General features: G+C 39.2%; 17 protein-coding genes, 1 long non-coding RNA gene and 1 other non-coding gene across 32 annotated transcripts; 8 read left to right on the top strand and 11 right to left on the bottom strand.

The window, feature by feature from the left end:
- Positions 1 to 13,212: 13,212 nt before the first annotated feature.
- On the top strand, positions 13,213 to 15,868 carry LOC104587429 (leucine-rich repeat receptor-like protein kinase PXC1). 2 transcript variants are annotated; one of them, XM_088889503.1, is made up of 3 exons: positions 13,213 to 14,696; positions 14,779 to 15,449; positions 15,651 to 15,868. In XM_088889503.1, exons 1-2 carry the CDS (start codon positions 13,322 to 13,324, stop codon positions 15,444 to 15,446), a joined length of 2,043 nt encoding a protein of 680 aa, XP_088745629.1. In that variant the 5' UTR covers positions 13,213 to 13,321; the 3' UTR covers positions 15,447 to 15,449; positions 15,651 to 15,868. The 2 variants fall into 2 exon arrangements, with proteins under 2 accessions (XP_088745629.1, XP_010243347.1); XM_010245045.3 differs by having other exon boundaries at positions 13,215 to 14,696; positions 14,779 to 15,868.
- Positions 15,869 to 18,941: 3,073 nt separating this feature from the next.
- LOC104587412 (uncharacterized) lies at positions 18,942 to 31,782 on the bottom strand. 3 transcript variants are annotated; one of them, XM_010245027.3, is made up of 7 exons: positions 30,213 to 31,782; positions 21,779 to 21,920; positions 21,624 to 21,677; positions 21,425 to 21,516; positions 19,973 to 20,217; positions 19,686 to 19,859; positions 18,942 to 19,570 (listed from the first exon to the last, which is right to left on the bottom strand). In XM_010245027.3, the coding sequence occupies exons 1-7, from the start codon at positions 31,109 to 31,111 to the stop codon at positions 19,473 to 19,475; spliced, it is 1,704 nt and encodes a 567-aa protein (XP_010243329.1). In that variant the 5' UTR covers positions 31,112 to 31,782; the 3' UTR covers positions 18,942 to 19,472. The 3 variants fall into 3 exon arrangements, with proteins under 3 accessions (XP_010243329.1, XP_010243337.1, XP_088745630.1); XM_010245035.3 differs by having other exon boundaries at positions 19,982 to 20,217; XM_088889504.1 differs by lacking the exons at positions 21,425 to 21,516; positions 21,624 to 21,677; positions 21,779 to 21,920.
- LOC104587407 (zinc-finger homeodomain protein 1-like) lies at positions 27,465 to 28,417 on the bottom strand. The gene has a single exon (XM_088889505.1). The coding sequence runs from the start codon at positions 28,278 to 28,280 to the stop codon at positions 27,606 to 27,608; it is 675 nt and encodes a 224-aa protein (XP_088745631.1). The 5' UTR covers positions 28,281 to 28,417; the 3' UTR covers positions 27,465 to 27,605.
- A 4,724-nt stretch (positions 31,783 to 36,506) lies between the features above and the next one.
- On the bottom strand, positions 36,507 to 46,772 carry LOC104587394 (BTB/POZ domain-containing protein At3g44820-like). 4 transcript variants are annotated; one of them, XM_010244996.3, is made up of 4 exons: positions 45,698 to 46,772; positions 45,168 to 45,237; positions 39,179 to 40,387; positions 36,507 to 37,747 (listed from the first exon to the last, which is right to left on the bottom strand). In XM_010244996.3, exons 1-4 carry the CDS (start codon positions 45,745 to 45,747, stop codon positions 37,172 to 37,174), a joined length of 1,905 nt encoding a protein of 634 aa, XP_010243298.2. In that variant the 5' UTR covers positions 45,748 to 46,772; the 3' UTR covers positions 36,507 to 37,171. The 4 variants fall into 4 exon arrangements, with proteins under 4 accessions (XP_010243298.2, XP_088745937.1, XP_088745938.1 ...); XM_088889811.1 differs by having other exon boundaries at positions 46,165 to 46,766; XM_088889812.1 differs by having other exon boundaries at positions 46,435 to 46,766.
- Positions 46,773 to 49,685: 2,913 nt separating this feature from the next.
- Positions 49,686 to 62,465, bottom strand: LOC104587387 (uncharacterized). Of its 3 annotated transcripts, none has more exons than XM_088889814.1 (3): positions 61,069 to 62,465; positions 51,941 to 52,031; positions 49,686 to 50,319 (listed from the first exon to the last, which is right to left on the bottom strand). In XM_088889814.1, the coding sequence occupies exons 1-3, from the start codon at positions 61,345 to 61,347 to the stop codon at positions 50,204 to 50,206; spliced, it is 486 nt and encodes a 161-aa protein (XP_088745940.1). In that variant the 5' UTR covers positions 61,348 to 62,465; the 3' UTR covers positions 49,686 to 50,203. The 3 variants fall into 3 exon arrangements, with proteins under 3 accessions (XP_088745940.1, XP_088745941.1, XP_010243285.1); XM_088889815.1 differs by having other exon boundaries at positions 49,688 to 50,304; positions 61,069 to 62,464; XM_010244983.3 differs by lacking the exon at positions 49,686 to 50,319 and having other exon boundaries at positions 51,417 to 52,031; positions 61,069 to 61,947.
- A 3,222-nt stretch (positions 62,466 to 65,687) lies between these two features.
- LOC148790599 (uncharacterized) lies at positions 65,688 to 69,714 on the top strand. 2 transcript variants are annotated; one of them, XR_016077448.1, is made up of 3 exons: positions 65,688 to 65,826; positions 67,896 to 68,002; positions 69,581 to 69,714. It is a non-coding gene; the product is annotated as an uncharacterized LOC148790599 (long non-coding RNA). The 2 variants fall into 2 exon arrangements; XR_016077449.1 differs by lacking the exon at positions 69,581 to 69,714 and adding an exon at positions 68,214 to 68,352.
- Positions 69,715 to 71,832: 2,118 nt separating this feature from the next.
- Positions 71,833 to 87,563, top strand: LOC104587381 (pyruvate kinase 1, cytosolic-like). Its single transcript, XM_010244969.3, has 16 exons — positions 71,833 to 72,206; positions 72,480 to 72,576; positions 72,727 to 72,824; positions 73,690 to 73,845; positions 74,760 to 74,837; positions 81,190 to 81,321; positions 81,653 to 81,733; positions 81,954 to 82,025; positions 82,143 to 82,232; positions 82,411 to 82,555; positions 82,686 to 82,774; positions 84,197 to 84,292; positions 84,406 to 84,473; positions 84,711 to 84,810; positions 86,811 to 86,870; positions 87,135 to 87,563. The coding sequence occupies exons 1-16, from the start codon at positions 72,138 to 72,140 to the stop codon at positions 87,285 to 87,287; spliced, it is 1,584 nt and encodes a 527-aa protein (XP_010243271.1). The 5' UTR covers positions 71,833 to 72,137; the 3' UTR covers positions 87,288 to 87,563.
- A 1,545-nt stretch (positions 87,564 to 89,108) lies between these two features.
- TRNAR-UCU (transfer RNA arginine (anticodon UCU)) lies at positions 89,109 to 89,181 on the top strand. Its single transcript has one exon. It is a non-coding gene; the product is annotated as a tRNA-Arg (tRNA).
- Positions 89,182 to 89,446: 265 nt separating this feature from the next.
- LOC104587373 (S-adenosyl-L-methionine-dependent methyltransferases superfamily protein) lies at positions 89,447 to 95,163 on the bottom strand. The gene is made up of 11 exons (XM_010244962.3): positions 94,817 to 95,163; positions 94,638 to 94,716; positions 94,411 to 94,505; positions 92,685 to 92,756; positions 92,488 to 92,597; positions 91,392 to 91,514; positions 91,190 to 91,282; positions 91,006 to 91,074; positions 90,259 to 90,347; positions 90,056 to 90,147; positions 89,447 to 89,958 (listed from the first exon to the last, which is right to left on the bottom strand). The coding sequence occupies exons 1-11, from the start codon at positions 94,916 to 94,918 to the stop codon at positions 89,791 to 89,793; spliced, it is 1,092 nt and encodes a 363-aa protein (XP_010243264.1). The 5' UTR covers positions 94,919 to 95,163; the 3' UTR covers positions 89,447 to 89,790.
- Positions 95,164 to 98,561: 3,398 nt separating this feature from the next.
- LOC104587365 (uncharacterized) lies at positions 98,562 to 100,592 on the bottom strand. Its single transcript, XM_010244950.3, has 2 exons — positions 100,279 to 100,592; positions 98,562 to 100,154 (listed from the first exon to the last, which is right to left on the bottom strand). Exon 2 carries the CDS (start codon positions 100,133 to 100,135, stop codon positions 98,645 to 98,647), a length of 1,491 nt encoding a protein of 496 aa, XP_010243252.1. The 5' UTR covers positions 100,136 to 100,154; positions 100,279 to 100,592; the 3' UTR covers positions 98,562 to 98,644.
- A 2,490-nt stretch (positions 100,593 to 103,082) lies between these two features.
- LOC104587358 (3-oxoacyl-acyl-carrier synthase-like protein (Protein of unknown function DUF455)) lies at positions 103,083 to 104,699 on the top strand. Its single transcript, XM_010244937.3, has 4 exons — positions 103,083 to 103,469; positions 103,548 to 103,667; positions 103,754 to 103,984; positions 104,069 to 104,699. The coding sequence occupies exons 1-4, from the start codon at positions 103,242 to 103,244 to the stop codon at positions 104,522 to 104,524; spliced, it is 1,035 nt and encodes a 344-aa protein (XP_010243239.1). The 5' UTR covers positions 103,083 to 103,241; the 3' UTR covers positions 104,525 to 104,699.
- A 3,076-nt stretch (positions 104,700 to 107,775) lies between these two features.
- Positions 107,776 to 140,292, bottom strand: LTA3 (Dihydrolipoamide acetyltransferase, long form protein). Of its 2 annotated transcripts, XR_016077868.1 has the most exons (24): positions 139,927 to 140,291; positions 137,767 to 137,817; positions 136,666 to 136,720; positions 136,537 to 136,570; positions 134,258 to 134,304; positions 134,106 to 134,150; positions 133,926 to 133,999; positions 131,783 to 131,852; positions 131,368 to 131,547; positions 131,215 to 131,259; positions 131,020 to 131,093; positions 123,065 to 123,134; positions 122,492 to 122,890; positions 118,914 to 118,974; positions 118,791 to 118,835; positions 118,614 to 118,697; positions 117,683 to 117,759; positions 117,521 to 117,583; positions 114,399 to 114,469; positions 114,234 to 114,294; positions 109,530 to 109,614; positions 108,929 to 108,989; positions 108,752 to 108,832; positions 107,776 to 108,237 (listed from the first exon to the last, which is right to left on the bottom strand). XR_016077868.1 is itself a non-coding variant. In XM_010244919.3 (23 exons), exons 1-23 carry the CDS (start codon positions 140,019 to 140,021, stop codon positions 108,179 to 108,181), a joined length of 1,902 nt encoding a protein of 633 aa, XP_010243221.1. In that variant the 5' UTR covers positions 140,022 to 140,292; the 3' UTR covers positions 107,776 to 108,178. The 2 variants fall into 2 exon arrangements, 1 of the variants encoding a protein (XP_010243221.1); XM_010244919.3 differs by lacking the exon at positions 109,530 to 109,614 and having other exon boundaries at positions 139,927 to 140,292.
- Positions 140,293 to 142,258: 1,966 nt separating this feature from the next.
- Positions 142,259 to 147,750, bottom strand: LOC104587342 (UDP-D-apiose/UDP-D-xylose synthase 2). The gene is made up of 9 exons (XM_010244908.3): positions 147,214 to 147,750; positions 146,994 to 147,086; positions 146,788 to 146,895; positions 143,888 to 144,002; positions 143,660 to 143,793; positions 143,470 to 143,571; positions 143,286 to 143,378; positions 143,035 to 143,170; positions 142,259 to 142,936 (listed from the first exon to the last, which is right to left on the bottom strand). Exons 1-9 carry the CDS (start codon positions 147,484 to 147,486, stop codon positions 142,821 to 142,823), a joined length of 1,170 nt encoding a protein of 389 aa, XP_010243210.1. The 5' UTR covers positions 147,487 to 147,750; the 3' UTR covers positions 142,259 to 142,820.
- Positions 147,751 to 155,654: 7,904 nt separating this feature from the next.
- LOC104587333 (F-box protein PP2-A15-like) lies at positions 155,655 to 195,898 on the top strand. The gene is made up of 3 exons (XM_010244896.3): positions 155,655 to 161,479; positions 161,633 to 161,751; positions 195,096 to 195,898. The coding sequence occupies exons 1-3, from the start codon at positions 161,165 to 161,167 to the stop codon at positions 195,553 to 195,555; spliced, it is 894 nt and encodes a 297-aa protein (XP_010243198.1). The 5' UTR covers positions 155,655 to 161,164; the 3' UTR covers positions 195,556 to 195,898.
- Positions 195,899 to 197,209: 1,311 nt separating this feature from the next.
- LOC104587325 (homeobox-leucine zipper protein ATHB-22-like) lies at positions 197,210 to 198,741 on the top strand. The gene is made up of 3 exons (XM_010244884.3): positions 197,210 to 197,813; positions 197,907 to 198,277; positions 198,498 to 198,741. The coding sequence occupies exons 1-3, from the start codon at positions 197,702 to 197,704 to the stop codon at positions 198,738 to 198,740; spliced, it is 726 nt and encodes a 241-aa protein (XP_010243186.1). The 5' UTR covers positions 197,210 to 197,701; the 3' UTR covers position 198,741.
- A 778-nt stretch (positions 198,742 to 199,519) lies between these two features.
- LOC104591301 (uncharacterized) lies at positions 199,520 to 201,393 on the bottom strand. 3 transcript variants are annotated; one of them, XM_088889576.1, is made up of 3 exons: positions 201,125 to 201,393; positions 200,703 to 200,732; positions 199,520 to 199,689 (listed from the first exon to the last, which is right to left on the bottom strand). In XM_088889576.1, exons 1-3 carry the CDS (start codon positions 201,372 to 201,374, stop codon positions 199,520 to 199,522), a joined length of 450 nt encoding a protein of 149 aa, XP_088745702.1. In that variant the 5' UTR covers positions 201,375 to 201,393. The 3 variants fall into 3 exon arrangements, 2 of the variants coding, with proteins under 2 accessions (XP_088745702.1, XP_010248411.2); XM_010250109.2 differs by having other exon boundaries at positions 199,522 to 199,689; positions 200,665 to 200,732; XR_016077300.1 differs by lacking the exon at positions 200,703 to 200,732 and having other exon boundaries at positions 199,553 to 199,689.
- A 2,364-nt stretch (positions 201,394 to 203,757) lies between these two features.
- Positions 203,758 to 211,692, bottom strand: LOC104587314 (3-phosphoinositide-dependent protein kinase 2-like). The gene is made up of 11 exons (XM_010244868.3): positions 211,414 to 211,692; positions 208,203 to 208,383; positions 208,000 to 208,052; positions 207,797 to 207,898; positions 207,618 to 207,726; positions 207,456 to 207,534; positions 207,115 to 207,280; positions 205,654 to 205,788; positions 205,367 to 205,527; positions 204,383 to 204,605; positions 203,758 to 204,306 (listed from the first exon to the last, which is right to left on the bottom strand). The coding sequence occupies exons 1-11, from the start codon at positions 211,606 to 211,608 to the stop codon at positions 204,223 to 204,225; spliced, it is 1,488 nt and encodes a 495-aa protein (XP_010243170.1). The 5' UTR covers positions 211,609 to 211,692; the 3' UTR covers positions 203,758 to 204,222.
- A 15,096-nt stretch (positions 211,693 to 226,788) lies between these two features.
- On the bottom strand, positions 226,789 to 241,024 carry LOC104587301 (glycosyltransferase family protein 47). 2 transcript variants are annotated; one of them, XM_010244852.3, is made up of 4 exons: positions 240,041 to 241,024; positions 239,764 to 239,886; positions 228,892 to 229,059; positions 226,789 to 228,779 (listed from the first exon to the last, which is right to left on the bottom strand). In XM_010244852.3, the coding sequence occupies exons 1-4, from the start codon at positions 240,347 to 240,349 to the stop codon at positions 227,097 to 227,099; spliced, it is 2,283 nt and encodes a 760-aa protein (XP_010243154.1). In that variant the 5' UTR covers positions 240,350 to 241,024; the 3' UTR covers positions 226,789 to 227,096. The 2 variants fall into 2 exon arrangements, with proteins under 2 accessions (XP_010243154.1, XP_010243162.1); XM_010244860.3 differs by having other exon boundaries at positions 239,764 to 239,883; positions 240,041 to 241,018.
- An 11,910-nt stretch (positions 241,025 to 252,934) lies between these two features.
- LOC104587292 (GC-rich sequence DNA-binding factor-like protein) lies at positions 252,935 to 278,823 on the top strand. The gene is made up of 6 exons (XM_010244843.3): positions 252,935 to 254,235; positions 272,015 to 272,182; positions 273,280 to 273,959; positions 274,890 to 275,172; positions 275,296 to 275,585; positions 278,386 to 278,823. The coding sequence occupies exons 1-6, from the start codon at positions 252,985 to 252,987 to the stop codon at positions 278,576 to 278,578; spliced, it is 2,865 nt and encodes a 954-aa protein (XP_010243145.2). The 5' UTR covers positions 252,935 to 252,984; the 3' UTR covers positions 278,579 to 278,823.
- The last annotated feature ends 7,522 nt before the right edge of the window (positions 278,824 to 286,345 follow it).

Raw genomic sequence — 286,345 nt, 5'->3', positions numbered from 1 at the left:
GCTGTTGGTAGTTTGCCGCTATGATGCTGAATCGATTCTCTGTCAGCGGGAGCTCAAACTTAGAGTGTCGAGATACTGACTTGGCGGGCGAGGTTCCCGACCCACCGGCGAGCTGCGAAGCGGGGGTGATTTTTCTTTCCCCTCGATCCCGGGGATGAGGCCTGGCTCTTGTGGGGGTTCTGAGGTTGGGAGGCCTCTCCTCGGTGATGGCGTCCACCCTGAGGGGAGGGCTTAACCGGCTTTGGAGCAGGGTGCCAAGGTGGAAGCAGTGGTTGGTTCAAAGGCAGTTGGGGGAACTGCTGCTAATAGTGATACTGAGAGATGTGGTGCAGTACTTAGTGCTGCTGGAGCTGATGTTGCTGAAATTGTTGCATTTGGACTTGCATTGCCTGCATGCATTGCATCAGGTCTTCCAACTAGTTCTGGTTGGTCGCCAGGGGACAGCAATTGGTTCAGTAAAGGTTGTTTCGACAGGGAGAGGAAAGGGGACGTTCATGACAGGAAGGTTTACGGGCGCCACTGTTTGTGGCGCATTCAGGCTAGGGATCCCATCCACCGGAAGGGGGATGGTGAACTGTCCGATGCACACCACGGGGACTTGAAGTTGTTCCCCAGTGGTGTTCATCTCTGTGCCACGTCCGGCATTGCTGGAAGAAGCCATGAGTGTTGGGGTTTTTGGAAAAAAGAGGTTATGAGAGTTTTAGAGGGAGGCTTTGAGAAGCGTCCCCACGGACGGCGCCAATTGATGGTGCGCAATCCGGCGGGTCCTAGCTGTCAAAGATCTTGCCTCGGGCTGGAGCAGAAGGTGCCTGAAACGAAGGGGAAAGAGAGTAATCTCCGGGGAAGAACCCGGTGAGTATGCTCCGAAGCTCAAGTTAGTATTTCCTCAAATGCAAGATAAAACCAGATGGCACAAAGTTCACATACCTTGTTCTTGGAGGGTAGAGAGCCTTTTATAACCACTTCACGCACTCACTCCTAAGCTTCTGTTAGGTCGGGTATGATTACCTCTGCGCTTCTGTCAGTTCGGGTGTCATCACCTCTGCTGGGGCAGAACCGCCACTGCTCTCTTTGTCGGAGCCGTCTCTGTAACTGGAGATGGCGGTGGCAGGTAGCCGTGGCAGGTGGCCGTTTGAAGTGCGGCTGTCAAGCGTCAGGTGCCAAGTCAGTCAGGTGCGCCGCCCTTGGATACTGACTCCTTCGGTGTCAGGTACGGTGCGGTTGTTCAGTTCGGCGTCCTAGAGGCGAAGTGCTGGAGTGGTGTGTGAGGGGAAGTCTTGAGTTTGGATGAAGGTGTGGTCCGAACTGCCATGGGCCGGGCCTGTTCGGGTTGTTTCGTAAGGCTCGGGGCCTAAGGGAGAGCCCGGACTCCTTGCGGGGAGTTCGGGCTCTTTGTAGGGAGTTCGGGCTCCTTGTAGGGAGTTCGGACCGCTGGTTCCTCCCTTTGGAGCTCGCGCCTTGGACGTGCTGTTGTGCCGACCTGTTGCCTTTGCCACGTGTTAAGCGGTTACGAGGTCGGGCTAAATCTTCCTTCATCAGTGAATAATCTTGAACGGTCTAGAATCTAGACCGAGTAGGAGGTGAGACTACTTCATCATATAGCCTATGATCAATCATCAGTAATTTCCTCAAAAACATCATGATCTATTTGAAGGAGAAAGACATAATAAGGTGTGAGGCCTGAAAAGCAAGAAGAGGGACAAAGATAAGATAGCTCTTTGTCTCACTTGTTGTTCCTAGCTACCGACTGTTTAGTACTCTGTGGGCCTAACCATTGATCGTAGCGGGTCGTATTTTCTTCTTTTCTAACTTGGGAGTCATAATAAAGCATGGTTGTCTGCATGTACAATTGGGGTTGGACATTGATTGGACGACCCACCAAACAAAATGGAGCCCACCTCTCTCTGGACATGGATTGGACGACTCACCAAACAAAATGGAGACCATCTCTCTCATAAAGAGAAGAAAACAAGATAAAAAAGAGAACACACAAACTTACATGGGTCAGAATTGAGCCTATCTAAGGATTAGACGACCCACCAAACAAAATAGAGACCCCCCCCCCTTGTGTGTTTGTGATGTTAGGAGAAGAAAACAAGATCAAAAAGAGAAGAACACATGAACCTATGTCCACAAAGAATCCCAACAAAATCCCACTATTTTCAAATCAATCATTAACGCCTTAGCAGAAAGCATGCACTTATACTGTTTGAATTAGGGTTTTCTATTGGTAATGCTAATACATATGCAATTAACCCAAATACCCTTGCATATAGGGGGGTGCAACTCGGGTTGGCCCGAGCTAACATTTTACACCATTTCGAATTTGAACTTTAGATTGGGCCCATTCAAATTTTGATAAAATCCCAAACCCGAAGTGTTGTATCTTCATCCTTATATTTATAAGACATTCTCTCTCTCAAATTCCACTATTTTCAAAACAATCATTACAGCCCAAGCACAGTTGTTGAATCAGGGTGTAGAATTGGTGTTGCCCTAATCCATCCCTATGCAATTTTAACCAAATTGCCCTTGTAATGACAAATCTGCCATACCATGTAGTGTTGTGCCCTCATCCTTAGACATTTTTTTCCATCTCTCTCTATTAAAAAGTCAAGTCCATGGAGTGCTCTGATCCATGTAGTGTTGCCCTCATCCTGGCATTACCATGTAGTGTTGGGCATGTCAAGGGTTCTGAATCGCCAACCTGTTACCAACGGAGTGCTCTGAGGAGTGTGGAAAGGCGAAGACGAAAACTGCAATCAGATCAAATCATCAAAAGACAAGCAGAAAACTGTTAGTCAAAGCAGCAACTTCCAAGGAATAACAAGGGAAACTTAGGCAAGCCAACATAATGGAAGAAGAAAGCGATGATTTCTGGGAGGAAGATATGGCCAAAACAAAATGTAAGGAGAGCATGTTTGGCCAAATCACAAACCTATTGGAGTGACAGAAATTTGGAATTGTGTTAGAGGGTAAAGGTTTTGGGCCCTGGTTACGAGCAGAGAATGGAGAGGCAAATGCTAAATTCCTCAATATGGAAGGGATAGTTGAAAGTTTCCGAAATGCATGGAGGAAGAGACTTGAAGAAAACACGGAACAAGATTGCGAGCAAGGAGATCTACAACCAGTGTTACCACAGATCGATGTAGGGGGTACACAAGCGCTAACAGGCACCGAGATATGTTCAAGAAACGAAGAGCTTAGTCTGGACAAGTGCTGGTTTCGTTTATGTTTATTGGATGGGCGTTTATCATAAAAATGTTTATCTGACAAATGCCCACTTTAAAAGTTTTCTTTTTTCTTTTTTAGGTTTATTTTGAAACGCCCCTTTACAACTTAGCACAATAAATGTTTTTTCACTTCATGGTGTTTGGTGGCACATTTCAAGAAACAACCATATGGATGTTTCAGTGTAACACTTTCATTTTAGTGTATAGGATTCATTAGTCAATCCAATGATCCAAATTACATGTGCTTGTATTTAACAACTAATTTTCAGATCCAACGGTAAAAATATGATGTAACCCACATCCAATGGTGAATATATGACATTTTCAGAAAAATTTTGCAGCCACCCAATAAAACATGGACACACTATCAGTCCAACAAAAAGAAAGCAGATCCAGTAGTGAAATAAATGGGGATCGGGTTGGAATTCTGTTGGGTACAATAGTTTCCTACAACAATGGTGGCAGCTGATGCAAAGATAGCTTCTTATATATGCATTTTTTAAATCCAAATCCCACTTCCTAACTTTGTAGCACATAGAAACATGAATTATAAAAAAATTCATTTTTTGATTTTTTTTTTCCTTTGGTCAATCTAATGAAATTTTAGTAGCATATTAACAGCTTGGGAGGTCATACAAGAATATGGTATGATGAATTATTTATGAACCTTCAGTTTTCAGTAGTATACTTGCTTAACAAGAAAGAGGAATTAATCAAAGCCAACAACTGCTCAATCACTTAATACACTATTACCTAAATGCCAATTTTCAGTTTAATAATACCAGAGGATGATATTAAATATCAACTAGTCTACCTTGCAAAAGTTTGGACCTTGAAGGACATTTTAGGAAATAAAAAGATAGAGAGGAAGAAGAAGCAATCAAATATAATGGGTATTTGGCTCTATTTGGCAGGGCTTAATTAATTAGCTTTATCTTTTTTAAGTAGTTGCTCTGGTGAAAGCTGTGAAGAGCATGATGATCAAACATTGCTCACAAGCTTTCCGGATGGGCCTCACCTCTACAAAGTCAAAAGCCACATGATGAAAACCCTTCTAAAATGCAGCTTTCACTTTGAAATTACGAGAATGGAAGGAATGTTGGTCATAAATTGGATGATTTTAATACCATTTTGGTACTATTTTTTATGAACATGGACTTTGTTAACAAAAGGGCAGATATGGTCAATGCATGTTTTGTTCAATGTGTATGCCTTATAGGGCTTGGGAAGGGTAGAGGAGAAGATGGATCAAGAAAAAGTCACTGGCCGGAATTGAGCCGGTCTGTATTGTTTATATATAATAAGAGTTCACACAGAGGCGACTGCTTGCCATGGAAGGAGCCTACTTGGCTGCTCATTGTTGACTTGTAGGACTAAACCTGCAGCTAGCCATCTCTAGCAGGGAGATGCGACCAACTCAACTAAGAGGCTGCTTGTAACTGAAGAGTCTATTATGGGAAGCCAGTTTGATTATGTTGAAAACCTAAAAGGCTAAAACGATTTTGGCATGTTTCAGATGGATAGAATAGAAGGCAGCAAACAATATAGTAGTAACTCAAGAAAAGTGTTATCAGAACCAAATGATCTGGATCATTTTGTTGAACAAGAGAACAAAAAAAACTTCAACCGCAAACTGGTTCAGATCTAAGTTTGTAGCATACAAACGGCTGTTTATCGATTGCAAGGGGTTAACGGCGGACATACCAATCAATGGGCAAAAGAAGCAACGATTGCTATGGATTAACGGCGTATGAAGGACCTTGCTGACGGGTTACAAGACTGCAAAAACAAGAAGAAAATGTCCCGATTCGTCAGAAAAAAAAAACCCTTGCCGGCGGCAAGGCGGGGGATTAATGGGGTGTCAATGGTGAATTGATGAAATAAGAAATTCTTTGGGCTCGAAAATCTAGGCAAATTGGATAAATTAAGAGATAGAAATACAAGATTCTTTCATCAAGCCACACTAAGGAGGGCGAGAAATAAAATAGTATCTCTAAGGGATTAAAATGGGGTTTGGATTATTGGTCAAGATCAGATTTGTCATGTGCTAGTAAATCATTATGAAGATTTAAGTCCTCAAACCCAGAAGAAGGACAACAGATTCTTGATTACATCAACAGTGTAGTTAGTAGAGAAGACCATGAGTGACTGCAAAAGGAAATTATTGAAGAAGAAATAAAGGCAACTGATTTCAAAGTCTCCTCACAAGGCTCCAATGGATTTCCAAACTCATTCTTCCAAAAACACTAGGATTTGGTGAGTCCTAATTGCATAAGGGCAATCCAAGATTTTTTTTCAACAAGGGGTTCTTCATGAAGAAATCAATAAAACATGCATTGCTCTGATCCCAAAATGTAGAAACCCAAAGGATGCAACACATTTTAGACCAATCATTTTGTGCAACACAATTTATAAAACCATAGCTAAGGTTTTAGTGAATAGATTGAAAACAATTCTACCAAAAGTAGTTCGTCAAGATCAGACTGCTTTTATGCTAGGAAGAATGATCTTTGATAATGTTTTGGTCTCACATGAATTAATTCACTTCATGAAAACATCAAAGTCAAAACAAACGTTTATGGCAGTAAAACTAGATATGAACAAGGCATATGATAGAGTGGAATGGATTTTCATTAAAAAGGTTATGCAAAAATTGGGATTCGGGGAAAATTTCATAAACTGGATAATGGCTTGCATATCATCTACCTCTTTCCAACTGCTGGTAAATGGGAGCCCAAGTAGTAAATTCAAGCCTACTAGAGGGCTCAGGCAAGGAGATCCTCTATCTCCATATCTGTTCTTAATAGTATATGAAGTCCTCTCCCTGGACATTAAGAAAGCCCATTTGGAAGGAACTATCTTAGGAATAAGAGTTTATCAGAATAGCCCTATTGTCATCCATTTGATTTCTTCAGATGACTCTTACATTTTCACCAAAGCCAATATTGCAGAAGGAGTAATTCTAGAGATCCTTAAGCAGTATGGGAGAGCTTCGGCGCAAATGGTGAATTTCTCAAAATCTGAAATTTATTTCTCCCCAATTCTTTATGAAAAGTTTCAAAAAATTTTGACAAGACTAATGGGTATCAAGAAAGTCAGTCACCCATCCAAGTATTTAGGGCTCCCCCCAGTGCATGGTAGATAAAAAAAAAAGTATTTTCAAGTTTCTAGGATAAAAAAAAAAATGGAAAACAAAGTAAATGGGTGAAAGGCTTCTTTTCTCTCCCCCAGCAAGAAATGAAGTCTTGATTAAAGCAGTTTTGACTGCTATCCCCTCCTATGCTATGTCCTATTTCCTGCTTCCAAAAGATATTAGCACTCAGTTAGGAAACTTGCAAAGACAATTCGTGTGGGGAGAATAAAAAAAAATCAGAAGAAAGTAAATTGGATCTGATGGGAAAATATTTGTAAGGGCAAGTCCTTGGGAGGTTTAGGATTCAGAGATCCCTACAAAGTATTTCTAGCAAAAAGAAACATAAAAAGGGATTCTTTATGCCAGATTTGTGGGGGAGGAAGAAAGTATTTTGCATGCTCTCTTTGTTTGTGACAGTGCAAGAGCAACATGGTTTGGTAGCAGCCTAGGTCTCACCTGTCTAAATCTAAGCTGGTTTAGTAGCTTTGGAGAATGGTGGAAGTGGTGAATAAATCAAAAAAGTCAAGATGCTTTAAATCAAAACCATAATATAGATGTTTCTGCTATCATTATATGGAATATTTGGATTGCAAGAAACAAGCCGGTTTATGAATCTACTCAGCCTAATCCCTATTTAACTCTTTTCCTTGCAAATAGGATGATGAAGGAAGCGTGGAGAGCTTCCCATCAAGAATCAACAGATTCTTTACAAGCTAAAGTTGTTAGCTCAGCAGATATTGAAAAGGAAAATATTGGGTCAGATTGGTGCTCAGCAAGAACTGATGGAAGTTTTTGCAGAAATGGTTCAGGGGGTTATGGTTTTTGGATTTTAAGTGAGTATGGGTTCTCTTTGTTAGCTGGTTGTAGTGTTTGTAAATCAGTGTCAGCTGAATTTTCAGAAATTTCTACTATTGTAGAATGCTGTTTGGTGCTATTTGTATGCTTTAGCAGATGTTCAATTGGCTTTCAGGTTTATTAACAGATCAGGGAATACTGCTGCTGATGAGTTGGCAAAGAAAGGGAGACAAGGCTGAAAGCACAGGTGGAGGTGGACAAGCCCTCCGGGGTGGTTAGTCACTCCGATGAAAGAAGATTCTGAATTTTCAAACGTGGCTGCTTTGTGAAAGCCACCCTAGTGTCTGTTTCTCCTTAGGTTGATTTGTCTTTTTTTGTTTTTGTTGTGTTTTTTTAGTTTGATTGTTCTGTTTTTGTCTTCTAATCTTCCTGATGGAATTACCAAAAAAAAGTCTATTTTTTCACTCATTGGTGAACAGCTACTCAGACTATGTACTTGGTAATATATCTGATTTTGTAATTCGGTTGGCCACAAGCCCACAACAACCACAACTAATCTATTATAGATAATGAGTTAGAATTGATTACGACCTAACACAAGTCTTAACGACAATGACCAACAACACTTGGTCTAGCTCTGCTTTTCGCCTTTTACAGGCTGGCTTACAACATTGAGAGAGAGAGAGAGAGGTTTAAATGTTTAATAAGTCAATGTTTTGGCGAGAGCATTTAGCTGCGCAAATTACGATAAAAAGAGCAAAGGTTGTCTTTTGAAAGCCACGCCCTTTTGAATTAGGCACTTATTAGTGCTTGGTCAACACCGGCCCCATTAACCTGTTTTGCAGGATTTCCCATGCATGACTGCTCATGTTTGAACATTTTAATAATATCTCATAAGAAAGGATGAGGTTGTTGCTGTTGGGTAATTGAGTTGAGAGACTTCTTACAATTTACATACATTATTAAACTTGCCAGCTGGCAAATGGCAATGTATCAGACATAAAAGAGGGAAGACCAAGGGTTAAATTCAGATTGCAATTAGACGTTGAATAGGAATAATAAATTAAATTAAAAATAATTAAAACATTGTTATTAAAGAATAAAACCTATTTAGGAACCCCACCTTATATGGTTTCTTGAAATCATACAAGAGTCTGTTTGACCAAATGATCTAGTGTTTAATCTTTTTCTTTCATTATAATTAATTAAATTTCAGTACAAGATATGGATGGACATGTATTTATCCACACTTTAAAAACCTATTTAAATACCTCACCTAACATAACTTAAGATTTTAGGTTGAAACTATGATTATAAAATTACAAACATTCAAATCGATTTTGCTAATAAATGGATACAATATATTTGAGTTTAATCCACTTAGATAAGGGTGGAATCATATTGATCCAATTAATTAAGATCATCCTTTGTCCATTATCTATCCAATAATTTTTGACAAGTCTTTTTTGAAAGATCTTTTGAATCTTTTTTCAATCAAACAGGAATTTCTAAAAAACTGACAACCCGTAGAAAACAACACACCAAACGGGCCTTCCTCGACAGCTCCATCTTGCACTGCAGCATGGCAGGGCGAAGATTTCGCTGTTAATGTCGTACCCTCCCCCATTTATGAGCTGCTCCTCAGCAGGCTGTGGCTGTCTCTCCATGTGTGTTGTGTACCTGGGAGTTGGGATGCTTCAACACCTCCAACAAAGCCGGCCAGCCTAAGTCTCAGACTCAGACTCATCAGACCCAATATTAATTAATTAAATCTAATTAGCAATTAATATTAGCTACTATTACTTGGGGTTATTTTTCTCCCTTTGAAACCTTTCATGGCAACTTTTGGGTTCACCAATTAAGTTACATTGTCATTTTGCCATGTGGCAATGAGGTGCCATCATATGCTGGCAAGGGGAGCTGATGAGGTGGCAAAACTCTTAGCTTGCTACATCTCACATCCACACACAAGACTTTTGAGTTCAATTTTAATGTACAACAAATGGGAGTGGAAAAATGACTTTAACCTTTTCTTATGGAATTTGTGGTCTAACTAGCTTAGCTACAGCTGGTATGCTGTATGCAAGAGAGAGAGAGAGAGAGAGGTTCTGAATGTCAAAGGTTTGATTTTTCTTTCTTCTTTAAAATTTAGGGAGATTGTCTAAAACTCACCATGAGTTTTCAACATTTCCCTTAAATTCACTACAACTTTTCGAAATGTCTAAAACTCACCATATCATTAAGTTTTTATTTTCCAAAATTCACCTTCCGTTAGTGCACCACTAATGCTTCTTAACAGAGGTATTTATGTCAGCATAAATAACAATTTTCATGACCAAATTACCCTTGAATGGTGAGTTAGAGGAAAAGTGGTCTTTTTCAGTTTCCAATGTTTTTTTTACATTTTCTATTTTCTACAATCTATAAATTTTTTTCTGTTTTTTGTTATTTATATGTAATTTCTATGTTTTTCTATAATTTTTGGTGTTTTTTCTACAATTTTTATTTTCTGATTTTGTTTTTCAATTTCTGTAGTTTCTATAATTTGAAAATAGCTTTTTTATTTTGTTTGAAATTTTTATATTTTTTGTAATTTCTATGTTTTTATGTATTTTATGTTTGAAAATATTTTTTTAATTTTTTCCTTTTTTTTCATGTCTAAATATTAAAATGGTAATATATTAGCACCCATTAATTTGTTTTGTATATATTATATATTTTTCTATGAAGGTTAAAATAGTAATATATTAACACCAGTTAGTCTGTTTAGCGTCATGTTAGTGACAAGACCGAATCAGCCCCACACAATGTCCCACAGTACATCCCCGTCGTGTATTGGGAACATCTCCCGATGATGACATCATCATTCCGAATATATCATCAGGAGATATTCCCAATACAAAGTGGGGATGTGGTGTGAAACTTGTGGGGGGTTGATTTGAACTAGTTAGTGACAAGTTATGATAAGTTTAAAAGAAATGCTAAAAACTCATGATGAGTTTTAACAAATTCCCTAAAATTTAAACAAAACAAAGCTTTTTTTTTTCTTAGTGATGATAGGCCAGCTATTCATTTTTATTCTCTATGCTGTTGTGTTTTTAATAATCCTCTCCTCATTCACTTGTTGGGAAGTGGGAATATAGCCACAGCCCACAGGAGGGTCCAGCAGCAGCAGTCAGTCCAGCTATAATAACAACATATCCCCTTCTCTCTCCTTCCCTCAAAAGCATTTCAGCTGCTGCAGCACTGCAGTAACAGAAGCAGCAGGACTGCAGGAGCTTCTCTTTCGTCTTTTTCTCCTTTTGGATTTTCAGGCATAAATAACTTTATATTTATATATAGAGAGAGAGAATTAGAGACTTTAGTGGGGTGGACTTCAACGTTTAACCTCAAATCTCTGGCTCTGGCTGTTGTTGGGTAATTGGGTTTGTCCTTCTCTCCTCTCTGCGATTCCCAGTACCCAAATCATATATATAAATATCCATTAAAAAGTTGCTTTGTGGTTTTTTTTTTTTCTTTAGTTCTTTTATCTAAACAAAGCAAAAAAGTTGTACATTGACCACACTCATCCATGCAGTACTGCAGCGTAGCTCTCACGTTTTCTAATCCCCAAAAAATTCTGTTTTTAACTATCCCATTAATTCAATTCAAACTCTCTCCCTCTCTCTCTTGGGTCCTGTGCCACATCACATATTGGACCCACGTAGCAGTGTACACGTGGCTTCAGTTCATGTGGGCCCCAGGTCCTTGCTGAGACATATATGGCCCTGCCCAAGTGATGGCCCCACTTCACCTAGTGTTGACTGTTCCACCTATTTTGATACACCATCTTTTACTGTGTGTCTGTCCTTGGCCTACTTTAACATTTCCCTTTTTTAGAAAAGATAAATAATAATAAAGAAAAGACTAAAATAAAAGAAAAAGAAAAAGTGGAAAGCGGCTCCCTGGAAGAGAAAAAGAAAAAGGGGGAGGAATTTCGAATTCTACTCATTCTGTTTGGAAGGGTGGACGCAGCAATCATTCTACCAACGAATGCCCTCGCCACTCCTCTTTGGCTTTAACCATAGGTTAAATTACAGAATGCCACCAGTAATTTGGACTAATGATACTTAAACCCACTTTGAACTTTTAATTCTAACTCTTTGTTCATCTTATGGATGGATTTGATCAAGGTTTCAACTATCGGAAATGTAATTTTAAGAGATGTATATTAAAAAATCAAATGAATCTACAGGTTTCAATAATATATATATAGAAAAAGTAATATAATTTATCTTAATATTTATTAATATATATTAATTTTAATGTTTGTTGACAAATATTCACTGAAAAAAGAGAATTTACTTCAAAATAAAAATGCATATCACTATAACAAGGAAATGTGGTGTGGCATGGAGTTATGGTTATTAAAACACAATGACCAAGGTTCAAATCTTACCATTATTAAAGCTTGTATTTTTTAACCTTGGAATTGACGGAAAAGATAAATTACTGAAATGCCCATTTAAAGATGAATAGATTGAGAGAAGAAAATACCAAAACAGAAATTTGTTAAGGGAGTGCTTATTGGATGAATAAGTGCTTAGTGATTATCCTAATAAGCGCTTACAAGTGTTTGGTGAAAAAGTATTTCTTTCAAATGAGGGTAGTATAGGTACTTTGAAAACTACATGCAAGCCAAGAGCTCCAAATGAGGGTAGTATAGGTACTTTGAAAATTACATGGCAAGCCTAGAGCTCCGGTGGATCAAAAATGCAATAAGCATTTTTTTTTTCAAAAAGCAACTTAAAATAAGCCCCAATGAATTTATTTCTTGAAAAAAAAAATCTACTTATTCAAGCTTATATCCCAAACACATATAAGTCTTGATGGTGCACGATCTGACAACTTGCTGGAAGACAGTTTGAACGTCGAATTGGTAAAGTCGACAAGCCAAGTTGTAAGAGAATAGTGTCAAAGTACCTGGGGTGGGCACCTCCTATGCTTAAGTAAACAACGAGAGTAAAAGGAGAGCAAGAGAGCTTAGAATGCAATAATGAATTCAGTGCACAATTGTGTGTACCTTCTGTAGATGAAGGAGGTGTCTTTATATAGGCATCAGTCACACGTAGCACATTTGAGATCTTCGAGGGAACGTGGCTTATTGGCTCGACATCCTCGGAGGTGGTTTTAGTGGATAATGATATGGCTTATTTGATTAGCTCTGAAACAGGCGACATGCAACTCAATTCTATCAGTCAGGTTTGCATGGTCTCGGAGGAATCAAAGATGATAAGTCACACATAGCAGAAGTCGGTCGCCACTCCATGTAGGTCACTACCTCAAACCTTAGTTAGGTTGGTGAGTTCTTGGCGAGAGGTCAGCCCTCCTGCCGAGGTGCGTACGTCACACAAGGCCATGTCCTCCTCGGCCCTAGCCAAGGTAATACTGGACGCTCGCACCAGTCTATCAAAGCGTCCGATGTAAACCTAAATTGGTTCTAAAGTGAAACCAAGATGATTCCCACAGACTTGACAACGATACACCATTGCCTACATAGAAATAACATGTGGCATAAAGTCATTAAAAGGCCAAATTATCCTTCATCATTACTTATTGATGCCGTTGCCCGTCGTAACTTAAATTAAGCATTTTTCCAATAAATACATAAAAATAAGTAAGGCCAAGTTACCTTTCATAATTACTTATTGATGTCGTCGTACTTAAAATAAACATTTTTCCAATAAATACATAAAAATAAGCATTATAGAGGCAGTATCTCTTTATATATATATATACAAAATGTTTTGATGGAATGATACAAGGGCAGCTTGGGGATACAAAAATGTTTTTACACACACATGATATGAGAATCTTTTCTGAGGTTAACGGAATGCTAACAGAATGGGCAAAGTACCGAAATCTGAAAATATAGAATGGGTCTTTGTTACAAATATAACTTTGGGGGATAAGTGTCATTAAACTCAAAAGTACAGGTGGCAGTCTGTAATTTAGCCTCAATCATATTCTCAAATTTCCTTCTTCTTTTTTTCTCTCACTTTCCATTTTAACGAAAAAACAAAAAAAAATAATTTATGGTGTTATTATTATTCTCCTTCCCGCTTCTCCTGATTGAAACAAACTTCGTAGCGAGTAGCGACGCTCGCCGCGAGTGTCCAAAATGCAGCCTCCTTCCTTCTTCACTCTCGTCGTCTTCTTCTTCCTCTTCTCCGCTCTCGATCTCGTACACTCTCTGCCTGCTTCCGCTTCTCTTCTCCCCAACGACACGGCAGCGCTCGTCCAGTTCCGCTCCCAGACCGACGCGCACGGAAACCTCCGAGCCAACTGGACCACCGGCAACGCCTGCTCCGCCTCATGGCTCGGCGTCCGTTGCACCGACGGCAGGGTAACTGCTCTCTCTCTCCCTTCTCTAGACCTACGTGGGCCAATCGATTCACTTGCTCGCCTCGACCAGCTCCGCCTCCTCGACCTCCATGGGAACAGGCTCAACGGTAGCATTCTCCCCGTCACCAATTTTTCTAATCTCAAGCTGCTGTACCTCGCCAGAAATGACTTCTCCGGCGTGGTCCCGGCTGAGATCGGTTCCCTCAAGCGTCTCCTCCGGCTTGACCTCTCCGACAACAATCTGCGAGGCCCCATCCCTACGGAGATTCGCAACTTAACTCATCTCCTTACTATTAGACTCGAGAACAATGTGCTTGCCGGGGAGGTTCCCGATCTCTCCACGGCGCTGCCGGAGCTCAGGGAGCTAAATTTATCTAATAACGAGTTGTACGGGAAGGTGCCATCCGGACTGGTGAAAAAATTCGGATTGCGAAGTATTGCGGGAAACGCAGGGCTCTGCGGTATGAGCCCGTTACCGGTCTGTTCGTTCACAGGTTCCCCTCCCACGGCTGCGTCGGCTCAGACCGTGGTACCGTCCAACCCCAGCTCCTTTCCTGCTATGACTGCTGCAGGTCCGACGGGGAAGGGAGAATCCCGAAAGGGACTCAGCACCGGCGCCATTGTCGCCATTGTGGTTGGGAATTCTGTGGCTTTACTGGTAATCACGTCGTTTGTTGTTGCTTATTACTGCGGCAGAAATTCAGGAGAGAGTGGTTCGACTATCAGTTCTAGAGACAGGCGGAGAAACGGCAGCTATACGGGTGAGAAGAAGATTTATGCCAACAATGGAGGTGGCGGTGGGGGAGACAGCGATGGAACGACGGCCACTGACCGGAGCAAGCTTGTTTTCTTTGATAGAAGGAAGCAATTTGAGCTGGAGGACCTGCTCCGGGCATCGGCGGAGATGCTGGGAAAAGGAAGCTTTGGGACAGTCTACAAAGCGATATTGGAAGATGGGTGCACGGTGGCGGTGAAGAGGCTCAAAGACGCGAACCCATGTGTGAGGAAAGAGTTCGAACAGTACATGGATTTGATTGGGAATCTCCGGCATCCCAACCTGGTTCATCTCAGGGCTTATTATTATGCCAAGGAGGAGAAGCTACTTGTCTACGATTACCTCTCCAATGGAAGCCTGCATTCTCTTCTCCATGGTAATGGTTAAGTAATCACGACTCGTAGAGATTTGATACAGTCGAATTGAGTACTGATTAATTTTATGTTAATTTGAATCAGCGAATCGAGGACCGGGGAGGATTCCTTTAGACTGGACAACGAGGATCAGTTTGGTGCTGGGAGCTGCTCGTGGGCTTGCACGGATTCACGAGGAGTACAGTGGATCAAAGATTCCACACGGGAATGTGAAGTCGTCGAACGTGCTTCTTGACAAGAATGGTGTGGCATGCATCTCCGATTTTGGGTTGGCCCTGCTTCTGAGCCCAGTTCATGCCACGGCGAGATTGGGAGGGTACAGAGCGCCGGAGCAAGTCGAAACCAAGAAGCTGTCACAGAAGGCAGACGTCTATAGCTTTGGGGTTCTGCTGCTGGAGGTGTTGACAGGGAGGCTTCCGTTGCAGTATCCTGCCTCAAGTCCGCATGGCGAACAGGGTGTTGATCTTCCTAAGTGGGTAAGATCGGTGGTGAGGGAGGAATGGACGGCGGAAGTGTTCGACCCGGAACTGCTGAGGTACAAGAACATAGAAGAGGAGATGGTGGCGATGCTGAATGTGGGGTTGGCTTGTGTGGTGGAGCAGGCGGAGAAGAGGCCTACGATGTCAGAGGTGGCGAAGATGATCGAGGAGATAAGGGTGGAGCAATCCCCACTGGGCGAGGACTTGGATGAATCACGCAATTCACTCTCGCCCTCCGTCGCCACCACCGAAGACAACCTCGCCAATTATTGATGGGTGCGGCGCTGAATCTCTCTCTCTCTCTCTCTCTCTCTCTCTCTCCTTTGTTTCTTATTCTGGGTTTGCATTATCTCATTGCAAATGGTAGGTGATAGGCTCTGCACTCTCCACTCTCCAGGACCAGATAGCTTTCTTGTTGTTCCATTTTGTTTTAACTAGTGTTTTTGTTTTATATGGAATGTCTATTTTGGTGAACAGACAAAACTGTTTTAAGCTCTTTCGACTGTCTGAGATATCTGGCACCATTGATCGATTCGACCACCACCAAACAAAACAAGGCTTCTCTTGTCTTCATCTTTGGACTGTAGTCTCTGAGAGTCAGAATCCTCTGCTTCATTCAGCTTGCTCGACAGCGGCTATTTGTAAATGGGCTTTCTTTTGATAATAACAGTACCAGTACTGCACGTTGACAAGTATTTTGTTCGCTCAACTATATATCTGAGAGTATTCCAGAAATCACAATACATCAAGGCCCTCAAATGGGTCCGCTTGGTTCGCAGTTGGAATCAGAATCCATTGGAATCGGAATCATAACGGTACATCCCTGAGAATCAGAATCAGAATTGTTATCGATTGGAATGGAATTCTCATTCTCAGAGGGGGAGGGGAAGAAATAGCCATTCCCTCAAATGGGATAATGCCATTTCACCGATAACAGGAATCAGATTCCGAATCCACCCAACCAACGATTGACAATTTGACATTAGAATTCATCATTTTCCAGACCCCTATTCCACCAGAGTTTGGATTTTCTGCACCTGGTTTTGTGTGTGCAAGAGTGCACTCCCAATCAAATTGGGACACGTTAGAATTTGGATAGAACTCCAACTCAAATATGCGGCCAGTTTGCCTCTATTAGTTTTTTTAATAATACTTAGAAATTAAAAGAAATGGTGAAAACTTTTCGCAACCTCAACACTATTCCATGACAAACTTTAATATTGTCTGTAAAACCCTAATAGAGATATATACACTCTACTCTATATATCTCATGAAACATGGGATGAAGAAAATAGAAAAGTTTATTGTCAATAGGCACAAATCTATCACTCCATGAATGCCGATCTCCACAGATGAAGATATTGCTATGGAAAACTATCAAGGGATTAGTGAAGCATATGAAATCTTAGACTGATGAGTATTGAAAAACGAAAACAAAGAAAACTATTGCAAACCAAACCAGCTCTAACCTGGTGCCGATGCATTAATAAACGATTGTAGACCAAATAAGGGTGGAAGTCATTTGCAAGAAATTGTTTCAGCTGCCCATCGTTTCTTATTCACTTGAGTACTCTGTTTTTTTCGAAACACTTGCAACCCATTATGAACTGGATTCGGTAATGGCTCCCTTATGGAGACTTCACAAATTAGGAAAAATGTTACAGAGTAATTAACGTCTACTAATTTTGCTTTTGAACTTACCTCAACTTGAAGATTTCTGAATCTTTACCTCAATCAATTGGATAGAGCATACACTATAAAGTTATCAAAACAATAAGATTTGCCGGTTTGTTGCTTCAGTTCTCATTTGCAGAATAAGAAACAACGAACATTGGCTTAGAGAAAGCAAGTTTATCATGGAGGAGCTATGCTAGCACTTCAGTATAAACAATTCAACACCAGAATTTTTTTCCCCTACAATCGTTCGTTAATGGCATCTGCTCCATGGAAGGGCTAGGTCTGTCAAACTGCGCGGACAAAGTATCTATTTTTATTATTTCTTTTAAATTTTTAGTTTGAAAAAATTGAGATATTAAAAAAATGCAAAAGGAAATCCAAGTCACATGTGCGACTTCGCATGGTATCTCAAGTCACATGTGCGAGTTTGACAGCTATGCTAGTCTGTCAAACTCGCACATGTGACTTGAGATACCATGCGAAGTCTCACATGTTTCAATGTAATTGGAAGTGCACCACACCACACAACCAAGTGCAGGAAATCCAGACTCATTCCACCAACCCAAATGGAAAGAGTTCTAATAAGGCTCAATTTAGAAAAAATACAAATGCAAATACGTACGATACATACAAAATACAAGGTTTTGCATTCTACATAATTATATTTTTACCGTTAGGCTCAGTTTGGAAGGAATACAAATACAAATATGTACAGCGCAAGTATATACAAAACAATACAAAATACAATGTTTTGCACTCTACGAATTTGTATTTATAGTATTTCCAAACTAAGCCTAAGAAAAGTATTAATAGTAGTCTTAGAATTTGCTGCATGTTTTCTCTTTTGGGAGAAAGCATTACCTGCAACTAGTCGTAGAACAATTCAACGACCTCCCAGGTGATTTTTGAACAAGACAACGTTTGGTGAAAAGGACAAAATATCACATCAAACCGGTGCCTCATTAAAACACTGGTGTGTTCAAAAATCATTTGGTGGTCGTTAAGTTATTCTGTTACCCTAGTTGCAGGTAGACCTGTTCATGGGCCGGGTAATCCGATGGGTTGGACCGGCCCAGCCCATCTTAAATCCGGTTTGGACAAAATTTTAAGCTCACGGGCTTGGGTTTGGGCTCTAAAAATCGAGCCTGATTATTTTTGGACCAGGCTCGGGCTTTTCCAAATAAACCCAGCATGATAATCTTAAATATATCAGAAATATAATATATATGTTAATAACACAAAATATATAATTATATGTTATATAATAATAAAATTAATATCAAAAAAATATTACATATATTAAATGTATAAAATACCTATCAAAATTGGGCTTTGGGCTGTATATAGGGCTGGGCTCAGGCTTAAGATCTATGCCTGATAGTCAGGCCAGACTCGGACTTAGGCCTAATAATTTTCTGTTTATAAATAGATCAAGACCAACCCTAACCCAGCCCAGCCCATGAACAAGTATAGTCGCAGCCCGCAGGTAATGTTTTCTCCTATTCTGGTTATACCCAAGCAAGACCAGGAGATTTGCCATTTAATCCTCTGCTGCAGATACTTGGGATAATCAGGCTCAAAAATGAGCTATTCTACTTGGGAGTAGCCTAGGGCTAAAACCGTGAAGCACAGCCTGACATTAAGTGGTACCACAACAATGCATCAAATCAAAGGCCGTTATTTCACGTTAAACCACTCCGAGTAAGCGATTTCTTCTCAATAATCAGTCTTTTATGTCAATCTAATGCTCTAATGTCCTAGAATCCACTGAGCTTATAATAATTCTCAAGCCTCTTTCATTGTCTGCGTACTCCAATTGCCCAACCAAATCGATCTCACAATATCCCAAACCAAAGGGGCATCCTCATCTTGGGGGATACATACATTGAAGTTAAAATCTTCATTGACCAACAGAATATGATTCCAAATCAAATGACACAAAGCTTGATATTGGTTCACAATGGATATGAATTCAGATTGGACTTTGATCGAATCGAATGCTAATATACTATTAATAAATAAATTAGAGGTCTAATTTGAGACTATCCAATATTACTTGATTACTTCAGAGACCTTAGTAAACATACAACATTAAAATAAACATTAGCTTGGATTATATTCTGTTGAAAGATTTCAGCTGAAAAACAAATAAAAATAAACCACTTGAATCAAATACAACCAAGACTGTGCTTGGTCATGAAGCTAAAAGAATTCCGTTCTTACCCGGTTGCCCAACAACCAATTTATCTTTATGACAACAGCCTTGAAAAAAAAAAAAAGATATACAGGCAAAGTAAAATACAAAGGGGAAAAATGATACAGGCCAGTAGAAGTTAACTCTGTAACGAATAAATTGCCTTCTTTGCTTGCTTCTTTAACCAAGTACGGAATAAAGCACTTATCTAACTCTGCAATTATCAGTCAATGGCACCAGATGAAATCCCAAACCTACTCCTACCTTCCCATATACACATCGCAAGCAGGAATTTCAGGGCTTTGATGAAATCCGCCAAACTAAAGGGACCACAATTTTCACTTTTCAGGAATTCGAGATCTTGTTTTGAGGAATTCATGTGCTGCTAAGGTCTTGACACAGATCAGAGAAGACATGCCACATATGCATCAGCTAATCCTCCCCGTTTGATCAATCAAGGTACCAACTTGGTCTCCACATAATGCTCTAGAAATGTTGCTAGGCTCATGTAGATTAAATACCACAACTGCAACATAGGAGGAATATACTTCAGAAAAGCAACTGAATTCCCCGTTCAATAACAAAACCATGAAACATACAAACTAATAACAAGATGAAGGGTGAGAACAAAGTATCTGTACCAGGAATTCCATTCTCTTCGCAAAATGTTATTGCCATCAAGTCCATGGCAGTAATACCTCTGGAGGTCAACTCCCTGAAAGAAATGTGCTCAAATGCTACATTGTTGTTGTTGCTTCTGTGGCAATCATACACACCATCAACATGTGTACCCTTCAGGACTGCTTCGGCATTTACTGACAATGGGTATAAAGGCAAAAAAATCAAATTTTCCTTCCAGAACAAAGGGAAGAAACAGAAGCAATGAAAAGAAAACAAACAAGATTAGAGGAGTTGGGATTTGCTGCACTTGTTATACTTTCTGAAGCTCTCAAAGCTGCAGCTGTATCAGTTGTGAAAAGTGGATTTCCAGTACCAGCCCCAATGCCACCAAATATGACAACCCTTCCTTTTTCAAGATGCCGGACAGCCCGTTTCCTATTGTATGGCTCAATAACCTCTTGCACTGGAAATGTAGATTGAATGCGTGTCTGAATACCCAACTTCTCTAGAGCTGACTGAAGCAATATCGAGTTCATCACAGTTGCCATCATCCTGATACCAGTTGAAAGGCATGCGGTTAGGCCATAAATCACACTAACCACAAAAACTTGTAAAATAAACTATATGGTTTACTTTGACAGTTCAGCATTCATAATAAAGAAACTAGAAGAGCAAGACCTGAAAGAGGGTCAGCATTCATAATAAAGAAACTAGGGGCATCCAGCCAGCTGCAAGATCCTACTGCCTAAGTGGTGTGTGTAATTCCATAACATTTTTTAGTCAAAAAATGCCCTTGGTTAAGTTTGAAGAAAAATAATTACCTAATTATTTTTGAAGTATTTAAGTAATTTATTCATTAAATAATTATTGATTTATTAATTCATTAATTATTATTAATGTTATTAATTAATTGATTAATACTAATTATGATAATCAATTAATTAACTACTTTTTAATTGTAAATTATTAAATAATTAATACTTTTTATTATTAAATCATTTTGGTTACTTAGTTAATTAATTATTATTTATTTATTAATTTTAAATTGATAAATAACATACGCAGACATTTATCAAAAAATGTCTTCGGAACAACAGACATTTATTCATCCATAGAGGTAAATTGTAGTATTGTACATTTATCAAAAAAAAATAGAGATAAAATTGTAAAACAGACATTTCTACTTAGGATTTAGACTTTAGACTTCAGGACAACATTCTCTGCATTCCGATTTCAGAGAAAACAGGAAATCACAAATTTTCAAAGTTTTTCAAACTTTTTTGCTTTTCAGATGTTAAATGCTGATGTTACAGAACAAGCCATGAGGGGAAAGCCCATGATAAATCATGAAATACACACAAAAGTTGAAACAAGAGTTGGAAGATGATTCATGCAGCTGTAGTATGGTTACATTGGTCTCACACTGAATTATATTTCCTATCTTTAGGACTTTTATTCTAGGGATAGGAAAATAAAATTTTAAAGTACAAACCCAAATGGTGAAACAAGATTCATGCAGCTGACTGTATATAATTGGGACAAGGCATAGATGATGATTATAAATCAATAAAGCTGACAACATTAACAATCAAAAAAAAGTATAACAAATTAAAAGTTCGAATTTTCTACAGCTTATAAAAACATGGAAGAAGGCACCAAAGGCATAACATTGTGATCTATTTTATAAATGATGTTCTGACACCAAGTGAAGAAAGAGATAATATTAGTATCAATAGACAATAATTTAAGAACCATTTACCCAATCTGGTATGCTGTGGAGCGATCAAGACCAGTTGCAGTTACCCATGTGTCCCCACAAAAGAAATTGCGACCACCAATAACTATTGCCACCTAATAAACACAAAGAAATGCAAAAAGAGAAACTCCCGGGTCATAAAGGATGGAGATAAGATAACAAGGAAAACTCAAATGAAACCTGGAGGAGAATACTGGATTACCTCCACACCTAAGTGACAAGCAGTGGCAACTTCCCTTGCAATCATCATGATAACCTGGCATAACCCAACTTATAGATTTCAAACCAAATAACATGTTATCTTGTATCATTCACCAACCCATCCAGATATTAGTTAATAGTGGAAGAAGAATGAACCTTTGGGTCAATATTTTGAGGACCATTCCCAGCCAATGCAGCACCACTAATTTTGAAAACCACTCTTCGCCATCTGGGGTTTGACAATGATTTGGACTTCAAATTATTTCCCAAGCCAACAGGGCTAGGTGTTGAAACATATCTGTCCAATAATATAACAACTTTCTCTGAGAATAAGAAAAAATTGCATCCTCTCTTTTACCAGCGAAAAGTAGCATCCCCTTTACATGAACAAGTCCAGGGTGAATTTCACTCAGCATAATTAATATCAACTAACAGGATGTCCAGAATGGCATCTTCTTGCTTAGATTTACACAAAGATCAAACTAAAAATGTTCAACTGAAATTTCAAAGGCTGTAACTCACTGCAAGGTAAAAGAATCCCACAGAAGACCCCTATAAAATATTTTGTGATGGCTTTTTTCAACAGGGACATGAAAATTTTTTAACCTTATCAAAAAAGAATTTTTAAGTAAACAAATAATGTGAAGGAGAATTTTATTTTACTTTTTTAACTTATCAAAAAAATAGTTTACATTATTTTTAAACGTTTTCAGTATTATTAGAGGCCAGGAGCATTTTTTCCATCTTATATTTTATTCTGTAGGGTATAGCCATTGGTAAAATCCATTTAATGCTCTTTAATACACTAAAAAAATATAGTGGCAGAAGGTGACTCGCTCTAAGTAGTGGTGGGACAGTGCAACCAAAAAGGTGCAGGCCCTCGGGTATATAAGAACATGATAAGGGAGATTAAAAAAAATGTTAGAGGAGGAAAAGATGTTACATTCACATGGACACATAGGTCAATAAATGGGTTGGCAGACAGGTCATCAAGACGAGAAAAGGACAAAAACTATATTGGGGGAAAGAATGATTTCCCAAAGTAGGAACTTATAACACTATAATAGAGGGTATTAACCACAAGTGGAGTTAACATTGCTAGCATTTATAGGGTGCATGACACACTTATCTAATATCTATAATATAACGGGTTCAACTATGGTGCCGGAAAGACATGATACAGGAAAAACTTATAACCAATTAATCGGCATCATAAAAGCGGTAATCAATCAGGTGGCTTTTCATCAATATTCACAGTGGGGTTTGATTGGTCAAAGCCTTTTCGGTATCATGTCTTTCCAGCACCACAGATTTTCCTAAAACAATATTTTTCTCTAACTAATAAAAGTGACCAGTTCCCGATAAAAAAATCCATTTAGTGCTCTTTTAATCATGTTCAAGTAATTCTTGATAACAAGAAGAACTGGGCTAATAAAAAAGTCCAAGCCTAAGATCATTGGCCTCAAAAGAAAATAGTTGCAGGCCTGCACTCAAGACACCCACAACAGACCAGTCACTTGGCCTATTCTATCAAATTTGACTAGCTCAGGTACAGTTCATAGGAGATTCTCTCAATCAAATTAATCAAAGTTTAAGAAAGATTGAGAAAATCATTTAAATTATTTACATTTGAAATTTTTCCTTTCTTAGCAAGTATTTCCTTGTTTAGTTGCATTTATTAGGAAGTAGTTACCCTGTACATCTCTCAAAGATATCTGATTTTCAACTATAAATATCATTGTAAACACTCTTTCACAACTCATGAAAGTTGAATTCTTATTACAATTTTTATCATTTGGTTCTAACTCCAGGATTGAATGTACAGACTCCATCACAAGGTGCTGACTCATAGAGAAACATAATGGTACTGACTCTGTTAGGCTCAATCTTTACTCTATAACAGGTACTTTATCTATTTGATGAATCTTACTTGTGAATTTTGTTATTAATTTCAAATCAGTCTTTTTTTATCAGTAAAGAGAATTTCATTAATATAATAAAATGTGAATTACATATTATGACAAGCCTCAGCTACCCCACTAAAATTAAACTGCCACCTGTCACTTATGATTTCTCATTCTTACATCTGAGCCCAAAAACACTGATCACTTAATTTCAAATCAGTCTTCTTTATCGAGTTTTAACCTTTCTCCCTTGCAAACTAATCCCGTAGTTCCCTTTTTTATTGGTAACTGACAACTTATTGATTTATGGAAAAGAATGTGCATACTGTGCAAAATAAAGTGCCAAGCTTTCATAAGATCTAGCATCATCATCTATGCCCTTGTCCAAACCATATGGTGTTGGCTACAAGAATCCTGTTTTGCCATTCCATTCTGTTCAGTACCATATCCATTGTTAAATTATGGGCACTTAAACCATTTCTTACTTCTTGCACCAAAGTTCTAACAGGTGCTATAGATGGTCTTCTATGGATGTATGTGACCAAATTATCTGAATCTACCTTCTCTCATTTTATCACCTACTGGATCTACTCCTAAGTTCCTTCATGACTTCATTTCTGACCCTGTACTATCTAGTTTTTCCACTCATCCATCTAAGTATTCACATTTCGCCATACTCATTTTTTGAACAGGCTGTTTCTTAACTGCCCAACACTCTATCCCAAACAACACAGCTCGCCTTGCAACTTTTTATAGAACTTTCCTTTTAGCTGAAGTGGTAGTTGCCTATAACATAAGACTCCAGACACACCCCTCCATCTGGCAGCTCCTGCTACCAACAGAACACATATACAACCCTTTTATCTATACAGACTACTATTAAGCTTGGCCTCTACTAGTTACTCCCCAATACAAGTTCCTATTCACCCCTTGTTTGGCAAAAGCATCAGACAAACTGTCCCTGCCCACCCCCCTTGCATCCACTGAACCCAATCTCTTAATTTCCCTACAATGTTAATAGGGTGGTGGAATTTTGTTGCTTTTAAAGGTTTTCAGATTTCACAACCTCTTGCTGTAATTCCTCTCTTTCTTAAATATTTAATAAATTTTTCTGTGTTGCTAATTAAAAAAATCCCCTACCATTCATCTTCCGTCTCTTAACAGATTTATATATTTCCATGGGCCAGGATTATTATTTGATGAACAAACCACAGTTATGTGTGATCTCATCTTAACGTGATACCTGTGGGGTTTAATGAACAAACAAGCTTCAAACCAAAAAGTAAAGCCATCAATTCAGTTCCTAGAATTTCTCTCCTGCCATACACACCAAAAAACAGGTGCAGGCCCTCTTGGTTAGACCATCAACTCTCCATCTTTATATGAAGTCCACCACCGATTCTGAGCTGCAGGTTTGCACCTCGAACAATTTCCAGATCCTTGACCAAATCTCATGTGCAAAATCACAGTGTAACATCAAGTGGTTAACTGATTCGACATCCAATATTTGATTTTTTTTTAAAAGACAAGTTTCATTGCTGAAAAGAATTATCAAAAAAAAATTATTGCTGAAAAGAGATACTGATATCACAAGCCACTTACCCGAGTTCCAACTTAGCAGTTTGTTCTTATTTGTTTTATTAATTGTTTAATGATACCACAAGCCACAAGCCACCTGCCCAAGTTCCGTCCAGCCTATTGTGCTTGATGGACTTAAGCTGAATTACAAACTGACAAGCTGAGGGCTTTGTGGCCTAATTATAGCTTGCTCAGGCCCATTACAGCCACATCAATTAGTTTCTGTTGGATGGGCCCAGCATGATTTTTACTTGGGTTTGTTGCAATGGAAGTTTGACCTTTCTAATTAATTAGGTTGACTATCACTATGGCAGTCTATAAATACTTATTATGTCTTTGATTTTTATAAATATTTGCTAGTGAATGAACTTTGAGTTGCTAATACTAAGGTTCAAAATATTGATACTCTCAAAACGTAAAATTTTGTGCACCAAGAGTTTTGATTGATCAAAGTTTTATGTTTTTCATTTTTTTCTGACCAATTGGGGTTCCAGTCATATCATCTATTAGCCATTAAAAACATCAAAACCCAAATACGCCCTTTATTTAATATATCGGCCATCAAATATACAATATGATACACCTTGGGTGTATCATATCAAAATTTTGAACCTTTGCCAATACTGATAAAAGAATGCATTGAGCTGCTACCAAAACCCCCATGGTTCAATGATTCACTTAACCCTAGGAATAATTCCTAGACAAACCCAGAATGATGGTTTTTTGAAAAATAAAAAGAGTTTTTTATAAATAAAAAATAAAATGATTTTAACACTGTTTTCTTCTTGTCATTGCTCTTTCTAAGGTGATTGTTATTTGGGCTGATCAAAGATTGCTATCAAAGTGAAGAGTTGTGACTAGAGAACTAAGTTAGAGCTACCTATAGGTTTTTTTTATCAGCATACCTATAGGGTCCTTCTGGTTCATGGGAATGGGGGTCTGGAATCCGAATCAGTATGGCCCATCCCTTTGGTTGGGTGGAACCAGAATCCGATTCCCATTCCCGGTGGAATGGCATTCCCCATCTGAGGAAATGGTCATTCCTCCCCCTCCCTGGGAATGAGAATTCCATTCCAGTTTATTCCAATTTCCGTCTGCACCAGTGATTTAAAAGACACACCTAGGTGCACAGGCAAGGCGCATTTTAAGGTATGTGCCTTGCATAAGCCCTAGACACAGCACTTTCAAAAGGTATGCGCCCAGTGTGCCTTGCACTTCAGTCCAGACGTGCCTTTTGAAAATTTGCATATTTTTCTCTTTTTTTATGCCTAGCAGCTGGGTTGAGGGTTCCACCCCCAAACCCCTAACCAAGCCCCTCAAGGCGAGCCCAAACAAGTCCATATCGAGGTCATAGATTCTTAATCCCTAAAAAAAGGTTTTATAAATTTAATTATCTTTTAAAAATATCCTTTATTAGGATGAATGAATGAATGAGCAACATTAGCAAGGGGGTTTTCAGAGCTCCGGTGAGCGAGCAAAGCAAGCAAGTTAGGAATGCATAATGTTTGACATCACATTAGCTATTTGAAGTAATGTAAATGGAAAAAGAACAAAGAGATTGATAGTTTTACATGCTTGAATATGTTTTATATGTTATGCTTGATTTTATTTTTAAAATTTTTAAATATGTTTTACATGTTATGTTTATGAATTTTAATTTGAGATAATAGGTTTCTTAAAACATTTATTTTAAAATTTAAGTTTATATTCTTAATTAATATTGTGTTTACCATTTTAATTTTTTACACTTTCTTGAAGTTTTTGGCTTTCTTTGAATTTTTTTTAGCATTTTTTGCATTTTTACACCTTGCTTCAAAAAGACACACACCTCACCTTGCGCCTCGGGTCCAAAATGCCCCTTGCGCTTTTAGAACACTGGTCTAAACCAAACAGGCAGAGGGAATAGACTATTCCAATTCTAATTCCGATGGATTTTGATTCCGATTCTAAATCCAATTACCATTCCAACTGTGAACTTGCTTCACTTTTCTACACTTTATGCCTAATAGTTCCAAGAGAAACCATTCTTGTGAAAAATGTTCCCACCTGGAAACCCCTAAAATATACTCATCCCCTTTTTTTTGAGCAATGGCCCATCAACAATAATGCACTAAGAAACAAGAAGTGATCCAATCTAAACACCAATAGGAGAGAAGCGATTATCTGAAAACAAGAAAATGAAAGAAAAAAAAAGACAAGATACAAAAAGAAAAGAAGAAACCTAACTAACATCATCTCAAGGGAGAAAGGGAGAGAATTCTCAACAAAATTCCCCCATTTGATCCCCGTTGTTCTTGTTCGCCATGGTGGAGTTGTTGTTGCTGTTGTTGTTTCGTTCCGCGTGGAAAGAGGTTGCCCTTGTCCTTGTACTAGTTGGGAGTTGGGAGTGGTGAGTGACGAGAAACTAGAAGAAGCTAAGTAGCAGCGGTAGATGGTGATGATGATCAAATTGAGAGAGAGTGGAAGTAAGGAATAGCAGTAGATTGGATTCTCACTTCTTCTCATCTTTTGGGTTTCTTACCAAGAGTATGCTTGTTGTTGTGCATCCAAACCTTAAGCACGTGCCTCTTCACACAAGTCTCCGTACAAAACTGTTGCATGGCGGCCTCGTCGTGCTTCTGAATCCTCCACCCAAGCCTCTCCGCAAATGCCAACATATTGTCTTTCTGCTCCAGTGTGAACTTTGTCCTAAAACGCTTCTTCGAAACTTCTCCACCACCGCTAGGGTTCAACACGTCCTCCTGGTCCTCCCAACTGTGCACCCCACCTCCCGAGGTCGACGGCAGAGCCAACGGGCGATGGTGCGGCGCCACGTGGAGGTACCCCACCAGAGTACGACAGTAGGGAGAGAATTGGTGGTGGTAGGCATCCCCCTCCGTCTCCTTGCGGTGGAAGTTCCGATGGCAGTTGTAGGCGGCGCATTTTAGGGCGTCAAGCGTGCCTTCCTCTCCGACGGCCATGAACTCTCCACATTCATCAACAACGTGGCCTCCAATTCCCACGGCATGGTTCTTTAGGCACTCCCTGTACTTGCTCACAGTCCTCCTTCCAGAGGAAGCCGCATCGCTAGCAGCACTCACCATTTTGGCTTTGGACGAGTTACCAAGCGAATCGTAAGTCGCAGACACTGGTATCCCCATCTCTTCATCTTGCTCTTCGTGATCGTCGAATTCCATGTTCCTTTTCTCTTCTTTTTTGTCAAACTTGTTCTGTTTCTAGCTTCTCCTTATATAAGATAGGACCAAAACAAAATAAAAGGAGAAAAAGCTTTTTATTAAGTAGTAGCCAAGCTGATCCACCTCCACCATCGGCGGTGAAAGATTGTATTTTCCCTATGATATTTTTTTAAGAGGCTTTTTCTTCTTCAGAGCCAAAGAGGGGAAAAAGATAAGAGGGGGAAAGTGTGGTCATCAATTCCCCACCTGCTTGCATACTCATCCCCTTACGCATAGTTCATTATGCAATTCCATTTTCCCCAATTTTGACCCAATTTCCCTTGAAATTTTGCAGACTGCACTCTCTAGGATCAATTTGATTTCAGATTTGTAAACCCAATTCTAGCCTTCTAGCCTTCCTGACTATTCCATCCCACTGTTTCTCATTCCAAATCCCCCTGATTTAGCAGATTCCTCAATTTTCTTAACTTGGCCTAGATCCACTCGTTCATAAGGCTGTCCTACATCAGCAAGACAGCAAGCTGGGATACTTGATATTTCTATTGCATTGGACCCTCTTTCAGGTTTTTGATGAACAAGTTCTATGGTAGATGAAACTTTTCTTTTTTGGATTCTTCCCCTCCCAACCCCACCCTTTTTCTGCAAACAAATTATCTGTGAACCTTTTCTTTTTGGGGGGTTTCGACAAACTTACACCACATGAAGGTGCTGCTATATCAAAAACCCTTTACCTTTTGCACAGTAAAGAAGTTTACCAAAGTGCAACAGAGAAAACCAGTACCTACGTTTTCACTATGGTCTTAGGTTCATCATCTGCACTCTGCAGCAGCAGCAGCAGTGCCACCTTCATAGCAATGGGAAGGTTTAACCTATGGCTTCCCTCCAATTCTAGGGAAATAAGTCTTCAACCACTCAAACTGGAAACTAGCCTCATGGCATAGAAAACAACCATGGAAAAGGTTAAGATAATAGATTACTGATAGTAGCTTTTTTTAATTATAAGATCCCAACACAAATCAAATTTAGAGAAAATGCATGACAAGAGGCTTTCTTCTGTTCTTCATAATCTTACCTAAATGCAAAAGGCTTCAAAGGGTAGGGAGTAGGCAACCTGGGGAATTCAGTTTTCTTGGGCCCAATTGGTGTAGGTGACTAATTACAGGCCGAAATCATGACTTTGATGGAAGAAGGGCAAAGGGCAAGGTTTATGAATATAAAAGGCTAATAATTGAAGGGCATTCTAAATGGTGATGGCATGGTTACAAAATGGGGAGGCTGGCATAAGTTATAGGAGTACAGAGATGAAATAAAGAAATTCAGGTGGTTGACCAAAGACATGGAAGTATGACTTCAATGGGTAAAAAAGAAAAGCTAATAATGTAGTGGACTATTTGGCAAACCAAGGAGCGGGAAGAGATTAAATGTTTCAGGCACGATTGTAGGAAATGAAAGGATGGAGATAAGAGGTTGGATCTCTATTAGCTTGTTTGTACTGATACACAATTTTCTTTAATTAATCAATTTCATGGTTATCAATCAAAAAAATGCAAAAGACTTCAATGTGTTGGGTTGCAATAAGCATCGCCTTTTTGCTAACCTCACTAAGATAATCTCAGGTTGATAATGTGCGTCTCTGGAAGCAATTCAAATATTTCGATTTGCAAAATAACACATAATATAAGGAGATAAATATAATGTACAACAAATTGCCTAATCTATACTTAACATCAGAGAAAGGACAAACACTAATCTTTATGATGACCAACAAGAGAAAGAAAAGACATATACGTTACCAACGAAGCATTCACCTTCCAACAAGCAATTATCAGCAATAGCTAACTTTTAAACTTTTAGATAAATATCAGCATAATTCGAAGAAAGAAAAAACAAAACTACTAGGTAGGATAACTTCAAACAGCGAAGAAATATTACCTCTTGGACTGCCTGAGCATATTAGCAGGGGCACCAACAGGCCTATCTTCATCTGATACAGCCTTTGATGAATTACCCACAATTTGCTCCATCTTCTTAAACCAAGGCCAGTGGCTAACCGACGTACCACTACTACTCATCCGATGCCTCTCCACCTTGTACCTCTTCTTCAAATTATCCACCTTATTCTTGCACTGTTCCACACTCTTAAACGACTTCGTCTTATCACACCGGTCACTAACAATCGACGACACTTCCTCCCAATCCCTACCTCGAAGATTCCCCCGATTAAGCTGAACAAACTTCTCCGTGTACGCGTCGAGAAGGCAACCAATCGCCGAATCGCTCCACTCCTCCCGGTCCTTCCGGTAGTCCCCCCCACAAGACGTTCCGGCGCCGGAACCGGCACCTCCACCCGGCTTCGATTTCTTGAAACCGTAAGGCGTTCCACTATCGCTGAGCTCATCACGGTCCTTACGTTTTTCATTCCGAACGGTATTAGCTCTAGCTTTATTAGGGTCGGGCTCTTCTTCGGCAGCAAAGGGGTTGGTATCATCTTCGGCCGGGAAGCAATTAGGATTCACGTCGTGGAAGGACGGAGCACACTTGGAGTCAGTCTGAGAGCAAAAAGCGGCGTCGCTATAGTCGTCGGCTTCATCTTCGTCGTCTCCAGCTGCTGCGCCACCAACCTTCTTAGGGCTTCCACCTCCGGCACCGCCGGCGGCGCCGAGGGTGTTGAGGGGATGAGTTTGCGGTGGCGGAGCCTGTGCGTGAGAGTGGATTGGCGTGGACTTGCCCGCGAAGCGATGAGAAGCGAAGGACTGGGGGTGGTGAGAAGGGTGGGGGGGTGCTTGATTTTCGTCCCCGAGAATGGAGAAGTCGTCTTCGCAGGAGGCCATAGAGAGAAGACGGACGGGGACGGCGGAGGAGAATTAGGGTTAGGGTTTTCGAATCGGGGAGACGGAACGGGAGGAAGACGACGTTAGTGTGGAGGGATCGATCGTGGCACAAAGCCGAAATAAAAGATTAACGGTACGTGTGAACCGTGAGTAGTTGCCGACGGTACCGTCACGGTTTGTCACGGCTCCGTTAATTAAAAAGGAAAATCTTCTACCTTGACAGGGCTGGGACCCGTTAAGGAGGTTATCGCCACCAAACATCTTTTTACTTCCTGGGATTTGATTGGTCTTCTCTGGAAGACATTTGCTCCTTCCACCTTCTTTAAAAGCCTAATTCTTTTAATTTCCTGGACGATCGTCCGTCACAACTAAAAAATGTAGGGCGCAGAACGAGATGAAACTTGAAAGCCAGTTACACAGTAGACACGTGGAAGGCTGTTTGTACCAGATCGGATGGTAGTTGTAAGATTCCATCATTCCACGTTTCTAATTTGTGGCTAATAACTTAATACTTGTTTCTATCATATTTATTGCTACGCGGGCCGTGTAGAGATTCTGCTTTAACTTGGGTGGTGTGGCATTTTTTTCTACACTGTCTTCTTTGGGTCTGCAGGAAGCTCAAAATACTAAAAAATAGTCTTTTTCATGTTTGGTATCATAAGTCTTCCGTACCCAAGAAAAAAAATAAAATAATACTAAGGGTCTTGGTCTTTAAACACAAAACCCCAAAGCTCACTATTGAAAAATCTGCTTAGAAAGATTTGTCAAACAGCCCCTTGTATTATTATTATACCTTATTGTATCATATGTATGTTTATCAATTATCATATCTACTTAGAAGGTAGATTTGTCAATCTACTTTACTTCATTTTGTCGTGTATTATTATTAACCCTATCATTTCTAGTTTTACAATTTTACCATTTGTCCATTGGAGTATTCACAATTATGCCACATTTATTTTTTTTGGGATAAAAGACTTAAAATGTTGGCTTTTTTCAAAGGACTTAGGGGGGTCTTTTTTCGGATTTTGAGAGGGGGAAAGTTGGTCAATAGGAACCAAGAATCACATGTTCTTTTTCTAGATTTATGTGGGGATTAGGAAAAGTTTATTTTCTTGGGTATCACTTATCCGGGTAAGTGATACACATCTCCTAGGTGGGTAAATAATTTTCCCACCTAGGGGAAAGTTGCTAACACTTGAACGGGACAAAAATATCATTTTCAATAATGGATTTTTATGGATAAAATGGTTATTGCCTTGTTTACATGAGAAATAAAAGAACATGGATAAATGCACTTACCCAGGTAAGTATTTCCCAGAAAAAACTTACCCAGGTAACTACATTTTCCCGAATAAGTAACTTATCGAAAAGTGAACGGGCCTTAAAGATTCTTTGTACATTGACAATTCTGAATTTAAATATACCCTATATCAACGAAACATTATATGTCGATTCATTTAAAATCCTATTTTGCCCTTTTAACATATGAGACTTTCTTGTTTGTTCATCTACTCATTACCCCATGTTTGCTGGAAAAGCCTGCCTTTTTATTAGACCAAGCAAAATCGACTTGAACTACAAAATCCTAGACACCCAAAATCATTATTCAACAAATTTTGAAATTTGGAATTAGATGTTTTAACAGCCATAGATATTGTGATTTATAATTGTAAAAGAGATCAAGTTTAAAACACTGAGAAGTATGAGCTTTTTTTTATGTTAGAGAGCACATTGTAATTGATATTGGACCCATCAATCAACAACGTTGGAACCTGTTTAGGGTTTTAAATTGGTGTCGGAATTTGACTTGAACTGGGTGGGACTCATCAAACAATCTCAAGATGAGCTTTTTGATTTGACTTGAATTGCATGAGATTCATCAATCAATCTCTTCATATTCGGATTTATAATATCTGTGTTTTTTTTTGATAAATTGAAAGAAAAATAAAGGGTAAAAGAATCACAAGGTACTTTAAGTCCTTTTGAAAAACTCAGGGTATATTCAAATAAATTAATGAAAACTGAAGGTATGTTTAAGTCTCTTATCTTTTTTTTATATATTTTCTAATTGTCCAACACTCTACTTCATACACAAAGATCAACATTATTAGATAAACATATGAGTTTGGAATAAACTCTTACTGTATATGGTAGAAAATTTTGACAGAAAAAATGATGGCTTTTGAAAAAATTCAAATATACATGGCTTGATACCATTTGTTTAGTCGACCCAAAAAGGTTGGGATTTAGGCCCTGTTCACTTTTTGGTAAGTTACTTACCTGGGTAAATGCACTTACCCGAGTAAATCTTTCCTGGGAAACACTTATCCGGGTAAATACATTTACCCATGTTCTTTTATTTTCTATGCAACTAAGACAATGGTCATTTTAGCCATAAAAATCCATTATTACAAGGGACATTTTTGTCTCATTCAAGTATTGGCATCTTTCCCCCAAGGTGGGAAAGTTATTTACCCACCTAGGAGATGGGATACCTAAGAAAATAAACTTTCCCTGGTCCTCACATAAATCTGAAAAAAGAACATAGGTTTTTTTATCAATGAAAATCCAAATCCCATTGACCAACTTTCCCCCCTCTCAAAATCCATAAAAAAAGCACCCCCTTAAAGCTTGGTCCAGTCGACTTGTATGAATGTGTTTATAGAAGAACAATTTTGGGACTTTGTTTCTTATTAATGTATGAGGATAAAATGTGTCATTATAGATTGTTGTAATCACTTACCAAAAAAGATTGTTGTAATCAATAGTAACAATTGTTACTAGTTCTAAGTAGAAGAATAGTTACTATTTTTAGTACAATATGGTTTCTATGGTTGAGGGAGACTTTCTCATTGCAATTTATCTCTATTGGAGGGAGATGCCCCTCCTTTTTTTTCGGTGTTCTACAGTTTTTGATGCCATGTCTAGAGGGATCACAAGTGTACTCTTCTAGTGCTCGCTGGTTTGATTTTATTTTCCCCACTTACCAGCAACTTTGCATTGACTTTCTTGCTGTCTATAGTTTCATAGTATTTTTTAGGGATAAGTACATTGCAGCCCAATTAATGCAGAATTCTGAATTACAGACCCCCATAGTCTACTAGTATCCCCCTATAAACCGCATCCTGCCCATGGATTTGGCATCAACCCATGGTCAGGATTCATCATGCCCCCCTGTACGGTGGGGCTAAAGAATTCTGAGCCGGGCCGATCAGTCATTCTCCTATTTTTTAATGGAATTTTGTCTTTCTCGGTTTAAAAAACTACAATCTCTCTAAGGTCAATGAATCTAACTAACCCCTCAAACTAGGTGCAGATGGGATTCGATCCCAAGTCTTCGCTACGACCAACAGGAACCTTACCAATCAGCTGTTTTGCAAATACACAAATGCATTCTTATCAAACATGCAAAATTTGAACCAAAGTGCATACATGCACTCAACCAGCATTTGAATAGTGTAAATATAATGCTTAGAAATATAAATATAGATTACAAGGTTTTGCACTGAACATATTTGTATTTACACTCTTCCCAAATTGAGCCTAATGGAATGAGTCATCATCATCATCGTCCATGCCTTATCCCAACTATATGGGGATCAGCTACATGAAACCCGTTTTGCCAACCCATCCTATTTAAAACTATATCCACTATTAAATTAGTAGTGCTTAAATTGTTTCTTAATACTTCTACCCATGTCCTTTTTACTCTACCCCAAGCTCTTCTAGCCCCTTCAATGTCTTATGTGTAACAAATCATTTCTTCTAATTGGTATAGTTGGTGGTCTTTTATGCATATGCCCAAACCACCTTAATCTATTCTCCCTCATTTTATCACCTATTAGAGCTACTCCTAGGTTCTTGCAGATAAATTCATTCCTAGTCCTATCCATTATAGTTTTATCATTCATCCATCTTAGGATTTACATTTTTACGATATTTAGGCTTAGTTTGGAAGGAGTACAAATGCAAATATGTACAATGCAAAACCTTGTATTTTGTATGTATTTGCACTATACATATTTGCATTTGTATTCCTTCCAAACTAAGCCTTAGGCTGCATTTGGAATCAGTGTAAAAAATATACTAATAATGTTTTACACTAAACCATGAGTGACCGTTGATTTTTGAAAAATGCATTGGATGGAAGAGTGTGAAGTTTTACATCGATAAAATTGATGTAGTATTTACATTGATTATCGATGTAAAACTTTATGCTTGATGAGGTTTTAAATTTTACGCACACAAAACTGAACCTGAGTGGAGTTTTACATCGATCATAATTACACGCTCCTTCCAAACGCCTATGAAACCGAACTGTTGTAAATTTTACATCAGTTCTTGACTTACATCGCTTCCAAATGCAGCCTTAGTTTTTGGACATGTTTCTTGGCTACCCAACACTATGCTCAATACAACATAGCTGGCATCACAACTGTTTTATCCTCCTATGATTCTTTGGATGATGTCTTTCTCAATCCCTCCCCTCTTATGAGTTATTGAACCAAAGTACTAGAAGTGATTGCACTAAGTTACCTCTTGGTCTCCACTCCCAAGTGTATCTTGATTTACACTGTTATTACTAAATTTACATGTCATATACTATATTTTAGCCACACTTATTTTAATCTCTTCATTTTTTTTTTTGATAAGTACATTTAATCTCACCATGGAACTTCCTCCTTAATATGTTTTGTTAATTCATCTAGGATCAATGCAACATTAATTGTTGCTCCCTCATAAATACCCATAATTAGGCCAATATACATATTTTGAACCTTTCTTTTTCAAAACCCATCATATTATCTCTCTAAGAATTCTATCATATGTATTTTTTAAATCAATGTTATACATCTTCTAGTAGAATATAAGGGAAAAGTCCAGGCTGTCCGTTTTTCTAGAAGAATCCAAGGATAGCCATGTCTATAATGTTCCTCAAAGTGGTAGATCATTAGCATTTGTATATCAGGGTTAGAATCATATTTCTGATGAGAATTTGTTCTTTTTGTGGATGCAAGTTACTGAGTGGAAGTGGAGTTGGTAGGACAAATGGAAGTGTAGGCTGGGTGGGTTCCATGAACCTTCATGAAATGGAATTTCTTATTTCTTTGTCCACTATCAAGTTCTTCCCATGGAGGAAGAATCTATGGGGAAGCTAACCGATAAGAGGAACGGTTATACGTCATATTAGTAGTTAGGATAAATGCAATGAATTAGGACAACTTTCAGAGCTTAAGAGATGGAATAAATACCAGATCTATTACGAATAGACAGCTCCAATGGATGGTGTTTCTACTCACAACCTTGGGTCTGTGGGTTCCCACCTTAACCAAAGAAAAGTACATAAAAAACAAATAAAGAAAAGAAATGCGTTTCAAGAATGGTAGCCCGATTGGTTCAAAGCAAGGGAGCCTAACATCTTTCATGGCCCCTATTTCTGAAACTTTATCTTGTTTCACAGAGCTGTACAACAATGTATTACAAATAAATCATGCATATATACACCGCAGGAAATTACATGCTTTTCTGTTATTTTTAAACAGCTTAGCTCCATCATATCGCAAGCCCTCTGTAATTCGTTGATCTGATCTTGGATAGTTGGACACTCACCAGTGGACAGCAAAACCTTAAACTAAGTGTCATGCTGTGCAGTAATGAGCATCTTCTCTCGTATGATAAAATAGCATATTCTGAAGCTTTTTTCCATCAAAATGGGAAGAAGCTAACTTTTATGCATGTAACACATGCATGCAATTTAAGTATTTATGTACTGGTTTTGGGGTAATCTGATGAACATATCACCTGATTCATATCTTTTCTCTGAGCTACTTCCGTATTTTCTCCCCTTATCACCAAAAGAATGCAGGAACTTTTACTGGCTTCGCTTAACCAACTTTTTAGCATAGAGCATCACCCAAGGACCAATAAACAACAGTGTCCAACTCTGCCAGTTCTGGCTTATCTTATCTGCGGTGGAAGACTACCTTCACATCCACCCACCTTTAGCCACTACAAAATTTTTCTACAGAATTGACATAACTTAACCTTTCTTCGTTTCTATGATGAGAACAAAGAGAAACTTTTGCGTTGTCTTAAATGGTGTGAAGGCTGTGCCTGTTCAGTGGATGCCCTTGGACTAGGAACCACACTTTCAATAATTTCTGCTTGTACATCAGAGGATCGTGGCAGAAGCTTGCACCCAATTCTCTTTGCCATCAAACGTGTGGAACTGAAGAAGCTACGCAATTTAGCCACCCTATGCATCTCTTGTTTTATTTTTCCAAATTCTTGCTCAAGTTCAGCAACTCTAGCCCTCGTTCTCTCCATATCTACTTTAAGGACTCGGTTTTCACGGACAACTGTAACCCATCCATTTTTTTGCACAATGTGGCCTGCCATCTCATCAGTGGCAGTAGTAGGTCCTGCAGGAGCACTCTCATTATCCAAGACATGAAGACAGCCAGAAAGAGCTGTTCGCAACTGTAGCTGCTCGAAGAAGAGGACTTGAAGAATGATTCTGAGTGGCAAGCGCTCATTTTGAGATGCATGTGCACAGGCATCAATTGAGAGCTTCCGGTAGTTTATCAAGCTGCAGAGTTGCTCCTTCTGATTATCTGAAAGCCAAGGGTGTGCCTGCAAAACAGCTATAAGACAATGACTGCAGTGTCCATGACTTTGTAGTTCCAACAAAGAAACTACTCTGAATCCGGCCAGATTCCACACGTAAGCTTGCCAAAGTATATGCCAGAATGGGAAGAAATTGTACCCCCTGCCTCCATGTGGTCAAACTCCATATACATATGCTAGCTAATATACATGCAAGGATAGGAAGAAGTTGCACTCCCTGTCTCCATGCATGTAGAAGACAGCAAAGGAGTTTTTTAGACCCATCAATTGGATGGACCATCCAAGGAAACCTTCCAGGTAGAAAAATGGCCTAACTAGATAAATCCAGTTGTCCAAAAATTTGTGATTCCTTTAGTAGACCAGTGGCCATGTTGTCTCATAAAGTTCAAAATAATGTTAGAGATCAGATGATTATGATCATCTCTTTGGTGAATTCTTTGAACAACATAATTCCTTGATAAGAGCCACCAAGTGATGGATAGCAACCTCCCTGAGTGTAGACCAAATTTTGCAGAAGCAGGAGGAATCATTTCTTCCCACCCTGTGATCTGATTTGCAAACTTACTGTAGTCCAAATTCATTTGTGGCAATAACGTGGCAACACAGCTTGGGTTCTCCTCGTGTTTCCTTGTAAAGACCATGGCAACTAACTAATCAGACAAAACTAATTAAAATAAATAAAACAAAAATGATACCAGTTTCAATTGGATTAATGAAGATTTAGATACTGACAAGGAGAAATAATCAAATGCAGCTGTTTATGATGATATTATGAACAAATGCAACTGCAGATGATGTTCTGTTATGAAGATGAAGTCAGATATACTTGTTTCTAGAAGAACTTCAAATTACTTTGGGAAAGGTTCATGGTAGAAGTTAAATTCCTTGGCTTTAATGATTCCATTTATTACAGCAATTTAGTGCTATTTGCTAGAATAAAAGTGTAGATGATAACAAAGATATTACTCTTAATTTCCTTTTATCACTTAAAAGGTAGTTTCTACTTTCTAGAGGTAAAATCTCTGAAATTCCGCTCATTCTGTTTAATAGCCTGAACCATATAGAGCTCCAAAAAAAAAAAACAATGAACTTCATACATGAAGTTAATAAGATTATGTCAATCAGAACAAAACTTGTTCCACTAGAATAAGTGATTCAGAATTGAGAAGATCAGTAACAGAATCAACATTAAAATGGTTGAGGCAGAAGGCATGAAGCAATACACCTCTTACCATTTGAGGTGCATGCCTCATAAAAGATATGTGATACTATTGAGGCAAAGCAGTTTGGTCCTGCCTCACCTAGTCACCTTGAAGTATATGCCTCACCATCAAACCTTTCCATTTTCTAGAAACAGTGAACAGAATAAGAACCTTCACTAACTAGAAAAACGTTTGATGAATTTGCTTCTGTTAAGAGTGATGAATAGATCTAAACCTTAAAATAGATATCCAGCGCTCGGTATAGTCCATCATGAAAGGACCTTGAAGATTCTGGAAGAGATTCCACAAGAGATCGTATCTTATCAGGTTTCAGGTTTACATCAGCAGCAACCTCTGCAATGTAGCTGTCAATCAACTTTGAAACTTTCTGTAGGGAACCAGATGGTGATGATGTTTCTAGGTCAAATGATGAAGGAGAAAACCATGTCACACTTGATTCTAAAGATAAAAAATGCTGGATAATCCGTTCTACGCAATCAGTATTGTATAAAGTATCAGAATCTGAATAAGTAGGAATTAAAAGACCATCAAGAGTTGCTAGATCCAGTTGCATTCCAACCCTTCTCTCCAAGGAGTCCTTGCACAGTTGACTAACATCCAGTATCATTGCAACACGTAGAAGCCCCAACAAAAAACGGCAAAAAGATTTCCCTTTCTTCTCAGGGAGCAGCTTTTCAATGCTTTCCAGCAGAACCCTCTGATCAATAGTGGCAGGTGTCATGCTAAAACTTGTAACAGATCTACTTTTCCCACTTTGTCCACTCTGCCATCGGCTGAGACCTGGTAGATACTTTCTTGTATAGTACATGATTGCACCTGCTACATTTTCAGGTCTCATACCTCTTGCTTTCATTGTTTGAATGAGCCTCTCAAACAAAGACACACTGAAGTATGAAACATCTTCAAACCACCAGTCAGACTCCAAGCTTCTGATTCTTGCCCCAGTGTTTATACCATTCCATAGGATGCTTCCACCAGGGCTCTGTAAGGTACCATACATCATCATGGGCCATCCAAATAGACTAGGATCTGTACAAGCCATCATAGATAGAGAATTCAGAGATTTGCTCAAAATCTGTAGCTTTTCAGCTCTCAAAATGGCAGGATCAGAACTTTGAAGAGCCAAAATACAATCTTTCCAGTTACAAAGCACATTCTTGTGAAAGAAATTCTCACACTTCGCTAATAAGTTTTCTTCTCCATATTCCTCTGTCATTTCAAGATAATCTGCTGCACAATACAACATCACTACGTTCCTTGGTGCCAATTCCACTCTGGCCCCATAGCAGAATTTGGCTGCAGCCAAAAACATATCAGGTCCACCAGGAAATTCACTTAATGTGGTGTAGAAAGTCTCTCCATGCTTACTCTGAGAATCTTCCAATAAATTTTCTATCTTCCCACATTTCGATACAAGAGGAAACTGAACAGGCACATGCAATGTATTTTTAGGTCATGAAAAAGGTCTTCTTTCCTATTAAAAAAATAAACTAAACTACGAAGAGGAGCACACTAATATTTATCTTGCTCAGAATTTCTCTTGAAAGCACTTAATTAGGATAATGTCAGCTATACCAAGACAGGGAAAGAAAAGAATAAGAAAACCCATAACCATGAGCAATAGTGGATCTACAAGGTGTCCTCTAAGAGAGCAATAGCTTAATTACAAAGCAAATAACAAAGGCCTGGAAAATATATGAAGCCATTTCACAGGAAAATGAAATACAACACAGCCACAGAACTAAAAGAAACACTGATTGGAGCATGTTCCTAGTGGTTATTGTATAAATATGTGCTATTCTACTAACTCCCTCACCCCCCAAATGAGTATAAGAAAAGGTTAGGTTCTAGTCGAGAACTCTTTATAATTTGTTCAGATTACATAATTTTCAAGTATGATGGAGAATTTTTCTGGGTATGAAAGCAATTTCCATTGATTCTCACGCATATATAGTTGATAATTCAGAACCAAATTGCTTGAATATGAATATTGACACATTGTTGAGACTGACCAAATGGTCCATCTCTCTTCAGCATTGTCTAGCTGGTTAACTCTGTTTCCACTATTATCTAGCTGACTAACTTGTCAGATCAGTTTCTACAGCATCTATGATAACCAGACAAGGATGCTGACATAGACAATACAAGAAATGGGGACATAATTCTTCATTTCCTCAAATCCATGATAGAGTTACAGATACAGGTATCTCTCATATACACTTGTATCATGATTTTGTATCTAATTTTTGAAGCTCAGTCCTGTTTGATCCAAATGCTGCATAACTTTTCTTTTTTTTTTTTTTTATAAGTAGGGTTTTTTTGGGGGGGTGAGAGTGGGGGGAGGATTATAAAAGATTGCATGGTCTTCCTCTATAACCCATGTCATTTAATACATCGAATAAGGATAAAAATTTAATTCATTTCCAATCATATTACTTATCAAAAAAAATCATTTCCAATCATTACCGAAGTGAGAAAACCTTAGCCTTCAAAATTTGTCAGATTAGACTACCAAATGAGGAGAAGCCTCTCAACATTCCCAGGCAGTTTTCCCTTTAAGGCCCCGTTCACTTTTCAGTAAGTTACTTACCCGGGTAAATGCAATTACCTGGGTAAGTTTTTCTTGGGAAACACTTACCCGGGTAAGTGCATTTACCCATGTTCTTTTACTTCTCAAGTAAATAAGGCAATGACCATTTTAGCCAAAAAAAATCCATTATTAAAAGGGGCATTTTTGTCCATTCAAGTGTTGGCAACTTCCCCCCCAGGTGGGGAAATTATTTACCCACCTAGGAGATGGGTATCACTTACCCGGGTAAGTGGTACCCGGGAAAATAAACTTTCCCTGGTCCCCACATAAATCTGAAAAAAGAACATGGGATTCTTGGTCAATGGGAACCAAAATCCCACTGACCAACTTTCTCCCCTCTCAAAATCCAAAGAAACAACGCCCCCTGAAGTCCATATATTTCAAACTTTCCAATATGAACCAACAAATTGCAAAGGGGACAAGGTTCCACAAATTTTGATCGCTTCTACTATAGCCCCTCAGAAGCCATGCCAAAGCAAGAGATAACATATAACTAACAAACACCCATGATGTCCAAAATACTTAACAAGAATACAAGATGCTGTCACACCCTTAAAAGAAGCCCATAGTATCATATCTGGAACCACCTCTGTTAAGAGATACATCTTCACATCACTGCCTAAATGAAGAATTACACCTTACAAGAAGCGTTGCAAGGACTCTCCTAAATGAAGTGTTTGTGCCAGACATGTATCGGGCAACACTGGCACTTCATGGATTCTTAGGGGACACTTCTCCATTGAGATTACCCAGGAATTGAACCTGAGTACTCACCCGATAGAAGGTTCCAATCCTTCTGATCTTTCTTCCTTTCACCACCAAAAAAAAACAAAAAAAAAACTTGATCTATCTATGCAATTCTTTGATCCATTAATGCGTGAAATATAGTCTTTGCATGATCGGTTGGGATTGTATTGGAACCATCAATTCTACTTAGGCTGCATTTGGCATTCCTGATTTTATGGACTTATCTCCTTTTTGCAGTTAAAATGCCCCTATGAACATTGAATTTTTAACAGCAAAAAGGAGATAAGTCCTTAAAATAAAGAATGCCAAATGCAGCCTTAACCTTTTTATTATGCATATCAATCACAAAATGTGCAGTTGATCAATGCAAGATCTCTCTTCTCATCAGGACAAAGAAGAAGAAAGACTGGACAACTGAAAGGGAAAGGGATTATGTCTTCCTTCATGACACAAGCAGCAAGAAAGTAAGTTGGATCACAAAAAGGATCTGAGAGAATTTATTCATTCAACAAATGAGAATGAGTCCTATCCTTGTCCGCCAACCTCATTTTTCTTTCTCTCATTGCTTATTTGATGCAAATGAGCAATTAATGGACACATCAAGTGTCACCTTTCCTACAAAATGTTAACAAAGCTAAGCTTTTAAAAACTTTTTTATAGGATTGTAATGCCAAAATTAAACAAAATATGAAGTAGTTTAATAGCTTATACTTGTCCATAGAGTCATAGGCATGTCTGTGAGTCTTTTTTTTTTTTTTTTTTTTTTTGTCTTGCCAAGTCAGACTCCTGGACACATGCCAGATTCTGATTCTCGTGTCCATGTCCATGCAACACTGGAGGCAACAACTAGATGAAAGGAAAGAGGCACACCCTCCGCCAATAAGAGTTACATAGATTTGATTTTGACATAAAAAGGACAAAAACCATGGAAGAAGAAAGTTTCTCTAGATTCCTTTAGTGCTAGCAATTTTGTAAAACTTGAGATTTTTAATCATGTTTCCAAGGAATTTAGAGAAATTGAACTATTGAAGTTTCATGTTCATCACTATTTTTGCATCCTGAATTTAAGGAACCAAAAAACTCAAAAATTGCATATTTTACTTTATTTTGATATCATAGCTCACCCCAAATAGCTAGGAATAAGGCTTAGTTGACTTGAGATCAAATGAGACCAAGATCTTGTGAATCATGTATATTTTTGGGAAAAATATGGTAATTCTATTGATGGGATGTCAGAGAGTAACAGGATTGTCTTAAATACAAAGAAATTAGATATTTTAAGTGTTTTTTTCTATTTTAAGAATAAGTTGTAAGGGTAGGCCCAGCTGTGGATTCAAATCTATATTGGAGTTGAATTGAGTCCTGCCTTGGAAGTATCAAGGCCTATTTTCTCTACTGGTTTCCCTGTTAAAGCAACATTTGATCCTCTCTTCTCTTTTATGATGTTCAAAATGCTGGAATTCAATTTTTGCATATATAGCTCTTGGTCCAGCTTTTTTTTATGCTGTTTATGGTTCCTTTACAGCATATAAAGCCATGCTTCTTTATCCTTGGATCCTTATACAGCCCACAACAGGTCTGATTTCAACAGACCCCACACCTATGGCACATCAATGCTTTCTGTGTTATCCATCCACGCCCTCCTATTTTCATCAGCAATATGATTCTAAGTTCAATGAAACTGAACCAAAATGTCAATTTAGGCATTCCTTCGTCCTTCCCCAATTGTTAACCTAGCATCAACAATGGGGACTCCAGTTCAAACGAACTCATAACACTCTTGAATTGTAATTCCATCCTAAATTATGTAATGGTATAAAGAAGAAAATTTTACTTGTATGGGGCTGCTTCCACACCAAGCACCTTCCAAAAGCTCCACCTGGTTCCCTACATCTGGACAGAAACAAATGTCTATTCAAATCCACCATTATTTGATATACTTCACCACCAAGCACTAGAACCATATGACTATGACTCTGCTGCAATCTAGTTAACGTAGATCAGGTGTCAAGATTGAATGAGCAAGGAGTTGAAATGCTGTCTTACTGCCTACCAGCCTACTTGGCAGATTCAAGGACATTGGCAGATTTATACAGTTGCATATAGACTTGCCTTGTCACCCACCAACAAGCCTTGTGCTGGGAATCTGCAGGGCCCCCTGACCCCCTACCACTCTACCAGGATGATTTTTCTCCATTCACTGGTCCATACTAAGGCAAATACCTATGCTACAAGAGCATCAATGTATTTTAATGGTTAAAAGTCAAGGTTATCTGTGTCTTGAAGTGGAATTGGGTGGCCAGACCCATAGAGGTCCCAATTGACATACTAGCATATAGGTTAAGATGTAACTCCATATGAGACTCTTGGTCCTGTCTATCTATTTATTTATCTCTGTAGGGGAATTACACACTCTTCTCTGTTATTAATCTTCTTCCCTCTCTGAAAACATAATGGGGATCAGATGCCAGGAGATCTTGTTCAATGCTCACCTCAGCTTCATAAATATCTGCATCATCAGGGTCTTGATTTCATGACATAATTTATATTATTCTCTTATCCCTTAACCACTAGTTATAATACACAACCAATATTAAAAAAGTATAAAACCTAAATTTCACCTAAACACAATTTGAATCATAATAGGCCCTTTTCACATGTCTTCCAAATTCTTGAACAAGTAAAAATTTTAGATTATTAAAATTAAAAATAAAAATAAAAATAAAAGCATAGCAACTGCTCATGAGATATTTTAGAAAGTTAAGTCAAGCATTTACCTCACTCTAACATTCTTTTTTCAAAAATTGAAACAAATCAGCAGAGTATAAACCTTAAGTATACAATGTTAGGAAAAATAAAACCATACCTTGTGAAGATGGAAGCAAACACCATCTACTTCAACAGCAATATCACTTGGCAGACCAGCATTACAAAACCTGGCATGCAGGAAAAAAACAAATGTTTTTCATATGAACGATATCCTTCAATCAAAACTTCAAAGAAGATTCATAATACTTGGTAAAGTTAAGCTCCTGCCTACTCTTTTTTCTTTTTCTTTTTCCTTTTTTTTTTTGGGGGGGGGGGGGGGGGGTGGACAGGAAACAAAGATAATTTTTGAAATTAAAACCATGCAGTTACAATTGTTGTAGAGGTAAACTTGGAACACCTAGTGTCTGGCTAATGAATTTCCGCTGGTAGTTCCAATTAAATCATCTAATTCAATCATAACTTCAGACGAAGGCAAGCAAAGTAGATCCCTAACCAGAATCTCCCATGGAACTCACCGTTCCAACTACCCTAAAAAAGCAAGGCATTGGGGAGCAAAATTGATATTGAAAGTTTCAAGAAAAGATAGACAGATATGGTAAGGAGAGAGAGGGGGGGGGAGAAACGTACCAATCGTTTCCTTCACGATAGAATACACAAGCCTTCCCAGTCGAAGCCATAAGAGAGACGGTAAGAAGCCTTATTCACATGGACTGAAGCAGGGAACGAGGACTAAAGGAGTGGAATTCGAAAAGGGGAAGAGAGAGAGAAGACACGGAACTGATAGTAGAGGGAGAGAAAGGCAGGGAACTGGGTGAGATGGTCCTGATCGTAAAGAATGCTGATGGGTGGTGATCTTTACAGCTATGCCATCCAGGTGTTCGTAAAAAGTTGAACTCGTGCCATTGCCAGCACCAAAAGCATCCAGCAACAGCAGTCATCACTCAGAACCACGACGAACAACAAAATTGGAAATTTAAAAAAGACGGGGTCCATTTCTTTTACTTCTCTCTTTCTGTTTAAAAAGAAAACCGGCGCACATATCACGACGTGAACAGGCAAGACGGAACGAAGAGACGTTCGTTTGTGGGACTCACTGTGGTGGTCCGTGGCTGTGACTGTGAGACTGTAAACTGACTCCGTGAGCGTTGGGGGATGCCAATTGCCAACCAGTTTGCCAGTTGCCAAAAGAACGAAAACAACACCACACACCACCAAGAGTTCAAGACTAACAGCCAGTCTAACACCACCCCCCTCCAGCAGAAAAAATAATCAACACCTTTAATATAATTTCAACCCAAAACGCCGTGTTTGGTAAGGCTAATCATGCAAAGATTCTGTCCTAGGTGGAACTGCACATCCGTCACCTGGGCGTCTCTGGCCTTGGCCGGTTGGCTGGTATCCCTATCCCCTGACACGGAAGAATCGCAGAAACCGCTCACGCTTTGCAACGATAAAGCCCATCATGTCTGCATCTGTGTCTCCCTCTCCCTCTCCCTCTCCCCTGGGAGTGTTTTCTGGGCCTCTGGCCCCCTGCTGCACCCATGATCACGAGAGAGAGAGAAACTCAGAGGACAGCTTTCGTTTCATTGCGGGCCCGGAGATCCACGTGAAAATACACAATCACAACGTAACGCGCACCTTGTATTATTATCTTAACGCGTCTAGGCTCTTAGCCCCGTGAGGCCGTGACCCACTCTGTCTCTGCCCAGTGCGCTACTAATGGGTGAACCGACCTCTCTCTCTCTCTGGTTTTTTAACTGTTAAGAGTTGCGGTTTACAAGATGGTTGAGGACTTGAGGGGCTGAGCTCAAAACAACATTTTTATCCATGTGATGTAATAACTGAAAATAACGGTCACACCAACGGTAACACCACAAACCCTTGCTTTGGGATAGAGAAGCTAAGTTTCTGGGCCACATTCCTTTTTCACTGACCAATCATTTTAGCCCAAGTCCGTGTTCACATGGCATGCATTGCTTGTGAAACAAACCACAATGATAAGATGAACCATCTTGAACGCAGCCACTTTTTCTGAAGGCTGCCTTCATTTCTTTCCCACTTGTAGGCCTACTGGCAGCAATCTCTCAGGCATCCTATGTTAGGAGTTCAGGTCAGCACTCGTCCATTTCCATTCAATACGTGATGGCATGTCTGGTCTTGTATGCATGGAGATCACATCTCCGCTCCACAATTGGCTGTCATCATCGGGAGATATTCCCAATATACGGTGGGGATGTGCTGTGGGGTGTTGTGGAGCGGCTGCTTGTGAGGCAGAGATGTAAACTCGAATGTATAGGTGTTTATACACATGTAATGAAACACTTGTTACATTGAGATACGCTCTTCCATCCAATGTTATCAAATTTGCATCCGCCGCCACCCCACAGCACATTTCAACATACTGGATTCCTAATGACAAATACAAGAGATTCCTAATGCATGCTGAGATGTGTATACAGAGCGCCTGTGGGGTGCTCATGTAAGCTAGATGTTATCATATCTGAACTGTATAAATTCAAATCTGTTACCGACTAAACGCTACCCACTCTCTACCCACAAGACACTACATAACAGATATAGACTCAGACTCTGGGAACGTCACATTGCTCGAACTGGTAGCCAACAGCCAAAACAGTTTTTGCTTGTCTGATTCTTGGGGAATAATAACTTAGTAGCTGGCACCTCAAATATATGCATTAATAAGTGTTTGTGACTAGAGCTGTAAAACAGGCCGTGTTGGACTGGCACAGCACGGCCTGCTTGCGCCTCGAGCAAAATGTGAGTTATGCCATGCCAGCCCACGGGCTGTCCTAGGCCGTCTTCCTTCCTTGAGATATTTTGGGGGGTCTACCCGACACAACCCACAGCTCGAGTCCGTATAGGCCCGTATCGTGCCATGGGTCAAACCTTAAGCCACGTCAGGCCATGGGCCAAGCCAAAACTATTTATATAAAAAAATTTTGAAAAAATCTTAAAATTTTTATTTTACATGAATTCCAATGTATACAATTTTTATATATACAATAATTAAATAAAATAGTATAATAAAATTGAAAACAATTGTTTATTTTATTAATATATTATATACTATATATTATTATATAATTATAATGTATATATATAAATATAATGTTATGCGTATATATACATAAACATATAAAATATATAAATATATATGGGCCATGCCAATACGTAGGTCGCGGGCGGCACAGCCCACTCAGTCATGTCGTGCTGACCTAGCCCATGAACCTGAAACCCCAAGCCCAGCACGGCTCATACAATCATGTCGTACCCAGCACAGCCCGTGAACCACCGTTCCGGGCCATGGACGGCACAGCCCGATTTAAATCTCTATTTATTGACTATGTTTATTTTGTTGTAAAAGATGATATATAAGCAATTTTTCTTTCATTTTTTGCTTTTTTTTGTATAAATTAGTCGAAGTTGTCGTACGATCCAATCAAACTGAAATGTTTCTACCCGTGAGTCCGTGACACAATGACAGAAATGGAACTACATCTAGTCCAAGTGTGACAATATTGCTCCCATTTTTACAAGCTGTGCATTCTTATCAATCCCATGCGTTTAATCTCAATTTGTAGGTAATAGAAGATTTTTTAAGACAAATCAAGCCAGGATGGAAGATAGTGACGACTTAACCAGATCGGTACTTTTGAATTGCCAAAACCATAAGGACAATACGGTTGTTTAACAGTTTAAGCAAATTTGATTGTTTTTTAGTGATCAAAATCATTCCACCAAATTAATCCCTAATATAATTTGTAAAAAGAAAGAAGTCTTTTTTTTTTCTTTTTTGGGATAAGTGGACTGCAATCCACCTCAGAAATCTGAATTGCCACCCACTCCTAGTCTATTAGTAGCCCCCCCTCTAAACCTCATCCTGCCCGTGAATTTGGCATCAATCCATGGGCAGGATTCAGTCCACCTCTAGAAATCCTAGTTCCACCCTAGGGGTGGACTGAACCATATAAACCACTTCTTTTTTTTTCTGCAAAAAAATAAAATAAATCCAGACAATATAGAGACCTTCTACCTAACAGATTAGGTAAAGAGGCAAGAACAGCATAGCAAAGAGGGAACAGGTGATATCCCATGTAACCCCCGTCAATGGCAAAACAAAATTCATCTTTTTCATTAACATTTTAAGAATTGGATTTTTGATAGTTCAAAAGGCAACAATATAATATATTCATTTATATAACTGTGTTCCTATATGGAGCAAGATCTTTATCAATCTTTGGGACTGGAGACCCTCGGCATAGGGTTTTCTTTTTTAGATATTTTTCTTCTTCCTCCAAATGCATAGTCCAAAATATCAATCATCTAAGTTGTCTTTTTTCTCAAGGGTCCATTGTTTTGAGAAACGCTTTCTCAAGGGTCCATTGTTTTGAGAATCGCGGGTTGAGGTCTAAGGGGCCATTTGATAACAGCTGAAATAGCTGAACTGAAAGGCTTATTGCTTTGTCTTTTAGTGAACGACTTTTTAAAGAAATTGTGGACTAGTTATGACTGAAAGTGAAATTAGGTAGAGTAATACACCTTTGAACATTTTTTTATTTAATTATTTTATCCATTGAAAGACAAAGCAATAAATCATTGGTTCAGCAACTTCAGCTGTTATCAACTGGCCGCTACATTGTACAAAATGCCAATCATTAGGTATATTATATATCCAGTCCACTCCCCACCCCTCCCAAACTTGGATCGCATGGAGCAGAATTGGGTAATAGTCCTTTAGCTCATCTTCTATCCATCTCTGGGACCCCATTTGGCCTGTGATCTAGCTCATCCAGAACCAATGTATAGGTGGCAGAGCAGAGCCCAGATCTCCCGCAAGTAAAACTCTGCACCCATGGCATTTAACCATTTGTGAGAGTATCTCCCATGCATGTATATTAAATACATAAATGTTCCCACTGTGTAGCTGAATGATCGTACTTTCAGAGTGTGTAGAGTTTTTTGCTTGTATGAGATCCCATGGTAATGTCTAAAAACCATTATTACTCAACACGTTAATCCCAGCTATCAGGGGTCTTGGGAAGGCCAGAGTCGCCAGACTGACATTTTTTTGGAGAATGGCCACTCTTGATTCTCAGACTCAAGCCTGCATTCTCATACTCGCCAGCCCGAGACCAAACCTCTAATGTGCAAATGAAATAATTCCACTAGTTTACCAGACCACAAACGGTGAGACACGGCCTCATGATAGGAAGCTGTTAAATGATTATCTGGTAGAATGTAAAAACAACTCACTACTTCTAAATAACAAGCACAAAATATCCAACTTTTCATTCAGCTATTTGATGTAATGTGAATTAAATTTTGAATAAATGTGATTAGAGATGAAATTTGAAGCAGTTGGAATTAAAATTGGAACCGGAATGGTCTATTCTCCTCACCTATTTGATTCAGACTAGAATCAGAATCAGAACCAGAATTGGATTGTCATTCTCAAGGGAGGGAGAAGGAATGACTATTCCCTCAAATAAGGGAATACCATTTCACCAGGAATGAGAATAGGGTTCCAATTCCATCCAACCAAACAGTTGGAATCGGGATGGAACCATTCAAAACCCCTATTCCTTTTTTTGAAACAAATTCAAGACCCCTATTCCAACAAACTAAATGGATCTTAAAAGTAATACCTTAGATAGTTGAGGTTAATAACTAAAAATTATGATTTATGAAAAAACTAAGAGGGTGTTCAAGAACATGGTTGATTAAAACAACTGCCAGCTCAGCAAAAATGGTTGTCAAACGCCCACTAAACAGCCTATGGATTGCCTCTCAACTATGAGGCGCTAGGTTGCTTACGGTATCATTACACCATGGTAAAGCATGCTTGACTTTGCTTAATTCCTCACAAACCTCTAATAAACTAAACCGGACAACAAACCATTTAGGGGTCCGGTTTCCGGGTTGAATGGTCCAACCGTTCAAACCAAATAGATGGCCCGTTCTGACAAAAAAATATAAAAAAAAAATTTAAAACAACCAAAACTATTGGATGGTTTGAAAGGTTCAACCGCCCAAGTCAGTAGTTTGCTGACCAAATCAATGGTTTTTGGCAAAATAACAGTTATGGGGTTCCCGGTTTTTCGGTCCAACCGTTCGGTTAGGTCCGGTTTGAAAACCATGAGAGAGAGAGAGAGAATTGCAGACTTGGCCACATCGTTGCTTTCAGCTCTTCCAGTAGCAATTCCAGGCTCCATGTGGGGCCAAAAAAAAGAAGGCAAGGAAAAGCAAATGGATATTGGCCTATAAAGCACGATGGGTCTGCATCATAGCAAACAATGGAACCAATGAAACTATAAATGGGACTCAATTTAAGAAACACAAAAAAGCAGAATCGCCTATTGTAGTAAACAAACCAAAGTAGATGCTGTTGTCGACTTTGCTATGTTGACCAAGCATTTATGGATGAACCGATGAACTGTCACACACTCACACTCTCTCTCTCTGCCATCTGAAGCCAATCAAAGGTCGCTGCTCGTTGGCCCACCAATACACGAATTTGAGAGGGACAACCGGACAACTAACATGTAGTATCGACAAAGCAAGCATCGTTGCTTTCACCTTCCCTTTTTGAATGGGTGAATTGAATTTGAAACCAACAGCACCCAAAGGGAAAAAACTCAAACCCAACCCAACACGTTGGCTACAAAACTAGACAGAGAGAAACAAGCTCCAGTATGATCTAGAAAGCAAACAAAGAAAAGCCATTTCTATACTTGGTCAAATTGTTAGGCAGCGATTTCTTTCTCCACGTAGGTAGAATGATACATTGGTGACTCTTTGCAAATGACGACCATTGATGTATAAAGGCTAAGGAATAAAGATGCTAGTCACCTCGTTCACCCGATGTGTCATCTTTGTCCCTCCTCTCCTTCCATCTGGCCCATATCCACCTTAGAATCATGAAGCCTCCAAGAGCATAAACCTGAGAGAAAAAAAAAAAAGGCTAATTATATACCCCCCATGTGAAAAACTAGGAACGACTAGGTGGCACCTACACATATACCCAACAGCTTGACGGTGAATAATTTTAATCGAACAAGATGACAAATATGTGGTAGTCAAACATTTAATGAACTAATTCTGACATTCTTTTACAATTTTTTGAACCGAAAAAAAAAAAAAAAAAAACTATTGGAAAGTTTGGATTTTGGAATGACAATTTATAATACAAAATCCAGAAGAGTAAACTAAATCTTAACCTCTGCATACCATCATCAATTAAAACCACAAGAAAATCCATAATGTGCTCAAACAAACATCTATAAAACGTGAAAGAAAATATCCAGTTTAGAAATGCAAAAAGCTCTACACTTGTTGCTTTCTTTATAGGGATCCTTCATAGGCAAACGTGTTTGCCTCTTTATAGGGATTCTTTTGAGCCTATTTCCTCAGTTAAGGCATACCATCAATTGTATCTGGTTGAGTTGTATTTGAGGCCTCTATCCATGGGGTGACTGCAAGTGGGTTTGTATTAGGATGCCATTTTCTTTTGCCAGTAAATTGTATCGGAATACTATCCTACTTTTTGCCTATTCAATATTGATAGGGGTTTTGGCTGAGCGTTAACTGGGAAAATGAGCTTAATAAAACCCCTACAAAGAGGCAAAAAGTGGGATAGTATTCCAATACAAATTATTGATAAAAGAAAATGACATTCTAATACAAACCCACCTGCAGTCACCCTACGGGTTGTAATATTGTGCAAATGTAAGTTCCCTTGATTATTATGGTGTGGGTAGGGAGGGTCCTGAGAAAAGAAGAAAAAATTCACAAGGTATAATAGCCAGAAAGAATGCTTTAGGGGCTTGCAGAACTGCAGGTGCTTGTTTATAAAAGAAGAATGTTATGAGCACCCGCACCACACGGCAGCAGTTGAGGCAGCAGTGCGCACGCGACTGGCACCGCACAGCAGCGGCACCGCACAGCAGCGGCACCATGAGCCGCGCGCATGCACACCAGCAGCAGCAGCAGAGCGGGGCCCACACGACAGCTCATAGGGTGGGCCCACCCTTACCTGGATACGTCAAGAGAACGCGCCTTATCCCTTATCCCCTATTCTTAGAAGGAATTGTAGTACCATTAAAAGTAAAGTAGTCTAAATAGAAGTAGGAGTTTGAGTCCGTTTAGGACTAACCTAGCCAAAACCAACAAGGAACCCTCCTCTTGTAATCTCCTATTCAAGGAGACGCCATTATTGAATGAAGATATCGAATATTCAGTTAAGAAAGAGAGTAAAGGAGAGTTCGGTGATCTCTTGGACAAATCACCCACAAGATAGTCAAAATAGGGTTTGTACGCAAGTCCAAGGGCAAGGAAAGATCTGAGGTTCCTGCGGTGGAGCGACCTGTGACGCGATCCTACGCTCGGGCCCATAACATCTTGGTATCAGAGCCTACCGTCATGGGGGAATAGGAGCCGCTGTCTTTCAGAGTCCATGAACTGGAGCATAAGCTCGCAGAAACCAGTATGGAGGTCCGAGAGGTCAAAGATGACGTTCGGGAGCTGCGTCGCCTGTTAGAAGCGTTCCTCTCCAACAAAGAAAAGAACTCGGAGGGACTAGCCTCTACCAGCAGTCGCCGCACGGACAGGACAGAATCAGCCAACGAACATCAAGCCACAACACCGACGACTGCAGTTGTCCCCAAGTACAGCCGGCTTGAATTTCCATCTTACGACGGCACTGGAGACCCATTAGGTTGGTTGTACCGCTGCGAGCAGTTCTTCCGCAACCAGCGCACGGATGACAGAGACAAGGTCAGCCTGGCAGCCTTCCACCTTACGGAAGAGGCACAGCTCTGGTTCTATCGCGTGGAGCAAGAAGAACCCGGGCTCAGTTGGGAGCAGTTCAGGTCCTATTGCCTCCTCAGGTTTGGACCCCCGATGACGAGCAACCCGCTGGGTGAGCTAATCAATCTCAAGCAAATGGGAACCATGGCTGAATATCAACGCCAGTTCCAAACCTTGCTTGCCAGAGCGGCCACGGTTAGACCAAATCAGCAAGTGGACATGTTCACAGCAAGGTTGATAGAACCCTTAAGGGTAGACGTAGAGATGCAGCACCCCCTAAATCTGGTTATGGCGATGAACCTCACCCGTGCCTTTGAACGGAAGATGCAGCTTACTCACGGACCCTTCAGCATTGGACGGCCAGCCACGACTTGAGCACCGTCAAGGCCAGCGGGAGTGTCTACCCCTGCGCCCAACAAGAAGCAGAGGACCCACACCGGTAACCCCTCCAGATCAGTATCACAGACAGGGAGCAGCAGGGTGTCACCCCCCATCCGGCGTCTGTCCCGAGCCGAGATGGCAGAACGACGCGCGAAGGGGCAGTGCTTCAATTGCGATGACCTATACTCCGCAGGGCATAGATGCAAGAAACTATTCTGCCTTCTAGTAGACGAGACTGAAGAGGATGAGGAAGAGCCATCACCAACTGAACCCGAGATCTCACTTCACGCAATCACAGGGATCAAAACCTCCCAGACAATGCAACTAAGGGCGCTAGTGACGGGGAAACCGGTGCGCATTCTGGTAACTCCGGAAGCACCCACAATTTCATCAACAATCAGGCGGCCCGCAAGTTAGAGTTGCCCATGGAAGTCAGGACACAACTACAGGTAGCCGTGGCAAACGGGGAAAGAGTCCACAGCCCCGGTATCTGCAAGAACACCAGAATTCAGGTTGAAAAAGAGTCCTTCCTAGCAGATTTATTTGTACTATCCTTGGACGAATTTGACATCGTCCTAGGCGTCAAATGGCTGATCACGCTAGGCCCAATCCTGTGGGACTTCACTGCCCTGACCTTCCACTTAGATGGCAAACCGATTACTTGGCAGGGAACCCGGACAAGGACCAAGACACAACTACATGCACTCCAGGGGGAGAATTCGCGCACAACTGATGTGGAGAGACTTTTCACCGATACTCAGCCGTTTTCCAAGAACCCAAGGGCCTCCCACCTCCTAGAGCCTGCGACCACCGGATCCCTCTAATTGTAGGATCAGACCCGGTCGTGGTTCGGCCCTATCGCTACCCCCACCGACAGAAAGATGAGTTAGAAAAGCAATGCGCAGAGATGCTACAGCAGGGGATCATTCGGCCCAGTCACTCCCCTTTTTCCTCCCCAGTCCTGTTGGTACCTAAACAGGATGGGACTTGGAGATTTTGTATGGACTATAGGGAACTCAATAGCCGAACCGTCAAAGATAAGTTCTCGATCCCCATCGTAGACGAATTATTGGACGAACTCCACGGCGCACAATTCTTCTCCAAATTAGACCTCAGGTCAGGCTATTTCCAGGTCAGGATGTCTTCCGCAGATGTAGCAAAGACTGCCTTCAGGACGCATCATGGCCATTTCGAGTTCCTAGTTATGCCATTCGGCCTCTGCAACGCACCTTCCACATTCTAGGCTCTGATGAATGAAGTCTTCCACTCCCACCTCCGTAAATATGTACTGGTCTTCTTCGACGACATCTTGGTCTATAGCAAGACGTGGGTGGAACACATTCAACACCTGCGGGTCGTGCTCGAGCTCCTAAAGCAGCACCGACTCTTCCTTAAAAGATCCAAGTGTTCCTTTGGGGAACACCAAGTCCTTTACCTTGGACATGTAATCAGCGAGCAAGGTGTAACTGTGGACAGCTCCAAAATTCAGGCCATCAAGGACTGGCCCCGGCCACAGTCCGCCAAGGCCCTCCGTGGGTTCCTAGGGCTAACAGGGTACTACCGAAAGTTCGTACAGAATTACGGCCTGTTAGCAGCCCCGCTTACCAACCTACTCAAGAAAAATGCCTTCCACTGGGATAGCATAGCCGATGCAGCCTTCGTAGGCCTAAGGGAAGCCCTCTCTTCCACACCAGTCCTCCAGCTACTGAACTTTGATCTTGAGTTCACAGTCGAGTGTGATGCTTCCGGCACAGGCATAGGAGCCATCCTTCAGCAGCAAGGGCACCCGATAGCCTTCTTCAGCCGCAAGCTAGCTGATCGCCATCTCAAATTACCCGCTTATGAACGCGAGCTCATTGGCCTAGCCAAGGCAATGCAACACTGGAGGCCATACCTGTGGGGCAGACCCTTCGTCGTCAAAACAGACCACTACAGGCTCAAATACTTGCTGGAACAACGACTGACCACCTCCCCATAGCAACATTGGGTCAGCAAGCTTCTGGGTTTCGATTTCCGAGTGGACTACAAGGCAGGATCCCTGAACCGTGCAGCAGATGCCCTGTCCCGACGAGAAGATAGTATGCTCCTCCATGCGATCTCCCAACCACGAGCCACCCTGCTAGAAGACATTCGGAACACACTGCCACAGTCATCAGAATGGAACAACCTGGTCCAAGAAATACAGTCTGGGTCTGCTAACCCGAGCTGGTCTCTCCACGATGGGCTGGTATTCTACAAAAAGAAGATCTACCTACTCGCCGATTGCCCCCTAATTCCCTCCATCATCGCCAGTATACACCACTCGACACACGAGGGCATTCAAAAAACGCTGCATCGCATTCATGCTGACTTCCATTGGCAAGCTATGAGGACCTCAGTGCGGGACTTTATCCAGAACTGCACAGTTTGCCAACAGCAAAAATGGGAAAATCTACACCCCGCAGGCCTACTCCAAGCCCTCTCCCTCCCAACGCAGATCTGGGCCGATATTGCCATGGATTTCATCGAAGGGCTGCCCAAAGTCGGGGGGAAGTCAGTCCTGTTCGTGGTAGTGGACCGGTTCTCCAAATATGCTCACTTCCTCCCTTTATCCCATCCTTATACCGCAGTCTCGGTCGCCCATACCTTCTTCACCCACATTTTTCGCCTACATGGACTCCCCGAGTCCATCGTCAATGACCGGGACCCGATCTTCACAAGCACATTCTGGAAGGAGCTCTTTAGATTACAAGGCACGGCCATCGCCTTCTCCTCAGCCTACCATCCACAGTCAGACGGCCAAACAGAGGTGGTGAACCGGACAATTGAGATGTACCCTCGCTGCTTCGTGGGTAACCAGTTGCGGCGCTGGGTGGAGTACCTCCCATGGGCTGAATACTGCTACAATACATCCTATCACTCCTCCCTTGGAATGACTCCCTTCAGAGTTGTGTACGGCCGAGATCCTCCACGCCTTCTGTCCTATGAGCCGGGCTCAACGCGGTTGGAAGAAGTGGACCGCAGCCTCCAAGCTCGTGATGCCCTCCTGGCCGAAGTCTCCTTGCGCTTACAACAGGCGCAGGCACGTATGAAACACACCTACTATCGGCGGCACCGCGAAGTCACCTTCGAACCAGGGCAGTACGTTTGGCTGAAACTCCAACCATACAGGCAGCTATCTCTCAGGCGTCGGGGGCCCCCTAAGCTGGCCCCCAAATTCTACGGGCCCTTCAAGATTTTAAGGAAGATAGGAAAGGTAGCTTATCAACTCGAGCTCCCAAAGCACAGCAGGATCCACACGACATCTTCCATGTGTCCTTCCTAAAGCTTTATGTTGGCACTCCTCCCAACCATGTGCCTCCCCTACCCCCTTGCAGGACGGCAGACCTATCCTCCAGCCCCGTGCCCTTATCCGGTCCCGCATCCATCAAGGCACCTTCGAGGTTTTAGTCGAATGGGAAGGACTACCTCCAGCAGAGGCAACTTGGATCCCCTGGACCGATCTCCACAACGCCTATCCAGACCTCGAGCTTGAGGACAAGCTCGTAGTCCAGGAGGGGAGTGATGTTATGAGCACCCGCACCACACGGCAGCAGTTGAGGCAGCAGTGCGCACACGACCGGCACCGCACGGCAGCGGCACCATGAGCCGCGCGCACGCACTGCGTAGCAATGGCACCGCACGCATCGTGCGGCAGCAGCACCGCGCGCGCCGCACGGCGGCGGCACCATGAGCCGCGTGCATGCACACCAGCAGCAGCAGAGCGGGGCCCACACAACAGCTCATAGGGTGGGCCCACCCTTATCTGGATACGTCAAGAGAATGCGCCTTATCCCTTATCCCCTATTCTTAGAAGGAATTGTAGTACCATTAAAAGTAAAGTAGTCTAAATAGAAGTAGGAGTTTGAGTCCGTTTAGGACTAACCTAGCCAAAACCAACAAGGAACCCTCCTCTTGTAATCTCCTATTTAAGGAGACGCCATTATTGAATGAAGATATCGAATATTCAGTTAAGAAAGAGAGTAAAGGAGAGTTCGGTGATCTCTTGGACAAATCACCCACGAGATAGTCAAAATAGGGCTTGTACGCAAGTCCAAGGGCAAGGAAAGATCTGAGGTTCCTACGGTGGAGTGACCTGTGACGCGATCCTACGCTCGGGCCCATAACAAAGAAGAGCAATAAAACACCCTAGCACAAGTTAAGATCCACCAAAGACCTAATCCACAACAAGTTAATTTTCTTCATCATTCACCTCTGTAAGTCCAATTTAATTTCTTCCTTCATAAGGTTGGTTCTGTGTGTGTGTGTGTGTGTGTGTGTGTTTTGAGTAGTGTTCATAAGGCTTGCCTTTTTTTATTAAATTAACTAAATATTTTTTCTTTAGTTAGTAAGGGAAGAAAAAACTGCACCAACAACTTAAGAATATAACCCCAAAAATAGAAAATCCAAAGTGCAAGGAGAGAGAGAGAGAGCTCAATTTGTTATCCTAGTCAATGATACAGAATAAGCTTAAGACAGATGTAGGTGACAAGCCAATTGGGAGATATCTTATCAGGAGACCCAAAGTAATATAGTCTTACAGCAAAAGAAATGCTTCAAGAATCATTTGAAATTTCAAGAGCCACTGAGACAGTGTTTGGCATGGCTTTTATTTTGGCTGCAAAGCATGGCTTTGTTTTATGCCATAGCAGATTCACCATAATCAGCAATGCCCCAGCATTTATGCAATGCTTCTGCCAAAAAAACTCATTTGGTAGAGACAATGTTGTCTAAGTCTACTACTTTTGGTTATTAAAGGTTTTGCTGCAATTAGGATGTGGCAACTCAGAAAATGCTCTGCTTTTTCACATTTCAAAGTTTCAATGTGCCACATCAGAGGGGGGTTGCTGCAACGTGCCATGCCCCCAAACTATGGAAACACTGAAAGGGTTTTTCTATAATCTCCTTATTTCCCTAAATGAAAATATGGGCATTTGCATTGTGTTTGTGCTTAAACAGGCATCAATAAACACATTTCTTGCTCATCTACTCTAAAATGCTGATCTAACAAGATTTAAACACCAATTCAGCTACGCTGATCACCCTCCTAAAGTATGAATTGCACTCCAATCCAGGAGTTACTGACCATAAAACCAACACTTCAAGCATCGTATGAAATCTCTCATTTTATTGTTTTGCCACAGCAACAAAAATCATAGATATAATTGACTAATTGAGACTGATGACAGACAAGTCCCATTATTCCCTATTAATATGATCTGATGGCCCAAACAAATGGAAAAGCAAATTCTCTCAAGCTCAAGAACGTCAAAATATCAAACCAATTAAAGACCAGGATACTCAATACATAATCTGGTCAACAATCACCAATTCCTGACATTATAAATATAGCCTAAACCACTTCAAAAGTGATTTGAAAGTACTTAGGTGGCAAAGATTTCAATTTAAGGGCATTTGTGGGTGGCAGCTTATCCACTTGTTTCTTTCTACTTCACCTTTGCCTTTTACTCCTTTTACCTACAATTACAGCATTTCATTTTCACCATTTAACCATGGATTGAGGGAAAATATATATCCTAGTCTAGAGAGTTATTAATAGATATGTGTAACCTCTCAGAACTTTCATGCATGCCAATTTTCAGGGTATTTGTGTTATTTAACACTGATGGTACATGTGTGGTGTTTTACTAACCACAGAGCCATTACATAGACATGTTTAGTTGCCACTCCATCTTTTTTTCCTTCAACTTTCTTTCATTGGCTATCCCAATCAAATTAGTCCTTAAAATTGAAAAACATTGATGAGTACCTAGGTGTCCATCTGAATCCCAATCTAATAATGAGTAAGCTGCACCACTTATCTTCCCTCTATACTTATGGTGAGACACTGATACATTACAATTTACAACTATGCATGACTTATGAGAATCATAAGTTCCCATTTTCTTCTCACCCAGCCATTGATGGACACTTTTATGGTGCGAGGTTGCAACTCGAGCTACAGGACACTTGGGAAGGGGGAGGAGGTGGCCAGTGAATAAGCAATCGAAAAAAATGGTGTATATGGACCATATGTCCTGGTGCCAGTTTCCACCCATCGGTTCCCTACTTTATTCTCTTTTGACCAGAATCATCCTGACAGACCATCGTGAGCATCAAATACGAAATAACTAAACTGAATCCCCCAGACCAGACGATTCTAATATGATTAGCTTTTGGATGTGAGAACCCCTTGAAGGTGGCTTACCTGCCCCACTCTAGGCTGGTGGCTTACCTGCCCCACTCTAGGCTGCTTACAGGAAGAAAAGAGATACTCCTATTTCGAAGTTAAAACACCATTTCAGCAATGCGGAAATCGAGATGACAAGCTCCATAGTTTTTAAGAAGAACATAAAGTAAAACCAAAGACGGATTTGATATTAATGGATGTCCAACAAAATAGAACAGTCAAGCATTGAATCTGCAACTTGAGCAATAGACGCAGCATCTAGTGCCATCGTGCCCGGAAAATCAATACCTTATATTTGGCCTAAAACGGGAATAATGTAGAATAAAATGGTGCAAACCATCTAAAAAATGAGTCAATTTAATAAACTAAAATAAAAAACTGATAAAATACAGCAATAACATGTCGTATAGAGCATCGTATATTAGCATCTAATAATATACACTTAAGACGAATTTATCGAAGTCTATTAAACTTCTAGGGAGAATAAAACCCTAAATGATCGATTTAGATATGAATAGAAACTTTCGGAGCAGCGAATAAGAGCATGAAGTAGGTTTAGTTAAAGAGACGGAGAAGAACTAACCTGCCACATGTTTCGAGAGCTCGATTCTTGCACGACCTCGTCATCTTCCAACTTCAATGGAGGATACTCTGTCCTCACATCCGGAAACCTCACGAAATCTGGCTTCTGTGCTTTGCTTTCTTCAACTATGTCGGTTGCTACTGAAACAACATTGGTTTCTTGCTTGGAAGGAGGAAATATAATACGAAACGCTGGAAATGTTGAAAACCATGGTCCTCGTGCTTTCTGTTTATCCTCTTCTTTGATTGTAACCGCTTTGTTTTCTTCACTCTCCGCCATTTCTGCAACTATTTCTCACGTCTCAACTCTCGACTGCAATTTGTTTCGACGGTGGCGGGCAAAAAGATCGCGGTGAAGTTTCTCGTTTTCTCCTGTTCTTTGTCCTCCGGTGGATTCTTCTTATCCTGAAGACTCGAAATGCCACCTGGTCCATTAAAAAAATGTAGTCATTGATTTAACATTGATTTCGCGTGGTGCTGTGATCGCCATAAAATCTTTTGACTACCGGCATATGTTGACGACGCGATGGTCACAGTGAAAAGATGGACCAATGCTATTCATTAGATTAGAATATTTTCCAACGGTCTCACTGTTACATGTGTTTGGTTTGGTTGATGACTCTATCGCTTTTTTGCTTTTTCTTTTTCTTCTTTTTTAAAGAAAGATTAATGACTCTTACAACCAAGAAACTAGCATAAGGTCCGAGTCCGATGTCAAATCCGAGTTAGGTTGGGTTTGGACCTGATTCGGGCTCGGAATTGATCAATTAGGCCATACTAAATTCAATATGAATGTTATATATGATTTACAAAAAAAAAGAGAATTTATAATTGAGCAAGGCTTGGGTTGGGATAAGATAGAGTGGGCTCAGACTGAGTTTGGGCTATCCAAGGGTTAGGCCTGCCTGAAAATTAAAAAAAAAAAAAACTAAATTTTGGGCTCAAATCTAGCCTGTGGATTAAAAATCTAAGCCCAACTCATAAAATTATAGATAGGATTTGGTCTTGTTCGGTTGGGTGTGGATGGGACCGGCTCTGTCCACACCCTAATATAGCGTGGACAGGTTCGTCCACACCCCAATTTCTCATCCATGGCAAAATCTTTTAGTTAGAGACCACACTTGATTTTTAATCCTCTACTTCACACTTTCCCATAAAAGCTACCCTACTGTTAGTTAACATAGTCTAGAAATGATCATTGTTCATCCTATGCCTCGGAGTGAAATGGCTATCCTCCTAAATGCCAAAAAAGATGATTTGACAACTATGGTCAAGGCCAGCCTGAAGTTGGCCTGTTAACCCTTTGTTCCATTATTCCATATGTTCTTTCTCTTTGTTTTCTTTATGATATATATTAGACTGTTACTGAAGGCGATTTTTCTTGTAATTCACTTAAAAATGCAAATAAATTAAAGAAGTAAGGAAAATAGGTAAAAAAATCCAATATATCATAAAAAATAGGGGTGCAACTTGGGTTGGATTGGGAATTTGTTAAATTTTCAATGGCCCTAAGCCTAGTAGTTCAAATTCTTCATATCACGCAACCCAATATGCACCCGTATAACAAAATTGCATCCAAAAGCCAGACATCCAATATCACCACTATGTCCTTGAATACTGCTACTAAGCAAGTATCCATTCATTAATGAAGGTTGAAAGTATTGAAGATATGGAGATAGCAATTTTGAATCTTAAACCATTAAGCATATTGCATACTTGCGTATGAAGACGAAAAACTAGACAAATGGAGAACAAGTAATTATGGAAACCCATTTGGCATTAAAAGCATGTTCGCTATACCATCTGCAGTTAATGTGACACGACCATAACTTACCATTTCTCCTTCCTGCAACAAGACAATCGAAGTCATAAATATAGTGAGAAACTATCAATGAAATAAGGAAATTAACTTTGAGCGAGTTCTGAGTTAGGAAAGTTATGGAGTTAAAAGATATTTTGACATAGAAGAGCATATGTAGAAAAAGAAAAAAAGGAAAAAAAAAAAAACAAGAGGTACCTCTCCCTCGGGAGACATTGTTGTTTCATCGTGAGCATAATCGACGATGGCTAGAGTCCCTTTTCTTGTTCTTTGGCCTTCCAAAAGAGGGGAAGGTTGTAAAGGTGGCAATTGATTCAATGGTGAGGGTGGAAGTGATGTTTAGGGTTCCTGTGGCATTAAAGGTGCAACCCTATTGCTTTTCGGGGTGAAATCGTCGTTGGGGAGGGGAGGAACGGTTGGAACTTGAGGAGAAGAGACAAAAGTAAACATATCCTCTCAGGTCTCTTCGTCTTCCTTCGTGTCTTCATCCAAATCCTCCATGTCTTCGTCTTTGTTTGTACATCAACAATAGGGCAATACCTTTCGAGTTTTTAGCTCAGTAAGGAAGAAGAAGAAGATGGGGTGAAGCCTTGTATTCGCTATAGAGAAGAAGAGGAAAATACAATAAAACAAAAATGAAAAATATAGATACTAAAATGCATCTTGAATACTTTAAGTGAGATCAATATGCTTTTCAAAGGAGTTTGGTTGAGTTCTTCTCGATTGAAACTCCTTTGGTTGACTGACTACTCTTATACTAAAATCTTCGCCAAATCAAACCATAGACAAAAAATCATTGTCATAGATGAAGAAATCCCATGTGTTGGACAATGATCAAATAATGTAATTGTTCGTTCTTCTAACTCCTGTTTTTCATGTGTAGGATTTTCTTGGCCGGTAGGTGATGCAGAGTGGTATGGAGAATCAATATGCTATGCAAATATAATATTGAAGATAAAAAATGATAGAAACAATATTAAAAATAAAATATAATTCTCACTTACAAAAAGATGATGAAAATACTTTGAATACAACACACTCTTACAAACACTCGGAAGGAAAATTACAAATCTTACAAACACTTAGAAAAACACTCAAAGAATAAGACTACCAGTCTTATCGTTGGTACTCGAAGTTGTTGCACCCAAAAAATTTGCACCCTTGGGAACTGGGAGAAGGGTTCATTTTATAGAGGTTGGCGAGGATTCTAGAGAAAGGCAGAGAGGAACCACTTTATTCGAGCTTATCCTGAAGGCCTCTATGATTAAGATTCATTTTGGATTTTTCTTTTTAAGTATCTAAATAATTGAGATGTTTTCTTATCTTTTCTTTGATATGCCTTTTCATTAGTGGGTTACTTTTTACTATTGACGATAATAAATAATCTCTCAATAGTACTTTCTTCAATAATTGACCTTAGTGCGGGCTCAAAGACCAGATGCTTTATGTTTTCACATCCTTCGATATTTCCTTACTTTTGTCTTTCATCTTTTCTGCAAAACGAAGAGATATCTCTTCTAGCTCAAGTGGGTCTAAGTCTAGGAATTTGCTACGAAGTTTATCCATATGAGACTCAAATAGAGCTTAGAAAACTTCGTCTTCTTCTATAGAAGGCTTCAAAGTTGTTGACAGATCAATATGAACAGTAAAGGTGATCCAAAGTGGTATGGAGAATCAATATGCTATGCAGATATAATATTGAGGTTAAAAAATGATATAAACAATATTAAAAACGAAATATAATTCTCACTTACAAAAGACGATGAAAATACTTTGAATACAACACACTCTTACAAACACTCAAAAGGAAAATTACAAATCTTACAATCGCTCAGAAAAAACACTCAAAGCTGGTGATAGTAAAATTTTTGACAAAAGTAGCTTGGGGCGATTCCAATAAGTCCAAATTTATCTCTAAACCTAGGATGTTCAATTACTGGGATTACCAAGATGCTTGGTATAAGGTTTTTTTACTTCAAAACTTCATTTTCAGACACTCTTAGTTCATTAGGTTTTCCAGAGATTTTCAAGGTTCATATCCAGATTGGGCCTATGTTTGGTTGATTTCTTGGGGAGCATAAGATGATATCTTTCCTTGGTAAGAGCTTATAGACAAGTATAGAACTTTTAGGAAATGAATATCTTATATAGAATTCGTCCATATTAAACATTTTGAATTCTTCAAAACTTTTCGGCTCCCATGGATTCTGAAATGGTGTTATCATTTGGATGTTTCATGGATGCCTCCAGCGATTGATAGAATTATTGAGATCAAATGGTGGGACAAATTTGATCACTCGACAACCTTGAAGCCATCTACAGAAGAAGACAAAATCTTCCAAGCTCTCTTTGAGTCTCATATGGATAAACTTCGTAGCAAATTCCCATAACTGAACCAACTTGAGTTGGAAGAGATTTCTCTTCATTTTGTAGAAAAGATGAAAAAACAAGTAGGGAAATCTCGAAGGATGTGGAAACATAAAGCATCCGGTCTCTGAGCCCACACTAAGGTCAATTATTGAAGAAAGTACTATTAAGAGATTATTTCTTATCGTCAATAGTAAAAAGTAACCCACTAATGAGAAGGCATCTCCGACTGGTCCTAATAGGACAAAATAAAATATAAGAAAGCATCTCAATTATTTAGATGCTCAAAAGAAAAGTCCAAAAGGAATCTTAATCATAAAGGCCTTCAGGATAAGCTTGAATAAAGCGACTCCTCTCTGCTTTTCTCTAGAATCCTCAACAACCTCTATAAAAGAAACCCTTCCCCTAGTTCTCAAAGGTGCAACTTTTTTGGGTGCAACAACTTCGAGTACCAAAGACAAGACCAATAGTCTTATTCTTTGAGTGTTTTTCTAAGTGTTTGTAAGATTTGTAACTTTCCTTCTGAGTGTTTGTAAGAGTGTGATGTATTCAAAGTATTTTCATCATCTTTCTGTAAGTGAGAATTATATTTTGTTTTTAATATTTTTTGTATCGTTTTTTATCTTCAATATCATATCTGCATAGCATATTGATTCTCATACCACTTTGCATCACCTTTACTGTTCATCACCTCTACGAGTTTTGCTTATTCATCTAACTTCACGCTTTCTACAAGTCATCTTGTTCACTTAAAACTGAATCGTGGGAGTGAGAGAGGAAAAGAGGGACATAGAGAAGTAGAAAGATGGGACAATGAGAACAATAAGGTAGATAGGGGGAGTGGGAAGACAGGTAGAAGAAGGAAAAGCAAAAAGAGATAAGTGGTTAGATTGTTAGAGGGAAGAGACAAAGATAAATATTGACACTTGTCTCTTATGCAATGAAAAATATATCTCTTTTTTTTTTCATTGGGATTATTCACATGCAATTCATTGATCTAAAATAAATTATAGTGTATTATAATAAGATTTGAATTAGTGAAAGGAGAAAGCACCCCTTTCGCTTTATAAGATAAGATAAGATATATTAATCAATCAAAAAACACAACAATACTTCAACTTAGGGGGTGTTTTGTAGTGTGGTCGAGAAATTTGGTGGCATGGACCGATCCACACCACACCCTGTGGCACACACCACACCACAGACCACAGACCACAACTATTTTGAATTGTGGACAGGACCAGTCCACACCACACTTTTTGATTCCATGTATCTCATATACAATTTATAAAATAATCTATACAATCGATCATAAATGTCTAATTTTTATAATTTATATGATACATATAAATTGAAAAAATGATTCAATCAATGAATATTAACTAAAAATATTAATTTCAACAAAAATTGTAATAAATTAATATTTTATTGATAAAATATTAAAAATAATATTTAAACAAACTAAATAATAAATTATTGCAAGATAAGCATAACATCAAACTATTCATGTAAACTAATAATTCATTGGTTCCCATACTAGTTGTAAGGCAAGCATATATAACATCAAAATATTGGTCAATTGGTTTACTGGAATGGTGCATGGATAAACCACCAATATTACAATTAGTACTTAAACAAAAAATAATAAAACAACAATTATAAGAAAGGAAAGAAGAATAGTGCAAAGTATGTTGCACCCACAACATGCAAGCAACATAATATCCAACTTGTGGAATTCGGTATGCCTTCGTACGAGATGAAGTCTTACGTGTTAATGATGGGCCGTATAATCTCTACGTGGGGCTACCTAAGCATCATGTTCAATTAATTCATCTACCCACTGAAATGAATTTAGGTGATTCCCCCATTTCTTCTTATCAATGAAGACCCTAGGGTTCCCAAGTCATCCATAAAGAATGCTGTCCTTAGATTTACACAAATAAAGGTGAAAGAACTCCTAGCTGAAATAAGAAAAGTTTATGTTCAAAGAAGAAAATACTTTGAACATATATGAAAAATCCAATGAACAAAGCCCAAGGATATCCTAAATTTAACAATTTATAATGGCAACAAAAGAGGGAAATAAGAAAAGTTTGGCAATTCTTTGAACATATATGGTTGATTGCAATCAAACCCAAGCTGACAGCAGTACAAACAATAAAAAAGAAGGGTGGATGAACGATTGTCTATTATGAACCAATTTTTAGAATATTGACAATGAGGCATGCTGGGTCTTGTTTCACACTATTTTACTTCTCTCAAGGAATAACATTCTCATTTGTAAATGAATGGGTTCCATGAAAAGTGAAAATTTGATTGCACAAGTGGTACCATGAAAAGAGAAAATCCAACCTGCACAAATCCCAGTAATCAAAAGAAACTTGCAGGAATTCAATATAAATTGACAGAAACCCAAAAAAATAAAAATCAATAGACACCAAAAAAGAAGGGTAATTCAACGTAGCATCTGCTATGTCTGTATTGTTCCCTAACTCCAGACTTTTTCGATGATCTAGGATTTCTATTCCATCTCATACCTTAGATCATTTTTTTTTATGTTGCTGATAAAAAACTCAATATCGATTGAACTTATATTAATATTAATCAAACTTATAATTGACTAAAATGAATAACTGGAGCAGAGGTCCACATATGGTGTGCTGGAAGCAGCTCCAACAGAAAAAAAGGTCCAGAAAAGTCAAAGGCAGTAAGCAAACATTCTGCTATGAGAGGATTTTCCCCATCATAGGTAACATCCATGTTGAACCTAACTTTTTCTTCCATCAATTACAGTGGAACGCAATTATCATCAGCATTCATCAAAAAATTTTATTCTCATTTTTTATGAAAAAAAATCAGAGATCCTTATAATTTTTCTTTAAAGGCAAAAGAACATAAAGAAATAATAGTTTTTGACATTCTTCTAAAATTAAAATAATTCAGTTTATATTTCTACACAGAAAAGAAGCCAAAGACTTGGCATTTAGGTTGAGTTTATAAAATGGGATTGAGTTAAAGCTTGCAAAGAGATTTTGTATCAGTTCCTTCCATCAAATCAAAGGTACAGGTTGATCTCTGTGGTTTAGGCTGCATTTATTTATTCAACTTGACACATGGGAAGGGCATACTCTCCCTTTCCACGAGCCTTGCTACTAGAATCTGAAAATTCTAAAACTGGCTTTGGGGATAAAAATATAATCCTTGGGTTCCTAGGAAACCTATTGATATTGCAAATTAGGATAATGAACCAAGCCCTGGTGTTATTTCTCATGGAGTGCTACAGATGATGAAGGGAAGTACCATTTGGTAGCATGGTCACAGATTCACAGGTCTGCTTACCATCAACATGATATCTATGCATATAATATAGTACTAAAATTGTATAGTCGTTAAGACCAATGCACAAGCAAAGCCATAAAATCAGTGTCTCTAAAATGATTTGAATCCTCAAAATCACAGCAAATGCAAACCCAACAGCCTGAACATCTTAGCTATCTCATATCTGAATCATCAAAATCACAGCAAATGCAAATCCAACAGCCTGAACATCTAGCTATCTCATATCCGAATCCTCAAAATCACAGCAAATGCATTTCAGTGAGCTCTTTTCACTATCACAACCTGCATATCTCTTGCATGACCATATTGACTGGGATTGGGGACTTCAAGATTTTCTTTCTAGGGACCTTTGGGATTTGATGGCACCAAAAGTGTATGAAAAACAGACTATCTGTGTGTGCTTATGTATACTCCATATGAAAAGTGGATTTTCTTTCTAGGGACCTTTGGGGTCGGGCTTTGGGCTTTTCATAGGCACTCTGTACGACAAATAGAATACCCATCAGTAAGAATGAACTTAGATGGGCACTTTGTTTTTTTTTTTTTTCAATAATTACAGACAAAATATAGATTAGAAAAGCCTATGCAAAGTTAAATCATTATGAACGAATTAGGTTTGCATGAAAAGTCAATAGTTCATGCGATCATCCACCTATGCTATTCCAGTTTCTTCTGGATGGCTTCCCCATCATCTATTGTAAAAAATTAGTAGTTTCTCCATAGAGGTTTAGGTGGTTGGTTTCTTATTATCCCACACCAAACAACTTTTGCAAATGAGTCCACATCTTAACAAGCATATCCACATATGCGAGAAAGCAAAACGTCATGATCCTCCAGATCAATCTGATAGAGACAACTATGAGGGAATATCATGCAAACTATAGACTCTAGAGCCATATGCATTAGAAAACCATTGCTTGTTTTGCATTGCAAGATTGTGGAAGGAAAGGTAGTTCTAACAAATCTCTGTTCGAGTTTCACATACCAGCGGAGCGGTGAAGAGCTTGGACGGAGGAGAGCTTTGGTGGAAACCTTTGGCAGAGCACAATGGATATCTTCCAGTGGTGGAGACCTTTGGTGGAGCACTTCAGCAGAGGAGACTTTCAACGGTAAAAGAATGTAGAGTTTGGAGAGTGTGCGTGAAGCATGATAGCAAAAGCAAATCGTGGATCGACTCCATCCACGATAAAATGCCATTGACGAGAATTTGGGGTGTGGATAGGGCTGGTCCATGAGATAGTATGGACCGGTCCTATCCACAACGAACTGAACAGTGATTTCATCCCGTGGCATGGACCGAAATGGTCCATCCACGAGATGAACACACTACCGAATGCCCTCTTAAGCGTGCTTGGTTGGGCTTTTGTCAAAATCTCAAATGGAAATGATTCCAAAGCTTAAACTCGAAATAATATAAAACGCTAACTTAGGCCAACACCCCTACTCCCCAATAGCTGTCTTGCTCAAGGTTTTTAAAACTGGACCGGACAAAACCATTCCGAGGTCTGATTCCTAGGTTGAATGGTTCAACTATTGGTCCAAATGAATGGTCGGTTCTGACAAAAAATAAAAATAAAAAAACCCAAAAAACTGCAAAAAATATTCCCATGTCAAATGATTTGATGGTTTGATCACTTGAGTTAGCAATTCGTTGACTAAATCAACAATTTTTGACCAAATAACAATTTTAAATAAAACAAAACCAATAATTGATTCCCAATTTTTCAGGTCCGACCATCCGATCAAATTTGGTTTTAAAAACATTGGTCTTGATTCTCCATGGGAATTTATCAAATCTTTTTAAGCTGCTAATAACAAAACGACAAAATGGCTAACCTATGGGTTTAGATGACTAAATATTTTGTGGAATATCCTTCTGTAACCTTTTGATTGTTCCTGAAATTTCCTAGCATGAAAAGTTGGAAGTTGGAACAACGCAAAGTCGGAAGAATCTGTGGGAGGGGATTACCACAAATCCACCTTCCATTGTCCCAAAACTACCTTGTCTCTAACCCCCTTAACAAAAACCTGCCTTCTATTTACCCAATTAATGCAGAGAGACTTTACCAAAAAATAAAAGATAATGCAGAGAGAAGAAAATTTTAATCAAATTAAATGGTCAAAATTGATCTGCAGGGCCCACTGGATTCCCTAAACAAACGACACGTGTCTATTCCTACCCCACCACTCTTTTTTTCTTTTTTCGTATGAGTCGCACCGCACAACTAAAGGTCTGAGTGTCTGACCGATGAGTCAGACCGCAGAGTAGAATTTGGAGCTGTGATTTGGTGCGAAACTTCAAGAGCATCTCCTCGCCTACCTAACCACCACAAACAGTATCGTCCGCATCATCCAAATTTGCATCCGTTGCATGGATGGGATCATCATTTAATCGACATTGACATACAAGATGGGAGATGGCACGAAGCACATCACGTGATATCATAACCTGTAAATGGAATCAATGTAGCATCACGCGTGCGCCACGACCCACGGGCATGGCATGTCTTTCGTGGGTCGCGCTCACCGATAAGTCAACAATTCCTGCGCCGGGCCTACTAATGACCGTCTGATCTATCAGGGGTCATTCAGATGGTGGGCTGGGTTCAGTCCACGTGAGTCCTACTCCGCATTGGTCTTGATCACACGGTGGAAATGTGGAATCACCGGTTTTGGAGCGGGAAACCGTGTGAGAAAACCTCGAATCTAAAAACTAGGGGAGCCGAGCCATCAGCATGCCCATTGGTTTTGAACCCACGAGACATAATTTCATGGGTCACGGCCCATGGGTCTGCATAAATATCGTCGATTGTCTCATGGGAATGAGAGAAAAAGCTAGCTAGCACTGGCAGCTAATATCCTTGAATGCGGCCTATCGTACATGCGAACCACGATAGAAAAGATATTTTTTTCCTTTTCTTTCTTTCTCTTTATCGCGAGAAGGTCACGAAGGAGAAATAGAAATATACAATCTGATGGGGCTTACACGTACCCAATTAATTGGAAGGCTTAAATTAGTTCTAGCTTAGATCTACGGTCCTGATTGACAGACATGCGATTTTATTCAACTACAGTAACGTGGCATAATTCAACTGTAAACCAGTGCCACGTCGTGCATGGGCCACGTGGCTATTTTATGATGATTCCACCTGGCGCAGATGGTCGGTGCGGTCTGCCACGTAAAATTGTTTTACTGAAACACAACCAATTTTAATTTATCCCGATAAAAAGAAAACGAGTGACGAGAACACGAGAACTTCGTAAATTAGAAAAGAATTTGTTGCTTGTCAAAATTCAGAACTCGAAAAATCCTTCCTGGCTTCTGGAAAGACTGGAATGTGCCGTGGAATCCCGGTTTTCCTGAACCATATATGTAAGAAGGGGTGACAGGATCCGAGCTCAGAGGAAATTTTGGGTGAAGACCAGTCTCGCGCTCTGTTAATCCCTTTCTGGTCCGAAGGCGACCTCCTTCGATCGAAGAAATCAGGCTTCAGTTCTGTTTGTGTTTCTTCTGTTCTTTCTCGGATCTCTATTGTTAATCGAAAATGCAGTCGACTAACTTGCTCCTCGAAGAACCAATTAGGATGGCTTCCATTCTCGAGCCATCCAAACCAGTAAGTAGTAATCCACAGATCTCACCTGTTTTTTTTTTTTTTTTCTGTTATTTCTTTGTTTGTTATTCGCTTTTGCAACCTCCATTCTCTGAGTGTTATTTTGATTGAGGAAAGGAATAACTTTTTACTTTGTTCCAGATCGCTTCTTGCTACTGAGATGTTGAGTTAAATTGTTTTATGTAGGCGGGAGGCGTAGGGTGATTGTTTAGGGTTTGCGTCTTTATTTGGCCTCGATTTGTGATTTATTATGTTTTTTTTTTTTTTTTTTTTCAGACTTTCTTCCCTGCAATGACGAAGATTGTTGGGACTCTCGGTTCGAAGTCGCGACCTGTGGAAATTATTTCTGGATGCCTTAAGGCGGGGATGTCTGGTATACAATATTTTAGATCTTTTTGATTATGTACTTCTGTTCCTTAGAGAATAGACTCTTACTTGTTTTTAGTAGAAGAAAATGTTTTGTTTTTAATCTTCGATCTGGTTCGTTGGTGTAGTAGTGATATTTGTTTTCTCTTTGTGCCAGTGGCGCGTTTTGATTTTTCATGGGGAGACATCGACTATCACCAAGAGACTTTGGAAAATCTGAAGATGGCTGTCAAAAGTACAAAGAAGCTCTGCGCTGTAAGTTGTCTTATCCCAAACTCTACTTGTCTTCTTTTTGCCGCACAAACTCTACTTAGCTCAGTTATAACGGCTCCCACGCGTTAAACGTGTCGGTGTTTGCCGGGCCGGTTAGCATGGTTGTCAAGGCGTCTAGGCGATAATAATATAAAAACTAAATTTTGGTTGGTTCCTTTATATTTCATTACCATTCAGCATGCATGTTAAAAGAAAAATACCAGTTCTCTTTATTGAGAGCATTAAATTTCCTTTCAAAACACATTCGTTATATCTGGGAGAATAGTATTTTAAATATGCTATTTTTCAATAATTTGAAAATTAGTTCTAATGCAAGAAATATCTAATAACACGCTTTCTCATATAATTAGATACTAGAGAACGACTATAATTTTATATGATAAAATTTAAGATAGAGAGTAAATTTAAAAAGAAAAAGGAACAATGGTGGAGCAGCTGTTTTATTTAATGTGTGTGTGTGTGTGAAGAGAGAGAGAGAGAGTAGGAACAAGACTCCTTTTTCACTTCTATTCTTTCTTTTTCCCTACGCAAACTCTCGGAGCTTTAATGAAGACAATATGCAACATATAATAGAATTTATAAACATTCATATTGGTAAGATGTAGCAATATGAATGATCCTGCCTTGTCATTTTTGGCGCCTAGGTGGGTGCTTTGTTGTAACAAGTCAAGCTATCAAGGTGTTCAGGTGAGGCACCCAACCAAGGGTGTGTAGGTAGTGCCTTGACAACTATGCCGGTTAGGTTAACATTTGAAACTTTTGTGAACTATGCTTTTGTTGTTTTGATTTCTTGTCTTGTTCAGATAAAAACGGAAATTTAGCATGAAGATATCTTTTCCTTTTTTAGGTCATGCTCGACACTGTGGGCCCAGAGTTGCAGGTCGTTAATAAGAGTGAGAAATCCATTTTGCTTCAAGAGAATGCCTATGTTACTCTAACACCTGATCAGGAAAAGGAAGCCACTTCGGAGCTATTGCCTATTAATTTTACTGGGCTGTCAAAGGTAATAAACATGGCAGGGCACCTTTTATCTTGTTATGGAATATTTGTACAATACAAGAACATCCTCGGTCATATCTGTTAGATAATATCAATGATGGCACCTAACATGGCTGTTGCCTATTAATTTGTACAATTCGGAGCAATTATTGCCTATTAATTTTACTGGGCTGTCATAGGTAATAAACATGGCAGGGCACCTTTTATCTTGTTATGGATCACAAGAACATCCTCGGTCATATCTGTTAGATAATATCAATGATAGCACCTAACAGGATTAGGGCATTAAGCTCAAGTGTATTCTTTCGATTGTCAAATTTCTTCCAGGTTTCCTTGTGTTTGTGGAGAATTCTTTCTGGATTTTAGAAATGATACAACTTATGATTTCTGTTTGGTCTTTGCCATAATGCAAATGATCAAATATTACCACTATGAAAGTATTTCATTTAGGCCGTATCATCAAACTGTGATTCTACATGATAATATATAATTATTTACCATTCACCCTGCTTGAAATATACTTTTCTTCATTAAATCCTTACCTGGGATTGATGGTGCTTTAAAAGTCCATTCTCAAATGCAAAGTTTAAAAGCTTGCAAGAGTTCCAAAGCTGTTTTATGGGGTTTAATTGAGTGACTGAGATTATTTCGATATGTTGATAATTCACATGAGCAAGTAGGACACTGATATAGATGATGATCTTGTTGATCTATTATTTCAATACCACCATTTTTATGTTTGGATAAGACATATGGTGTTTCTTTTTGGTAGCGAAATTTTCTGAACCATGTTTTACTTTTCTGTCCCAGTTTTTACTCCGTGCTGATACCTTTGTGATTGCGCTTGATTTCATTATATTATATATTGTCCAGTGAACTTTGCATCTTGTAAGCTGAAGCATGTTTGGTGATGTGCAGGCAGTGAAGAGAGGTGACACCATTTTTATTGGTCAATACCTGTTCACTGGAAGTGAAACAACATCTGTTTGGCTGGAGGTAAGGTCATGGTTATTAAATGATTATATCAAGTTCTGAAGTTGTTCAGCACAAAATTCCTTGCATACTTGGCCCAACTTGGAAAGGAAACTAACTGAAATAATCAGGCATGTCAAATTAGTCTGAATGCCAAGCAAGAAGGGTAATTTTGGCAACTTGGAATGCTCCAATCACTTGCATTGTAAGCTTAATTTTGATGGTTTGCAGTGTGGGAGATATGGGGCTTTCAGGTGTTGAGGGTATGGGAAACTTGTTTTAGAATATTTTTTAGTTCCAATGGGAGATGGAACTTTGGTTAGAGCAGAATTACTAGCTGTTATACAGGGATTAAAATTGGCATGTAGCCAAGGACCCTCAACCATATTAATATTGCAGCAGGTATAAGGGGGATTCTATGCGGGTGATAGGTTGGTTAATGTGATGATTTGTGGAGATCGAGATCGAGATCGAGAGAGAGAGAGAGAGAGGTATGGTTGAGAGGAAAAAGCCTGTTTCTGGCTGCCGCCAGTTTTCTATTTATATTAACTTCATAAAAGAATCAGAAATTACAAGTATGCCCCTGGTGGCACATCCTAGAATCAAAATAATAAGAAAAAGAAAAAAACAAGTAACTGACCGACAACCTACTAACAACAACTATAAAATAACAATTAAGTAAGCCTTACAACACTTCCCCTCAAGTTGGGTTGAATATGTCTATCATGCCCAGCTTGTCACATAACTTATTGTGCTGCGAGCATTGAAGCCCCTTTGTAAGGACATCAGCAAGTTGTTCCTTGGAGTTGACATAAGGAATGCAAATTTCCTTTTTTTCCAATTTTTCCCTTATGAAGTGTTTATCCACCTCAATGTGCTTGGTCCTTTCATGTAGGACTGGGTTGCTGGCGATGTTTATTGCAGCTTTGTTGTCACAGTAAAGGGACATAGGACTATGAACAACAACTCCAAGCTCCCCTAGAAGATTCTTTAGCCAAAGGACTTCAGCCACCCCTGTGCCATAACTATATATTCAGCTTCAACACTTGACCTTGCTACCACACTTTGCTTCTTGCTTTTCCAGGTCACCAGATTTTCTCCCACAAATGTGCAATACCCACTAGTGGACTTCTATCATCCACAACTCATGCCCAATCAACATCTGTAAAGACTTCCACCTTTAAGTGATTGTGTTTACTGAATAATAGGTCTATTCCTAGATATTTCTTCAAGTATCTAACGACTCTCTTTGCTGCTTCCATGTGTGGTTTCTTAGGAGAGTGCATAAACTGGCTCAGGACCCCAACGGAATAGGCAATGTCTAGACGGGTCATGGACATATAAATCAGCTTTCCCACTAACATTTGTAACTGTTTCACATCTTTCAAAGGTTCACCAACACAGTCACCTAGCTTGTGGTCCGCATCCATAGGAGTATCTGCCGGCCTTGCACCTAATTTACCTGTATCCCGTAATAGATCAAGGGTGTATTTCCTTTGAGAGACAAAGATACCCTTTTCTGAGCGAGCAATTTCAATCCCAAGGAAATACTTCAGGAGGCCTAGATCTTTCACTTCAAATTTAGATGCAAGGAATTGTTTCAAGTTCTGTATCTCTGAGCTCCAACTTCCTATAATGATGATATTGTCTACATACACTATCAATACAACCCGTTCTTGACATCTCTTCACAAAGAGTGTATGATCAGACTGACATTGTTTGAAGCCCATTTCTTGAACTGCCATGTGAAACTTACTGAACCAGGCTCTGGGAGATTGTCTTAAGCCATAGAGAGACTTTTGCAGCTTGCACACCTTATTTTCACTCCCCTTGGCACATAATCTAGGGGGTTGAACCATGTATACTTCTTCTAAGTCACCATTCAGGAAACCATTCTTTATGTCCAGTTGATGCAATTCCCAGTTAAGATTAGCGGCTAAGGACAGGAGAAGGCTAATTGAGTTCATCTTAGCCACTGGGGCAAAAGTCTCATCATAGTCAACCCCGTATACTCTTGTGTATCCTTTGGCTATTAATCTTGCTTTGTACCTTTCAACTGTTCCATCTGCCTTGTGCTTAATCGTGAACACCCATTTGCACCCCACGGGGTCTTTCCCCTTTGGGAGATCCACCAATTCCTAAGTCTGATTTTTGTGGAGCGCATTAATCTCCTCCTTCATGGCATCTACCCATTCAGGGCATTTTAAGGCTTTTGCAACATTCTTGGGAACAGGGATGCAATTAACTGTCGATAGGAAGGTTTGGTACGAGGGGGAAATGTGGTCATAGGAGACAAAGTGGGTAATGGTGTGTTTGGTAGTGCAAGACCTGACTCCCTTTCGTTGGGCAATAGGAATGTCAAGGTCATCCACAGTAGGAGTAGGGTTAGGGGGTGGACTTACCTCCTGGGAGTCTGATGATGTCAGTTGCTCAGTGTTTGGCTGCTCCATATCTCTATCACACCGCTGATCTCTCTGACGTGTACGTTGGAAGACACGGAAGGGAGTAAGGTCCGGAATAGAAGGAAGAGATACCTGAATCTGCTTCTCTTCCACACTACGACTCTCCCCTTGAGGAGGAGGGAAGAATGGCTTGGACTCAAAGACGGATACATCCATAGACAAAAAATTTATGACTAACTGAATCAAAGCATCGATACCCTTTTTGAGAGGAGGGGTACCCCAGAAAGACATAAGGAATGGACCAAGGGTCTAACTTACCTCGGAATGGAGACAAATCATGGAAAAAGGCCCGACAACCAAAGACTCTCATGGGGATAGAAAATAAAGAGACTGAGGGTACAATAAATGATGAGGGGCCATGTAGTTCAGTACTCTGGAGGGCATGTGGTTGAAGACATATGCAGCTGCAAGTATAGCATCCACCCAAAACCTTTTTGGGACATTCATGTGTAACATCATCCCGCGGGCTACCTCAAGAAGGTGTCTGTTTTTCCTTTCTGCAACACCATTTTGTTGTGGTGTTCTGGCGCATGAGCTCCTATGAATAGATTCGTGGGAGGCAAATAACTCGTTGAGCTCCCCATGTAATTATTCCTTTGCATTATTAGATTGGAAAATCTGTATTTCAACATAGAACTGCGTAAACTCCATCCTCTGGAAGTCTTTCACTATCTTTGGAACTTCGTCTCTGCTACGCATAGGAATTACCCATGTATAGCGAGAGTATCATCGATCAACGTAATAAAGTACTTATATCCGCCCTCAGGGATTACATTTGTAGGCCCCCATACATCAGAATACACAGCATGAAAATGAACATTTGATCTTTTATTACTTGAGTGAAAAGTTGTTCTACATTGTTTGCTCAACTGACTTGTTTGGCACATGAACTCTGACACTGAACATGGCTTAAATAAAACTGGAAACAAGGATTTTATTATTTCGAAAGAAGCATGACCTAAACGACTATGCCACAAAAAAAATTGACTCTTATTGGACTGATTATGCGACTCCGAGGATGACACTGAGAGACCAACTTTGTTGTCGAGAATGTAGAGACCATCCACTAGGCTTCCTCTACCAATCGCCCTCCCAGAAGTTAAACACATGAGTCAGCAAAAAATGTCACACTGCAGCAGTTCAAGGAGCTTGTAATGCTACTAATTGAAAGCAAATTTATAGGAAGCTGAGGGACATGCCATACACAATTCAGGTTAAGGCCATGGGGAAGGGATATCGATCCTTGGCCTGCAATGAATGAAAAAGAACCATCTGCAAGTCTCACTCTATCCCTTCCTAACAAAAGTCTAGAAGACTGAAAACAAGTTAGTCTTATCGGTCATGTGGTTGGAGGCCCCTGAGTCAATGATAGAGGGGAATCTGTAGGAGTGACATGGAATGCAGAAGCCATATTACCTGAAGTAGATGCAAATGAAGTAGAGGGAGTACCAGTGATTGAGCTGTCCATTTGCCGCAAAGCCCTACCATAAGATTCCAGGTGCTCTTTGAAGGAATTCATTATATCCTCCTTGGGGTCAGACTTGTTATTAGGGTGGTCCCGGGGTACTACCGACAACTTGAGTATCTTGGGTTGCCACATGTCCTGTGCTCATTTTCTTCTGATGACCTTTACCCTGTTCTTGATTCTTTGCTGCCCACTTGGGTTTTCCGTGGATGTCCCAACAAGTGTCACGTGTATGTCGTGAACGCCAATAGTGGATACAAAACAACTCATCTTTATCATCCGCCTTCTTAGGGTCACTTTTCTTTCTCGTGGAGTTATTATTCATTGCAGCCAAAGCAACTTATTGCTCCCCCTCAGCTGTAACCATCACATTCCGCCTGCATTTTTCAGATTGAACAAGGGAGTATACCTCGTGAATCGTAGGCAACTCTTTTCTTCCTAGGATCTGCACCCTCAATGGTTCATATACAGGGTTCAGTCCCAACAAGAAAGCAAACACCCATTGTTGAGAGACCACCTTCCTGTAGGCCTTAGCATCATCATCGTGCTTCCACTCTATGGCCTGATAATGGTCCAATTCCTTCCATATGGAGGTAAGGGCTGAATAGTATGAAGACAAGCTACAGTTTCCTTGTTTACATGTTGAGGATTCAGCTTGCAACTGGTAAACCTTGGCGTAATGCCTTTGCTCAGAATAGGTAGTTCTGGCCTGTTCCCAGATCTCACTAGCGGTGTCTGCCCACATAAAGTTCTTTTTCACATCAGGTTCCAAGGCTGCAAGGAGCCAAGACATCACCATATTGTTTTCTTGGTCCCATCTATCATGTTCAGCCGTCTCACCCTTGGGTTCTTTCACCCTTCCATTGATGTAACCAGCTTTACCCCTTACCGTTACATAGAGTTTTACACTCTTAGCCCACTCCAGGTAGTTTAGACTATTTAAAGGGGTAATTGGCATGGGAAAAACCATGTTTTCACCTCCCATACTCGCTGTGCTGCGGGTTGGTGTAGCCCCCGATGAAGTTAATTCATAACTTGCCATCGAATACTACTGAAAAACAATCCAAACACCACCCAACAACACAACAGCCACAATCAGAATACCAACCCTCAGGGAGTTTACTCCTAGAATGTGAGCAAGAGAACAAAAAATACTGCTAAGAACAAAGGGTTCAGTCAACACAACCAGTCATTAAACTAGTCCGGTAATCGGTTCAGCACCACCGATACAGACATTACAATCAGTCTGACTGTAGTTCACATAGCCTAATCATCCAACGTCCAAACAAATAACTATATAACCAAGGCATGAGCCCTACACACCATCGGCCAAAGAAGGCCGAGACAAACTGAAACAAAAAACACTCCTGTTCAGCACTTGTACGAAGGTGCTAATCTGAACTTGACTTCACAGCATCGAACAGAGGGGTCTGCATCAGCATCGCCCTTCTCTGACTAGGGTTTTCTTGGTATGACGACCAAGAAAAAGAAATCACAGAAGTTGCCGCCAGAAAAAACTGCTAGGGTTTCTGCACAAAAGTCGCCAGAAACCTGCTAGGGTTTCCACAGAACTGCCACGTCCAAAAACTTTTAAAGAGTGGGCAGGAGGGATCGTAGGTCTTTTTCAACCCAGAAAAACTGCTCTGATACCATGTGATGATTTGTGGAGATCGGGGAGAGAGAGAGAGAGAGAGGCCAGTTTTCTATTTATATTAACTTCATAAAAGAATCAGAATTTACAAGTATGCCCCTGGCGGCACATCCTAGAATCAAAATAATAAGAAAAAGAAAAAACAAGTAACTGATCGACAGCCTACTAACAGCAGCTATAAAGTAACAATTAAGTAAGCCTTACAACAGTTAAGAAATGAATATTAGACGGGTGCCGTGTGGTATGGACCCACAGGTCAGCTAATATGTAGTTGACACCATGGCAAAACAAGGGGTATATTGACATCTATTGTTTAGGGGCAGGGTTTTCTTTGGGTTAAGTGGGCCTTATGCCAGCCTATAGAAAAGGATAGTGACTTTGCTCTGTTGTATATATCTAATTAATATTTAATTAATGTTCTTTTACAAGAAAAATCAGGTTGACTGGGTTATTTGAAGGTCCTTTGATCTGTTGAAATTCCTGAGTTGCAAATCATGTATCTCATGTAGACCTAGCCTGCTTCAAAAAATATTATGAACCTAAATGAAGGGTCCTAGCATTTCAAAGTTTAGCGTATATACCAATTTAAAATCCTTTTGTCTCCAACTCCCGACTAAAAAAAACAGAGAAAAAAGAAGTGGAAAAGCAGAAAAACTTGGGTGGTGTGACCTGTTGGGGCAATTAGCCTGGGTGGAGGAGCAAGTAGTTCACTGAAGTATGTAAGTTCAAGTAAGATATTATTTTGCCTAATGGAAATGACACTAATCTGAATTTGTAAACTTGTGTTTTTCATTGTAGGTTTCTGAACTGAAGGGGGAAGATGTGGTTTGCATGATAAAGAACTCTACTACATTGGCTGGGTCATTGTTCACATTGCATGTTTCTCAAATCCGTATTGACCTGCCCACCTTGACTGATAAAGATAAAGAAGTAAGTTTTAGTTATTTTTCAATAATCTTTCCTACTATAGAACTATTAATATGCCTCTTTTAATGCTAAACAATAGTATGGCTATTAGAAGTTGCGTTTCTTGAGTTGGGTGGATATGATGAAACATTTGATACCTTTAGAATGTAAAAAAGAAAGATTTATTACTTAGGAACTTTCATCTAGTGATTATGAATCTCTTAGTTCAGTGATTTTCAGATCGAGTAGGTGCTTTTAAAATTTGAATCTTCTTGCACTAAATGTTATGGTGTTTTGCTGCTTGCCTATGGGTTTTTGTCCATTATGTTTCATGATATTTCATTGATTATTTCAGGTAATAAGTACATGGGGTGTCAGAAACAATATTGATTTTCTGTCTTTGTCATATACCCGTCATGCAGAGGATGTTCGTCATGTAAGGATCTCTTTTTGTGAATATTCATGCTTAGATTATTTTCCTTGTAACGGTTTATGTATATGCATGTGCATATGTAATCTATTTCCAAGGATTCTTCTGGGATTATATATATAATTACCTGTTCATTAAAATCCTTTTTTTTGCAGCTCTCCGGTTTTTGTTTCTCTTTCTTGATGTTGTCATTTTATATGTTAATGAGCTTGATGCTGTGATGCAGGCTCGTGAGTACCTTTCTAAATTGGGTGACCTTAGTCAGACTCAGATTTTTGCAAAGATTGAAAATGTTGAGGTAAGCTTCCAAACTATTATTATTAGTACATTCTAAATTAATTTAGTTTTGACCATCTTCTTCACGGTAGTGCTTGTATGACAATGTGAGTATGCAACCTTTCTTCGATTCTTGCAGGGCTTAGCCCATTTTGATGAGATCCTACGTGAAGCTGATGGTGTTATCCTCTCTCGTGGTAATCTGGGTATTGATCTCCCACCTGAGAAGGTCAGCTTTCTGAACTCTGTGCAATTTTAAAATAAAATATTTCAGGAGCTATTGTCTATATAATCTGCCAACCCATTGAACACTGGTTGTTGGTTAACCACCTGGTATTAGTGATTTGCTATGCTAACCATTGGAACTAACCTGGATATGATACATGTTCTTCCTGAATTGTGATCAGGTTTTCTTATTTCAAAAATCTGCTGTCTACAAGTGCAACATGGCTGGAAAACCTGCAGTTGTTACCCGAGTTGTGGACAGTATGACTGATAACCTGAGACCAACTCGTGCTGAGGCTACTGATGTTGCAAATGCCGTATTGGATGGTAAGTCATATTCCAAGTGGAAGATCCTCATATTTTTCCATGGTCCATAAATCCTTTTTTTTGAAGTTACATGTCTATGAGCTATTTGGTACTGCAGATGTATACTTATTTCACTTGTGAATGGGTGCAGGAAGTGATGCAATTCTTCTAGGTGCAGAGACACTGCGGGGTTTATATCCTGTTGAGACCATATCCATTGTTGGCAAAATTTGTGCTGAGGTAAGCCTCTTCTATTGTTTTCACCATTGAAACTTGTCTGGATTTAGAAGCTGTCTTTCTCATACCATGTTAATGTCTCATACATTTCTTGGTTCTATATTCCTTGAGAAATACTTTTGAAAAATGTAAACTGGAATATATCATTTCCTCTGAAGGTGCCTTTCATAGTTTGAGTTCAAAGTTGTGTACTTGTGACATCATCATGCTTTCTCTTTATGTTTAGAGAAATTAATTGTTTCTTCATCAAACCGGAAAAGATAGCTGATTGAGGCTTTTGAGCTTCAAATGTTGTGCCTTTGTTCAAAATTTTTAAATTAATAATGCAAATCAAGCGACACTTGATGACAAGATTGAAAACAAGTCTCAAGCATCAAAAGCTTATAATTTGTCTGGTGAAGGCATGTTGAAAAAATACTGGTGCCACTGCTGTTATCTTAGGGAAACTCTTGAGGTTACAATGTTTTTTAATTTTAATACATGATCAGGGAGGGTATCGGGTTTATATGGTGAATGGGTTTACCAGATAAGTGTTCGTCATATCAATTCTTTATATTTATTTGGTTAAAAAACATTTCAAGTCTTGTATCAGAGTTTATATTTTCCAAGAGGCTAATGTCTGGTGTGTTTTATGTGCTGGTCTAGTGAATTACTGTGGTGCCAGATGGTCCTATTCCTGTTGGACCCAGATTTATGCTGGATTTATCTGACCTTAAAGAGCACCGTTGAATTTCTTCAATTAGTTTTCTTACTGTTGAAAATCTTCAATTGATGCTAATTGGCTGCTATCTTACTCAGCATTTTCTAGAGTTTTTTATATAATTAACTGATTCAGCAATTTTATTAATGAGAAAGAAAAGAGATAGGAGAAGGAAAAATGGTGCACCTGCACCCCCCAAGAACAATAAAACATGAAGGGTAGTCCCTACGCCATCTTTCCCCAACTAAGCAACTCAAAGATCACAAGGATTACACTGATAAAAAAACGACCACAAGGGTAAGATGTCCTGCATGAATATATATAGTGCCATTCTATTCGTTAATAAGTTACATAAATGATGAAGAAAATGACTTCTAGAAATGATGGAAAGCTGTATTTCTATCTTGCCTGAAAAACCTTGGTTGCATTTTTCTCATTTAAATGGTGTTTCATTGTTGGTTTCTTTAGTTTTAGCGGGGATTGCATTTGATTCCATGTGCCTGCGCATGGAATTGAGACATCTTTAGATTTTAATTGTGTAACGGAGATTGGCCTATTACCATAAAATCCAACTTTTAGTCACAAGTTTTCCCGCTCTTTTTGATTTCTATTCTTTATATATCATGATATTATCATCTGTTGGCAATATCCATTGATCTTTTATAGCTGGCTTTTATAGAGGTTCATGTACCCTTGCTTATATAGTTAAATTGCTAAACGTGCAGGCAGAGAAGGTTTTCAACCAAGATCTATATTTCAAGAAGACTGTCAAATATGTTGGAGAACCAATGACCCACTTGGAATCCATTGCTTCTTCTGCGGTATTTCATTTGGAATTTCACTTGTAGTATAGTATTAATCATTAATCATTGATCACTGCATCAAAAGTTGCTCTGTTTGAGAGGTATGCTAATGTTTGATGCTCTTTATCTAGGTACGTGCGGCAATTAAGGTGAAGGCTTCTGTTATTATTTGTTTCACTTCATCTGGAAGGGCTGCTAGGTAATCTCCTGAATCCTGACGAATGTTAGAATGTAAATGTTTGTCTATTTAAAGGAAATTTGATGATTATTTTTGACTGCCCTCGCTATTAAAAAACCCTTTTCCTCTTTGTTTTCAACAAGATCTTTGGGTAGCTAGTTTTAGCTGGGCCTTGTACTAGAGAAATTAATCATCATATGCAGTTGTGTGTTTTATTTGTATGCTCACCTGACAATCTAAATGTACTTGTTCATGCAGATTGATTGCAAAGTATAGGCCAACAATGCCTGTTATATCAGTTGTCATCCCTCGCCTCAAAACAAATCAACTTAAATGGAGTTTTACTGGTGCCTTTGAGGTATTTGGCCAGCCTAATTATTTACGACTGCATTACTATGAAATGTTATGAGACTGCCTTAGCTGAATTAAAATTTTGTTGGTTGCATTCCTACTTTAAGCTTGTTGGAGAACATTAAACCTTTAAAGCCCCATGACCACCGTTTAATCTCCAGTATATTGGATGTGCAAAAATACAATGCTTTTTGTGTACTACAAAAAATGATCAGTAATCAAATTATCTTGGGGTAAATACTTCAAACCTCCCCTGAGGTTTGTGAGAAATACTTGAACCTCCCCTTACCTTTCTTGCTCGACTGTAGCCTACCTTGTCTGCTAATGTGGCAGGACAAGACTAATGCCAGTTACCAGTAGAATATCAAAAAATTTTCAAAAAATAAAAAAATGACCTCATTTAGCCTTGCATGAAATTACATGTGGGCAAAAATACCCTCTTGTTATTTATTATCTGTCACTTATCTTCAAATCTTGTGTCCTATTCTTAAATTAAGTCATAGTAAAATTGCAGTAACCACCCAGCAATAAAAGTCTACTTGAACTACTAATCTCTGTTGGGTCCCCTTAACAGGATACCTCAGTTTATCAACAATAGAGGTCCGTTTGGGAGGGCTGAGCTGAAGATTCAGCTAAGCTGGTTCGGCTGCTTTGCAGTTCTCCAGTTGATATTCAAAAAGGCTGAAGCAGACCAGCTCTTAAATGGATGACTGACAGCTGATACTGATTTGGGCTTTTTCTGGGGTTTTCACCAAGCATGCCATCGGCATGGGGCCTGCCTTGGATTGTTCTGCCAGTCTTGAGTCCCAAAGGTCTAGAGGAAGGCTCGTATTGTGTATAGTATCTTTTAGAACCTATTTAAAACTTTTTTTCAGAAATCTTGTTTTTTAATAAACCAAAAATATATAAATAATATTATTCTATGCAACCTTGAAAAAAACTAAAAACATAGAACTGGAAGGCTCAAAATATCAATACACCCCTTCCAGATATTTTGAACCTTGAGTCTGGACTCTGGAGTGATAAAGCCTTGGCCAGGGGCATCGCGAAAACATTACTTGTATCTAGTTGTCCATTCTAGCTTATATGCCTGAATGAGTTAGACTATATCGCGGGTGAGAATATTATTGTTGGTTTATTGTAGGATTTCTTTGGGAGAGGCTTATGGAAGAGTAACAAGTCTCTTCCGTTTGTTTTTGGTGTAAATATTTATTGATCGATGGAGTTCAACACCGATAGGTTTAAATGAGTGAACCATTGTAACTTTGAAAAGTGTGATAATCAATGTAAATAATTACATCGATTTTATTTATGTTGTATTTACATTGATTATCAATGTAACACTCAACCATGAGTGGAGTTTACATCTTCGATGTAAAACTGCACTCCATTCAAACACAGACAAATATGGACTGGGAGTGGAGTTTTATGCTGGTTTGTATTTACGCCAGAAACAAACGCAGCAGAATTCAGTCATAAACCCAATTGATGGTTTAGTCTATAGGGGCATTTTAGACAATGTGCAAATTGGAGTTTACAACACCGATGAGACCAGGAGAGGAGTTATGGTTTAGTCTTAGGGCATTTTAGACTGCATAAATTCTGTTATTAACGACTCAGTCATCTAAGAGGGGGTGTAAGGATGACAATAAGTTGGGAGTAAGTTCAAGGATTTATCCCAATTATTTTTGAAATTCAGATTTAGCTGGACTTTTCATTACTTAACTGATAAATCTATCAATTCCTTGGTCAGAATCGGAAAGATAAGAATCTATTTTTTTTTTTTCTCTATTTAATAAAAATCATTTCTTGTTTTTTTTTTGATAGATAAATCATTTCTTGGTTTTTTGATAGATAAATCATTTCTTGCCTATTTAAGTGGACTTTCTTAAGTTCAAGATGTTCTATTTCATTCAAGTAGTTTATCGACCTTGGTATTTTGGTTCAATCTCAGGAAGTTCCTTGTGAGCTAATAATGAATGTTATTTGTAATTAAATACCATGCAGGCGAGGCAATCGCTCATAGTCAGAGGCCTCTTTCCCATGCTTGCAGATCCTCGACATCCGGTGAGTTTATATTTTATTTAGATCAATTGGTTCATGTATTTAGTGCCCACTGAAAATTCTATGCATACATCAGATTTAGTGCCCATTGCAATACAAGTGCGGATGGGGACGAGGTGTTTATAGGATGCATATAAATTCTATTCTAGTCTTCCCTCCGATTGATCTAATAAGCAAATTTGCCATGAAAAAATATTTCAGAGAACTTAAAATTATGCATCTATTTTTGGGTACCTGAAACAAGCTCACCTACTTTTGATGATGCAGGCTGAATCAACAAATGCTACAAATGAGTCGGTCCTGAAGGTTGCACTTGATCATGGCAAGGCTTCTGGGGTAATCAAGTCTCATGATCGTGTTGTCATTTGCCAGAAAGTGGGGGATGCTTCAGTCGTAAAGATCATTGAGCTCGAAGACTAGACTAAACGATGTTTGTTTGTTTTTTTTTGAATATATAATATATGCTTTTGCTTCATTTTGGTTTTGGTCCCCTTGTAGAATGCTATGGGCATGGTAATAGGCCTACGAGGGCTCACCAAGCTCTCATAGTTTAAGAGATGAGCTGTTGTGTTAAGAACTTAAAATATTAAGAGTGTACACTGAGGCAGTTGCAGTTATATTGCATCTTTTAAAGCTATTAAGTAGAAATAGAAAGTCGTGGTGGCTTATCCGCTGCTGCGCTTCCTGTTTATTTCAGACCTTCATTTATCGTTCCAGACACCAGAATGAATCTACTGTCCAGCGATTTGGCTTACCTTATTCAAAGCTTCAAAAAGCTTAAACTGGCCCCAGATCATCGTTACCACCCACCCTTGCAGGGAAAAAAACCTTTCAAGGTTTTCTGGTTCAAATTCCTGCGGGTTGTTGCTGCTTCCATCTACACATCATTAACTGTGGTCAACGGTGTAGCCCTGTACGTGGGAAGTATAGGAAGCTTTGAGTCTACACCTTTTTACATAGATTAAGCTCTAGATTGATTCTACTGATGGATCGTGAACTCGAGGTGCTGGGTTCCTGCCTTCCGGGGTTTTTGTATTACTTTGTTTTGTTGTATTAACTATTCAAATGTACAATGGTGCAGCTAGTGATGGGACTAGCTACTGTCTATCTGGGCAATGTGTTATGCTTGGGATGCCTCCCGCCCATTTAACTCTTTGTTTCATGTTAAATCTCCTTCGCCGCGATTTAAAAATTTAAATTTTAAAAGAATAACATCCACACCCAAATCCATCTCCACTCCATTTCGTCTTGTGGGATAAATTACCTTTCCAAACAATATCAGTGGTATTTTTGTCATGGGATTAGCAAGCCTTAACTTCGTTATATAAAGATTCACTACAGAACTAGTTAGTTGGCTGGTTCTCTGTTACCTTTCCAAATTTGTATTTGTACTCTTTTTAAACTGAGCCTAATAAAGGACTCATCTCCGTTTTAACAGAAAAAAAGGAGGTAAGTCCGGAATGCCGAATGCAGCCTTTAATGGTGCATCATATTAGATTTTATTGGTGATGCGGACCTATACACTATTCCATATCAACCAAAAATTTAAATACAAAATTGAGCAAAAAATTAGTTGATTATTTATCAAAGCATTGATGAACTTTATATGGGTTTTCTTTGTTGTATCCATTCCATGCATTTCTTAATTTTAAAAGTGTACTCTAGTACTTTGTTCATATAAGTCACCACAATATATTTTTCTCCTTTTTACACCTTGGTCATAGTCATTTGAGCCTTACCCTTGCTATTGTCGTGGGGATTTGTACGAGTTTTCTGATATTCTTTGTAATAATTGATATTTTAAACCCTTCACTGATGTGCTGAAGAACATTAAATATATTATGGTAGCACATCCCCACGAATCACTACAACAAATAAATGTAAAAGGCCAAGGCAACTTATAAAGGTTCAGAGAAACACGCTATTCCTTGGCAACTAGGCTTCATGAGCATGGTGGGCCAACCAATCCACAGCCTGATCCCCATTTTGCACATTTTCTTGAGCTTCCAACAGTCTTAGATGATGCTCCTCAGGTTCCACGAGCATGGACTTTTTAAGATGACTATCTTGGAGTTATCCTCAATTATGAGGAAAATTTTTGAAATTCAAGGCCAAATTATAGGCTTCTTCCCGAGATTAAGCTCTAATAAATGTTTAATCAGTCCTTATTAAGATGGAGGACAATTGACCATCTAAAGAAATAATCATATATAGTTTATTAAATCAATTGACAAACATCCAGCGCCCGTGGCCTAATGGATAAGGCGTCTGACTTCTAATCAGGCGATTGTGGGTTCGAGTCCCACCGGGCGTGATGTGTTTTGCAGTTTGCTTTTGAATTTTTTAATAAGCGGAAGAATTCCCAAAAGTTAAACACGTTACCTTGCTTGACGAATGACGATCCTTCGTTCAAACTAAAGCGAGTTTGGCCGTGGAAGGTTAACTTAGAGAACATAATTACTAAACTATTCTTAGTAGGCTACGCCAAGCAGCTTAGGCTGAAAAGTGAAAACAGCAAATGAAGGGGCCTATTTATTTTGCCGTCCAAAACCTGCAAGTTAAAAAAAAAAAAAAAAAAAGAAAGAAAGCACATGGCGTAGCCACATACTGCATTTTTTTTAAAAGGCAATTTACAACGGCGTCTGGATCAACAAACTGTAATTTATTTCTAGAGTTCTACACACCTTGTGCTGGACTAACCCAGACTTTGTTTACACTTTACACTTACACTTTGGACTATCTGATCTGTTGGTACGTATTTGGAGAACTATTAAGAAGAAGCACACTAGTCACTAGTAGTCAGTAGTCACCTCTAATGCTTTTCCTCTCCCTCCTATCTCTACACTTGTTCCTGCTTGTTATCACGATCAGCATCTCTGGTTCCAATTTGGAATGCCAAGCACAGAATGCTTATTAAACCAAGTTAGAAAGCTTCTGAGAAGCGTAGATCTGCTGGACCAGGACCTAATATCCCTTTGGCCTGCTCTGGTATCACTCCATTGATGCCAAGAGGTGGTGGCTCTAAGTGGCCATTCTTCTCGTCATCCGCCACAGATCCCTGGTGTCTCCACCCACTTCCTTGCCATTCCCGCTGCAACATCACAAGGAGCACAAACAAAAGAAATGAGATGTGTGGCATTGTGACAAAGAAATATATAGATGCACTCTAAATCCTTAAAAACACTTGCTTCTTCATGAAGGTGACTTCCATCCGGCAATATAGGGGTTGGTGGGACAACATCTGGATCTGGTTTTTGAAATATAAAGGTGGTATATAGACCTGCAATATGAAAACACCATGATTAGGAGACCGCAAATATCTCGGTAGGACTGGGCTACTGGTATCTCTGATAATACATGGAAACAAAAGATGTGATTGCAATTGCATCACCTAGCACATCAAATGATCTGGGAACAAGTTTTCCTCTGGCATCCACAAAGTTTGGGCCGTAACTGTGGAGCATCCCTGCAAATTGTGCTCTTTGAGTCACAATAAAAAAAGAAAATCAATTTACTATTTCATAAAAATGTTGTCATTTGGATTGCATCAATTTCAAGAAAAATAATGGATACAGTGATCAAAAATATGAAATAAAAAAAGCATCAGACAAGAATCAGATGGAAGGGACTAATAAATTAGAAAACTACAGATTAGACATTACTTTGCAAGGACAGCAAAGGGTTTGTAGACAACAGAATCAAAGTTATCTCCGGCTCAATGACACTAAGATATCAAGTAAAATTTTGTCAGAACCCAGTTTGACTAATAACTAGAGATGGATGTCTTTGAATAGTATCATACAAACTATACCAAAGTATTGGCATTATCTATTATTTATATATAACCCTCACCTCATTGCGTTTTAACACTAAAATGTCCCCAAATATCAATCGTCTGTAAATATTATCACCTTGCTCATGAAGTACCAGTAGTACATGACTACACATTTAAACTATTTGGTGTGAGGTACATTGAGTATGAACCCTGGAGCTGTTAACTAATGAATAACACAACAAACCCATAAAGACGGGCCAAAGCATGTAACTGGAAAAGTAGCATAAATAAGTGCATTGGTTTTTGGCAAGATAACAAAATTCAGACGAGAGGAATAAAATTGCAAATGCAAAACTTAGCTACCTGTTATCGTCATAAAATTCAGTTAAGTTTTGAATCTCCACGTATTCGAGGCCAGCCTCTCTAGCCAATCTGGTGCAATCAATATTTTAATATATATTTTGATTGTTAAACCATTGATTCAACTTTTTAAAAGCATGACCGGGAAAAAAAAGAATAAATAAACAAAAAAAGGAAGACCACAAACCTAATCAGGCTTGGAAAATGCACTAAGCAATGGGTCTCAGAAGTGACATCATTAGCAAATTTGAGCTGATATTTCTTTCCAAATAGTGGGAACCTGGAGAGGCATACAAACATTCAAATAGGGAGCAAGGGTTCTATGGATGTATCAAATTGAATTAAAAAAAATAAAGAAAACTATTAAAATGTAAGGTCTGATGAAATACTTCTCTTCCTCAACTTCAAATGTGATCATGTAACTCTCAGATCGAATGCAATTGGGAACAATGTTGGGTTTCATGCTGGCTGCTTTGTTATGATATGCTTCAACATTCTTCTGGTACTTTGCCCTATAAATTTCACAATGATGAGGATGTAGTATTAAGGAATGGATGCAAAATTTTTTATCATGTATACAATATTATTCTGACATTTGTATGTATAGGAGGCTAATGGTTATAGACAGTAAGCCAGATAAGAAAACAATGTTTAAAAAGTATACATGGCTTAAGGCTCAGAGAAATGCCTTAAGGCTTAACCTTCAGTCTCATGGCCATACTTATATGTATGTATTTGTGCTTGTATCTATGTTACAACATGTTTAAAGATGTAATTCTTTACAATTTAAAGGTTTATGATAGATAAAATGGTCTGTAAAAATGCACTCTTTTAAGCTCCTAATATTCTTATGGTTCCTATTTATGTGTTTCAGCTATTCATTTATATGCTATTCCTATATAAAAAAATTGGGAACTAATGGATGTTTCAGCTAATATTCTTAAGCCTCATGCATCCAAAGGTTCTGGCACCTTCCTTCATGCCTCGACAATTTTTGAAGTTGCAGGAAAATAATGGGTTAAATAGAAAGGGACTCAACAACTGATAGTGGTGGGATGAAATCTCCCAAATCATATGGTCATTGGACAAGATGACCACAACTGTTTAACTTACATTTTTACTAGGCCACTTGCAAAATATAAGTTATCCATTGATCTATATACATTTCAAAAGGAGCTTAGCTCTTCCTGATTTAAGGAGAAGACCAAGAAAGACAAGCAGGAATGCTATTATTGCTAAGAATCCAACTTTACAAAATTTACAGTGATAAAATAAGATTGATGAATAAATGACATCTTATTTCTTCTAAATTACATTTTCATTGCAGTGCAACTGCATTAAAAGTTCCCTTAGAAGATTCAAATGAACTTCAATTTTTTAATCTGGTCAGTGGTAAAATACACAGAGATGTTGACAATCATATGACCAGGAAATAATAAAGAAAAATCCAGTCATTCAAGAGAAAAAGGCTTTAATTTTTCATACCATATGGTAGAGGAGTCAGGAGTAATACCAAAAAAATAACCCCCTGGCTTCAGTAAAGATGACACATTATGTAGAAGACTCCTTGCTCTCTCCTCAGTTTCAAAACACAGCTGGTATGCTTTTTGTCAGATAAAACATATTCAAAAATTAAAGAATGATGTGACATTTGACAAAACAATAAAAGAAGATAAAAGAACCTGCAAATGTTGTAAGCAGCAAACGACATCTGCAGGGATTCCCTTGTCCTGCAAATATGACTCTAAATTTTCCTGTCAAAGCAGTATAGAAATGTCAAGCGCAGGTAACCAAGAAATTAAGATACTGATTATCAAACACACACACACACAAGATTCCATCCAAAAGCCTCGGCACAAAACCACCCAAACAATCATTAAGCCTCTCTGGAAACAACTCCTGTGTATATTAGGAAAATAATGCAGATTTGAAAGGATTGTCAAGACGAGTGGAAATGAAAAACAATGAAAATGGTGAAGCTTTCCTAAATTAAAAACAGTTTGAGAAAATGGCAAAGCCTTTCCAAGTCTCAATGAAGTAAGACTACAGTCCCTATATGTTTGCCAAATTTTGTGGGTTATTAATTTCTGACTCAATCAAATGTATACAGATTCATATGATTACTTTTCACTAGTAGATAAAAACACAACATTCAAGATAAAGAAGAATTATGCTACTCTCCTTCAGTCCTACCAGGACACCATGAAATTAAAGGTTCTAGCCATGCCACACACCTCTTGTAACAAACCAGGTTGAAGTCAAAAAAAAAAAAAAACAAAAAATGCACATAGAACTCATAAACAAGGTATCACAAGAAAAGACACATCCAATAAGAAGTCCATACTTTGATTTTCTTAATTTTATGTATTTAAATTATATACACAATAAATATTATTTATTGTCATGTCCTGGTACTGTGATTTTTGGAGGTAGACACACCTGTGCCACATACCAAGGTAACTGCTCTTTTTGGTCCTATCATGTATTCATTTCAAACGAAAGAGTTATGAGGAATTGAAGATTCAGGGTGAATTGACAGTACAACATACTGGGTTGAAAATCACCTTTACCTTGGCCTAGACTTTGTTTTCGGTATATTTTTAACTGGATGGTCTAGGCCAACAACCCTTCTGTTAGGTTATGATTATAGTGCATAACCTATGATCCCACTTGTGTGTATAAACAGAAACATTATGAACTTTACTTTTTTGAGCTTATAAACACAAATACCATAAACATTTTTAAAGCATCTTAGGCTTTGTTTTGAGAATCCCAAATCTCGACTATTCTTTTCAACTACAACAATCTTTCTCTATCATTAAATTCTATATTTCCGGTTAAATCATTTATTAAAACATCTTTCAAGCATGACCCAAGTCATTTCAGCATTCTTCATTGCACATACTCAGATCTTATAACTTCACTCCTTGTTTTATTGTTCAGTTGGGCTACTCCTAAATTTTCTTAGATGCAGTTGTTTCTGCTTTCATCCACATCAGGCTATGCTCATCAAATAGAGTTGCTATTTTCTCCAATGCCCAGCATTTGGCTCCATAATGCGTGGCTCATCCCATATTGAAAGTTCCACTTTTATGGCACACTTTCAGACCAAATGCTGCTAGAAAACATGAGTGAACTACGAAAATTGAAAATCATTTAAGAGCTTAAGTTGCTCCAAACCTGAACTCATGGACATTGACGAATTCCACGTCCAGATAGAAGGTATGCCGACTAGTACCATGAAACTACATAACTTAAAAAATCATTAACATCTATTACAAATAGAACCAATCTCACTTTGGTTCTATGTAGGAACAGTATTTCCAGTATTCTTTTTTTGATGGGCATATTTCCGGGAATTCAAAATGAAACAAAAAGACACAAAAGAGGAGAAAAGCTCAAACTAACCACACAAGGATCAAGCTCGCAGAAGTCTGCAGTATAAGGCTTCCTCTGGCTTTCCCATATCTCACGAGCTTCACTAATTCCGGAGGACGAAGCATCTACAGAATCCAAGCAATAATGATCAGAAGAACTGCAACAAAATTATCAAAAATCGAACACAACAAGGAACTAAAAAACACTTGCCAACTAAATTGATTGATAAATATCTTACAATTTCCGAGGTTCCTTACCAATTCCAATATAGTGACCAATTTGGGCTTCGTCCCACTTGTCTGTGTCTACTCCTCCACCACAATACAAATCGCAGACCTTGACAAAACGAACAAGTCAAAGAGAAAGAGAAAGGCAGGATAATTTGCTGCAAGATTGACAGAGAAAGAGAGGAAGAGCAAGAAATTAGGGCAAATACCGTGGCGTAGGGGGAGACGAATATCTTAATGAGGGCTGTCTTAGCGAAATCGTAAAGGCGAAAGTGAGCGGACTCAGTACGAGGGCAAGCAAATGAATTCATCGTCCCATAACCCAAAGAAACGATTCACTGCTCTCCGCCTTCTCGGTTCATCGAAGTAGAAGGAGAAGAGAACGACGAAACGACGACGGTATTTCTTCCCGCCCCACCTCTCACTCAAAACTGACAACCCCAAATCTCCATTCGAACCGAGAACGACTTTCCTGTGCCAAAACTGTCCGGATCAGCCTGTTCCTTCCGCATTCAAAGCCAACTATCTGTCAACCAGGACCACACTAGCCCTAAGTACAAAACCAGGCCCAAACAAGCCCTATATTATTGATCGGGCCTGAAATACTAAACCAGGCTTCCGATCAAAGTTCTTTTAATTCACCCTCATATACTAGGGTAACTTCCGAAATTGCCCTTCCCATTCTCATTCTCAAAACTATTTAAGCATCCTTTATTTCAAATCGTTTAGTTTTTCCTCTCAAATTTCTAAACTCGTTAAAATTATTCCATCATCAAAACCATTTAACCATCCTTTATCCCAAATCCTTTTAATGTTCTTCTCAAATTTTTAAACCCATTAAACTTATCTCATCTCAAACCTGTCATCATCACATGTGATGAAATGTGATATTCCTCTAGAGGGGAAGACGCCTATAATGAAATGCAAGAGAAAAAAAATTTAAATCTCCTCTTAATTCAGTTTTATATGATAACTCATAAAGATGAGTTTGGAAGGAGTATAAACACATACAAAATAATATAAAATACAAAGTTTTGCACTCTACATATAGGGTGCAAATGGATTGGATTGTGATCTGATCTGATATCCGATCTTACTTGGTCGAATTCGGATCACTCTCTATCCAATTCGATATATTATATATATATATATATATATATATATATTTATAATACATATATATGTTATTTATTTATTTATAAATATATTTTTTTAAATTTGTTATATTATTTACTTTATTTAAATTAGTATATTTTATTTTTATTAATTTATTAATTAAAAAAAGATAAGTCGGATCAGATCAGATCCAAAAATCTGACATACCAATAGGATTCGAATTCAAATCGAATCCTATCATATCCGATCAGATTTTTAGATCCCAACATGAAAAATAACGGATTGAATTCGAATATACCTTGATTCAAATCCGATCCATTTACATCCCTATCTATATATTTGTATTTATACTCCTTCCAAACGGAGACTAAATAATCAACTTCACAGTTAGAAGGAGCTGTTTCGAAGATACAGCTGCTTTTTCAAGAGGCTGAAGCAAAGGAATTCAAATTACCTGAACGCATTGACTGTTCAACGGGCTGTGGAACGACACCAGTAATAAATTCATGGGGCCCACTGTGAAAAGTGTGGGCCCTATGTATTTTATTACTGATATAAAATCTTATCATTAGTTCTACAGCATGCTAAACAGCCAAAGCGTTCAGCTAAACCCTGCTCAACTAACTGATTTTTCAGTTTAATCATCGCAAGTAGGCTGATTTTGCAAGGTGGGCCCTCTATGGACAGTTTTTAAGGTATGTTTGGGTCACTTTGTAAAAAAATCTGGAGAGTTCAAATCACCTCAAATAGCTTAGCCGAATGTTCAAGATTAAGATGCCAACCAGGAAACAAATTTGAAATTTCTGCTTTAAAACTGACATAAAGGTCAAATCATCCTGACTATTACCATTATCAGGGCTTACCCAAACCAGTATAAGCTACCAAGGTTAAAACAAATAATCCACCATGACGTCAAATTTGTCTGATAACTGGGATTTCAACTTTGAAATTTCAAGCATACAACCTGTAAAAAATCCTTTATTACTATACACCCAAATGTCCCATCTGACAACTATTCTCTCTCTTTTTCCTTAAAGATAATCGGTTCAGTTTCACAATGTACAATGTATTGTTTTAAGGGTAATTTTGACATTTTCAACAGATAAATCAACGGTCCATGAATCATAGGAATCAATTTGACACATTTGAAAGTCTGGGTACTAACTTGACACTACCCCTAGTTCAGGGTAATAAAATAGACTTTTCCCTTCTTTTTTTTTTTCAGTGAAATATTTGAGCTATACTTCATTCCTTCTTATTGTCTCCCTTGCCAAAAGTTCTCTTTAAATAAGTGAGAAACAATAACTGCAACATTTCAGCTGCAAAAGATATAAAATGAAACAAATACAGCTATGAATGTGATGAAAAGGATTTGATCTGATCACAGTCACAGTCTTCTGCTGTCTGTAAGATTGGCTCATCTATATCTATTTGTGGCCATTTGCAAATCCTTAATAATTAAGGAATGTTGGGCATTTGGGTGCCGCAAAATCACAGAAGGACAAAAATGGTCACTGGTTTTTTGATGTTAAAGACCCCCCTAAACAGCTTGTATTAGACATTAAGTACTTCTCTTTTGTTTGGACTTTTGGCTTCCAGTCAATCTATTGATGAATTCGACCATGTAGAAATTAAGATTTCAATGGGCAGAGCAAAAGAAATTCAATCTATGTAGAAATGCCCACATGGCCATGGTTCATTCTGTTACTGATCACTTTATCAGTTAACAGTTGATACTTTGGCATCATCTGTGAACAGAAACACTGAAACATGTTTTAAATGTTATAATGGTTTTTTCTGATTATCACTCCTCGTACAGGAATCCAGGCACTGTGGATGCCAACAAACAGAACTCTTTTGGTGTCTCTTTCTTTTGAAAAGCTGATGGAGCAAGCTTTTTTTATCACAATTACAGAAAATCATGTTAAATGCACTCTGGGTTATTTAAAATAGATTCAAGGGTGGGTTTGAAAGGGTTCTGTTGTTGGATGACTCAGCATGAATGGGAGGTTTTCATCACTAACTTGGATTGTTGAGCAAGTTGGTCAGTTTAAAAATGGGTGATTTTTTAATGAAACGGTTTCTTCTGATTTGTAAAATGAAAAAATTAAACAGATTTCCCATTTTCACTGATATGGGTGGGCAGAAAAAAAAAAAAAAAAAAACAACAAAACCATCTAAGTACTAAAAATCAGCATATTTGGACTAATTTTGACCATCCAATTTGTGAGAACTTGTGATTTTAAAAGATTGCTTTGGCCTCCTGGTGAATAATGAATACATCTTATTTATACTTGTGTCAGCTGCAGTCTGGCAGAGAAAAAAATAAATTAGAACGGATGGATCAGATCATCACCAGATGGGACTATTCCTGTTTTACACGAAATAATCTAGAATAAAATCCTGGCCAGTGCATAAGAAGGGAATCCGGAGCCAAAGTATCCAACTATCCAAGCGTGGCTTTTGAGTATTCCTGTATGTCTATGTCGTTTAGCCCTTTATTCAAATCTTGAGTACATAAAGGCTCTGAGTTGTGGCTCAGGTGCCCTTTGTATGTTTCTCACTCAGTTTCTGTCCTTTTTAATCCTTTATCTTTTTCTGTGCACCATTCCAAGATTTTTCATGGAGTTATGTGATAAGGTGACTGTTTTTTCTTTCTGCAAGAGATTTTAAGGGAACAGTTATCACAACAAGATGCAAGTTGCATTACACTGGGAAAGTTTCACTGAAACATTGTGGAAACAAAACCCACAATTGAGATTGATGTAACAAATTAGGCCAAGAGGAGTGGGACTGAGGTTCAGAGTTGAGATTTGAGAGAGATATTTACAGAGAAAGTTGCTCAAAAAGCCATTACATAAATCCAATTTATTCAACAAATCCAATCTATTCAAGTCTAGACTAATATATGTTTATACAATTTAAGTAGATTGATCGGGCCTCTTGTTTGAGGAGTGTTGTTGCTGTTGTTGTTGTTGATTCTGATGAAGATTGATCAGTTCCAGCTCCTTCTGGCGAAGGAGAAGAACCATTCTTTCATTCTCAAGCCTCATTCTCTCGTTGTCAAGCTTCAGTCTCTCCATCTCTCTCTCCTTCTTCCCACTGAACTTGATCCATTTGAACCGCTGCTTCTCCAGCTCAACTGCTTGACATTGATAGCTCACCCTCTGTTCCTCCAACTGCACCGACTTGGTCCTCATCCACTCTCTCTGCTCCCATGGGCTCTTCGCCCCATCCTGAAGCACATTCATCATCTCACTGTTCAACTGCTGTATCAATGGCGGAGTCGAAGACATCCCTCTCCTCTTCCTCTTCCTTTTCCTCGAACCCAATTTCTCGTTGTCTTCCTCTTCCTCACGTCCACCCCCTCCTTCTGCTCCTCCATGCTCACTACTATGGCCCCTTCCACCATTTTCCATAGATTCCTCGTCGTCATCGTCGTCGTCATCGTCGTCATCGTCGTCGTCATCGTCGTCGTCGCAATCCTCCTCCTCTTCACGGCCGCTTCCAGTCCTCATCTTTAACCCCTCGGTCTCCCCCCTGCTTAAGCCCTTCGAATTGCTAATAACAGAAGGACCTTCGGACGAATGGAAGCAATGCTGTTGCTGCTGATGATTTGCCGACTCTGCCGCCACCTCCGACGGATGGTGGCCACCGCCAGCTCCACCTCCCAGACCACCACCGCCACAGCTGTTGTGGTAGGCGCACATCTCCCTGAAGAAGAGATGCTTAGAATTGAGAAGCTTCCGGACCTCATCCTTCGTCTTAGGCGAGAGCTGTTCCATTGTGTCCAGCAAGCTCTGATTCTCCACAACCTTGCAAGCCGTACCTCTTCCCAGGATATCTGTAACTCTCTTATACCTCTTGTTTAGGTCATTAAATTTGTCCTCGCACTGCTGCGGAGACACATAGAAACCCTTCTCCATCATGGCCCTGGACACCGATTTCCACTTGCCTTTCTTCTGCAGGAGCCCGCCGGGCTTCTTTTTGCCGGCGCCGGAGGGGTCGTTGCCTTCGGAGCCACCGTCGTCGCCGATGTAGAAGACCACCATGATGAGAAGCCTCACCATGTTATCCGTCCACTTCATTCTCTGCCACGGAGACATCCTCTTCTTCCCGTCTGCTCCACCGTCCTCCCCCGCGAATCCCTGCTCCTCCTCGTCGCTCAATGACGGTTGCTGCGGCTTCGCTTTGGTGGCATAAGGAGGGTATACATGCTGCTTCACAGACTGAGACTGCGAGTGATGATCGGCGTCTTGACCTGCAAATGACACCATTTGGGGGTGCTGCTGCTGGTGGTGGTGTTGGTGAGGATGGTGCTGTTGCTGCGCTTGGTGCAGAGGCATCTCCAGTCCAAGCATCCCAGGAGACAGACCGGAGATCATTCCTCCCGCCATACCATTAACCTCCATATCAAAGATCAAATCACTCCTACAAAGATAAAACAAAGGAGCTCAAGCAACCAAAAGCAAAAAGCTTTCTCCTTTTAGTTTCTTTTTCTTCGTTTAAAAAGATGATCTGAAAAAATAAAGCAGAACCCAATAACCAAATCTACCTAAAAGACCCGGCAATGGAGGATTGTGATTGGGGTATTGAAATATCAGTCAGGACAACTCAAGTGCATGAAGATCATCTCCTGGGGGGGGGGTTGTTCTTCAGCTGCACCGCCCAGAATTGCAGACCATCTTTCATTTAGGTTAACTCCTTAGGATTGAATGGTGTTTGAGCTTATATAAGAGCTTACATTTCATTCAAACCAATCCTAAAGCCGGATAAAATGCAGAAACAGTGAATCTAGAGAGAGAAAAGCTAGACGTAGAAAACATACAGAGGGTGGAGCAGCTGGTTTTAGGAGAGGAGGTTTTGTGTGGGCTGATAGAAACGTAAGTGCCCACGGTTTTAGGCCGGTATGAGAAATCCACAGGATTCCGCAAAAACCTCTCCGCGTCATTGAGTTTTGACCTCCGAAGTTTCGAATAGAATCATTAAAATCATTAACGTCATCCCAACAAAAATCTCAAATTTGGGCTCACATCAGATCAGACCATCGGGAAAAAATCTTACCCAATTCAGCTCTCAAGGGTGAGACCCACTGCCTAGATTTAGACGGTCTGGATTGATCGAATCTCCACCCACGTGGCACAAATAGGGACAGGTCTCTCCTCTCTCTCGTCTTAAAACCATTTTTTAAATTAAACTTCATTGGATGGTGGGCCTCAACGAATCTGGATCCTCAAATCAAATTCTACATAAACCAGATCTAAAGGTCTAAGGGCGATTAATTAATTAAAGCAAAACTGGTTTAATCGGTTGAAAGGAAGTTGACGTTGACCAAGCTCTCTCTGATTAACAAACTATTTAAGCACATCCGATGGGTGGGCTTTGGTGGGTTATGATGCAAAGAGATGGCCCACAGAATGGATGAGATAAAAGCTGCAGAGTGCTGATTGGAGGCCCATGGCATAATGATGTCAACATTTCTTGTCATCATGTTGTTGTTGCTGCTCAGCTGCTCCCTTTTCCGCAATTATTATCACAAAAGGACAAAATGTAATCTGAGGTTTTGTCTAAATCCACGGGATTAATGGGGGGGGGGGGTGTTTAGCTCTTGTCCTTTTGTGCTTTAGGGCCTCCGTGTCGCTCACTTCTCCAATCCAACTTCGGCCCATTAACGTAACCTTCTAGCTTTTTGGTTGGGTTGCTTTAGCTTAACTCTGCTTTTGGAAAAGCCATTAAAAAAAAAAAAAAAAAAGCTTTGTTGGATGGGGGCCACGACAACGTGAAAGCCCTCCCCAGCCAGGCCAGACGGCCGCAATATAGGCAATACTTTGTTTTATTTTGTGTAAATAACTGAGATTGGGCTTTTGAGCCCATAGAACTCAAGTTGTCACGTTTTGGTATTCGGTGGACTGGAGCCCACTTTGGTGGTATTTGGATCCTCTACCGAAATTGGAGGATTGTGGCCTTGTGGGCCATTATGCTACGTCACATTAGCCTGATATACGGGCCCCACAGTATTATGGGTGGCGATGTAGAGAATTCCACCTCATTTTGATATATTTTCAATTAAAAATGTTTGAAGTAAAAATTTGTGATATATCTATATGTAAGTATGTGTATAATAATATTAAATATATGCATGCGCAAAAAAAATATAAATAAGCTTTTAAATATTTTGAAAATATGAAATTAGAATTTTCTTAGTTTTATCTCACTTCGTTTTTCATTCTTAGGTGTTAAGTGCCATGGTGTGAATTTAATATTTTTATATTAGTTTTTTGGATGTAAAATTTACATTATCAGTAAACGCAAATGAGATATTAAGTACAGATTTTGTATCAGATAGGAATGCAAATCATAATTACAAATAAATAAAAGCAAAACTGAATCTGATAAAATTTCGGATTTTTACAAAAGAAATCAGTTCCAAAGAAATGTTTGCACCATCCTTAATTGCCAAATTGGAAAATGGGATTTAATTTTTTTTATAAGTTGCCTTTTGTTGGATTTTGATCCTTCTTGTTTGGTTCACTATCTGATCCTTTTTAATGTACTTCTGGTTTGATCATCTGATCTGGTCAAAATCTATCAATGGTACTAAAACAAAAGAGAAAAAAAAAAAAAGAAAAATGCAACAATATTTTACATGCAAATTGCTCGTCTATAAAGTATTAAAACAATTTGTTATTTGCCTATCATACAAAGTGGTCAGTATGACAGGCACCAAACCCACTAAATGTAGAAAAAGAGATGAAGATAAGAAGGATCCTCAATATCCATGTTGCAAAAGGTTTTATATGCAAATATTTCAAAACACTTATCATTTTAATTGCATTCTCATTCAATATGCCTATCAGGGTGTTTGGTTCCATGGGTAAACACTACCACTTAGGCGCCACTTCAGCAGTTCTCCTCTCTTATTATTTCGTACGCATCAATAATAGCAAAAATGGACTTTGATTTTTGTGTACATCTATTATTTGGGGAAATTATTTTTTAAAACTTTCATAAATGATTAGATTGTTACAGTGATATAGAGCTTAGTGACACGTAGTTGTCATAAACGATTGTAATTATTATCTTTTTCGATTTTTTTAATAAATAAAGTACAAACGTTAAAAAAAAAACATAAATGAAACAAAATACATTATTTTTATGCCTATAGTACATATGGTCATATGCCAAGAACCTAGACCAAGTTGGCCTAGGCCCAAATTATAACCCTTGTTACAGGAGTTACGTCTGAGGGATCCTTACTCACCCCTACTTTGGGATCTGCTACCCACTAATTGTTTTCACATTCATAACCGCATAGCACCACCACCGTATATTGGGAACATCTCTCCATCAATGATAAGTGAGGCAGTTGTCATGTCTCGTGGGTAGCAGATGCGAGCTCTACTTTGGAAGGATGGCTGTGGTTGAGGTATTAGAACTATTATTAGTAGAATGTAGATGCAATTTTGGGTACGAAGGGGAGCTTTGAAGGTGTGAGTGGAGAGAGTAGGAAAAAAGATTATGACGAGCCCCACGAGCTTAAGCCGGCACTATGGTATTATTCCTGATCCTGGACGGACTGAGACCTTGGTGGAAGCGGCACTACGAGTCCTGAACACGGCCGATCCAGTCGAGAAGGCCCGTGTAGGAGAGTCCATGGCCACGAAATGGCTCCGGGGCGTCATCACCCAACCCTACCAACCTTCCCTGGATTTCCATGTCCCCGATCGACCCGCCAGGCTTTCCAATGTAAGTTCACCGACGCACACATATTAACACGATTCCTCTCCTTGATCTGTTCGATGAAATGTCGTAATGAACATGCAGGTCAAGCTGGTTTCGCCTAGTCTCATGCCGAAGCTGGGAAAAGCGGGGAGCCTGCAAAGCAGACAAGCCATCCTTCACAGTCTCGTCCACACGGAGAGTTGGGCCATCGACCTCTCTTGGGTACCACAGACCTGTTCGTTTTTTTCTATCAGATAAAAGAGGAAGCCGTTGTGTTTTGTTGATTCGAGTTTTTCATCCTGATGCAGGATATCATAGCTCGTTTCGGTAAACAGGAGGCGATGCCGAGGGAATTCTTCACGGATTTCGTGAAGGTGGCTCAGGACGAAGGGCGGCACTTCACCCTCCTCGCGGCACGTCTGGAAGAGCTGGGTTCTTTCTACGGAGCATTACCAGCTCATGATGGTCTCTGGGACTCGGCTACCGCTACTTCTGAGAGCTTGCTGGCGCGCCTAGCAATCGAGCACTGCGTCCATGAGGTACAAGAAGATGGCTTCTCCTTGCATATGTTTAGCATTCATCGTTGAACGCGTCTAATATCAAACGGTTGAGTGAAATTACAGGCAAGAGGACTCGACGTGCTGCCCACGACCATATCCCGTTTCCGGAACGGAGGCGACGATCGTACAGCAGATTTACTAGAGACTGTGGTGTACCCAGAAGAGATTACACATTGTGCAGCTGGAGTAAAGTGGTTCAAATATCTCTGCTTGAGATCAACAAAGCCAGCATCTTTGGATGGTGACTGCTTCAGACGGGGAGACAGTGAAGACAGAGAAAGAGAAAACACGACAGAGGAGGAAGAGCGAGCAGTCGATGGTAGAGGAAACAAAGATGGAACAGAAACAGCAGGTGGGGAAGGTGATGATGATGAGAGGGAGGTGATGGAGACCTTTCATGCGACAGTAAGAAGGTACTTCAGGGGTCCACTTAAGCCTCCTTTTAACGAGCAAGCCAGGAAAACTGCCGGATTTGGCCCTCGTTGGTATGAACCTCTCGCTGTCAAGGAATCCAATTGAGGTCTGAGCCTGAGAATAACAGATTTTTGTTCGTTTCTTTTTCCTTTGAAGTCCCATTTCAATTGGGGTAATTTCGTTTGTGTGAGATAACACTGATACTAATATAGCCTCCGTGAGGCCATATCTATTAAAGCTTAAAGGGTCTTGTTTGTAGTAGGGAATCACCCAATTGGACAAATGAACTCAAAGTTTTGACTTCTGAAAAGTTTAAATTTATCCTTAAAAAATGGGGCAAATTTTTTATATTACTCTTATGATTTAGTTAATTAATTAACTTCACCCTTACTCTGTTAAAGAAAAAATAAACAAATTATTTTATCCATTATTCTCTTTCAAAATTTCAAAATAAAACATTAATCGATTCAAACCTATGTGGTTCGACAGCATCAACAGACATTATCGTCTTTGCAGTTGCCGCCGATTATATTCATCAAGTAGAGAACGAAATCATGTCCTTGAATATGAACGGATGAATCTTTGATGCTCCAATTCCTCCCTGACGATCTAAGGGGGGGAGAAACAGGGGAAAGAGTAACGGGGTTGAGTCATTCTTTTGTTACATGCATACAGCTAAAAGGAGATCGGAAGTGAGATCACAACGGAGGGATTTCGGGGTCCAATGGACGGAGGTGACGAAGGGGGGGCAAGGGCGACAGGGGGGGTAGAAGGAGAAGGAGCAGGCACGTCCACTAACCGCTAAACCGCTGTAGATGATGAAATCCCGTTCTCCCAAGTGGGTATTGCACGAACAAATCGATTCTTTTCTTTTGATAAGCATTGATTCTTTGCTTTTATTTCTTTTTTAATCATTAAGCATTATTGGTCAATTGTTTTGGGATATCATAGTCGAACCCTTTGTTAAATTCTTTCTGGTTTTTGTGTTGACATATCTTTTTTGGGTTTAAACCCTGAACCCCAATTTTTGGCCAATATGTGATGTAATAAGCTATGGCAGGCCTCTTTTCTAGTGGAGCAACTCACAGACTCACGTCTACGCTCTTGTGACTTATCTCTCCGATCAAGGTCACCAACTCACAGACTCACGTCTACGCTCTTGTGACTTATCTCTCCGATCAAGGTCACCAACTCACAGACTCACGTCTAAGCTGTCATATGTCACCAAGTGTTGCGGAAAATTAAAGGCAGGAGAGGTATTAGATAATTGTCAAAACTCAAAAAACTTAAGAATACTATAACATAATATATAAACAGTAAAGATAAAATTAATCAATTAGTTAAATCATAAAAATAATTGCGACTGGTTTTTCTGTTGAATCACTTGGGTCAACGGTTTGACCGGATTTTAATATTTTGGATATACTCAAGCCGGCCAAAGGCTCGGTAAAAAACCAGTCTGACCGACTCATCTGATCCGATTTTCCAAACATTAGTTTGATTGTACTCTGATTGGGACACATTCTGCTTCATCTTTTCATGGACACAATCATTACAGCTCAGGCAATGCTAGGTGTCCTATGTCACAAAGGCGTGTGCATGAGAAATGACCCAAAAATAGAACCCATTGAGAATTATATTGTCAAATTATAACTCTATTAATGGACACAATTGTAATTAAAAAAATATCGCATGATTTTCTAATTGGAGGCAATTTCTAATTAATGAATGGAACAATACCATATGAAGTTTTGATCGATTGAGTAAGGGTGGCAATTTTCCCGTCTCTGACGGGTACCTGGGCTCCCCGACATGATGGGGGGCTACCTTGGCGGTAGGGCTGTTCACGGGTTGGGTTGGGTTGGTTTATTATGGTTTTTTCAACCGACCCAACCTGGTCAGGTTACCTGACATAGAAATCAAAATCGGCCCAGTGTTAAGCAAAGCCAACCTGGTCGGTTTGAGTCGGGTTGGGTCGGTTTCAGTTCTAAGTTCATCTCTGTGATAAAATCTTGCTAATTTTAAAAACAGTCATAAATTGAACATCATTTCAGCCATCTCCTATGATAAAATTTAAATGAAAAGTTAATCACAAAAGTTGTTCATTTCACTAATCCAAAGTTTCTTGCAACCATTCAAAAACTAGGTGGCCTAATGGGCTTTGGAACTTCATGTTTGAACTAGGAACTAAGTCGGTTCAGTTCGGATCGGTTTCGGTTTTCTTGTGTGAAAACCAAAACCGACCCAAATCATCAGTTTAGGAATTTGCACAACCCAAAACCAACCCGTGCTGATGAAAACCCAGCCGACTCGGGTTGGGTCAGCCCGGGTTGGTCGGTTTGGTTGGGTTGGGCCTTCTTATGAACAACCCTACTTGGCGGGGTCGGGGTCGGGGATGGGGCTACCCTTGAATCCTCAATCGGGTTTGGGGACAGGGATGGGAATGCAATCCCCGCCTCAACCCGTCCTCAATTAATAAATATATAATATTTATATTATATTATTATTCATTTATTTTAAAGATTAAAACTTAAAAAACACAAACACTCGACAAAGGTTAGTGTCTTCGACAGACAAATAGAGAACTCTGAACCGTGAACCATAATTAGTCTTCTTCCTTCGTCTTTGTCACCGATTCATCAACCGCCGTCACTATTTCCACTCGCTCGTCGAACGTGCATTGTTGCCGACTACCAGTCTACCACTCGAGTCTCGACAAAAGAAAGAGATATTCAAAGAAGAAAGAACTGAAACTCAGTCTCAGCCTCTCAAACTACCAATCTATCATCGCCGACCGCCGTCGCTGTCGCCTGTCAAACTCTCTCTCTTGTCATTGGCCTCAACTCTCAACAGTCCTCTCTCTCTTTCTCTCTCACTGTCTTAGTCTCTCTCTTTCTCTCTTTCTCTCAATCTCTCAATCTCAATCTCTGATACTGGCAACGCCATTTTTGCTTTGTTAATGGCTAAATCCTCGGGGATTTGGGTCTCCGATGGAGAATTCATCCCCGTTGGAGTTGGAGATGGAGAGGAATTTCTTTCCCCGATGGGGGTCGGGGAAAGGGATGGGGAATGTTCCATTCCTACGATTGAGGCTTTAATAGATCTCCAAGATATACAAGTTCGGTTCTAGATTTATGAATAAAAAATTCATAGGTTCTTATAATTATATTTTCTTCTGTCATTTGAAATTCATATGCTGACCTTGATGATAGATATACAGCAATGATTGCAATGATTTTTCATGACAAAAGTAATTTTAAAAATTACGGGTTGATTTTCCCCAACCTTAAAATCATTCTCTATTTTCAAAGAGTGGACTCTGTTTTTCAGAAAAGCCTGAGATTACAATGCTCTGGTTTTCAGAAAAGCAATTTATCAATGCAAAATAAAATTTTGCTCTTACAAGTTATAACAAGCAATTTATCAATGCTTTATTTCCATGCCTCTTGCAACTGTCCTCACTAAGAGGAAGTGGAGCCGCACATAAAGTGTCATACACGGGAAAATCCCAGCTCAATCTGATACCAGATCAATTCCACTATCCATTTAGGAAAGGAAGCGGATCTTATCCAATAAATAACAAAATTCTGATAATGGGGGTTGTACAATGAAATGCAAATCAAGTACTCAGGCCTTGGATTTCCCAGGGGACTCAAAAGCTTTGCATTCTGAAACTACACCAACTAAGCTGAATATATGCCATCCAATGGTAGACCCGTCTGATATCTCATAAATTTACTTGGTGTGTTACTCATATTATCATAACATGAGCCTTCGAATATCACTGAAGTTCAATTTGAGAGCTGAAATGAATGCACCTGCACATGAAATAGCAATAACTTAAATGGGATGACACATGTGGAAAGAGATTGAATTTTATTATGGTCCTTCAATGAATCAATCCTTATAATCAGTAATCAGACTAACAGTTAATCTTCAAAAAATGAGGTCCAGATTAACAATTGAGACCATATGCACGGTGCAGCATAGGGGTAATTGTTTGGTGCAATTGTAAAATCTTGGGCTGATAACCATGAGTGCATGACAATGCAGGTTTGACTCTGAGAGCAGCCACTTTGCTCAAGAAATGCCAGTCCATATCCCGAGTCCAGATCACCCCCTCCCAAAGCCCTGGATAACTAGGACCACCATTGGCTAACAGCCCTTTTATATGCAAGCATGAAGGATACAAAGGGACTGTCTCTTCTCAAACACATTATCTTTTATTTTTTCTAGGAAAGAGGGCTACACCTGAAAACTTTAATAACAAAAAGTGAAGTAAACAAAATTTCAGCATGTAGAAAATAACTCTAAGTTTTCTTCTACACATACTTCCAACATTTCCATCAAAAACACGATGATCTGTTGACAATGTTAAGCTCATTTTTGTCACAACGGCAGGTTGTTCTTGTCCTGGAACAGTATACACATAATTTCATGTAAGTCATTCAGTAATATCAATGTTATGCAAAACAATAATGATAATAATTTGAGAAGTAAACATCTTACCATTGGCATCAACCACAGGTTCAACAACCTCATTACCTCTACCCACAGCCAGAATGCAGGCCTGCAAGGAAGAAATAAATGCTGTTATGTGACCTTTTCTTTTAGCAGAATGCTGGCCTGACAGGGTTGTTTGCATATTTGCATGACAAACCAATAAAAATGACAATGTTGCAAAATGGGGCCAGATAACCAATTATTTGCTTCCTAATATTTAAAATAAATGAAAGGGAGAACTGTTCTTATTGTTTCAAGGAGGTGGTGACATAAAAGTCATCCAAGAGAGAGAGAGAGAGAGAGAGAGATCAGTTACAAAGACGCCTTTGGCTAGGCTAAGGCTATAGTACATATTATATTTAATATATGTATACGTATATAGATACATATGTGCACATACACACACATACATGTATAAAATATACAACATAATATAAATAAAACATATATAGATGTAATACATAAATGTATTGTGGGCTGGACCAGCTATGTATGGAGAAGAGTGTTGGGCAGTCAAGAAACAACATATCCAAAAAATGATTGTAGCAGAAATGCATATGAGATGGGATGAGTGGAAAAACCAGAAAGGATAGGGTAGAAAATGAACCTGGGAGTAGCTCTAATAGGTAATAAAATGATAGAAGATAGACTTAGATTGTTTGCTCGCATACATAGAAGACCACCTACAGCATCTGTAAGAAGAAGCAATCTGTGACAAGTTGAAGGGGCTAGAATGGCTAGAGGCAGACAAAAAAAACATGGGTCAAAGTGGTAGGAAATGATTTAAGTGCCTATAATTTAACAATGGATACGGCATTAAGCAAGACAGAATAGCAAAAAAAAAAAAAAAAAGATCCATGTAGCTAATGCAATATAGTTTCGACAAGGCTTAGATGATGATGATGATGATTACAGGTTGGGCCAGGTAAGAAATAATCATTCCTAACCAATAGCAGAATTGGAGATGTTATACATACAAGCATTTTATTAATATGTATATAACAATAAGCATTTTATTAATGATCAATCAAAAAGAACTATCAAAAGATACAACATAGAAGTTTCCCACAAAGAGGAGCAAGATGCAGCCTCAAAAACAAAGCAGAATTACAATTGAGCCCAAAATAATTGATCCCTATGCACCCCTTGCTTAGCTAGGTCTGCCAGCCCATTCTCCGATCTCCTTTCCCAATGAACACTAACTGTTATGTTGGAGGTTAGCCACTTGAATCTTCTCATCACCCCCCTAAAGGACCAAGCTACAGTATCCAACTCCTTCAGCCACCCAATTACAGGTTTAGAATCACCTTCAATTAGCAATCTCCCATAGTTCAGCTCTGTAGCAATCTGTGCTCCCTGTAGAACTGCTTGGGTGTCCACATTAACCGCACCACCACTCCAATTAGACCAGCGAATAGGGCAAAGGCAACAATCTGACCCTCTGCATTTCTGAAAACTCCTCCAATACCAGAAGGCCCAGGATTAACAAACCAGAGATGTTAAATATTATGAAGGGATTTACTATTTTCATTTCTTTTATGGTTTTAATGTTTTCTTTTTTATCTGTTTCCAAGACTTTTTTTCATTACTAGTAAATATGCATGTGCATTGCAATATATTTTTTTTTATCAGCCAGATAAAATTCCTTCATTAAAGTCTGAGATAAGATACAAGTGTTTTTAGTTCAGTAGCCCAAAATACATCAGAATACAGCTTGCCCCCAATGCTTAGGTTTGTCAGCCCCCTTCTTTACCACTAATAGATTACAGCATTGCCCAAAATAAGGTAGATCTATCATCTCCCTGTTTTGCTAGGGCTTGCAAACCCATTTGCTGTCCTTTTAATCCTGCCAAAATTAGTGTTCAAGCTCTTTGCAAGAAAGTAAATTTCCCTAAATGCAAATCTGTAATTCCAAGGGGCTGAATTGGTTTTCTTAGCCCAAGAAATAACCGATAAAGAGTCTCCTATTTCCAGCTCTCTAATTCCTAGCTGTACTGCTAGTTTCAGTCCTTGTAAAGAGCCATTATCTCAGCCTTAACCGAGTCTCCAAATCCAATTGGTCCTGAGAACAAAGCCACTACAACTCCTAAGACTCCTATGTGCATTACAGTATTTCATTGTCCTTGTCAGAACCCCAGACCACTTATCTGCCAAAAAAAGTTGACTTAGTCAACAACCTAATGACCTGACCAATTGAACCGCTGAACCTTTTGGCCTTGTCAATGGATCACAAGTTAGACATCAATCCTCTTTTTTTCTGTTTTTATTTTTGGAATTTTATCCATTTCCATTATTAACAACAATAGTTCCCATTTATTACCCATATTTTTGTTTAATATGATGAATATATAATATTAGAGACATGCCCAATTTTTCTACAAATTTTATGAAAAAAAATTATCTTTTTCTACCTTTTTATTGAATTTATGGCATCACGGGTTGACTTACTGACCTAGATGGTTGAAGTTGACCAGCCAGTCAGAGGGTAATGCAGTTCCACTCGGTTTTTAAAACATTGTTTTTTATCAATGTTTTCTACTTGCAGTCAAATAAACTGGTTAGACTTGGGGCTGTCAATGGACTCCGAAAGTTCAATACCCAACTCAACTTTGAATTTGATTATGCCAAATTTGGATGTCAGAACTTGCATCCGATTAATAATCAAATCGGATGCAGATTTAACCCCATCCAATCCAATTAAAATCCGAGTCCGGTAAAAATTATTTTATGTATATATGTAGTATAGTCATGTATATATGTATATATATATATATATCTATATATATATATATATATCTATATATATATATATATATATATATATATATATATATATCTATATATATATATATATATATATATATTATGAACAACTATATAAAGTTTATAAATGATAAATAACTATATAAAGTTTATATCTTCTGCCCTTACGATAGAGGACCTAATTTAGAAATAGGGGTATTTCAGTCAAGGAAAAGTCCAGAAACATTTAAGGTTTATTCCGACTTTATATAGTAGTATAGATATGGGATATATGGATTCTCAATATCAGATTTTCTTTTCGAATAGTAATTAGTAAATGCAAAAATATAGAGGGATACATACATACACAGACATGAGGGAGAGGGGGGCTATGAGAAGGAGACGAAAGGGCTTTCATTTGACCAATGATTTCCTTCAAAAAGAAAACCTAACCAAATCCATCTGAATGAGGAGATTGGAGACCTTGGTATCAACTTTCCACCTATAATGGGTTGTTAGACAGTGTATGCCCTTAGCTCCAATCAGATTGATGTACATATCCATTTATTGTAAATGAATAAAAGTACATAATTGATTCATGTTATACTTGGTGTCTTTCTGTGTAATTACCCTTAAACTAGACACTTATGAGACTCGTATTAATTTAGAATGTTCACATCCGTTGGATAGATCTGGGGAGGTTTTTCCTGCCAAGGCTGACACTAATGTGCTGCCAAGTCGTTTGGGGTAGCTTGTCTCAGCTGTCAGGATTAGACCCGAAGCACATGTAGTGTGTGTTTACTTGAAACACTGAACTCGGACCATTTTCCAGTTATGCCCTGGACCTTGGAGACTAGTGGGCAAAACTGGAAAGTTACACCTAACCCCTAGACTCGATTATGGTACTGCACTGAGTGTCAGATTAGACTGTCTTTGATATGCCAATCAGTGAGATCCTTCGGGGGTCAAAACCTGGGTATGCTGGGGCAGTCTGAGAATTCACTTGAGTGGATGATCATAGTGACAGGATCAGCCCCTTTGTCAGACAAAGTAAATGATCAGGGACTGCACTCTCTCTAATGAAAACCAAAACTGCCGGCAGTCGATTTCAACCGTGTTTGAGATTTGTTTTGCAAAATATATTTATATGAATATATATATATATATATATATATATATATATATATATATTATGTGTTATGAAAAGGTTTGCAAAAGGTTTTAATTCACAGGATCCATCCGAGCAAAGAGTGCAACACTATACCTTGCAGCCGAGGGAGAGGTCCTCTCTTGTCGGGCAGTGTTTGATCATTAAGGGTTGAGAGGTTAAGTGTAAGACCATTTAGGGCTATTATACCTGATGGGCTAATCTCACTTAAGACCATTGTCCTTGGGCCTTCATAAGATGGTTGGACTCAAGGACCATTTAGTGTAAATGTTGGGCCCATTAATATTGATGGACTCAAGGGTTCACTGTGCTTAGCAGTGAATTCGGCCAGGCTTTGTCACAGAAGCTAGGTTGAACCCATATGGCCTTTGTGATGTCAATGTTAGGGTCCCACGCCATACAAAGAGAGACAAGTTAGCCAACAACTAATAAGGGACGTGAGCCACCTCCCTAGTGGGCCTAAAGCTCAAAGATTAATCGGATTAATCATCATGGGCAAATTTAGGTAAGGATATGGGTTTGGATCAGCAGATAAGGATAAGAAGATAAGTCTTATCTACTTAAAGAGTACAGATCCAAATAAAGATTTGGATCAGGAAGCTCCTAATTGGATTAGGAGTAAAGCTCTTTAAGCTATATAAATAGAAGAGGGCAAACTGCTCCAGGTTTACACACTGCTCTCAGTTCTCCCTCTCTCCTTCTGCTCTTGCCACCCTAACCCTAATTCGACCTCCATTCTTTCTGATAGAGATCAGTTTTGATTCTGATTTTTTGCAAGAAAAATCAGATCTAATTTCGTGCTCACCTCCCTTGCTTGATCAAAGTTGTTGGATTGCAGTTCTTGTTGAAGGATTGCATTGTTGAACCTGCTTCATCTCAAGCTATGCCATCTTCAGTGGAAGTGGGTTTTGGTACCCTCTTTGGGCGTGAACACCTACTTTGGGAGCTACACGTGTAGATTCCGTATCAGGTATTGCTCTCTCTTTCTTTTGATTTCAGATCTGATCCAATTTGGATCAAGAACGATCCTTGAAAAATGAAGTTTTTCTAAAACTGGGAATACGACTCCCGGAAGGGAGAAAAGAAATTTTTGAAATTTTGCCCAGCCATCTTGCATGGTTCGGCCTTCCATATGATGGATTTCCCTTTCCTTCAATGGGATAATTAGGAGCGAAGGTTTGTTTCTACTGAATGAAAAAGCCTAAGGATATCCAGTGTCCACATTCAAGGAATGGATTTTGACATTGTCCATCTGGAAAAGGCTTGATAAATTGATTTGAACTAGGTCTTTAATAAGTTGCTGATTTGTTCATAGATTTATGATGCATTGATGGAAGCAATGTGTGTGTTTGTCTGTGTGTGTGTGTGTGTGTGTGTGAGAGAGAGAGAGAGAGAGAGTACCTGTGGGGGGTTTATAATTGCACAGAAACGGTCCACGGGAAACATTCCCAGATTTGAGATGCTGCATAAAGTTTGAAAGCAAATAATGTATTTAATGCCATATCACAATATAAAATTAATAAGTCACAACTATTAGAGTCTTTCAAACCAATCTAGTAACTTCACCTAAAGGTCCCTCCTTGAAATTCATGAGGGGCAAGCTTGCCTGCTCTTGCCTTCTCAGCCAATTCTTTGACCTGAAATATGAAACAGCAAAAGGATTAGCAAGATACCAAAAATGAAAAATCATTTCCTGCTGCTATTCCTACAATATAAACTAATTTAATAAATGGAAGAATGTTTCATCCTCACTATCTACTAAGGACCCATAGGAAAAGGTGATTCTACAAGGGCCGAGTTGTTAGTGGTTTTACAAGGACTAAGAATGGGAAGATCAGGGAATATTGCAACTTGAGACAATCTCAACTTGGGTTCTGAGATTAGAAAACTGTCTAGCAGAAAAATGAAGATCGGGGAATGTGGCAGTATAGATATTTGTAAGGGAAGCTAGACCTTTGTCTAGGCAGTATCAGACAACCTTCACTTTGGTTCTGAGATTGGAAAACTGTCTGGCAGATGTCTTGTCTAGACAAGGATTGCAGGGTACCCCCTTTGTACATTATCATTCTTTCATTAAAATCAATAAAATCTAGATTGTTGCCAATAAAAAAAAAGGACTAAGAGTGTGGGTAAACCCTATAGTGGTGGAAAGAGACTCCAAAGTGGTATGTCATGGATTAAGAACTGTTAGTGTCGACTAAATAAGGGTAGAATAGTCATTTGGGTTTTATTAATATGGTGATGTGTCTTTTAGCTAGTGCTGATGTGTCCGAACTTAAATAGGGGCATAAAAGACATTTGCTATTTATTTTAGTAAACTATATATCCTGGCTGACCTAAGAAAGAATTTGAACTATTCTCTTCTCTTGGGTTCGAACAGGTTTCTTCTTCGGTTTCTCCTTCCCTTCTTCTCTCCCTCTCTCTCTTACTTCTCTTTTAAATCAAGTTCAGATCTGAAACTAACGAATATAAATAATCACAAGAACAATATAGGGGGGATCCAGGAAATATAATCATATTGAGAGGTGAGCACCTGGCCAAGGAAACAAGGGCAACTTTCAAGTGGGTTCATAGATCATCCAATGGGTTGGCTAGACAAGGGGCAGATAGAAATCAGTTGTATCGAGGGAATTGTCTCCCAAGGAGTTCGCTTGTAGGGAATTGCCTCCCAAGGAGTTCGCTTGTAAAATTAAATGTAAAAGATGTTATAGGGGGTAGGGAGATGGGGGTAATTTATCAAAGAGGGGTACTTGGTGGTATTCATCAAAATTCATGGGGTGCTTTGATTGGTCAAAGCTCTTCTGCTACCATGCCTTTCCGGTATCATAGATTTTCCCTTCCTAAAAATATCATTTTTCAAGAATTCATTCCCCTTCTTCATTAATGATTTTCTTTTTCTAGAAAAAAAAAAAAAAAAAAAAAAAAACTTTGATTCCTACAAATCCACATTCCGCAATGGTTCAAGCAGTATTTTACTGATTGTTGATTTTTATGTATTTTGATTTCTCAATAAAAGTCGTACGATTAATTAGGATATCAATGTTCTAAAAGTGCAAGGGAATTTTTTACACCCAATGCACAAGATGCGGCATCGACGTGCACCTTTTGGAAGCAAGGTGCATTTTTTTTTTCAAAAAGACAAAAGAGTTAAACTAAATAAAACTAAAAAATAAAAATATATTAATTCATAAAAAATGCATACTTGAACTTTAAAAGAAATTAAGTGCCCGTTGGGGAGGGCTTTTGCACAGTAGCTCCTCACGTTTGGGCCCCACATGAAAAACGCAGAAGCTATGTTTGGTAAAAATCTGGAACGCGGGCATGCACGTTCCAAATGCCATTTTTATGACTGTTGAGCGAAGCTACTCCAAGTAGCTTATCTGGAACACACACACACTCAACCATCGCCGCTTCTCAATCAGAACACAGAAGCCCTCCCAAATGGAGAAAATTCATGGGAGGTTTTGATTGGTCAAAGCTCTTCCGATATCGTGTCTTTCCAGCATCACTTTCAATTTGTTTATTTCTCTCTAATTGCATTACTTCATGTGGCTAATGGGATGTTAAACATCTTACATTCCTAGCTCTACAAGATCAGTCCCCTGCCTCCGTACAGGTCCCTTGAGGCAAGCCCAAACAAGTTCATGCAAGGGTCATAATTTCTTTGGCCTGTATATAAAGAGATGTTTTGTGATTTTAGAATTAGGGTATTTGAAAAGTCTTTCTTTTTATTTATTCGAAAGTTAATAAACCGTTACTAATTGACAAATAGTATTTAAAAATAATTTAGAAGTTGAAAAACCATTACAAAAATGTGAATTACCAACCTGAACTGAGACACAAAGCACACCAAGCATGTTCCGTTTCACAGGGGCCATGCCTGAGATGAGGCAAGGTACATACCTTGAAATGCACCACACCTATGTGCCTATGCACCTAAGCATGCCTTTCAAATCACTTTAGGATATGCATTATAAAAATCATAAAAGTAAATTACCATGAGACTGAGGTTCTAAAAAACATGCCTGTGAACTTCATAAATTGATTTTGCTTGCAACTTAAAATAATTGATTATTCTCATATAAATGAAACATGGTTGTAAAGGTGACGCTTAGGAGACAAGGTGCCCTTGGAAGCTTGCCTTGCCTAATCACCAAGCAGTTTTGTTTGTTGTGTTGTAAAATACTTTTATATTCTTAATTTTTTTAGATTATAATTATAAAATAGACATTATTAAACTAAAATACTCATTTTGTGCTTTTATATACTAATTTCTTTTTATTATTTTCTTCTTATTCTTTTCCTATAACAAAAAAGGGGTTCAACCCCTATATTTTTTTTTATTTTCTTTTCTTTTTTTCTTTTTCTTCTCATGAATATGTTGATTTTCTATACTTCAACATGAAGTCTATACTTTTCTTATGAAAATTATGGATATCATTAAGGAAATATGGTTATGAAACCTAGGGAACTACCCTAGGATATATGTTTTAGTTAAAAGAATCCATCGCCTAGGCCTGGTTCAGTGCACGACATGATCATTAAAATGTATTAGTTGAAATAAAACAACAAACAATCGAAGATATGCTCATATATGGTTGGAGATAAGACCTTGAACAGAGTCATCATGTTAATCATTATTTAGACATAATCATAAAAAAATAATCATTTAGACATCCTACAATTACCTCTAAGGAGATTGCCGATATAGTCTTTTGATCTGCATTTCTCACAATTGGAGTCATCAAGCCCTGCAATTCAGCAAAGAAAACATATAAAGGTGGATATAAGCTCTTAACTTATCAAAAAAATAATTATAAGCTCTTAGACTATATTTTACAGGCATATACCTTCTCAGTTGCAACTGCTATAGATATGTCAACAGAATCACATAAAATGACCTCTCCTTTGTCAGCATTCCAGTAAGCTGCCAAGAATCCCAAAATGACAAACTTGGGTTAAATTCTTAAGCATAAAGCAGGTGTTATTCCAAGTACAAAACAACAAGATTAACAACTGGAGAAACAAGATTAAGTTAGTAACACAACTTTTTGATCACACAAAAGAAATTAGGTAAAATTGAGAAAAATATGAAGATAAAGATGAAACAAGGATGACAAGATTGTCAGTACCAATCCAAGCCCTCAATTTGAATCTTAAAACCAAAGAAAAAAAGGAGAATTATTTGTATCTTTCAACCTCTCAAGAAAAAGAAACTGCTTTTGGAATTCATAAAATTTATAACACTTAATTTTTTATAATACTTAATTCTTAGAAAGGGAAATTAACTTTACACCACTATCCTACTAATACAATTTTATGGCCATACCTCCAACATCAAAAGAATTTACATCCCTAGAGTGTTCTTCAAGATGTAGCCAAAGAAAGAGGAAGCTATATTAAGGAAGGAACCTAAGAAATTGTCAATCCAACCTTCACTGTTCAATAAAGTTTTTTTTAAAGCCATTGTTCAACAAAGTTGGGCAATCAAAATTCCAATCCTAGAGACAGAAGTTGATACATGGTGTCTCTTGGATTTGCATGTATATACCATGAGGAATGGCCTTGTTGCAAGAAGAAACCTCAGTACAACACAAAGAAAGAAAATATTTATATGAAAAAGCGTAAACCTTTCGAAAAGGAAAATGACAAGAAGCAAGAACAGCAATGCTTCAACAATTGATTAACTTGTGCATTCAACGAGCACTTTCCAACACCTAGAAAACCATGTCTTTAGTAATCTTCTACAGAGAAGCCTAACTTATTGGAGGAATGTCTTACCATTTGCCTGGGGTACATTTTTCAGTGCAACTGCAACAGCTTTGATGACTATGTCATTTACTGAAACTTTAACATCATGCTGCTCTGCATGATAAATAAGACATTGGAGTGATATTAATCCAATTGCCCGATAAGAAGAAATCAAGAAAACAAGAAATAGACCTTTAAGATCCATACCTTTAAGTTCCTTTCTAAAAGCTAGAAGAGGATCCAGTGTGACATCTGATAGAAACCATAGCACATTTTAATCATTGAAGTTGACAATAATACAAGTACTCTGATCTAGGAAAGTGGTCAAACCTGAAGATAAATATAAATGTGGTGTACTTTGTTTTGATTCCAACAACCGTCTTGCAATAACCTGCAAAAACAACAATGTGTCACAATATCATTCAAAATGTGTTTGCAACATATACAAAATAAGTATTGCATTTAGATGCCCCTGTGCATGCAAAAACAGGGGCTAAACAAAGTAAGTTTTGTTCTATGTTTCTAATTATGAATTGAACTTTTAGAACTAAGTGTGGAAACCAAGCAATTTGTTAGTAGAGTAGCACAACTAAACCCAAACATAGGACTTCATTCCTATTTAAAGGTTTAACTTAGTGATACCAAATAAGTTTATGCAGCTTCTTGGTACATTAAGCCTAACAAGTCCACTTGAGCCCAATTGAGCAACCCAAACCTGACTTGGGCCTGAGCCCAACCCAACCATGTCAACTTTCAACTTGGGTTTGATTAGGTATGGCAACAGGGCGGGTTCGAGGCGGGGACCATACTCCTTGCCCCCAACCTCGACTTTGAAACAAATCCTCATCCCCAACCCTAATCACTGCCAGGGATAAAAATGTCCCTCCATCCCCGATCCCTGACAGGTACAAGTCCCCCGTGGAGACCCAATTCACCGAAAATTTTAAATTAAAATTATTTTTAGAAAATAGATTTACTTAAAATAAGGAATTTTTTTTAAAATAAAAAAATACTTTAAATATATATTGATATATAATATAAATAATATTATATGTGTATATATTTAATATATATAATCAGGGTTGGGGTATAGCTTTAGTCAAAATGCTCTCATGTTTCAACCAAAACTCAGAATACTAATGCTCTAAATTTAATATGGACCATAGAAAAACCTCAGCCTCTCATTTCATGGGAGCTGAGATCATAAAGTGGGACACCATATCATAAAGTGGCACACATGCCAATACAAGGGGGTGCGGTCATAATTCATTCCCATAATATATGATTTTCACATACTAGCATTTGCCATTTAATATTTCAGTCAACCAATTAAACTTACCTAGGTTTGACTAAAACCATGCATTACAGGTGTCTCTTACACCAATATTCAAAAATAAAGTAAAAGTTCCTATAGGATGGTCTGAATGACAAGAAAAAAAAGAAATATACTGTCCAGTTCACTGGGGTAGAGTAACTTCTTCAAAAGAGAACAGAATTTGGGTATCAAGCCAGTGGATGTGATGAATAAAGCTAGTTAAGTGGTTATGGAGGTTCAGAAATGAATCTAATTCTTTATGAAGGCAGGCTATCCAAGCAAATTCTGTGAAGCCAGAGGATGTGATGTACTCTATTGTTTGAGTTTGTGGAAGGGTATCCTTAAGCATTCCAATCATTTTCAGAAATTTATCTCCTATACAGTAAGTAATGACAGATGAGCCTTATTCTGGAAAGGTGGTGTGGGAGTAAACTCTTGATGAGGCATTTCTGGGGCAGTTTCAGTTTGCATACAACAAAAACAAAACTGTGTTAGCCTTTATCACGTGGAACGTCTACATGCTTTGTGCCTTTGCTTTGGAGTTGGATTAGCATCTTCTTATTCATTGTAGTTTTTCTTCCTCAATTAAGCAGCACTTTGTGAAGTTGTTCGGGCATACATGGGTAGTCCCTGCCTCCCTGGTGACCTGTTTTGCTTAATAAATTTGTGTCCTGTCAAAGGATTCAGCAAGAGGGGGAGCATCCCATGGAACTTAACTCCTTTCACCATATATTGGGGATTGTGAAAAGAGAGGAAGAGAAGATTTTTTTAAAGAAAGAAGCTCGAGGTTCAGCAGCTGATTAGGCATAATTGATAAGTTCATCTTGGCAACAACCTCTGTGTGTCTGCAGGGGTAAGGCTGCACATATCTGTCCCTCCCCAGACTGTGCATTGGTGGAAGCCTCATGCCTTGGGCTGCCCATTACTTAAGGCTGCAACTTGGGTCGGGTTGGCCCTAACCCAACCCGAAAAAATTGGGTTGGGTTGGGTCGGGTCGGGTTGATGTTCGGGTTAGGGTTAGGGTTGAAATTCATGAACCCGACTTTACTTCGGGTTGGGTTAGGGTTGACCCCTTAGCAAACCCGACCCAACCCGAACCCGACTCTATAGTACATGTCATATATAAATATATGTTATATGTAATATATAGCATACATTGATTTGCTTAGATGCATGATGTTTGTATAGCCCCCACCACATAGTATCATGTATTTCTTTTAAGATAATCACTTCACTTAATCCTAATCAGAAAGACTAAAACCTTAATAATATTATTTTATGTTTTTTTGAAAATTTTATTCTTCATCTCCTCTATGTTGTTTGCCGCCCAAGAAAGATTTATCGTAAGCCATAACTCATAATAAACTATAGTTATTTCTAACACTTGTTTTTCTAAATTGTGTACCAAAAAAACAAAAAAAAAAAAAAACGTCAACAAGCAAATACTAATGAAACATAGGTTTAATATATGTAGTGAAAGTTGAGTTAAGATCTAAAATCAAAAAATTTATGAGGTTTTAAGGGATGGGAAGAAGGTTGGGTTGGGCCCAACCCAACCCGAAATTGACTTTGGGTTGGGTTAGGGTTAGGGTAGGGTTGGTCGGGTTGGGTTAGGGTTACGGTTGTGGTTGAACTTAGGGTTGGGCTAGGGTTGGCCTCAACCCGACCTAACCCGGCCCGACTTGCAGCCCTACCATTACTTCATAGGCTACTATCCATTAACAGACTCAATTTTCTGATTTTGCAGGGGCTCTATCATTTCTGAGTAGTAGGTTCTGTGAAGGACAGGTTCCTTCCCATTGTACTGGGCTCTTGCCTTCTCTTCATCTCTTTAATAAAATTTCGTTAACTATCAAAAATGTATTTCAAAACTATTAATAATAACAAAGAAACAGAAAATTACATAGTAAATATTAGGAAATATTTTTATTCTTAGAACTACATGTAGAATGCATTTCTCAATAGCCATACCTTTGAAAGGAGAAGTCATCCCCTGGAATCAGTGATTGGTGGAAGCCACTGCTTTGGTGGCCCTCCATGCTTAAGAACTTTGGAGGTTTATGGAAGCCACTGCTTTGCAGGCTTCATGTCTTACAGAATTCAAAGGAATCTCTTTCATTTGAAGACATGTACAGGACTACAGGGTTGTCAGTATCTCATGCTAGGTATTTAACTTAACTTAACTAAGCTTTATCCCAACTGTATTGGGGTCAGCTACATGAATCCTTTTCTTCCATTCTGCTCTGTTCAGTGCCATGTCCATGCTATAGGTATTTATAGCCATGTAACTCATACCTTTCAATGGGAAATAACAATACAACCATTTATTACTCATTGACAAAAAAAAAAAAAAGCTTAGCAATATTTTTCTGATCTAGCAGCAGTAAGTTCAGATCAGAACATGGAGGCCTCTGATAGCGTCTTTGTACCTCCTATTTTGGTATTGACTATTATCTTTCCAAATGCAGGGAGCAATGCATACTTAATCACATAATGAACATGCAATTTGCATATCAACTAAATGGAAATTATGGTGAAACTTATCAAATTATTAAAAATTGGAAAATACAACTAAGTAGTTTGGTTAACCTGCCTTGCGAATCTGACTATTAGGCAAGTCTTCATATGTATCTGAATGTTGTAAAGAAGATCGCGACTCTGAAGAAGGTGCTTGAGAAATTTGTGATGGGGTTTGAGGTGATGAAGATGCCTTCTCTTTAGATTTATCTCTTGGAGATCTTGTTCCTGATTTTATTGCAGCTAAAACATCACCTTTCAAAAGTGTACCATGAGGCCCTGATGCCTTCAACGAAGATACATCTAATCCAAATTCAGCAATAAGTAACTTTGCAGATGGGCTTATCCTACTAAACTTTGTTTTCTGTGTCTTTCCATCATTTACTACATCTTTATGATGTGGTTTTTCCTCTTTGGCCCCTGAAGCAATGCTGACAGTATCTGGGAAATTTTTAATATCATCTGAATCTTCAACCTGGCAAACCAGTTCAATTAAGTGCTTGCAACATATTTGCTGCCTTGAATAGTTATAACTCCAATAAAAATTAGAGAGAAAATACATGTTGATAATCTATTCCAATTAAAAGAATAAAAAACATGAACAGGAATGAAAATAATTAACTGATCTATAATAGTTATCACAATTTACCGTTATTGCAATAGGCTGCCCAACATGAACATCCTTTGAGCCTTCAGGCACTAGTATCTTAACCAGGAATCTGCAAAAAGGTTCCACCAGAAATCATGGTAAAAAGATTTTCATGATTGCGTAGCCTAAACATACACCATTTAATTAAATAGTTAGCATTTTTCTCAGTAAAAGCTCCCATAATTATGGTCTACATTTTTGCTGAAAACTCCCAATCTCCCCACAAATTTCCTGTTTAAGAGGCTCCAAAATATCCTCTAGGCATTCCCATAACTATAGAATTTTGACAAATTATCAGTGGTAATTATTTATCAGCAATTATTAGTATATTGTATTTGTAGTATTTGGGAATGCCAAACTTTAACAAAAAGGTAACAAGGCAAAGGAAAAAGTTTTGAGATAACACCCAATTCCCAACATAGAACAAATTTGAAGAACAAACCCACAACAGGAGGTATGGGAGAGGAGAGGAAGTTCAAGCTGGCGGGGAAATGGAGACTGGAATTGTCCATTGAAGCAAAATCTTTCCTGTTTGAGCAGGGAAGGACAAAGGGGAAGGCTCTCTTGAAAATCAGAGAAGGGAGCAGGGCGTCGATTCTCCTACCAGAGGAGGCCTGTGTGTGGTTGAAAGGTTTTGTAGATGGAGCTGTAAATTCCTTTCGGGAAGAAGGTTGGAGAAACTCGATGACCTGTGAGAACAAGAGGTTCGAATCTGTGCTAAAAAGGAATGGAAAAGGGTGGTTCATAATGGTCACCGAACTCTTTGGTATTAACAAAAAGCAAGTGATGTGTATTCCAGAAGGCCTGAAGCGGAGAGGGTGGGCTTCTTTCGCTTCTACTCTTCAGGCTTTTCTCTTGGAGGTCGAAGGTAGAGTAGAAGAAGCCCCTGGCTCGAAGGTTTGTTCTGTGCCCCGCCCAAAGCTTTACCCTGAAGTCTTGGTGTCCAGCTCGTCTGTCCTCCGACGAGCAGCAGTGGAAGAAGGGAGTGGAAGCTGGGAGAAGAGGGTGGTCTTAGTGGCAGAAAGGGTGATAGAAGATTGAACGAAAGTTTTAGAAGTTTTAGCAGAGAGGTTGGGATTAGAGGAAGATGTAATGTTGCTGCCTTTTGCTGAAAAGAAAGCCTTACTAGATATTGGAGATAAGAATCTGTTCTTCAGTTCTTTCCTTGTAGAAGGAAGTTTGATTAAGGTCCAGAACTCGGCTCCAGATTGCGACGAAGTTGAACCCAGAGCCGGCAGTTTTTTTATTAAACTTCTCGGTCTTCCCTTCAACCTTTGGAATGATCTTATTCTGGGGAAAATTACTAGAGCATTGAGTGGAGTTCTGTTGGAGGCTAACTTAAGAAACTTGAGGGCGGTGGAACTTAAGGTTGCTGGGATCAAACCGGAGAACTTGTCGTGGTTCTTCGAAGTTCTCTCAGAAGGTGCTTGGTACAAGGTCTGGTTAGCTTCAGAAGTTGAAGCCTTGCTTTGGGGAAGACGACCAGAGGTTGAAGGAACTGACGAGCTCGCAGGGGGGTGTACATGTGGCCTTCAGGGGCTGGCGGGAAAGCCTGTTGTGTGTGGGCGATTTACAGAGGAAGGGGAACAGTGGCAGGGGCGCCCCAAGTCTCAAAGCCTTCCTATTAAGGCTTCTTTTTCAAATTTTTTTGAAGAGGGGTTGTTTAAAGAGGGTGGCCCGTCCTATGCTGACGTGGCTAAGTTGGGAAAGAGCCGTTTGTGCTCTAAGTCTCTCTCCGAACCGGCTTTAAGAAAGGTCGAGCCGGTCGGGCCAGTGGTTGAGCATTCTTTCAGTTTTAAAAGCCCACGTGACAACTTAAGTCATCACGTGGGGTGGGGCAGGCATGGGGCGATGATAGATGACAACCTTCATCTATCATCGTCTAAGTCTCGCCCTCTCGACTGTGGAGGGGCGGAGTCAGTGAACAAGGTTGGAGAACGCCGACCTCTGTGCTGGGTCCGACGGGCAGCCGGCGACGAGCAAAATCTCAGCATTTCTGATCGCCCGAACCCGCGCTATTCGAGAGACAGACCAGAAGAGAAAGAAGAGGCTGATCAAGGTTGGTTGAGCTGCGGTTCAGATTCTGATCATGATGAAAATTCAGATGCCTGTGGGAGTTTAGACAGTACGGCAGTTGAAGCTCTTTCTAAAGGCCAGAACAGGGATTCATTTAGCCTGGACTGTTTGTTGTTAGGGGATTTGGTGGGGGAAGGAAAGGTGGAGGGGGAGGAGCGGGTGTTTGATTTTAACCCAATACTGGCTGAGCCCCCCCTCAGTTCTAGTGCTTTGCAAGAGGCCGAAAAGGAGGTTGCTCGGGTCTTCTCAGAGCAGAACAAGGGTACTTCACAGAGAGGTACATACTTGGGTACAGAAAGGGGTCTTTGTGTTGATACAGCGACAGGGATTTCCCTCCCCCATCTCTGGGAGACAGAGTGCTCTATTTTCTCAAAAAAGAAAGTGACTACCCCTCCTTCGCCTTTGCTCTCTCCTCACTTCTCTACCTCAGGTAAATCCCTCAACTCTGTCAATTCATTTTTGGATACTGATGAGCGCTCTGTATCTCTTGTACCAGATTCTCTTCCCAACCAAGAGCCGGAAGCCCTTGGTCTGAAAGCCACAATGAGTCTACAAGGGGAAGTGGGTGAGGAAACTTGCAGAGAGACAATAATTTGGGAAATCTTAGAAAGCCTCTTGGGTGAAGTGGAAAGGAAGGACTTGCAGAGAGGGAGCCTGGAGGGGACAGACAGGGCTGTGGTTGGAGGTAATGTGAGAAGGAACAAGAAGCTTCCTAGGAGTGAGGAGAGTGCTTTTTTAGAAAAAGATGAAACTTTTAGGGAAGAGTCAATTGCAGAGTTTGTGAAAAAGTTGGGGTGCAAGCTGAAGAACCCGAATGATCTAAAAGCCTACATGCAAAATAAAGAGGACAGCAAGATGAAGTTTAGAAGGCTGAGTGAAGTGGAGAGATTAAAAAATGATATTGAGGGGGACAAGAAGTTCGAAGTGAAAGGGATTAGAAGAAAAGGGTCTAAATAGTTCTTGGAGGAGTTAGGGTTAAAGCTTATAGTTTTCAATGAGAATCCTAAGTTGGAATGTGAGGGGGTTGGGCAACATTAGGAAGAGAGCAACAATCAAAGAGGTAATTAAGAAGTTTAATCCGGATGTGGTTATGCTTCAGGAGTCCAAAAGAATGGATTTCGATTGCAGCTGGGCAAGGAGTGTGTGGAGTTCTAGAGGTATTAAGTGGGTGGCTGCTCCTTCGTGGGGTTCCTCGGGAGGGATTGTGACCCTGTGGAAAGAAGAGATACTCTTAGGTGTGGAGGAGCTAATTGGAGATCACTCTGTCTCCCTGAAGTTCAAACAGGTGGCCGATGGGTATGAATAGGTACTAACAAATGTGTATGGCCCCAATGACTATAGGCAAAGGGAGAAATTATGGGAAGAATTGAGTGACATTAGAGGCCTTTGGGATGGACCCTGGTGTGTGGGAGGGGACTTTAATGTAGTGAGATTTTTGGAGGAAACCAACAACCCCAGATAGAGAGTGACAACAAGTATGAGGAAGTTCAACCAATTTGTGGACTCTTTTAATCTCAAAGAACTTCCTTTCCTAAATAATAACTTCACTTGGTCCAACCTTCAATCTCGGCCAATTTGCTCTAAGTTGGACAGATTTTTGTTCTCAACAGATTGGGAGGAACATTGGGGCAATATTACTTCTAGAGCTCTCCCTAGGCTTACTTCAGACCACTGGCCAATAGTTTTGGTCAATGAGGAATTAAGAGGAGTAGGGCCTACCCCTTTCAAGTTTGAAAATATGTGGTTGTCTCATCCGGGTTTCACTGAGAAAATCAGAGAGTGGTGGGAGCAAGCTAATCTGGTAGTTGATTGGGAGGGAATGAGGTTCCACAAGAAACTCCAATACCTAAAATCTCAATTAAAGGAGTGGAATAGGCTGGAGTTTGGAAGATTAGAAGAGAGAAAGCAAGTTCTGGTGGAGCAAATCGAGGATTTGTACCTGAAGGAAGAGAGAGGCCCCTTTGGAGAGGAAGAAAGGAAGTTGAGATGGGTTTTAAGGAGGCAGATGGAGGACATCCTGATCAAGGAGGAAATCAGTTGGAGGCAAAAATCTAGGTGTAAGTGGCTAAAGGAGGGAGACAGAAACACAAGGTTTTTCCATTCAGTGGCAAATGAAAGGAGAAAGAAGAACTACATCTCTAACTTGGAAGTTGATGGAGCAGTTTTGTCTCACCCGGCTGAAATTGCAGAGGCCCTAGTAAACCACTTCAAATCTATTTTTAGAAGGCCTATGAATGAGAGAGTATGGTTGGAGGGTTTGGATTGGCCGACTCTAAGTGCAGAGAAGAGAGAGTGGCTAGAAAAAAGGTTCGATATGAAGGAGGTAAAGGAAGCAGTATTCTCTATGGATAGGACAAAAGCTCCGGGTCCAGATGGGTTCACAATGGCCTTTTACCAGGATTGCTGGGATATTTTGGAGAATGATCTTGCTTCGATTTTTGAGGAGTTCCACAGGAGGGGTGTAATAAACCCGGGCTTGAACTCAACTTTCATTGCCTTAGTCCCAAAGAAGAAAGATGCTTCTCAACCAAAAGATTTTAGACCTATTAGTCTGGTGACTAGCTTGTACAAAATCATTGCAAAGGTGCTGCCACTCAGGATAAAGAAGGTGCTCCCCTCTATTATTGCACCCAACCAAAGTGCTTTTGTGGAGGGAAGACAGATCACCGATCAGATCCTCATTGCAAATGAGAGCTTGGAGAGCTTTAAAAAGTCAAAGAAGAAGGGAGTGGTTTGCAAATTGGATTTGGAGAAGGCTTTCGACTTGGTTGATTGGTCTTTCTTGATGGAGGTGTTGAGGAGTTTTGGTTTTGGTGACAGGTGGTGCAAGTGGATCTGGGGCTGTGTTAGGACTTGCCATTATTCTATCCTGGTGAACGGGACTGTGGTTGACTTCTTTCCGACGTTGAGAGGTCTAAGACAAGGAGATCATCTTTCCCCTTTTCTTTTCACCCTTATTGTTGATGTGTTTGGGCGATTAATCCATAGAGCAGACTCGAGGAATCTGATAAGAGGGTGGAGAGTAGGAAGGGAGGAGGTTCCCTTGACTCTTCTTCAATTTGCAGATGATACTATCATTTTCTGTGAAGGAGGGAACCTCAGTTGGATCTGGAATCTAAAGCTGACAATACAACTTTTTGAGCAGATATCTAACCTAAAGGTAAACTTTGACAAGAGTTGTGTGGTGGGAGTGAATGTGAACGAAAGAGATCTAAGGGAATCTGCAGACGAGCTAGGTTGTGCTATTACGGTTTGGCCCCTGACTTATTTGGGCCTCCCTTTAGGAGATAATCCTAAGAGTGTTAGCTTTTGGGCTCCGATAGTGGAGAGGTTTGAGAAGAGGCTAGCGGCCTGGAAGAGGAGTTATCTTTCTTTAGGTGGAAGAGTCTCTCTCATTAGATCTACCCTAGCCAACCTTCCTGTTGACTTTCTGTCAATGTTTAAGATCCCCTCAAAGGTTTCAAATCTTTTGGAAAAATTAATAAAGAACTTTCTCTGGGAGCCTGGAGAGGAGAAGAGAGATCATAGGGTGAGTTGAGAGGTGATCTCTAGGTGTAAAACACAAGGAGGTCTTGGGATTGGTAATTTCAAGAAAAGGAACATGGCTCTTCTAGGGAAGTGGTTGTGGAGGTTCTCTTTGGAAAGGGATAAATTGTGGACTGAGATTGTGGCTAGTATTCATGGGCTGGAAGACAATGGCTGGGATCCTGGAATCTTGGCAAGGGCTTCAGCTGCTTCTCCTTGGAAATCCATCAACAATCTGCTTCCAGTTTTCTCCCCTTGGATCAGGTATGGTCTAAACTCTGGTAACCGAATAAATTTCTGGGAACATCTTTGGGTCGGGGATTCTCCTCTGAAAGACAAGTTTCCTTCCTTGTATGCTCTTTCAGACTTGAAAAATGAACCCATTTCTTCCTTCTTAGTCCCTTCAACTTCCACTTCGGGCTTTGGTTGGAACCTTGGCCTGTGTAGGGCAATTAGAGATACGGACTTGGATAGCCTGGTAGCTCTGCTAGCCTCCCTTGAGGGTGTCTTCCTAAACCCTGCAAAGGAAGACACCAGATTTTGGACCCTTTCTAGCTCTGGTACCTTTTCTTGTGCTTCTTTCTTTGAAACCTTAACTCAGCCTCCTACCCCCCTGAGGTTGTCCTTTCCAGTTAAGGAAATTTGGAGCAGACCTATTCCTCCTTGGGTGGGGTTTTTTTGTTGGGAAATTTTCCTGGAAAGAATCAACACTTTAGACTTACTCCAAAGAAAGAGACCCAACTATTGTCTACTTCCTAATAGATGTGCTCTTTGTAAAGCTGATGGGGAATCTGGCTACCACCTCATGGTCTCTTGTAAGGTTGCTAAATCTGTTTGGGAGTGGGTTTTCTCCCGTTTTGGGCGTTCTTGGTACCCTTCGGAGACTGTCCAAGGTTTGTTTTCTCCTTCTTTTTTCAGTTGGCCTAAGAAGCAAGGGAAGACTATGTGGAGGTGTATTAGGGCAGCAGTTTGCTGGTCTTTGTGGGAAGAAAGAAACTTGCGCATATTTTCTGACAAGGAAAAAACTTTGGAAGATTTGTTAGATCGAATCCTCATAAGAGCGGTCCACTGGCTAAAATCTTTGGAGTTGTTTTCAGATTGTCCTATGGATGACTTACTAAGAAACTGGAAAGAGATTGCTTTCACTGCTAGATGCAAGAGGACTCTTTGTCCGTCCTGGTCCCCTCCCCCCTCGGGCTTTATAAAGCTGAATTTTGATGGCAGCAGTGTAAGGAATCCAGGGCCCTCTGGGATTGGAGGAGTCTTCAGGAATGAGGAAGAGATTGTTATTGCTTTATTCTCTGGCCCTATTGGAGAAGGTGACTCTCTTAGGGCTGAGATCCTTGCAGCGCTTGAAGGAATTCGAAGAGCAAAAGATCTAAATATTAGCCGTTTGATTCTGGAAGGTGACTCGAAGGTGGTGGTTAATTGGTGGAAGACAGAGGACAGTGGTTTGTTGAACTTTAACAATGAGAAAAAAACAGTTCTTATGGCTGGGTAGGGACATTGAGATTCAGTACAGCTGGGTGAAGAGGAGTGCCAACTCATTTGCGGATGGGTTGGCCAAGCAAGGAGTGAATAGGGAGGCTGTTTTTTGGGCTAGTTTTTAATTTTCTTTGCATTCCCTGTGTTTTCTGTTTTTGGGGAGCTAAGTTATTTTATCTCCCTTTGTATTCTTTTCCCTCTATTCTCTTAATTTAATGAAGTTGATGTTATTGATCAAAAAAAAAAAAAAGAACAAACCCACAACAACAAAGCCTTATTTCCACCATCTGGAGTCAGCTAGCCAAAACTTGATTTTCCATTCCAAACAATCTAGGGCCATAGCCATGGAAAAACTGTAAAACCTCAGCTCATTCTTCACTACCACAACCCATGTTCTTCTTGACCTGATGCTCACTCTTCTAGACCTTTCAACTTGCATCAAACCACTGCTTGCTGTCGCTATATTGTCTTTTATCAGATACCAAAATCATCTTAATTCGTTCTCTCATTTTATCAACTATCAGAGAAACTCCTACATCTCCATGGATAAACTCACCTTTGTTGATAAGTAATCATCAATTTTATTAAATATAAAAAGAAATATGTCCAGCATAATATTATTTCTAGTTTTACTACTCATCCATTTCAATATCCAAATGTCTGCCACACTCACAAAACAAAGAAGAGAATGCAAATCAATGATATTTAAAGGAGCTGTCTAGATGAAAGATTCTGTTTGTAAGGTTTGATATGAACCTTAAAGAAATAGAGACAAGCCCAAAGTATCACATTTATCTCCAGCATCAGTTACATTGTCTGCTTTCCAAATTCCAACTATAAGCACACTAGTAGGGGAAAAATGGACTTACCCCTCTTCAAGACTTTCAAATTCAAGAGTAGCTTTGTCTGTCTCTATTTCACAAATGACATCACCCACTTCTATCTGTTAGAATAAGCAAATAGTCAAGAAAATGGGTCTTGACAAATAGATAATAATTAGTATATACTCAGGAGAAAAGAAGAGATAACAGAACTGCAATAACTTGAATTTAAACGCGACTGACCTTTTCTCCTTCCTTCTTCCTCCATTTTGCAAGGTTTCCCTGATTCTGCAGAGGAGCACATAGAAATGTGACCAAAGTGTCTGGAAGCAAAGAATAAAATCCAGCAGGAGAAAATGAAATACTGGCATCAAATCTTTGTATGCATTTTCTCACCATTGTAGGGGATAATGCTGGCATTTCAACAACAGTATGTGGAGGAAGCTCTGACAAGTTGATACCAGCAGAATTTGTGCTTTGCGCCTCCTCTCCATTTTCATCAGGTGATTTTTGCTTTTTGGCCTCAGAACCACTGTCAATGGCCTGAGCGTTTTTTATATCATTGGCATCCTCAACCTTGAAACCAAATGGTGTTTGATGTTAGAAATATACAATGTGTTAAGTATACTTGACTCCCATAGAAATTACAGAAAAACAGGATGTAGCTGTATCTTCTAGTTCAACAAAACTATGTGGAGAGCACTCCCCTCTGTATTTCACACTTAACAAGATTAACAATCAAATAAGACATAGTACTCAATGAGACAGACAGATAATGATTAGCACATACATAGAAATTATCACAACTTACTGTTATTGCAATAGGTTGTCCCACAGGCACATCCTTTGAACCTTCTGGCACTAGTATCTTAGCCAGGAATCTGCATAGAATATTTGCTAGAAAATCAGAGAAAGTATGTACAAGGATGGCCCAAGCACCCACTATTTGAAATGAATAAAAATTATAATCATTAAAAGTCAATTATTAAAAAAATAAATGAGTCATTTATGCCTGTCGCATAAGTACAAATCACAGCAGAACTGCTCAACCTGATGAAGAATGGGGAGAAAAAAAAAGGAGGGGTGGAAGGAGGAAGGGAATCTGACCAATGTCCTAACATCATTTGTGGTTTGCACTTCAGTCACTCAATATATATAAAATCAAGTGGGTTAGCTGAAATATCCAAAACAAATTTGGGATAGTAGGTTAATTTTTTGAGAAACAGAAGAAATAAGCCATGAAATACCTAAACAATAAGTAGGGCATCATTACAAAAACATTTTCGTACAGGCTGATACGCCAGATGGGGCATACCGGTCTGTATTGTTAGGCGCTTTTATTTATTTATTTATTTTTAGTTTTTTCAAACCTGTTCAGGGGGATCAGTATAAGGCCTGTCTACCCCCAGAAACAGGTCAACCCCCAAAACCAAGCTTAAACAGGTGAATCCCCTGAAACATCATCTCCTTTGCATCCCCCAATAATCTGGAAAGGAACTACTGTTTTTGGACCTTAAATTCTATCTAATATCCTAATGTCTCCAGAATAGTTTATGCTACTCCCCCCACCTACATCCAAAAAACTGTGAATATATAAACGATCTTGCATTGTATGTTAATAAATTCACAATAGAAGAGAGCATCTGAAGAAGTATTAAAATGTTATATTCTAAGTACATAACCAGAGTGCAAACTAATGTGTAGTAGAAAAAATGAGAAAACGATAGGACAAAAAGGGTGGAAGCTGGAAACATCAGCTATGTTCACTGTTAAGTCATCTTTCTATTCAGTGTTGTCAGAGGATAACAGTGAACAAGTGCCATGGAAGGTGGATCTGGAACTGCAAGTACCCATCCAAAGTATCTTTCATCTTATGGCATTGGTGCTCGATAGGATTCTCACCATTGACCACTTATTATTGGAAGGAGCTCATCTGGAAAATAATCTGGTTGTATGTGTGACTTGGAACAAAAATTGGTCTCACATCCGCTGGTTCAATGCCACTTTTCTTATAGTGTGTTGACTCATTGTTTAAAGCTGCTCAATAAACAATGGGTTACACCTGAGGAATTATCTTATGGAAGCCAGAGTCTCCTGCCATCTGCTGGTTGATCTGGAATGAAAGAAATAGAAAAATATTCATAAGCAAGGCCAGGGCCTTGGATCAATTACTGGGGAAGGGTGAGAGAACCAATGAACCATCATCCTCTTGTCCAGCTGAGCCAAGGAGTTTGGTGGACTGAAATACCAATACTTTTATAGCAATTGGGAACATATTATTCTTTATGATAATTTCCAAATTTAACATGGATTTTGTGTTCTAATTCTCTTTTTGTATATGCTTCTGAGCTCTGCTTGATAAACATATGGTTTGAGGGAACCTCTCCCTCTTTCTGAATATAATACCTCTATTTAGAGAGAGGGAGAGAGAGAGAGAACTGTTATCAAAGATAGGCCTTAGATTATATTTTCTGTTTTTTTATTTATTGTTGGACTATTATGCTGTTCTGTCTTAATGGGCCTTGGGCCATTTATTATTTCTTTTTCTAGTTTCTGCCGCCCTTATTAAGGGTGAAGATATAATTTTTCTTTTATGTTTAAAGAACATATTTAGGTGAGTGGGACAGCACTCTGATACCCACAATTTGGGACTTCTTCAAACCCTTTTTCTCCCTTCTCTCTTCTTTTCTTCTTTCTCCCTTCTCCTTTCTACCTATTAAGTGTTGCAGCACCCTTAAAACTCTCTTTTTCTGGTAATTTTTATTCTTTTTTTCTCTGTTGTGATCACCAACTTGGTATCAAGTGTGGCAGCACCCTTAAACCACTCTATTTCAATGATTATGCAAATTCTGAAGAAAAACATAGGTCCAAACCATGCATCAGTATATGTATAACATGAATCTTACACTGAGCTACCAAGTGCATAAAGTCAGCAGTAAGGAAAATAGAATTACCCCTCTTCAAGACTCTCAAACTCAAGAGTAGCTTTGTCTGTCTCTATCTCACATATTACATCACCCACTCCTATCTGTTAGGTCAAGTAAAAAGTCAACAAAACAAGAATTACTGATGCAACAGCAAATTAGTATTAGAAAACTACAATAACCTTCATGCATTATACAATTCATGCATACCTTATCTCCTTCTTTTTTCCTCCACTTTGCAATGTTACCTTGGTTCTGCATAGGAATATAGAACTGCACCGTAAGCATACAATACAGCAGAAAAATAAATTGAGAAACTGAATCAAAGGTGTAGGCCTCAAATTCTCTTCCCAATTACTCACCATTGTAGGGGAGAGGGCTGGCATTTCAAGAATAGTATGCGGAGTCTCTGCCATAGCAACTTAGTCATTAATGTTAGAAGACCTAATACCCTCTGTTGATGAGCATGTTAACTTATTTAATAAACATGACCTAGAATAATCATGCAAATTTTGTTTTTATGCTGTTGAAGATGGAATTTCCTTATCTTTTTTTTTTTCTTGACTTTTTTGAGCAACTAACATGCCCAGATAAGGATATGGGTATAGGCACTGATACAGGAGACTGGGGTGCCTCTTCTCTTCATTTCTCAAAATCTAGGAAAAGAAATATGCATACAGATATATGCTATTATCAATTTATATTTATCTTTTCTCTTCAGTAAACACATGCTGTCACACCTCTAAGCCGAAGTAATTTATTAATGCAATAAACTAACTATGTTGTTTCTTCTCCATGTTAGGACGAGATGTAGAAGAGGAAATACTATTAGCATAAGATCCATTAGAAAAAAAAAAACAAAAGAGTTATCACAAGGCAAATACAATGAAAAAAACTAAAAAATAATAAAGAGCTTCATACATCTTATTATATGCCTTATAAATATGAGATTGAGTTTTTTATTGTTAACTTAATTTTTATTGATATGTGAAAAAAAAAAAAAAACTTACAATAGAACACAGATGTGCTTTATATACCTAATAATTGATAAGCCAGACCCAGCTACTTATCCCCTAATTTCATTTATACATTCAAGAGTTTTGGGGAATAGTTGCCCAGGCACAAATTTTTTATCTCTATACCTCTATAGGTTTTTCCATTTTCTGAAATCCAAGCTTTCACTAGAACAGGAAGTTACAAATGGCATCACCAACTAAAATAGAACATGATAACACAAATGACAATAAAGTAAACAAATATACATACATACATACATACATACACACATATATAATAGATAGATAGATAGATAGATATAGATATAGATATAGATAGATAGATAGATATAATTTTATTTTATATTATTTCATTTTATTATCGCATATATAAAAATTGGACAGGGACCTCTCAAGCCCTTGTTCCTTTGAAAGCCATTTGGCAAAGGTTTGAGAGAATTAAGCCCCCTTCACATGGTGTTGAAAGAAATCTTGCTTCCCAAGTTCCTTCTTCTAAGACTGGAAGTCCAACTGTTTTGCAGTCAAGTTTGACACTTTGTCTGACACAAGGTGAGCCCAGTTTTGAGGGGTGTTTGGTGAGTGAGCCCCCTTCTGACAAGCAAGAGGAGGAAGGGTGTTCTGTGCAGTTGGTTGAAGATCAGGTGGAGAAAGTGTTGGAGTTCGGAAAGTTTCTTGGGGTGTCCTACCCAGTGGAGCAAGAACCGCATTTATGGGATTGGTTTAGTGCTAAGCTTGCCGACAAGGCAAACGTTTATACCTCTTGGATGGACTGAGTTTCTGGATCAGATACGGATGTGGAGACAGAGAGCTCTTGGTCGGATCTTTCTCCAATGCATTCGATGTTCCCATCTGGGGGGGAAAAATCCAAGTTATTGGTGGATTGTTATGATTCACCAGTAGCAAATCCTCCTTCCCGAGGGGCACGCAGCACCAGGGGGAGGGGTAGAAGAGGTAGACGTAGAAGCACCTCGGCCTGTTAGAGTTTTCCTTATGCTTTCCTTTGTAATCGGAGTGCATTGCCTTTCGGTTTAGTTTAGTATGAGGCTCTGGTGCTGGTTGTTGTCTAGGGTGTTGTTTTTGCTTGGCTGTTTCTAGCCCTTGACTGGTTGTACTCGGGTGGTTTTGTGTCCTTTTGTATACCTCTTGCATACTTTTCTTTTTTTTTCTTTTTAATAAAATTTACCTTACCTTTTTTCAAAATAAAATAAACAATTGTATACATCAAAATTCATATAAAATAAAATTTTAAGATCTTTTTTAATCTTTTGTCTATTTTCAAAATTTATGTTAAACATTTTATTATTTTTTTCAAAATTGAAAAAAAAAAACATGGCTTGGCCCACAGTTCCATGCCGTGCCAGCCCAGCACAGCCCGATTTACACCTCTACTTAGTCTTCACCCAGTACCACATATTAAATTTCACTGGTCATTCTAACATTACCAATTAAATTAGTCAAAGGACAATCAGTCCACAATATAACCACCACCATGAACTGGAACAAGAAGAAAAAAAAAAAAAAAAGAAAAACGAAACTACAGAAGCTTCTTTAAGAAATATCTTTAATACTTAAGTGCTTACAAAGATTATGATATATTTACAATAAAAAGGAAAGAAATTTTATACCAGCAGATGAGAAATATCGGACACCAATTTGCAACTGCAATAAATAGTATGCATTAGACAATGATCAAAAATAAATAAGTAGTATCCATTAGGTGAATGTGTAGTTTACAATATTATCCAAGGACTAACCTTGAGCGCCGAAGACCTTTCATGGATTCCATTGACCATGAATAATGACGTGGACCTGATGTTTTCAACCAGCAGTGAGTTAATGAAGAAACACGTCAAAATTAAACAGAAAAAATAAATAGTACAACTAGGAATAAGCTCCAAACATAGATGATAGGCCTCCACTGTCCCACATACCCCCCCCCACTCACCCCCTAAAGAAAACATGGTCATCTTATAATACTTAAAATCAAAGTTTCCATTTTCCAATTTCAATTTCAAGGAAAATTCCAATCATTCAAAGATGAGATGGAATATGGAGAATGTAAACTTGCAAGAAAACTATAGAAAATGTTAATATATGCATAATCAATAATAAAAACTACGATACTGAAAAATAGCTATTAAGTATCACAATATTATTGAACAAAAGCACTCGTTTTTGCCATGTAAGATTCATTGGCGCAGAAAATCATTTACATCCAAAGCCTATAAAAAAATAACATCCATGCAAATGTGATTTTGGTTAAAATATCTCTCAATTCCACCATCATTTGGTAAGCTAGTTTTTTTTTTTTACTTTTTTCTGAGAAAGATGAAGTATTAATTATAAACTCAGAAAACAAACCGAGTCCAGGACCAAATCCCCCAAAAAAATGCAAATGTAACCCAAAACCACCCCCTATCCTCAAACAAGTTCTTAAAAATACTGCTAGCAGCAGCCCAAGAGCAAATTCTCCCCACCACCTTTCTCTTACTCTCTTGTAAATACACCTTTGGAAGCTTGCTCAATTCTTTCAGTCCAGACTGATCAAATGTGGGCAGAAGGAATAGTACAGAAAATCAACTTCCTCTTTCTATTCAGCCCTTTCACCCACACCCATCACAGACTGATTGCATGTACAACAGTTGTGTATAGCAAGCCTGTTTAACAGAGACAGACTCATTGCCAAGCATGCTTAATATCATCCAAATGTACCCAAAAATGTTTAGAAGTCCATCATCATCAGAGAATCAAAGACAGCAGAAATGTAAGCAACTATAAGAATTACCACATAAATCAGGCACTAAATAGTGAAGATAGTGGTATTTCAAGAGCAAAGAAAGTCATCATATGCTGACCTTAAAGGAGTGCAGTCACCTTCAACAAAAGAACCTTGCACATTGGTCAGGCTGCACCAATAAAATGACCAAAAAAACAATCAAAAGCCATGCAACTTTGAAGAAAGAGCAAGCATTTGTGTACCTAATATGGTTTAACCAACTAGATATCACACAAGGAAGAAAGCAAGAAAGAAAGAAAAAACTAGTCAGCATTGATTAAGTATTTGGACAAAAGAACAAAGTCCTCTAAGGGTACCCTTTTTGTTGATTGTTAACATAGTGTGTGTGTGTGTGTGTGTACACATACAAACAGGTTGTGCCAGGCACACCACAGTTTGGTTTAGGCTAGCCTAGCTACCTAACCCATCAAGACTCCCTTTCTTCAATTAACTTTCTAAGGGTTACTTTGAAAAGGGAAATGTTGTTATGACTCATAGGGAGAAACATTGATCAACCCAGGTATCAAAATGTGACATGTGTAACTAGAAACATAAAGTTGCATATAGCAAATTTCTTGATTGCTTTATGCCTAAACAGCATGAAATTTCATACTCCCATGGGTTATAACATCGCAACCATTTCATAAAAAGGGGGCTTAGAAAAACCAATATGCAAAAGTAAGGTAATATCATTCCAAAGATCCCCATAATGTTATCCACTTACACTATAGTCAGATACTACTTTCCTACTTGGTATTGTATGCAAAGAGGAAAATGGGAAAAGATTACTGATGAGCTTCCAAGATGTTTTTTTATCAGCAGCAATCAAGTTTTATTGATTATGAGAAAAAAAGGGTATACAGGTATGCAAGTTTTATTGATTATTAGAATACCATCTTGACCAAACCAGTATCCTACATGTGCTCTTAACCGAATTCGGATTTCCTCCTCACACCAACCTCACAACATATTGGAGCTGTGCATTGGGAACATCCCCCCATGTGTGACAACATACAAGTACAGGAGATGTTCCCGATGTGCAGCTGCAAGTTCTGTGAGGTTGGTGTGAGGAGCACTCTGTGAGGAACAAATCCGTATTCCTCTTAACCAAGAGGATTTATGCAAAAACCTGCTTCAGAGAACCATTACCATTTTGAATCATGAGGTTCTCTGCTTTACCCTTTTATTAGTCCTAAAATTACATTCAGTTGTCGCAACAGGGATACTCCTTGGATGTGTTGGTGATTAACAAAAAAATCAAGTAGAGATAGGTCTTTTTTTCTTCAGAAATAGGCTTATGTTCATACACCACTAGTCCTGAAAGCCCTTTCCTTTCCCCTTTTACATATGATTTTCTTTTTTATTTTGTCATGCCCTGTAGTCAACCCTTACCACAAAACAAGTAGTTCTATTTTTGAGATTCATACTTAAATATCTATGAAGGATGTCTACTGAACAGCTGTGCAAGTGGTGATATATCTACATTAGTCTGTTATACTTTTCAACCTCTAATACGGATCTTGCCTCATGAATGAGGGAAGGACCTATTTCCCTCCCACTCATCCATTTTCTGACAATGCCATTTGTCTTCCTTTTCCTCTAATCCTGGCCATAGGATTGCATAAAAATCATTGAGACCTTGAGGCTTCCCTTGCAAAATGGTTAAAGAGAAAAATATAACTTTATTAGAATTTCAAAACATGGTACAACCAACAATGAAATGGGAGAGAAGCTCTTAGCTCTCCGGTGAATTCTCAAATCAGTTACAACTGAGCCCAAAACAGAAGTTCTCCCAGTGAATTTGCACTTCTTGACATTCTCCTTTGATTTTCAAATAAAACAACTGTAGGTTTTTGTCTCCCTAAGACCCTAAACCCAATCCCCCCGGACACCGGAAAAAAAAGGAGAGAGACTTCATGAATCATTAGAAGAAAGCTCTCTTCAAAAGAATTTAGTAATTTTCGTTCCTCCGCTCTTATACTGTTTCGGAATTCACACTATAAAAGACGTGTTCATTATTGAATCACAACAAGAGTCTAGGAAGCATTCATCTATCCAATTAGAGAATCCGTAACGGTTTCTGTACTAAAAAGCTACGAATCAAGCCGCTAAATATAATCGAAACAACTACATTATCAATCACAAAAGGCAGGCAACTGTATTTGTGTTGAAATAAAATATACGAAATCGAAAATAGGTTGAATAACCATTTTAATGGAGGAAAAAGGGGGATTAGTACCGTGTAAGAGATCTACAGGAGGTGGTAAGAGGGCGGGCCCTCAAGACGAGAGGAGCTCGAGAGAGAGCCAGTTGACGAAGGCGAGAGAGAGCCATCTACCCGTCGCCGGAGGAGAGAGAGCTTAAGCGCGAAGAGATCCGGCGGGCGTTGCCAAATTTCGAGACGATATGAAGATGAATCAGGAGGAAGAGAAGGAAGCCATCAAGAGATTTGGAATCCAAACAACAAACTTGAGGTTGGTGGAATTTTGGTTTTAATTCATCGTAACATTGACCAACTGAGAATCAAAGTGTAGGCAGGCTGCGCTGTGGAACATATCATATGTAAATGTAATGTCTAATATGTATTATTTTATTAATTTTATTAAATTCATAATTCCATTCTTATAAAAATATTTAATTGCAATTGATATTTTAGATTCCTTTTTTCTGTTTTTGGGGTGGGGAGAGGAGGTGATTCGTTGGAACATGCTGCACGCTCACCTACTACATGCACCCAATCCCGTCGTTTTTAAATTTAAGATGAACAAATTAGAAAAAAAAAGAAGTACCAAAAATAGATGAATAAATAAAAGAGATGGCTCAGTCGCACAGGTGATGGTTCAAAGTTCAAACTCCGGTCTAACCATTTGACTCATTGGATCCTGAATTCATAATCACAATTATTTAAAAATTGAAAAATAAAATAAAATAAAATCAGTAGAAATTTTACATTTGATTTTGCACAAAATTAAAATTGAGAGTGAATTTAATACCTTTTAAACTTGTTCGTATGTTTGGGAGAGGGTAGATATTCTTTATTGTTTTTAATTTTTATGAAGTAGTTTCCTTTATAAGCATTTCTTGTAAAAATTAATTTTTTAGTTTTGATTTCAATACCAATAATTATTTTCCCATTCCCGTAAGGATCCATTTGACTTGCAGTCAGAGTTGAAATTGGAATTGGAATCAAAATCTATAGGAATCGCAATTAGAATAACCTATTCCCATAGGTTGCTTGGTTCAAACAGGAATCAGAATAGGAATTGAAATCAGTTGGAACAAGATTTCATTCTAAATGGAGAGGGAGGAGGGAATGGCCACTCCCTCAAATGGGAGAATGTCATTCCACCATGAATGAAAATAAGATTCTAATTCCACCCAACCAAATAGATGAAATTGGAATGACCCATTCCAGTTCCAATTCCATACCCCCAACTCCAGTGAACCAAATGAGCCCTAATTTCCTCTCAATTAATGATTGTAAAATGAGTTTAAAATATTTCAGATTGGAATATTTTAGGTATTAAATTATAGAGATTATTTTGTCGCAAAAGATACTATGATAAAAGGAATGAAATATGGCTTGAATTTTCTATTGGAGAAACTAAAACAGCATAATCTAAGGCCCTGTTTGGTTCGCAGGAATAGAGGTTTGAAATCAGAATTGGAATAGTCTATTCCGATTCTAACTATTTGGTTGGGCAAAATTGGAATGACATTTCCCCATTTAAAGGAATGGTCATTGCCTGCCCCTCCCTTGAGAATTAAATCTCATCCCTGCTAATTCTAATACCTATTCTCATTCTTGTCTGAACCAAACAGATTATGAGAATAGGCCATTTCGATTCTGGTTCTAAAGGATTTCGATTCAAATTACAATTCCAACTGTGAATCAAGCGGACCCTAATAATTTTTAAGGAAGATTAGTAATGCAGACGATCAAGGAATATCTAAGAAACCAAGTTATACAAATTTGGTGTGGTTGCAGAGAAACAGAGAACCCCTGAAGCCCGGCCCGAACCATAAATGTTGTCCGATGGGGATTGCCTAAAGTTTGGTAGAGCTAAAATCATGTGCACGTGAACGTGATAGGTGAGTACCACATCAGTCCTTACTTCTCAAAGCAGAAGGCGACAAAATAAAGCAATAAACAGCTCCACGCCCACATGGCACCTAGTCACGATCACAGAGAGTTCCAACTCCCAGTCGAAGGCCTGGAGGCTCCATTTACAAAGAGTTCCATATTGTTTATCCAAGCTGATAGGTCACCAGTTTATCCCAAGCAACTCGACCAGCGTTAATACCATGAATCAGAAAGTACAAGGTTTTGTACTGTACATATTGTATTTCTACTTTTCCCAAATTGAGCCTGAAAAAAAATGCTATTACAAGATTTAGAAATACAATATACGAAGTTTTAATGGGTCATGGACCCCTGTCACAAGCACGATAGTTTAAATAACTTGCAATTATCCGATAAAAGGAATTACCAGTGAAGTAATTTCCAAATTCAAATACCCAATTGACAGAAAAGGAGAAACGGTTTTTTGATTGATAAGATATGACGAGTATTGAAGTAAACTTCATGTTTATATTTATTCCTCATTTTGAAACCTTGAGAATTATTCTTCCATACAAGTAATCGTTCAGTCTTCTCTGGAGTGGAAAGGGCCAAAGTGTTACATGCAATAGACAATTCAAAATAAATAATAAATAATAGCATGAGCATGGCATGGGTAAAGGTTAAAAAAAAAAAGAAAATACAGCGCCATGGAGGAGAAACGAACAGAAAAAGAGAAAGATAAAGCACACCCCTTAGGAAACAGAGAAGAGGCTTCCTAACCCCCCAACGTAGTAGCCAGCAACGATGCTCTAAGCAACAATACAGTAAACATGAGATTTATCCCCCTACCAAAGTCACCTGTCATCTTTTGTGATATATATATAGAGAGAGAATTACAGACTCATTGCGGAGATACAGACTTACTACTACGCTGGAAAAAAAAAATTATATTATATATGAACCACTTCAATATGTGTATGCTTCCTTCAAAAGAATTGACCTCCCGAAAAACAACCCTGAACGAGAGAACCAGCTTTCCCAAAACCAACCACACCATGCACGGTGTGCCTTTAGCTGGATGCAACTGGCTTTGCGATGGCTTGCTTGATAGCCTCGGCGTATGTCCTGTGCTGATAGGTGAGGGTTGATTCCAGCAAATCAAATAGAGATGTCTTGGGGTTCCAACCTGCATTCCAGGGCAAAATAAAAAAGTTACTGGCAATGTTTCTAAACTTTATAGCAATCTAAAGAGTGAAATATTACAATGAACCAATGAAGTAGTACCTAGCTGTTTATTGATTATTGTCATGTCTGGAATTCGCTTGTCACTGTCATCATATCCTTCACCATAGAACTCTTTAGAGCTTACATCAATGGTAGGTACCTCCAAAGGAGGCTGTCCACTTACTTTAGAGTACACCTGGAGAGAACAAGTTGATTATTTTTTATTTAGCAGCAGATCTGTGGAAAACTAATGCACAAGAAAATTAGAGTGAGAGAGAGAGAGAGACAGAAATGTAAGATTCTTTAAGTACCTCTGTCATCAACTCTGCAAGTTGCCTCACCGTAACTTCATTGTTAGGGTTACCCACATTGAAAATTTGACCATTAGCCCTCGCAGGATTTTCCTGAGTAATAATCAAACTTTTAGATGCCAATTTACAATAGATATAGGGTTTAGTAATTTAAAAGAAAATTATCAGATGATCGTTCACATACAATCATCAAAAAAACAGCTTCAATGGCATCTTTGATATACACAAATGTTCTCTGGGACTGGCCACCATCTACAAGCTTGAGTGGCTCACCACGAAGGAGATTCTGCAGAACAAAATGGCAAACTTGTTTAAAAAGAACTGCATTATAATTACCCGCATGTTCTGCACTTAATAGCAGAAACTGAACTTACATTACTGAAGCATGCTAGAACCCTAGGAACACCTTCACTTGGACCATCAACCCCAGGAATGAAATCCATCCTTGGACCAATCCAGTTGAAAGGTCTTACAATGGTGAACTGGAGGCCATTTTCCGCACCCTCAGCTGCAACAAGTTCAAATTACTTAAATGTCCAAGAAGACTAATACGAGTACCTGATAAGAAATTTATTACTAGATAATGTAGCATGTGCACTAACCATAAATGAGCCGCTCAATCAGTTGTTTTGCACATGCATAGGACCACCTCTGCTTTTCAATAGGACCAAAAATGCAGGGAGAGAAATCTTCTTTGAGGACATAGAAATCAGGATCCTGTTTCATCATAAAACACATCCATAAATTGGAATTCTTAACAAACTCAAATATTCCTCCTTTTCCTTTCATTAAAATCATAGAAATGAAAGGATCGGAACACAAGAAGCAAAAAATAACATTCTCCAACTTGAGAGGTTGTATGCCTTCTATAGAATACCTGCACATACAGAGCATGTGCTTGTCACTCATCCACAACAACAGACAAATCTACCCAGCATGGCCCAGGTCAAACAGAGAACCAGCCCCATAACCAAAATGTTCCACCTACTAACCCAGAAAATGAAAAAAACTACACAGCTTGGGAGGGGACAAAGGGGTAGACTCCTTAACATAAATGCTCAACCAGGGATACAAACATAACCTATGGCTTTTTTAGTTTTTTTTTTTTTTTTTTTTGGCACAAAGTGGCTACTCTCAGGATCAAATCTGTGTTCTCATGCTTGTTAACCCAAAGATTTTACCAATTCATCAAGCAATGGCCTCTACTTGTAGTTACAGTAAACTCACTATGTGATGTCCCACATCCTACCCTCATCAACAAAGGTAGAAATCCGAACTTCTAATTCAACTATGTGAAAGCCCCCAAGACGTATTTACTTAACCATTGGCCTTCCCTTGGCAATAAGTTGTTAAATTACTCTCTCAATGAGATACATGAGAATAAAATCATCTAATCTAACAATAGGAGTATGGGGGTGACCATGAGATATCTTACATATTCCAGCTTACTTTACAACACAAAAAGGATAACCATATTTTGCCATATCACCTTTTCCTTACAAGTATGGCTCCATTCTGACATTCCTACCCATCTAGTATACGTTTGGCATCAATGCTGCAGACGGTGCTGCTGATGTGTGGTTGGAAGCACCATTTTCTGATAAAACGGTGCCTTTATTTTTGTTTGGAACCGTTGCCGCCAGGTAAGACGTTTCCTGGAGCAACAGCAACTTTTTCTGTTTGGTACCAATGCTCCAGGAAACGTTTTCAGCACTGGTACCCATTATCCAGTGCCACATCACTGCCCTGTTGGCAGCAACGAGCTGCAGCTCCAGGAAATGCCAAATTTGGCATTGCTCCAAGCCATGGCTTCCCAATTTCCAAGGTGTGGCTTGGGGAACCGTTTTTTATGGAAATATGGTTCCAAACAAATGTCCGTTTCCTGGAGCACCGTTTTTTCCGATGTGGCGCCGTTGCTCCAGGAAACGGCAACGATGCCAAACAGCCGCCTAGTCTATCTCTTATTAAAATGCATACCAACCAATCTTCTCTTACTAGCTCAGCCCACATAGGTGTTATCCTTTTAAATCCTTCAATGTGCATGAAATTAGTCCTTTCTGGTGATATCATGACAGTTATCACCCGTTTCAGTCACCCCTAATCTGTCAAATGCATTTTGTACAATTTCTCATTTCAACCTGGTTAACCATCATAATTGATAAAGAATAACAAGTATTGAAGGAAAAAAAAAACACCTGGAAACTAACTTAATCAAAGGCCATGATATATCCACAGGATTGAAGATCCCCTGTGGATCCAACCTCTTTTGATGGAGCTATGATGATTTCAATTAAAGAACACTAGCACATAAAAACTGCTTCCTGTAAATAGGACATTGTATCTCAAACAAAGTACACATTATCAGGTGAGATCAGGGAGAGGAAGGGAAGAAATAAGTGAAGAAGGGCTGTTTTTCAAGGTAAAGCTTAAGAAAATGGCAATATTAGTAAGACTAATTGCTTGTCCAGCTTCAGTGTAGTTTCATTTACAGTCTCAGAAAACTTGAAGAGCATATAGAGCACTCTATAAGCACCAGGCATGCATCTCAGATATCCTAACATGCCTGGACATTAGTTATTAATGTAAAATGAAACTACACTGTAAATGAAACACTTTTTTGCACACCAACCCCCACACATATGGAGCACTCCATAAGCACCAGGCATGCATCTCTTAATCTGTCTAATCACTAATGAAAGTTACCGTTTTTTATCAAAAAATAATAATTATGAAGATTGACACATCCTAAAAGATTACAAAGGTCCTCTTAGATGTCACCATCAATACATAAATCATAAGATCCAAATGTACTATATATGTGTGGGGGTTGGTGTGCAAAAAAGTCAAAGAAGTAATTTACCTTAAATCCCAATTAAACCGGACCAAGCACCTTCTGATGTTTTTTTTTCTTCCATGGTTTTTTCTTTTCAGATACTCTCTTTTTTTAGTAAAAATCAATCACATCAAACCCTTGCCTTAACTACCAGCATAAATAGAAGGCCTCTGATCTGTATCCTAAATTTTATTACAATTAAAACCAAATCTGAGACATGTTGAACCCAACATGATCCAACAGCTCGACCACTACCACTAGAGCTCTACTACACCATTTCGTGATTCAGGAAGCCCAAATCATGATACTTGAGCATAAACGTACATTTAAAATTCAACCCCGAAGAGATTCAGGTGCTATCAATCACAACAGGGAAGGTAATTCCAATACACAAAACAAAATGTCATTAGATCTAGAAAAACGGCAAGCCGCAAAAAAGAAGTTTATCCCCGCCTGGTGATTATTGAATCACGTAAAATCCAGAAGAGTGCAGCATCTGAAGCACTGTTTAAACTCGTACAAATACAAATTCCCATGAACAAAATATCCGATTTTGGCATCCAAGCAATCAATATGAAATATCATCAAGAAGGAAGATCAAGAGCAAAACTTGAATTCTACAAATGTAAAATAAATTGAACGAATGAAGAAGAAAGGCTAGCACGATACCTGCCGTAGAGGATGATCCTTAGGAAGAAAGCTTCCAATCGTTTTCCCGTAAACTTCACAAGTAGAGAAGTGAATGAGACGTTTGTTGTTTTCTGAGCAATACTTCACCTGAACAAATCCCATCCACATGCATCAAAATCAGTCAACGGATTAAATCTAGAGCGATTAACGAACAAGATACGTAATAAGTAATCCGAAACGCTTACCACCGGGAGTGCATCGATAAAATTGCTGTAAATTGTGTCAAGAGGACGGGTATTGTAATCCGCTGGAGTACAGATCGCCGCAAGATTGATAGTCTAAATGCAAGAAACCGCATTAATCGGCAATATACAGATCAACTTCCTCCAATCGACACCAATGGCAACGAAAACGGAAGAAGTCAACAATGACGGAAAAAGACAAAAACGGAAACCTATAACAAACCAGATCTGCCATTTTGATGAGCCCCTCGAGCCTGGAATCATGCTTGATGTTGATGCGATGAAACTGGATCCGATCGGCCCAGGGTTGGGAAGCGGGCTCCAGAAGATGCTTGATCTTGTCATTGTACACATCAACCGCCAAGACCTTGTGGGGAGTCTCAGCCATCAACTTCTCGCATAGGTGCGAGCCGATGAACCCTCCGGCACCGATCATGCAGATTGTAATCGGCTTGATGGGGTTCCCGTCAAGATCCACTCTCGCCGGTGAAGCCATTCTCAGATCTCCCACTGTTGCTTCCGGTTACTAACGTTCGCCGGTGAAGAATGCAAAACAGAATGAGACAATGAAAACAAATGCAGGAGCAGCAGCGGGATACGTTCGTCGGAAAGAGAAGAGAAAGAGAAGAAAATGAGAAGGGTATTTAAGGAAGAGGGAGGAGGTGGTTACGTGGAGTGAAGTTGGCCACTCTCGGCCTCTATCCGACCCTACTCCCCATTATTTACGCTCCATGTGAATGGCTTCGATGCGATGAGCTGTACGTCCCCAACGTAACGTGGATTTTCCATTTAATATTAATTCATAATGTCATTTTGCCCATGGAATCCCTACTATTTACGTCAATTGCCACTGAGATTGTGGGAGCAAGAGAGTGTTCTAATAGGTTTTGTTGGTGACCATTTTGTCATTTGAAACGAAAGCACTTGACAACGCCCGTGTGTACGTGCGGACTTGATGTCAAAGTGTCGGAATGGAATAAAAGCCCACAATCAGATTCTAATCTGAGAGTCAATACGTAACGCGCATGTGAGTTATCATTAAAAATGTTAGTAGGAGCCAACCGTGGGACAGGAGGCTACAGCCATTTTCGTCGCACTTTCAACGCGGATGATGGCGTGTGCATGGGAGCACCGACACTTACCTGGATGACGTGTCGTATGATGATTGACCTCGTATCGTCAAGTTCCGGAAGAGAATCTTGATTATTAATGACTTTAATCGTTGGTTTCCAAAGAAGAGGTTGATTTGGTGCATCGAGGGATCCGTACGCTCCAGAAACAGTTTGGTCTGGTGGGGCCTTTCTTTATTTTGAACGATGGTTAGAGATCAAATGGGTTTAGGTGTATGAATGAAGATATGTTACATCACATCTAAAAGAATCCCTTTGGCAGCTCAAATTCCATTATTACTGAAAACATGAAAATGGATCCGGTTTTACGGGTTACCAGATGGGATTGGCTGTGAAGATGTCGAACCTATCCTTTTTCAACCAAAATTGGTCGGATTTAACATTGGTCAACCCAACTCAAAATCCGATTAAGGCTGACCCAATCCTAACCCGATAGGGTTACATCAGCGCGGGTTCAATAAAAATCGACCCGCTGCCAGATTCATGTATTGGGAATATCTTCTCGTGCATAATCCTAAATAGAGAATGTTTGCAGTTAAGCAGTGCTTGACGGAAGGCACGGGAGATGTTTTATGGGGTACCGTGAGATGCTCTTTTGCTGTCTAGGCTAATGCACGTGGTGCACGTGTCAAGTTCCAGAATAAGAGGGTCCCACTCCCACAGGGACAAGTGCATAGATCAAACTCATACTAGCCGTCTGATGTTTTTGTAAGTCAGAGAATGTGGGGACAAATGGCTTTGAAAATGTGATTGCAGAGAGCTGGTGGGTCATGTCTGTTGAGTAGCTGCCCAGCAAAGACAGCTTAGAGAAGGAAAAAAATGTTAAAGAAGGCTTCTGACCAAAAGACCTCATGACCAGACCTCCATACTAATTTAAGAAGATTACTGTCTCAAGGCCTCCATTAAGAACATTTCAAGCTTTGATATAATAGCTTTTGTATCCTTTCTATCTTTGTTAACTTTATACCAAATTTGGTTATACGATGTATGATTTGAGAAAACCCTCAATCTCACTAATCACTATAGCTTAGAAACACATGGTATGATGTACGAAAAAATCATTTACACCCAATAATCCTTATTCTTGGTTGAATTTGCACGGGCACCCAAAGAGTATACACCCCACAAGACATCACAACCGTGTATTGAGGACATATGATGATGAGATGTGTATGTGGAATGCACTTTATGGGGCACTAATCTGAACTCCTTGTAATCATGCCTCTTGTGAAAGAGTAGTTTCAAAGGTGTGTGGTTGTGAAGGAGTGGAGTGTGAATTCTGTTTATCAAATAAACAACAGTTCTAAAGGCTTCTCACAAATATTTTTGGGTGTAGATAAGTGAGCAAGGAAGGGCCAGCTCATGTCCATTACATTTCCTGATCTCTTGTCTATAAATTCTTCTCACATCCCTACCCACAAAGATATTATTGTCGTGTATTGAAAACATCTCCCATGAATGGCATTGAAAATATTCCTGTTATGGTTGTGTTTGTTATCATTGACATTTCAGATTGAACCGTTTTGAGTAGTGTGGGTGGTGCAAGTTTCAATGGTTAGAGGAGAAATGTGATTGGTTAACACTAAGTATATGTTTGGTTCCGTTTACATTTATTGAGTAAACGGTGCCACATAGGCGCCCTGTCAGCAAATGTCTCATTAATTGCATTTGTATGTATCAATGTTTGCAAAAGCAAACTTTATTTTCTTTGTGCCTCTCCCATTTTAGTAAGCTTCATTTTGGAGCTTCTTGAAACGGGTTGGCGTTTATTGGCATTTTGTTGATGTAGTGCCTAATGGCGCATCTATGTGTCATAAACACCCTCATTAATTACTTCTCTCGGTTTTGCAACCACACAAGCACAACACGTTTACTCAATAAACATAAACGGAATCATACCCTCTAAGTATATGTTTGATTTCATGGGTGTTTCCTGAGAGGCGTTTTTTTAGATAAACATTTATCTGAAAAATGCTACTTTAAACATTTTTTGTCTTTTCTATTTGGTTTGACGTTTTATGAGTGTTTCAAGTAACACCCCATAAAGTTGCTTTTCACCTCAGATAAAGTGTGTCACATCAACATTTCATCTCAAAAAATGGCCATTCATTGGGAGAAATATGAATTTGATATTTTCCCAAATGCCCCATGCACATAAATCAAAGCATTTCAATTTCCTAATGTTTATTTGATAAACGGTGAAACCAAATATTGGTTTTCATATGCAATAAACACCAATGCTTATGTGGCACTGATGTGGTGGTGTTTTTTCAATAAACTCCTATAGAATCAAACATATACTTAAAGCTTGTTTGTTTCATTTAACTCTTATCTCTTAAGAGGATCCTTTTAACTTTAAGAGAAAAATGGTTGTTCATTTCCTCTTATCTCTTATCTTTTAAAGTGCATTCATACAAGTTTTTGTTTTCCAATGTTACCCCCAAAAAAACAAACAAAAACTCCCATATATGGGATCAAAATGGATATTTGATCATTTTCAAAATTCAAAACAACATTCTCCGCATTCATAGTTCAAAGAAAATAAAAGTTCACTAATACCAATATACTTTTTAATGTAATTATTGCACTTTTATATGTCAATCTTCAAAGCAAATGAACAGGCATTTAATGTTTATAGTCTCAATAGAAATGTTGCCTAGGCATTTATAGTAGATACGTGTGTTTGATATGTCATATTTTCATGTTGAAGTGTTTAGAGTAAACTTTTTAATTCTATGTAACACCAATCATGCTTCCAATTAATGTTATGCCAATCTAATTGACAATAATTTTCCAAATTTAGGATTTTATCATATTTTTATTTTTCTCTAATGTAACACCAATCATGTTTAAGTATTGTATGATACGTGATGCACCATATCAATCGAATGACAGATAATTGCCATATCAACTTAAACATTGTGAGACGTGATGGTTGTTGGGGAAAAACCTCAAATTAACATTTCCTCCAACGCCCCTCATTGTTATTTCCAAACAAAATGTTTCTTGACTGTTTGGAGTTAAAACAGTCTCAAGCAAATAAAAAAAATCCCATTGCAATTCAAAATGCCCAGGTGGCACTGATGTGGTAGGGTTTCAACTAGAAATGACAATAGTACCAATCATATCCTATGTCTTGTCGTGAGTCAATTTTGAGCCAAGAGTATATAGACATTAAATTTGGTGAATAATACCAAGTTTGTCAAATAGATATTTTAGTTTTAAAAATTCCCTCCCTCAATCTAATTGAAGTTGTTTGATAGGCATACCTAATTGTCGTTCAACAATGGTATTAAAAATTATTAGAAATATTTGAAATATCACTCTTAGCATACCAATACTGCAATGTTTGGTTGCTGAGAGAGGGATGGGAAGGGAAGAATCTTTGAAGACTATTCGATTTTCCTATTGTTTGTTTTAAAAGAAAAGCTTGGATGGGAAGAGAAAGACTTGGGATGGGGTTTCCCAAAAACCAATACCCGGGGTCACACCAAAATGGTGAGACCCTATTGAGAAAGGAAAATAGAGGCCTTTGTGGAAAAATCTTGTCGAGCCAACAACCCAAAGAGCGTCGTCTTCTTCTCAGATGTCGTCTAACAGTCATCTCACCAACACCATCTCCGGTGAGTTTTTCAAAAGTTTAGCTCAGATTTGGCATCCTCTCTCGATTTCCACCCATTTTTTGTACCATATTTGTCTTCATTCATTGAATGAATCCCACTTCAAATCTCACATTTGTCTGCCACAATCCCTGGTCTTCCAAACCAGTTTCCGTTCACAAAAAAAATGGTAGATCAACTGTTAGAGGCATCGTTCTTCCATGTTGATAGCAATTTCCATTCATTTTAACGCATGAGCTCCATATCAGGCTTCCGACGTCTACCTCTTCCATGTCTGGTAGTTTTATTAGCACTAGACGTTAAAATGAACTTGGATCTGGTTTTTTTTTTCATGTCTACCTCTTATAGATCCAGCATCTACCTCTTTGTCTACACTAGTTTCCATTCACAAAAAAAATGGTAAATCTACTGTTAGAGGTGTCGTTCTTCCATGTCAACAACCATTTTAGTTCATTTTAATGTCTAAGCTCCAGATCTGGCTTCCAATGTCTACCTCTTTCTATCAAATTTTCTCATCAACCAAACACTGAAAAACAACTTTTGTATGATAACAAGTCTCAACAAACAAACACAGGATACCAAAATTAAGAAAATAATTTTCCTTTCTCATCCCATGATTCCCATCCCTTCTCATCCCACTATTTATTAGCAACCAAACGGACCATAAGGCTTGAATACAGTATTGGAATGGATACAACCAAAATATTTTTTGTTCTTGAGTCAAAGGCAATGCCTTTATCATATAAGGGTAGACAACCAGAGTTTAAATCAGCCCCCCACAACGTCCCACAACACATTCCCACCATATATTGGAAATGTATCCCGATGATAATACCAAAAATAATGATGTTATTATCACGAGACGTTTCCAATACATGGGGATGTGCTGTGGGACATTGTGGGGGGCTGATTTGATCTCAGACAATCATGTGTTGAAGCCCATAATTTTGATCACAAGCCTGGTCCAACTCGTGCTGACACAATAACCAATAACATGATTTTCTATTATTATTTATCGATCACTATGTTACAACAATAGATGCTTTAAGAACCAGGTTGTCTGGAGTTGAGACCATATGGCTTTAATTAGGGTTGTTCACGAGTCGGGTTGGGTCGGTTTATTGAGATTTTTTCAACCGACCCGACCTGGTCGGGTTATCTGAAATTGAAACCGAAACCGACCCTGTGTTAAGCAAAATGACCTGACCGGTTTGAGTCGGTTTCGGCTCTAAGTTCAACCATGGTAATAAATTGGTAGATTGGAGAAAGAAGACTGAAATTTGATGTAAAAAATGGCACCTAATTCTATTAGAGAAAGAATACTGAAATTGGTAGGGGGCGAACGAAGTTAGAATATAAGTTATCAAGAAAATAGAAAGTCAAACTGTATTAGAGAAAGAAGACTGAAATTTGTATATTTCAAGAAACCTTATAATCTAAGTAAAAAAGGACACCTAATTCTAATTGTAATTGGTTGCCTATTTGGTGTAAAATACCATAAAAACTATGATCCTTTGATTCTTTTCTTTAAAATTTTCCAAAAAAATTACTTATCTAGTTGTATTACAATATTTGCCATTAATGCCATTCCTAACTAGAAGACTATAAATTAAGTTAGGTTGTAACTAGGATAGAGACAACTTAGTTAAGTAGGAACTAAGTAGGTTGTAACTATTAACTAGGAACTAAGTAGGTTTTCACATATGAAAACCAAAATCGACCTGAACCATCGATTTATGATTTTTTACAACACGAAACCGACCGATGTTGAAGAAAACCCGACCGACTCAGGTTGGGTCAGTCTAAGTTGGTCAATTTGGTCGGGTTGGGTCTTCTTATGAACAACCCTAACTTTAATTTGTTGGGTGAAACACACATCAAAAACATTTCACATTGGAGATGGAGTGAGAAATCACTTTGATACATACAAATTTAAGAGGATGATAAGTTGTATAGCCAATTAAGCCACAAATAAGAAAGACAAGGATTGAAATTTTGAGGGAATAATTCTAACAATATTATTCCATGAATATAAAATGTGATGAAGGCCTTAAAAAAAGCGATTGAGGACAATAAGGACATTAGAGACGAAAGTTTGTTAAATGTAGCAAGAATACGTAAATGGGAACGTAAATGAATCAGATTTACATACATGCATGTATGCACACGTCGGTTTTTACTTTGTATACATACAAGCATTCATTCATACAAAAAAGACATAACAAATTAGGGATGAGTTTAACTAGGTAACTCGAGGCCTCAATTAGTTGGTAATGGGTAAAGTGCAAATTGGGCCAAGTTAGTCTAAACCCAACCTAAAAAAAGCTAGGTTTGATTGGAATAAGTTGAATTTGGGTTAGGGTTATGGCTTAAATGTATAAAGCTAACTTAACTTTGGAGCTGGGTTAGGGTTGGGATGGTTAATCCAATCATAACATAACATGTTTTTGTATTTGTGTATATACTTTTTTTTTTAAGCATAAATAGGTAAGATTCATTCAAAATGCTTGGAATAGTCTATTTTTATAGTTTATTTGGTTTATATAGGAATCAGAATGGGAATTGAAATTAGCTGAAATGAGATTTCATTTCCAAGGGAGAAGGAGGGAATGACTATTCCCTTAAATAGGGATAGGATCCAATTTCGCTTAACCAAATAATTGGAATCGGAATGACCCATTTTAATTCCAATTGTAGACCCATATTCTCATGAACCAAACGGGCCCTAATGAAGGCCAAAAGACAAATAGAATAAAAAAACCCTGAGCATCAAGAGACCTTTGCAAGCGACAATAAAAATTCAAACATGGGGGAGGGACATTCCTTCAAACAGGGATGCAAACAAATTGGACCATATTCAAATCAAGGTATATCAAATATGACTCACTATTACTTGCATTCCTAATCTGATGAGATATGATAAATATGAATTTGAATTTCAAATTTGATGAAGAAATCGAATTTTTGGATTTGATCTGATCTGATATGATTTGATTTTTTTAAATTAATAAATTATTAAAAGAAAAATGAAATATACAAATTTAAATAAAAAACAAAAACTACAAGTATCTTTTTCAGCTATTTTCATCATCATTATCATCATATATATACATGCTTTTTATAAAAAAAATTAATAATACAATAAATTTATAAAAATACAATATAAATAATATATATAAGTGTTATATATTTATATAAACAAATAAATATATATTGAATCGGATAGGATGACCCAACGCGATCCAATTTCGGGTTGGATCATATCATTCGGTCCAATCCGAAGATCTGAAATAGGCATAATCCGAATCCGAGAAAGAACCCAAAACTTCCAATCCTAAATACCAGGGCCCAGGGGCAAACAGGAAGACAAACTGGAACCTCAATTCATTATTGAGGACTTGGTGTAATTTGGATAAGAGGGGAAGAATCTGCCTATTGCTGCTTGCGACTGGTGGTTCCCTTTTCAAGTTTTCATAATAAAGAGGCAGTTCTCCTCATTTCATCTCTTTAGACTTTAATACCGGGAATGATACATAATCTCCATTTACCCAAGTCCACTGAAATTATCTTTTGTTCATTCGCGTTGTTGACCCTCATTCAGTAATTTTTTTTAATGAATACTATGTCAACTGTTTGTTGTCGATCCAAAGGCATTAAGGTATTCTTTGATTATCTCTTTCCCATTGAGGTGAAAAATATTGCTTTTCAAGGTTAGTTCTTCTGTACTTGCCCTGTCTTAACAACTTGATTAATTTCAAATTGTTGTACCCTTTTGCACTTTGTACCAGTTTAGCATTTGTCGGTTTTTGAAATCAGAGACAATCGTTCGTTTAACTTGATTTGTTGATTCAACTCACTGTAAGTTGGATGGGTGGACTTAGAGGCTACTGCATTGTATGACTTGTTTATGGTGCACCTTTCAATCAAAGATTACTTCGAAAGTTTTGTTACTTTTGAGATTAGTGGGTTCTTTATCTGCACAATTTGCTCGTTGCATCTCACTTGGAATGCACAGAGATATAGCTCCTGTTGTTCTAGTTTCCAATGCGTTTGGGTTTTAAACCTTTAATTTTGTAATGCAATAGTCTCTCCCCTGGGGCTCTATCATGTCCTTGATCCCAAAAAAGGAGAAGCAATCTGTGGCAACTTGGATTGATCCCCTGAAGGGAGGATAAAATTCTGCTTCAACGAGGAAAAAATTTGGAGGCTTCTTTAAATAATCAGACACATGGAACCAATACATGTGATGGAAAAAATAGACCTTAGAGTAGAGTAGCATGCACAATCTTCTGAGCCACAGAGTTTTGATTTTAGGTACTACTACACTTATCCATGCATTCTGTTACTGGGATCTGGAACAACTAATGTTATAATGAACTTACCGTTAAAGGTGACTGAATTCTTCTAGAAACATCATTGTTTATATGGCTTCTTGCTTCAAGTCCTGAACAATGTTATCACCTTGGTGCACATGGAGATGGTTGGCTCCAGTTTTTGTTTTAGTTCTGAAAGTGACATTCATGTCCGCAAATTGCATTGTGTTTAGAGCATGATCAGATGGACTTGATTTGGACCATAAAACTTGGAACAACAAATCAGTATTGCTTACTTGGTTATTCAAACTGAGTATACTTCCAAGATGGGTTAGGTGCTTCAGCAATCCAAGAAAGGAAAGGAGGCCTTGTGGATCATAATGTCTTTGAGTTATAGCCATCTAGTTACCTAGTTGCCTCAAACTTTATGGATATGGTTAGCAAAATGTTGGGTTGGGCTTTGTTAGTTGTCAACTTGGTAAGAAAAGTCCTTTCTGAACCTGATTCAAGTAAGGGTGATATATCCCAAGCTAGATCTCTCAAAATGTATAGGTCGGGAACAGCTATTCCAACTTGAACCTATCACAGTTGGACTCAATTTTGAAAAGGACAAACATCAAACCCAAATTGGTCATTTAAATGGGTTAATAATGCTATCCTGAATATAGACAGAGCAAGAGCAGGTGGATGGGATTGATTGCCTTCAAACCTTCCGCCCCTGTCATTCTATCCTCAAGACCATTATAGTGATCATTGATTCATTTGGTTTGAAAATTGAGATACCATTGTAGCCTTTGTAAATTCTAGAAAATGAATAAGAACTAGTTGGACATACTAGTGTAAGCTTTTTCTTGTAAGAGCATTGTAATGCGTTATAGAGATGCAGAATTTCACTGTCTTGTAGTATGTATATAGCATGTGGATATGGATTCTTGAGGTGTCTATTTGGTATTCTAGAATTCCCTCTTGACATTCACACAAATAGTGTACCGTTTATCTTTAATTTATATGATTCACTGTGCACCCACATATGGTTGCTGACAACAACTAGGAGACCAAGTTGGTCCATGAGATTGTTCCATCATTTTTCTTTCTTGATTCCTTGTTATTTCAGTTACTTTGGATTTGTTTCTCCTGGTTGAAATAGGATTCATGTAACAGGGATAAGGCGTGGATGGTGATGCACTAGTCCTTGGTCCAATAAAACCTACCATTTTTCAGGCATTATTTGTAATTTTGTTCATTACTGCTATCTATGCAAAGACAAAGAGATGACTTTGTCTAGAGGTATGGTGGATGGCCAACTATGTCTACATATACCGACAGCTCCATTATTGGATACATTTAATTCAAAATAGCCAAAACAAATTGTAGAATGAAAAGAGGAATTAAAATATGAATAATGCTCAGTTGGTGATTCTCATGTAAAGGATATGGTGAATCAAATAAGACTGAAAAATTCATTGCAAGGATTTTAACCTTGGATGATAGGCCTAAGAATGTCAAATACTTCTTGATGAATTAAGAGCAATAGATAGCATATGGCCAGGGCTATAAATGAATCAGATTAGATAGGACTGGATGTGTATATACATCCAAGCTTGATCTTTTAATACTTCGATTCAAATTGAATTTTATCCACGAGTTTCAGATCAAACTCGGACTGAATTTAGATATTGAATATTACTAAAAAATATTAGTAGAAAATCATATATTATTGATAATATGTACCAAAAATGACTTTGATAGAGTATCATGAATAAAATAACTGTATTAAAACTTTGACCTATGGCTCTTTAGTAAACTTGTAATTTAAACCAACCTTAATAATGCATACATGTTAATTATGTGGATGCAATCATACGTCTTAATATTATCATATAGGATAATAATGGATTGAATTGGAGTGGATCCATGTTTGATTGTCAAATTGGATTGGTTAACATTTGAATTTTGACAGGTGGATACCATTTGCAGTCCTATAGATAACCTCCATATTTTGGTCTTGAATAATGAATATAAAAAGGAACTGCGTTGATGAATACAAATAAAGTTGTAAGTCTGTCCATTTTCAAAACTTACTAGTCTTTGAAGATCTAGAGGCCATTATTTAGTGTAATAGTAAAATTTCAGGCTAGCAAGTGCGAGAACATGGGTTTGAGTTTGAGGGTGACCACATTGCCAAAAGGTGAAAACCATACTTAACCTACCCCTCTCAAGACCCCGGATAGCTGGGACCAACATTAGGTACAGGTCATTATCAGTCTTTGAAAATCTGTGTGACATATAGTTTCATTTCAAGTGCTTAATGAAAGTTTTATGAACATTACTTCATCAAAGGCATGTGTATCTTGAACTTGACATAGTAACATTTTCATTTTGGTCCTTTGATGTTGTTTCTTCTTACTGTTTCATTTTAGTCATCACTGGAGAGGTATATCAATCTTCTTATTTTCCATTTTGTGTATATCAGTCAACAAATCATCATTCACGAGCCATTAGCGAAAAAAAGAAGAAGAAAAACTCATCATTCATGAGCAAGATAACCTTTCTCATGGTGGCACATTAGCTAAGCCCAACTCATCAAGGGGAGAGGTATGGGCTGATTATGATGATATGAGCAGGGAAAGATCAGGGCGGTTGCAGAAAAGAAAGCAGACACAGCAAGAACCCTTCTTGATTTACTCCAATTTGAGTTTTTCAATGGATGGTGCAGCATGCCAATTCTCACCTCTCACACGGGATAGATGAAAATCTAGATGACCAAAGTCTAATCCATTATGTAATGAATCATTCAAGATGTCCTATTTCAAAAGATCCACTGTAGTCTTGTCTTCAGAACTACTTTGGCTTGTTAGAGTTAAAAACTTAAAATGGATGAAGAATCTAGAACAGAAAATCTGGGTTGCAGGTGGTTATATCATTTCTAGTGTAAGACATCTCCCAGTGCTCCATCTAGATATATCATTTCTGGACAAAAAGCTTACAGTTTTAGTTACTAATATCTGCCTTTCATTTTCAATTCTAATAGTCTAATTCTATATGCATATATGACTAGCAGGGTATGTACTACTTGTATGGGGTGGGTATCCCATGTGAAATGTCATGCACACAAGATATCACTTTCAGACTGGTGCAATGGCATCGACTTACCAATTGACAACTCAAAGATGGTAATAATGGTGAATATTTGAAGAGTGGGGGTGTGCTTTTTGGATGGTTAAAGCACCAGCAGAAGCAATTTGCCTGTCTCTTCAGGGTCTGGTTTCAGAGAGTGGTGCCCATGTGGACACCATAGGAAATGTAGTCTCAATTGAGGACATAATTAGGTTTGCCATATAAGTCAGTAGAGCAGAGTTGGGTGGAAACTGAGTTTTCTCAGGTATCATAAATTTGCCTTCAGAAACCGATGACCTTCTGGGTTAGTGTTAATATTTGTCAACCTGAAGGAAAGTAGTAGAAAAGTTGGGTAACAAAACCACTGGAGTTGCAGGATTGGAACTCAACCACAAAGAGTGAAAGACATAGCTACCGTTCTTGAGAAAGGTTGCCAAGGATAGTGATTGATGGGGCTATAATAATATTTTTGAAAAAGTAGCTGTGGGAGTGGAAGAGGAGTACATCAACAAGGTGGCATCTGGCATCCAACTCTAGCTAATTAATGGCAGGGGTTAGCTGTATTCTCATTTAATACTTGGGCCCTTGTTTTTTTGTTTGCAAGCAAGAACTAGACTTCCACCGTCTTTATTTGCTTTAAATGATCTACTCTGCACGTCTTTCTCTAATTTAAATAAAATTCTTTTGTGGCTAAAAAACCCTCTCCATTTTTTGTCTCCTATCTACACCACTCTTCTGACTTTCTTTAGCTGGGATGGACTTGTTGGTGGCACATTTGGCCCAGCAAAGTGGGTCATTCATTAATCTCAATCCCTGCTATCATTGAAAGTCCATGGTCGGTTCATACCGGCTCTAGCAACATTGTAAGACTCGGCCTGGACCGGACAGTCAGACCATCAAAACAGGGAACCTGTGCCCTTTCTGGGTCCCGGTTAAATGACGGTTTTATGGGCTGAATGGGTTAACCAGGCAAAACCGGGACCTGTGAAGCATCCTGGTTTTTAGTCCGGTTCGAGTCATACACATTGGGCCCTAGTTTCAATGGTTAGGCTTGGTCATAGGTCTGATATGAGTCAGAAGTTGGTAAACAATCCATTTCTACTTTCTAGAGGAAGAAAGATACAAGTTAAATGGACCGATCAAATCGGTCAAGTCCACGTTGGTACGAAATTGGCCCACCTCCTTCGGATGATGACCTTAGGTCCGTTACTGTCAAAGATCGCTTATCATCGATTGTGAATACAAGGACAAAAAGAAACCGGTTCTTGATGGGACCGAGCGGTTGTTTCACTGGACGGCCCAGATTGATGAAGTGGTTTGATAGGGACCGGATCTGCTCCTCACAGATAGCGCCTTACACCGACCTCACGGGGACATCTCACCGTGCATTGGGAACATCTTCCGTACTTATATGTTATTATTTACGGGAGATGTTCCCAATGTTGTGAGGCGCCCTTTGATAACGTCAATGGTTTTGGTTTTTTATGCGGTCGCTTTTGCCACGTGGACAGATAATGTGCCTAATCAAAACCGTCCACCTGGATTCGAGGTGTGTTTGGCAGTGTCATTGGAGCAAGAGATACGATTTTGTTGTGCCACGTGGTGAAAAAGTGTGGTAACACGTGTAGGGAATGGAATGACAGGTGAGTGGGAGCAAGGTCGTCGAGTTTCTAAACGTGTTTCAGGCAGACCCGGGAACGAGAGAGGGAGAGATGGATTCGCTGATTATTCCACACAAATCCTTGTCTTCTTTATTCTCCTTCGTTCTTTGCCTTTTCTTCCTCTGAAAGACAGCAACAATCCCATTCTCTTTTCAAATTTCAACGTTCGATCCTCCTTCCTTCCATCAACGCCACCACTACCGGGAAAAGCCTCCACCACCTCCTCCACCTCCTCCACCAAGAGTACTAGAATCATCTCTTGCCCACATAGTAAGAGGCAGAATGAGTTGAGCGAGGGAGACAAAGAGAGAGTGATTGGAGAGTAGAGCCAAAATGGGGGCGACGCTCTCCAACTTAACGGAGGGGGTGGCAAATGGTTCGACGATTGGACCGGGTCTCGGGGACATACCGGAGAGCTGCGTGGCCTGTGTGTTCATGTACTTGACCCCGCCGGAGATATGCAACCTGGCTCGCCTTAACAGGGCCTTTCGTGGCGCTGCCTCCTCTGACGCTGTCTGGGAATCGAAATTGCCCCCTAATTACCAGGATCTCCTCGACTTGTTGCCTCCCGAGAGATACCCAAATTTATCCAAAAAGAACATCTTTGCCCTCCTCTCTCGTCCCATCCCCTTCGACGACGGCAACAAGGTTTGTTTTCTACGACTTCTTTCCTAGAATCCAATCTTTTTAGCTGAGATTGTGAATTTAAGGAAAATTGGATTGTTTTGTCTTTTTCCCCCCTCCTGTTGTTATTTCTTAATTATGTTTTACCTTTGATGTGGGTGCTGGGTGCTTTTCCAGGAGGTCTGGTTGGACAGATTTACAGGAAGGGTTTGCATGTCGATCTCGGCAAAATCGTTGAGGATAACTGGGATCGAAGATCGGAGATACTGGAATTGGATTCCTACCGAAGAATCTAGGTGCGTTTCGTACTTTTCTTGGTGCTATAAAGTATTCTTTAATTGTGCAATGCATTTCATAAACTACCTACAAATAGTATTCTTCTTTTATTTTCTTCATTTTTGGGTATTGTAATTTCGGTTGGTTATTTGTTACAGCCTTTTTTTTAATGCAATATATCATCAATTATTATTTCTATTCTATTTGTTTATTTTTAAACTTACTGTAATGTTGGAGTAGTGCCTCTGATATTTCAGTGGAAAATAGGGATAGAAGAGCAACAGATTCTCTCTCTCTCTCTCTCTCTACCCCCGCCCCCGCTATTTAAAGGTTTTCTGATTAGAAATTTAATACCAATCCAGGTGCTTGCTTTTGCATGCTGTACTTTTTAGATTATGTGAACTGGTTCACTATCATTACTATTGGGTGTTAATCTCTCTGAATGAGGATCGGTTTGTTGCATATTCTAATTTGGGTTAGCTCTATCGTTTATATCCTACTATATTCATTGTTCCCCAGCACCTGAAGCCATAAACTTGAAAATGACTAAAAGAGATTGAAAGCAGACTTCCTTCCAATACCGCAGCAGATTTGGTGGTTTTGATATCTACATGGTGCAAAAGAATGGCATTTGAAAATTTGCCTACTCCTTTACAATAATCAGCAGGAAAGTAGTATTGATTCTGTTGATTAATTCGTGAACACAGGAATGCTTTAAATTATGATGCCTGTGTTCCTTTCTTCTGTCTCTGTGGAAGTAAATACTCTTAGTTACTTGCCTGTACTTTCCATGTAATCTTGTATTTGTATTGGTCTTGGAGACACTAGTTGTTGGGTCCTTTGATTTTCACAGGGAAACATGCCTTTTCTTTTTTTCCCCTTCTGGATACAATGCTAAATAGTCCCTTGCCTGTTTTACATCTTAACCTGTGGCAGTTGCCTTTTTAGACAGCAGTTTGTGCCAACTGCCTTTCTAGTTGAGGTTGGGTATTATTAAATTTATATTTATTTTTTGACAAGTAATTAGTTTTCTATTTATTAAAAATTTGACTTTGGAACTCTAAAATCCCATTCTGATGTAAAAAATCCGGGGAAAATGTAATTTGGGTGTTGTTGCTTAGTTGAAATGACAAGTGATGTAAATGAAATCTAATAAATATGAGAAATCCATCACCAGTTTTCAACACTGTTGCTGGAGGCATTTGTCCCTCTTCAAGATGATGGTGACATCCATAGGGAAGAATGAAAAACTCCTAAAAGTATCTCTTTCCCCCTTCCAGTTAAGGGGGTGACTTAATATCATTTGGCATGATGGAAAGATATTTTGATGGTCAAAGTTGAGATGATGTTCTACATGGATGTTGAATATGGTTTTGTGCTGTAACTTATGTTGAATATTTAGTTAAGATCATGGGGGCATTTAGAGCCATGCCATTGTTTATAAAAGGATGTAGGAATAATATGGGTGATGCAATTGGACTAGGCTGGTGAGTGGACAGGGCCTAGATGTTCTCCAAATTGCTGACTTAGGGGTTTTATCTTTTGTGCTGCATTCTATGCACATATATATGTCCAAACAGGTACACTTCTACTCACAAATAAAGAAAACCTCAAATAGATCAACTTTGGAGAGGGAGGAACAGTTAGAATGGGAAGGTTTTCCTTCATATGTTAAAGTTAAATAATGAATTTCATTTTGGTTTGCTAGAGGAGATCTGGATAAAAGTTTATGGCCTGCTGCCTTCGCTTTGGTGCCCAATTTGGTTGGGAACTTGTGTGACTGTTCTGTAGCAACTAATGACTCTCCTTTGGTGCTCCGAACTTGTGAATGGGTAAAAATGAAAGTCCTCATTAGGTCCCAGGTGTCAAAGAAGGTCAAAATAGTAGTTGGTGATGTTAACTATACAATCTGGATTTGGCAAAAAAATGTTATCAAGTGATCATCCCAAGAAGGCAATATGATCCACTAGCAGAGGTGAAGTGAAGGTTAGAGGGGGGGGGGAGAAGGAAGGTAGGTCAAGAACTAGTAAGTGCAAAGACAATGATGATTTCTTTTGCGGAGGTAGGGGTGCAAACGGATCGAATTGTGATCCGACCCGAGACCCGGTCATATTTGATCGAATTCGGATAATCTTTGGATCGGATAATAGGATCCGATAAGAAATTGGATTGGATTTGGATAACCCCATATCCGACCCGATATATATATTATATTTATAAATATAAATATATATAATACATATATATATATATGTTATTTATTTATTTATAAATATATTTTATAAATTTGTTTTTTTTTTTTATGAATAACTGATTACTTCATTGAATTTTAAGGAAAGTGTACAAGAGAAAGTGAGAGAGAGACAAGCTCTCTTATCTCTCCCCTTTAACTTTAGTTATAATTACAATTACAGTTGTGCTCAAAATGTTTGAATTCTCCCAACCCCTTGCTTGGCCAGTGCATCAGCCATTGAATTAGCTGTTCTTTTCACCCACTGTATTCTTAGTTCCATGTCCTTTGTGATCCATTTGAATTTTTTCTTCTCATTATTATACTTCCACATCCTACTTTCCTCATCCAGTAGCCAAGCCCTTACCAGCTTGGAATCCCCTTCAATGATTAGCTTTCTAGCATTCATGGTTGTAGCCCTTTGCACTCCTTCCATAACTGTCATTACTTCCACTCTTAGTGAGTCTCCTTCACCTGCTGGGCCTGAGAATAATGCACACACTTTACCCTCCTCATCCCTGAATACACCTCCAATTCCTGACCTTCCTGGGTTTCCCATGCTACTGCCGTAAATTTAAGCTTTATAAATCCTCTTTCAGGAGTGGTCTAGATAGGAATAACAGGCTGCTTATTGACATTTGAATCTGCCACTGTCTTCCAGTTTCTAATGATATCACCAATGGATATATGTGAGAAGTTTCCTAAGGATTTCAGCCATTGAGCCGCTCTAATCAGAATTGATTCAATCATGGCCTCTTTTATTCTCTCCTTTTCTCTAAAAATTCTTGCATTTCTTTTTTCCCACACTACCCAGATTATTGCTGCCCTAGCACTCTTCCACATGATGTTACCTATCTTCTTCGGCGAAGGACAGGAAGTTGGATCAAAGGGACTTTTGATGTCAGCCGGAGGTGTCCACCTGCATTCAAATAAGGAAAAAAGCCATTCCCAAAAACTAGCAATAAACGGACAAGTAATAAACAAATGAAAGCAAGTCTCACTATTAGCCTTACAAAGAACACACCAGTGTGGGGAAAGGCACCACTTTTTCCTCTTCCTTTGTAGCCAGTCAAAAGTATTTATTCTTTTGTGTACAGCTTCCCAACAAAAAGCCGCAATCCTAGGTGGGATAGGCTTGCACGATACCTCCTTAACAGGAAAGGATTGAGGGGGACTAAGGGGAGGTTGGGTTAACACTTTGAAGAAGGAGTTACAGGAAAACAGGCCCGAAGAGGAAGGTGTCCAAATTCTTTCATCAGACTTATCAGGATTAAAGAAAGTTCCTTTAAGGTTTTGGATTAAAGAGAGTACACTATCAATTTCTGAATCCCTTAATCCCCTTCTAAAGCCAAAGTTCCAATCAAAACCATTGACTGAGTTTGAAGGGACTAAGAAAGTTGAAATGGGCTCACTCTTGAAACATGATAAAGAATACAAAGAGGGGTATAAGTCTTTTAAAGGGGAGTTCCCATACCAGATTTGATTCCAAAATTTGATTAAGTTGTCAGGATTGAATTCATACCTTACAAGAGGCAAGAAACAAGGTAGAATTGCTTGTATGGCCTTCCAAGGTGAAGCTCTGGTAGCCCGTTGCAGTGATCCAGCAGCCCATCCATTGTCCAACAGCCCGTGTATACTCCATAGTATCCCATCCATTGTCCAACCACCACCCTTGCCCATAGTTTCTCTTTTTCTTTTGGCATTCTCCATAGCCACTTCCCTAGTAGAGATAAATTTCTTTTTTGAATATTTCCTATTCCAAGACCCCAAACTTTTTATCTCTACTGACTATCTCCCAGCACACCTTGTGATCTCTTTTCTCTTCTCCTGGCTCCCATAAGAAGTCCCTTATTAATTTCTCAATGCTCTTGCTTACTCCCGCCGGCATTTTGAAGACTGACAAATAGTACACAAGGAGGTTTGCTAGGGTTGACTTTATTAGTGTTATCCTACCTCCTAGGGAAATGTTGCCCTTTTTCCAGCACGCCAGTTTCTTTGTCACCTTTTATACAACTGGATTCCAAAAGCTTGAGTCCTTCGGGTTGGCTCCTAAGGGTAAACCTAGGTAGCTTAAAGGCCATTGAGAGATATTGCAACCCAAGATTTCAGCACAAACTTCTAACTCTCTATCCTCCATGTTTACACCTACAATGCAACTCTTCTCGAAATTGACTTTTAATTTGGATAAACTTGCAAAGAGCTGCACTGTCTGCTTTAGGTTCCTAATCCACATCACATCATCCCCTTCACAAAACAATAGGGTATCATTAGCAAATTGTAAATGGGTAACCGACACCCTATCCCTCCCCACTCTCCAACCTCTTAGCAATTGTCTTGTATCAGCTTTTGTTACTAATCTACTCAAGACATCTGCAATGAGGGTGAAAAGAAAGGGAGAAAGGGGGTCTCCTTGTCTAATACCACACTCTGCTTCGAAAAAATCCACCACAGATCCATTTACAAGCACTGAATAATGACATGATTGGATACAACCCCAGATCCATTTGCACCACCTTTCCCCAAAGCCAAAGTGACTTAAAACATTCATCAGAAAGGACCAATCCACCATATCATAGGCTTTTTCCAGATCCAATTTACAAACTATGCATTTTCTTCCAGATCTTTTCATTTCTTCAAGGCACTCATTTGCTATCAGAACTTGATCTGTTATTTGTCTATTCTGAACAAAAGCCCCTTGGTTAGGAGAGATGATGGAAGGGAGCACTTTTTTTATCCTCAAAGATAACACCTTAGCTATGATATATGATGAAAATAATTTGTTATATTATTTATTTATTTATAAAAAACATATATATATATATATATATAAAAAAATGATGAAAATAATTAAAAAATACTTGTATTTTTTTTGTTTCCTACTTTATTTAAATTAGTATATTTTATTTTTCTTTAATAATTTAGTACTTTTTAAAGAAAACAAGTCGGATCGGATCAGATTTGAAGATCCGACTTACCGATTGGATTCAAATTCAAATCGAGTCCTATCAAATCCATTCAGATTTTTGGATTGGATCGGATCTGACATGAACAGTGCTGGATCGGATTCGAATATACCCTGATTCGAATCTGATCCGATCCGTTTGCATCCCTATGTGGAGGTGGGTAGTGAGGTGTTGGGCTTCTTTTTGGAAGAGGAGTTGTCTCTAACAGATTGTATCGAACATGATGAAAGACTATGATAGTATGTTTGTGGATCTTGGTGCCAAGGGGGAGGTTGATGCTAGCCATTGGACGGAGATGGAGGGGTATCTTGAGGGGGAGGGGCTAGGGCTAGGGAAATTCAAAAATCAAATTTGAAAAGGGAGACCTAGAACCATTCCAGAGAGTTCCTAAAGGAGCTGATTAAGGAGTGCCTATTAGAGTTACACACTTACATGTGGTGACTAGAGGAGGAGAGAGGGGATATGAGGCCTGGAATTAGGGCTGTTCATAAAAAGGACCAAACTGACCAAACCAGTCCGTCTTAACCCGAGATGGTCGGTTTTCAAAGTTGGCCATTCAGTTTCGGTTTAAAAAAAAGCACAACTCGACTAGTCGGTTTGGTTTTAGTTTGAGTCCATAAACCGAAAGTAACCCAAATTGACTGACTATAAGAGTAATTTTAAAATTTCTAATGCTAACTGTTGGATTGAAGTCTTTGTATGTATGAGTATTCGGCTGATAAGAGTTCTTATTAGCCTATACTTAAGTTTAAGTTGTCCTGTACTGGGCCTTTGTTAATGGGCCTAATCCTGTTTAATGTTTTAAGTTGTCTGGGTGTCCCATCACTAATCAGGGGCATTCTAGTAACTTCCTGTATCATTGTACTACACCATAATATAAATAATAGTACTGTCGACTGAGGAGAGAGTTCGACATTCCTGCATCTCTTCTTCTTCTTCTTCTCTTTTCTGCTACTTCGGCTACAGTAATTTAGCTTTCATGGTATCAGAGCATTAGCTTCTTCCTGGTTTCAGCCGGCACACACTCTCTTCTCTTGTTGTCTTTTCATCTTCTCTCTCCCTTTTCTGGGTTGCTGTAGAGAAGACCTAGGGGTGTAAGAGTAAAGCAAGTTCGAACCTAGGGTTTCTCTTGGTTGTGGGACTCAAGGGAAGTAAGACCCAGAAGTAGATGTCCTACTAGGTTATTTCCAGCAAATAGTAGCTATTTGGCTACTAAGAGAGGTCTGTGTAGGACAGACCTAGTTGAGGACTGATTTCAGTAGTCCTAGCACTAGCCGAAAGGGGCTTAGCTACTTCTACAGTTACAGCTTCGGTGCTCCAGCAAGACTTGCACAGACTTAGCTTCTTCTACAGAGCCCACTGTTCACTTGCTACTGTTGCGGCCTCGAACTGTTCACTCACTACTGTACCCGAACTGTTGCAGTTTTTGGTTCAGCCCAAGTGAAGTCTATCTAGTGTTCTACCAGCACTGTGAACACTTCTACCATCATAGCAATGTGGCAAACAGCTCCAAGTTCAGGGTGGTTATCAGTCCGAAACCCCTCACCACTGCTGTGAGATTACCAAGGGAGCTGCCAGCTCTAGATTGTTCAGCACTGTGAACCCTAGTTGAGGACTGATGTCAGCAGTCCTAGTATCGGCCGCAATGCAGGGCACTCTCTTTACAATTGCAGTACTCAAAGTTCAAGTGGAGTCTGCATAGCACAATAGTTGAGAACCCTTAGCTTCAGGTCGGTTATCAGCCCAGAACTCCTTGCTTGCTGTTGTAACTGAACTGTTTCAGAACTGTGACAGTCTCGGCAAGTCTGAAACTGTGTCGAGTGCTGTCAGAACCTGCTGTGGTCATTTCAGCTAATCAGATCTGCTCCAGAACTGGTTCAGAACCTTCAGAACTGCTTCGGCTAGTCTCAATCAGTGTCACCTACACAGTGGCTGCAGTCAAGATGTCTTCAATACCCAGAGATGTTTCTTCTAGAGATAACAGGCCTGCGGCAAGTGGGAATTTTGTCACCAGCAACAATGATGACAACTCACAAAATACACCAACAGTGTCTTCTTCTCCTATGGGACAGGTTGTTGATTCCTCTGGAACTGGTACATTGGGCTTCTCTGCTAGTGAGGTTGAGATCCTTAGTAGGGCATTAGCCCGTCTAAGAAATAATTCTTTTGCTTCTACATCTCTTGCTAGATCAGGTACAGCCTCTGCCTTCAGTGCCACTGGCTCTATTGACTCTACTTCTTGGGTTATTGATTCCGGTGCTACTGACCATATGACACATATGTCTTCCCTATTCTCTTCATATCATTTGTTGTCTGGTCAGGATAAGATGAGAATTGCTGACGGGTCTTTCTCCACTATCTCTGGAAAGGGAATTGTTGACCTAAGCAAGGACCTCTCTCTTAAATCAGTTTTACATGTTCCCAGTCTTACCTCAAATCTCTTGTCTGTTTCAAAACTTACCAAAAATTTGAACTGTAGTATAACCTTTTTTCCTACTCATTGTGTCTTCCAGGACAGATTGACAAGGAGAATGATTGGGTGCGGTCATGAGTATGGAGGCCACTACTACCTTGATGCAGACATCGGCTCAGCCTTACAAGCATCTGCTGCTAGTAATCCGGAAAGTGTGGAGTCAATAGCTAAGCTGCATCTTTGGCATGCTAGGCTAGGTCATGTGTCTTTCTCCTCATTAGAAATGTTGTTTCCCGAATTGTTTAAGGGCATTCCAAGTCAGAGTCTAACCTGTGAAGTATGTCAAATGTCAAAACAATGTAGAACTGTGTATCCAATTTCCAGCAATGAAATTTGTGCTCCTTTTGATTTGGTTCATTCTGATGTCTAGGGCCCTTCACCCATTGTTTCCTTTGATGGCTTCCGGTACTTTATCAGTTTTATTGACCACTACTCTCGTTGTACATGGATCTACCTGTTAAAAGGACGGGATGAAGTACCACGGATAACCATGGCATTTTGCAAGATGATTGAAACACAGTTTAATAAGAAGATTAAGCAATTCAGGTCAGACAATGCTGCTGAATACTTTGAAAAATCCTTGAACTTATTCCTGGAAGATGCTGGCATACTACATCAGTCATCCTGTGCTTATACCCCTCAGCAGAATGGAGTTGCTGAGCGCAAGAATAGACATCTATTGGAGACAGCTCGAGCCTTACTATTCCAACACAAAGTCCCCAAGCAATACTGGTCTCAAGCTGTACTTTCTGCATCATATCTGATAAACCGGATGCCATCTAAGGTGTTGGGTATGAAAACCCCTTTCTCTGTTTTGTGCCCCACTCTTCCAGACTTTCCCCTTCCTCCTCGGGTCTTTGGCTGTATATGTTTCATACATGTGAAGGATCCAAAGAAGACTAAGCTAGATCCTAAGGCTACAAAGGGAATATTCTTGGGGTACTCTCCTACACAAAAGGGTTACAAGTGTTATGACCCTGTCTCCAAGAGAAAGTATGTCACCAGAGATGTGGTGTTCTTTGAGTCTCAACCCTATTTTCAGTCTTCTCAGAATCCTCTTTAGGGGGAGACTAGTGGGATGGAAGAGGATTCTCATTCTCCCTCCTTTTTTGTTCCCCTATCTACCTCGGGTCTTCCATCCTCTCCTCCTACTCCTTGTTGTGACATTCCGGGTCAACCCAGTGAGGCTCCCACTGTGCCGGTTACCTCTCCTGATGCTGCAGATGTTCTTGAAGGCTCCAGTAGGCAACAAAAAGAGATACTTACATACAACAGAAGGAAAAGGGGTTCTCAACCTCATGACAGCAACCAGTTGGACTCGGATCAATCTGTCTCTACAATCCAAGGTAATTTCAACTCTCATACTTCTGATTTGGATCTTCCTATTGCTCTCCGTAAGCCTATCCGCTCTTGCACCACCCGGCACCCCATTGCTGATTTTGTTTCTTACTCACATTTATCTCCTACCTATCACTACTTTGTGTCTGCTCTTTCCTCTGTGTGTGTTCCTTCTAGGTACTCAGAGGCTGTGTCTGATCCAAGGTGGAAAGAAGCTATGAATGAAGAGATGAAAGCCCTAATGAAAGCAAGAACTTGGGAATTAGTGGATCTGCCAGAGGGGAAGACCACTGTTGGGTGCAAGTGGGTGTTTACTGTAAAGCACAGGGAGGACGGGTCCATTGAAAGGTACAACGCCAGACTTGTGGCAAAGGGGTTTACTCAGAAAGAAGGGATTGACTACAAAGAAACCTTTGCCCCGGTAGCAAAGCTCAACACAATTCGGGTTCTATTGTCACTAGCAGCAAATTTTTCATGGGAACTTCATCAGTTGGATGTGAATAATGCCTTCTTAAATGGTGACCTTCATGAAGAGGTATTTATGGAACCTCCACCAGGCTATGACTTTAGTAGAAAGGTGTGCAAATTGAGGAAAGCATTATATGGGTTGAAGCAATCTCCCCGTGCATGGTTTGAGAGGCTCTGTGGGGCCATGAAGAAAGTGGGGTACACTCAGAGTGGTGCAGACCATACCTTGTTCATAAGGAGACAGGATAGCAAACTTACTGCACTCATTGTTTATGTGGATGATATGGTAATTACCGGGAATGACTTGGAAGAGATAAAAAGACTGAAGGAGTTTCTAGCTTCTGAATTTGAGATCAAAGACTTGGGTCATTTGTGATATTTTCTTGGGATTGAAGTTGCCAGGTCAAGAGAGGGAATCTACATATGTCAGTGGAAGTATGTTCTTGACCTCCTAGAGGAAACAGGCATGATGGGGTGTAGGCCAGCAGATACTCCAATGGAATAGAACCATGGCCTGCAGGAATCAGTAGGGGAGGACTACTATGATAAAGAGAGATATAAAAAATTGGTAGGGAAGCTGATATACTTATCCCTCACTCGGCCAGATATTGCTTATGTTGTGCATGTTGTCAGTCAATTTATGCACTCTCCAAAGATTCCTCATATGAAAGCAGTTGAAAGGATTCTCAGGTACTTGAAGACTTGCCCAGGGAAGGGAATTCTCTTCAGGAAAAACAATAGAATTGAAATTGAAGCCTACACTGATGCAGATTGGGCTGGGTCTGTTGGAGACAGGAAGTCAACCTCGGGTTACTGTACATTTGTGGGAGGAAACCTAGTCACATGGCGCAGCAAGAAGCAGAATGTAGTGGCTAGATCAAGTGCAGAAGCAGAGTATCGAGCTATGGCCCACGGGGTTGCTGAACTCTTATGGCTCAGAACTCTTCTTAATGAACTTGGCATCAAGGCTGAAGGTCCTCTCAGGCTGTATTGTGACAATAAAGCTGCCATCAACATTGCCAACAATCCCGTGCAGCATGACAGGACAAAACATATTGAGATTGATCGGCACTTTGTTAGAGAAAGAATTGTCTCGGGTGAACTCTGTGTGCCTTATACTCCATCTGAGATGCAAATTGCGGATGTACTGACTAAAGGGCTGGCAGCAGCAAAGTTTAGGGACATGCTTGGCAAGCTAAACATGATTGATATCCATGCTTAGCTTGAGGGGGAGTGTTGGATTGAAGTCTTTGTATGTATGAGTATTCGGCTGATAAGAGTTCTTATTAGCCTATACTTAAGTTTAAGTTGTCCTGTACTGGGCCTTTGTTAATGGGCCTAATCCTGTTTAATGTTTTAAGTTGTCTGGGTGTCCCATCACTAATCAGGGGCATTCTAGTAACTTCCTGTATCATTGTACTACACCATAATATAAATAATAGTACTGTCGACTGAGGAGAGAGTTCGACATTCCTGCATCTCTTCTTCTTCTTCTTCTCTTTTCTGCTACTTCGGCTACAGTAATTTAGCTTTCACTAACATGCCAAAACAAAGGGAATGAAATTGTCTCCCACTCTCTCTGTCCCCGATGTTCTAGTTGGCAATCTTCATAATTCCCCAAAAAAAGTCATAGTTCATTCAAAATGTTGTCTTGTACTCATTTATTGTTAGTATTGTATACCAGAATAAATGGGTAAAAGACAACTTTTATTTCTTAACTCTCATGTTGTTTTACTTTTCCTCTTCCCATATTCAAAAAGTTGTCTTGAGGCTCAACAGCCAAATAAGGACAAAAATCATAAAATCAAATGCTTGATAGTCTGCATTCCTTGGGCCATGACCCAAATCCCATTAATGACCACAATCTCCACTCAGTTGGATTTAAATTGACTGACTTGACAACAGTTTGGTTTTGATGTTCATGTGGTTGGTAAAAAATCCAACCTGAGTAGTTTGGTTCTGTTGACACAGTTGAGGATCCAATCTATTACGGGAGAAGGAATAGGAGGGGCAAAGGAACCTAGCCAAATGACTTTAGGGCTTCCCCAATTTTTGAAATAATGAGAGCCCGAGCGAGCTAGGACTAATAGGGATCTTGGGGTCGACTAGAATGCCTGAGTTAGGTTGAGATTAGTTAGAGAAACTTGGAAATGTCAAGGGGGAAAAAGGGGGTTGTTAGGGCTCAATTGACAATGCTCCTAGCACAGGAATACTATTGAGAGGAGCTTGGTTTAGTGGCAACAATGTTAAATACCAAGATATGGCAATGGTGACTGTGGTGGAGATTGATTTAACAAAAGAAGGCTCAAAGTTAGGATCATTAGAAGGAGGTGGAGATTTGGGCAAACTCAGATTTGTTATTGGTGGAAATGGAGGAGAACCCATTGGAAGTGACTCCATTAGTTGCAATTAGAGAGAATCAGGACTTGGAAGATCAACGAAGGGTTGGTGGCTATGTTTAGTAGTGCAAACAGTGGAAAGAAAAAATCAGGTACGAGTCAAACTAATTTGAACAGGGGGTGGTAACCAATAGGGGGAGAAGGAAAAGGGGTTGATGAACAAAATCAAGATTGGTAATGCCAAAAATGCTAGAGTTGGAGAAATTCCTTGGGGTTTTCATAGAAGGGATGGAGGTAGAGATAGTGAAGTTCCTAGAGGCTATCAAATAGAGGGTGCTTGAAGAAAAAGGGAGGGCAAATGTGAAGAGAGGGGAAGAGTAGAGAAATAAGTAGGCTAGGCTGGCATGGGGATTGATGGATAAAGCTGGAGTTGGAGAGGGTTCTTCAAGGGGAAGTAGATAGGTGTAAGGGGATTAATGGGTTTTCGTAAGGAAAGGGAAGTATTTTCTGTTTGTCTTAATGGAGCGGAAAATACTTTCATGGAACGTATGAGGTTTGGGGTCAGGGAGGAGAAGGGTAGTGATTAGTGGGTTTTTGAAACAATGGAGGGCGGATGTGGTTTTGATTCAGGAATCAAAATTGGAGTATATCAATGTGGTTCTCGTGAGGAGTGTTTGGGGGGGAATCAGGGAAGGAAAAGTAAGGTGGTAGTACAAACCAGCTGCAGGTAGTGCAGGTGGTGCAGGTGGGATTTTGAATTTGACAATGTGAGATCCAACTAATTGCAGATTACTTACACATAAAATTGGTGACTTCTCGGCGTCGGTGGAATTCCAAGTGGTGGTGGGAGTGAATTGTTTGATTACTAAATTACTAATGTACATGGGCCCACTTATGATGCAAGAAGTGTTGCTCACATACCATGGATGCTTGGGGGGGGTAGGACACCATGGATGGATGGATTTACTAGCATGTATTACAAGTAGTGCTAGGGCATAATCAAAACAGATATTATGGGGAGCTTTGAGGACTTCTTTAGGAATGCCTCATTAGAAGGGAGTTTGAACACAACATTTATTATCCTGATTCCCAAGGTGGGGGGTGCTGAGGAAATGAGAGACTTCAGACAAATCAGCCTGCTTAACAGTTATTACAAAATTCTGGCAAAGGTATTAGCTCAAAGCATGAAGAAAGTTATGGGGACAGTCATTTCATGCCAAAAAATGCTTTTATGATCGGAGACAATTGCTGGAATTTTTTTGAAGAATAAAAATAAAATTTCATTAAAATAAAAAACTGATTACAGATGACAGCAGGTGTTGAGGCAACACCCGGAGCAACACTAACCAAATACAACAAAAAACAAGGAAGAAAATTGAGGAGAGAAACACATTCTCCAAAGATCTTCCAGCTGAATTGAAACTCCTGATCCACACCTTCTTCCTGACTGCCACCATCCTCAACTTTTGCCGAATGCCGGTACCCCAACATTTAATCTTCTTCCTCACCATCACCATCCTCATTTCTTGCCTCTCCTCCTCCTACTGCAATATCTTCTTCCTCACTGTCACTGGCCCAAGGGTCCTGTCTCCATCCATACTGAATACAGCCTCCTTGACTTCTTGCTCATCAAAGTGTCTCTCCAGCCAAGCCTGCTTCTCCTCCGACAAAATAAGGCCATCCCAAGTGCTCAAGAAGAAACTTCTACTGCTTTCCTTTACATACAACTCCTTGAAAAAGAAAAAAAAAACTTATAATGGTCTCCATAATCTCCTCTTGATACTCCACTTCTCTTTGACCCACCTTCAGTTTAAAGATGTAATTTTTTCTTCGTTTTCCAGAAGCATAGCTGTGAAAAAATCTTTTATTATTGTCTCCTTCAACCATCTTACTGATCTCTGCCTCCAATGCACTTCCTCCTGATAATCTTTTCCAAGTCCTTCCCCAGGGCCTCCCTTTTTCTTCTACCTTCACCATCCAAAATCCCATTCTGCTCCTTGACATCTAGCTCTTCCAGCTGAATTAAATTGTTTTTTCTTTTCTCTTCCACAAAGGCTTTGAATTCGCCTTTAATTTCCTCTTCAAATACTTCAGCTTCTATAGAAAACAAAAACCATCCCTGTGGTCTGCAAACTAGATTTAGAGAAGGCCTATGACCTAGTTGATTGGTCTTTCCTGGTGGAGGTGATGAGGAGTTTTGGGTTTGGAAACAGATGGTGTAAATGGATTTGGGGTTGTGTTAAGAGCTGTCGCTATTCAATCTTGGTGAATGGAGCTGTAAGGGATTTCTTTCCTGCCTCGAGGGGAATAAGACAAGGAGACCCACTCATATTCCCCTTCCTATTCACTCTAGTTGTAGATGTTTTGGGCAGATTGATTTATAGAGCTGATGCGAGGAACTTAGTAAATGGGTGGAGAATAGGAAGGGAGCAAGTACCACTAACACACTTACAGTTCGCAGATGACACAATTCTTTTCTGTGAAGGTGGGGACATAAATTGGATAGGGAACCTGAAATTGGCCATACAATTATTTGAGCAGATGTCCAATCTAAAAGTGAACTTTGATAAGAGTTGTTTGGTGGGAGTGAATTTGGAGGAGAGAGAGGTAAGTGAATATGCGGGGTTATTAGGGTGTGCAATAGATTGGCCATTGACTTATTTTGGTCTCCCCTTGGGAGATAATCCCATGAAGGACAGCTTCTGGAACCCGGTTCTAGAAAGACTTGAGAAAAGGCTTGCTTCATGGAGGAAAAATTATCTTTCTCTAGGGGGGAGAATCACCTTAATTAGGTCTACCCTAGCTAACCTTCCTGTTTACTTTCTGTCGGTGTTTAAGATTCCCGCAAAGGTCTCAAGTAGAGTGGAAAAGTTAATGAGGGATTTTTTGTGGGAACCAGGAGAGGAGAAGAAAGACCATAGGGTGAGTTGGGAGGTGGTAACTAGAAGCAAGCAGTTAGGAGGGCTTGGGATTGGGAATATCAGGAAAAGAAACATGGCATTGTTGGGGAAATGGTTATGGAGGTTTCCAATGGAAAGGGACAAACTCTGGACGAAGATTGCGGCTAGTATACATGGGCTGGAAGACAATGACTGGGATCCAGGAATCTTGGCAAGGACTACAACTGCTTCTCCTTGGAAAGCCATTCATGATTTGCTTTCGGTTTTCTCCCCTTGGATAAGGTATGATCTGAACTCTGGTAATCTCGTAAAATTCTGGGAGCAGCCTTGGGTTGGGGACTCATCTCTGATGGACCAATTTCCCTCCTTATATGCGTTGTCAGACCTGAAGAATGAACCCATTTCTTCTTTCTTAGTTCCTTCTGATTCTAATTCCGGTTTTGGATGGAATCTAGGGTTGAGGAGAACAATAAGGGATACGGATTTGGGCTGCCTGTAGTCTCTACTAGCCATCCTTGAAAATGTTTTCTTGGACCCGAGTAAGGATGACTCCAGAATTTGGACCCCATCCTCCTATGGTTCTTTTTCCTGTGCGTCGTTTTTTGAGACCTTGGTCCATCCTCCTGCTCCCTCTGGCCTTTCCTTCCCTGTTAATGAGATTTGGAGTAAACCCATTCCTCCTCGGGTTGGTAGTTTTTGCTGGGAAACTTTCCTGGAAAGAATAAACACAACCGACTTGCTTCAAAGAAAGAGACCTAATTCTTGCTTACTTCCCAATAGGTGTGTTCTTTGTAAAGCTAATGGTGAAACGGCTTACCACCTTATGGTTACTTGTCCGGTTACTAAGACTATTTGGGAACGGGCTTCATCCTTGTTTGGATGCACTTGGAATCCCCCCGTGAGTTTGCAAAGCTTGTTCTCTCCCTCGTTCTCTAGATGGCTTAAGAAAAGAGGGAAGATCATGTGGAGAAGCATTAGAGCAGCTGTGTGCTGGTCCGTATGGGAAGAGAGGAACTCTAGACTTTTTTCAGACAAGGAAAGATCTATGGAGAATTTAACTGAATTGATACACTTAAGGGTCAGTCATTGGCTGAAATCTTTGGAGCTTTTTTCAGACTTCTCCATGGCTGATCTTTTGAGAAAGTGGAAAGAAGTTGCTACCTCGGCTCAGTGCAAAAGGACCTCTAGACCTTCTTGGTCCCCCCCTCCTTCAGGATTCATGAAACTGAATTTTGATGGTTATAGTTTAAGGAATCCTAGGCCTTCTGGGAATTGGGGAGTTTTCAGAAACAAGGCTGGGATTATTTTTGCTATGTTCTCTGGCCCTATTGGTGAGGGTGACTCTCTTAGGGCATAGATTTTAGCAGCTTTGGAAGGAATGAAAAGAGCAAGAGAATTAAACATTTGGTGCTTGATCATTGAAGGGGACTCAGAGGTGGTAATTAGGTGGTTGAAGGAAGACAACAATGGTTTGTGGAGCTACAGAAATGAAAAGAAAAAATTTAAATGGCTGAGTAGGGATATTGAGGTGAAGTACAGTTGGGAGAAGAGAAGTGCTAATTCCATGGCTGATGGGTTAGCCAAGCAAGGGGTGCTTAAGGATTCTTTGTTTTGGGCCACTTTTTAGCTTTCCTTCTTGTTCTCTGTTGTGGGGGAGTTAAGATATTTTACCTCCCCTCTCTTGTACTCAAAGTTTCACAATTTTTATAATATAATAAAACATTCTGTTATTGATAAAAAAAACAAAACAAAAACCATCCCATCCTTCTTACACTCCTCCCACCACAGAGCCACTTCTTACTGAAAGTCCTTGTGAAGGGTTCAAGCCTTCTCCATAGTCCATCCTAAAAGGGGAATTCCCCCTTATAACTTCTGCTTGCAAAATGATCATCCAATGGTTCGAAGTGCACCAAGGTCTAATATTCTGAAATCTGAAATAGGTTAGGAAAATGCTCCTCCCAATCTGCAGTCATAAAAAATCTGTCGAGCCTACAACTTACCCCATTTTCCTGCATATTTGACTAGGTATTTCCCATTATGAAGAGAAATGTGACGGAGATTGTGTTTTGTGATAAACCGAGAAAAGTCTATCATGCTTCTGGTTGTTTGCCTACTGTTAGAACTTTTGTGGAGTATTCTTCTTTTTGCTCCTTTTCTTCCCTTCCATTCGTTGTTCTCCCTTTTTGCATCGCCACCCTTATGATGCATGCAATCCCATTATCAAGGTGCATATCCAGTACAGGCATTGACTTCCTTACACATCTTTTCAGGCTGCTTGGATGCTAATATGTTCTTGGCAATCGCTTGTGTTTTGTGCTAGGCATGTTACTAAACCTTGCCCCAACCTCTAGACTGACTACCTCACCCATTGCATGTGCAACACAATCCTGACCCTGTCTTGGGTGTTCCACCATGTATTACTATCTGAGATCATCTGTGATTCTTAGAATCTTGAAATATCTGAGCAATGTTGTATCATTGGCACAGGATGTTTGGGGTTTGTTCTGTAATCACCTTCGTTGATCTTGGTCCAACCTCTTTAAAGAATGTGTTTCTCCCTGCCTTCTTGTATCAATTCGGTCCAACCTGTCAACAACCTTGGTTCATGCTGGTTCAAAACTGCTGTTCTGTACTTTGAAGATCAATTTAAGGAAGAGCTCTATCATTCCAGTTGGGCAGGTAAAGGGGGTGGAGGGTTTGGCTGAAGTTTTAGATTGTAAGGTTGAGAGAATGGAGAAGAAACTCTCCATGTGGAAAGCAAAATATCTTTCTAAAGGTGGGGGAGTCACCTTAATCAAACGCGCTTTTTTTTTTTTTTCAGTCTGCCTTCCTACTTTATGTCCCTATTCCCTATCCCTAAAAAGATTGTAAAAAGAATTGAAAAACTCTAGATGGATTATTTTTGTTGTTGTGGAGGAAATGAAGATCCATGCAGTTAGGTGGGACCAAATATGTCTTCCAATTGAGGATGGGGGCCTGGGCATTAAGAGAGTATCAGATTTCAATGTGGTCTTATCAGGGAAGTATATATGGAGGTTTGCGGTAGACAAGGATGTCTGTAGAGGAAACCAATTGCTCAAAAGTTTGGTGTGTCCAGAGGCAATTGGGCCTCAGAAGACCCTTTCTCCTCACCTGGGAACTCTATTTGGAAAGGTATAATGAAGGTCTATAATGAGTTCTTCAAAGGGGTTGAATAAAAGTTGGGGGATGGGGCAGGATTAATTTTTTGCATGATCCCTTGTTTTTCAATAGACCCTTGGCTGAATGTTTCCCTCATCTGTACCTTTTGGCAGAGAATAAAAATATACTGGTGGCTGGTTCCCACCAAGTTCTCGGGGGTAATACCATCTGATCTCCCACTTTTCGTAGGAATCTTCAACAACGGGATTAGTAAATTGTGTTTTGGAGCTTCTGCAAGTCTTGAGTTATCAGTCAATTAGAGTGTGTCAGAAGATAGGTGGTGCTGGAGATGGGAGAAAATTGGCTTATTTTTTGTTAGTTCTTTTGCCTCGAATATAGATTGGTGAGGAGTCAATCCTACCCCTGCAAATTGGAGTGGAAATCTTCATTTCCCTCTAAAATTAAGTTTCTGGTGTGAACCATTTCTTTGGGTAAATGGCCTAACAAGAGATGGCTTAGTGAGAAGAGGGCTTCAGATCCAGGATTTGACTAGTGTATTCTGCAGGCAGCACCAAGAAGGTGTGGACCATTATCTTCATTCACCATCAAACTGCTAGGGAGATTTTAGGGGCGCTTCACCAAACAGTCAACTTACATTGGATAAAGCCTAGATCTTTCAAAGAATTGTTTGATGGCATGGCTGATTGGTGGTTTAAGTAATCAGTATAAAACTTTGTGGGAGATGGTGCCTACAGCTATAATATGGACAGTTTGGTCTGAGAGGAATAGAAGAATTTTCAGTAACAAATTCAAAGGTGATGAGGAGCTGGTGCAGCAGGTTGTGGGGAGGTTGGCTTTTGGGACCTCCACCTGAAAGGAGTTCCACCATGAATCTATGTGGCAGGTATTATACTCTTAAAAGTGTGTTGGACTTGTAATTGTATTTGTTTTGTGGAGGAGTTTCTGCTTGTTTAGGGGTTATCTCGTTGCCTCCTGTTGATCTTGTGTTTTATCTGACTAATAAAATTTTGCTCTAGTTTATCTTGTAATTTTCTCAGTAAGATGTTATGCACTCTAGTTTGTATTTATTTATCTGATTAAAAAAGTTTTACTTGTTACTGAAAAAATTACTTTAACTTAACAAAAAAGTCATTTTGATTTGCAAGTTGCAACTTTGTTTGCTCTTGAGAAGGGGAGATCCTATTGGTGGTTAAACTCTATTTCCTTTAACTAGTTCTTTTGTATGCAATACGTCAATCTGACTCAAGTATTTTTTTATAACAAAGCTTATAAAAATTTATGGACAAAAGAAAAAAATAAAATAAACACCCTTTCTGCCTAGGTTATGACTTGTGACAAACTAATTGAACATGTTTCTATTTTCTTATGAAAAATTTCAGCTTCTTAACTGACATATTAAACAAAGACAGAAAAAAAAAGACTATAATCAACACTCAGAAGTATTAATTAATAGCATTATTATGCAATTAAACTGAACTAGTTGTGCTGGTATGGAGACTTAGACAAGGGTGCTATACGGGCACGAACTCCAAGACAGTGTTGTAGCTCGGGGTTGCAGAACTCACAAGAAGTTGAAAATGCTTTAATTTTTTATTTTCAAGAGGAAGGATAAAAAAAAAGAAAAGGAGAATATGAGAAAAAGAGTAGCTCGCCAATAATGCATGGACATGAATATGGGAATCAGAATCGAATACATGTTCAGATGTTTGACTTGGAATGGTGAAAAAATGGACTCACTATAGAAATGTAAATACTATTCAAATGGTCTTTTTCTTTGACAATTCTATTGGAATGGGCATGTATTTTGAAGTCTAATGTCATATACCTATAAAAAATAGGTCTAAAAGTTTATCTGTTACTAAGCAGAATTCTGTAAGAAAATGTTGCATACATGTATATTAGCTATTCACTTTTACGAAATGAGCAAGGAGAAAATGGGGCAATATTTTGCTAGTAGGCAGAATCCCCACAAAGCTAATCGGTCAAGAGTATGCTAAAGTGGAATAAAAGATACAAATACGTGAAAATTTTGAGAATGGGTGAAGACTCGAATTCAAGGGAGGAATCCATCTGGTATTGCCAGACAATTTGTTTTTGTAGAAAACATAGACATAGCTATTGAAGTGCTGATCTCGTTCTAGAATATCTTGAATGAGTTTTGTTAAAATACAGTTTTTGTTCTAGGGTTATTTTAGTCTTTTCCCTTCTTTTAAATCAGTGTTTTGTTTCTATTCTTAAGTCTCTGTATACAGGGCTAGTAATGTAATTTTACTTTTCATTATGAATCAAACATACAGGGCGGCAGTTCTCTCTCTCAATAGAGACTGATTATCCCTATTCTGTTCGACTTCTTCTCCTCTTCTTTTCCATCTCTTCTCATTCTAGGCTCATATCATAAGTTTCCTTTTATTTATTAATTAAACACAGGCCTGATAACATGGTATCAGAGCCTGGTTGATCGGGTTTCTTGACTGCATCAGTGAAGGACGCCTGGAACTGGTTCGGCTGAGGTTTTCTACTAATACGAGAAGAAAGGGAAGAACTGAAAAGGACTGATCGCCCAAAAGGTTAGGAGGCTTCTATGCCTCAAGTTGCTTCGTTGGTTGACTGTTTGATGGTGTTTTAGACCCCCTCTACTCGACAGTTCGAAGAGGGACTGTGAATGTGAAGTTTGGGTGATTGATGTGCTTCGGAACCATTAGATAAGTCGGTTGAGCGCTGTTGTTGAGTCGGGAAGGTGTTCGTCTTGGGAGAATGTTGCAGAAATTATTGATGGTAGCTTCTGGCAATGAATACAAAACAAGTGTGACGGTACAACCTGATTTCATGGCTGTACAGATGACATCGGTTAAACTTAATGGTACCAACTATGTACCATGGGCGAAGTCGGTTGAGGTAAATTTGACGGCAAGAGGAAAGTTAAAATATATTAAAGAAAACAAACCAGACCCAGGAGCTGTAGGGTATAATGATTGGATCCAGGAGAATGCACAGATTATGACATGTCTTTGGAACAGTATGGAACCTCATATCAGTGTGAACTTGATGTTCTTTGTATGCTAAGCAGTTGTATTCAGGACAAGAGAATGTAACTAGAATCTATCAATTGTATTAAGAGTATTTTGAACTACAACAAGGTGATAGGAGTGTGTAAGAGTACTATGCTTGCTTGAAGAGTCTGCAGAATGAGTTGGATTCGTATCAGTCCCTTTTGATTGATCTCAAAGTGCAAAAACAACAGAGATATTAGTTGGAGGTGGCGCATTTTCTTTCGGGATTGAGGTCTAAATTTGAACTGGTGTGTGCCCAGATTTTAGGTAGCAGTGATATTACCTACACTATCAGAAGTTTTCTCTAGAGTAAGAAGGGCTATGAGTCCACATACAGATAGCTCTCTAGTATTAAAGAAGTCTGCCCTAGCTGCAACTAGAGGTGGTAGAGGTGGCTCACGTTGTAGAAGCAGCTATCCCAGAGGGGGTAATTGTTGTGTGAGAGGAGGTTATAGTGGTAATAGAGATGGGAATTTTAGAGGTTGTGGTGTTAGTGTTGCTGGTCGAGGAATGATCAAAGAATGCAACTATTATGGACGGGAAGGACATGCTATGAACTATTGTTATGATCTGCATGGCCCACCATCTACTTGGGCCAATCATGCTACTATAGAAGGAGATATTGGTACTACAGGAGATTACTCCAGTGCTTTAGGTATTGGGAAGAAGGAAATGGTTTCCATCACCCGAGAAGAGTATGAAAAACTTCGTCTATTTTCTTCTTCTTCTTCTTCTTCCGGTTATATTGCAACTCTTGCAAAGTCAGGTACAACATGTCTTGTTTTCTCTTCTAAACCATAGATTACTGATTCTAGGGCCTCAGATGACATGACTGGGTCCTCAAACCTATTTGCATCTTTATCCCCTCCCTCTACTGCCCAATCGGTTACTATGACTGATGGTGCTACCTCCCTTGTTTCTGGTATCGGTGATGTTTCTTTACATTCTAATTTCACTCTACCGTCGATTTTATATGTTCCTAAATTTCCTTTTAGTCTTATGTCTGTTAACAAGTTGACATAATCTTTGAATTGCTCCATTTCATTCTTTCCATCCTATTGCATTTTTCAAGATATCGAGACGGGGAAGACAATTTGTGGCGGGCATGAAGCTGGAGAGTTGTATTATCTCAATGGTGGTGGATCACAGACAACTCTTCATTCCTCTATTACACAGTTGCAGTGACATTGTCGAATGGGTCACCCTTCTCTTCTAGCTCTCAAGAGTCTTGTTCTAGATGTTGTGCCTGTTCATGAGTTACAATGTGAAGTTTATCAACTTAGTAAACATCATCGCGTCTCTTTTGTTCCAAGGGAATCTACTAAGGTCTCGAGTCTTTTTGAACTTGTTCATTCGAATGTTTGGGATCCTTGTCTAGTTGAATCTTACAATGGGTTTGAATATTTTATTTCCTTTGTTGATGATTTTTCAAGAATGACTTGGATTTATTTAATGAAATGTATAGAGGTGTTTGATATCTTTCTCTCCTTTTATGCTGAAATTAAGAATCAATTTAGTATATCCATTAAATACTTTCGATTTGACAATATTTCCAACACCCATTTTGTATGTTCTTTGAATCTCATGGCATAATACATCAATCATCCTACTCCTCCACTCCACAACAAAATGGAGTAGCTGAGAGGAAGAATAGACATTTACTTGACACTGCTCGGGCACTTTTGATTCAAATGTCAGTTCCAAAAATATATTGGAGTGATGCCGTTCTTACTTCTTGCTTTCTCATTAATCGTATGCCATCTTCTGTGTTAAGTGGTTCCTCTCCTCTCCGTTTTCTATCGTCTTTCCTTCTCAATCTTCGTTTCCTTTGCCTCTGCGTGTCTTTGGTTGTTTTTGATTTGTTCATCGCTTGGGTCCGGTGTTGGATAAGTTGGATGCTTGTGCTTTTAAATGTGTTTTTTTGGGGTACTCTCCGACCCAGAAAGGATATAAGTGCTACAGTCCTTCCCTTCGCCGCTCCTTTGTTATTCTTGATGTGACCTTTGAAATGTTCCTTTCTTTTGCTCAACTGAGTCTACTTCTCTTGATACTCTATTCCCACTTCCTCTTCCCTTATCTGTGGAGGAGGTGTCTGTGACTGCTCCTATTGTTCAAGAGTGTATGCTCATGGCCCTCGTAGTATTGTGTTTCAGCCTTCTCCATCTCCATCTCAGCCATCATCGGCTCCTTTGTTGACAGATCCATCTCATTTTGATCTCCCCATTGCGCTTTGTTGACAGCCTTCTCCATCTCCATCTCAGCCATCATTGGCCCTATATCTTGTTATGTTTCATTTGCCCATTTATCTCCATCCTATTGGAATTTTGTATCCCTTCTATCGTTTGTGTTTGTTACTAGATCTCTTCAGGATTCTCTTCTCTCTCCGGAATAGAAGAGGGCGATGGATGAGGAATTTCATGCTCTTCAATATAATCATACATGGGACCTTACTTCTCTGCCTCTAGGGAAGAAAGCAGTTGGTTGTCAATGGGTTTACATTGTTAAGTATCTTGTTGATGGTAGTGTGGAGAGATATAAAGCACGCTTAATAGCCAAAGGGTATACACAAACCTATGGTGTTGATTTTTTTTTTTTTTATGAATAACCCATGGTGTTGATTATATTGATACTTTTTCACCTATAGCTAAAATGGGTTCGGTCCGGGTGCTTATTTCCTTGGCTGCACACTTTGATTGGCCGTTGTTCCAGTTGGATATTAAAAATGCATTTCTTCATGGTGACCTAGAGGAGGTGTATATGGAGCAACCTCCAGGGTGCGTTGCTCTGGGGGGGGGGGAGGTAAGGTGTGTCGGTTGAAGAAAGCAATTTATGGTTTGAAACTATCTCCGAGGGCCTGATTTGGAAGATTCAGTAGTGTAGTACACCAATTTGGGATGGCACAATGTAGGGTTGATCATTTAGTGTTCAGTAGAGATACTACCTTTGGGAAGATTGTGTTGGCAGTCTATGTTGATGACATTATTATCACAGGAAGTGATGAGCATGGCATTGAAAAGCTCAAATGGGTCTTACAAAGCCAGTTCTAGACTAAGGACTTGGGGCACTTGAAATATTTTCTAGGCATAGGAGTAGCAAGGTCAAAGTGGGGAATCTCTTTCTCACAAAGGAAGTATGTGCTTGACTTGTTGGAAGAAACTGGTCTTTTAGGGGCAAAGCCAGTGGATACCCTATAGATCCAAATGTGAAGATGTTTGATAGTGAGGGGGAGCCCCTAGCTGATCCTGAACGGTACAAGAGAGTAATTGGAAAACTGATTTATTTAACCATTACAAGACTAGACATTTCCTTTAGTGTTGGATTATTGAGCCACTTCATGCAGAACCCAAGGACAATCCATTGGGAAGGTATTGTTAAGAGTTCTATGCTATTTGAAGGGTGCTCCAGGTAAAGGGTTGTTGTATAAAATAGAGAGAGAACTTTCCTTGGAAGGGTACACAAATGGTGATTAGGCAAGGTTGGTTATTGGCAGGAAATCAATAGCTGGTTACTGCATGTTTTTGGTAAGGAATTTGATTACTTGGAAAAGCAAGAAGCATAATGTGGTGGTAGGAGTAGTGTTGAGGCCGAGTACAGAGCCATGCCCACACTACATGTGAGTTGATGTGGCTGAAACAAATGTTACAGGAGATGGGAATATCAGTCACAACCCCCATGAAGCTATTTTGTGACAATCGGGCAGCCATTCATATCTCCTCCAATCTAGTGCATAATGAGAGGACCAAACACATAGAGGTGGATTGTCACTTTGTTAGAGAAAGGTGATTAGTGGAGAAATCATTACCCCATATGTGAAGTCTGAAGATCAACTAGCTTACTTGTTTACCAAAGGCTTTAGTGGTGCTCGGATGAAATACATTTGTAACAAGATGGAGTTGTATGCTATATATGCTCCAACTTGAGGGGGAGTGTTAAAATACAGTTTTTGTTCTAGGGTTATTTTTTCCCTTCTTTTAAATCAGTGTTTTGTCTCTATTCTTAAGTCTCTGTATACAGGGGTAGTACTGTAATTTTACTTTTCATTATGAATTAAACATACAGGGCGGCAGTTCTCTCTCTTGATAGAGACTGGTTATCCCTATTCTGTTTGACTTCTCCTCCTCTTCTTCTTCTCCATCTCTTCTCCTTCTAGGCTCATATCAGTCCTTTTATTTATTTAATTAAATACAGACCCGATAACAAGTTTGTTGTTGGGCTGAATGTGTTACTACCAAATTACCAAAAGCAAATAATATTTCACTATGTTAGGTACTACCTAACTTAGGGACTCTTTCGAGGGAGCCTGCCTCCTGAATGAGAGAGAGAGAGAGAGAGAGAGAGAGATTGTATTCCCAAATCGATAATCCCCTCCTAACCTCCTTTCCTTGTTTATATACTGCTGTTACAATTCTGTTATAGCAGCCTCTCCACTTGTCCAGTCCACTTGTCTAGTTTGTTATTTAGTTTGTTCTAGTGGTTGGCTGTTAGTTACATTCTTTAAAGGCTGGCGTGGCCTTTTCTTGTACACTTGTATTCCCTTTATTTTTTGTCCCAACAGTCCCTCCTCCCTTGAAAGCGACCTTGCCCTCAAGGTCAAGATGTGGGAATCTATTCTGTAAATCTAAGGTTCCCAAGTTGCATCTTCAATTGAGAGACCTGACCATACCACCAATGCCTCTGGTTCGATGTGATTCCCTTTGCGTATCCACCTGAAATCTGTTATCTGAGTGGGCTTAGTTTGAACGTGGCCATCTTCCGAGAATGATGGGAGGGTGGTTGTTGTTATTGCTCCTGTTTTTGGTCATTTCTTCAATAGGGATACATGGAATACAGGGTGTAATTTTGATGTTGCTGGGAAGTCAAGCCTGTATGCCACCGACCCAATGCGTTCCACAATCCGAAATGGGCCGAAGTACCTAGAGCTCAGTTTGTTCCACCAATGGCCTGCTACTGAAACTTGCTTGTATGGTTGTAATTTAAGGAAGACTTGCTCCTCAATCTGGTGCTGGACAGGCCTATGCCTTCTGTTGTAGGAGTTTGCCATCCATTGTTGGGCTCGATGGAGGTGGGATTTGAGATCTTGTAACACCCTATCTCACTGGAGGAGTTGGTCTTCTACTGCTGCTACTGCTGTAGACCCTTTCTCATATGGGAGTAGGGGAGGTGGGTCCCACCCATATAGAGCCTGGAAGGGAGTCATTCCTGCTGCACTATGATACGTGGTATTGTACCACCATTCTGCCCAATGAAGCCACTTGAACCACTGATGTGGCCTATCCCCTGCATAGCACCTTAGATAGGTTTCCAAACTCCGGTTGGTCACCTCAGTCTGCCCATCTGTTTGAGGGGGGTAGTTGGTAGATTTGAAGAGTTTCACTCCCTGTAGTCGAAAAAGTTCTGCCCAGAAACGACTCATAAAAATAGGGTCGCGGTCTGAGACAATAGAGTTAGGGGTACCATGCAGTCGTGCCACCTCCTTAGTAAAAATCTCAGCCACCATGGAGGCTGTAAAGGGGTGGGACAGAGGGAGAAAATGGCAGTATTTGGTGAATCTATCAACCACTACGAGAATGACGGACTTGCCATAGGAAAGGGGGAGCCCCGTTATAAAGTCCATGGATATATCTGCCCACACTTGTGTAGGAATTGGGAGTGGTTGTAGCAGTCCCGTTGGAGATTGGGTATCCGCCTTATTTTTCTGGCAAATGATGCATTCGGCTATGCATTTTTTGATCGAATTTCGCATGCCTTTCCAGTGGAATTGGGTGGCTAGTCTCTTGTAAGTGCGCAGGATCCCTGAGTGTCCTCCTGCTGGGGATGAGTGGAACACTTCCAGAAGCTGCTAAATATGGGCTGAATCCTGTGGTATCACCATTCGGCGTTTATACAACAGCAAGTTATTCTCCACTGTGTACCCTGGGTGGCTAGTAGGGTCCTCTTGGACCTGTGAACGCAGCTTGCTCAGTTGTGGGTGCCTTTCAGCTTCTTCCTTTAGCTGACCCATGATGGAACATGTTGGGCCCGTGAGAAGTAATGGAAATAGTTGTGGCTGGCGTGACAGTGCATCCGCCACCTTGTTAGTGTGCCTTGCCTTGTATTTAATGACATAATCGTAGCCAAGTAATTTGGCTATCCATCGTTGTTGTTCCGGGGGTAGTACCGACTGCTCCAACAGAAATTTCAGGCTCTGGTGGTCAGTTCGTATGATGAACTTCCTTCTTAGAAGGTTGGGCCGCCACCTCTGAACTGCGAGAACAATTGCTATCAGTTCGCGTTCGTATACTGATTTGGCCCATTTCTGTGCTGTCATTGCTTTGCTGAAAAACGCTAGTGGCCTTTCTTCTTGCATGAGGACTGCACCAACTCCTTGGCTCGACGCATCACATTCAATGATGAAGTCCTTTGAGAAGTCTGGAAGTGCGAGCATCGGTGGGGATGAGACAGTTGTTTTGAGTGTCTCGAAGGCCTGTTGGGCCTCTCTAGTCCAGCAGAACCCATTCTTCTTAAGTAAACTTGTCAATGGGGCAGCAATCAGTCCATACCCTCTAATGAATCGCCGGTAGTACCCTGTTAAACCCAAGAAGCCTCGTAACTCCTTAACATTTTGAGGTCGGGGCCAATTTATCATGGTTGAGATCTTTTCCGGGTCTGCTGCTACAATGTCGTTTTCGACCACGTGCCCTAAATAGTGTACTTGTGTCTGCCCAAATGCGCATTTTGACTCCTTTGCAAGGAGTTTATGAGTCCTTAGCAGTTCCAAGGTGATTTGTAGATGTACTAGGTGTTCGTCCCATGTAACGCTATATACAAGTATATCATAAAAAAAACGAGTATAAATTTGCGTAAATGGGGTCGAAATATGTCATTCATAAGGGCTTGGAACGTAGCTGGCGCATTGGTCAACCCAAACGGCATAACCAGAAATTCATAATGCCCTTCATGTGTACGAAAGGCAGTCTTGTGGATGTCTCCCTCATGGACCCGAATTTGATGATATCCCGATCTCAGATCTAGTTTAGAGAATATGGTGTCCCTGCTGAGTTCATCTAGTAGTTCATCGATTACCGGTATGGGAAATCGATCCTTCACAGTAATGTTGTTCAGAGCCCTATGTCTATACAAAACCGCCATGTCCCATCCTTCTTTTTCACAAGTAATACTGGCGGGGAGAATGGGCTTTGGCTAGGTTGTATGATTTTTCTGTCAAGCATATCTTGCACTTGCCTCTCAATCTCCAATTTCTGAAAATAGGGGTAACGATAGGGCCTTACATTTGTGGGTGCAGTTCCGGGCAGCAATGGAATGCAATGATCATGGACACGCTTCGGTGGTAGTTCCTTAGGTTCTTGGAAGATCACTGAGAACTTCTGAAGTAGCTGCTGTAGTTGTGTGCGGCCTTCTTCAGATTTGCTTCCTTGGGCTAGAATGGGGCCGTTCCCGTGGGAGTCTATCTGCATTAAAACGCTGTGGGTTGGGTCTGCTGCCTGTTTCCTTAGGGAGGCGAGACTAATAGGTCTTGGACCCTTGGACAGCTGCCCTTGAATATGCACCTGTGAGCTGCCCACTTGAAAATCCATGGTGAGACGGGCCCAATCACATATCACCGGCCCTAGTTGCCTTAACCATTAGACTTTGAGAACTACATCTGCTCCACTGATTTCCATGGGGTGCAGATCTACCTCGAACTCATGTCCTTGTATCTTCATCTTTAATTCTGTGCACGTACTGTCGCACACCAGGTTGCTCCCATTAGCTATGTGCACCCGAAAGGCTGTACATGGTTGGACCGGAATCCCTAGTTATCTGACCAATGTTTGGGTAATGAAGTTGAGGGTGTTGCCACTGTCTATCAGAACCGACACATGGCGCCCTTGTACTAGTCCGGTTACTCTCATAGTTTGAGAAGAAGCAAGACCGGTCAAGGCTTGCAGGGATACTTCCGGGTATTCCTTTGTCCATTGCCCCCATTCTTGGTTGTCCATTGGCTCTTCAATGTTTGTTGATTGCTCGACATATTCGGTTTCAGGTTGAAGGAAGAAAACTTGAGGGATCTTACAGCGATGGCCCGACCCGAATTTGTCTCCACATGCATAACAAAGGCCCTTTTCCTGTCGGGCTTGCATCTCAGCCCAGGTTAACCTCTTGGCTGAGCTGGGGCCTGAACCAGAGTTGGCGTCCTTGCCTGTGATTCCTACTCCTGATCTGGGCTCCGGTTTACCCAAGATACCTGGTTCTGGGTTTGGTATACCTGGTCTGATCGTAGCTCCCAGAGGTCAATTAATCCTTCTTGCCCGATTCAGTTTGTCTTCATGTAGTCGAGCTAAGGCTGCTGCTTCAAGAACGGTGGTGGGCTGCATGACTTTTACCTCCACCCGCAATTCTTCCCTGAGTCCACCAACAAAACTGCCGACAAGCACGTTTTCTGGCCAGCCTTGCACGCACACAACCAATCTTTCGAACGCCATCTGATAATCTTGGACGGAGCCGGTATGTCGTAGCTTAGCGAGGCTTTCATCATAGTTCTCAAAAGCTAAGACTCCAAATCGCATGGTTAAGGCGTCGGTGAAGTCTGCCCATGTGGCCCTTGGGCACATGGTTAAGGCGTCGGTGAGACTCCAAATCGCCGGTACCACTGGTACTAGACGATCGCCTCTCCTTCCAGGTGTGCAGAAGCTAATGGAACACGATCAGGTCCTTGGGTGTCGTGGTAATCGAAGTATCTTTCTGTTCGCAGAAGCCAGGATGTGGGATCTCCCCCTGCGAAGATGGGAAACTCAATTCTTGTTGTTCTTGATCCGCTTCGATGACTGGTGTCACTACGCTCTTCCTGATTCGGCATAGGTGGTGCCCGTGCCGGTCGTTCAAGCAAGGATGCAAAGCTTTCTTTGATTTCTTTGACGTCAGCCTTCCATGTTGTCGACTCTGTTCTCCATTGCTGATGACCTTGTGCTTGGCATCTTGGTTCTGATACCAACTTGTTAGGTACTGCCTAACTCAGGGACTCTTTCGAGGGAGCCTGCCTCCTGAATGAGAGAGAGAGAGAGAGATTGTATTTCCCAAATTGATAATCCCCTCCTAACCACCTTTCCTTATTTATATACTGCTGTTACAATTCTGTTATACCAGCCTCTCCACTTGTCCAGTCCACTTGTCTAGTTTGTTATTTAGTTTGTTCTAGTGGTTGGCTGTTAGTTATATTCTTTAAAGGCTGGCGTGGCCTTTTCTTGTACACTTGTATTCCTTTTATTTGTGTCCCAACACACTACCAAAAGTTGCATTTGAGAGAACTTCCAATGGATTTCATGCTGAAATTGCAATGAGCCTTAAAGGACAAGATTTGGGCTCGCAAATTGCATTGACAAAGAGAGACAAAACATGATGTAGCAAAAAGGGTCATCAGGAAAGTAAAGAATACTTTGATTTCCAAGTTACAAATATGAATTATGACAATGTTAGTTTTGCTAGAGAAGAGCAATCAAGCTAGAAAATCATGTTGAAGACTTAACAGAAATTCAGGAATTGAAAATGTAATTGGTGCATTTTGTGTGAAGAAGAATTAATACTTGTTGAAGATGATTCCGAGGAATATCTACAACAATAGAGAAAATGGAAGTAGAGGTTGGAATTCCAAAGTCAAAATTCCATATTTTTAAATTGCGCTAATGTTGGAAATTAGAATTGTTATCAATTCAAAAATCCAGAGAGTTCTAGTGTTGGAAATTGAGAGATCTTAAATTCAATGGTTTTGCAAGAGCTGAATAGGAATTTGACCTGATAAAAAAAAGAATCAAAGAGAAATGTGTGCCATTGTCAGTCATTGGTTTAGAAATTATTGAGGGCACTAGAGTTTATCTTGAGTATCCTATAAATAAGGATCAAGGTGCACACAAGAATAGGCATACCTTTGCATTGTACAAGGGTGGTATTCTTTCACATATTTGGTGTGAAAGGAATACTAGAATTTTTGAGAATAATGGAGGATTTTTAGTCTCAGTTTTCTCACCATAATTTCAGTATGTTTAAATTTGCATGCATGTTAATGTCATCTTCCATTATTTTTGAAAGACGTTGAGTGTTGTATTAAAACTGAAAAGTATACATCTTAGCCCCTCACAACAATATACTATGCTATAGGTAACTGTCTGAATATACATCTTCTAATTGTATATTAATTGCAAAAAGTGATTTCCTATAAAAAAAATGTTGTAAGAGACATTTCTGAAGTATCTGTGCACTGCCACCCCAGAGTCTATTCTGCCCCATGAGACCTTTGCTTCTGCATCTATAGAGTTTGTCTCTTCAAATATCTCAGCATTTCTTTTGACCTTATGATCCATACAGTGCCAAGGGTAATACCTCCATATTACTTTCCCCTTCTTACTAGGTCCTTTCAACCATCAATTTCATAAGAAGTCTCCCAAAGATTCTAGAAAGAAGCCTTGCACCCCAAAAATGCCCAACATTTGTGTCCATAATCTCCATAAGCTGCTTGCAAAGTGGCAGTGTAGTAAAAAATGATTCACTGTCTCTAAACTCTCCCCACACACGATTCAGTTACATTATCCACCATACCTCTCTTAAGCAGGTCACAGCGTGGAATACCCAGTGTAGCCATCCACAATAAGGGTAAGGCTTGGATGATGATGAGCCATCCACAATAAGAAAGCCACATCTGGGGGTGCCACCGTGTGCCAGATTCTGTAGGCTAGAAATTTGCCAGCTTTGTCCCACAACCAGACCCTTTTGTCCACCCTGTTTCTGTCTGTTTTCACTTTTCACATTATTGATCTTCTGTTATAACTCCGCCAGTGGCCCCATTTCCCAATCATTTAGGATCCTCATCCTATACTTGAGGTTCCAAACACCAGAGTCCCTGTGCTATAGAATACATTGGCAACTAGGCGCTTCTTTGTTTTTTGCTATCTCATAAAGGCTTCGGTAGATTTCTTTCCAAGGCTGCTCATCATACCAGGGGTCCACCCAAAATCTTACCTTTGGTCAATCTCTCACCTCATAATTTATGCCTTTGATGAACACCTGATATGATTTTCTGTATGCCCCTCCAAACAGCACAACCATAAGATGAGTTGACTCCACCTGGATCCAAATATTAGTTGATCACACCATACTTGAAGTTAACCATCTCCATGGGTTATTTGGCTGCTCACTGTGTCTTCAATACCACTTCCTAATAAGGCGACACTGAACTGTTCATTTTTCTTTTCTTTTTTTTTTCAACCTGAAACCTTTCTTCCTTGGTACCTTATTCCAGTGTACCAAATTAAATTTCAATTCCTCCTCTCCAAAGTCCCTTGTTCTTTTTTCAAGCTTTCCAACCACATTAGAGGATATAAGGAATAATAACAGAAAATGTGTTGGGAGGAAGAGAGTACACTCTTAATAAGAGTTGATTTACCACCTCCAATTCTAGTGTCATTGTAGTGCTAAAGTGGATGATCTGAGGAGATTTTCTGCATTGTTTTTCCCCCAACCCCAGTTGGCAAACCACATTTTGATCTCTCTGGTTTCCAAGACCAAGAAATGGAGGCTTCATGTGGTTATTAATACCTCATACTGTCAGAATTAGATTCCATAATGTATTAGGTGCACTACTTAAAATGTTTGAAGAACGTAGTGGTCATATTCATTGCTGAGTAAGAGGATGTGATGATTAATCTTCCTTTTTCAAAAGCCCACTGGTCAGTGCGCATCATTGTGGAAGGTACATGTGAACTGTTACAATCAGTTGCATATATGACTGGTTATCACCCTTGTGCCTAGCAAGTTTATTATGCTAAAAAGGTTAGATAATCTACTGATCATAGAGATTGCTGGTTTTGAAGTGTTTGATGATTACCATTTCGTTCCTAACAACCCATTTATCATAGAGTTGTACTGTTCATATCTGGATCAAAGGGAAACAGAAAGAGATGCTTGAGGCTCACAATTATCAGCGATTGGAATTGTGACGGTTGTGATTGCATGTATATTATCATTTAAATTTTTTTTATCAATAGTATATTATCATTTAATTCAGTGCAAGCAACGTTGCCAAAATACGGGTGAAGGTGTGGATGGGAGTTCTCAACGCATTGATGATTCTGCTCAATTGTGAGGGTCTGAGTGTTTAAATCAGTTGTACTTCTTTTCTGGGGAGTTAAGTATCTTTAGCTCCCCTTCCCTGTAAATAAAAAAAAAAACGCATTGATGATTCTGCTCTGTATATTACTTTTGTTTCGCTGGTAAAGTTCTGCTGCCTAGTGGAAAAAGGAAATTGACATCCATTAATATTATTATTTAAGTACCTCCTTTTGTAGCTACCTTGTTTTCTGTTCAACTAGCTTTTTAGGGATCTGATTGCATTGATTTAATTGACAGGCAGCTATTTCTGCTTCATTACATTTGATCCAATTCTATTAAAACACATCAACTGATGCTTCTGTGATATTTCCACTTCCGTCGTAGATTTCCTGTGGTGGCCTACTTACAGCAAATATGGTGGTTTGAAGTGGATGGAATCATCAAGTTCCCTTTTCCTGCTGGTGTCTACGCTTTGTCATTCAGGCTTCACCTTGGAAGATTTTCAAAAAGATTGGGACGACGAGTCTGCAATTTTGAGCACACCCATGGTTGGGATATAAAGCCTGTGCGGTTTGAGCTCTCTACATCAGATGGACAGCAAGCATCTTGCCTTATCTGTTTGGATGAATCTGTAAAGGATGACACAAATGGCAATAGCAAGCGTGGTTGCTGGAAAGAGTACAAGGTAGGTGAGTTTATTGTCGACGATTCAGCCCCTGCCACAGAAGTCAGATTCTCCATGAGGCAGATTGATTGCACACATTCTAAAGGTGGGTTGTGCGTGGACTCGGTGTTTATTTTTCCTAATGATTTGAGACAGAGAAGAACAAAGCTTTTGAAGTAACAAGCAGCCACATGAGATGTATTGTCAAAACCCTCATTTGTGTAATATATACAACTCATACTTGTGTAAGGGTTTGGTGTTGAGAGGATGATATTGTATCACCTTTTTCTTTGGGGAGTTTTGAGTTTTATGTCTTCCAATGGTTCTGTAAATTTCACTTGTATGTATTTCATCCAGTTTTGTTTATTTTGTTATATTGATAAGGTAAGATGAAGAGAATACATTTAGGTATATGGAATTACTTCCCCATTTAAAGTATGATCTCTCTCTCTCTCTCACAGCAAGTATCACTTTGTTCTTTTACCATTAAGGAAAAAAGAAATGGAGAATAGTTTTCTAAGCATGCGTTTGAGCAATTTTCTGGTTCAGTCTTCTGCATTGATGGCTTTCTTTTCATGCAACAGTAGGCCAATTATTTGAGTTGACTTGTATGCCGATTACAGCAGCACACATGGCACAACACAAGCGATGAGTTTTAGCTTTCAACTTGAAGTATTGACATGAAATAATATTTGAAAACGTACAATTGCATCTAATTTTTTATGTGCAATTAGTATAGAGCTTAGTCTCAACTGCTGAACTGATGGGATAGCCCCTCTGAGCATTTCTGGCACCTTGTAATATATTCGGAGTCAAGACCCATGAATCCTGATCACACAGTACTATATGTAAATATTTGTGAATCACAAGTTATATTTGCCCAAACTGGGAAATTGGATGGAGTATGTTACATAGCTAAGACTCCCCCTGTTTGCCTCTGGACATAGAGGCAAGGAGGCCCCAATCTAGTTGAGCTCTGCTGGGCTAGAAAGGCCTCAGTGGTCAGGCATATCTAACCAGTCAAACGTGCATTAGTGTTGGTGTGCCAGAAATTCAAACCTGAAGTGAAGCATACACCATACGGGATTGGTGCTAGTTCTAGCCCCAAATGATGGTCCTCATCAAGGTCAGCTCAGTACCCTTTCTGAAGTTTTATCATTCTTCTACATGGATCCTTTTTTCCCAGTTGGTCCCCTTGGTTCAATATTATTAGGAGACTTTTTTAGCAGGCTTGAATTCATGCACATGCACTTTATGAGAAATGGGTTAGTTACAGAGAATACTGCTGTTAGCAAGCAATACACAATATATCATCCAGGACCACCAAGGGCTTCATGGGGTTTACTGTGAGCTACATTCCTAGGCATGGCTCTTGGTCTTGGGTGTGTTCCTCAGTGTTGCCCCACAACCCACTCCAGGCTTGGCCTCTGTGCGCCAGCTGCATTAAGGGGTGGGTTCGGTAAGGTAAATGAGTGCCTTTCTATGTGTAACCCACTACCATTTGGCTCCCCAATCTAATTTGATATCGTTGCCAAACACCCCCCATCTCCATCTGTTTGATTGATTAGTGCATAGTCAATAAAATTACACCGTGGTGAGAGAGAGAGAGAGAGAGAGAGACTTCACATTTCTACCGTATGGAACTATGGATACAACAACTTGGTTGTGAGTTGAATGAGAAGGATATATAAGAAGATGGGGCCCTTAGCTTCTTTCTTTGGGACCCGGCCTTGTCTTTAGTTCCTTGCTCTTGCTCTTGGTTTCATGCCTACGAATACGATCGACCTCCCCCCGCACGTCCAATAATACTACTTGGATTTTGGATTCATCTATGGAGATGGGGATAAGAGTAAAAACGAAGTGAACACTGAGCAGAGGGGAAGTAACAGTAGGCAGGAGTCAGGCCGAGGCGTGAGATAGAGAAGGCATATTTGTCAGCTTCAAGCTAAGGGGCATTAGGCCTGGGGGACCAGACGGCGACCTCTGATGTCTCTCCTTCTTACCTTGATCCTTCCAACTTGTACGTACCCGACACTTCTGCTATATATTCTCTCTCTCTCTCTCTCGCGTGGATGCAGTACAAAAAGACCTATTCTCACTAGGTCACTCCTACTGTACTCCTGTCACCAATCGGCTTTTGTAATGTTGTCTCACCCCAAACCAAAACAATCCAAGCATCTCTCTCTTTCTCTCTCTGTGCCATGCTCTGGCCTTCTATTTAATACAATCTTACTCACTCTAAATCCCAGTTCATCTGTACCAACTCGACCCCATATGTGATCGATGGAGATGGGCTCGATTTCGACCTAGTATTCTAGTTAACCAGATGGGCGACCCAAAAATGGATTGGAACTGCAACTTTAGATCCTCTGCATCTCGAGCAGTAGACCACACTTTCACCTTCTTATTTGACTCCAGTTATGACCACCCATTTGCAGGTGAGAGCAATGTATTATATTGCACCTCTTCTTAATTAACTTGGGCCCTTTTGCAAGCATATCTTCATAATATTTTTCTTTTTTTATTCTTAGGAATGGAGATGAAGCGTTGTCCGGCGGAAGAAATGGTGGAGAGATCATCGGCGATTCCATCAAGTAACAAGAGAAACGATAATCAGGACAACCATGATAATAGTAATCATAATAACCAGGAGATCAGGAAAAGACGCTTGACGGGTGATCAGATAAAATCATTAGAGAGGAGCTTCCAGGAGGAGATGAAGCTGGAACCTGAAAGGAAGATGAGGTTGGCTCGAGAGCTTGGTCTTCAGCCTCGTCAGGTGGCTGTTTGGTTCCAAAACAGACGTGCCAGGTGGAAAGCTAAACAACTAGAGCGTGTTTACGGCGCCCTTAAGCATGAGTTTGATGTCATCTCCAGGGAAAAACAGAAGCTCCAAGAAGAGGTTAACACAACTTAATCTCTCTCTCTCTCTGACTTTTCATCAAATTAAACCAGTTTAATTTCTAGTATTAACTATCACCCTTGGAAGTTTCAGAATTTGTCTTCTATTCCATTGCAAAGCCCATGCAGATTTGTCCTATGCGCGCACTCTCCTCTGTCCTCTCATACGCTGATTATTATCTTAGTTATAAGTTGATGACTAATGTGCTGCAACTGTGTAGGTTATGAAACTGAGAGCTAAGCTTGAGGAGCGAGCCACAGCGAAGCAAGGCTCCACAGTTCATACAGAAGGCTCTGCCGAAGAGACTGTCGAGAGCGCATCTGTTGCTAGTCGCAGCTCTAACAAGTTAAATGGCTCAACAAACCACCCCCAGATTGCTGAGTGCAGCAACTGCATTTTCAATTCCGATGACTATAATCCGGCCTTACCACCTTTCTGGGTTGTCATGCCTGGCTATCCTTAGAATAATTGCTCAGTTTGTGAACAAATTCAACTTTCATAGAGATCAATGAGGTTGGCTAGCTGCTCATATGTTGGACTAAGCCATATATAACTGGTTTTTGTTTTCTGGATGCACTTTCTCACATCCCCAGAATTCTGCAAAAATTTGAATCCCTCGAGAGGTTTTGTTATAATTCAATCAATGTCCACCAGGAGGTTTAACTATATATTGTAACAAGAACTGCACCGAGTTATGGGCAGCTCCTGTTTTTAGTTAAAAAACGAAAGATTCAACGTCTCACTTTCAGGAGATGACATGTGCTCACTGCTCAGTAGCAACTCAGATATGAAATAGGGATTTCATTGCTACATCCTGTTCAGCCACGTAGGGATGAGATAGATGCCTCAAACCTGTGAAGCTATAGTAGCACCACCGCACCGCATCTATTCTATCGTAGCAGTGACGCCATAGAGGATAGAAACAGTCCTCTCCCACCAATGTGCTTACTGGTTTTATTAGTCATAGATAATCCACAACTCTGAGAGGTTTCAGGTTTTTAAGTTCAGAGACATTAGTCTGTGCATATAGAAACAGTACTCCCTCCAAGTGAGATTTGGTTGGATACTTCATCAAACACCAATAGAAAGATGGAAATTTGTGTCCTGTGTGCTGTCATTTTGCTTAATACGTCCCTATAAACAATAATCTCTCTTTCAGCTGGATGATCATAAGCAGCTACATTAAGACGTCCTCTTATCTGAGTACTGATCTGGGTTCTGGAGTTCTCTATCATACAGATGCTACACAGACGCATTCATGGCAGGGATTTGATGAACCCAATGACAACTTTGGCAGTATTGAGAGCTGCCAGAGGCCCAAATAGCTGAACTGTATTCCGTCCAGTTTGTCCTCCCGCTAAGTCCGATAGCCCTCTGATGACAATCACGGGGAAACCATTTGACAAGCTTGTCTGTAACGCACCAGAGATCAGTTACTAGCTATAATTAATTAACCAAGGACGTAGCCATGTAATTGCAGAACAATAAGAGACCCACCATCACTACGGACACGCTCTCCATATCTGTTGACGATACCCCAAAAGCTGGAACTGGAAGGGCTATACTGGGCTTTAATTAGTCCACAGACCTACATGAATTTAGATGTGTTTGGGCTCCTCCACTTAAAGAGGTATTGGGCTTGGACGTTAACTTATAGACCCATTCCTTAAATGGGTCAGCAATTGATTATATCAGAATCTATGTGATTTTGCAAAAGCTCAACCAAACAGGGGAGACTTCAATCTACAGGATCAGGACCCACCATGTTATGGGCCTACTTATGGGAATATTTATAAGTGAAAATTTACCCATTCATTTGTGGTTCTGGTTGCATTTTCCATGCTTTCATAGAATTAATTTTGTGATTCTAAGAATCAACTCTAAATCCGGATAAGTAAAATTTTCTGGAACCAAAGCTTTTTAATTGATTTTTGCAGCTGAAAATTTCAACTTCAAAAAAAAAAAAGACCCAAAATTAATTCATTTTCCAAGCATTAATGGGTCTATTGGGTACCTCAAAACTGAACGAAACCCTACAACAAAACACTTCATTTAGGATCCATTTAGTCCGTCGGAACGGTCTAAGAATCCGATTCCAACCATTTGGGTGGAGTTGGTTGAAGGGAATTGGAATCCTATTTTCATTTCTGGTGGAATGACATTCCTCTATTTAAGGGAATGGCCATTCTCACCCCTTCTCTTGGGAATAAGAATCCATTCCAACCGATTTCGATTCTCATTCAATTTCAGTCTGAATCAAACAGGTAAGAGGAATAAACTATTCTGATTTTGAGAGATTTCAATTCCGATTCTAACTATAAAAACAAAACGGACCTTTAATTTACTAGCTAGCTTTGTATTTGTATAAAGGGAAAAGGGAAAAGTACCATTCCGATCCCACATCTCACGTAGACAACTCTCTTACCGTGTATCTTGCCTATACGAAATCGCCTGCCTGAAAAACCAGTAATCCTTTGACTCAGGCTTATAACTCATTTTACTGAGACCAAGGTTTTAAAAACCGGACCGGACACAGAACCATCTTGGGACTGGTTCCTGGGTCAAATGGTCTGATCATTCGATTCGAATAAACGGCCTGTTCTGACTTAAAAATAATAAAAAAATGATTAAAAACTATTGTCTGGGTCGATGATTCAACTGCCCAATTTAGTAGATTGTTGATCAAATCAATAGTTTTTGGCCAAAAAACGATTTTAAAGTAAAATGGAATCAATTACATGACCGGTTCCCGGATTAACCAGTCCAACCTTCTGATCCGGTCCAGTTTTTAAAACCATAGCTGAGACTGAAAAGGCGTAGAAATTTGGCGAGCAAGAGAAAACAAACCTGATAGATCAATGAAAGGATGCCTTGGATGAGGCTCAAAAGCTCCGGTAGCAAAGAAGGCCTCCTCTTCAGGTGGGTAGACTGTAAGCAGACCCAGATAAGGCCCTTCGTGGTTCAGCTGCCCAATTATACCCAGCGATCTCCTCCTCTTCAAGGGGGTGGCCGACGTGCAGACTACAACCAGAGAGCTCAGCAAAGCCACCACCACACTACTTGCTATCTTCTTCATTGCCATGGTTTCAACTTTCATAAGTTCATTTGGCTTCTGATTTAAATAGATCTATCTGGTCAAGATGGACGGCCCATAATCTATGGGAAATTAATTTTCAGTTTTAAGTGTACGTCACACATTTGACTTCACTTGTCAATAGTCTAAACCCACCTCTCACAAGTTATAATTTTCTTTTCTTTTCTTTCCTTTTCTGTGTGGCGGGTTGAATTCTAACCCGGTCAAATTTAGATGGATAGGTTGCATTGAGTGATGGACACCTATCAAATAGATTCGGAAAATATTTTATTTCAAATTTGATTATCCTAGATTTGGATGTTAGAACTTATATATGATTAATAATCCGACATAGATTTAATCCATCCAATTCAATTAAAATCAAAATCTAACAATATACAAATTAAAAATAATTAATATTTTTAACTTTTTAATCATTTTAAAAATAATAAGATAATTGTAGATTAAATCCAAATTGGATTCAAATTCTAGCATGATAATGAATACAGATGCAGATGTAGATATAGAAATTTTATAATCAAATGCAAATGAAGATATAGCTGAACCTGATCCCAATCGATCTATTTACTGCCCTAAAATTGAAAAGTGCGTCGCTAACGGGGCTGTTGGATATAAGAGTATCCAGATAATTATAAAATGGGAGCTGTCATTATCCAATTAATGCTTGCCTATGACCGGAACTACAACCAAAAGCCTAAAATTAGTTGAAATCATTTTATTTACTAACGAAATAGGTACTCAGCCATTAGGGGGCTTTTAAATATTAATTTGTGGTTTTTACTAGTCAAAAGTCTATCTGTAGAATCCAGAATCAGACGGATCATTTTTTTCAATTTTCAATCCAATGGTAACGTGACTATGGCTAAATTTGATACTCCAGAAGGATTATAAATTTAGGATCCATTTGGTTTGTAGTCAGAATAGGGATGACAATTTTCTCCATCTTCGCTCGGTATTCGATTGATCTCTTCAACTCGATAGGATCGGGAATAGGGAATGAAGTCCTCATTCTGCACCAATCTCGATTTATATTTTAAAATTTTCTTTTTTTTAAGTAAACTTATTTTTCAAAAATTCTGTTAATTAAAAAATTCGGAGATTTGGGTCCCCACAGGGAACCCACCTCCGTCGGGGATCAGGGATGGAGGACAATTTTTATCTCTGATGGGGATCGAAGTCGGATGGAAAATATGATCATCATCCCGTTGCCATTCCTAAGTCAGAATTGAAATAAAATTCTTTGGATTTGTAATCAGAATGGTTTATTCCTATAATCCATTTGGTTCAAACAGGAATTAGAATCAACTGGAATGAGACTTCATTTCCCAAGGTGAAGGAACGGTCATTCTCTCAAATGGGGGAAGAATGTCATTCCATCAAGAATGGAGATGGGGTTCTGATTCCACCCAACCAAACAGTTGGACCGATTTCAGACCCTTATTCCCGTGAACCAAATGAGCCCATACTAAGTACAGTACCAGTACCGCTACCAGCCTTCTGAGATGAGAAAACCTAAGGTTGCGTTTGGAATCAGTGTAAAATGTCATCGGTGTATAACATTTTACATTGAACCATGAAAGTGACTTGCTTTTTGAAAAAAATGCAATGGGTGGAAGAGTGTAAAGTTTTTACATTGATTATCAATGTAAAACTTTATGTTTAATGAGGTTTTACATCAATTATCGACATAAAACTCCACTCCATCCAAACGCACGCAAAACTGAACTGTAGTGAAGTTTTATATTGATCATAATTACGCACTCCTTCCAAACACCTACAAAGCCAAACCGATGTAATCAATTTCAAAAGTAGACCTGTTCCATTCCTTCAGATCACATGAATAATTAGCACTGGCCCGGGAAGATGTTTCATCAGAATAAATAATATCTTGTGTGCAATAACTTTTTCTAGTTAATACCTAACAGACATAGCAGACGGGATTTAGTAGGCACAACAAAGTAAGCATGTTAAATGAGCACTTGATAAATATTTTAACAACTGTCAAGGCATGGCCACCTGGCAAAAAGTTCAGAAAAAAAAAAAAAAAAGAAACAAGGATTTGAACAATGTCCATTGCAGCTTCAGAGGTGTTGTACTCGTATTACAATTGGTTTCACACTCCTCTGTTCATTAATTCATTCAATAGAATCAATGTCGTCTTGATTGTTGTCTAAACTCTGAATGGTTATGGACTGGAGATGCAGCATATTCGACAAGCTAAAACAATAGAAACCTAGTTTGTGCTTCTTATATGAATAGTAAGTCAAGCTTTTCTAATATGAAAAATCTATTTTCTTCTAAAAGGAGAAATGATAGAATAAGAAAGTAAGAAACTACGGTTATCTTCTGATTTAACTCTTGCCCTAGACAATCTGGATTAGTGAGATGAGATATCACCCAATAGATCAAGGGGACTGAATCATCTAATGTAATGAAAGGTGGAAACCATATGAAGAGGGCTTCCTCCCAAGAAAGTACTCAGTTGTATTTTCGTCATTTGGCACAAAAACCTACAGATAATATACTCAATACTGTACACACTGCTTGGGGTAATGAAATTTCCATTTGTAGTAGCTACTGTCTTTTTTTTAATACAAGAAACAAGTCCTTCAACGGACAGAACCTCCAGAGTGTGTTAGGCTTCCCAAAATTCCACCATCACATGTGTGGTTCCAGGGGCCAAGAGGGAGGGATGGAAGGCAACAGTGTACCCTTTGACAATGCTGCATTGCAACAAGTTCTCTTTCTTCTAATAAATACGTATTGTGACATCCAACTCTTTTAGAACCTTCATGTTCCTACTCAATCTCATCAAAACATCCAAAGAATCTTCTCAAAATCACACCAGAAATCACCGGTTCTGAAGGCCTTCAATTGCTTTCTTCCATTGCCATGCCCTTTGTTTTGCATCTTCAAATGACATTACCTTCTTTGGCTAAACATTCCAAAGACCTAATTCAGATGGACAAAAAAAATGCACAGAAAGAAAAAATGAAAGGAATGGAGCATACCGTGCAAATCTTGAAGTGTGAGGGACTCAACACTTGGATACTAAGATCATTGGGGTTATCAGACCATATTATGTTCCCTTTAACCATCAACTTTGCTGGGTCCACATATATCAACTTGGGTTTATCAGTGAGGATAAGCTGAACCTTCTTGTTTGTTAATTTCTGTATTTTCTTAACCATTGATATCATAATGACAGACTCGCCAGGATCCAGAAATTGTTGCCTGTAGATTATGGCAAATGAATGGATTCAACATGCAGATCAAGTGTTTAAGAATTTAATAATAATATAACAACAACAACTGTAAGACCATTGACTTATAAAAGACCGAAAACCCAGTTGGTCCAGTTTGAACCCAAATTGATCCAGCCCGGTCCAATACAGGATGGTAAACCAAATCCTTAAAAATTATTCTGGAAAGTTCATTAAGAATCAAAAGGGAAAATAGTACAAATAGGGGCCCCATGCCCAAATGGGGACCAAAGACCTGAATTCTCCTCTCTTCCCCTTACCCAGATCTCTCTCTGCGGCGGTGCAAATCTCCGATCACTGACTCACCTCCCTCTTCTGTTTCTCTCTCCTCGTCCTGGAATTGCCATTTTCCTTGGACCTTCAGAGGTCGCCATTTTTCCCTCAGATTTGGCTTTGAGGATGGGAAACAAGATACAGGGGAGAAAAACAAAAACAAGAGAGAGCACTTCTAGATCCATATGATGAAATTCCAATGAACCGGTGGATCCACCACTAACTTACCAGATGTAAAAATCCACCCAATAGGAGATTAAGTTGGCCAAGCATGGAGTGGAAACAAGGTATCTTAACAGCCACCAGGGTGGATTTACAGATTTGGCTTTGGATAGAACTCAATACACCCCCCCCCCCCAAATGAAGTATACATCTATGTAAGGAAAGATTTGATCTGTTTTTGTCATGTTCTAACTTCTAACTCCTACAAGAGTATAAGTTGACAAGCTAGGCAAGTACCATCTTGAATCAAAAGAGTCAATTGAAGCAAGTCTAGTCACATGAGCGGTTGCTTCAGAAGATGATGTGGCACCACTACTGCCATCATTATTTCTGACTGAACCATCTCCAACGTGTGAAGGGTTCCATGGAGATTCTTGGCCATCATTAGCCTCAACCACCTGAAACCAAGTACAAATGTGTGATTCATTTTTCCTTTTGAACCATGTTCAATAGCCTAATTGCATTCTTTTTTTCTGAAAACAATTCAAGAATCAAGAATCAAGAATCAAGATGCAATATCATACATTAGATTCCAATGCAAGTTTTGGAGGTATTTGCGCTCTTAAATTTTTCCAGTCAATACCCTTAAAGAATGGGTGCATCTTGAGTGCAGCATAGCCATCAGGTCCAGCACCTGGTCTTTTTCTTGGATTTGTATCCTGCATTAGAGTTGCATGGATCATTAGGGGGAACAATTATTCAGACGACCTTTGATAACTAATCTTTGCAGGGTGGTAAAAACAGTGAAATTTAAACATGATAGAAATGAAAGCTTGGAAGCATCCTAACAACAAGACATGCATTACAGAATTTGCATCTTTTTTATGGAAATCAATTTCTTATAAGCAATCAACTGTTAAAGAATGATAGATCTGATGATCTCTTGCATCAATTAGTGGAAATACAGTGGAGAACTCTCAAATTTTGATAACCAGATTTAAGATATTTGGAAAGATAATATTTAAATGTTTATGCTCCTTCCACCAAAATGAGCAATAAATTATATAATGCCAGAAAGAAATTAAAAAAAAAAAAAACTATGCATTCAAATGTCAAAAGGAATATCCAATATTGCCTGCTGTTACGTGTTCCTTCAGCCATCCAAGTGAATATCATACAGGAAAAAGTGAAGGAATTTTGAAGTTGAAAGGAGTGCATGTTTTATTTAAATGATGATGAAAACTGTCATTTCAAAACATTGTATATTCAAAGTATATCTTAGAAGGGCTCACATTAATGGGTTTTAATAAGAAACTTTAACAAATGAGTATGAAGAAAAAGATGGGGAAAAACACTAATTGGTAAATAAGAAAACAAAAAATTCCAAGCAATGTTGCTCATCCTTCAAGCATTAAAATGAGTAAATATTAAGATTATTTTTGGATAAGGGTGGCATTGGAAACTGGAAGTGAAATTGGATTTCTTAGTTCCATGGATTTCTCTTTCCATTCACTGGGTACTTCTTACAGTGTCATGGAATTCAAAGATAACAAAGAACAAAAAAAGCCTTTAATTCTGTTTTTAGTGGCATTCAAATTACTCCTGTAGGTGTAGTCATTTCATTTCCATGAAATTAAAGTGGACCCAAAATTCAAATCAATTCCACTCCAACAATCCAAACGCAGCCTTAAATTGGTAACATGGTTACAAAGGAATTAGGAAACAAAAAATTGTCAATAAAACTAAAGATGGAAAGGAACTTCTGCCACTACTCTTTAAGTCTGAATTGCAAACAATAGATTGAAGAAATGATAACAAAGTTCACAGTATTGCAAATACGGCATCTAGAGCTGTGTGTGTGTGTGTGTGAGAGAGAGAGAGAGAGAGGGCGGGCTGGCGAGCAAAGCAAAGCTCAATATGAATGACATTGTTAAGATCCAAAAAGAACAAAAGATAGAGAAGAAAAGTAGTATTTTGGACAAACATAAGTGTGTCTTAACAACTCAAACTAAACAAAATCTAACCTGTAGGTGCTTTTAACTTACTAATAACTTATCAATAAGGTCTTTAGCTTCAGCAGAGAAGTAGTCTGGAAATCTGATATCTCTGGCTATGATTCTTTGAAAAATGAGCCATTCACTTGCATCTTTGAAGGGAGAAGTTCCTGAAAGCATCTGATACAAGGTGCATCCAAGTGCCCAAAGGTCATTTCTGTTTCAACATATATACAAAAGAGCAGATGAGTCATCATATATAACTAAAAGAACAACAAGTTTTTCTGAAAAGAATATAGAATTGATAAGTAGTACAAGTCATGAAAAGGCCAAATTGTCACAATGAAACAATTGCCTGATATTCATGTCCAGCTTTAGAAAGTTACCCTTACCCAAAAGTTACCGGAGAAGAATTAAGGACTTCTGGTGGAACATATGCAGCCGTTCCCACAAATGTGCAAGATTTATCATCTGGAATTCATCAAGGAAAAATAGCCTATTACTGGATCTTTCACCAAAGATCTCTGTTCCTTAGGGCAGTACAATAACCTTACCTGAAGATGCATTTGGAAGGACTGTGATTTTGCTATCCTGCATAGTCTTTACGCTACCAAAATCAGCAATTTTGATATGTCCTTCTGCAGTAACCAGCAAGTTCTCTGGCTGCCAGTAGAGATTGTTAGCATGTTTGACATACCAATGAAACAGAATGTTGCTTTTTATCAAGAAATACCTTAATATCTCGATGGATCAATCCTACACCATGTATATACTCAAGAGCATCTACAACTTCTGCTGCATAGAAGCGAGCCTCATCCTCCGATAGACGACCTTTCTGGACCCATACATATTAATTGGTACCAAAAAATGACAGATCTGGCAAGAATTGTCGCACTGAAAGAACCGTAGGCTCCAAAGAACTTAGATTCCACTTACCCAGGTTATTTGGTCAAAGAGTTCTCCACCTTCACAAGATTCAAGTGCCATGTCTTCAAAATATAATAAATAGAATCAGTTCAGATAACAAACCCAACAACGCATAATAGGCAGACATAACAAAATAAACAATAAAGGATGACAAACTGAGCATGGGGTAGATGAAATCTGAAATATAGGATAGATAAAGCCAGAATACCTACATAGAGAAAAGGTATCCTGGAATGTGAAAAATAGCCGGATAATGCCAGGATGATCCAATTGATCAAGTACAATACGTTCCAACTTCACATATGAGGTTTTATTTTCTTTTGTGATGAACTTTTTGTCCATAATCTTCAAAGCATACACATTGCCTGTATCCTTCTTTTTTGCCCTCACAACCTGATGAGAAATTTTTGGATGCTTAGAGTAACATAAAGGAACAGCAGGGTATGATATATGTGAAGAAACTGTGCTTATAAAAAATATACATAGAGCAGCTGTAGTCAGACATTTCAATTCATGCATGCGTATTTGTGACTGTTGTATCAAAGGATGGATCATAATGACAAATAAGTTGTAATCCATGTTAGAGTACATGCAAGAAACATGAATTTAGTAGGGAATTGCAAGTAATTAGTTGTACATTCCCCTTCCCCCTTTTTTGACTTGAAATGAAAATTACCTTTTTCTCAACAACAAAAAAATGTTCCAAAATGAAATAAGAAAAAGAAGAAAAATACAAAACAATCACAATATTATAATTATATAGCATTATGATTAAACATGGAAGGGAAACAAAGGTTAGTCAAGTAAATCAAAAGTCAATTAAGTAAAGAAGTGCCTCTTTGTCACCAAGCTAATAATGGATTTTTATCATAGGAAACATAAAATTTACTGATTAACATGCAATAAAATGAACTAACTCATACTGTAACTTGGACAATCAGGACAAGTAATTCTTTTGGAAACAAATGATTTTTTTCAAGAAGTAAATAATTACAACTTACCTGCAAGGAGGAATGGAAGTGAATAAAATAAAATGACAATTCCTCCATTCCTGGGAATGTCAAGAAACTAATGGGTACAGGATCAAAATGTATATGAAACAGTTTATGTTAAATAACAACGTCAATGTTTAAAATATGGCTGAAAGGAGCAATAATTCTTCCACTAGCTAGGATCATATTTTCATTGTCACCTACCTGAGCCCACCTTTACTAGTTTGGCAGCCTATGCTACTCAGATACAGCAAGAACAAGACTGGATGCACTGTCAACTATGAATTTCATACCAAAAATTGTAAGTATCTGACATGATGCAGTACCGCTGTACAGGTATCCAGGCATCATAGTTGGCAGTATGAATTCCACCTCTCAATTCTGCTCTACTTAATTTTAATTGGTGCTAACTGTAAATTCCTGGGTTGACAAGTACAAGAGAATAGGTTCAAGTCTGAGAGCAGCCACTATGTGCAAAAAAAAATGTGCCAAAGATTAGGTCCATATCCAATCCACCCCTCCCAAGACCCCAGATAGGTGGGACCCACATTTGTTAATGGCCTTTCTCAATTCTTCTCTATTTACAGTATTTTTTTTCTAATTAAAGAAGTTACTGCCAAAATATTTTTCCACTACATGTTCCCAAGTCTTTTCCAACCTTCCCCCTGGCCTTTTAGAACCTTCAATTATACTGAATAATTCCAGTTTGGAACATTCCTTGGTTTTTTTATCTTCTACTTCCCAAACCATCTCAGGGGCCGTTGATAACGACTTACATGGCTGAATTGAATGGCTTAAAATAGTCATATAATAAAACACTTAGGGTTATTGTAATTGACACATCATGCCATTTATTCATAAAGGAGCTGACAACCTACTTAAGTAACTTATTCACCAAAAGACAAAGCAACAAGTCATTCTGTTCAGCCACTTCAGTTGTTACCAAATGGCTCCTTAGTCAGCTAACTATTATTTCACCACCAATTTGTGGCACCCAAAGGTTCACTCTATTCTCACAACTCATCTATCTAAAAACTCCCATCACTGCTACTAGCATTTAATACAGTAGTGTATTTGATCAGGCAAAGAAAAAGGATATACCAGAAAATAGGGATTCAGAGCAGAGAGCAGACATAATGTATTTAATTGTTTACATTTTTATGCAACCATCAAAACAAGGATGAATAAGGGTTCAATTTTAACTCATAGACATTAAGCTATTTCCTTTGCATGTAAATGCTAAATTTTCAGATTCTATAGATTTTTCAGGCATTTACAGGTGATCAAAACTAAGAAACTTTTTACCCAAAAAGACGACCTGAAATTTTCATAGCTCTATAAAACTAAGAACCAAGTAGTCCATCCATGTGGAAAAGAATAATGATAAAACAAAAAAAAAAGAACAAAAATAATTGAAAGTGATGGATAGAACATTAAGACAATAATAAAATTACTATAGAGGAAGCCTCATAAAACATCATCAAAGAACACTTGCTGAAATGGTTGCAGCACTTCGGCATCTGGTGAGAATCAAAGGTTAAATGTTACAAAATGGCATTGAAGAGATAAAATAGCCAATTGTAAAAAGATTGGGAGAGTTAGACACCCTGCACTCCTGTAGTGAAACTATGCTGGTGACAAATTTCTTCTCATAATTTATGGGAAGAAAAGAAGTTAAGCTGAATCACCGCATTGCAGCCTTTGCCATCACATCAAACATAGCTCTAAACTAGGAAGGTAAAAATGTAACTTGAAGGCTGCAAAGACAAGGAAAAAAGAAAGGGTGGGGTATACAAGAGAAACTGTTCATCTGAGACACGTAGGACGTGTATAAACTAGGCCATCCACTTTCAGTCCTCTTCAAACGCTCTCCCTGGCATGACACCAGAAGGATTCGCCTTGTTTAAGCTTCACAACAACCATTGTGGTTGTGGTCAGAACCAACTCTACCATAACCAATGAAATATCGAGGTCCCTCCACCTTGACCTTTCTACTCATCAATCAATAGACTTCTTTCAATGTTAGTTCTCGACTGTTCAAACTTCGAAGTTGAATATCCAAAAGCAACCGTCCTAACTTGCTAGATCATATAGACCCCCGACTAGATTGTTTTTACAACATGGCACAATCTTTTTCAAACTTACTCCAATTGTATAGCTAAAAAGAGCCCCTTCAAAATAGATCCCCCCTTTTTGTCGCCTCAGCTGAGCTCGTCAAACATTCAAGAAACTCTACTTTCATCAATAACAGTGAAGTAACAGGTTCCATTAAAGACCAACATGAGAAAATCATTACTTTTTTTTTCTCTACAAAAAAAGGCATTAAGAAGAAAAATACCCAATACCGCATTCATTTAAATCAGACCATCATTGCCCAGGAATCCAGCAAAAGAGAAGAAAAAACAGAAAAATAAAGGGGAAGAAGAATGACCTTAGAATAGGAACCAACGCCATAGATCTTGCCCAATTCGAAGTCTTGGATGGTGAAATTCTCTTGAGGGGCTCTGAAAGCAAAGCTCTTAGATCGCTGGACACCACCGTTAGGGTTCTGGATGCGAAGCTTAGAGTCGAAATCTTTCTCCATTTCTGCAATTCCTCCACCTTCGCCCCCGACTACCGCCAACATTTCTCGCTTTTTTTCGCACTCTCCCACTCTATATACTATCTCTATCCATCAGATTCTCTCTCCCTCTCTCTTTCCTACATAGTAATCTCTCAAAACGAGACGAAAGAAGGAAAGAGAGAGAATGAGAGGAGTGAGAGAGAAAAGGGTGTCAAGGGGTGGTGGCGTTGTTGTCGTTGTTGTTCACAACACGGCCTCCAACGAAGGGAAGACGGTCAACGAGAACACAATAACCCATCAGATTCCCTTCTTTGCCAATCTGATAAAGCGGTAATAAAGCGACGCTTCCATCTGACCACCTCTCAGCCTTTACTCTCTCTCTCTCTCTCGCTCTCGCTCGCTCTCTCTCTCTTGTTTGCTTTCTCTTTCCTGCTTGTTTTGTTCTTTCCAATCCAACCTCACCACCCAGAACAAGTAGAGCAGAAGAAGAAGCTGCAGATTAACAACACCACCACCAATACCTGGACCTGGAGAAATGAAAATTAATAGTGAATTGGGTTTTAACAGTAGTAGTTTGTTACGTTGTTTTCTTTCCAATTCCATCTCAAAATCCCATCAAATCTAAATAAACAATACTAAAATGCACAAATAACAATTACTTTTTCTAAATACCAGGTATGCGTATTATAATAAAAAATAAACAAACAAAACGAGATTGGATGAATGTGGGGATGGTGGGAGATGGAGATGGGAGAAGAAGCACATCACATGGAATTGAATGATGGGAGTCATTTTCACAAACCCCAAACTAAAAACTTTATCTGATGCTCATGCTTATGATTGGGATATCCTCCAAACAGCATCTAATGCACCCACCATCTCTATCCTCAGTGGTTAGTCTTGAATGGCTAAAGAAAGCAGAGTAGGAATCAGTTAACTTCCATATTTTTAATGAAAATTAACAATAATTTTCTAATACCAGAGGACCCCAGTTGGAGATTTTGGGAAATGGGGTGGCATACAGGCCGAGGCTCCAGATTTTTTCAGTGATTTCTGCTCCACAGTTTTTTTTTTTTGGTAATATCCACAAAGAGAGATTAATTAACCATTTTTTAAGGGGGGAAAAGGATCTAGTAGATGAATAATCTACATTTTTTTTGTAATTTGGACAGCGTGAATCCCACAACGGTCAATTTTTGTATTCGTCCTATTGCTACTTTGTTTGTATACTAAGATGCGTATGCTAGCAAAAGATGTGTGATGATCACTACTTGTCTATTGCTATTCTTGTATTTTACTATTTTTTCTTTCTTTCTTTATTTTATTGCTATTCTTGTATTTTACTATTTTTTCTTTCTTTATTTATTTTTTTCTTTTTTACTATTTTTGGGACATGTAGGTCACACCCAACTGTCTCATTTATTTGGGTTTGGGTTAAGTGGGGCCCTTTCATTTACTGCTGATAGTTGTTAATAAAGCCATTTGGTAAATGTTTGTTGCTGATCGGCTTTTGCTTTATGTGTTTGATGTGATTTGGATTTGTGTTGTTTTCTAACCATAACCACCAACTAAATTTATGCAATGTATGGGTTATATAGAAATTTGGTTAATTTGGGTTTTAATATCAATTTGGATCTAAGTCAGGGTCCATATTTAGGGTTAGTCTTAGATTGATAAGGTTTCCAATTAATTGGGATCGATTACAAGGTTGAGGGGTTATGGGTTTGAAGAATGGGCTACCCTGTTGTGTAGTTCCATGCAGCCAAAAGAAATAAATCCTTCACCTGTTGAACAATCACAAATGGTTATTTTTAAATGAAAGAAATACTTATCACATGTTTCGATCATCTGATTTGGACTTTAAAAGAATGAAAACAAGAGCTATTGTTGCCAAAGACAAGATTTTGAATCCATAATATAGAGAAAATAAGTAAGTTAATTACATGCTCTGAACATGTTAAGATATTCAAAAAAAAAAAAACACCATATCAAAACAAGGTTGATTGCAAAGAATTTAGTTGAATCAACACTCTATACGCTTCTACTATTGCTTAAACATCAATGATTATTCTCATACATTTTTTTAGTTGAAGTGAATCTTATATGTGATGATGTGACCAAATATATTCTCACCAATTTCTATTGATCAATCCAAAATGTTTCAGGTATAAATAACAATGATACCAAATACCAACTTATATTTAAGAAAACAAGTAGGTTTTATTGTGGAAGAAGTGAGGATATCTCAACTTTGTAGTGAAAAATAGTAATAGATTTTTAAAACTTTTCAAGTAAGGTGGACTCATGAAAGAATTTTTAATGGAATCAACAAGCAAAAGATGCTAGTAATGCCACAAAAAATAAGGTTTGGGAAAGTTTTATTAATTATCAGATATGAGGATGAATTTAAGTAAATTTCTCAAATGAAAAAAAAAAACAAAAAAAAACTTATTACATGGAGATATAGGTTCAAAGTTTTTTTTTTTGGTTAATTGCTCAACAAGAAATGGGGTCCTTGGTAAATTGATAGGGTGCTGAGCTCTATCAACTTTAACTTTTACTATTTTTCTGTCAACCAGTTACAAACATGATACAGTGCTCAACCCTCACTGAAAGAAACTCAGTAATAAGTGAAAATGAAAACTACTATATGAAAGTGTATATTTTGATAAGCAATAAATTAGAGGGGCACCAGGCATATGTCATAAGGAATAATTCTCTTGAGTTTTTCCCCTTCTAGTAAATGCCTTTATTGTTCTTTTGGTCACTATGCTTTGTTTAAGTTTGACAAACACCAAACAACTAACTTTTTTTCGTTGTCGGTTTCATTGCTTTTCTTAGGCTGTGTTTGGACGACAAAACTAGTAGAATTGAATTTCATCTTCACCTTTCTATTTCTTTTCTTATTATTATTATTATTTTAGTTGATAGGCATATGGGCTACACATCCAGGGGGGGCTCTCCCAAATCCCTATTAAACCCACTATCCAATGTGTATGGAATTTGGTCCCAAGTATCAGTCTCTCATCTACCAGTGAGAAACCTTACTACAACAAATAAGGTAGCTGGCACCTTCAAATTCCATTCTCACCTCAATTCCTCAAATTTGGATACACTACCACCACATCCTACAACTCAGTTTTGAATACTTATCTAAGGTAGAATTTGTAGATGGGGGAGGCATCAACAACATATGCTCTATCTATATCATGAAGAATTAATTGGCATCTTGTTTTAAGTACTAGTTAGAGAGAGAGAGAAGGGGGGTAGGGTAGGGCAGGGCATCAATTCATCACTGGACTGAGAGATGGAGGGGGGCCAGGGTGGGCCAGAGATGCTTGCCCAAGTATGGCCATCTAAATGGTGCAGTGATAGAGGGAGGAGGATTACATGGAATCTCTCGACGTTTTCAATGGAAGGAATCAAGAAATTAAGAATAGCCCTTTGTAGATCCAGGATATATGCAAAGTAGACAGACACTAGTTTGGCCGGTAGCAGGTAGCTTGCATAAAGAAGTCCAAACATCTCAAGTTTGTACACTTCTGTGGAGAATGGATTGGCTTGTGGCATTGATTGAACTTCATCTAGGGCTATAAACGAGGATGTCTGAATTTCATTTTGGGGTTCAGCACTCTGCACTCAGCATCGGCAGCCCTAGCTAGCCTGAGCCTAGAATTGAGGTTGTTTGGTAGACAAGAAAAGGCGCAGCTAGGGTAGATTTGCACATCCAGCAATTTAGTGGTATAAATTATGGAATCTTACCAGAAAATATATACGGAATCTTCTCAATATTTGTGCCTCTTAAGAAAATGACACCTTAAATTAAATACCACATTATCTACCGTGCATATTAGATCAACAAAGTAAGATTTATTTCTCTCCATTTTCATAATTTCTTGGCAAAGAGGGTTCTTGATTTCTCATTTTTTTTAATTTATTTAATTTTATTTTTATGTTGCATTATAAGGGGCTCAACTCAACATATTGCATTGTAATTATTTATTTTCTTTTGTTTTGTGTTTGTCTAAAGGCTATTTGTCCAAATTGGGGGAAAGTTGCCAACACTTGAAAGGGACAAAAATGCCCCTTGTAATAATGCATTTTTGTGGATAAAATGGCCATTACCTTATTTACATGGGAAATAAAAGAACATGGGTAAATGTACTTACTCGGGTAAATCTTTTCTAGAAAACAATTACCTGAGTAAGTGCATTTATCCAGATAAGTAACTTACTGAAATACGAACAGGGCCTTAAAACAATTTACAGATATCTTTTGTGCAGCCATCTTTCATTGAAATTTATACTAACAGGAATAAAAATTATAGAATGGATTGAAAATATACACAAATTTTATTGACAAATATACATATACATATTTTATATACAAGCCTTATCCCAACCATGTGGGATTGGTTACATAAATCCTGTTTTGCCATTCTGTTCCATTTACTGCCATTTTCATCCTCATATTATAAGTACTTAAATCATTTTTAACTACTTCGGCACATGTCCATTTTAGTCTGCCCCTAGCCCTTCTAACCCTTTCAACTATAGAAGGGGATACTACATATTTGTGTTTGTTTGAGTGGGCTTGGGTTGGACCGGGCCAGGCTCAGTTGGGGTTGAGATACCCAAGCCCAACCCAAGTTTAGGTCAGGCCTGAATTTTCTAACACAAGCTTAACTCAAAGCCCCCAATCCATACAAAAACCTCAAGATGGTGTGGATTGAGCTCAGATTAGACCTGCCCAAGTTGCAGCCCCACTCTTTCTCTCTATATCTCTCTCTTGTACACATCTTTGCACATGCCACACAACTAATTATATGTATGATGTTAAGAATTGGATTAAGATTAGGGTTCAAAATTTTAGTATCCAGGACTGAATCTACCCAGTAAGTTCTGTACTGGAGTTATGTGAACCAATCCCAGATAAACTCACAATGAGCTGCACCTGAACTTGGGGTTTCAGACTTGTGACAACCCTGAATAAATCCCAAGCTTCTCTTTAGAGTGGCTAACATAGTGAACTGGACAAAGCATAATTTGGCTCATAGCCTCATATATACCCTTCATTGTTATTGGGGTTTTCTGCTCCTCTCTGATAGCTGTTAGTTATACAACTGAACTTAATAATCAATCAAATAACAGAAAAGGTAAAAAAAGAAAAAGCAAAGTAGTAGTTTTTCTTCCCTTTTAGTAATTTTACATGAAATAAGATGGATGATATAATAAGATGTTGATTCAATAAAGAGAAAGAGGTAACTGACGATTAAGATGTTAAATGGACTTTCTGGTAACAGCTGAGGTGAAGTGGCTCAACTGAACAAATTATTTCTTTATTTTCAGTGAATAAGTAATTAAGGAAGCTGTGAATTCCTTACTAAAACTGAATTTGGGTTGATTATCATAACCTCGAATATTTTATTATTTAATCACTTTTCTACTAAAAGACAACACAATAAATCATTCTGTTCAGTCACTTCAACTGTTATCAAATCGCCCCTAACATTATTAATATATGCTTATCTTGCCTTTACACACATTTTCTTGGTAATGTGGGGCTAGTCTAGGGCCTTGGATGGTCTGGAAAGATGGGAACACCTTCACCAATTTTCCAACCCCACAATCTATTTCCTTTATAATGATAATAATGGCATATCTTACTTGGGATTAAATCAAATGAACCAAGACTGTGTTGGAAAAAAAAAATAATAATAGGATATAGAATGAGAAAGGCCGACAAGAAATGTTGTTTCTCCAAGGTTCAAAGTATCGATATATATTAGTGCATATTAAATGATACAATTTCGTTAAATAATAAAAATTAAGATATTTTAACACTTTTAAAGGTCAATATCCTTCCCAGAGATGTCCTATCTCAATTCTTGAAAATTAATATAAGAACATCGCACGTTTGAATTATGCACATATCAATACTTTGAACCTTGGCTTCTCTATGATCAAATGGATTATTAAATCAAGTCTGCTGATAAAAGAATGGATAGGTATTAAATAAAATCATGGAGGAATCCAAACGGGTCAAGACAGAAACCCTTGGATGGTTCTACTTAGACCTGCTAGCCCAATAATCTCATCTAGTTAATTTGGGTGACTTCATTGGATTGGAACCCCCCCCCCCCCCTCCCCGAAACTCTTGCTAAGTAAAACTATTGATCAATGGCCTGCCCAAAGTCCAACCATCGATGGGCCAAGTAAGTAGGGTGCAAATTGGGTGGGGTCAACCTAAGCCCGAATTAATCCAGCCCGCAATTTTACACAGGATGGGCTTAAATTTTCGGTCCTTAGGCTGGATTTGGGCCTAAAAACTTTTTGGACTTTTAAATTTTGGATGCATATATGCATACATATATACATACACACACACACACATATATATATATATATATATATATATATATATATATATATATATATATATATCAATTTTTAGTTTAGGCTAATTAATCAATCCGAGCTCAGTGCAGACTCAAACCCAACCTGAGTGCATTAAATTTTAGTGTGGACTAAGCTCAAGTTGAATAGTTTGGGGTTGACCTCGGTTCAGGCCTGAATTGAACTAAAACCCGGCCCAAACCCACCCAACTTGCACCCCTAGAAGTTAGTGCTACTCTTAAAAGCACAAAAGGGGATTGGTTCACTTCGTTTAGGTCATAGGCAGGCCACTGTAGCTTGTTTGGTTAACATGGCAAACCAACAATTTTTTGACAACCCAATTAGTATTTTATGTCTGCTTGGAATAAAATCAATATCCCACCTTCTATTTCCAGACGCCTTTAGATTCCAATTCGATGGTTGATAGCCAGAAAACACCTGCACTAGACTTCTCAGAATGACTAATTAACTATTGTGTTTGTACTATAACTTGGGGATGTGAATTTTATGTCAACATTGCAATTTCTTGTGTGTTCTCTAGGTTTTCTTTAAAAAAAAATAATGGTAGCCAATTAACATAGTAACCATAGTTGGCGTACAAGGAAATATGTGCCCAATGTGTGGTCCATATTTTCCGGGTGGTTATTTTGAAAAAAAAAAAAAAAAACTTTGCTCCTTTTAGAAAAAGAGGAAAATGTCCTAATACAGTCCACCACCAGCTTGGAATTGTCTTATGACCAAATTTTCGAATCATGCATTCATCTTGCTAGAATTAACCCCTTTCTCATTGCTGTATCTTCAGCCACCCCAATTGTTGTAATCCCTAAACTCTTGGATCTTAACCCAATAACCCAATAATATAGTATATATGGTTTTTGATGAAAGAAGATTTGGTCTGACCTCGCAAATCGCGCCATGTGGCAAAAAACAAGTAGCTCGGCACTTAAAACAGCGTACCGAGGATACAAACACCAAAGGGAGGAGACCAGCGGTCCAAACTCCCTACAAGGTGCCCGAACTCCCTACTTGGAGTTCGAACTCCCTACAAGGTGCTCGAACTCCCCACTTAGAGCTCGAACTCCCTGCAAGGTGCCCGAACTCCCCACTTAGAGCTCGAACTCCCTACTTAGAGTTCAAACTCCCTACGAGGAGCCCGAACTCTCCTTTTGGCCCCGTCACCCAAAGCAGAGACCCAAACTCAAGACTTCGCCTCACGCACCGCTCCAGGCACTTCGCTTCCAGAGCATTGAAATGAACGAACCACACCGTACCTGACACCGAAGGAGTCCGGTACCTGACACCCGAGCGGAACAAAATTGGAATACGCACTACGCTTTGAGTTCGCGGCATCCAACAACGAGGCGGAGTACAAGGCACTGATAGCCGGGCTGAACCTAGCGCACAAGGTCGGACCAAAGCACATAGTTATCTGCAGTGATCCCCAGCTCGTGGTCAACCAAGTTACAGGAGAGTACGAAGCACGCGAGCTCACTATGATTGCACACTTGGCAAAAGTAAAGGAGGCCCTACTCAACTTCCAGTCACACTTCATCAAGCAAATCCCGAGGTCAGAGAACACTGAGGCCGACGCCCTGTCCCGACTAGCCAGCACGAGCCACAACGCCATGAGAACTGTGTACATAGAGGACTTACCTCGGCCCAGCATTCTCGGTGGGGCAGAAGAGGTCGCTCCCGTCTCTGAAGCAGAGCCGAGCTGGATCGGCCCAGCATGCAGCCAAGAGGGTGCAACGCCAGGCAGCCAAATACGTCATAATAGACGAACGGTTGTACCGACGATCCTACACGCTCCCCTACCTGCGATGCTTGCACCCTGCCGAAACCGAGCTCGTACTCCGCGACACTCATGAAGGCTTGTGCGGCGGACACCTGGGGGCAGAGCCCACGCCCAAAAGGCACTTCGACAAGGATACTACTGGCCAACGATGAAGACAGAGGCCGTCGAGCTCGTTAGAAAATGCGACAAGTGTCAGAAGCATGCCAATATCCGCCATCAGCCTGCTGCCGACCTCAAATACCTCACCAGTCCATGGCCCTTCACCTAATGGGGCATCGACCTTCTGGGGCCATTCCCACCGGCGACAGGCGGGAGAAAATTCCTAGTGGTGGCAGAAGATTACTTCACAAAGTGGATAGAAGCTGAACCTCTGGCAACAGTTACAGCCTGAAACATACAGAACTTCTTTTGGAAGAACATAGTATGTCGCTTCGGGCTACCTCGGGTACTGATCTCCGACAACGGCAAACAGTTCGAGGATATCAAGTTCCAAGAATGGTGCCAAAGTATGGGAATTAGTCAGAACTTCATGTCGGTCGCACACCCGCAAGCAAATGGCCAAACAAAAGTAATGAACAGAGCCATCTTCCGCGGACTGAAAGCACGACTAGACCGAGCTAAAGGGTTGTGGGCGAACGAGCTACCAAGTGTCCTGTGGGCTCACCAAACAACGGAAAAAACCGCTACGGGAGAGACCCCATTTAACCTCACCTATGGCACCGAAGCGGTAATTCCGGCGGAAATCGAAGTACCTATGCTACGACTAGAAGCATACGACGAGCAGACAAACAAAGACGAGTTACGCACCAACCTCGACCTACTAGACGAGGTGAGAGACCTCGCGCACATCCGAACTGCGGCCTACCAGCAAAAGGTAGCTTGGTACTATAACGCGCGAGTAAAGAAGAGGAACTTCCGCGTCGATGACCTGGTTCTCCGTAAGGTCATGGTACCCGAACCCGGCGTAGGAAAACTCGAACCAAATTGGGAAGGACCCTACCGAGTAAAGAAAGCACTCGGGGGGGCATACGAGCTCGAAACCCTAGAGGGAAAACAAGTACCCCTAGCATGGAACATTGTCAACCTAAGGCGATACTACCTATAGACCGCCAAGCAAAGTGGATAAAATCACCACCAAAGCCTACGAGCCAGGATGCCGAGCTAACGAAGGAATCTCGGCACAAGCAAGCAAAGAAAACAGACCGGACGTACAGTCAGTTCGGCAAATACGTTTAGTTCGGCAAATATGCTCAATTCGGGAGAAAGAATAACCAGCACCTAAACAAGTCATTCCATTCCAAAAGTAGGGTAGTACACAAAAAAAAAAATTTACAAGCCAGGAGCTATTTCTTCATCATCAGAAGGCACTTCGACAAAACCCGAAGGCCCCGCCTCACCCTCAGAGTCTGGCTCGGCGTCAGCAGCATTAGCCATCTCTCGAGTTATGCGCGAAGTGGATATGGCGCTAACATCGAGCTCGAGGTACGTATTCCGGATCATCCACCGGCTTAGTTTAAAACCCCTCCTATATGAATCCACCATCAGATCATCAAAACCCGGTGGAGCGATGTATTCATCGACGGCCTTCTTCTTGGCATCTTCGATACCTTGAGAAAAGATCTGCGTCCTCTCCCTGATGTCCTCCTAAAGATACTCGACCTGATGCTGCAGATCCAGCCTCAAATCCGCCATGTGCTTCACCACCACTCCCATGGCCTCGGCATCTCTCTGAGACCTCGCCTGCCTGATCCGGGAAAAACGAGCAGTCTCTTCAGCAGCACGAGCAGCCTCCTCGGCAGCACGACGAGCCTCTTCGGCAGCTCGCGCCTGCCTCGAGCTCCTCTCCACCTGAGCCGCCAAGGCGTGAATAGAAGAATTCACCTACCAAAAGAGACTGAATGATCAAAAGAACCAACAAAACAAAAGCCAAAGAGCTCTGAAAAAGAGAACACTCACAACCATGGCATGGGTAACGACACGGCAGGCCACTTGATGCAGAGGGAGATCAGTCCACGTCGCGACTTCCTCGGGGAAGATTGCCTCTTTACTCTTTTGAAGAGCATGGGTCGGCGTCAACACACTCCTGAAATCCCTCGGGGCCCCCGAGCCCGAGGGCCCAGCTTGCGTATGAGCAGACCCGGAGTAAGCAGGAGCACCGGAGTATGTAGGAGCCCCTATGTATGTAGTCTCAGCATAAGGGCCCCCTGCCGGCTCCTGCATCGGAGGGACCATCTCAGGCTCCCTGGGCGGATCTTCTGGCTGATAGCCCGGCACCTCGGGCTCCGCATCCTGGGGCATCTCGGCGCGAGTTCGCTTGGCAACCCGCTTTCTCCTCTTCATACCTTGAAACAAGTGCCCACCCCGGGTCCCTCGCGAATCCATCACACCTGCGAAAAGAAGTTCGCCATCAGTAAAAAGAAAGAAAGACAGCAAGATAAGAGTCTCTAAGTGAAGAACCTACCCGAGCTCAGGCCGGCCGCAATGAGCTTGGCCTCCGCCAGATACTGTTGACACTTCAGCCCAAGCCACGCCCATTGCCGGAGGCCCTTCGCCGTCTTCTTGTCAAGCGTAACCCCAGAGTCAGGAGCGGCCATTCCCTACCCGGTCTGAAAAGGCCACCCCAGCACACTTCGCACCCCAAAATAGTCTTGCTTCCATGCTGGGACCTTGTTGGGGAGCTCGTGTAAAAGCTTAAAGCCCGGGCGAGGAGACAGGTAGTAAGCCTGCCTGCACCCGGGGAGAGGACCCGCTTGCTTCTTAAGCATCAAGATTGAAGAAAAAATCTCCAAGTCCAACGGAAAGCTCTCGTCGCAGAAAAAGGAGATTGTCCCCACCAAGTTTCGAATGGAATTCGGGTGAAGCTGGTCGACCGTCACGCCGAAGTGGTTCAAGACTTCGACAAAGAGGGGGTGGAAAGGCAATCGCAGCCCTGCGGCAAGCTGCTCCCGGAATATCACGATCTCATCAGGACCGTGTTCCCAAGGAAAGCCACCCGAAGGTATGAAATAAGCATACTCCCCGGGCAAGTTATAGTAAGTAATGAGGGATTGGAGCCCCTCGGGCGTCATGGTCGAAGGGCCGAACTTGTCTAACATCCGACCCCAGCGAGAGGTGGACGCCAAACTACCCGAGGCGCCACGGCCCACGAGCTCGAACTCTTCCTCGAGCTCTACCTCCGGCTCGCTAGGGCTATCGGGGGATGCAACTTGGTTCGTAGAACCTGCATCAGACCCGCTGAAAGGACTATCTGAGCTAGACATTGGGAGTGATGAGATCCAGGAAAGTACTCACCCGGACAAAAGCTGTAGACCACAGGAGCTCGGACGAACGGAAGACCTTGAGCGCGAACTGAAAAAACCTGGACGCGAACTGGATGCGAGTTGAAACTCAGATGCGAGCTCGAGAGAAATACAGAAGTGACAACAACTGGGGTCCCCCCTGCTATTTATGCTCACAGTGACCGAATGGCAACGGCTTAGATCAAAGCCAATCCAACGGCCTACGGCCGCATTGACCGCACGTCCCCCGAGACCGAGACGTAATTGGTGCACGTCTCTCTGAAACTGACAGCGCCGGCGCACATCTTTTCGAAACTGACGGAACACCAGCGCACGTCTCCTCAAAAAAAACGGCAGCGGCACGTCTTTTTCAAATTTGAAAAAACGCCCGCTATCGCGCCCCTAAGTGGCGCGCCTTTTTTTGAAATTTTGAAACAACGCGCGCGCCGCCACATCTATCAGCATTTAGATAGGCCGACGCGCTTCCCGCATAAGTGGACGCTCGAAGAAGCCCAAGAAACCCTGACAACGCACCTCGCGCCAGCAGAACCAAGATTCAAAGTGCAGGACAAATCTACTTGACACCTTGCGAACTCCCCGCGCCAGGGCAAGACCCTTAGCACGAGGAGTGGGGGGCAATTGATGAAGGAAGATTTGGCTCGACCTCGCAAATCACGCCCCATGGCAGAAAACAAGTAGCTCGACACTTAAAACCGCGTACCGAGGATACAAACACCAAAGGAAGGAGACTAGCGGTCCGAACTCCCTACAAGGTGCCCGAACTTCCTACTTGGAGTTCGAACTCCCTACAAGGTGCCCGAACTCCCCACTTAGAGCTCGAACTCCCTACGAGGAGCCCGAACTCCCTACAAGGTGCCCGAACTCCCCACTTAGAGCTTGAACTCCCTACGAGGAGCCCGAACTCCCTGCAAGGTGCTCGAACTCCCTACTTAGAGTTCAAACTCCCTACGAGGAGCCCGAACTCTCCTTTCGGCCCCGTCACCCAAAGCAGAGACCCGAACTGGCCCGTCTTATGACAGTTCGGGACCCCCCTTTATCCGAACTCAAGACTTCACCTCACGCACCGCTCCAGGCACTTCGCTTCCAGAGCATTGAAATGAACAAACCACACCGTACCTGACACCGAAGGAGTCCGTATCCAGGGGCGGCGCACCTAACTGACTTGGGATCTGACGTTTGACGGTCGCATTTCAAACGGCCACCTGCCACCGCTACCCCCAGTTACAGAGACGGCTTCGACAAAAAGAGCAGTGACGATTCTGCCCCAGCAGAGGAGATGACGCCCGAACTGGCAAAAGCACGGAAATACTCATTCCCGACCTGACAAGAGTCTAGGAGTGAGTGCGCGAGGTGGTTATAAAAGGCTCTCCACCCCCGAAGAGGAAGAAAAAACTTTGCGCTATTTGGTTTATCTTGCCTTTGAAGGATTCTAACTTAAGCTTCGGAGCCTTTACACCGGGTTCTCCCTGGAGCTTTCTCATCTCCTCCATTTCAGGTTCCCCGCTACTCAGTTCAGAGGCAAGGTCGTTAACAACTTGGACCGGCCGGATAACGCATCATCATTTTTTATTTCAGATTCTACTCTTTGGGCTGAGCAAAGGGCCCAAATTCATGAAATATAAAAATAATATTAACGACCTCTAAGTCAGCACACAATCATCCTCTAATGGCGCAAGACACAATGGTCTTAGAAGAAGCCACAACTGCAGTCCCAAGAAAAATGGGCCTCACTCTCTGGGCTCTCCCCACAAATTTTGCACAGGGGATCCACATCCACTTTGTTGTAGTACATCATTCATTGGAAATTTGCTTTTTAGAAAATGCTAGTGTCTTAATTTTAGGGTAGCACTTTGACTTTCCTAATTGATTTCATTGGTTTAATGAGATTTTGATCCTTTGTTGGCCAAACTGCCTTTAGTTTAGTGGTTGAGTTAACACTAACAGAATAAAGGCCAATCAGGTTAGGGCCCCAGGTTGAAAGTCGGGTGTCCAATTTGAAAAACTTACAAAGCATTGGGCCAGAGCCCCTTTTAAATTTTGATAAATGCTCAGCACAAATCACCCCAAATTGCAATTACAACCAGAGCTCATCCTTTTGTGAGTGAGTGGGGGATGGGGATTGGGGATTGCTAAGATCTGCTGGAGTACATGGTGGGGATTGATATTGTCATTTAAAGCATGCTCTTTTGACCAATGATTTAGTTTGTGTTCCCGAAAGGAGTGCAAATACTATACTCGTTTAGAAATACAAAACATAAGGCTTTGTATTGTACATATTTGTATTTGCATTCCTTCCAAATCGAGCCTTAATAAATATTGGATATCATCCCCTATTTTTACTATTTTAAAATCTAGAACATTTTTCTTCAAAAATTACTCCAATCGTGCTGAAATTTACATTAAAATTAAAATAAAAGGCAAAAACATACCAAGTCAGCATTTGATACTATTTTTTACCTAAAATAACACATTTGACCAATGTTTAATACATGAACTTGCTAATAAGGAATAGCAACGTTTTAAAAAACGACTCGGAAATGGAACCGTTCTGGGCACCGGTTTCCAGTTTAATGGTCCAACCGTCTGATTCAAATGAACGGCCCATTCTGACAGCAAAATTAAAAAAATAAAAACGGCCAAAAACCATTGAACGGGTCAATAGTTCAACCACCCAACTCAACGGTTTATTGACTTTTTCAACAGTTTTTTACCAGATTCCGGGTTTTAGGTAAAACGAAACCAGTTGCTTGGACGGTTCCCAGGCCGAACGGTCCGATCATCCGGGTCAACAGTGGTTCAAAAACGTTGAGGAATAGGACTGATCTTGGTTTGATCTAAATTGTCTCTAAACAAACTTAAGTATAGAATGTTGTATCCATTGATATGGATAGCAGTGCTTACAATAACCCAATCTCTCTTTGCTTACCTTCTTTGAACTCAGAGACTAGTTTCCTTAGGGATAGAGGTGTCAATGGACGGGATTTGGGTTGGACAGTACAATCAGACATAGTATGTGTTTGATTCCATTTACGTTTTTTCATTCAAAGTGTATACTTTATTTAATTGTAAAACCAAAAAAGATAATAATTACAATCATTTATGACAATTAGACACCACATCAGCGTAACAGTGAAAAAATGCCTAACTGTTTGTTTAAGCTTTAAAAAATAACTTCTCCATCTGTAATGAATTTATTTCAGACTGGGTTGAGTTGCCAATCTATTGACAGAAGAGTAGAGGTCTCAATGGACCAGGTTGAACACAATCTGATTTAAAACCAATTTGAACAGATTGGATGATTCAATACAACATTAAATTAGACCACTTCAGTCCAAAATATTTATCGGATTGGATTGGACCTGATCCATCTATCATGGACTCATATTGGACCGAATCGGGTTACACCAATATTCAGTCCATTGAAAGTCCTACTAAGAAGGGAGGAAACCATTTTACTTCAGTAATTAATGGAACACTTTAGCCTTTTCTAAGATTAGCCAAATACATACAGGCATGAACTGGATACGGGAAATTTCAATAAATTGTATAAAAAATTTCTTGTGATTTAATAACAAAAAATCTTCAACCAAGAGTTTTATTTTGTGAAACAAGTTTCACAGAATCTGCGCTGCGCATCTCCTCCCCCTTTTCCAAGGTTTTAATACCTCATACTCATGGGTCATGGCCCACGTTGCTTATGAAGTCCCAAAGAGCCTTCAACCAGAAGCAGCACTTAAACCGGTCAGAAAACAGATAATTAAAACTGTGATTTTTCTTTCTGCCTCTAGAGTGCCAACATCCAACAAAACAAATCCTTCTTAACCAAATTCACATTTCTGATTTCACCATCCCCCACCCAAAAAGAAGTAAAGAAGACATGATTCAAACATGTACATTGACTAACTAAAGCTACCGATGCCCCCAAAACAAACCCAAAAAATAAAAGAAAAAAGATAGAGTTTACAAGAAAAAAAATATAGAAAAAATATAAGAAAAGAGAAAAGGAGAAGAAAGAATAAAAAAGAGAGGTGGTTAAGTGACCTGTTGTTAGAATCCTTCTGCCTATACATCCCAACCATCCTGCCGACCATCAAATTCCCATTTCCTATTAGCTAGATTGCCATACATCTTTGAGAACTTGAGAAGGCAATCACTTCTTATCCGGTAATGCACCTGTGTGTTCCGGCTGATTGCTGCACCAGAAAACTTCGATGTATCAATGGCCCATGCAGGCTTCACATACTCAACTGTCCTTGATGAACTAGCATTTGCATACAAGAAATTCAGAAGCACATCCTCACAGTTGAAGTACTTGTCCACCACCTCCCTTCCTGCTTTGGCTTCCTCACTCCAATACCTCTCAAATGCTACTTTACTGTCAACGAAAGCAGCTCCTGTCAATATCATGTTGTACCCCTTGTGAGTTCGGGCATATTTCTCATCCCTGTATTTCAATGGGTTCCCATCGATGAGTCGAGGGTAGAAACCAACAATCCTATCTGGGTGCTCCCGCCATACCCTAAACCCTCGTTCAACATCATCACATGTCATCATGATGTCATCGTCAAGCTCAAGAACAGCCTTGGTCTTTATTAGTGGATCCACCTTGAAGCGATTGTTAAGTGAGTTCTGCTTTTCCATTCTGATCCTAACAGGAACCACAGAGTCCAAGTCACTCAATTCAGGGGGCTGGCCCTTGTTCCACACAACAACAATTTCCTTCACTGATGAACACCTTGAGTAGTGTTTGACATACATTTTCAGATTCCACAAACGAGCTTCGTAAGTCATTGTTAGTAATGTGAATTGTGAATAGTGGCCCTTCCAAGGATAAGGTTCTTCTGCACCACTACCACCATATATATATTTAACCCCTGTGCACATCAGTACCACTCCTATTACAAATATTAATGTCAGAACTGATTTTCCAGCACAACTGTTGAGCTTCATTCGGCCTCTAACAAAAGAACTTGCACGATTCAAACGAGTACAAAACCGCCTCAGCTTTGATGAGAACAAATGCGAGTGCTCCCAGGCTGAAAAGGAATCACTTCTCTTAACAGAGCTGTCAGGGCACCAGCTAAGTGGGATAATGCATTTAACAGCACCTAGCAATACTCCCACAAGAACAACCAATGCAGCCACAGCTGCAAATGAAGCAGAGCCTAGGATAAACCTGTGAACAGAATCCCCTGAAGGAACTCGATCTCCATCCATAACTCCAATCCACTCGCCAGAGCTTAGCTGTTGCGCATCTAGGTGGTGGTAACGAGCACCGTTCCAAGCATTTCGGCCCTTCTGTGGCTCTTCCATCCCTAGTGGGACCTCAACTTCCTTGTATTCATCTTTCGTTAGAACTTCCACCTTGAAGGCACGGACTCGTCGCCCGTAAGTTTCCCCACAGTCTTGACCCATACGGTAGAGATTTCCATTGTATATAAATGGCCTGCCTCCATTCCGAGCTCCCAGGCTCTTATCAGTGTTATAAATAGGGTTCTGCTTGTGTGGTTTCCAAGGACCAAGAGGTGAGGTACTATACCAGATTTCTAATTCACCATTCTTCTTGGTTCCAAAACCACTGTGATCTGAACCAAAGAGCCAGTAATTTCCATTATAGTTTATGATAAAGGAATCCACAAGGGGTTTCTTCAGGATAACCTTGTGCAGTGTCCATTGTAAGGGGAAGTTAAGTGCACGATATAGGCGGAGTTCACCCTTCTGACTGCTCTCAGGCATCATGTATATCTGTTGGAAATAGAATAATAATAAAACAAATCAACTTTAGGCTCCTGGGGGGGGGGGGGGGAGTGAGAGAGCAAAAGATTGAGAACAGATAAACCGGAAGTGTTGATCTTACTTGGCCAAGATAATTGAAAACATATGGATATGAGAGATGCCAATCCTCATCTAAGGCAACACCCAAGTGCTGCCATGTTGCACCCTTGTCGGTACTTTTTGCAACTCCAATATCTCCTTGCAAAGTTATTGGGTTCTTGGTTTCGTAAAACAAATAAAGTGTATCACCCTAAATCACAATCAAAGAACAATTGCAGAAGCCATTAGCTACTATGATAAGAGCATAAAAATCAGATTACAATAATGGAAAGACAAAAGGCATTTGTTAAGCCACAGCAGCCAACTTCTTTTAAGTCCCCAAAAATAAGTACAAACATGCCAGGCCAAACCCTGAAACTGAATTCAACATAGATGAAAGTGCAAGTGCATCCAAAGTTTTAAACTAGGTTTATGTAAATTTTGGCCCCTATGAGGCAGAATTAATTCGTGAAAGTTTATGTAGAATTCATGGGAACATTATAAAATTATGGAAACAATGGGAAACATTAAAAATATTAGAAAATTAAGTTAAAATTTAGAAAACAAACAGAACAAGTAACTTCTACATGCTTAAGGCTCATTTTACCACCAAAAAAGTGTTTGAAACAGGAAAAATAGGACATAACAAATAAAACAAGTTACAATATAAGTAATAAGTCTAATGTTATTAAGATCAATGTAATTTAGGCCAAGTTTGCGAGTGATTAAAAATAAGTGCTTATTCAAAATAAGCACTTGTTTTGGGCCAGGACCACACTGATAAGCACTTATTTGCATTTGGAAAATATGCCTGAATAAGTGCTTATCCAAGAAGCCCAAATTTTGGGCTTATTTTAAGTGCTTATTTCCTTTCTGGCCTGTCTTGGCCCACCACATCATTTTGAAAATACTTATACTACCCCTGTTTGAAAAAGTGCTTTTTCACCAAACACTCATGGCCGCTTATTAGAATAAGCACTCCCAAACTCTGCCTTAGAGCTTCAGTTGAAAGTTGAAACAACTATACATTTAGATCAACATTTATACATTTCTTCTGCTGTGAGTGTAACATTTCAGTTAAAACCATCAAAACAAAATTAAAATTTAATGGAAACTTATCAAATTCTAGCCAAAACTTTGATCAGGAAAATTTTGTTTAAGTTGTCATGAATAATAGAAATGTTTTGGTGAAAAAGAAATTGAATTTTTTATTAGTTTAAAACCATGACAAAGTGAAACCAAATGTAGTGCAAGCTCTAATGCCGAAAACATAAATTGATGCAAGTTCAAAATCAAGGCCTGCACCACCCATTGGTATTAGGAGTTTAGGCCCATAAACCACTAACACCTGACAAATAAACTCTTAGCCCCACATTCATAAATATATATTTGATATTTCACAACAATCCACTAACCACAGCTCAAGTGTCCTAAACCTGATATTTACTTTATTCCCAATTGCACCCTGGCCCCTTACAAGGCAAGGAAAAGCAGAATTGCTACTGCATACCCCGCACTTTACTGCAACAAAGGACCTATTATTTTATTGGTATGCGGTATGCTTATATTATAGTGATCATTTCCCATTGAAATAATCAGATCGGTGAAGAAAGTTCTAAAGGGAAAAAGGCTACAAGTATACAACATGTGATTCATGGTCTCATGGATGAAAACTATGCATTTTAATAAAAGAAAACTAGTGTTGTTCTATACTTTCATGACGAGGTATTAGCAAGCTGGAGACTAGAAATCTAAAATGGGCAAGGAAAGTGAAATTAGAACTTCAGACCACTTCAGAATCTTACAGCACCTAATGGAAAGTGAAACATTAATGAGTGTAAATGGCTTCATCTTCTTCACCTAGAAATCATTAGCAGTGACCCTCAGGTAGGAGATTCTGCAGTTTGGTATTCGGTGTTCAGAAGGAATTTAAAAGATTGGGAGGTTGGGAGTGGATGGAGTTGATGCAGCAGCTATCAGGTATAACTCCTGGCTCCATAGACAGAGATAGGATAATTAAGTGGGATAAAGAAGGATGTTTCACAGTAAGACCTTCTATAACAAACTCGCGGAGGTGGAGGTGGTGGATTTCCCAGAAGCTGTTGTATGAAAATCTGCTGCCCCTCCAAAAGCTGCATTTTTACTATGGGTGGCAGTGTCAGGTAAATGTTTGACAGCTGAGGTTCTGGCCAGAAGGGAGATGAGTGTGTTGCCTAGCAAGTGCATTATGTGTGGGGAAGCATCTGAGGACTTGGAACATTTACTAATTCGTTGCAGAGTTGCTCGCCTCCTCTGGACAAGGTTTTTGGGGCTGTTTGAAGCTCAGTTTTGTTTCCCAGAAAATGTGCTAGCAGTTCTTCAGAGTTGGCATCTGAAGGGGCTTTTGAAAAAAGGCAAGGTAATTTGGAGAGCAGGTCCAGCTTTAGTGATCTGGACAATATGGACAGAAAGAAACAAAAGAATGTTCGAAAATATGTATGTTTCAGAGGATAATTTATGTAAAGGTTTTTGGGGTTGGATGTATTCATGGATAGGGTCTCATAAGCTCCTTTTGTAATCCTGGAGTTCTTTTTGCATCTATGCATACCGAGTAATCTTTTAGTTTGATGTACAGCTACTGATTGAGCACTGCATAGCTCCTGGTTGTGCAGATTTGGTTATTGCTTTTGACTAATATATTACTTTACCTTTTTCTCAAAAAAAAAATACAACCAACAAATATCCACTGCAACATGGCAGTATAAAGTATATATGGATCCAAGTGATGCTATTCAATTACAACCATTTGTGTCAAGATGTGATAAAGACACCTCCATTTAGTACTTTGGGAGTGATTGCTTACCAAGCTTTCCAACAAACCCAAGATTATAAAATATGGAGACAATGAACTGATGAGTTAAAATGACTACACATGTTTAGTCTCTCACACTTTCTTAGGTTTTGGATCTGAAGAATTTTTAGGTTTTTCTTATTGATAAAGAGACTAAAAGATTTTATTGATATGAAATTAAACAGGTACAAAAACATATAAACTCCAAGGAAAGTTAACTTTTAACAGAAGAGGAGAGAAGCAAAGAAGAATATGAGATAGTTAAAAAAATGAGAAAGAATGATCAGACAGATAAGAGGACAAAAAGAAAATGATAGGATAAAAAATGCATGTTAGCAATATGTTGAATCAACACATGAAGGCAGGTGCAATCAGCCAAAACAAAGAAGACAGACATGTTAGGCTTCTTAGAGCAAGAAAACAACTGGAGAAAGTGGCAAACCAAGTGCTTCTCCAAGGAAAGGATGAAATGAGTAGGTAAAGAGAATAGTGTGGTGAAAAAGTATAAAAATTTATGGGGACAAATTGGAATTAATAATGTAGAGAAGAAACACTCAAGTCCCTTTTTTTGTTATCAGTAATACATAATTGGAATTGAAAATGTAAGAGAGTAGATAAAAGGGTATAGAACTTTCCCTCTTATTATAAGTAATGCATAAAAATTGTTTGCAACTCATGAAAAAAAATGAATTGCATATGGGCCAGGCAATTGATGGCAGCATTGTTTTAATGGAATTGATGTATCTATTCATTATTTTAATGGAATTGATGTTATTTATCAAAAAAAAATGAATTGCACATGGGCCAGAAATCAATGGCAGCATCATTAATTATTTTGCTAATTACCTTTGGGTTGAGGTGTTTATTTAGAGCCCGTTTGGCATGTCTTTTCGCACGGTCTTTCAGCTGTTTACAAGCCGGGCAGACCGATTTTTGGTCTATTTCCATTTGGTACGCAGAAGATCTAGCCACCAAAAGCCAGAGCGCCGAAAAGACGTGAGAAGCCCATTTTGGGCTGATTTCGGGAAGCTTCAAATGAAGCTTTTCGCGTCTTTCGCGTTTTATTCTTGTGCGAAAAGACACGGAAAGATGTGTGTCTGCCAAACTAGTTTCGAGCTGCTCAGATCTTCATGCAAAAGCTCAATGCGTCTTTTGACTGTCAGAGCTACCAGAAGATCTTCCCAAAAAGACTTGCCAAGCGGGCCCTTAGGCTTGAGAGATCAAATTGATTGGAGAAAAATTTTACAGGAGTTGCACTTTAATTAAAAATAACTTTCTCCCTGCAATTCTTGGTTGGATTTGGAGGGTTGTGGCATGGTTCAAGATAAAGACATTACAATTTTTCTTTTTCTGATCAGTGACAATCAAAGAGTTCTATTAATTTATATAAAAGAATGGTTCACAAATTTACAAAGTGATATGTTCAGTTGTAGACTACCATTCACTGCCCATCCCATACGCTTTACATTATTTTCCCCCTGGAACAAGCCCCCAAAAGAGATGTGATTTACTTACTCCTTGTCTTGCTAATGTATTAGCCATGCAATTTGCACTTCTAGAGTTCTAGGAAATCCCAATGGAAAGTGGCTAGCAAAATAGCAATTCTTCTGCCAATAATCTGACTTCCCTCAACAAGTATCTAAATTTCCATGTTCCCGGAGCATTCTTCCTTAACCAGCACACCACCACCTTGGAAACCCCCTCCACCGAGATCACATTGGTGCCCCACATTATGCGCCCCACAACACATCCCAAATGTGTATTGGGAACATCTAACATCTTCCTATGAGAAGTGCAGGAGATATTCCCAATGCACGCTGAGATATGCATGTGGGGCGCAAATGTGATTAAGGTCCCTGCGTAAAACCTAATTCATGTAGGACTGCTAAAGGCTCTGCCCTAGTGGAATCTCCATAACCTTAAGATTGCATAGGAAATTTTAAAACTTACTGATTTTCAGTATATATATATATATATACAAGCTTATATTTTCTGAGTTTCATAGCATATTGAAGATCGAGTCTTTCATTTTTATACCAAAAAGCAATATTTTGAAGAGTAGTTGTGATGCTCAATGAGAATGGAGTGATACCATGCTTATGCAAGATGTGATTTCTTCATATTTGATTGGTAGCCCACCATTTCTTCATATTTGATTAGTAACCCACTTTTCCAATGAAACATTACAAATCCACCCCTTGTTTAGCCTCTGAAGTCTGAACCCATTTGAAGCTAGTACCAACTTTTTTTTTTTATGAAAGAAGCTAGTACCAACTTCTCTCATCAGTTGCTTTTCTTGCATGTTCCCTCATAACATATTTACATTGCCGCAGAACTTGGCTATTATCTACAATTACCCAGGAGCCCCCTTCAATATATTTCTGAAACCCAGCTCTCTACTCATAGGCCTTGTAAGACTGTCATAAGCTCAGATTGGTTGCATTGGCAGATTTCAAGGTCCACAGAATAGAGTGTTCAGCCTAAACATCGAGGATTTGGCCTGACAAATATAATAACCCAGTCTCAAAGGACCCAAGGAGGGGTGTCTCATTCAGTCAATACCCTCAATACAGGTTACCTCAAAGCCCATGGAGAATTAAAATCCATGACCTTAAGAAGGGGAATAAAGCTTTACTTCTAGTAAACCATAATCTCCCACAAGCCATGACTATGCCAGAATCACCTTTCTTCTATCTCCAAAGGCACCACCTACCCAAGGCCCCAGAATTGACAGGGCTAGTCAGTCAAAGACAAGTTAATTGACACCCTCACTAGGAAGGAAAGAAGAAGAAAGATCCAACCCCACAGGCTGGCAGAAAGCAATAAATTGCCACCACCCGATCAAAGAATCGACTAAGATACTTTAGAGGTTTTCACCTGTTTCAACAAGCAATCAGTATGACAAAAACCAAATCAGCCTAGAAAATATCCTCTTCTATTAAGGAAGACTGAAGTATTGCTTCCTTCCCAAATCCCTTAGACAATAGCATATATCATCCATCTTAATGGCAGTTCCATAATCAAAGAAAGAAACCAAGTTTCTCCCAACTTCTATTCCAATGACAGTTCCATAATCTACAGGTATTTCATTTTTGGGTCAATTTCAGCTTCGCAAAGTAGTTATCTATTTTGAACATGTCACAGGAATATATTTTATGAGTCCAAGAATCAGGATAGCTTAAAGGTGTTAATGAAGTATTAGAATTTCAGAAGTTCAAATTGTAGCCACATCGATTTTCTTGCATCCTAAGCTTTAGGAGTCAAACTTTGGTTTTTCTTTTTTCTGACTTAATTTTGGCCTCATTAGATAGGCTTTTCAGTTGCCTATCCTATGAGACCAAGATATTGTAAATAAAAGGTGTTTTCGGAATGCTATGACCATCTTACTGATAGAATCAGCTTGTGACAGGATTTCAGTCTTAAATTGTGATTATATTACTATAGTCTATAGATCAAATTCAGGGGAAACCTAAGGGTTAGAGTGCTCTATACATGGTTAATAGTCAGAACCATGTAAATTCATATATAAGTTTGCATTCGCTATTTATACATCAAAAGACAAATGACAAATCAAAAAAAATGTCCTTACACTGATCTAAAATGATTGTGGGAGAAATATTCAATGTCCTAGAGTATAACCAGTAACTTTTCAAAATTATGGTCTATTTTAAAGTTGTTTTAGTTAATTTAGTGTTAATAGGATTAGTAGTGGGTATTCATAACTGCTTAAGTGTCTAAGTCAGTACAGGTTTATCATGGGCTTAAACCAATTATAAATTATGAGTTGCCTGCCGTCAATTTTTAGTTGGATTTGAAGCCTGTCAAGGAGGATCCAAACTCAAATGTTCAAACAGTAAATAGGGTCTTTCTAGTTGGGTTCTGAAGAGTATAGTTATGCTTTTAGTAAATTGTGTTGTGGCCCTTGGTTTTTGAATGAATAGAATTATATTTACAGTTTTACCATTTCATTACTTAATTTCCAAAAAGCTTAACAAGCTTTCCCGCTGATATGTCCAAAATTAATGACTCAAAACCTCTTTGCTTGTCATTAATATCTTCTGGTCACTGCTCATTAGTGCATAAGTCTATTGTCCATAATTATCAGCTCTCCTCTTTGGTGCTGCTCCAGTCCATACAAAGGTCTGCTTTTGTCACTGCCTGGGACTACTCACTCTCCTACATAACTAACAATACTATCTCATTTTCTTTTACAAGATTATGAAAGAATGGGGAAAAAGAAGGGAGCACAAACCCACTAAACACACACCCCCACCTACAAAGGGTAACCAAGTTTTCAAGTAATTGTCCTTGAGTCACTGGTCATTTATTCTTTTCAGGGAAAAAATAATTACTTATCACCATCTTTTCAAAACACGTCCATACACTCCCATAGTCCCATATGACTGAAAGGCTCCTCATCAAGTAAAGCCCTTGCAAAGCAAAGAGCTCTTCTCACAGTCAAACCAGCATAGCTGTACTTAGCTAAGAGGTAAATAGATTGTTATTTACTATCAATATCTTAGTTTTTAACTTCAAAATTTAACTAAACTACTTTTTAGGATTATTTATTGCTACATTGGCGCTATTGTCATTTGAAGTAATTATCCATTTGTCATTTGCAAGATCTCGTTTTAATTGATAAACTGTTTTGTTAATCTACCATGGTTTTCTCCATTTTTTTCTTTACAAAACAAGTTCTTGTAAACCAAGTTTTGATGCAAACTAGTGAACAATTTTAAGTTCAGGTACCTCTGAGCATAGAAATATAATGGAAAATAGCATAGAAAGTTAGTAACTAGAAAAGTAAAAGAAGCACTAGATAAATTTTCATTAGATACTTTGCACAGATTCTTTAGTATAAAAAATGTCATTTACCCAATGTTGGTCCTAGGCTCCTAGCTATCTAGTGTCTTGGGAGGGGTAGACTTGATATGGTCCTAACCTTTGCCATTCTTTGCAGTTTGCACAAAGTGGCCACTCTCAAACTTGAACCCGAATTCTCATGCTTGCGAGCCCAATGCTTTGCCATTACACCAAGTAATGGGTTGAGATTCTTTAGTATACTTTCATTAATTCTTCCCCAAGAAAAGTAATCTAGCCCCAAAATGAAAATTTCTGTCTCTGACCCAGCTAGGCTAGAAGAAAAGCATGGAAAATCCCTGACAGAGACATTTTGACTTTGTTTCTACTAAGGTATACAGCAAGAAAATATTTTATAATTTTAGCAGGTATTTTGAAACAGACCGTGTACAGCTTCCTGGTCACAACGCACAATCTTAATTTGGCAACCTAGAGGCTTCAATAGAATTAAGAATTGACTGATTATTAGAATTATGGTCTGTAATTAAACACAGATGTGGTTGTTAACATTTAATCCAAATCAAGAGCCCCCTATCCCACAAAACATTAAAATAAATGCTTCCCTTTGAGCATTTCATGGGAATTATATCACATGGTCTAGCATCATGTATCCCACTGTAGAAGATTAATTTGGACGCTAAGCCACATCTGCTCATAGAATCTCCAGCTAAGGGAATACAAATCCAGATTAACAGCAGTCAGAGAAAAATCCACCTTAGTTCACTCAATGTCATCAACACCATGACAATAGAGCCAAGACCAAGCAGAGGCCAGAATTGGGGAAATGAGGTGCAAGAGTCTAGAGGGTACTACTAGTGATAGCTCAAGATGCTAAAACTGATGTAGTTCAAAGAGGAAGTGTTTTCAAGGAGTGTCAGCAGAGAGAACAGGAAGAGAGATTGCCTAACCCTGATATATCATAGAACTATATAAAATGGAGCAGTCCTTTTCACAAACAAAGCACCATAAAGGAGTTAAAGACTTAATAATGTCAGAAGGATTGTTGGTGGTTAACATGGTTAACACCTGCTAGAGTAGCTAATCATTAATGAAGTATTTTGCACCCTTTTACCATTCATAAATCAGCAAACTGAAACAATATAGGCATGCAGAACCCTAGGAGCTTGAAAAGGAAAAAGTAGGCCTATCTCTACGCTAAGGGAATGCAATTGCCACCTAGGTCAGAGGAATGAAAATTGAACACCTTCCTTATCAGAAGGTCCAACATGAGCAGCCAAATAGATGCCACTGACAATTCACCCTCTACTCTTCAAACAATTGCCACCTCTAAAATCCAATCTTCAATATCCCATCCATCAATAAGTTAAAAACAAAAGGTAGAGGGGTTCATATCCAGGACCAGAGGTGTGTGTTATGGTCAAGGAGTGGAAGATAGCAGCCATCTGTTTCTGCATTGCTCAATTTCAGCTAGAATATGGAATCATTTTCTTGGTTCGGTGGGTCTTGCCTGGTCAATGCCAGCTTTGGTGAAGGAGATGTTGTGGAGCTGGGGATTACTGGGTTTGTCAAAGCTTGCTTCAGCTGTGTGGATGTCCATTCCGGCTGCAGTCATCAGCACCATTTGGGCAGAAAGGAACAAAAGACTATTTCAGAATATCTATAAGGATCCAGAAGACCTGATTTCCATGTCTGTTGGAAAGCTGATTTCTTGGATCTCAGCCTCGAAGGGAATCCAGGCTGCTGAGTTGGGGGCTAGGTTGAATTCTAGGAGCCTATGGCTAATTTTGTTATGTTTGGGCTGTTTCCCCATCTAAGGTGTTTAGTTGGGGGGCCTTTGTACTAGTTTTTTCTATCAATAAATTTACATTACCTTTTCTCAAAAAAAGGGGATGCTGATTTAGAGACCTTTCCGTCCTTTCTCAGTACCCATCCACTTTGGCTCTATTAAGTCCCTTTCTTTAGCACTAAATCACTAGGAAGGAACCTCTTTGTCCATATGGCTTCATCTTATAAGCATTGTGTAAGCATGTCATACACAAGTATGCCAACAGGTATTAGATTGGCCACTAGTTTAGCTGACACACTGGAAAGGAATGTGGGTGGAAAGATCAACCTCAAAACAGAGACCTCACAGCCAAATGATGCTTCTACAAAATGCCCCAGTATTGTCTAGTCAACAATTTGCTGTGTATGGCTCCCCTGCAGTCCAATCCTTCAGAATATGGTGGCTCTTATTTTTTCTGCATATTTAATAAAACTCCTTTGATCATTGTTTCTGGTATTGTTTCAAAAATTTGGGCTGCAAACAATGTTTGGAATACCTTGACATGCAAATCAAAGCAATTGGGCCAATGAAGTGCTTCTGAGCAGAGTTGCATGGACTCTACAAAATGGATGAAGCATTTGGCAAACATGCATCAGCTTCCAATACTCCATGTATTTGAATGGTGCATATCATTATGCTCTTCTCATTGATTGTTTGACATAAAGAAACAATTAGCACACATTATGAATTCCATCTTTTTTGCTGAAGGATTTTCCTAGTAGCAAAGATGATATTCTATATTTGTATGCCCTTCCCTGTGGTTATAAATGCTAGAGATTCAAAGATTTAAATTCTTTAACAATAAATACATTTCCACATCCCAGAATTCATGGTTTTGCTAAATTCCCCATAATAGAATTCAACTCACATGTTTGTATCAATACAACACCCCTTCTGAAGCTTACTAACGGTTCATCTAAACAATTCTTGTATTTTGGGAGTTTGTTGTCTGTTACCATCTCAGAATATGTTACTACTCTTGATGCCTTAGACTCTTCTACCAAGTTAAGGGCCAGAAAAGTATTTGGGACCGAAAACAATATGTGTATGTCAGCTTATGAAACATGGATATAGGAAAACCTATCAGGCACCACCAAACAGATTAAGCTAATCCATTACAGCCCACTTGATTAGGAACGATAAGGACTACAAACAAAACAGGAAGTAAAGAGAATTGAAACAAACCAGCATAAATTTTCTATTTGTAGTGTCATGCTCAAGCCTCAAAGTGGAACTAGATAAAGCAAACTTTGCTGCATGAATAATAATCACAAAAGGTCTATGTTGCAAATTTCATTCTGGACACAGTTTCAAAAGCGACTAAAAAACTGATCAAGTTGCGTTGTTTACCAAACAACGACAATAACAGAACAAAAGAACATTTTTTTATCAATAAAAAAAGAACAAAATTTTGAAAAATAAAATAAAATAAATTGTACCTGAACATAGAGGAAAGGATCAGCAACAAAGTTGCTAGGAAATCCCGCATCTGAAGCGGAGGCACAAGTAACAACTGGGTTTGCGACAGGCCATGCTGCGCTCTCATCCCTCCACACATTCTTCTGTTTCAGAATCCCCAACAAAAAACAACCCATCAACCAAAAAGAAGTAAACTGAAAAACCCAGATCCAAAACAAAGAAAGAAAAGGAAATCCCATAAAAAAAATAAAAAAAAAATAAAAAAAAAAACATTCAGAATAAAGCGAAGGAACTTACAGATTCTATGGGTTTCAAAGAGAACGGACCGTCCCCATAGAAAACACCGATCGACCATGAACCCTCAGGGTCTTCTCGACAACCAGAAGAAGAAAGAACCGGTCGTTCATACGGGGGGAAAGTGAGCCAAGCATAAAGAGTAGCGATGAACCCAAAAACAACAATAGAAGCAACAAGGAAGAGAAAAGTCGGAGACAGGAAACAGCGACCCCATCTCCACCTACACCAGCACTTGAGACTCAAGTCGCAGCAACTGTTCCCGTTGCTGCTGCTGCTACCACCGCTGCCCACAACTGGACTCGAACCCATAACCCAAAAAACCCCGAAACACCAACAACTCCTCTCGACAACACGATCTTATAAACAATCTGCGTCATCGAACGGCCACCCTGAGAAAAGTATGTGCCGGGAGAAACAACAATGCATTTGAGAAAAAGGTTGAATGAGCGAAGAAAACGATGAATGGACGAAGACCCCCCAACTCCCTTCCTTCCTCCGAGTCTTTGAATGCAGTCTGCATTCAAGTTTTGACGATGACACAACGCGGCCCCGCCGGTCGCCGTTCGAGGAAAATGTTTTTGTCAGACTTCGAAAATGGATACTTTATTAAGAGAGAGGGAAGTGACTTATGACGAGCTATTTATCAGTCAAGGAGGCTCAAGGCTGCTGTGAGAAGCTTCTCCCCACTGTCCCATTTGTGGACTTTTCAATTTTGCTCTGCTTCTCTGATATTAACCTTTGGGTTAAAATGATCCACAGATTCAAAATGGGCATTTTGCGAATTCACAATATACATCATTATCACCAACATCATATTTACAAGTCCAGACTGATGTTGGAATGTTGGATTGGTGGGGTAAGATTTTTGAGTGATGGTGACATGGTTTCTTTCTTGCTTGAACAAGGGCCAGAGGTTTGGGTTAATGGTTGGGAATGAAATGAGTTTTTGGGTCCTTGTCAAGCTGGTGGATTGATTAGGGTTCCACGCATCAATTTTAAATTGAATTTTGAAAGAGAACAATTCAATCCTTCAAGGTTGTGTTTGATTCTTTGGAAAGTTGTGGGAGAGGAAAGGTTGTGGGAACTTCCTTGAGAAATTTCATGAGATGTATTTTAGGACTTCCCCATGATTATTTTTTTTCTCACCAACATCATTTGGATTTACATATTAAGCATTAAAGAATATAGGTGGAGATGGAATGAGTGCACTTGAGTTCCATTGACTTTACAATGGAGAGACTTCAAATTGGGAGTAACATGAACCAACCATTAGATGCTAATCTTACTCTTGCCAGTAGAACTATCTAAGGATATATTCTCGCTATTATTTTTATTATTATAAGGACACGTACTAGATAAAAATATAAGTTAACATTATATAATCAAATTTAATTTTTATGATTATACTAAAGCTAAAATAAGTGATCTCTTTATATTATATGGATGCATGTTAGTATAAGGTGGTACAAAAACATCCTTCATGCTTAAGTAGGAACGAAAATTTAGAAAAAAAAATGTTATTAACCAAATCCCTTCAATATTGAAAATATATCATATATTAAAAAAATAAAAGAAACTGATAACCAATGAACTAGTATTTATTCAAATTCATGGTGGGTTTGTGACTGATTAAAATTTTTCAAATATAATACCTTTCTGGAAAAATATAAATTGCACTGGAATGCAAGTTACACCCTAGGGCTTTAAGGTCGATTTAAAGAAGGGTTTTTTTTTTCCTTGGTGTATTGTGTTGGATGGGCCCTCCATTTTATCCCATGTGACGAACTTTGAAGAATTGAAATTTAGATTTAATTGTTAATTGTGTGCATCCTTTTAATATAAATGGCCATTGGCAATAAAGGTGTTTGACTAATGGATATTATTGATAATTATAAGGGGAAGTATTTATTAGGGGTAATATAAATCATGCCAATAGATGAAGAGAAAGGAGCTGTCGATCATTGATCAGTATATAAATAGAGAGAGAGATATAATGGAGCAGTCAAAGGGCATGTTCGTATTAATTTGATAGTCATAAGGTCCATAATTATAGTATAGAGCTCATTATAGTGTATTGACCCCCCAATCAAAAAAAATAAAATAAAAACCATATTCTCTGTTGAGTATTTAATTAAGTAAAACCCTACTCTACATTCCATTTGCAAAGGATGAATACATGTGCTATTAGTTGGTGTGATATATTGTATTGGTGTGAGCTTATTTTGATGTAAGATAAGTTTAAAAGATAATTTTTCATTTATTCATGTAATTTAAGTGTTTTTTAATTATAGGGTGTTTGGAATCATGGGCATTTATTTATTAAACGTTTATATTTGATTTATTTGTAAAACCGAGAAAAGCAATAATGAACCTGTTTATTAATGCTTAAGTATCATTAGGCACTACATCAAAAAAACAATGAATAAATACCTACTCATTGGGGGAAGCGCTAAAATGAAGTTTCCCCAAATGATAGAATGCACATAAATCAATGTCTACTTTTGCAAGTCTATGTTACGGATCCACATAATAGAGAAATGCTGAAATAGCATCTATGTGATAGCATTTATTCAATAAACACCCACTGTTCCAAACTCATGCTATTTTATTATTTAATCATTTTATCCACTAAAAAGCATAACAAATCTTTTAGTTCAACCACCTCAGCAATGGAAGCCAAATAAACCATTGAAACCATGATCGAGTGACCCAAATGATTTTACATCAATCCAAGTAGGCCAACTAGGGTTGAGGATTTGGGATTGAACCCAAAGTTTATTATCAAGCATGCCAACTCTCAAACAGGATTTATGTAGCCAACTCCATATGTACTTGGGATAAAATAATGAAACTTGATTGATGATGATAACGACGGAAGGGGATGAACTCTTGAGCAAGGTTTTTTAAATTGAACCGGAAAACAAATCGGTTAGGGGTCTGATTCCTGGGTCAAACGGTTTGATCATTTGAACCAAACAGATGACCTGTTCTGACAAAAATAAATAAAAAAATGGCCAAAACCATTGGATGGTTTAAACAATTTGACTGCTCAGGACAGTGGTTCTCTGACTAAATCAATAGTTTTTTGACAAAATAATAGTTATAAGGTAAAACAAAGTCACCTGACTGATTCTCGGTTTTCCAGTCCAACCATCCGATCCGGTCCGATTTTGAAAACGATGTTCTTGAGCAACATGTTTTTGAGCTGCTAATCTCGTCAAACGCATCCATCCTAGTCCTATCAAGGGTTGCAAATTGAACAACTTTGTTTTCACGTGAGAGTGGAGCCCCAAAATAAAGCAAAATAAGATAAACCAAGTAGTGGGTCAATGGACGGCTCTTATGGCAAACATGGTCTGATGTATATGCGGAAAGCCGTGAAGAATCGTCACTCTTGACTTACGAGGAAGAAGAAGAAGGGAGAAGGCCATGAGTGAGCTGATGGCAACTCAGAATTCCAAAACCTTAATTAAGAAAAATCCACTAAACCCCATTAAAATATATTCTAACTCGTTATCTGTATCGTGTTTCCTTCTGCTTAGACGTATTCTCTTGGTGGCGTAAGACAAGGTGTAAAGTTAGCTATATATATCATTTGGTGGTGGGTTTAGTCTCAGTTGCATGTGCATCCACATGCACTACAAACACCTAAAATAAGACAGATTTTGTTATGGGGTTGGAGTTTGAGCTGTATAAGAATGACCATTAAAAGCAATGTTCAGATTATTGACATTATAGAGATCAGACTTAATTAAGTAAAAGGAAGTAACACTAAGCACCGGGAGACTATGGCACACTTTGTTATTTAAGCTGTTGAATTATGCCTTTGAATTCTTGTTCTAGCATGTTTTATGACCTAATTTGCATTTGTGGAGGAAAATTTAAAGAGAAAAAATAATTCCATTGAAGACTGTGGTGGATGCAGAGCTACAAGCCCTACCCGATTTCAACTTACAGGTCTGGGTCTGATCGGTTGGTTGATCGGTGCCTTAGGATAATTCATCCCTAATAACTAGCTGTTAAAGGGAGGAAACCCAAATATATATATACCATATACAACAGTATCTCATACTACCGATGTAGAATATCTCACATTAGCATCCCATACAACCAATAACGTGGGACAAATGGATCACAACTTTGGTATATATTATGTTGTTTGGGGTTTTTCACTTTTATGTATCTCATTGTTTTGAGCACAAAGTTAGAACCTATAGCAAACTTGAGTATGAGAGCAATGTAATGGGGTTTAGAGTTTTATGTGTGTGTTAAGAGGTTACTCAACCTCTGTCCTTTCCATTTCTGCTTTCTTAGTAGACTTTTGCTCATCCATTAGAGATGGGCCAAAGGTCAAATAAAATAAATCTCTGTATGATTTTCGAAACTGTTTTTATAAATTTTGTGTATATGTATGTACATTTGTGAATGCAAAACATTGATACATAATTTTTTATATCTTGGATATTTATCTAAAATAAAACCGTTCCAAAACTGTTACCCACAAAATGTTCCCACATCTATACCCATGGAATACCACCGTCATGTATCGAGTATGAATAAAAAAGGGAGATATTCCCAATGCATGCATGGTTTTTAAAACCAGACTGGACGGTCGGACCGGAAAAACCGGAAACCGATCTGGTGATCGGTTCCATTTTTCCTCAAAACCGGATATTTGCAAAAAAATGTTAATTTGTCAGTAAACCGCTGATCCGGGTGGTTGAATCGTTCAATAATTTTGATCATTTTTTATTTTTTTATCAGAAGGCACAACTATAATATTCCATGGATAGAACAACTTGTGGATAACAATCCAAGCCCAAAAAGGAATAATATTAAGCCTTTGAAAATGTCAAATTTTTGACAATTCATTGCATGCATTAAATGTCGAAAACCACATAGGCACATATGACATACGTATTGTGTGTTGATAATTTGTTGCTTGATTGAAAGTGATTCCGAGGGCCCTTTGCGTCACTCAAGGCGTTCAAAATGATGAAATTCCTATGAACGTCGTCTGTAAGAAAAGTCATGGAAAGACTTGGGGAGTCAACATTCGAGATTGGTTTCTCCTTTGGAAACTTCATAGAACTAATGATAACGCCCCACACCAATCATAAATGTTAAATAGAGTGGGTGGTCGTAGGTTATGGGCCCGTTTGTCATGTTTTTCTGCATGATATTTCAGCTATTTACAAGTTAGGAAGGTCGATTTTTGGTCTCCAATTTGGTTTATAGAAGATCGGATTAGATATGGGTGATCCAAATTCAACCAAATAGAATTGGATCTCGGATTGTCAATTTGCACCCCTACAAATGGGCACTAGCCACTAGGGACCCATTGGGAGAGCTGGAGCATATAGCTTCAAAGGAAAGCTGTGCTTTTTGGCTGTAAGATAACTATTTTTGTGCTTTTCCAATTTTTCACCCAATTCCGAACATTGCTTAAAATAAGCTTTAATGGAGAGATAAATAAAGTGTGTACTTGAAACCGTGGGCATTTATTGAATAAACACTATCACATAGGTGCCACTTCAGCATTTCCCTCGTTATGTGAATCCATACGCATAGAGACTTGTAAAAGTAGACTTCAGTTTATGTGTGCGCCTATGTTGGAGGAAGTTTCATTTTAGTGCATCCCCCAATGGGTAGACATTTATTTACTGTTTTGCCGATATCACATCTAATGGCGCCTAAATATTAATAAATAGGTTTATTATTATTATTTTTTATTTTTAAAACAAATCAAATACAAAAAGTTTAGTCAATAAACATCCATGGTTCCAAACACACTGGCATAAAATCAAGTATCCATTCAGGAAGGCTTAGCTTTATAGGTAGCTGCTTTGAAAAAACTACTAGCTAGAATCATAAATCGGCTATATGTAACTGCTTCGAGAAACAATGGAAATGGACAGAATTGACTATGATGACCAATTTTGGCTCTCCCAAAATTTTTTTATCAAACAGTATTTATGGGTTAATGGTAAATTTGGGCTCTCCACATTTTTCATCAAGTATTGCTTATAAGCTTTTCGAATGGGGCTGATGATCAGAATTGTGTAAGACCCCAAATGGGTACAAAGTCGTGAGGGATTGGCATGCCCATGAAACCAAGATTTTAAAAATCGGATCGGATACGGAATCATTTTGACTATCGGTTTTTTTATTGAAATGATTCAATGGTTCAATTCGAATTCGAATAAAGGGCACATTTTGATTAAAAAATGAATAAAATAAAAGCAGTGAAAATATGTTGTCTTGACTGACATTTTAACTGCTTAAATTCATTGATCAAATTAATTACCCGACCGTTTTTTAATCAATTGGTCCGACCGTTCGATTTTTAAAACCATGCTCGAAACAACAATAAATATGAGTATGCTGTACGCAACTCTCTAAGCCAACCTTGTATTGACTATCAGCATTGGACAGCTTTCAGGACTAGTAAGAGTTTGGATATGACAGATGCCCAATGTTGACATACAACCCACCCTTGGCTTCCAGCATTTGTTCATATCTTAACCACTTGTTTGGTAAAAAGCCTATAGGTAAAAAATGCAAAACCTAGATGATCTAGAAGATACTTTAGAATCGTGTCAAAAACGGAAACCCTGAATAAGTCTGAACATTTGCAACCTTTTCTGCCATGTGGAGAAATCCTTTGGCGTCTCTGAATCATTCATTGGATATGGCCCTTTCTAGCCATGTGTTCAATCACCAATGTCTACATTCATAGTTATGTCTCTGGCTTTTATGATACAAACAGGCCCTTACAAATTCCAATACCCGATTTCAGTACCGTGCCAAAAAAGGGTTTCTTTTGGTTTGGTTATGTGGCAATTGGCAAGGGTTTATACTGGTACTCATCTGAGTTGGTGCCCACCAGGTAGGGTGTTTCTTTCTTTTCTTTTCTTTTTTTTTTTATGAAAAAACAGATTTTGGGGTAAGAAGGGGATTTTATAATGTGTATGAGTATATGGTATGAGGCTAAATCTGACCCTCTCCTATGTTGAATTAATGATGATTTCTCCTTGTCGATTATCTAAAGATTGGTGATTTCTGGAATCAGTGCTTTTTGATAAATCATAAAAAATTGTTATTTGATATCATTTTATGTCACATAAATTGATTTTTGAGAAATCGGCTTTTAATCTGTTTGGTATCGATTTCCAAGTGCCAATTATTTATGTATTAAAGTTATTATTCAATGTCACATTGGATGCCATGTCATCATCAAAAAAATCAGAATCAGATAAAAATAAGGAAATCACTTGAAAAAGGTGACTCCTAAAAAGGGCTTATTTCAATAATAGATTTTTTTGGTTGATTTCCCGAAAATCGGCATAATCAGCCAACCAAACAAGAAAGAAATCACTGATTCTTAAAATTTTGATGTAGATCCTACGTGGCACCTATTTCTGGAAAATCATCATTGATGCCAAACATCACCTAAATTACCAATATATTAGGAGATATGCATAACACCTAGCACTTATATATTATGTGTTGAATTTAATAATGTTTTGAGTATTATATGAAGCATACTCGATAGTTTATGCGATTTTTATATGTTGAATAAAATAAGTGAAAATTTCGATGTATGTGCATGTTATTCTGCTCTTTTGCTGTGTATATATGATCAGAAATTAAATGCAAGTTCCGAAGCCAATCCATTCCATCCTTAAAAGCGGAAAGGGTAGTGTTAGGGAAGGTTTTGCATTTTCATGTATGGGTAGGAATGGCAATTTTTCCTATAAAATTGGGGCCATGCCTTACCCTGGTTTTCCTTGATCTTAAACGATGACAAAGCAAGGATAGAGAAAATATTTTTGCCCCGAATCAAAGATGGGGTGGGGGACGGGTTTGCATATAATTCCCCTAACTTACCCCAAACCTAATGATAAATTAATAAAATATCCATAGGTTTAATAGTAATTTCTAAAATACATATACGCTTCCCCAAATTCCTAAAACCGTAAGATCCCATAATTTTATTTCTAAAATACCCTAAATTTATGTAATCCTATTTCTAAAATACTCTCGAATTATAAGTATTTTTAGGTGGTTTCCTTTTATAGGGAAAATTGAGGATTCCCCAATGAGAAGTGGGTGCCCTACCTTACCATTGGGGACGGGGTGAGGATGGGTGCAGCGAGGGATATCCCATCTCATTGCCATTCCTATGTATGGAGAGCAGGAGAAGGTTTGGATTTTGAAAAATCCATCCTACTACCCGAGCCTATGTACGGTAGACTCCCATTTTTTTTTTTGCTTGTAGTAAAAGAACTACATAGACAATTCAAACCCACCAATTGACCTCATCTCTTCATCTCTAAAATGAAAAGTAGTTCATGTCAACAATGTTCTACACTTATTGGCTCATTAGAAATTCTCTCTCTCTCTCTTAAGATAAAAGTAATCAAAATACATCAGAAACTCAATTCTCATTAATTGCAAAAGACTTTAGGAATTCAATTGTCATTAATTGAAATATCTACAGGGTTACAAGTTTGTATTTATCAAATGAATGAATGACAGAAAAAAAAAAGATTTAGGAAGACTCCTCAATTCATTTTTACTTATTGGAAGGGGGTGTTTGCCAATGTGGGACACGTGTAAACAGAACTAGCATGGTATATCATGGTTGGCCCTGCAACTAAAACTGCAAACTCATCAACTGACCTCATACTTATAGCGAAAGGGTTGCTAATTAGGTTATATAGCAAAATCAAAACACCCACGAGTGCATAGATGATATCCTTGATTGGTCACGTATTGAGGTTATATTAGGATTATTCTTCTAAATCCCAAAAGGTATTAAAAGTGTTTGGGTTTTGAAAAGCAAATTTTACAAACACCCAAAAATACTTTTGACTTTGTTATTCACAGCTCAAAGTTCAAAAGAAAAAGATGAGTGACACAGTATCCAAATTCTCATTGCTTAAGTGTGTCCAAAAAATTATATAGTTTTGCCACATGGAAAGATTATGCTGTTAGTAATTTGGGCTCATTAATTGTTGACCTAGATTGGGAACATCCCCCGTAGGTGAGATATGCATGACTGCATGTGAAGTCGGTGTGAGGCGCCCTGTGTGAGGAGCAGACCCCAATTCCTTTTATTTGTGGTCTTAAATGTTGTACTATAGAAGCTGTCCAGTTGTTTGAAACTTTGAATCATCCAACCTAACCATCTTTTGCTTTTCTAGCTAACAAATTGGTTGGTTTTTATACCATTTATATCTCACCATCATACAAAAAAATTACACTGGTATTATCTATTGCTGATACTTGCCTTTGTCTGATGCCCAAAACTTCAGTCTAACAAGAGAAACACGAGGGCATGAACCCTACGGGGGATTGGGCTTCAATGCTCACAAGAGAAACACTAGAGGTCGACTTCAATGCTCACAAGATTTTGCTCACACTGTTTGTAAAACCTTTTACAGTCGTACATTGGGAATATCATTATGAGAGCTTAACAAAAGTTTTAGTGCATATTGCTAACCTAACACAATCTTCCCTTTATTTAAAATATTTTGAAAAGAAACACTTACGAAACACACACACATTTTGTCACATTTTTTGTTTATCACAACAGTGACAGATCTAGTACTTTTGATTAGCGGCGGCAAGTATGACCATAATATCAACTTAGTCATAACTAGAGCAATTAAAAAAAATAAAAAAGAGAGATTAAAATATTTTCACTCCAACATTTTAAGAGAAATAGTTACATCTCACAGTTGTGGGGAACAACTTTTCATGTTTTTGAAGTGTTGCATAATAAATTGATCATTATCAATGCTATTAAATACATATCTCTCTATACATATATGATTACGTGATCATTCATCCAACGATCTCCTATTCGATTTCATAGTCAACTTTTCACTATTTTGTGAGGTAGTTGTGGCAATAGGTAAAATCAATGTTCAAAATATCAATACATTTGATACGCTGGTATGGGTGTATCAGGCGAATCAGTTTTCATTTTTTATTTTTTATTTTGAAACCGGTTCAGGGGGCCATTTCAGGTCTCCTCCATCCCTTAAACCAGTCAGTCCCCTGATACACCCAATATAGGAATGTATCGGAGGGGTCCCTGAACGATACGTATCAGCCGATACTTTAAACCTTGGGTAAAATAATGTTAATTTCATAAGCAAAAAAACCGATGAATAAAAAAGATTCCTAAGGCTAGTGATCCCTTCAAGTTCAAAAATTCTCAAGTTGATTATCAGGTACCACAAGATCAACTAAAGACAATTCAAACGGATAAAACCAGGCAAGGTAATCAACTTTTGCCTGTTAAAAGTAGAAAAAACATTGCTCGATAAAACAAAACATAACTTCTAATTTGTAAATGACTTCATAACAAATAGCTTAGATAGTATCAAAGCTAGTGCTTATATGCCTTGAAATGCTGAAGTCCAAATGTGAATGTGAAAATCCACAAGGGATTAAAATTGAAAAACAAGGGTTGGGATATGAAAAATGCAAAACCAAGACAAATCGGGTATAGCTTTCTAGCAAATAAAGTTGGGATTAAAGAAAAATAAATCCAAGATAATAGAATACAACTTTCTAGTTTAATGGCTTGCTAGCAAACAAAGTTGGGATTAAAAAAAAAAAAAAAAAATGTTTCTCCTAGATTTTTCCTGATATTCTCAAGCATATAGGGATTTAAATCTTAAATCTTAAAAAGAAAGGAAAAAAAGAAAACATTGTCCATAACACAACAATGGTTAGGGCGATTTTGCATAAACAGAACTAGGGGTTGTAATTTGTAAAAATCAAGAGAGAGATCTCATCAAGTATTTGTTATATCCTTCGAAAATTTTAAAATAAACAAAGATAGAAAGGAATGATTCTACCTGGATTGTTTCCCTAATTTTCTCCTATACAGTCCAACAACTTGCTTCAAGCCTCCAGCTCTAAATTTGAAAAGAGAATATATGGTTTGAATGAACCCTTTTAATTTTAAGGTGTAATGTTTGTGGTATTGGAAAAAAACATAAGGGTATAAGAGGTTTGACAATCTCATTATTTGAGTTTTAGATTTTAAGTATGTCTTGGGACATGAGTGTCATTATTTGACCCCTTACTCATTACTAAAATAAATAACTAAATAAATTTATCCTTACTATTTTAAACTTCAGTCGAGTAATTGTCCATATTGATATATACATAGATCCACCTATACAATAACCAAAAGTTTAATGGCACCATGTAATGTCAATATTTGCAAACAATGGTTTTTCAAATATTTTAACCTTTAAATCCAATCAATGAGTTAAGTATTGTTGTAAGAAATACAGTAAAAATATTTCAAAATATAAAATATTTTCCCATTTTTTCTACATTTTTATTTGTATTTAATAAGTTGCAACATGCGTGGCATGTGACATTGGCGTGTCACTTTGACTCTGCATCAGCAACCATTTCAATCTTGCTTAGCAGTTGCCCTACAACTCCATTTAAGTCTGAAAGAGGATTAATACAAGGGTCTCCCTTATACCCTACCTGTTTATAATTTACTCAGATATAGCAGAGATCAAATCAGCCCCCCACAAACATATTCGCTGTGTATTGGGAATATCACCCAATGATAATATCAGAAATGATGATATCATCAGAAGATGTTTTTAATACACGGCGAGGATGTACTGTAGAATGTTTGTGGGGGTCTGATTCGAAGTCGATATAGCCAAGCTAATTGGAAGATTGGTAAAGAAGAAATCAAAATTAAGGTGTAAAGGTGGGCATATAGGAATCAAAATTAAGTATAATATGGCCCTGTTGGCAAAATTTAGTTAGAGGTTTCCTATTGATCCTGATTTGTTGTGGGTTTAGGCCCTAAAAGCCCAGTATCTGAGAGGTCGCTACTCATGGGATGTGAAACCCAGTAATAAGGTCTTTTGGTTTGGAAAAGCCTACTATTGGGGAAGGGGTGTATTGAAAAATGGGACCCATTAGGTGGTTGGCAAGTTGAGGTGGTCCACTTGGACCGGTTATAGATTGGGGTGAGCATGGGTTGGTTCAGTTCGGTTTCAAGGTAGAAACAGAAACTTATTCTATAGGGCTTGGTTTCAGGTTTTTGGAATCAGAACCTATCATATCAAGACAGTTTCAGGGTCGGTTTTGGTCTTGGTGTTCTAGGTTCTACCCGTAAAACTTATTCTTTCTTTTTCTTTTTTGATAATTAGAAACCTGTTATTTTTTTTATTACTCCCAACTCCCAAAAATAAAAAAGCTACTATTCTTTAAAATTTGGTTTTCAACAATAATAATATAGAGTTCAAAACGTGTACCTTTATTGATTAGATTGAGTAATTTAGCCTATATATTATCATATCATAATATATTAATACACAGTTCAAATTTATTATTATAATTTAAATTTTGTAAATTTAATCTTTCACATTATTTATTATACACATTCAAATATTAAATTAAAAAAATGATTAAATCACTTAAGTGAATAATTAAAAATTGATGCATTTGAGTTGAATTTATACTTAAGTTGGGCTTGAATTGGTCAATTAGCTCACAGTAAAAGGTAAAAATTATAAATACATGAATAATGATATCAAATATGAATTTATACATGTACGTATTTATCTGTATAATTGGGTCAGACTCAAATTGGATTAGGGTTGGGATAAGGTCGAACCGAGCTCAAACTACCGAAGGCGAACGGTTACTCGGTTAGGCTGGGGTTCAGTACAAAAAGCCTAAAAAATAAGAAAACCTGAACTTTTGACCCAGGCCCAGGCTGAGGGCAAACATCTAAGCCCAGCCCATGTAGAATTGAAAGGCTGAACCGGTCCGGGCTTGGTTGGACCCGCCCAAGTTTGCATCCTTACGAAAAGCCCTTAAAGCCTTTCCTATATCGAAAAACCGGGAGGGAAAATACCCTCTCTCTCTGTGGGATTCCTAAGATGAGCAGCAGAACCAGGAATTTCCGTCGGCGCACCGATGACGATGACGATGCCAATGGAGAAGACACCACCGTGGCAACCACCACCACCACCACGGCCAAACCATCTTCGAAGGATGCCGCCGCCAAGCCCAAGAAGCAGCACCAAGGCCCCAAGCTACTCAGCTTCGCCGACGATGAAGACGATTCCCCAGTTCGTCCTTCCTCAAAACACTCCTCCTCCGATAGAGAGAAGTCTCGCTTCAGCAAGTCATCCTCTTCGTCTCACAAGATGATTGCCTTGAAGGACCGTCTCTCCTCCTCCTCCACATCTTCTTCTTCTCTTCCCTCCAATGTTCAACCTCAAGCTGGTGAATACACCAAAGAGAAACTCCGAGAACTTCAGAAGAACACGCGCACTCTCGCCAGCTCCCGACCCCCTCCATCCGAGCCGAAACCTCCCGCTGAGCCCGTCATAGTCTTAAAAGGCCTTGTTAAGCCTGTATCCGCTGAAGTCGATAAGCAAATTGGAGAAAACAGGAGGGGAGATGATGAATTAGAAGAAGAAGAAGAAGAAGAAGAAGAAGAAGAAGAACAAGTGAGAGATAGAAGCGGGGCTTCCTTCAAGAGGGACAAGGATGACGCTGAGAACCGGCTAGCTTCAATGGGTATTGGAAAATCTAGGGATTCTTCCAGTTCTTTGATTCCTGATCAAGCTACCATTGCCGCAATTAGGGCTAAAAGAGAACGGCTCCGGCAATCACGTGCAGCAGCGCCTGATTTTATCTCTTTGGATGGAGGTAGTAACCACGGGACGGCTGAGGGATTGAGTGACGAGGAGCCTGAATTTCAAGGTCGGATTGCGATGCTTGGTGACAGGGCAAATGGTGCAAAAATGGGTGTTTTTGAGAGTATAGACGCGAGAGCAATGGGGCCCGATTTAAAGAATGATGGGGAGTTTGTGGTGGAGGATGATGAAGATGAGGAGGAGAAGATTTGGGAAGAAGAACAGTTTAGGAAGGGATTGGGGAAAAGGGTAGATGATGGTTCAAGTAGGGCTAACATTAACGTTCCGGTGGTTCAAAGTCTTCAGACTGTCCAGCAACAGGCATTTGCTTACGCGGCGCCTGTGTACCCGCAGGCACCAGCTGCATCTGTTGGTCCGAGCATTGGAGGGGCATTTGGAGTTTCACGGAGTGTGGAAGTGATGTCCATAGCTCAGCAGGCTGAGGTTGCTAGCCAAGCTCTGAAAGAGAGTGTTAGGAGACTTAAGGTATGTTTTCTGTTATTCTGATCAAGTTTCATATTGAAATATCAATTTGAAATTGAAATATACATTGCTGGGTCATTGGCTAAAGTAATTAGGACAATGGAAAAGTTTTGACACCTCGAACTTAAGCAAAAATTAGTTTTATTTAAGTAAAAGAGAAGAAACTTTTATTAAAAACAAAATTACTGAAGTACAAGCGATGGATGGGGTTACATAACATAACCAATAAAAATACATAACAACATTTCATTGCAAGCGAGATTCTGATCTGGTCTCCAATGCAAAGCAGATAAAAATTGTCTTGGTTGACACATGCAAGTTCTTGGTGAACTAGAATCCAATCTATAATTATATTTCCTATTTGTGAACATATTTTGTCCTTTCTCATTTGGGTTCCTTTGAATATTCTTGTAGTTCTTTTGTTCCAAATACTCAACAAATCACAATTTGAATACAGCTCCAGTAGATTTTAGCCTTCCTGCTACCTTGAAATTCTGGTCAAAGATAAACAATCTATCCTGGAGATCTTGGCTGCCAATCACCTTTTCTAAATGAGCGACATGAAGAATCTCCAAATAAATTTGGAGAAACCATAGGATATGAACAGATGATCAACATCTTCCTTACAGAAGCATAAATAGCAAATGCTAGCCATTTGAATTTCTCTCTTCAGTAAGCGCACTGCCCATCAATACTAACCATATAAATGCTTCCAACCATTTTTTTTTATCAGTAAAATGCTTCCAACCTAGGTGGAATGAGATTCTCTCAAATCCCTCTAATTTCAGATCTGTCTACCTCATTACAAATAAGAGCACTGTGGCAGGACTTGACTGTGAATTGCCCATTTTTGCACTCTTTCCACTGTTTTGCATCAGCCTCATTTGTTGTCTGGAGAGGCAATCTTATTTTCAAGTTTGTTGAGTAAATTCAAACATTCATCATTCTTTCTATCCAATGTCGGCATTCTAAATCCAGGGCATCATGCCAATTTCTCATTTTTGACTCCAAAGCATTGGTTGATACTTGATAGTGATATCTTTGTCACTCAACCTATTAAGTCTCAGGCACAACACAGCTTACAAAAAAGCCAACACCACACTAATTATCTTCCCAAGAACCCTATCCAGCTTTAAACTTTGTCAGGTTCAAGAAAGCTTGCTGAAATCGCATAATGCCTTTCCAAAAAGAAACTCCTTATGTCAATGTTACCTCCCTTTTGCTGATAAAATAACTCCATAATAAATCCTACCTTTGCTGATAAAAAAATTGTCACCTCTCTTTTGTCCCATTTGAATCTAGCCATTCCATACTTGAAAGAATGGGAATCTCTGGAGCTGAGAATTAGGGTTTTAAAGCATACAATGCCGAAAATTTACAACATTCCATCCTTGAGGTTGTTCCATTCCTTTTTTTTTTGAGAGAGAAAAGGTAAGGTACTTCATTAATGCAAACTGAAAAGGATACAACCTTGCCCAATGAGGCACTGGGAAAGACAGAAAGACACTTTGTACATCCCAAAAAACCACTATGTGAACATCATACAAAAAGAATACTGTGCTCAAAAAAAGAGCTGTAAGGACGCTTCTTGAACAATTTGTGAGTCGCCACCCAAGAGTATAACATTCCCCAAATGCTCTTTAAGATTTCCTCCTCTGACCTAAATTGTCTTCAAAAAGCCTCCTATTTCTTTCTGACCAGATTGACCACACTACAACCGCTGGCAACACCTTCCATACAATCTTACCTCTCCTCGACAAACCCCTCAGACCCTAGCCATGTAACAGTTCCAATACATCCCTTGGGAGGCACAACTGAGCTCCAAAAACCTTTAGTACTTTCATCCATATTTCCCAACTGGATCTGCAGTGCAGAAAGAGATGCTCCAGCTTCTCAGAATTGTTACCGCATAGAACACATCTGCTGGGTTCTACCAACCATCCTTTCTTTGACAGATTATCAGCTGTTAGGACCTCCCTAAAGCTGGCAGCCACAAACAAAAAGAGACTTTTTAGAGGAGCCGCGGTCCTCCATACCATGTGAACTTCTCTTCCAAAAATTCCATCTGGATGTATCCTTATAGCTGTTAGGCACCACCATTTATCCAAGAGGGAAGTCTTCACTTATTTCAGATTTCTGATTCCCAATCCACCATTCTTCCTAAAAGAACAAACTGTGGCCCAATCAATCAAGTGGTATTTGAATTCATTATTTATTAATACTTATAAACAGAAGTTACAGATTTACATGAAGGTTGGAATGCCTGGAATGGGTGACAGACAGATCACCTCACCTGCAATCAATTAACACATTACAACGGAACCAGCATAATCTTTCCCTACTTATACCCTGTTTTTCTGATGTATCAGCCAATCCCTTGAATGATCTTTTAACCCAGCCGAGATTAGAATTTAGGTCCATTTCCAGCTGTCTGATTCCCCTTATGTAGTTCTTATTATTGTCAAAGTCCTTTATTGTTTTTTGCCATCTAGTCTACCACTATCTTAGAATCACCTTCCATGACAATGTTCGTTACTCAACCACTTGCATGTTCTTACTCTAGTGCAGCCAACAGTTCTGCTTTCATGGAATCTCCTTCCCCCTTCCAAAGCCTGTCAACCCCAAATTTCCTGAACACCATCCTTCCAGCCTACCCCTAGGAAATTACTTTCCATGTTTTCCAACATTGTGCAACTTCCAATGGAATGGGGAATAATGAAAGAAAATGAGAGGCAGATTGGACAAAAACACGTCTGATGAGAGTAAATTTACCTCCTTTAGAGAGGTGCCTTGCTTTCCAGTTTCCAGGATGCAAGCCACTTCTCCATTTGTTCAATCTTAAATGATGGGCTCCCAAATGGTTATTGATGTGCATTTGGTGCCTAGAGGTAGGGGCATCATTGAACAAATGGAGAATGAGCTAGCATCTTGGTCTACAACCATAGTTTCATGTTTTTAATATTTATTTGAGGCCTATGGATGATCCAAGGCCAGCAGGTATTGAGGAGGGGGGTTTTTAGAGACTCCTTACGAAGGGTGGGTAGCTATGTATTCAGGACTTATTGGAGTGGGAGATTCCCTGAAAGCTGAGTTGATGGCTTTACTGCAAGGCCTAAGACTAGCAAGGCAATAAGAGTTTTGAAATCTGAAAGTAGACGGGGACTCAAAGTTAATCATAATTTGGCCAAAAGGCCTATGCCAAGCCCCTTGGATTTATATGCATGTCTTCAAGGAGATTGCTTGCTTATCAAGGGAGAGTTAAAACACTTCTTACTTATGGGTCAGAAGATCTGCAAATGGGATGGTGGATTCACCAGCAAAACAAGGGGTTAATAGACATTGATTATTTTGGGTGCTAATGTAAATCTTTTGTATTTGGGTGGGTGTAATATCTCAATCATATATACTAAAATTCTTTCTTTGAATTAATAAAACTTTCTTCTTTTTTGATAAAAAAAGATTTTTTTGAGGCCTGGCATAGCTTTGAACCATCTAAGGGAAGGGGTGCATTGGAGAAAGAGTGCCTACTGTTGGGAATCATGTTATGGTCCCACGCGTAGGATCCCGTCACGGGCCGGTCCACGGTGCGAATGCCCTGCCTTCCCTTGCGTGCAGACCTTATTGCGGGACTGAATGGGTGATTTGTCCAAGAAACCACCCGAACTCTCCTCACTCTTTCAATTCGTAGCTCCTTAAATAGGAGATTACAGAAGAGAACTCCTTGTTGGATTCGGCTAGGCTAGGGTAATCCAACTTAAACTAAAACTCCTAATTACCTACTCCTAATGGTAACACAACTCCTACTTAAGAAGATAAAATAAGACAAGGATAAGGGATAGGGATAAGATAAGGATAAGGTAAGCTGGTAGCGAGTTGGCTTGACGTGTCCAGATAAGGGTGGGCCCACCCCTATGAGCTGTCGTGTGGGCCTCGCTCTGCTGCTGCTGCTGGGTGCGTGCGCGCGGCTCATGGTGCCGCTGCCGTGCGGTGCCGGGTGTGTGCGCGGTGCGTGCTGCTGTGCAGTGCGTGCGGTGCACGCTGCTGCCTGGCGGTGCGTGCTGCGCGCCATGGTGCCGCTGTCGTGCGGTGCCGGGTAAGTGCGCGGTGCATGCCGCCGTGCGGTGCGCGTTGCGCACTATCGGTGCGTGCTGCTGTGCGGCGCTGCCAGGCGGTGCCTGCTGCTGTGCGGCCTGCCGTGCGTGCTGTTGCCTATGACTGCTCTGCAGTGCGCTGCCGGATGGTGTGCCCATAACAAATCACTATAGAAAAAGACCGTGTTGTTTGCAAACTTTAAGAGAGGAATGGCTACTCTGCTCTTTCTTGCAATGAATCTCTCAATGTAACGCCCTGCAGTTGTCTTTGCTGTGAACCGCCTAAGGGCCTCCACTACATAAATAAAAGGGGTGGTAGTGATTGCCCTTGTGGAGCACCTAAAGGTATTCAGGGGATGTGCTGTTGATTAAAGTTGAGTAATGTGGCACCTCAGTGTAGATTGTGATCCAATTTATCCATCCTTAGTTGAACTTCACTCTTTTAGGAATGTACTGAAGAAAATCCCAATTGACATGATCAAAAGCTTTTTCCATGTCAACTTTACAGATGATTTCAGGTAATCTCCTCTTTTAGTTTTTTTTTAATGAGTAATCTCCTCTTTTGTTGTGAGCCTATTAACTTATTTGCTACAAGAATTCTATCCGATATTTTGCATACTTTCACAAATTCACCTTGGTTTCTTGAGATGATTGACTGCTGGACTTTCTTAGATCTGCTTGCCAATTCTGACTATAATTTTATAGACACTGGTTGTGGGACCTATAGGCATATAGTTTTTAAGCTTAGTCGCTCTTTTATTTAGCACCAGACCAAAGATATAAGAGTGTCATTGAGACTCCTCTTTAAGTTTGTTGAAGCATGGCAATTCTACAAACGCTGAGTAGATAACTTGATTATTCTCTAGCACTTCTTGTAAAAAGCTAATTTGAAGCCATCGGGCCTTGGGGCTTTCTCTGCTTCCAAATTAGATATGGCATTTGGGCATTGTAAGCCTCTTCTTTTGAGAAGGACTTGTATAGGGTGCATCTTGTGCTTCATGATAACATCAAAAAATAGGCTGTTAAGCTTGGTTAGCTTTGGCTAAATTTCCTTGTATAGGTCTTTGTAGAAGTGGAGAATGTGACTTTTGAGGGTTCTCTCATCTTCAACTGTTTGGCCACCAATAATGAATTTGCTGATAGTGTTTTTTCTTCTTCATGAACTTGAACTTGTTGTATTGTGAAAAAATCTGTTATTCTTGTCTTGTGGAGATTTAAACTATGTTAGGTGCATTAAAAATGAAGATCAAAAGTCTAGGTAAAAGATGAGGAAACCAAACAAAGATGGAAAAACTATTTTGAAAAATTATTAAATGAACAGTAGGGAGAGGGCGTTAATGGAGGAGAAGCTAGCAATACTAATAGTGTTAAAAATAATATTTACTTTTGTAAAATTAGACCTACTGAATTTAAAGAGGCACTAAATAATATGAAGCGAAGGCATTAAGATCTGATGGGATTCCAATGGAAGTGTGAAAGGTATGGGAGAGGTAGGTTTGTTATACCTAACTAAGCTATTTAATAAGGTAGTAAAATTACAGAGGGTGCTTATTGCCTAATGATTGGAGAAATAACAGTATGGTGCCTATATTTAAGAATAAAGATGACATATAAAGTTGTAATGATCATCAAGGGATTAAACTCATGAGCCATTAGATAACCGATTTAGCTTTATGTCAGGGAGATCAACCATGAGAGCTATATTTCTTTTGAGACGATTGATAGAAAAGTTCAAAGAGAAGAAGAAAGATCTTCATATGGTGTTCATTGATCTAGAAAAAGGCTTATGATAGAGTTCCTGGAGAGATAATATGGTTGATTTTGGAAAAGAAAGGGGTTCAAAATAGGTATATAGACCTAATTGAGGATATGTATGAGGGGGCAACAACCAATGTTATAACACTTGCGGGAGAGACTTTAGATTTTACAGCTACAGTCGGTCTTCACCAAGGTCCAGCACTTAGCCTTTATCTATTTACATTGATCATAGATGAATTGACTAAACATATTCAAGAAGAAGTTTCATGGTGCATGTTGTTTGCGGATGACATTGTTTTAATTGATGAAAGTAATGAAGGATTGAATGCAAAATTAAGCTTATGGACAAATGCCCTAGAAACAAGATGTTTTAAAATAAGTAGGATTAAAATAGAGTATATGACAAATAAATTTAGTAATAATAGGAGTGTAAATCAGGATACAATTAGGATTCAAGACCAAGAGATAACTCAATGTGACCATTTCCAGTACCTTGGTTCAATAATTCATTAGAATCATTACAAGGGAGAGGTTGAAGAGGATGTCACTTAGAGAATTAGAGCAGGTTGGGCAAAATGGAGGGGTGCATCTGGACTTTTGTGTGATAGGAGAATACTACTTAGATTAAAAGGAAAATTCTATAAAACAATTGTGAGGCCAGCTATGTTGTATGGAGCAGAGTGTTTGACCATCAATAAACAACATGTTAAGAAAACGAGTGTGGTGGAAATGCGAATGCTAAGATGGATGAGTGGAAAAACTAGAAGGGATAGGATCAGGAATGAAGCCATCCGTAGAAATGTAGGAATAGCTTCAATAAGTGATAAAATGTAGGAGTAGCTTCAATTGTGGACTAGAGTTATTTCAAGTATCCATAGGCAATCAAGCGATGGTTGGGATGCGGGCTGCTTGCAGAGAGCTACCTTGGCTGCACCCTAGAAGGCCAGCCATGACATTCTTCCTTTGTTTATTCCCCATATAAGGTATGATTTGGCTTTGGGTCAGAAAATCAGATTCTGGGAGGACATCTTGATTGGGGACTCCCCCTTGTCAGAGGTCTTCCCTTCCCTCTTTGCTCTCTCCAGATTCAAGGGTAAACCTATTAGTGATTTTATCATCTCTTCTTCTTTCTTTTCAAACTTGAGTTGGAATTTGGGTTTTATTAGAAATCTAAGAGAATCTAAAATCTCTAGTGTCTACCTTGGTTAACCTGCTGAATTCAGTTGTTTTGGGGGATAGTGTTTCAGATTCTAGAGTCTGGGCCCTCAATCCATCAGGTTCTTTTTCTTGCAAATCTTTCTTGAACTCTCTTGTTGCCACCTCCTCCTCTCCTTCCTTCCCTGTTAAGGAGATTTGGTTTCGGCCCATTCCTCCTAAAGTCGGTGCTTTCTGTTGGGAAGTATTCCATGATTCCATCAACATTTGTGACTTGCTTCAGTGAAAAAGACCAAAGTGGTGCTTGTCCCCTAACTGGTGCTCTGTATGTAAGCTGAATGGTGAGACTGCTCTTCACCTCTTTATCTCCTGCCCTTTTGCTAACTTTATTTGGGAGTGGGTTTCCTATCTGTTTGGTTCCAGCTGGAATCCTCTTTCTAATCTGGAAGATCTTTTTAGCTCCAGCATTTTTAGGTGCTCTAAAAGGAGAGGAAAAGTGATGGGAAAATGCACTAGAGAGCAGTGGCCTGGACAATCTGGGAGGAAAGAAATCTGAGGATATTTGATGATAAGGAAATTGCTAGAGATGCTGTGATTGAAGTGATAACTATAAGGATGGCACATTGGGTGAAAATTTTGAAAATATTTGCAGATTTTAAGACAGAAGATTTCTTCAGATCATGGGGAACAATTGCAAATATGGCTTCTAGAAGACCTACTGCAACTGAATTTTGGTACCCTCCGGATGTTGGGTGGAAGAAATTAAACTTTGATGGGAGCTGTTTGTGAAACCCTGGCCCATCGGGCATAGGTGGGGTAATAAGGGAGGAGAATGGAAATATCGTTGCCATGTTCTCAGGCCCTACCCAGCATGGTGATGTGGTGAATTCAGAATCGAAGGCAGCAGTGTTTGGTGATGAGAAAGCTAAAGAGTTAGGGATTAACAGGTTGATTATTGAAGGGGACTCAAAGTTGTTGTAAACTGGCTGAAAAAAGAGGAAGGAGCAATCTGGAGATTAAGAAATGAGTTCAAGCACTTTAAGCAGGCTTCTAAAGATATGGAAATTCACATAAGATGGATTAGGAGGTCAGCTGATGGTCTAGTTAAGCAAGGAGTCCAAAAGCAATCTATGTTCTGGGCTATGTTGTAGACTTGTAGCTAGTGGGATATCCCTTGGTCCTTTTGGGGCTTGTTTGTAATTAATGAATTTCTTTGTTGGGTAAGCTTGGGTCTGTATTGTAATTAGTGGGGTTTAGGTGGACTTTATGTCTGCCCACTTCTTGTTGTACACATTCTGATAATCTAATGAATATTTTCGTGTTGCTGATCCAAAAAAAAAGATGAGAGAGAGTAGGCTAAGATGGTTTGGTCACGTGCATAGAAGACCACAAACAACTCCAATTAGAGTGATTTGTTACAAGTGGAAGCGGCTAGAAGAGCTAGGGATAAACTAAAAAGGACATGGGTAGTAGTAAGAAATGATTTAAGCACTAATAATTCAATAGTGGATATGGTTTTAAATAGAACGGAGTGGTGAAACATGATTCATGTAGGCAACCCCATAAAGTTAGGATAAGGCATGGATAATGATCATGTCTATGAGTGCATCAATAAAAAATATTGATAATCATGTAATTAGAATATGTTATAACTGGTATTCAGTTAGTAGAAATCTGCTGAATTAAAAAATAATGAAAGAAAGTAGTTTCTTGAAGAGAGAAGGAGAATAGGAGAAGAAGAGAAGTTGAAAAGAAAAGAGAGCAATAATCTGGCTGCCCCCTTCACTTATTATTTATACTAAAATAATAGAACAGTACAAAGACAACTATGCCCTTGTAGGGTGGCAAAACATAAAACAACATATATAACACTCAGAAACATAATAAAAAATTGGACTCACATAACTACTGTGGTCCCCACCTCCTATCTAACAACTAACATAAAACATCTACTCAGAAAAACAGCACAAAATTAATTAATCTTCAACACTCCCCCTCAAGTTGGGAGTAAATGTCACACATTCTCAACTTGCGTAGATCATGTTCAAGCTTGTTCCTTGCCACCCCTTTAGTGAGAACATCAGCCAGCTGCAACTCTGAAGAGACATAAGGCAAACAAACTTCTCCGGTTGTTACCCTTTCTCTTATAAAGTGTCTATCAACTTCAGTGTGTTTTGTCTTATCATGCTGAATTGGATTGTGGGCAATATTGATTGCAGCTTGATTGTCATTGTATAACATCATAGGTTCCTCTGCTTTCATCCCAATCTCACTCAAAAGAGATCTAACCCAAAGAAGTTCTGAGATCATAGAGTTAGCTGGGAAATAGTGTGTATGAGTAAGTCGTGTGGTGGTTTGGGGCTTGGGAGTATTAGGAGAAGGAATATGACTCTGTTGGGGAAGTGGTTGTGGAGGTTTCCTATGGAGAAGGAGAAGCTATGGGCTAGAATAGTGGCAAGTATACATGGGCTGGAGCACAATGGATGGGACGCTGGAATCAGAGCTAGGATCACAAGCAATTCCTTGGAAAGCCATTCATGACCTACTACTAGTTTTCTTCCCTAATATCAGGTATGACTTGAATTCCGGTAACTCCATAAAATTTTGGGAACAAACCTAGGTGGGGAGCGCCCCTCTAAAGGTCAGTTTCCGTCTTTGTATGCTCTTTCTGATTTGAAAAATGAGCCGATCTCGTCTTTCACCACCCTGTCCTCTTCCACTTGTGGGATTGGGTGGAACTTGGGTCTAAGAAGGGATTTGAGGGACTCAGACTTCGACTGTATTTCGAGGCTTCTTGCACTTCTTGATAACGTTGTCTTAGACCCCACTAGGGCGGATTCTAGAATTTGGACACCTACCCCCAATGGCATTTTCTCTTGTGTTTCGTTCTTCAAAGTCTTAAGTCAGTCCACCAGTCCTACCTTGTCCCCTTTCCCTGTTGGTGATGTTTGGTGCAGAGCTATACCTCCTAGGGTTGGTAGTTTTTGTTAGGAAGCCTATCTGGAAAGAATCAACACTGGTGATCTACTCCAAAAAGAAGAGACCCAATACTTGCTTGTCACCTCAGTGGTGTGTTCTGTGTAAAGCAGATGGGGAGACTGGTTTTCACCTAATGGTTTGTTGCCACTTCGCGAGGTCATTGTGGGATTGGGCTTTCTCCTTATTTGGATGCAGCTGGAATCTCCCATTAGACATGCAGGGCCTTTTCTCCCCTTCCTTTTTCAGGTGGCAGTTAAAAAGCGGAAGGACAGTGTGGAGAGGACTAAGGGCTGCAGTATGTTGGACACTGTGGGAAGAAAGAAACTCCAGGATATTCTCAGAAACTCAGAGAGGAACAACAGATCTGAGGGCTATCATACATTTTAGGGCGGTATAGTGGCTGAAATCTTTGGAAATATTCACAGATTACACTGTGTATGACATGTTGAGGAAGTGGGGTGAAATTGCAAATTGCACGTAGACCAAGTCAGTAATGAGTGTGGCTTGGACCCCCCCACCTAGTGGATTCTTGAGATTAAACTTTGATGGATGTAGTAGGGGAAACCTGGGACAATCGGGGATCGGGGGTGTTTTTAGGGATGAAAATGGGGTTATTTCTGCATGTTCTCAGGCCCAATTGGAGTGGGTGACTCCCTTAGAGCTGAGATCTGTGCAGTTATGGAAGGAGTCCGGAAAGCTAAGGAATTGAACATCAAGAAACTTATAATTGAAGGGGATTCAGAGGTGGTGATAGGGTGGCTGACTATAGATAAAAATGATTTATGGAAGTATAATAATGAGAAGAGGAAATTCAAGTGGCTGGTGCGGGAGATGGAAGTTAAGACATGTTGGATTAAAAGATTTGCTAATTCTCTAGTTGACGGTTTAGCTAAACAAGGGGCAGAAAGGGATTCATTGTTTTGGGCTAAGCTGTAACGTTAGTGTCTTTGTATTTTCTTTTTTCCTTTCTTGAAGCTCTTTGTGACTCTTGGAAGATAAGTGTGCTTGTCTTCCACTTGTAAATTTTCTACTGATGAATTAATGAAAGTGTTATTGATAAAAAAAAAAGAAATTCTGAGACACCATGAGCCATGGATCTATACTCGGCCTCTGCACTTGACCTTGCCATAACCGCTTGCTTCTTACTCTTCCAGGAGATCAAGTTTCCACCTACAAAGGTACACACTCCCGATGTAGACCTCTTGTCATCTAAGCATCCTACCCAGTTTGCTTATGTATAGGATTCTAGCTTCAGATTCTCATGATTTGAGAAAAGAATGCCTTTGTTAGGGTGCTTTTTCAGATATGCAAGTATTCTCTCAATAGCTTCCCAGTGCTGAACCCGAGGTGTATGCATGTACTGGCTCACAACACTGACAACATAAGAATATCTGGTCGTGTCATACACAAATACAGCAGTCGACCCACCATTCTTTGATATCCCCCCACATCCTTTACCAATTCACCATTCACACCATTAATTCTGTGATTTGTATCAATAGGAGTGTTTGCTGGTTTGGTCCCCGGCTTCCCAGTCTCTCGCAATAGGTCAAGTACATACTTTCTCTATGAAATGAAGACCCCATGCTTGGATCTTGCAACTTCAATCCCTAAGAAGTACTTGAGCTCACCAAGATCTTTGATCTCAAATTCTTGCTGCAATGATTTTTTGAGATTATCAATCTCCTCCAGATCATTTCCTGTCACCACTATATTGTCCACATACACAATCAGAATTGACACCAAAGCATCTCTCTTCTTCACAAAGAGGGTGTGATCAGACAGTGTCTGTGTGTATCCAAAACGGATGAGTGCCCCTCTGAACCTGTCAAACCAAGCCCTAGGTGACTGTTTCAGTCCATACAGAGATTTTCTGAGTCTGCCCACATTTCCTTCACCAACATTTTCATAAAAGCCTGTTGGAATGTCCATATATACCTCCTTCTGTAAGTCACCATTGAGGAAAGCATTTTTGACATCAAGCTGGAACAAGGGCCATGAATAGGTGGCTGCTAGAGATAAAAGGATACGAACTGAACTCATCTTAGCTACTGGTGCAAAGGTTTCCAGATAATCAACACCATAGGTTTGAGTATACCCTTTTGCTACCAACCTTGCCTTGTACCTCTCTATCTTGCCATCGGCCGCCTTATACTTCAATGTGAATACCCATCGACATCCGACTGTCTCCTTGTCTGGGGGGAGATCAACTATTTCCCAAGTTTGGTTTTTGACCAAAACATGCATCTCATCTTGCATGGGTGTTTTCCACTCAGGTTTGGAGAGAGCCTCAGTAACATTTCTGGGTATAGACATAGAATCCAGGAAAGAAAGAAAAGCCCGATAGAAGGGTGATAAGGCACTGTAGGAAAGATGGTGTGAAATGCAGTGGGCTGTACACTTTCTTTTCCCCTTACGAAGTGCAATGGGAAGATCAAGGTCAGTGGGATCAGCTGCAACAATGGTGTTAGGGACAGAAGCATTATCATCAGAAAACATAACAGGCTCAGGCTCAGGCTCAGGCTCAAGAGGAATACCTGGAACTATATCTGCCGAATCTGGAGTTTCAGAAGGACTGACAGAGAGTGGTGTGGGTTGAGGATGTGTGGAGTCAACCATCATCTGCCGGCGCTGATATTGCTGTGAGACTGCCCGTAGTGGCTCAGGTAATGAAGATGGAGGTGCAGGTGGTGGCTGAACTGATGTAGGCACCACAGAAACAGGCAGAGGAACATATTGTGAGTTCTCCTCCCCAAAACTCTCCCCTGAGGAGAACCACTCGAGAAGAAGAATGTGGATTCAAAAAAGGTAACATCCATAGTGACAAATCTGCTCCTCGACACTGGGTCATAACAGCAATACCCCTTTTGGTTCTGAGCATACCCAAGAAAAACACATTTCTTGGCCTTAGGATCCAATTTCTTGCGATGAGGGCCAAGAATGTGAACAAAAGAAACACAACAAAAAACCCTCAGAGGTATATGAAACATCTACTCATTTGGAAAAAGAAGGCTAAATGGCACCTTAAATCCCAAAGCCCGTGAAGGAACACGGTTAATCACATGTACGGTTGTAAGAACTGCATCTCCCCAGAACTGCACAGGAACTGAAGCACACACCATAAGACTCCTTGCCACCTCCACAATGTGTCTGTTTTTTCTCTCAGCAACTCCATTCTATTGCAGTGTATATGCACAACTGCTCTGATGAACTACACTATGTTCTAATAGATACGTGGTTAGGTCCTTCTCAAAGTATTCTCTAGCATTATCTAATTTAAAAGCCTTAGTTCTCACTCCATATTGTGTGAGAACCATCTGGCGGAATTGTTGTAATAAGTTAGGAACCTCATCACGTGGTCTCATCAAATATATCCAAGAATATCGTCTATAATCATCCATAAACAAGAGAAAGTAATGAAATCCTTCCATGGAAGGGATTTGATATGGCCCCTATACATCAATGTGAACAATATTAAAAGCAAAAGTACGTCTTTTATTGCTTGGTTCAAAAGACTGTTTACAATGCTTTCCTAACTGAAAAGTAGATAATTGAACAGACTCAAACAACTTTGGGAAAAGGCATTTCAAAGAACTAAAAGAAAGATGCCCCAAGCGATTGTGCCAAAACATGATCTGGTTCACTGACTCTGACCCGCTACTACTTCTGTTGCTAACATGATGACCATGATGTCTCGGAATCTCATCCAGAAGGTAGACTCCATTCACCTCACGACCACTCCCAATCATCTTCTTTGACTCCAGATCTTGCAAAACACAATTACCAGGAAGAAAGGTCAGTGAACAATTCAAATTTTTTTGTCAAAGAACTAACAGACAGTAGGTTAGTATGAAGTCTAGGGACATGTAAAACAGAAGACGGAGTTATATCATTGGTCACTCTAACTGTCCCCTTCCCAGCAATGGGCATATGTGAACCATCTGCTATAAAGACTATCTCTAGCAGAGCACAACTGATAGGAATCGAAAATGGTAGGAGCATTAGTCATATGCTCAAATGCTCCTGAGTCTATAATCTAGGGAGGTCCCTCCTTACCTGAAGTGGATGCAAGATTTGCAGTTGCATATGAACTACATGTATGTGCAAAGGAAGTGGTGTAGTTGGCTCCTGCATTCTGCTGTCCATCTGGAAGACTAGAGTTGGGTGAATCTTTCTTACTCATAAGCTGTCCAAACCTCTCCAATTTTGTTCTCACTGCTGCTACTGCAATGGATCCCCAATCAGTTTGGGAGAGAGGGGCTGAAGAGTCTCCTGTAGTGGCTACATTTGCATTTCCCTTCTTGTTTCTTATTTGAGCAAGCATAAGATTTGGATGAAGCTTCCAACAAGTGTCCTTGGTATGCTTAGGCTTCTTGCAATAATCACACACCAAGCCCTTATCTTCCCTTCTAGTCTCACTACTCCCATTGTCTCCATTCGGCTTAGGTTTTGTTGTACCAACCATAGCCGACTGGTCAATCTCAGGCTGTCTCAGCATTACATTCCTCCTACTCTCCTCTCCAGAGACAAAAGCATAGGCCTGAGAGAGTGTCATACCCTCCCAAGAAAGAATATGCTGCCTAGCAATGCCAATCAGGGTTCAGCCCTACTGAGAACTCACAAACCCTATTCCTCTCTACCGGTTTGTGATAAGTTGCTGCATCATTTACACTTTACCATACCACAGTTTCTAAGTGATCTATTTCCTGCCATAGGGTTTTTAGCATGGAGAAATACACAGCAAGAGGTTTTTCTCCCTGTTTAATACTTATCACCTGATTTCTTAACTGATAGGCTCTGACTTCATTTTGCTTAAGAGAGTAGGTTTTAGTCATTCCATCTCAAATCTCCTTAGCAGTATTAGCCCATAGAAATTTTTTTGCAATATGAGGTAACATAAAATTACACAGCCAAGACATTACCATGTAATTCTCCTGCACCCATTGGGAAGAGTCTATATCAGGTTTCTCCTCCTCCCCGGTGAGATACCCTAATTTTCCATGGGCACCAATAGCCATCTTAGCTGATTGTGCCCACTCCAAATAATTTGTACAATCAAGTTTTACTGTAGTAATGATCTCAGACCCAAAAATATCACTACTACCTCCAACACCTAATCCCACAGTACCGGTAGATTTCATCTCGGTATTCCAACTCTCCATTTTACTTCGAACAGTTCAGCAATAAGGAAAAAATAGATTGAAGACCTTCAAAAAATAATTTAATACCACACACACAGAAACCAACCATTCTGGAAGAAGAAAACCCTAGTTGGAGGGAAATCTCTCTCCTCCCTACGCCTCTCAACAGAGAGAAAAGTGAATCGATCACTCCAGGAGGCCTAGAAAATTTCAGAAACCAAACCGCCCTCTTCAGAAAATCAAAAGAAAACTAACAATACCTGGGTGCCCAAGATCAGATAAAAAACAAAGAGTCCAACTTTTCTAGGACTCTTCCCCGTACTCCAGTTCTTCCTGATTTTGATGCCGAACAGTAGATCACCTTCCTGATGTCTAGGTCCCACCAAAAACTCCAAGAACTGGGCAATCTATAGCAGATCGATCAGTCCTTTACTACTTCATGCAGTTGGCTGATCTAGGGCTGCATGAGAATGCTTCAAGAAACCCTAGCCGATGCTCTGATACCAAGTAGAAATCTGCTGAATTAAAAAAATATGAAAGAAAGTAGTTTCTTGAAGAGAGAAGGAAGAGAGAAGGAGAAGAAGAGAAGAAGAGAAGTTGAAAAGAAAAGAGAGCAATAATCTGGCCGCCCCCTTCACTTATTTTTTATACTAAAGTAATTGAACTGTACAAAGACAACTATGCCCTTATAGGGTGGCAAAACATAAAACAGCATATATAACACTCAGAAACATAATAAAAAATTGGACTCACATAACTACTGTGGTCCCCACCTCCTATCTAACAACTAACATAAAACATCTACTCAGAAAAACAGCATAAAACTAATTAATCTTCAACACAGTTATTTATTGTAAACAACTTGTTTGTTCTTTTTAGTTTTTAGGATTTGTCTTATATACAATTTATGATATAGTTTTATTCACAAGTCAAGTACTTGGACTTGTCTGCATTTTTCTATTACTAGGTGTAATGGTAAAATCTCAGGTTGGCAAGTGTTAGAACGTGGGTTTGTGCAAAAAGTGCCGAAGGTTACGACCATACCCAATCTACCCCTCCCAAGGCCCTGGGATCAACCTTAGGTAATAGTCTTTTTTTGATCCATGCATTAATCTTTGGAGCCACTTTTCTTGGAGGTTCAACAAGGGCTGAATAACCAGCAGCTATACAATGAATGAGATTGGCTAAGCTCCTAAACTATAGTAACATGCTGGTGGAAAGGGATTCTCATGTAATAGTGTGTTGGATAATAAAAGACGTCATGGGACCGTGGAAATATAGGCATGTAATCAAGCAGTACAAAGACAATCCTTGTATTGGGCTCAGTTGTAATACTTGGGTTGGGTCAGCTCCACTGAAGCTGTGTTCTTTTTTTTTTCCAAATAATTTCTCTATTGCTGATAAAAAAATATAGGCGTGTAATCAACGAGGTGAAACAGTTGCTAGAGAACTAAGAACAAACTCCAACTGGACTCCAAGATCAGCGAATAGTATGATGGGTGCCTTGGCAAACAGGGTCAATTATTTTTGGGGCTGATTCCCCAAGAGGTAAACTTGTAAGAAGTAAAATGGGAAAGGGAGGGCAGCAATAGCTGGCCCAAACACGGGTATTTTGGCACTTTTTATTTGTACGGCATTCTTTAAAATCACGCTTAATAAAGCTTATGTTATTACTGATAAAAAAAGAGTAATAGAAAAATGCATACTCAAAACGGATATAATTTTATGAGCTGAATATTTCGATGGGCAAGCCAATCTTTTATTGATGGTATAATGTTAATACATACAGAGTAGGGGTGCAAGTCGGGTTGGCCCGAGTTAACAGTTTACACTTGAAAAAGTTGCACCCCTAATACAGAGTTATTGTAATATATGATACAAGTTTCAAACACTTGGACTGCATATTGCAAGTTTCTCCATGCAGTCTTAATTTTTTTTTTATGCTGGTAGTGTTGTTTCCAGGCATATCTCTTCCCTTGTAGATTCAGACCTTGCTAATGAATCTGCCAGATCACTTGCTGGTCTTCAATCGAATGGAATGGGAAATTCCAGATTGCTATCAGTGGTGTAGCCTCTCTTAGTGTTATTTGAAATCAACACTTATTAGTAGATTAATGGTGGCCATATGGACTTTTACAAGTTGGAATTATTGAAACTTGTTACTGCTTTTATTGCTCATATAATTGTAAAGTGCCTAACCTGACTTTAGTTTGTTGTTTTTGAAACTTCTTCCCCCTAACTCTGTCAAGATGAAAAAAGTATCATGGCTTCTCAAGATGACTTGAATTGCTCCTAACTGAAGTCTAAAGTCTGAACATTCTAAATTGAGTCATGTTCTGAGTTAGCAGGCTCCAATCTTCTATACCATTGCATTTTTACTTTCTTAATCCTTGACTAAGTATAGCTCAGTTTCTTGATAATTAAAGTTGATTTTGATTTTCTTAATCCATTAAAAATTAAAAGATTTTCCTTGCTTCAGGTTTGAGGTCTTTATATACTGTTCCGAAAAAAAGTATGAAGCCTTTATATTTAATTGTTGTATTCCTCCAGTTTGACACACTCAAGAAGATTTTTGTAACCAGATGCTCTAACTAATATCTTTACATTATGTGAGAATTTACGAAGTTAATCATGCACTCAACCTTTTCTTCTTACCAGGAATCTCATGGAAGAACCATGTCATCAATTTCCAGAACTGACGAGAATTTGTCTGCATCATTGTTGAATATCACTTCTCTTGAAAATGCTCTATCAGCTGCTGGTGAGAAGTTCATCTTTATGCAAAAGCTTCGTGACTTTGTTTCTGTTATATGCGAGTTTTTACAGGTATGGGGTTATTCAAATCTATGTATTCATTTCCATGTCCTTCTACATCCTTTTTTATTTCCTTTTTGTTTTGATTGGTAACTGATGAGCGAAGTTTTATTGATAATGAAAAAGATAAAAGATAAAATTGCAAGGATTAAAGAGAAAAAAAGGCTTGTCCCAGCTATATTGTGCTGGTTACATGAATCCTGTTTGGGCATCCGTTCTTTTAAGTGTCATATCCATTTTAAATTATGAGCCCTTAGATCATTTCTTATTACCTCAACCCACGTCCTAGCTTTTTTTAGCCCTTTCCACTTGTAACAGATCACTTCTTACTGGTTCTGTAGATGGTCTTTTATGCATGTCATCAGACCATCTTAGCATACTTTCTGCCATTATACCACCAGTTGGAACATAATGGAAGCATATTGGCTATATTTTAAGGAACTTTAGGACAAGAAAACTCAACAAGAGCAGAGGTAGCAGAAGCAGCATTGCAAGGTCTGAGACTAGCCAAAACAAATGATTACAGAAACATAGAAATGGAAGGGAAATAAAAGAGGTCATAAGATAGCTCAACAAGGGGTAGATCAGCCAACATGGCTGATACTCTGGGTACAAGGGGTAATGGTGAAAGACATATGATGGTAAAGGTGGCTCCTCAGCTACTGAACCAATGGGATGCTTGGCATCTGTGTTATATTACATATATTAATAATAAATGAAATAACTGTTGAAAAATGTTGTTGGGAGTGGGTAAATGGCTCCTTTGACCAGACAACAAAAATTAGCTGGTATAGGGCAGTCTGGAAGTAACACGGTTGGGATGAGTTGGTAAATTTCTAATTTTCTTATGTAATCCAGTCTATGCACACCGTTCCATGAGGGATCTTCCTAAGCTCCTTTGACAGTTATTTGTATGCAGATTTTCTTCATCTTTTAGATTTGTTAATATAAAAATGCGTGGTTCTTTCTCATGTTCCCTTATTGCTTGTGTCCTTCTACGATGCATGTGGACAAGGGACATGTTCCACTACATCCATACTGTGCCACCTAAATGAAAATGTGATGCTTACTGATGTTTTCTAATTGATGTGTTCCAACTTTTATTCCAGCATAAGGCACCTTTCATAGAGGAACTTGAAGAACAAATGCAGAAACTTCATGAAGAGCGTGCATCTGCTATCACAGAAAGAAGAAGTGCTGATAATGCTGATGAGATGATGGAGGTAGAAACAGCTGTAGGTGCAGCAATGTCTGTATTAAGTAAAGGTGGCAGCACTGCTGCAATGGTTGCTGCAGCCACAAGTGCAGCACAGGCTGCAGCAGTTGCAGCAAGAGAACAATCAAACTTACCTGTTCAACTTGATGAATTTGGTAGAGATGTGAACTTACAGAAGCGTATGGACATGATGAGGAGGTCTGAGGCTAGAAAACGGAGGAAAGCCCATTCCGAGTCAAAACGAATGTCATCTGTTGGAGATGATAGCGCCTATCACCGCATAGAAGGAGAATCTAGCACTGATGAGAGTGATAGTGAGAGTATGGCATACTGTTCTAACCATGATTTATTGCTGCAGACTGCTGAACAAATATTCAGTGATGCATCTGAAGAATTTTCCCAACTTTCACTGGTCAAGGAAAAATTTGAGATATGGAAGAAGTGTTATTCATCCAGCTACCGAGATGCTTATATGTCACTAAGCGCACCTGCTATCTTCTCTCCATATGTCAGGCTTGAGCTTCTAAAATGGGACCCACTTTATGAGGAGACTGATTTCAATGATATGCAATGGTCTGTAAGTACCATTGTTAGTACTTTCCTCTAGAGGAATAGAAACACTTCGACTCTTTTTTTTTCCTTGTGCAATTAGTACAACCTTTGATGGATTTTTTGTGCTGGACATTAAAGGAAGGGTGAAGACTGTTCATTGTGTCTCATCTACTACATCTCCTACCTAGGCAATCTGTTACATGAAATTTCTTTTGCTAATCAAATAAAGTATGAAAGTTGCCTTTGAATTGGATGGTGGTAATCCTTTTGGGTCTACATTTGACATATATGGTCTATTGGATAAGATGCAGAATGTTTTTTCCTACTTCAGTGCATTAGTATCATATATGCAACTATGACATTCCTGAACCTTAGGCTCCATTTGGGAAGAGTGCAAATGCTGATTCAGTGCATACATTCACTCTGGTTCAGTTTTGCTGGTGTTTGGTAAGAATGCATTTGTCTTGAAAATGAAAGAAAACACAGATTTCAAGACATGTTTGCATTTAAAATGAGAACAAAGTTTGCATTCCAAAAAATGGATGCTAACTTTTGCACTCAAAGTAGGTCAATGTAAAAAAGGTGGATTCCAGTCTTGGGATTCATGTTTGTACCTATCACAACTAAAAATCATTTGGCAAAAGTACAAGATGATCATTACAAAACCAAACCAACTTTGCATTTTTATGAACCAAACATATTTGCATTTGTACTGAACATTTTTGTATCTGCACTCTTCCCAAATGGAGCCTTATGGTATATGATTTGTATTTTTTTCTTCTTTGTGGACATAGACATAAATCATATCTTTTGTTTTTCTCCTTGGTTTAGGTCAATTGGACCCAAACATGGATGGTCTTTTTCAGTTGGATATACAGAGTTAACCATATTATGACTGCATAATTTGTTACCTTTTTATTCCTCATTTTTAATTTATTTTTTGCATCTTAGGCATTCTCTGCTGTTCAACTATGGGTTCCCAGAAAATGGAGATGACTTCAACCCAGATGATGATGATGCTAACCTTGTACCTGAACTAGTTGAAAAGGTTGCACTTCCTATTTTGCACCATGAAATTGCTCATTGCTGGGACATGCTTAGTACAAAGGAGACAAGGAATGCAGTTTCTGCTACAAATTTGGTGATTAATTATGTCCCAGCATCCAGTGAGGCTCTTCGGGAATTGTTTGCAGCTATTCATGACCGTCTTGCTGATGCTGTCACTAATCTTAATGTATGTCTTTTGGTTCTACCCAGTCATCTGCATCAATCATGTACTCATAGACTCAGTTTTATTTGCACAGAATTACCATAACATTTGTCTTGCTTTTGTTTAAACTATCACTTCCATTCATAGGTTCCAACCTGGAGTGCACTTGTAATAAAGGCTGTACCAGATGCTGCACGAGTTGCAGCATACCGATTTGGGATGTCTGTTCGTTTGCTGAGAAATATCTGCTTGTGGAAGGATATCCTAGCATTGCCAGTTCTAGAACAGCTTGCTCTTGATATGCTTTTGAGTGGAAAGGTTCTCCCTCACATGCGAAGTATCCAAGCAAATATTCATGATGCTGTTACACGGACTGAGAGGATCATCTCATCACTAATTGGGGTTTGGGCAGGTCCTAGTGTCACTGGGGAGCGCAGGTAGTTATGCTATTCTCTATTGCACTGCTTATATACTGAGATTGAAAGGGTTAGGGTTATGTTTGGAAACTTTTAGGTGAGAACTTGAAACTTATGTTCTTTGCTTGATCCCATAGTTTCACCCTCAAGGTGTGATTAGAATAAAGGAAAAAAGTTAGAAAGATTAAACAAAAAATGTGATGGAAGAAAAATCAGCACCCTTTCAGTATTTTGGAACCCATGCAGCAATCAAAAGAATTCAACACTTAGAAAGCAATAGGTTATAGCAAATGTAGGCTTTCTTCATTCAGTAGAAAACAATTACCTGGCTTTAAATGGATTTGCTAGACAATATCTTCTCAGCATGCATGGTTAATCCATCCATCTCACATGAACTATTTGCTGGACAGCATCTCTCATTTGTTGTTGTTATATTACTACTATTACTTCTATATTACTTCTAAATCAACTGGAATTACTTAAGAACAGCCACCTTCTTAAACTCTTCTCTCCAAATTGAGATGAACCACCTCCTGAAACCAAAGTCTCTCAGTAAGGCTTTACTCGATGTTGGTCTCAGCTATTTAGGGTGTTGGGAGGGAGGGGTGGATTGGATATGGACCAGAGCTTTGGCATTTTTTGCACAAAGTGGCCATTCTCAGACTCAATCCTGTTCATGCTTGTCAGCCTGAGATTTTATCAGAACACCAAGCAATGACCCTTTTGGAATGTTGAAGGAAGTTTCATGGGAATAAGTCATAAAATGCTTTCTTGGTACTTAAGTCTATGTAAAAGAATTATTCTTAACTGGCCTGAATCACAAGGGCTAATTGGTACTCCTAAGCTTGAGTCCTAAAGAATAATAGACTAAGCTAGTAGGCGGGTCATAATTTTGGGCAAGGAAGTCATATCATAATTTTGTGGCTGTATGGTTCAAAAAAAAGAAAGAAAGAAAGAAAAGATGGTCTCTTTGGACAGATGTTTCTTTTTGTTTTTTTCCTTTTTTTGGTAATGAGACTTTCTGAGTGATTTACTTGGCAATTCAATAGCAAAAAGCTGGACTGCTGAAGGCTTTAAGGCACTCCTTTTTGGTTCATCAGATGCTTTATTCCTGCATTGTTACACTTATATTTCCTTTCATGTAATGTTTTTGTGGTTATGCTTATATATCAACAAATGGTCATATACTTAAAAATGCAGATAACGAATTGACTGGTCATGTTGTTTTTACTGTTGCATAACTGAAGTTTTGATATGGATCTGAACTTATGTTCTGTTAGATGACTGGATGAAATGGATGGTGAATTGCTTTTCACCTCCAGTTGTGGATAGCATAATTCAAGTGACTAGTGTTACTGGGAGTCTATTGAGATGATTGGTCATGTGCATAAATGACTGGTGACTGTATTAGTGAGATGAATTACTTGGTACAAGTACAACACTCTAAAAGAGCAATGGGAAAGCCAAAGAAAAGGTGGGATGAATTGGTAAGAAATGATCAAAGGACTTGCAATTTGACAGAAACCGTGGCTCTTGATAGAGCACAACAGCAGGATATGATTTGTGTAGCCAACCCCAAATAGTTGGGATTAAGGATGAATAGTGCCACTGGGACTTTCGTAGTCCTCAAAAAATGTGGGGTGGGATGCCAAAATTTGTGCTACTTTCTGAATTCAACTCAACTACAAAATTAGAGCCAAACTTTGGAACCTTGGGCTTGTGGAATTGGTCCACCAATCCAGATGCCCCTTCAAAAGAAAAAAAGGAAAAATTCTCAATGCTGTTCTCATGCAGAAACAGCCATACCATTTTTTGGCTAAACAAGGCACCACAAGACAACAAATTTTTTGGGCAAAAATCTAAAGTTTCTTCTGGTGGAGAACTGTCCACCTCGATGTAATTCCTTCTATTTGATGCTTAAGAGCGGAAATCTTGGCACTGCATCAAGGTGTAAAACTGGCCAAACAGTTGGGGCTACAGCAGATTGAGATAGAGGGAGACTCCAAGTTGGTAATTGGGTGGATGCAATCAGGGCAGCTGGGAATTTGGCAATATAGACAGCTGATAAGGGAAATTCTTAGCATAACAAGGGAGGTGGGTGTTTGGTTCAAGTGGGTAAGGAGATTAGCAAATGGTTTTGCTGATGCCCTAGCAAAACAAGGGACTGCAAGGGAGAGTCTTTTTTGGGCAGTGCTGTAATGTTTGATGTTTATTGGATCAACCTTTTCTAATAAGGGTTGAATTCTGTATTTCAGGTTAATTTATCTCTAATGAAAGTTACCGTTTCTGATAAAATAAATAAATAAATAAAATTTATCTTTATTGATCAAAAACGAAAAAAACAGCCTTACATTTCTACTGGTCATATGTCTTCTATTTTCATAATTCTAAGGAAAGTAAAGCAGAAATGGATTGGGAATAAATGTATATTCAAAGTTTCTACCTTTATTGGAAATGCATTTGTGTCATAAGTCACATAACATATATGTTTTTTTGCTAGAATGGTAAAATCATTTAGTGCTTGTTTACTTGATTCTAGTGTCTAATCTCCCATCTGAGTCTGGTGCTTGGGTTTCTTTTAGTTGCCTTGAATATGGTCTCTAACCAAGTGTAGAAACTGCTGTTTTATTCTATTTTATTTACCAGCAACTAGGATGTGAGAAGTTTGGATCTTGCCAATTGTTTACAATACTTCTAAATTTTAGTTGTTTTCTGTTTTATCCAAGCCATCCCCGGGTCATTTCTCCCTGCATTATTAGTGCTATTAAATGCCTGGTGGAATTCTGAAGTATCTGAATTCTGAATTCCTTGTTTTGTGCAGCCATAAGTTGCAACCATTGGTGGATTATGTGCTGACACTTGGAAAGACACTGGAGAAAAAGCATGTGTCTGGTGTGAATGAGAGTGAGACTAGTGGGCTTGCTCGTCGATTGAAAAAAATGCTGGTTGAGCTCAACGAATATGACAGGGCGAGGCAAGTATCCAGAACCTTTCAACTCAAAGAGGCACTTTAGAAACTTTTATATTTTTCAGTTGCATATTGGGACTGTGAAGAAGCCCTGGGAGGTTGGTTGATATGGTGGTTGGTCGAATCCTCTCAGTGCCTTCCAACTGAAGATGATGGTTTATAGTGATCTTGTAACAGTAGTGCAAAGTACACACATTATTTTCTATTTTACAATTTTTGAATGTATAATGATGTCACTACTTCTGATTATCTTTTCTTTTTAATATCCAACTCCTCTCTTCCTTGGTGCCATCCAATGTTTTCTGAAAGTTTACTTCTAATATTGCTGCGACCCACAAGGATTTCTGTCGCATTCATCAGACAGCTGCTTCATGATTAATATATGATGTCCATTTGAAAAGATCTGAGACTGCTAGAATTGTCCTGCATGCTTCTCTCTTTCTAATTCAGCGAGTGGCAGTGGCCTAAAATTTGCATGGTAATGTCATGACTCATGACTTGAGTAGTAATGACCATCTAATCACTTCTTATCTCAATACATAATTACATACATTACCAATTTACCATTTCAAAAAAAAAAAATTTATTCATTTGAAAATGAGCCCAGGGGTTTTCACATCCTTGTCCAAGGATGGATGACTTTGACAATAGATATGACATTAAATAGAATGGAATGGCAGAACGGGTTTCATGTAACCAACCTTAGATAGTTGGGACAAGGCTTAGATGATGATTATGATATAATGAACTAGAGTTTATGGAGGTTTTCTTTTTAGCTTTGGGTCTCACATCACCTGGTTAGGGGTGTAACTTGGGCGGGCTTGAGTTGGACTTTTGTTGAAACCTAAAGGGCTCAGCCCCAAGTCCTGAGCCCAAAAAAGTGTAAGATGCTTAATTTGGTCAACGTTGCACCCCCTACAGCCGGTTAGATTTATAATTTATCTAGCGGTTTAACTTTTAAAACCAGATTGGACTGTATATTCAAACCGGTTTAGATCTGAACCAACGACAATTTTGGTCTGATCCACTAATTGAAGTGCTAGAAAAAGTGGATGAACCCTTCTAACCGTCCAATTTTCTAATAAACTAGTGAACCACATTGTGTAAAACAGTAAATTATGCTTTTTCCATAAGCAACGGTTGTTACATGAAAATAAGTACCGGTCTAGTCACCCCATGCTAACCAAGTATTATGGCATTCGTCATTCTATCACATTCACTTTACACACGCACACAAGCCTCATTTGATAGCAGCTACAATCTCCTAAATATCGACTAGGGTTTATTATAAATTTATTTGGAATGAGAAAAGACTAAATAATCTCCTCTGTTGTAATGTTCTTTCTCATTTTTCACTAGGCTTAGTTTGGAACGAGTACAAATACAAACATGTACAGTACAAATACATATATATTTGTATTTGTACTCCATCTTAATTGAGCTTGTGTTTGGTTGCTGTGCAATTTTATTTGCACGAGTACAAACACATTAGAGTGCAAATGTAAAAAATGCAAATTCTTGTTTAATTTTGTTTTGGATTTACTTTATTCTGCTTCATGTCTTAATTTACTTTGCTTGTACTGCAATCAAACAAAATAAGCTAAACTTTGAAACAAAAAGAGGTCAAAATTTATACTCAAATCGGTTGCACCGGCCATGGTTTTGCTTCAGCGCAAACTTATTTGCATTGCAACCAAAAACGGCCTTAAGAACATTACACTTGGCTTCATCAAATTGATCCAATTCCAATCATTTATTGAATTACCAAAAATAAGATCATGTTATTTATTATCTTCAACAATTTCATCAGTCATTTTAATCAGTTTTAAAGTCTATGGTTTTTTGTCTATTTTAGGGTTTAATAGTGTTTTTCATTTTTTTTTGTGCATTTATATCACATTGTTTCAGTATCAAAGGCCATTGAAACACAAAATATTGAAAGTTAGGGGATATTAACAAATTTCAATTGTTAATAATTTCAATTTTTAATGATAACAAACTCATTTTTAAATAACAACTTAAAAAAAGTATAAGCATTTGATGCACACAATACCCCATTTTTTTGTATTGTTTGTGTCAAAATTTTGAATTTTGGTTTGGTTACAATGCAAATTTACTATAGTGTTAATGCATGGGAGTGTAGATAGACTGAGTGTAGATTCTGGTTTATTTTTGCTTCGTATTTGAACTTGCCTTGTTTGTTTCTGAAAGGTAAAATATCACCCCACCTCATATACAAGGGAATAGAGGTATATGAGGAGGTTTATTTGTTTGGGAGTGAGGTAGGAAGCAAGATGATGTGGTCCCTGCCTTATAGTAGAGATAATTAAAATAGGATGGTTGTGTAAATTTTATATCAATTTTTGAGATACAAAATTTACACTGTTAATTAGTGCGAATGAGACAAAAAGTACAAATTTTATATTAGGTAAGAGAGCATATCATAGTTACAAACAAATAGATGCAAAACTGAACAAGGTGTAAAATTTTTATCTAATTCAGATTTGCACTGTAACCAAATGCAGCCTAAGAATCCAATGAGAGAAAAGGGTTTAGGAACATGTCATATATATGAACCTAGCTTGTTTATATGTGGAGGAAAATTTGTACAAATACTTAGCCTGGTAGATTTGCTAATAGCATGGTTTGAACTTGAAGCTGTGTTTGGTTGCAATGAAAATAAATTTGCACAAATGCAAAATCATGGCAGTGCAAATGATTTGAGTGTAAATGAAGTAAGCTAAGACATGAAGCAGAATAAAGTAAAATCCAAAACAAAATTAAACAGGAATTTGCATTTTTTAATTTGCTTTCCCATGTATTTGTACTAGTGTAAATAAAATTGCACTACAACCAAACATAGCCTAAGGCTCTGTTTAGAAGAGTATAAATACAAATATGTAGAGTACAAAACCTTCTATTTTGTGCTATTTTATATATATTTACACTACACGTATTTGTATTTGTACTCTTTCCAAATTGAGCCTTAAAGAACCAATGGTTGAACTAAACCGGATGGAATTCTCTCTATTTTCGGTCCAATGCCTGGTTTGGGTTATAAAACTTCGTTTTTTTTGGGGTAAATGTCTTATATAACATTGGATTTACTTGAAAGCAATACTAGCAATATGGGCTTACAGTCAGTCACATGTGCACCATCATACTGTTCATGAAGAACTACTATGCATCTAGGTAGCCCCCATAGAAAAAAAAGGATAAAATGGCCACTTTTTTTTGTCAAACACCCTGATTTTTGTTACCAATTTGACCGCTCATCTTGATTTCTTTCTCCATGACTACCTTTGCAATGTGGGCAAATTACAAAAATACCCAAAAATAACTAAAGGGAAACACCCATAAACTTAGATCAAAATGACATGCTTTAGGACCCTTTTGAAAATGACTGAAGTGGCTGAATTGAATGACTTATTGTCTTGTCTTTTAGTGAATAAGTCATTTAATAGGTTGTGAGCTCCCTCGTGGCTGAATGGCATGAGGCATAGATTAATGATAACCATAGCCCTACAAATCTTATTATTCGACTATCTTGCCCGCTAAAGGACAAAGTAATAAGCCACACAGTTCAGCCACACCATCCATTTGTCAAAAAGAAAAAAAGCCCCTTAAAAGGGATATAGATCCTTTTCGTCATAAACAGGTTTCTTCAGCTTATACCATCTATCTATCTTTATTATAAAGGGGATATTTGCCTTGGTTTTGGTGCAAAGTAATAAAAGTTAAATTTGATTTTATAAAGCTATATCTTTATCATTTACTTGCTCATTTGCATTACACATATCCTTATACTAATATCATATAAACCAGATATTTGCCTTAATTTTGATGCATAATCTCTCTCTCTCTCTCTCTTTTGTGATAGAAATCATCTCGAATTCAAACTCCAAGTTTGGCCTGACCCCAAAATTTACCCCATCACCATTTCTAAATCCAGCCAACCCAAATCTACCTCATTTAGTAGGGTTTAAGTAAGCTGATGATTACCTGATTAAATTGGGCCATTTCCACCCCTAGGGATACCAACTTATGGAGCTATGGTTGTTATGGATATTGGGTTCAGCCAAGATGACAAAAAAGCTTTATGGCCTTGGTTCCTTTTATGTTCAGGAGCCCTGTCTCAGACATAATGCACAAAAGTTCAAAGAAGGATGCTGTGGTCCACTTTTTCCTGTTTGGCAGGAACTGGGGTCCATCTGGGAGCTTGGCAAGAAACTTCCCAGGCTAGGTAGGGGTCAGAAATAAGGTTTTTGACTTGGGCCAAGCAGCCCAGAAACATCTTTGTCCAACCTGTGGTAGCCAGAGATTGAATAATTGGGCATAGGCTAGGCAGAGAGCTCAAAACAGAAGCAATAATTGAGTTCAGCCTTCCAACAGGAAGACCTAAAAAAATTTAAAAGGGTAGAACAGACATATTCAGTACATATATAATTAATTATATCTGCTACCTACAAGGCTACATTAATGGGGCGTAGGTTTGTCAATTGAGTCGTGTGTTTTCCATTGGGTAGATGACTGGGGGCCCAAAGGAAATGGGAAGAATAGGTCTTCGTGGTTGTGAAGTATTTTTCTTGCTTCCAAAAGTGAAACTGGAAACTCGGTTATTGGATTTGTATTTTCTTATTTTAGTTTGTTGATATTGAATTTTTTATTTTAAAAACATGTTTTTGTTGTCCATTTTCAATGTCATTTCCCTTTCCCTCTTACATACGAACCTACCTTGTGGGTCCCAGAAACTTTCTTCTTCTCACTTTTCACCCCTTCTTAGGGGTGTAAACGTGTAACTTGGACAGGTTGGGTTGGGTTGAAAGGTCAAAGCAGGTCTAACTTTTAAGGCTTCGTTTGTTCATTAAGAAGTTGGTTATATGGGTAAATGTATTTGCTTGTGTGTTAGTAGAGGCGTTTTAATCCCAACATAGCAAGGTTTTTAAAACTGACCAAACAACAAATCGGTCAGGGGTTTGGATTTCGAGTTGAATGGTCTGACCTTTTGAATCGAATGAACAGCTCATTTTGATAAAAAAAATTAAAAAAATAAAAAATGATTAAAACTATTGAACGGTTTGAATGCCCAAGTCAACAATTTGCTGACCAAATTAACGGTGTTTTGGCAAAATGGCGGTTCTGGATTAAAATAGAATCAGTCACCTAACAGGTTCCCAGTTTTTCCAGTCCGACCCTCCAGTCCAATCCGATTTTGAAAACCATGCATTATAGTTTGGTTATTTTTCTCTTACATGTGTAAGGGATTTATTCACCTCGGAAAAGGGTAAAAGTTACTCAAAAAATTGGCTCAAAAGTCAGTTGGAGAACAAAAATTTACTGGACCCTGGGAGTTGATTAACTTTCACATTTACCAACTCCCCGCCCCCAACTTATTGGCGTACAAATGGACCCCAAAGGTGCAAGCCTTGGGCTCGGGCCTGGCCCAAACTGAGGTCAATCTCAAGCTTAATCAGGGTAGGCTTGGGCATGGATTAGGTTAGGTTGTGCCTAATTGGGTTTAGACGGGTTGGTCAGGTTTGAAAATTTTTTTAATATACTTTTAGATAGTTATTTTTATTGGGATTTATGGTCCATTTTACAAGCAAAATTGATTGAAAATACATGCAAATTTCATTTATAAATGTACATATACATGCAAATTTCATTTATAAATGTACTCATCACTATTTTTTTTTAACAAGGATTCATTCAAAAACTATTTAAGAATATACATGAGTTCACTGTCCCCTCTGTCTATAGGTGCAAAATGTTTTGATAGCCACGTGGGAGGAACGTCAAAAAATGCAAAATGTACCTTGCTTTTACATGCTTCATAAGCCATTACATGGGCTAAGTTCAAAGTACGTGATATATACTAAAAATTATAATATTCAAACCGTTTAAGCAACTGTTGAATTAAAACAAAATATCCATTGTCTTTCCAGTTGGCATTTGGGACTTCCATGCGATCAAATTGGGAAAGAACTGCTGCTGCATCACAAAATTTGTTCACTTTCTGACTGTCTCTGTTACTTTTACCCCAAGGACAGGGATTCAGGCTGCTCATAAACTTGTCCACTTTTCTCTATTACCAACAACAGCAATAACAATAACAGTTAGCCAAAATGGATACTAATAAGAGTGTATAACTATCCCCATTAAAAATCCAGTGAAACTCCTAAACTTTCAAGTTAGATCCAATTTTAACTTACAAACCCATTTTATGTCTAAACTTGTCTATACACTTAGTTAATGATGTTCATATATTCTACAAATGCAAAATCTTATATTTTGTATTATTTTATATGTATTTGTACAATATATATTTGCATTTGTGTTCTTTCAAACTGAGCCTTGGGATAAACAAGTATGGTTGGAAGAGCTTTAATTGTGTCATAAGCTGTAAGTTTTTTCTAAAACCAATGCCCCTAACCATTTTGGAAGAGACAACAAAATAGGGATGCAAACGGATTGGATCGGATCTGAATCAGGGTATATTCGAATTCAATTTGATATTGTTTATGTCGGATACGATCTGACCGGATCAGATAGGACTTGATTTGAATTCGAATCCTATCGGTAACTCGGATCTGATCTGATCTGACTTGTTTTCTTTAAAAAATAATAAATTATTAAAAAATACTAATGCTTAAATAAATAATTAACATATATATATGTATTATATATATTTATAAATATATAATATATATCGGATCATATCTTCTCGGATCAGATATGGGGGTTGATTTGAATATGGTTAACTGATTCGACAACCCGAATAAGGCTGATCCAAATTCGACCAAATAGGATCGGATATCGGATCAGATTGAAACATGATCCGATCCATTTACACCCCTACAACTGAAGTTTTTCTTTTGATCCAAAAAATAAAAATTCCTAAATATTTGGATTCCAAATTTATTATGCTCATTCTCAGAATTGAAGAGAACCCCGGTTTCTAAAAATTGATTATTTGGCATGACATGCTTTGGAACAGAAGTCTAAAATATTTGTAGTTTGAGCCTTGAAAGCTCTAGCCAAAAGAAGAATATGAAAGCAAATGGGAAATACTAGGGCTACCTCTAGCAATCCTAACATATGAAGTTTTTCTTCTTCTTCTTCCAATTTAACTAACATCTTTTCTTGATAATTGACTTAAATAACAACTTAATTCGACTTTTTCTAACCAAAAATGAACAATTAAAGAGATATGGGATCTTATGGTTTAGTAAAATATTTATAAAATAGTCACATTCAAGTCTAAAACTCCTGCCCTTTTCATTCTTTTCTTATTAGTTATGATAACATTATTTATATTCAAACATTAGCCTAGAAAGCATATTGACGAGGGACTTTACACATGTCCATTAGAGGCCTCAATATATTCATCAAAATCTTTACAATAATTTTATATAAAACATGGCAAAGACTAATAGACTTATATATAGTAATCATCTATTTAGAGGACAAGTCCTATCTAATAGATGATACTTTCATTCTCGTCCTCACCATCATCATCATTATCCATGACTTTGAACTTATCATCTAATATATTGAAAGAAGAAATAGTTGTAAATATATACTAATTGATTTCATGTCAGGTTAATCGTCATTGTGAATTTAATTGAATGATGGGTTTCTGGATTAGGCCTACTATTATTTGGGTTTCAGCCAATTGAGGGGTGGTGGTTCAGTTGTTATGTTAGCTGGTTTGTTCTAATAGAGGTGATTTGAATTTCACAACCACCAACTTTGGGGGGATTGGAGATCTGCGTCCCACAATGTCCCACAGCACATTTCCGCCGTGTATTAG

This window comes from Nelumbo nucifera, chromosome 6, assembly GCF_055504915.1.
Source record: "Nelumbo nucifera cultivar China Antique chromosome 6, China Antique-T2T, whole genome shotgun sequence".
Lineage (NCBI taxonomy): Eukaryota > Viridiplantae > Streptophyta > Magnoliopsida > Proteales > Nelumbonaceae > Nelumbo > Nelumbo nucifera.
Note: the sequence above shows the minus strand (reverse complement) of the source record. Positions and strands in the feature narration are given on the sequence as shown.

What these genes read in the sequence shown, in the direction of transcription:
- LOC104587358 (XM_010244937.3), top strand. Translation starts at nt 103,242, where the DNA reads ATGACGAGCCCCACGAGCTTAAGCCGGCACTATGGTATTATTCCTGAT. An exon ending in GACCCGCCAGGCTTTCCAAT is followed by an intron (nt 103,470 to 103,547) that starts GTAAGTTCACCG and finishes ATGAACATGCAG; the next exon opens with GTCAAGCTGGTTTCGCCTAG. An exon ending in GGGCCATCGACCTCTCTTGG is followed by an intron (nt 103,668 to 103,753) that starts GTACCACAGACC and finishes ATCCTGATGCAG; the next exon opens with GATATCATAGCTCGTTTCGG.
- LOC104587333 (XM_010244896.3), top strand. Translation starts at nt 161,165, where the DNA reads ATGGGGGCGACGCTCTCCAACTTAACGGAGGGGGTGGCAAATGGTTCG. An exon ending in CCTTCGACGACGGCAACAAG is followed by an intron (nt 161,480 to 161,632) that starts GTTTGTTTTCTA and finishes GTGCTTTTCCAG; the next exon opens with GAGGTCTGGTTGGACAGATT. An exon ending in ATTCCTACCGAAGAATCTAG is followed by an intron (nt 161,752 to 195,095) that starts GTGCGTTTCGTA and finishes CTTCCGTCGTAG; the next exon opens with ATTTCCTGTGGTGGCCTACT.
- LOC104587373 (XM_010244962.3), bottom strand. Translation starts at nt 94,918, where the DNA reads ATGAATTCATTTGCTTGCCCTCGTACTGAGTCCGCTCACTTTCGCCTT. An exon ending in CATTTTCCAAGCCTGATTAG is followed by an intron (nt 91,075 to 91,189) that starts GTTTGTGGTCTT and finishes TGATTGCACCAG; the next exon opens with ATTGGCTAGAGAGGCTGGCC. An exon ending in GAAGTCACCTTCATGAAGAA is followed by an intron (nt 89,959 to 90,055) that starts GCAAGTGTTTTT and finishes GTGATGTTGCAG; the next exon opens with CGGGAATGGCAAGGAAGTGG.
- LOC104587365 (XM_010244950.3), bottom strand. Translation starts at nt 100,135, where the DNA reads ATGGAGGTTAATGGTATGGCGGGAGGAATGATCTCCGGTCTGTCTCCT.
- LOC104587429 (XM_088889503.1), top strand. Translation starts at nt 13,322, where the DNA reads ATGCAGCCTCCTTCCTTCTTCACTCTCGTCGTCTTCTTCTTCCTCTTC. An exon ending in CCTGCATTCTCTTCTCCATG is followed by an intron (nt 14,697 to 14,778) that starts GTAATGGTTAAG and finishes AATTTGAATCAG; the next exon opens with CGAATCGAGGACCGGGGAGG.
- LTA3 (XM_010244919.3), bottom strand. Translation starts at nt 140,021, where the DNA reads ATGGCTCTCTCTCGCCTTCGTCAACTGGCTCTCTCTCGAGCTCCTCTC. An exon ending in AAAGGTCTTCGGCGCTCAAG is followed by an intron (nt 136,571 to 136,665) that starts GTTAGTCCTTGG and finishes TATTTATTGCAG; the next exon opens with TTGCAAATTGGTGTCCGATA. An exon ending in CAGCATTATCCCCTACAATG is followed by an intron (nt 131,260 to 131,367) that starts GTGAGAAAATGC and finishes GCTCCTCTGCAG; the next exon opens with AATCAGGGAAACCTTGCAAA.
- LOC104591301 (XM_010250109.2), bottom strand. Translation starts at nt 201,374, where the DNA reads ATGAAAGTTGAAACCATGGCAATGAAGAAGATAGCAAGTAGTGTGGTG. An exon ending in TCCTTTCATTGATCTATCAG is followed by an intron (nt 200,733 to 201,124) that starts GTTTGTTTTCTC and finishes CTGGTTTTTCAG; the next exon opens with GCAGGCGATTTCGTATAGGC. An exon ending in TGAGATGTGGGATCGGAATG is followed by an intron (nt 199,690 to 200,664) that starts GTACTTTTCCCT and finishes GGTGCGTTACAG; the next exon opens with ACAAGCTTGTCAAATGGTTT.
- LOC104587394 (XM_010244996.3), bottom strand. Translation starts at nt 45,747, where the DNA reads ATGGCTTCGACTGGGAAGGCTTGTGTATTCTATCGTGAAGGAAACGAT. An exon ending in TATCGTGAAGGAAACGATTG is followed by an intron (nt 45,238 to 45,697) that starts GTACGTTTCTCC and finishes CCTGCATGCCAG; the next exon opens with GTTTTGTAATGCTGGTCTGC. An exon ending in TTTGCTTCCATCTTCACAAG is followed by an intron (nt 40,388 to 45,167) that starts GTATGGTTTTAT and finishes GTGCCTGTTCAG; the next exon opens with TTTCCTCTTGTATCGAAATG.
- LOC104587412 (XM_010245027.3), bottom strand. Translation starts at nt 31,111, where the DNA reads ATGGCCTCCTGCGAAGACGACTTCTCCATTCTCGGGGACGAAAATCAA. An exon ending in TCCACAGCATACCAGATTGG is followed by an intron (nt 20,218 to 21,424) that starts GTAAATGGTTCT and finishes AACTGGTATCAG; the next exon opens with GATGATGGCAACTGTGATGA. An exon ending in AGCTTCAGAAAGTATAACAA is followed by an intron (nt 19,860 to 19,972) that starts GTGCAGCAAATC and finishes ACCCATTGTCAG; the next exon opens with TAAATGCCGAAGCAGTCCTG.
- LOC104587387 (XM_088889814.1), bottom strand. Translation starts at nt 61,347, where the DNA reads ATGGCGGAGAGTGAAGAAAACAAAGCGGTTACAATCAAAGAAGAGGAT. An exon ending in GCTCTCGAAACATGTGGCAG is followed by an intron (nt 52,032 to 61,068) that starts GTTAGTTCTTCT and finishes TTTTTCTCTCAG; the next exon opens with GTTTATGCTCTTGGAGGCTT. An exon ending in TGACACATCGGGTGAACGAG is followed by an intron (nt 50,320 to 51,940) that starts GTGACTAGCATC and finishes ACATTCTACCAG; the next exon opens with ATAATCATTTAACAGCTTCC.
- LOC104587325 (XM_010244884.3), top strand. Translation starts at nt 197,702, where the DNA reads ATGGGCGACCCAAAAATGGATTGGAACTGCAACTTTAGATCCTCTGCA. An exon ending in TTATGACCACCCATTTGCAG is followed by an intron (nt 197,814 to 197,906) that starts GTGAGAGCAATG and finishes TTTTATTCTTAG; the next exon opens with GAATGGAGATGAAGCGTTGT. An exon ending in AACAGAAGCTCCAAGAAGAG is followed by an intron (nt 198,278 to 198,497) that starts GTTAACACAACT and finishes GCAACTGTGTAG; the next exon opens with GTTATGAAACTGAGAGCTAA.
- LOC104587381 (XM_010244969.3), top strand. Translation starts at nt 72,138, where the DNA reads ATGCAGTCGACTAACTTGCTCCTCGAAGAACCAATTAGGATGGCTTCC. An exon ending in TCATCTGGAAGGGCTGCTAG is followed by an intron (nt 84,474 to 84,710) that starts GTAATCTCCTGA and finishes TTGTTCATGCAG; the next exon opens with ATTGATTGCAAAGTATAGGC. An exon ending in TTGCAGATCCTCGACATCCG is followed by an intron (nt 86,871 to 87,134) that starts GTGAGTTTATAT and finishes TTGATGATGCAG; the next exon opens with GCTGAATCAACAAATGCTAC.
- LOC104587407 (XM_088889505.1), bottom strand. Translation starts at nt 28,280, where the DNA reads ATGGAATTCGACGATCACGAAGAGCAAGATGAAGAGATGGGGATACCA.
- LOC104587301 (XM_010244852.3), bottom strand. Translation starts at nt 240,349, where the DNA reads ATGGGTTCGAGTCCAGTTGTGGGCAGCGGTGGTAGCAGCAGCAGCAAC. An exon ending in CTTTGAAACCCATAGAATCT is followed by an intron (nt 239,887 to 240,040) that starts GTAAGTTCCTTC and finishes ATTCTGAAACAG; the next exon opens with AAGAATGTGTGGAGGGATGA. An exon ending in ATCCTTTCCTCTATGTTCAG is followed by an intron (nt 229,060 to 239,763) that starts GTACAATTTATT and finishes ATTGTGATTTAG; the next exon opens with GGTGATACACTTTATTTGTT.
- LOC104587342 (XM_010244908.3), bottom strand. Translation starts at nt 147,486, where the DNA reads ATGGCTTCACCGGCGAGAGTGGATCTTGACGGGAACCCCATCAAGCCG. An exon ending in AGGATCATCCTCTACGGCAG is followed by an intron (nt 144,003 to 146,787) that starts GTATCGTGCTAG and finishes ATGATGAAACAG; the next exon opens with GATCCTGATTTCTATGTCCT. An exon ending in TTCTAGCATGCTTCAGTAAT is followed by an intron (nt 143,572 to 143,659) that starts GTAAGTTCAGTT and finishes TTTGTTCTGCAG; the next exon opens with AATCTCCTTCGTGGTGAGCC.
- LOC104587292 (XM_010244843.3), top strand. Translation starts at nt 252,985, where the DNA reads ATGAGCAGCAGAACCAGGAATTTCCGTCGGCGCACCGATGACGATGAC. An exon ending in GATTTCAATGATATGCAATG is followed by an intron (nt 273,960 to 274,889) that starts GTCTGTAAGTAC and finishes TTTGCATCTTAG; the next exon opens with GCATTCTCTGCTGTTCAACT. An exon ending in AGTGTCACTGGGGAGCGCAG is followed by an intron (nt 275,586 to 278,385) that starts GTAGTTATGCTA and finishes TGTTTTGTGCAG; the next exon opens with CCATAAGTTGCAACCATTGG.
- LOC104587314 (XM_010244868.3), bottom strand. Translation starts at nt 211,608, where the DNA reads ATGTTGGCGGTAGTCGGGGGCGAAGGTGGAGGAATTGCAGAAATGGAG. An exon ending in ACCTTATTGATAAGTTATTA is followed by an intron (nt 205,789 to 207,114) that starts GTAAGTTAAAAG and finishes ACTCTAATGCAG; the next exon opens with GATACAAATCCAAGAAAAAG. An exon ending in CACACTTCAAGATTTGCACG is followed by an intron (nt 204,307 to 204,382) that starts GTATGCTCCATT and finishes TGGAATGTTTAG; the next exon opens with CCAAAGAAGGTAATGTCATT.